Source organism: Heptranchias perlo, chromosome 21, assembly GCF_035084215.1.
Source record: "Heptranchias perlo isolate sHepPer1 chromosome 21, sHepPer1.hap1, whole genome shotgun sequence".
Lineage (NCBI taxonomy): Eukaryota > Metazoa > Chordata > Chondrichthyes > Hexanchiformes > Hexanchidae > Heptranchias > Heptranchias perlo.
Genome location: NC_090345.1, coordinates 37,583,329 through 37,871,686, shown reverse-complemented (window position 1 = coordinate 37,871,686; position 288,358 = coordinate 37,583,329). Strand labels below are relative to the sequence as shown.

The following is a 288,358-nucleotide window of genomic DNA, read 5'->3' as shown; positions in this document are numbered from 1 at the left end:
GGGTGAGTTAAAAGAGAGTGGGGTACTTACCCACTCCTTTCCTGTCCTGATCTGACCGTCTGCAATTTTAAATTGTAGGCAGTGAGGACACCCGCCCCAAGCCGAGCATCATCGGGGCCCCGATCTGCTATTTCACCTGGAGGCCTGAACAGAGTAGCAGTGACGGCTTCCCCACCCGGTCAAAATTGATGGAAGCTGGACCGTGGGCCAGAAGAGGTTCATAAGGTAATACTAAAAATATATTGGTTTTCTTGTGGGCCAGGAGGAGCAGGAATGGGCCAGGAGGAGCAAGAATGGGCCTGGAGGAGCAGGAATGGGCCAGGAGGAGCAGGAATGGGCTAGGAGGAGCAGGAATGGGCCAGGAGGAGCATGAGTGGGCCAGGAGGAGCAGGAGTGGGCTAGGAGGAGCATGAGTGGACCAGGAGGAGCAGGAGTGGGCCAGGAGGAGCAGGAATGGGCTAGGAGGAGCAGGAGTGGGCCAGGAGGAGCAGGAGTGGGCCAGGAGGAGCAGGAGTGGGCCAGGAGGAGCAGGAGTAGTCCAGGAGGAACAGGAATGGGCCAGGAGGAGCAGCAATGGGCCAGCAGGTGCAGTAATGGGCCAGGAGGAGCAGGAGGAGGCCAGGAGGAGCAGGAGTGGTCCAGGCAGAATAGGAGTATGCCAAGAGGTGCAGGAGTGGGCCAGGCAGAGCAGCAGTGGGCCAGGCGGAGCAGGAGTGAGCCAGGAGGAGCAAGAATGGGCCAGGAGGAGCAGGAGTGGGCCAGGAGGAGCAGGAGTGGGCCAGGAGGAGCAGGAGTGCTCCTCTGGTCCCCACAAGGAAATCTTGCGCCTCCCTTGCCCCAGGACTCCCTCCTCACCACTTACTTTACTGCCGAGGACTGTTCCCTCTGGTCCCCAGCAGCGGCCTTCTGCTGTCCGAATTTTCACTCCTGTCCGCCAGCCAGGTAGTGATTCAAGCCGAGTTTGGGAGGGAGTTGGGGCCTGGGTATGGAAATGAGACCCGGGAGTTAAAATCTCTCTGGGCCTCAACATGTGAGCTTATTGCTCGCTCTGGCACCTCACACAGAAGGATCCCACCCCGTAATAAAATCGAGGCCTGTAAGTCAGGATCCCTTGTTGTTTGAAGCACTGATTCTACTCATCTCCATGGGCTCCTCCTCCTCCACTGCTTCTTAATTCTTTTAATACTGCATTTTTCATTTGACACAGTCGCTATTTTTAATAGTTAATAATATGCATCTTCAAAGTCTTGCCTCCCTCTTCCTCTCTCTGTCTGTTCAAACTCCACAGGCCTGACAATCCGGCCGGCTGCCGGGTGGGAAACTCCCCTGCTCTTCAAATAGTGTCCTGTGATCTTTTATGTTCCATGAGCAGACAAGGCCCCGGTTTAAAGTCTCATCTGAACGATGGCACCTCTGACAGTGCAGCAGTCCCTCAGTACTGCACTGAACTGTCAGTCCAGATTATGTGTTCAGGTCTCTGGAGTGGGACTTGAATCCACAACCTTCTGACTGAGAGGTGAGAGTGCTTCCACTGAGCCAAGTTTGCTTCAGATTGTCTTGGTTTATCCTTTATTTTGAGATTTTTATTATTTTTTAAGCCCAATGAGCTGGTTTTACTCTCATCAGAAACATTGGTGACTTATTTATATTTTGGGTCAACCCAGATAGTTTGATCCATTGAAGTTGCTCGTATTTTGTTGGGGATTAAAGATTATCCCCTTTTCTGTTCATAGATTTCACCAATTTCTACAGTTCTATCTCCATGAAATATAACAGTCATTTCTCTATCTTCGGTCTTGGATGCTGTTTTCTGCACTTTGACTGTCTGGTATTAACCGCACTAGTTAAAGTTCAGGTTAATGTTGTGAATTTGGTGTTAGTTTAACTCTAGTTAGAAAATAACATTCTGAACAGCTCAGCAGTACATCAATGCAGTCAGCACAGACTGGCCTGAAAATTGGTTTCGGCCCGTTTTCAGATGCAGAATAGTCGGTGCACTCAGGCCCGTGCCAGACGCCTGAGACTCGAGGCTCGGGCTCGACTGACATTGGACCTCGGGCCTCAGCAACATATTTCTGACGAACCGCAGACACCAATCCGGTGTCGAGAGGAAGCTTGCCCGACTATGGAGCACCAATTTGGTCCGGCTGCTTCGTCAGGCAGTGACCTTCAGGGTGGTCCTGGGAAGGGGGAGGGGGTGAACACGGGCCAGCAGCGGCCCGCAATAGTGCTGTGAAACTGGGGGAACAATCCTGCTCCTCCTGGCTCCAGATTAAGGTAAGTTAAAAAAAAAACTTTATTTTTTTGGGACGACCTCCAGCGGTCTCTTTAAGGACAGCTGGATAGGCCGCAGAAGGAATCAAAATGCTCCATTCAGCGCTGATGAATTTCTAGGAGAGATCCTCAAACAAGTGGTCGGCCCCTTGTTAACATATGCAAGGGGCCTAACGCCTGGACGTCTGAGTATTGTTCGGTCCGATAAGGCACCCTTGGGGCATAGGAGACAGCGCTGGGAAATTGATGCTTTTTGCCCCCATTATGTACCCGATAAAACGGGCACAGTGGGGTCCAATTTCTACCCCACTCACTACTGAAAGTATGGGGAACAGTTCATGGAAAATATCTCATCGCTCCCCGATCATTGTCATCCCAAAGCACTTCACATGTAATGTCCAGCCATTGTTGTGATGCAGCAGAAGATAATGTCAACAGAACAGCCGATATACACACAGTAAGTTCTAAACAACATATGAATAAGCTAATAATCCAGAGAGGGGTTCTATTATTTTGGTGATGTTGATTAACACATTTTCTGTCGATTATAAATTATTTTTTGATTTAATCTTCCAGACTTAAGTACAATTCTGCAAAATCACCTGACTCTCAAGGGTGTGGATGGTGTATACATATCTTAGAAGAGCTGAACGTAATTAGTTCTGTTTTTCCAGCTGATCCCAGACAGCAGAAGTGAAAATAATCAAGAAACTGGCCTATTTATTCAAATCATCATGAGGTTAGAGAGATTTTCATGTGTAAATAAAATATGTAGTATAGGTATCAGCTGTGGCTCAGTGGTAGCACTCATGCCTCTGAGATGGTGAGTTGTGGGTTCAAGTCCCACTCCAGAGACTTGAGCACAAAATCCAGGCTGACACTCCAGTGCAGTACTGAGGGAGCGCTGCACTGTCGGAGGTGTGATCTTAAACCTGTCTGCCCTCTCAGATAGATGTAAGAGATCCCAGGGCACTAGATCAAAGAAGAACAGAGGAGCTCTAGTGTCCTGGCCAATATTTATCTCTTAACCAATATCACTAAAACAGATTATCTGGCCATTAATGCATTGCGGTTTGTGGGATCTTGCTATACACAAATTGGCTGCAGCATTTCCTGTATTACAACAGTGACTACACTTCAAAAGTACTTCTTTGGCTGTAAAGCTCTTTAGGATCTCCTGAGGTCGTGAAAGGCACTATATAAATGCAATCTTTCTATAAAAAATACGATCCTTAACCTAATTAAACCATAGAAGTCCGTGTTCTAAAGTCTCTTGCTCACTCTGGGTCTGTTCACTTACTTTGTCTTAGGTAGTGTCAATGTAACAAGTCAAAATGTAACTGTTAACAGTGACACATACAGTCACGGTCTGTCCGTGATTGAGTGGAGAGGAGGGAGAATGCCCCACTCTCTGGAAGTAGTGTGAACAGCTGCAGTGCGTCACTTCAGAAGGTGGAGTGTGAAGTGGGCAGGGGGGTGAAGTCAGCCAGAGCATGGAATAACTGGTGGAGAGGAGGGGGCAGGAAGCACGTCTAAGAAGGCAAAGACTGGCAAAAAAGCCCCGAATGCTTTTGGAGAGGAGAAGAATTCAAGAGGGAAACTCAAGAGAGCAGCGTAGAGATGACAAGAGTCCCGAGAGCAGCCTGGAGAAGGACAGGAGCTGAGAAGGAGAGAGAGAGAGACTCACAGCAAGATCAAGGAAGCTGAGCTGAATAGCCCTGCACTAATCATTTGCAATAAAGCAAGATATTACCAGCCTATCCCTCCCCCTTCCCTCTCACTTTTTCTCTCACCATTTCCCCCTTTCTCTCCAACAGCAACTCTGACAGGAAAGGGAAGGGAGAGAAATGGAGGGCAATGAAGGGGAGGTGAAGGGGAGAGATCAGGGGGTAATGGAGGGCAATGAAGGGGAGGTGAAGGGGAGAGATCAGGGGGTAATGGAGGGCAGTGAAGAGGAGAGGGAAGTGTGGCGTCAAATCTGGTTTGTGAAGCACTCAGGGGGTCTGTTGAATCTCCTGAATATTTTCCAAACCGACCGAACCTTAATTTCAATGTTTGGGGAATCGAGATTCCACTCTCCACATTCTCTGACATTTAAATCTGTAACTTTTGTCAGACAGCTCTGACCGTGGTAACCTGACATGCACAGAGCTCTCTCCTAAACAGGACAGTTACAGCCAGGCGGTAACTAATCAATGTAAACTGGGCTCTGCCTGACTGTAACTTGCTTCAGTTTAAAGGCACTCGAAGTGTCAACAGACTCACTTGAATGCTTTAACCTGCACTGACTAACTGTAGACCTGGAGCTCTGAGACACCAAATGTTGGTTTGCTGCCAAAACTTAATTTGCACATTTAATCAACAGACCAATATTTAATCAGCACACTGTTCAAACTATACAACATGCAGAAAGTTGACAATTCAGATTAACCTGATTAGGTAAAGAAAGAAAAAATGACTTGCATTTATATAGCATCTTTCACAACCTCAGGACATCACAAATCTTCTAAACTCAAGGGATTACCACCAAGTATATGCAACCTGTCCTCATAATTTAACCTTGTAAACCCTGGTATAATTCTAGTGAATCTATGCTGTACCCCCTCCAAGGCCAATAAATCTTTCCTGAGATTCAGTGCCCAAAACTGAACACAATATTCCAGATGGGGCCTGACCAAGGCTCTGTATAACTGATGCATCACTTCCTCACTTTTGAATCCCAGCCCCTTGAGATAAATGTCCACATTCCATTAACCTTTTTGAATACATTTTGTATCTGTGCACTAGCCTATACTGATTTGTGTTCCTGGTCACCCAAATCTTTGCTCCTCCACAGATCCTAGTCTCTCACCATTAAGAAACTATTCCCATTTGTCTGTCTCAGATCCAAATAGTTAAATAATTAAATCAATAATTAAACCAGATCCGCAAACCACCCAGTTACTTTGTAGGTGCTAAATGTTGGATGTATTAAGACCCATATGAATTAAAGTTTAATATCTCATTATGAAGGCGCCACATTCTATTACTATACATGGTTATAATACATCTGGGTTTCAAACATTACAATGAGAAAAGTAACAGAGCCACACAGAGAGTGAAACATAGAGTGGAAGACACCGGGGGAAGGAATTTCTTCTTTAGCTCTTGTGCATAAACCATTGAATAGAGAGAGTGCATACAGGAAAATCTGGAGGTGGGAGAATTCCATTCCGATAACACGAGCGGCCCAATTTTCCATCCATTAATTTAAATGGTTGCCTTACTGGCGTGTGATCCTCCACACCCGATTTTCCTGTGTGCACTACAGCCCTGTGATGCTTAATGGCCAAAACCTAAAGAGGAAAGAAAACCTGCTCCAGAGAATGATACAGAAAGAAGTCAAGACAGGAAAGAACGAGAGAGACAGGTGTAAGAAGAGAAAAACTATTTTGCTCTGCATTTTCTTCAGAAGCAAAGGCACTAATGTTTACATTTCACTGAAAAGTGGACAGAATCACAAAATGCAATGCCAAAACACTGATGAAAATCTCAGAATACCATGTAGTAAATGTGGAATTTGATGAATTCAGTCACAATAAATCAGTGCTTCTGATGACATACTATGAGTTACATGGTGCGTCACTCCCATCCTCCAACTCACCAGGAGAAATGTCAATGGAGATCTCACATTGCACTAAATTGCTGACAGGGTTTGTCCATATATTGTAGTGATTCACATCAGTATTGGTGCATGGTATCTCACATACATCAACATCACTTGCACACTCATTTACATTGACACTATTGTTAAAGTTTCAGTTTCGTGAAAACTGCACCGGGTGAGTGAGGAATTCAAAAGCGTATATTACATGATTCATGAAGTTTGCAAGCCGTGATTGAAGCAAGGATATAATTAAGAGAGATTAATTTAAAAAGCATTTGTTTATTGTTTATTCTTTTGGTTTACATTTCCAAAAACCTGTTGCTACTTGCCAGGTTCTTGGCAGGAATGCTGCTCCTTGAAAGAAGTGCCGGATCGGGGTAGATTTACCATTACGATCTTGGTATCCTTCTTGGCATTAACGGAAAAGCAGTTTCTTAAAAACAGCAACAACTGATCAGCACCATGAGGTAAGAGCTCCATCCACAAGAAACTAACATTGATTGAATTTTGCAGGTATATTGGAATATAATGAGTCTTTATCAATCTGAACGAGAACTTTACTGGGACCAATCTTCCTGTAATGGTATAAGTCTGTGGGTTAAATTATGAGGACAGGCTGCATAAACTTAGCTTGAGTATAGAAGATTGAGGGGTGATCTGATCGAGGCACTCCTGCTCCTCTTGGCTCATGAGTAATGTTTTCAAAAGCACTTACCTGTTTGATTTGGCTGTTCTCATCTCCATTTAGCTGCTGGGTTTCCCGAGCCCTGGGAAACCGGCCGGCCAGCGTTAAATTTAAATCATGCTCCCAACTGCACTGTAGGATGTTAAAACTGGATAGCCATGTGGTGATGGATAAACTACTCGAGCCTGGTCTTTAGTTGTTTCCAAGCCTTTATTCACAGAGTTTCCTCTTGCACACCCACCACACCCTAGCTAAGCTCTCCCATAAAAAGGATACAAGTGAGTCCCCAATCGATACCCACCACCTGAATACAATTAACACCAATTGATACAAATCATACAATTATCATGGGAGGCCTGATTTAAATATTATAATGAAGTGTCCCGTCTTTCGAGAGCGGAACGCAGATACACCACATCTCCCACCGCCGTAAAATTGGCATCAGGCGCATACGTGTTGGGTTAGGATCATGTTACACGATTTATCATTTTTAATGCACCCTCCTGACCCTCTCCCGCCCGTCGTGGGGGATTAATGCATTTGGGGAGGGCAAACAAGGCAAGGGAGTACACAACAAATGGAAGGATACTGAGAGGTGCGGAGGAACAAAGGGACCTTGGAGTGCATGTCCACAGATCCCTGAAGGTAGCAGGACAGGTAGATAAGGTGATTGAAAAGGCATATGGGATACTTTCCTTTATTAGCCGAGGCATAGACTATAAAAACAGGGAGGTTATGCTAGAACTGTACAAAACATTGGTTAGGCCACAGCTTGAGCACTGTTCTGGTCACCACATTACAGGAAAGCTGTGATTGCACTAGAGAGTATAAAGGAGGTTTACGAGGATGTTACCAGGGCTGGAGAATTTTAGCTATGAGAAAAGATTGGATAGGCTGGGGTTGTTTTCTTTGGTACAAAGGAGGCTGAAAGGGGATTTAATTGAGGTATATAAAATTATGATGGGACTAGATAGATTGGATAGGAAGGACCTATTTCCCTTAGCAGAGGGATCTGTGACCAGGGGGCATAGATTTAAAGTAATTGGTTGAAGGATTAGAGGGGAGCTGAGGAGAAATTATTTCACCCAGAGGGTGGTGGGGGTCTGGAACACACTGCCTGAGAGGGTGGAAGATGCAGAAACCCTCAACTCATTTTAAAAGTACTTGGATGTGCACTTGAAGTGCCGTAACCTACAGGGCTACGGACCAAGTGTTGGAAAGTGGCATTAAGCTCTTTTTCAGCCGGCACGGACTCGATAGGCCGAATGGCCTCATTCTGTGCCGTAACTTTCTATGATTCCATGATTCTAATATCGACCCTTTTGTTACCCAAATGGATGATTCTTGACTGTCAGTCAAACTGCCTGTTCCCTCCATCTCCAATATTTTAATAACTAATAAACAAAAGTGTTCAAAGTAAATGGAAAAAAAACCCCACATTTTTTTAACGCCCTTATGATTTTTCTCCAGAGTTTCTGGAAGCAGTGCCCAGGAGGTCAATCATTAATTCCGGGAGACTCCAGGATAATCCTGGAGCGTTGGCAACCCTACATATGCCCTATGTTAAGAGGTCTGCCTTGGCTCAGTGGGTAGCACTCTTACCTCTGAGTCAGAAGGATGTGGGTTATAAACCCACAGAATCTAGGCTAACTCTCCATTGCAGTGCTGTCGGAGGTACTGTCTTTCAGATGAGACATTAAACTGAGACCCCGTCTGCCCTCTCAGGTGGAAATAAAATATCCCATGGCTCTATGTCGAAGAAGAGCAGGGGAGTTCTGCTTGGTGTCCTGGCCAATGTTTATCCCTCAACCAACATCACTAAAAAACAGATAATCTGGCCATTATTGCATTGCTGTTTGTGGGATCTTGCTGTGCTCAAATAGCCTGCCACGTTTCCCTACATTACAACAGTGACAACACTTCAAAAGTAATTCATTAGCGCTTTGGGCCGTGAAATGCAAGTCTTTCTTTTCTTTCTTATATTTTGTGGGCTAGAAATTGGGCCGTCTAGCGCCTATTGTTTCGGTGCTACGCAGCCTCCCGGAGTGCCAAGATGGTGTCTTGAATGCCCATGCATGTTTCTAGCGTGATGTGCGCTGGACGCCATCTTGGTAAAGGTATTAGTGCATGCGCAGAGACCGAATGCCGGCAGCGTGTAAAGTAGGGAGAAAATGCATACAATCAGTGTGCAACGATGATTTAAAGTGAAAGACACCATTTTGGAACTTAACGCTCCACTTAATGCACAGTCTTAACCACGCACACCTGAACATGTCTTAGAGTGCCTGGAGGACCCCCCACCGGCGCTATTTAAAGGGATAATGCAGGTGTTGCAGGTTAGTTGCTGGATTATTGCTGCTGGTAGAATAGGATGTGTTTTTTGAAGCTCCATATACTAACTGAGAGTTGCTGGAGCATATTTGAGAGTGGTTTGGCAAGTACTGCTTTACCGTGGTCGAACAAGATTCCTGGCAGCCATGGGTAGTCTGCTAGGGCTCCCGCTGGGCTTTGAACACGACTGGGAGCATAGAGAGGCCACACATAGCAGGTTAAGCTGCAAGGAGAGGGAGAAGGAGGAGGCACAGGGCACTGAGCAGGAGGCCATATCCAATGAGGGCCTTCAGGGACCAATTCTCTTACCTCAACATGAACAAGGAGCAGTGCATCTGAAGACTGAGGTTCACCAAGGAGGTCATGACAGAGATCGGTCAACTGCTGCAGCCACGACTACAGCCTCAGAGCAGGTCAAGGACAGCATTGCCTGGGGCTGTGAAGGTAACTGTGGTGCTGAACTTCGACGGCTCTGGATCATTTCAGGCCTCTGCTGACGACACGTGCAACATCTCGCAGTTTGCAGTGCACTGCTGCATTAGGAAGGTTACAGACGCACTATACAAGATGAGGAACAGGTTCATCACATTCCCTCTTGATAGAGACAAGCAGAAAGAAGCGAGGGTTTGCTTGCATTACCGGCTTCCCCATGGTGCAGGGTGCCAGTGACTACACACACATTGTCTTGCATGCTCCGCATATCAACTCGGCCGTCTTCGTGAACCGATAGGGCTTCCACTCCCTCAACGTGCGGCTGGTGTGCGACCACATGCAACATATCATGGAGGTCGATGTCCGTTACCCTGGGAGCAGTCACGATGCCTTCGTTATGCAGTTCAACCAGCCAGCTATCTTTCACCTGGCTCGGCAAGTCAAAGGCTGGCTACTGGGCAACAAGGGCTATCCCCTCTTGTGGTGGCTCATGACTCCAGTGCAGCATGCACGTACATGTGCAGAGCAGGCCTACAATGGGAGCCATGCTTATACACGCAACGTCATGGAGCACACCATAGAACTCCTGAAACAACGCTTCTGCTGCCTGGACCGTTCTGGAGGAGCCCCGCAGTACTCCACTGAGCGGGTGGGAAGATTCGTGGTGGTATGCTGCACAACCTCGCCATCATGAGGGACCAGCCCTTACCACCGATGATCAGACAAGGCCCTGAACCAGAGGGTGAGGAGGAGGTGGAGGAAGAGGCTGAGGAGGAGGAGGGGGAGGAGCCAGTGGAGGAAGACGCAAGGAGACAACAGGGTACACCCGCCTTGTCTGCAAGGGCTCTGCGTGCTCACCTGACCCGTGTCCACTATCAATAATATGAACTACATCCCCCAAGTCACCAACAGTCCTACACTCCCCACCTGTCCACTCCCACATGACCATCGAATCACCCTCCATCTGATTACACATTGGTGTCCCTCTCAGCTCATCGCGCAAGTGAAAACACCTGCACAGGAAGCACTGGGCGCGGGTTAGTCACGGATCGCGGTACGGGCATCCGGTTATTAGTCGAATCCAATTTAACCCCCAGTGTGTCTGTGTGAAGCTCGCTGGTCTGCATCCAAAATGTGATGGTTCATCGAGGACTGATTTTCCAGATAATAACCAGCAGTCTAATTTCCGTGGCCTCTGTGGAGCCGCTCCACTTTGAGGCTGACGGGTATAGTTTATAGAGTGGGTCGTGCTGCCTGCCCAGGAAAGTGAGCCCAGACTAGTTCTGTCCTCCGACTCATACTGACTGGAAATGAACAAGATAAAAGACGGCATTTAGTTTCCTTTTAAAATTAAACCGAGCTGATCTCCATTGATAATTTCATTCCTTTGACTGAGTTATCGAAGAGGCAAATGTGAAACTAAATGAATGCAGATTTATTGCTTTCAGCATATTGAACGAGAAATACCATTTCAATGCATATTGCTTTAGTTTATTAAATCAGATCTCTCATTTGTATCTCATAATTTATTATACTTGACCTTATTGGGTATTATTTATTAATTATGTGATAAATTTTTACCAGTTACATGACTTTTTCATTTTCAGATGCTACAGATTTTGATAAATGTTCTGGAAAAATATATCAAGATATCTAAATAATGATTATTTTCCTATTTTAACACTAAATCTTAGGATTCTGAATTATTATTAATGATGAATACAAAAGGGTAAATTTTGCACCAGAGTTGTAGCTGCTGAGGCCTGTTCTCGGCCTTCTTAGAGCTGACATGTCGTAGCTTTGGCTGCATTACTGAACTGTCGGTATGTTGTGTGCTGTGGTTTAGTGGCTAATACCAAGCCACTAATACCTAATGGAAAAAAAGAAGCATCATCACCTATGGAAACTATGCCTGGGTATATTATCACATGGGCCAACTGACAGAGGTCCAGTCCTACCTCGACAAGCTGGAGATGATCTGTAAACGATTTACTAATGGCTCTCGGTACACAGCAATGATACTTGAAGTATACGGGGAGAAGGGTTGGTCACTGTAGACTACTGCTGGTCAGTACTATGAAGAGGCAAAAGAATGTTTTGAGACAGCTCGGTAGGAAGATCCTGATGAAACTGAATGGAATGTTGGCGATGCGACTGTTCTGTTTCGTCTGGAAGGGTTTTCTTGTACCTCAGAGAGTGGTGAACACAGTCAATCAATGAAACAGTTGCGACATGTGCTGGAGCGGCACTTACTCACCAATAACCTGCTCACCGATGCTCAGTTTGGGTTCCGCCAGGACCACTCGGCTCCAGACCTCATTACAGCCTTGGTCCAAACATGGACAAAAGAGCTGAATTCCAGAGGTGAGGTGATTGACTGCCCTTGACATCAAGGCAGCATTTGACCGAGTGTGGCACCAAGGAGCCCTACTAAAATTGAAGTCCATGGGAATCAGGGGGAAAACTCTCCAGTGGCTGGAGTCATACCTAGCACAAAGGAAGATGGTAATGGTTGTTGGTGGCCAATCATCTCAGCCCCAGGACATTGCTGTAGGAGTTCCTCAAGGCAGTGTCCTAGGCCCAACCATCTTCAGCTGCTTCATCAATGACCTTCCCTCCATCATAAGGTCAGAAATGGGGATGTTCGCTGATGATTGCACAGTGTCAGTTCCATTCACAACCTCTCAGATAATGAAGCAGTACGAGCCCGCATGCAGCAAGACCTGGACAACATCCAGGCTTGGGCTGATAAGTGGCAAGTAACATTCACGCCAGAAAAGTGCCAGGCAATGACCATCTCCAACAAGAGAGAGTCTAACCACCTCCCCTTGACATTCAACGGCATTACCATCGCCGAATCCCCCACCATCAACATCCTGGGGGTCACCATTGACCAGAAACTTAACTGGACCAGCCATATAAATACTGTGGCTACAAGAGCAGGCCAGAGACTGGGTATTCTGCAGCGAGTGACTCACCTCCTGACTCCCCAAAGCCTTTCCACCATCTACAAGGCACAAATCAGGAGTGTGATGGAATACTCTCCGCTTGCCTGGATGAGTGCAGCTCCAACAACACTCAAGAAGCTCGACAGCATCCAGGACAAAGCAGCCCGCTTGATTGGCACCCCATCCACCACCCTAAACATTCACTCCCTTCACCACCGACGCACCGTGGCTACAGTGTGTACCATCCACAGGATGCACTGCAGCAACTCGCCAAGGCTTCTTCGACAGCACCTCCCAAACCTGCCCCTCCACCACCTAGAAGGACAAGAGCATCAGGCACATGGGAACAACACCACCTGCACGTTCCCCTCCAAGTCACACACCATCCCGACTTGGAAATATATCGCCGTTCCTTCATCGTCGCTGGGTCGAAATCCTGGAACTCCCTTCCTAACAGCACTGTGGGAGAACCTTCACCACACGGACTGCAGCGGTTCAAGATGGCGGCTCACCACCACCTTCTCAAGGGCAATTAGGGATGGGCAATAACTGTCGGCCTCGCCAGCAATGCCCACATCCCGTGAACGAATAAAAAAAAAGATGACTCTGTAGCCATGGTGCTGTTGGCTCTAAAACTACAAGAGTTCAATCAAAAGGAAGAAGCACTCAAATTAGTTGAACGAGCATTGCAGATGTCCCCTGATCTTCCATATGTAACTCGATATGCAGCAAAATTTTTGAGAAGAGAAGGATCTGTGGAAAAATCTTTGGAGCTCTTGAAGAAAGCATTAGAAATTACCCCAAACTCTACCTTCTTACACCACCAAATAGGTCTGTGTTACAGAAGCAAACTATTTCAACTGAACAAAAATCCAGGCATTAAAGACCCTCGCAATCCTGCTTTTCAATAGAAAACTGAGTGATCAAACTATGCAAGTATTATTTTGAAAGGTCATTTGAGCACCGTCAATTAACATTTATTATTGCACAACTGGATTTTGCAGGAATCTGTTCATTAAATGGAGAATATCTCAAAGCAGAGGAGATCTACAGCAATCTACTGAAATTAGAGGATAATCGCCCTGATAATATGCAGGCAGTATGTTTCCAGGCTGGGATATTTGATCTTCATCGCAAAAGGCCTGAATCAAATGCCATTTTCTGGAAGGACTTAAAATCCAAAGTGGCACAAAAGAATGGGAAAAGTGTCGCACCAACTTGAGAAAGATTGCAGCAAAACAAATTGACAGGAATCCAAGAGACAGCAAGGCCTTTGGTATTCTTGGGTTACTGCACCAGCTGGATGGGGAGAAGCGTGAAGCTATTGGATGCTTCGAAAAGGCCTTGGAGTTTGATGGTGATAATGATGAATATCGAAGTGCTCTTTGTGAATTACGCCTTTCTATCTAGGTCAACACTGACTTTCCCAGCTAAAAATAAACACAGAGTTTGAAAGATCCATTAATAATCTCTGATCTGTGAACAAGTTTGGCAGGGTACTCATCTGACTTAACTTATTTAACAAACACTGTTAATACTTTCATTCTAAGCAACCTTTTGTTTGTACATGCATAAATATTCGTGAGTACAGTCCCCACCACTTATAGTGGGCGTGTTTGTGCGAATGCGATTTGCCAAATATACACGATGGCCGGAATAACATCTGAAGAAAGTTTATTTTCTCTCTCCCACTCCCTGTAACGAGCCCCCCGCAGCTCCCCGATTTGCAGCCTTTTCAATGGAAGCAGTTAAATTTCTCCGGGTGATTTGTGGCTAAAGGATATAAAAATAGATTAAAATGGTTACAAATAACAAAGCTTTTAGTTGCAGATACAGATTTTCCAACCAGAAATGTTAATTTGCTGTATTATCAGAGACTGAGTGTTAAAATAACCAATAAAAAGAAACTGTAGCTACGATTTTATTTGTGTCATTGATCTGTGCTAATGCTGACGGTAAGTGCTGTTCATAGTCCAATCTTTGAGATGGTGAACTGTACCAGCTCTGTAAGGAACATTCAGACCAACCTTTAACACTGGCAGTAAACTTAACAGCTGTTGTTTGTGGAGTGAAACATGGCACTTGCACTGCTAGCTGTAGTCATAACGCTGTTAGAGAAAGGTTAGAAAGGAATGGTTGGGAAGGTCCAGATGATTAGGACAATGGAGGAACTTAACACTGGGAGAGGCTGCAGAGGCCTCACATCATATTTAGACTTATTGGAAAAGCAGCATCTGGAAGTGGTCAGGCTTTCCGTGGAGGTATTGTCTCAGGTTTGTGTACAATGCAGGAAACTGATATAGATGTATTGCAGGATGTCCAGTGCCCATGAGACTGTATCACTAATGAGTCAACACCTTCAGCAGAGGAGAAGAATGGAAAAATAGGTGTAGGATATTAAATAGGAAACAAAAGTTTTTGAAGCTCCTGTGTCCTTCCAGGCATCGTATCCACCTCTAATCAAGAGGTCACTGAGTGTTTTTTTATATATATTCATTCATGGGATATGGGCGTCACTGGTGAGGCCGGCATTTATTGCCCATCAATAATTGCCCTTGAGAAGTTGGTGGTGAGCCGCCTTCTTCAACCGCTGCAGTCCGTGTGGTGAAGATTCTCCCACAGTGTTGTTAGGTAGGGAGTTCCAGGATTTTGACCCAGCGACGACGAAGGAACGGCGATATATTTCCAAGTCGGGATGGTGTGTGACTTGGAGGGGAACGTGCAGGTGGTGTTGTTCCCACGTGCCTGCTGTCCTTTTCCTTCTAGGTGGTACAGGTCGCGGGTTTTGGAGGTGCTGTCGAAGAAGCCTTGGTGAGTTGCTGCAGTGCATCCTTTGGATGGTACACACTGCAGCCACTCTGCGCCAGTGGTGAATGTTTAGGGTGGTGGATGGGGTGCCAATCAAGCGGGCTGCTTTGTCCTGGATGCTGTCGAGCTTCTTGAGTGTTGTTGGAGCAGTACTCATCCAGGCAAGTGGAGAGTATTCCGTCACAATCCTGACTTGTGCCTTGTAGATGGTGGAAAGGCTCTGGGGAGTCAGGAGGTGAGTCACTCGCCACAGAATACCCAGCCTCTGACCTGCTCTTGTAGCCACAGTATTTATGTGGCTGGTCCAGTTAAGTTCCTAGTCAGTGGTGACCCCCAGGATGTTGATGGTGGGGGATTCGGCGATGGTAATGCCGTTGAATGTCAAGAGAAGGTGGTGATACTGTCTCTTGTTGGAGATGGTCATTGCCTGGCACTTGTCTGGCATGAATGTTACTTGCCACTTATCAGCTCAAGCCTGGCTTTGTCCAGGTCTTGCTGCATGTGGGCACGGACTGCTTCATTATCTAAGGGGTTGCTAATGGAACTGAGCACTGTGCAATCATCAGCGAACATCCCCATTTCTGATCTTATGATGGAGGGAAGGTCATTGATGAAGTAGTTGAAGATGGTTGGGCCTAGGACACTGCCCCGAGGAACTCCAGCAGCAATGTCCTGGAGCTGAGATGATTGTCCTCCAACAACCACCACCATCTTCCTTTGTGCTCGGTATGACTCCAGCAACTGGAGAGTTTTTCCCCTGATTCCCATTGACTTCAATTTTATTAGTGTTCCTTGGTGCCACACTCGGTCAAATGCTGCCTTGATGTCAAGGGCAGTCACTCTCACCTCACTTCTGGAATTCAACTCTTTTGTCCATGTTTGGACCAAGGCTGTAATGAGGTCTGGAGCCGAGTGGTCTTGGCGGAATCCAAAACTGAGCATCGGTGAGCAGGTTATTGGTGAATAAGTACCGCGGGTTTGGGAGGTGCTGTCGAAGAAGCCTTGGCGAGTTGCTGCAGTGCATCCTGTAGATGGTACACATTGTAGCCACAGTGCGCCGGTGGGGCAGTAATTAGCGGGATTGGATTTGTCCTACTTTTTATGGACAGGACATACCTGGGCAATGTTCCACATTGTCAGTTAGATGCCAGTGTTGTGGCTGTACTGGAACAGCTTGACTAGAGGCGCGGCTAGTTCTAGAGTACAAGTCTTCAGCACGACAGCTGAGATGTTGTCGGGATCCATAGCCTTTGTTGTATCCAGTGCACTCAGCCGTTTCTTGATATCATGTGGAGTGAATCAAATTGGCTGAAGACTGGCTTCTGTGATGGTGGGGATATCGGGAGGAGGCCGAGAATGATCATCCACTCGGCACTTCTGGCTGAACGAGAGAAGTAGCAGCCAAGCAGGGACCTGACCTGCCCCATCCACTAAAACAGCAATGGGCCGGAAATCACTGTGAGTGACGAATGACCCATGCTCACTCCTCACTACATACAAACCTACACATAATGTATCAGACATGTCTTTACTGCGGGGACTTCCTCTAATGGTAACCTCAAAAAAGTCCAGCATCCTCCAGTGGGTATCTAAGCAGTATTTGAGCAACATTTGTTAATACAGAAGAAAAAGTCTGTGGGAGAAGACATCCCCACCAACTCAGCCTGGATTCTTAAAGAGGTAAGCACGCAATGAATAACTATTGAAAGTTACTTTCATGTAACTGTATGTAATTGTAAATAAAATTTTTACAACGTTTTATAAAAAGGCAAAGTAAAATGAACTGTTTTTAAAAAGCCATTAAAAGTGAATGCAGCATATGAACTTCTGTGATGTGGCAGACGAACATGCTTCACCATTGTAACATTTTTTGTTCCGCTGTCTGAGGACGCACGCACTGCAGAGGGCGGTGACACCACCAGACACTACGGGCTCGAATTTAGCAGGCCTGCGGGTTCCCAGCGGGTGGTCCTCCGGGAGCGTCGAAAACGCGGACGGCTAATCGTGTGCGTCCCCCACGCGATCGCGGGATAATTGGACTGATTAAGCCCTGCTTCCGGGTTCTCCACTCCCCAGCTGCGTGCCGGCCGGCTGCGCATGCGCAGTACCGTCGACACGATGTAGGAGCTCCAGTTAAAGGGGCAGTCTCCCAAAGCCCCTCCTGCTGCAATCAAGAGGTTTGAGACGATGGCTCAGCCAAGGGGAAAGGCTGCGCCCCGTTTTTCAGACCTCGCGCTGCAGCTGATGCTGGAGGGCGTGAGGAGGAGGAGGGAAACGCTCTTCCCAGAAGATGGACGCAAGTTCCCTGCCGCCGCCACCAGGAAGGCATGGGCAGAGGTGGCGGCGGAGGTGAGCAGCAGGGGCAACACCCCAAGGACTTGGGAGCAGTGCCGCAAGCGCTTCAATGACCTGACTAGGTCTGGCAAGGTGAGTACACCAACGCACCCTCCCACATCCCGTCCCCACCATCACGCCAAACAGATCACAACCCCTCCTGCACAGCCACCACTGCGCTCCATCAGCAATCCTCACAGCCACTCATTCACCATCCTCGCCGTGCATGCAAGTACCCACCGTCCCTGACCCCACCCGAACACTACCACACACCCCAATCCCCATGCAATGGGATGGGCACGTGGCCCACACATCCTCCCATCCATCCGCGCCACGCTCAACCCAACCACACCGATGCTCGATGCGTCTCACGATGCAAGACGCACCCACTCACGCATCTGTGTTTTGCCTTCACAGGAGAAGAGAAGCAAGAACAATCGCGAAAGGGCACGCACCGGAGGTGGCCCGCCGCAAGTGGTGGAGCTCACCGACGCCGAGGTGGAGGCGCTCGACCTCGCCCGCACGCGACATTGCCTGTCGGTGGCTGATGGCGAGTGTGTCGCTGCCGAAACGGCCGGTAAGGGAAAGCTGACACTCAACACCCATGATCGCGAGTGACCGTATCATCACCTGCCATCAGGCGCACTGTCAAGTTGGTCCACATGCCTCAAAGTGCCCTCTGTTCTCTTGCAGGTCCGTCTGTGTGTGAAGCGCTCGAGGAGGGCGATTCCTCAGAGGACATGGCGGTCTCTGAGGGTGCATCGTCACATCAGAGCCAACCATCCACCAGCACAGAGACACGCACCTCGGTGGGTCCCCCTCGCCAACTAGTTGGGGTAGCACTTGGTGAGTCACCGCGCACGAGTGAGCATGAGCAGACCCTGGTGGCAGGGGCAGCCGCGGAGGGTCCGCGACGGAGGGAGCACTCATCTCCAGGCTCTGCTCAGCCGGACCCAGATGCTGAACCCAGGGGGCCACCAGTGAAAAGGAGAGTCGTCGAGGGGCACCAGCTAATTGCTGAGGTACTGGGAGAGGTGCCGCGCGCATTGTCCACAATAGCGCAGGCGATGGAGGAGTCCAACTCCTGCATGTGGGCATTGGTGGCACAGGCACAGGAGGGTACCGGCGACACAGTGTCGCGGGTAGGTGCGGGACTGTCTGCGGTGGAGGACAGGCTGGCCTCCCTCGAGCGTCACGCACAGCTCCAGATCGAGTCCTTGCAGGCCCTCACAACGTCTGTACGGATTCAGGGTGAGCAACATTCCGCCGTCATCAACAGGCTGACGGATACACTAGGGGTGGCCTTGCAAGGCCTCACACATGCCATCCAAACTGCCGTCCAGCAGGGTGGAAGGGGTGATGTGGGCCGAGGCCAAGAGAGGGATGATGGTGACCGGGGACATGGAAGCGGGGACGCTTCTCAAGGCGCCCCCACGTCCCACCCGTCGCCCACCTCTCAACCAGTACCCGCAATGGTGCCTCCTCTCCAGGTGGCCGAGTCTGCCCCTGCCCCGGTGCAGGAGGAGCAGTCTGTGGAGGTGCCCTCACGGGCACCGAAACCCAGGGGCCGTCCGCCAAAAGCATCTACCCGGTCAAGGCGAGAACACGAGCAACCTGCCACTACCTCTGCTGGAGCCACAGGGGTAGCACCACGTAGGGGTACCCGGAAAAGAAATGCAAAGGCGTTATAATCACAAAGGGAATACACCAGGGTGTCTATTAATTTGTACATTTTTTTTTATATAATGTCACATTGGAGATATTAAATACTCTATTCTCACCACTCCTGCCACCTCTCGTCCATTCTTCCGCGGCTTGTGCAGTAGTTGCGTTCCGTGCAGCCCATCATGACGGCGAACACCTGCTGCCACCCATTGGGCACACTGCTGTGGGTGCAGGATTACTGGCAACACTCTTCAGTGGAGGGGGCTGGTATGGCCGCTCGCATGTGCAGGTGAGGAGATGCGAGCGCCTCGCAGTGTCTGACTCTAGGAGAACCGTTGATGTATGAGTGCCTCCCTGGCCCGGCGACCATCCCGGTGAGTCGTGGTTCGGCGCATGGGTCGTCCACTATCCTCTGGCGCGTCCTCCTCCTCCGCCTCCTCCTCCTCCGCGTCCTCCTCCTCCTCCTCCTCGCCCTCGCCTTCCTCAATGTGGGTGGCGGGTGTGGATGGGGCCTCCTCCAGCGGCACCCCTCTCTGTTGGGCCATGTTGTGCAGGGCACAGCAGACAACTATGATTCGTCCCACTCTGAATGGTGTGTATTGGAGCGCTCTCCCAGAACGATCAAGGCACCTGAAGCGCATCTTGAGAAGCCCTATAGTCTGCTCAATTGTAGACCTGGTAGCAGTGTGGCTGTCATTGTACCGACGCTCCGGCTCGGTGATGGGGTTCCTCAGAGGTGTCATGAGCCACGTGTGTAGGGGATACCCCTTGTCGCCGAGGAGCCAGCCGTTGCCGGCGTTGGGTGCCTGCAGGATGGGCGGGACGGCAGACTCCCTGAGGACGAAGGCATCGTGGCAGCTGCCGGGGTATCTGGTGCACACGTGTAGGAATCTCTGGCGGTGGTCACAGATGAGCTGGGCGTTCATGGAGTGATACCCCTTCCTGTTGATGAACAGCCCTGGCTCATGCGGAGGTGCCCGTATTGCGATGTGGGTGCAGTCGATTACACCCTGCACCCGTGGGAAGCCGGCCATGGCATGGAATCCAACCGCCCTCTCCATCTGGCTGCGCTCGTCCATGGCGAAGTTGATGTAGTGCGAGGCCCTGCGGAACAACCCATCGGTGACCTGCCTTATGCACTTGTGTGCAGAGGACTGACAGACCCCGGTGATGTCCCCAGTGGCACCCTGGAAGGAACCGGATGCGAAGAAGTTGAGGGCAGTGGTGACTTTGACGGCGACAGGTAAGAAGATGCTGCTTGGTCCATCAGGGAGCAGCTCGTCGTTAAGGAGGCTGCAGATGTCGGCGACTACCTGGCGATTGACTCTGAGCCGACGTATGCACTGCTCCTCGGAGAGGTCCATGAAGCTGAGCCTCGCTCTGTACACCCTGTGCGGAGGGTAGTGCCTCCTGCGACGCATCTCTCTCTGCAGTTGCCCTCCCTCCTGCTGTGCAGGTGGGTGTGCCGCAGCACCGTGTTGGGGGGCCCCACGTCTCCGAGGCGGACGGCGTGGACTGCGAGGCTGCTGGGGCTGGTCATGCTGTTCGTCCTCCGACGATGTCAACGCACCACCCATCTGGCAGGTGTTGGTCTGAGGGGTTGTGCAGGGTAGGTGGGTGTTTCCTCGGACTGGGGCTGCGGTTTCGTGTCGGTCTGTCCTCTGGCTTGGCGGGGGGTGGTGGAGGGCAGGGGTTGCCCTATGTGACGCGGTGGCCTCCTGCGTGGGTGAGGGCTCTCCCCCGTGGAGTGCACCTTGGCACCTGCCACAGGCTGCTGGCTGCAACACGCCTGGTTGAGGAGGGACTGTTTCCCCCAGTGTGGGAAACTCACTGCCTTGAACCGAAAATCCCACACTTCCTCTTTTGACAGCTGCTTCAGCTCAATAACTGACCACAACGAGCAAGTTAAGTACTCTCAAGTGGAACCCCGCTGGCTTTAATTGCCTGCGGGATTCCCACCAGCGGGGCTTGTGCGCGCAGCCCCGCACGTCAGCGCGGTACCCGGAAGTGGCCGGGATTTCGTCGCGATCCGGTCACATGACCGGATATCGGGATTTTCGGGGCCGCCCCGCTGGGAACCCGCCGGAAACACGATCCCAAAATCAAGCCCTACTTCTCCCAATATCTGCTTGGAGCAGCAGCACCCGCCCCCCCCCCCGAGCTCGGAGCTCCCTGATTACAGCCAACAGACACAGCGCAGAGGTCGTGCCCTTGGCACAAGAGGGTTCGGCTCACAGGGATGGGTGGGGACCAAGTGCAAATAGGGTGCCCACCTCGTGCAGAGTCCACCTCCTCTTGCTCAGACTTTGTCACAGCGACCTCAGGCATGCCTGTGAGGGGGCAAGTCTGTTCATTTGTTTGCTGTTTGTTGTTATTCGATCGTTGGCGTTTTGTTATTTGATGATTCTCTTATGATGTTTTGTATAATAATTTTGCTGTTCTTAAATCTTAGTCAGAAGTCATTGGTAACTGTTTGAAAAATTTTACTAATATCAACCATGTAAACATTACTATTGTTTCCAACATAGAAAATGACTAAATTAACTCTATTTTTATATAAAGTTTTGCACTAATTTTTTGCTGCTGCAATAAAAGTTCACTGTTTGGCTTTCAATCTTGCCTGTCTTTTTGTGTGCTTTCCTAGGGAAGGGGAGGTGAGGCATTTTGTCACTTTCATCACTGTCCAAATGCACGAGCCACCAGCTGCTCTCTCCCCTCCCCCATACCCGGTGCAGCCGTGGCTTCCTCGGGCAGGGGGGGGCCACGAAACATCCGGATCGGCATCCTTCACCTTGTCCATTTCTACCGGCATCTCGTCTGTCTGGTCAAGGGTCTAGTCCTTCCCGCAGGGTGAAGTTGTACAATGCGCAGCAAACCTCCACAATCCTCACCCTTTGACAGGTGAGTACTGCAAAGCTCCCCCCGACCTGTCCAGGCACTGGAAGCGTGATTTCAGCACCCCTATTGTCCTCTCCACTAATTGGCCCGTGCACACGTGGGCACAGTTGTACCTTTCCTGTGCTGTATTATTGGTCCTGCGGTAGGGTGTCATCAGTCATGGCTTTAGCGGGTAGGCCTTGTCACCTAAGATCCATCCCGATCCTTGCCGCGCTCTGGTGAAGGAATCATGTAAGTTTGAGTGCTGAAGGACAAAGGCACCATGAGCACTTCCCTGGTGATCTGCATTTACATCCATGATCCACAGTTCGGCATCGCAAAGGATCAACACATTTAATGAATGAAACCCTTGCCTGTTGATGTATGAGACAGGTGCATCGTTGGGTGCCTCCAATGGCACATGGGTTCCATTGACAGCCCCCTGCACTTTGGGGAAGCCGGCGATCCTGTGGAATGCGATAGACCTCTCCCTTTGCTGCGCTGGGGACATGTCGAGGTTGATGAACTCGGAAGCCCTGCGGAATATGGCATCCATGAGCTGCAGAACGCAGACTCTCGCAGCGCCCTGGATGATGGTGCACATGTCACCGGTACGTGACTGAAATGACCCACATGCTGAAAATTTGAGGACTGTGGTTACCTTCATGGCCACTGACAAGGCCCTGCGTGAGTTAGAACATGGCTGAAGGCCCACTTGTAACATTTCACAGAGGCGGCCGATTGTCTCCCTATTAAACCGTAGTCTCCTCACACACAGCTCTTCCAATATCATCTCGAACAGCCTCTCCCTGTGCACTCTCTGGGGTGGGTAATAGTTGCTCATGATGACCCTGTTATTGCAGAGAAGCGATATTAGGGTCCGCCACAACCCAGATCCGCCCAGCTTAGCAGCAAATCGGAAGTATCGAGGAGAAAAGTAAGGTGGCCAACCAAAATCACCCCAAAGATCCAATAAAGGCAGGAGTGTTGTCAAACACTCGGGAGATATATATGCAGACGGATCCAGTAATGTGGAGGACAGAGAAAGGAAAACAGGATGTGATATTTATGACCCTGATAGGCAAATAAAATCAGCTATAAAATTGCCAGTACATATGTCTGCCCAGGCAGCTGAATTGGCAGCTGTGGCGTATGTGGTTACACATCTAACTGAATTTTCAACTCCCTTTACCATACATTCAGACTCCATGTATATAAGTAACTCCCTGACACAGTATCCTCCCAGTCTGCAAGAAGAGCGGCTTCATATCAGCCGACGGGAAAGCATTACCCTCAACCCCAATTCTGAAGGTAATTTTCAATAAGGCACAGGAAGTGCCTGGAGAAATGGCAGTTCATAAAGTCCAGGCACATACCAAAAACGAGCCTCTCTGGGAGGGAAATCAGAAAGCTGATGAACTGGCCAAGAAAGGAGGTGAGGAGGGAATGGATTGGGATCCAGTGGAAGCCAATCAGCCTGAGAAAATATCCGACCCAGTTGATTTAAAACAACTACAAAATGGGAATCCTGAAGTGAAGACAGTAATAATAACATTAGAAAAGAAAGAGAGGACGCAAGGAGAATATATAATAAATCAAAATTAGAGGTAAAAGATGGAGTCATGTTATACGTTCAAAAATGGGTGGTACCACAGAATGAGCTAAATGCTTTTCTTTGCCAAGCCCATGATGCACCCACCTCAGGACATCCTGGCCCATGGGGAAAGTTAGAAAGACTCCAGCTTGTGGACTGGTGGCCAGGAATGCGAGGCCAAATGGAGCATTACTGTCATAACTGTTTGATTTGTGTGCAACACAATCCTGATGCAAATACCAAAAAGGCACTGTTGCACCACAACCAGCCGACAGCGGGCCCATTGACTGACCTTCAGATAAAATATATTGGACCATTTCTCCCATCATTACGAGGAAATAAATATATGTTGGTGGTAGTAGATACCTTCTCAAAATGGGTAGATGTAATTCCAAACCCCAATGCGATGGATTGAATAGATTGACTCATCTCATCGATCTGCACTAAACAAGGGGAATAATGAATCCCTTTATATTTTTAGATCAAACGACATGCTTGATTTATGTAATCTCCTGGTTCAGATACAATCATTTAGCACAGTGCAAGCTTTACTACTTCATTCCAACATTTATCTATTATTATATTATTAAAGTTGTAGACTTTTGGGCTGCTTCAGTGTTAATTCCTAAAAATCTGATTGGCCCATTGGAATCACATGACCCACAACTCTGTTCCTCTTCTGTCAATTTCTTTGGTCCATGGAATCTTGTGACCTAGATCCTTATTACTGCTCTTCTGATCTGATTGGTCTGTGGGAACTTGTAACCTGTGGGGCTCGATTGGCTAGATTCTTTTTCTCCCAGTAGGGAGGGTCACTCTTACTCCTGGTCCCACTCCCACCACAGTCTCACTGCTCTGGGATTGCATGTGTTCACCTCAGGGATCTCGTGCTTCCCGGACTCATCGTGTATGAGGAAGGGGTTTTCTCCCCCACATTTTGGAATACAGCTGTACTGAGAAAGCCGCAAAGGATCAGGGACTCAGGCCTCCTGTGCTCTTTGTTTTGCTGCTTGCTGCCCTGCTGACACCATGGCAACTCAGTCTAAGGCCAATCGTTCCTTCCCAGTGCAGCTGCTGGCCTTAACACCTTGGTCTGCACTCTGCACACCCAGACAGACGCTCACTTAATTATTTTCAGTTTAAAATACGTTATTTAACTATTTTATCACCCATTTTGGAACCAGGAAAAAAAACTTCAAAGGATTCCTTGGTTAAATAAACTGCTCCAAACATAATTTTCCATCCATCTAATCACTGATATAAAAAAAGAATACCTGCCTGGTTAGTGTGTGCTAAGGATTAAGGAATCTCATTGATCATTTCTCCTGATTCCTTAAATAGAGGAAATAGGATACAACACACACACCAATACAATATCAACTTATAAACACGGCCTTTACTGTTTCCATCTAAAAAATTAAAAGATTGCAAGGAGTAAAATTATAATTTAAAAGAACTTTGGGGGAATTTTTAACTTTGCTGCTTGGCCGATCGCCCACCTAATATAGAAACCTATGAACCAATATTGAAATCAACTTACTGCTCGAGCTGTGGAGTTGAAAATGTATCCCATTGACTTGTGAATGGGATAAATTAAAAGGCCACATTTTAAGATCATTCAGTTGGTTTTATATTCGTCAGCATCACTGCTAACATTTATTAGTTGGGCCATTGAGATCTGGGTCTCCAGGTTCTTCAGCCGAGAGTGGTCGTTTCTCCATCCTCCATGGAGGAAAGGCAATCTCCAGCTCTTCCATTCCCACATCCTCATTCTCACTAGTGCTCGGTGCTTCACCCAGTGACAACCGTTCTGACTCATCAGCTACTTCCTCTACAGTCAGTGTCTCTGTGCTGGTACTGGTGCAAACAAGATATCATTGCACAGTTGGTGAGGAAGTGACAGGAGCTGAGGCTGTGGTTCCAGCAGCGAATTCCCCAAGTGGACGTGCCTGGGTGGTCATCATCATGGTTGGCTTCTTGCCTGAAGGCATGCCCTATGATGTGAAACAAACAATAGCTCGTTTAATCGCACGCACGGTGACATTCTCCTTGAATTAATAATTGCTGAGTGTAAGGTGATTGCAATGCTTTAAGAAACCACATAAAGCTGAGATTACCTATGATGGGCATTTCCCAACTTTTACCAACCTTGTGTTGCCATCTTGCCTCCAATCTCAACCTCTTGCACAGGTTCTCCTGTCTCCCTGCCCATGATATACATCATCTCCTCTTCATGCGTGCTCAGAATCTGCTGCTCCTCCCCTCGGTTCTATTTTTTTTGGTGCTGGTTGTATTTCCTACAATGTTAAGGGCATATAAATTCCATACACACTTTCCCCCATATGAATGCATGCATTCCGTGATGCTGAAATATGGAGGTGCATTGTTCCTTTAAGTGAAGTGTCCTTATTGACTAGTTCCACCTCCAGAACATCGCCCGTCTCTGCCCCTGCCTCAGCTCATCTGCTGCTGAATCCCTCATCCATGCCTTTGTTACTTCTAGACTGGATTACTCCAATGCTCTCCTGGCTGGCCTCCCATCTTCCATTCTCCATAAACTTGAGCTCTTCCAAAATTCTGCTGTCCGTATCCTAACTCGCACCAAGTCCTGTTTTCCCAACACCCCTGTGCTCCCTGCCCTACATTGGCTCTCGGTCCGGGAACGCCTCTACAACCCTCCGAGATCTCTGCACTCCTCCAATTCTTGCCTCCTGCGCATCCCCAATTTTAATCGCCCCATCAATGGTGACTGTGCCTTCAGCTGCCTAGGCCCTAAGCTCTGGAATTCCCTCCCTAAACCTCTCCACCTCTCTACCTCTCTCTCCTCCTTAAAGACGCTCCTTAAAACCTACCTCTTTGACCAAGCTTTTGGTCACCTGTCCTAATATCTCCTTATGTGGCTCGGTATGAAGTTTTGTTTGATAACGCTCCTGTGAAGTGCCTTGGGACGTTTTACAACATTAAAGGCTCTATATAAATGCAAGTTGTTGTTGTTGTAGCTCTTGTGGCAGGCAATATGAGTTGGGAGATTGGTTTTGAAGAAAGAAGCTGTAAAAATGGAGGCCCCCAGCTTCCTTGAAAGCTTTCACTGACCGACCCTCCCACCTCTCGTCCCGCCTCCGTTAAAACTGAAAGTGGGTGGGTTGGAGGCAGGTTGGGGTCAGGTTTAAGCTTTTTACAATTTTTACCTTCCCACCCACTCCCAACCCACCCATTTGTGGGGTTACAATTTAGGCCCCAGATTCTGAGAAAGAGTATGAGTGGGAAAGATGTGAGTGAAGGTCCTATGAGCGATAGAGAATATGTATTGGATGAGTATCTTGTCTTGCCTTAGCTACCTTTATGAGGTCATGGAATCCCTTCCCAAAAAGTTTGGTCCTTTTGGGCCAAGTGTCCTTTTTCTGTTTCTGAACTGGCCTATGTTTATAATAGGCTCTGTGGAGTCCTGTGACAGCACACAATGTTACTATACTGGCACCACTATTTCTTGGATAAAAACTTTGGACGCTAAATTGGGGCTGTGTAGCGCCCGTTGTTTCAGTGCGACACGGCCTCTCCAACATCCTAGCTGGCGTCACGGATACGCACACACGTTTCCTGCGTGATGTGCGCCACACGCCATCTTGTTATAGGAGTTTGCACGGGGCAGATAAGAAACGCTGGAATCATGTAAAGTAGGGAGAAAATGGCTTCAATCAGTGTACAACGCAGATTTAAAGTGATAGATACCATTTTGGGACTTAATGCTCAATTCAACGCACAATCTTAATCCCGACCATCTGAACGTGTCTTAGATCGCCTGGAGGATCCACCCACTGGCGCTATTTAAAGGGACCATGCAGGATTTACAGGTTAGTGGCTGGATGATTGCCTCTGCCTGCCAAGACATTTGTTACTGTTTTTGGAGGTCTCCTAGAATTCAATACTAGGACATGGGGACATAGCCTAACATTTAGAGCCAGGACGTGGAGGAGTGAAGTTAGGAAATGCTTCTATACTCAAAGGGTGGGAGACGTTTGGAACACTCTCCTGCAGACGGCAGTTGATGCTATCTCACTTGTGAATGTTAAATCTGAGATGGAAAGATTTCTGTGAACCAAGGCTATTAAGGGATATGGGGCTAAGATGGGTTTATGGAGTTAGGTCACAGGTCCACCATGGTGAATGGTGGAACAGGCTCGAGGGGCTAAATGGCACTGCCACTTGCTGCCTCTTGATATGCACCACCTTCTCCTGCAAGAAAGCGGGACGTTGCCTGGGTGATGTGCCTGTCATGGTTGAATAGCTGCCAGCGTGTGTGGCCTGTGAGTTGTGGGTGGACGGCTTGAAACAGTGGTAATGTATAAGGGCAAGAGGAAGCATCTGGTTGGAAGAGTTGAGTACTGATGGAAAGAGGTTATTGGTATGTGGGGGATGCGGGGTGTAGTGCATGGTGCAGTTGGTAGGAGATGCCACTTGACAGTTGACCTCACTCACCTTGACCACTCATGTCAAAGCATTGAACTTCTTCCTGTACTGCATCCATGTTCATGATGCTGTGCGCCTGGCATTGACTTCGTCCCCCGCTGCCTCCCACTGTCTTATGAGTATAAGTCTGGAGGGCCTCTTGCCCCCTCTGCGGATATAGGATGTCCCTCCTTCTGTCCACCTCTTGCACCAAGGTTTCTAGTACATCAGCAGAGAACCTTGGTGCTCGCACTCTCACAGGCCTCATACTAACTCAGATCGGCAGATTGGTGAGGTCTGGTGTGCAGATTGGAGGATGTGGGATTTAGTGTTGCGCAACCTTTATTCAATGTTTTAACATAACTCATCAGTTTGTAAACAAGGGGATGGGATCTGCATCTGTGTTTTACGTGTGCGATGTCTGATCTCTGTTCAAACTGCATGCAGATAGTAGACTGTTATTTTCAGCAAATAACAGGTACAAGTTACCTTTAAGAGATCTGTAAGAACCATCCTCCCTTTAAGAGATTGAGCTCCATCTGATGGTGGAAAGTGCAATTTTCCCCTGTACCTTAGTTTCATTTTCCTGCTTTAGTTTTGATTCATATTTGGGCAACATTTCCTGGAAATCACATGACTGGACAGTATAAATGTGCTGGGAATGATAACAAAACAAACCCAGTTCTTGATCAGCTCACCATTGGAAGTACATTTAAAGCTGATAAAGGAAATCAACATCATCTTCCATTGGATCAGCATCATGAGGTACAGATCATTGAGAATTCCTTCTGTATTTGAATTTACCGATAGACTATTGAATGAGGGGCTTATTTTCAGAAATAGAATAGCATACATTACAAAGCAGTTGAAATGCATAGAGATGGGATTGTTTGTTCATAGTGAGACGTATAGATAAGGGTATACTGCTTCACCAAGACTGGTGATTGTCTGAAGAAATAAGAGACAAAAGGCAGTTCTGTTTATTGTATTATATCAGGTAATATTTCAAATAAACAATAAAATTACTTTCCACTCAGACTTTGTAGAAAGTACCAAGTTAAGCTTGAATTTTATAATGTTGTAGAAACGAGTATTGTGTAGGTGCGTTCAGGCTGTATGCAGACTTTGAAGAAAGTTTTACTTTGTGTCCTTTGGTAATCTAGAAAAGATTTACGAATTTAAAATCGTGATTTTCATCATATATACAAACTAAAGCAATCAGAAGTATAAAGCAAAGGGAGAGAACAGCATGAACTAGGATGGGGGGATGAATGTAGCACGAAATGCAGGAGAAGAGTGTCAGGTTAAAGTGGGCAGGAGAAGGGGAAGTGATTACTTAAATTGAGAAAGGGGGGGAGGGGGAGAAGAGTGCCCACATGAACTGGGGAAAAGGACAGGTGTACCAGTTTGAACTGGGTGGCAAAAGGAGGAATGCCACCATGAACTGGGGCAGGGGGGTAAGAACGACAGCTTGGATTAACAGGGAAAGGAAGAAGAGTATCAACATGAGCAAGAGGCAGGTGGAGTAGACAAGAATGAGCTGGGTTGGGTGGGAGATGAAGTGAGCTGGTGTGAATTGAACAGGAAGAAAGCAAGGAAGAATTTGTATTGATATAACACTTTATCACACCTCTCAGAAATGTCCCAAAGTGCTTCATACTCAGTGAATTATTTTGAAGTGCCGTCACTGTTGTTTTGTACGGAAATGTGACAGCTCAGTTTGCACGACAACAACAACTTGCATTTATATAGCGCCTCACAGGAACGTAATCTGACACAAAAGATAACATTTGAAGAGGTGACTAAAAGCATAGTCAAAGGGGTAGGTTTTAGGGAGAGTCTTAAAGGAGGAGAGTGAGGTGGAGAGGTTTAGTGAGGGAATTCCAGAGATTCGGGACTGTCTGCATTGAAGGCATGGGAGCCAATGGTGGGGTGAAGGAAGTGGGGGATGGTCACTCGGCCAGATTTAGAGGAATGTAGAGTTCTCGGAGGGTTGTACGGCTTCAGGAGATGACTGAGATAAGGGAGGGTTGAGGCCATGAAGGGATTTGAACATAAGAACATAAGAAATAGGAGCAGGAGTATGCCATACGGCCCCTCAAGCCTGCACTGCCATTCAATCAGATCACCTCAACTCCACTTTCCTGCCTGATCCCCATATCCCTTGATTCCCCTAGAGTCCAAAAATCTATCTATCTCAGCCTTGAACATATTCAGCAACTCAGTATCCACAGACCTCTGGGGTAGAGAATTCCAAAGATTCACAACCCTCTGAGCAAAGAAATGCATCCTCTTCTCTGTCTTAAATGGCCGACCTCTTATCCTGCGACAATGCCCTCTAATTCTAGACTCTCCAGCCAGGGGAAGCAACCTCTCAGCCTCTCCCCTGTCAAGGCCCCTCAGAATCTTATATGTTTCAATGAGATCCCCGCTCATTCTTCTAAACTCCAGAGTATAGACCCATTTTACTCAACATCTTCTCATAAGACAACCCTCTCATCCCAGGAATTAATCTAGTGAACCTTCATTTCACCGCCTCTAAGGCAAGTATATCCTTTCTTAGATAAGGAGACAAAAACTGTACACAGTCCTCCGGGTGTGGTCTCACAAAGCCCTGTACAATTGCAGTAAGACTTCCCTACTCTTGTACTCCAATCCCCTTGCAATAAAGGCCAACATACCATTTGCCTTCCTAACTGCTTGCTGTACCTGCATGCTAACTTTTTGTGTTTCTTGTACAAGGACACCCAAGTCTTTCTGGACACCAACATTTAATAGTTTCTCACCATTTAAAAAAATTCTGTTTTTCTATTCTACCCACCAAAGTGAATAACCTCACATTTCCCCACATTATACTCCATCTGTCACCTTCTTGCCCACTCACTTAACCTGTCTATATCCCTTTGCAGACTCTTTGTGTTCTCCTCACAGTTTACGTTCCCACCTAGCTTTGTATCGAATCTTACAACACCAGGTTATAGTCCAACAATTTTATTTGAAAATCACAAGCTTTCGGAGGCTTTCTCCTTCGTCAGGTGAACATCATAGCTTTGTATCAGCAAACTTGAACACCAGGATGAGAAATTTAAATTAGTGGCGTTGGCGGACCGGGACCCAAAGTAGGTCAGTGAGCAAAAGGGTGATGGGTGAGTGGGACTTGGTGCGGGTAGCAGAGTTTAGATGAGCTGAAGTTTATGAAGGGTGGAGGATGGGAAGCCGGCCAGGAGAACATCGGAGTAATTGAGTCTGGTGGTGACAAAAGCATGGATGAAGGATTCATCAGCAGATGGACTGAGACAGGAGTGGATCAGGCAATGTTACAGAGGTGAATGTAAATGGTCTTTGTGATGGAGAGGATACGGGGTCGGAAGCTCAGCACACAGCAAGATCCCAAAAATAGCAGCGAAATGAAAGACCACCCAATCTGTTTTTTGGTGGTGTTGGTTAAGGGAAGAATGTTGGAAAGTACAACTCCATTCAAATAGTGTCATAGAATCCACCTGAACCACTGGAACAGGCAGATGCTGCCTTGATTTAACAGCTCACCTGGAGGATGGCATGGTGGAAGATTTTCAGCAGGATAAGAGTCAGTTCAGGAAACATGGTCTTTTAGAACGCTGAGGGAATCCTTTGTGATGGGCCTTCCTTTCTACTTTAAGGATAGGTGCTCCTTCTGCATGTTGGAGTGGGGAAATCATCTGGCTCACGGCTAGCAGGGTCCCTGTGGAGGACCAGGGAAATGCCTGACTAAATTAACTTTCTAATACACTTAAACCATAAAGCTGACCATATTAATGTAGAAATACTGAACCATAAAAGAAGCAAAGCATGATGGAATAAGTTGACCATGTTAGCTAACCAGCTGAAAATAATGAGAAGCTTAGTGTTCACATCCCCAGCAAAGACACACAGAAGAGCTATTGTCTGCTTATGAGATAACTGTCTGACTAACTGAAATGAATGACCATATAGCCTTGAGACTGAGTACAGAACTGATAATAAAGACATTTTCTTAGGGGAAAGGCACTTTCCCCAGACATTGTCTCGTGATGTTGAACAGGCATGGGAATCTAGAGGGTGGGTTCCCTATTTTTGATTGACTAACCACTTGAACCAATGAGAGTGTACATGTACGCCCATATTCTATGATGGACAGACATTACTAATTGAACTGTATAAAAGTTAACTGTTTCATCTGCTCAGCGAAGAGGTGGTTCCAACCATTGTCTTGGAACACAGCTTCCCTTGAGCTCAAGCTTCTTTTAATAAATTCTTACTTGTCTGAAAATAAGTGTTTGGAGTTAATGCATTGTGTATAATAGGTAATCAAGTTTTCGACACAGGTTGGAGGTCCAGTTTAGTAGACAGTTACATGGACACTGCCTGAGAGGGTTGTGGAGGCAGGAACCCTCACAACATTCAAGAAGCATTTGGATGAGCACTTGAAATGCCATAGCATACAAGGCTACGGACCAAATGCTGGAATATGGGATTAGATTAGACTGGGCTTGATGGCCGGCGCGGACACGATGGGCCGAAGGGCCTCTATCCGTGCTGTATAACTCTATGACTCTATGACTGCCAATATGAGAGGGAGATCCGTTTTAGAATTAGCAATCACCTTTTTAGTGAGGAGACTCCCATTTCAAAATGGAATGTGAGAATGAGAACGAGATGTAATGGGCGAACCAAGAGGCAGACTGAGTATTTCAACCAGTGCTCCAGTTCATGTCATTAGGGGTGGGGTGGTTGAGGTGTTGCTGTGTGTTGGGTGAGAAGACTAAATGACCAGGAGCTAGTACATCAGCCGGCATGATGGAGACAAGTGTAAGTACAGCTGAGATTTTGCAGTCATGCCATTTCCTTTCGCAGGGCGTTTTGCAGAAGTTATCTTCATGTGACTAGCGTCTTCATGGTCAATGGGTTCAGGAGTCAGGAGCAGGCCTTAGTTAAACAAGTTAAAGGAGATAGAGGGAAGTGTGTGCCTCAACCAGTCTAAGATGGATTTTGATGAATTTTGTTCTCTTGCAGCAACGCACGGAAGGATTTGTTGAAAGAGAAGCTCGATCAGCTTCAATGTCAATTCACGTGGGGCCCACAGAAAGAAATCATTGACTTGGATGATATGAAGCATAGATTGCAAGATTCAATACAGGCTGGTGTGAAATATCAAGCCATGTCTTACAACCAACTCGCTTTTGTAAACTGTCTGCAAGGAAACTGTGAAGAGGCAATTCAAAACTTAAAGGAAGCTGAAAAGATTCTGAGGGAGAATCATGAACATGAATTTGAAAAAAGAAGCATCATCACCGATGGAAACTATGCCTGGGTATATTATCACATGGGCCAACTGACAGAGGTCCAGTCCTACCTCGACAAGCTGGAGATGATCTGTAAACGATTTACTAATGGCTCTCGGTATACAGCAATGATATCTGAAGTATACGGGGAGAAGGGTTGGTCACTGTTGACCTCTGCTGCTCAATACTATGAAGAGGCAAAGGAATGTTTTGAGAAGGCTCTGGAGGAAGATCCTGATAACACAGAATGGATTGTTGGCTATGCAACCGCTCTGTTTCGTCTGGAAGGGTTTTCTGGTACCCCAGAGAGTCGTAAACACAGTCAATCAATTAAGCATTTGCGACGTGTGCTGGAGCTTGATCCAGATGACTCTGTAACCATGGTGCTGTTGGCTCTAAGACTAAATGGATTCAATCAAAAGGAGGAAGCACTCAAATTAGTTGAACGAGCATTGCAGAAGTCCCCTGATCTTCCATATGTGCTCCGTTACGCAGCAAAATTTTTCAGAGAAATTGGAGCTGTGGAGAAAGCTGTGGAGCTGTTGAAGAAAGCATTAGAAATTACCCCAAACTCTATCTTCTTACACCACCAAATAGGTCTGTGTTACAGAATCAAACTGAACAAATGCTCTGCTTTTCATCAGAAAGCTGAGTTGATCAATCAATGCAAGTACCATTTTGGAAAGGCATTTGAGCACCGACCATTAACATCTATTAAGCCGCAACTGGATTTTGCAGGAATTTGTACAATAAATGGAGAATATCTCAAAGCAGAGGGGATCTACAGAAGTCTCCTGAAATTAGAAGATACTCGTCCTGAAAATAAGCAGGCTATATGTTTACAGGCTGGGTTATTTGAACTGCATCAGAACAAATCTGAATCAAATGCCATCAACCATTTTCAGAAAGGACTTAAAGTCAAATATGACTCAATAGAACGGAAAAGGTGTTGTGAAAACTTGCAGAAGATTGCAGGAAGACGACATCGCAGGAATTCAAGAGACAGCAAGGCCTTTGGTATTCTTGGGTTACTGCACCAGCTGGATGGGGAGAAGCGTGAAGCTATTGAATGCTTCGAAAAGGCCTTGGAGTTTGATCGTGGCAATGAAGAATATCTAAGTGCTCTTTGTGAATTACGCCTTTCTTTATAGGCCAATGCTGACTTTCCCAGCTAAAACTAAACACAGCCTTTGAAAGATGTATTAATGATCTCTGATCTATGAACAGGTTTGGTGGGGTACTCGTTTCACTTATTATATTCTGCTAATAGCATTTGGTTCCGTATCTTTAGACCTTTTGCTATTTGTGGAAAAAAAGAAAATAAGGTGGGCTTTGGGAAATTAGAGTTAATTAAGCCAATTGAACAGAGCCACAATAGTGGTTTATGAATTAAAGGAACTGTTTTTCAAACTATAATAAACATTGCATGGTCCCCAATTTTAACTGTGGACAGGTTTTGGATGGGTGAGTGGCGAGGGGAGTTGGAAATTCAACCCCGGTGCAGATAACAGGCCCGGAGTATTTTAAATCCCGAGCCTTATTAATGTGCCGCCTGTCTACTTCCCGCCCAAATGGCATGCAGGTAGGTGGGTGAGAGAGGTTCTGTGGGGGGGGGGTCTCACGGGATAGAGGCGGGTGAGAGACATGGGGAGTCCGGGGCAGGGGTGCCCTTAACTTTCCATTTGGGGCCCAGTGGGGCACTCCTGGACAAAGGAAAGTCTAACACTTATCTCTTGACATCCTGATTCCCTTCAGAGCTGCTTCAAAAAGCTGCAGCAGCTTCTCCCCATATCCCGCTCAGGCCAGAGTTGACGTTGCAATCTGGGCCTGCTGACGTCCGTGTATGTCAATGAGGACCCCGCCCACTTTGGGAGAATGGTTTTGCTGACAGATGATTGGAGTCCCATCCAGAGTGTTTATTCAGATCTCAGCCTCTGTCACTGGGAGTCTCTCTGCCCTGAAGCTTGTCAGATGCACCAGGTCTTCATCAAACCTTCTGAGTCCCTCGTTGATCAAAAATAGTTTAATATGGGATAAAAAGAATAAAACACAACAGCTGCAGACACCGATTTTCCAAACAGAGATTTCAATTATAATTGTGGTATCAGAGATTGAGTATTAAAAGATTTTATTTGTGTTGTTGATCTGTGCGAATGCGGACAATAAGTGCGGTACAGAATATGATGGAAAAATATCTGCCTGCCTACCATTTGCCCTTGCCCTGTCAATTTTCCCTCCCCCGCTTCAGACAGGGTACAATGGATGTCTGATTATAGGCTCTACACTACCTCTGCTTCCTGGGTGAAGAGGAACAACAGAGGGAGGCCAGGCTGGGCCACTAACTCCAACACCAAAGGATACAGGCAAAGGTTAACATACCTGCATTTCAGATGAGATGTTAAATGAGACATCTGCCCTCTCAGGTGTGACATAAAAGATCCCATGGCATTCTTTCGAAAAAGAGCAGGGGAGTTCTCCCTGGTGTCCTGACTAATATTTATATCTCAACCAACATCATTAGTTATCTGGTCATTATCTCATTGCTGTTTCTCGGACCTTACTGTGCGCAAATTGACTGTTGCGTTTCCTACATTAGAACAGCAACTACACTGTCAAAAGTACTTCTTTGGTTGCAAAGCACTTTGGGACGTCCTGAGGTCTTGAAAGACGCTATATAAATGCAAGTCTTTCTTTTTTATTCCTTCTCTATTTGACGAGCAATGTGTGCTGAGGTTTTGCTTCACAAGGAAAGCTTGTAAATCACTGGGATGGGACTTTTCATAGTGCTGTCCATCACCTACATTTTTCTGCATCGCAAGCAGTGTCTTATCATATGACAATAACACAGATTATCAATGAGATTTATAGTACTGTTGGCCAGGGGCTGCAGAAACTACTGAGTTTATTCCGAACTGCTGACACACAGGCAAAAGCAACTTTTGAACTGAAGTAACCTGAGTTCAGTCGCTGGTCTGAGCTGGTTGGAACCGGCTTGAATTAGCTAAGTTTTGTGAAAGACAAAGGAGATGTGATAAGACACAAGTCCTTATTTAGAAAAGGAGTAATGAGGTCATGCTACCTAAGTCCTTGGGACAGAGCCAATGAGGAGAAGACACAGACTAGGCGAGCAAGCCTAAACCAAAGGGAGAGAAACAGCACAGCTTGAAGAGATAAGATTCGGAATAAGAATGAAGAATCTGGGGCGTGGAGCCAGAGCGGAGACTCCGGAGACCAACCATCGCGAAAGTGGAAGAACCTACGTCAGGGACATAGAGACGTCGTCGAGAGAAGGAGAGAACAGAACGCCTGGCCAGCATCAGCTCTCCTTTTCGGGTATTATCCTTTATATTCTGTGACCACTCAGGGAATGTCAGAGAAACCTAGTGGGTGTGTGTTTAGGTCCTAGTTTGGGTATAAAACTGTATAACCTGGTGCAAACTGCATGTCTATATCTAACGAGACGTATAAGCTATATGTATATGATCTAACGACGTGAATAAAGCGAATTGAGAGTTAAGAGAGAATTGACTCGTCTCCTCTTTGTACTAAGCCAATAAATGTAACCGGTGACCTCCGGTCAACAGTACAATATTACAGCTGAAATATGAACCTTGTAAAGTACAACTTGCATTGGAATTAAAGGCCTCGCTATTAACACCCCTTCAACGGGCGGGAGGCGGAATTAAAATTTACGATTGCTGCATGCGTTTCCCAGGGTTCGGGAAACCCGGCAGTGGAAGGGAGGCGGAAGCTGCCTGCTCCACAAGGTAAGTGCCTTTCTCAGCACTCCTTGTGGGCCAGGAAGAGCAGGAGAGCTCCACCCGGCCTGTTAAGGTAGCCTTCGACCTTCTCCATCCCCGATTGCCAACTTCCCTGCAGCCCTCACGATCACAGGTCTCTACGACCTCCCGATCGCAGCCTCTCCCCACTCCCGATTGCCATGTTCTCGTCCTCAACAATCCCCAGCTGCGGCCTCCTGCCGCTGGTTATTCCCTCCCACCCTCCGGCCAGGCTGTCCATTTGGCCGGCTGCCAGGTGGAAGACGGAGCTACAAAACATTAATGAAGTCCTGTCGTAAGGATCAGCAGTTCATTGGCTGTTTTCAGCCTCACTCGCACCCTCCCCATCTCCGCGTAAATATCGAGGCCAGACAGCCTGCTGAGACAGGTGCTATTTTGTTTATCTTTATCATTAGCATTTTAAATACACTGGCCCTAGCCCCCATGGACAGAAGGGGGATTAAATTCCTTGGGGGGATGCACTCATCAACTGTTATAACACCGGCGGAACCCCCGGACCCTGGAAAATAGCAGTGGCCAGTCAGGCTGGGTCTCCAGCAATTCCCATGGAGCCTGATGAGGGGCAAAAACTCTGTTCCCCACCCGCTTTACTTGGACACCCATGTCAGATGGGGTAGGGCTGATGGCAGGAACTCCCAACGGCCTATAGAGGGCCTAACATAATATCATAGGTCGGTCCAAGAGACAGGCTGCGTACCGGCCTCCATTACAGGACAAATGGGTCCCACTAGGTGGAGAGGGGCAGGAGGTCCAGGCCAAGATCGAAGTCTGGATCTAGGAAGAGGAACAATCTTTTTTTCAAAGTGGCCCCAATACAAAGGGAGTTACGCATGGCTTTTACCTTCTTCGGGTGCCCAGCACCCACTCCCTGACTGGCCACTTGTGCCACACGAAATGCCTTCTTCTGGGGGGGGGTGTGCCCCCCTCCCTGGTGCTAAAGGCATGCTGCTGGAGGCCCTGATCCCTGAACCCATGAACTTTGGCAGGTACCAGTGGTTAACTCCACTATTTAAGAAAGATAAGAGAGATAAATATAGGAAATTATAGGCCTATTAACCTAACATCTGTTGTGGGGAAGTTACTAGAATTTATTATTAGGGACAGAGTGACTGAGCATTTGGACAAATATGAACTGATCAAAGAGAGCCAGCGTGGATGTGTAAAGGGCATGTCATGTGTAATGAACCTAGTTGAATTTTTTGAGGAGGTAACTAATGCGGCAGATAAGGGAGAGTCCATAGATGGTATGTATATAGACTTCCAGAAGGCATTCCAGAAGGCATTGGAGGAAGCACCGAGGGTAGCAAGGGAGCAAGGGCACAGAATGTACTCTGAGTGGAGGACTTCAATGTCCATCACCAAGAGTGGCTTGGTAGCACCACTACTGACCAAGTTGCCCGAGTCCTGAAGAACATAGCTGCCAGACTGGCCCTGCAGCAGGTGGTGAAAGAACCAATGTGAGGAAAAAACCTACTTGACCTCATCCTCACCAATCTACCTGTCGCAGATGCATCTGTCCATGACAGTATTTGTAGGAGTGACCACCGCACAGTCCTTGTGGAGACGAAATCTCGTCTTCACAATGAGGACACCGTCCATCGTGTTGTGTGGCAAAACTACGGAGCGAAATGGGATAAATTCAGAACAGATCTAGCAGCTCAAAACTGGGCATCCATGAGGCAATGTGGGCCATCAGCAGCAGCAGAATTGTATTCCACCACAATCTATAATCTCATGGCCAGGCATATCCCTCACTCTACCATTACCATCAAGACAGGGGATCAACCCTGGTTCAATGAGGAGTGTAGAAAAGCATGCCAGGAGCAGCACCAGGCGTACCTAAAAATGAGGTGCCAACCTGGTGAACCTACAACACAGGACAACATGCATGCTAAAAAGCAGAAGCAACATGCTATAGACAGAGCTAAGCGATTTCACAACCAACAGATCGGATCAAAGCTCTGCAGTCCTGCCACATGCAGTCATCAATGGTGGTGGACAATTAAACAACTAATGGGAGGAGGGGCTCCATGAACATCCCCATCCTCAATGTCAGCAGAGCCCAGCACGTGAGTGCAAAAGACAAGGCTGAAGCGTTTGCAACCATCTTCAGCCAGAAGTGCCGAGTGGATGATCCACCTCGGCCTCCTCCCGATATCCCCACCATCAAGAAGCCAGTCTTCAGCCAATTTGATTCACTCCACGTGATATCAAAAAATGGCTGGATACAGAAAGGCTATGGGCCCCCACAACATATAGTGCTGAAGACTTGTGCTCCAGAACTACCCGCGCCTCTTGCCAAACTGTTCCAGTACAGCTACAACACTGGCATCTACCCGACAAATTGGAAAATTGCCCAGGTATGTCCTGTCCACAAAAAACAGGACAAATTCAATCCGGCCAATTACCGCCCCATCAGTCTACTCTCAATCATCAGCAAAATGATGGAAGGTGTCGTTGACAGTGCTATCAAGCGGCACTAACTCACCAATAACTTGCTCACCGATGCTCAGTTTGGGTTCCGCCAGGACCACTCGGCTCCAGACATCATTACAGCCTTGGTCCAAATATGGACAAAAGAGCTGAATTCCAGAGGTGAGGTGAGAGTGACTGCCCTTGACATCAAGGCAGCATTTGACCAAGTGTGGCACCAAGGAGCCCTAATAAAATTGAAGTCAATGGGAATCAGGGGGAAAACTCTCCAGTGGCTGGAATCAGTGGTTGTTGGAGGCCAATAAAAGAATAAAAATAAAACTGGACGGACCCACCCAGCATCAGACCACTAGGCACCGGACACGACAAAGGCAAACCAATCCCAGTCGACCCTGCAAAGTCCTCCTCACTAACATCTGGAGACTTGTGCCAAAATTGGGAGAGCTGTCCCACAGACTAGTCAAGTAACAGCCTGACATAGCCATACTCACAGAATCATATCTTTCAGCCAACGTCCCAGACTCTTCCATCACCATCCCTGGGTATGTCCTGTCCCATCGGCAGGACAGACCCACCAGAGGTGGCGGTACAGTGATACAGGGGGTGATTTTACCACCCGCTATCGGGTGCGTTCTCGGCGGGGGGGGCCCCGAAAATCGGGGAATCCCGGAGCGGGACCGGATCCCGTCTCGATCCCGCCCACTTCCGTGTTCCCCACGGACGCGCCGGCGTGCGCACGCAGCCCCCGCTGGTGGGAATCCCGCAGGCAATTAAAGCCAGCGGGATGCCACTTGACAGCATTTATTTAGGTATTTCAGGTCATTAACTGACATGATTAAGGGATTAGGTGGGATTTTAGAACAAAGTGGGACTGTTTCCCACACTGGGGGAAACACTCCCAGGTCAAATGGACGTGTTGCAGCTGTCAGCCTGTGGCAGCTGCAAAGGTCCATTTGACAGGTGGGGGGAGGAGACCCTCACTCATTGCAGGAGGCCACTCTGTCACTTGGGACAAAGTTTGGCCTCCAACACCCTCCTCCTGACAGTCAAAGTCACCAACCTGCACACTTACCCCGGGGTCCGGAGACATGTACCTACCTTGCGGACCCCCTCAGATGTACATATTGCGGATGGGGGCCGCCGTAGCTGCAGTCATGACTTCCTCGGAGGGCGAACAGCATCACCAGCCTCGCCATCCACGCCGTCCACCTCTGACACGTGGAGCTCCACAACACAGTGCTGTGACACATCCACCTGCACAGCAGGAGGGAGGGCTACCGCAGAGAGAGATGTGTCGCAGAGGGCACTACCCTCGCCACAGGGTCCACAGACCGAGGCTCAGCCTCCTGGACCTCTCTGAGCAGCAGTGCACACGGAGGCTCAGAGTCACTCGACATGTAGTCGTGGACATCTGCAGCCTCTTTCATGCCGAGCTGCTCCCGGCTGGCCCAAGCACCATCTTCTTACCTGTCGCTGTCAAAGTCACCACTGCCCTCAACAACTTCTCCTCCGCATCCTTCCAGGGTGGAACCGGGGACATTGCCGACATCTCTCAGTCGTCTGCACAAAAGAGCCCTGCAAATACACCTACACCAACTCTGCAGTGACACAATGGGTGGCATCAGTTGTGGGTCCTCATAGTGATACCCAGGAGAGGGCATTATTGCACAAACCAGACAGGATTCGCGAAGACGTGGCAGTAGTGGTGCCAATATATGTAATGTGAGTTGTTCAGAAATTCAATATAAGTAACACCCATGACAAACCCTCAAACACCCTTGTGCATCCCCTTCATGCTCACGACACGTTTGCCTTACGCTGCCTACTGCACATATGCGATGCATGCCCTATGGCTGCAGCACAGGTAATGGCAGGTTGAGTGAGGCTGGCCGTGAAAGAGATGCATGAGAGGGTGAGTATGAGATAGAGCCATGAGATTGTATGAGGATTGGGTTGAGTGGTAGTGGCGGGATGAGTACTGGCGAGGTGAGTAGGTGCAGGTAAGATGAGGATGAGGTTTGAGTGGGTATGAGGGGTGATGTGACAGAGTAGTGTTGGCTGTGCAGAAGGAGATGTGGGGTGGGGGCGGTGATGTGGCAGATGGAGTGTGGGGGAAAGACTACATGTACTCACTTTGGCTGATCTACTGAGGTCATTGGAGCGCCTCCTGCACTGTATGCAGGTGGGCGATATGTTGGTGGTGCAGGTGACGTCCTCTGCCACCTCGAGCCAGGCCTTCCTGGTGGCAGAGGCAGGCCGCTTCCTCCCGCCCGCCGGGAGGAAGATGTCTGTCCTCCCCCTCCTCCTCACCCCATGTATTGATACCTGGAGTGAGGCATCAGTAAACTGGGAGCAGCCTTCCCCCTGGGCTGCTCCATGCTGTAACTTTTTCTATTTGTTGCAGCATCAATCAGTGGAGGACTGCCCCTTTAAATAGAGCGCCTTCAGCTGACAGACCTTACTGCGCATACGCAGCCCGCCCGACGCATAGCTCAACAGTGGGGAACCCGAAGGAGCAGGTAAGTGACTCCAATTAGTGAATTGTCTGCTACGATCGCGCGGGAAACTGACTAATTTCACCGGGCGCGTTACCCACGCGCCCGATAGCCCCCCTCCCCGCCGAGAAACCGCAGCCCTGCTAACATCGGGCCCATACAGTCAGGAGGGAGTGGCCCTGGGGGTCCTCAACTTTGACTCCGGACCCCATGAAATCTCATGGCATCAAGTCAAACATGGGCAAGGAAACCTCCTGCTGATTACCACCTACCGCCCTCCCTCAGCTGATGAATCAGTCCTCCTCCATGTTGAACACCACTTGGAGGAAGCACTGAAGGTAGTACGGGCACAGAATGTACTCTGGGTGAGGGACTTCAATGTCCATCACCAAGAGTGGCTCGGTAGCAACACTACTGACCGAGCTGGCCGAGTCCTGATGGACATAATTGCGAGACTGGGCCTGCAGCAGGTGGTGAGCGAACCAACACGAGGGAAAAACCTACTTGACCTCGTCCACACCAATCAACGTGTCGCAGATGCATCTGTCCATGACAGTATTGGTAGGAGTGACCACCACACAGTCCTCGTGGAGACGAAGTCCTGTCTTCGCACTGAGGACACCATCCAATGTGTTGTGTGGCACTACCACCGTGCTAAATGGGATAGATTCAGAACAGATTTAGCAGCTCAAAACTGGGCATCCATGAGGCGCTGTGGGCCATCAGCAGCAGCAGAATTGTATTCCAGCACAATCTGTAACCTCATGGCCCGGCATATTCCTCACTCTACCATTACCAACAAGCCAGGAGATCAACCCTGGTTCAATGAGGAGTGTAGAAGAGCATGCCAGGAGCAGCACCAGGCATACCTAAAAATGAGGTGCCAACCTGGTGAACCTACAACTCAGAACTACATGCATGCTAAACAGTGGAAGCAACATGCTATAGACAGAGCTAAGCGATTCCACAACCAACGGATCAGATCAAAGCTCTGCAGTCCTGGCAAATCCAGTCGTGAATGGTGGTGGACAATTAAACAACTAACAGGAGGAGGAGGCTCTGTAAGCATCCCAATCCTCAATGATGGCAGAGTCCAGCACGTGAGCGCAAAAGACAAGGCTCAAGCGTTTGCAACCATCTTCAGCCAGAAGTGCCGAGTGGATGATCCGTCTCAGCCTCCTCCTGATAACCCCACCATCACAGAAGCCAGTCTTCAGCCAATTCGATTCACTCCACGTGATACCAAGAAATAGCTGAGTGCACTGGATACAGCAAAGGCTATGGGCCCTGACAACATCCCGGCTGTAGTGCTGAAGACTTATGCTTCAGAACTAGCTGTGCCTCTAGCCAAGCTGTTCCAGTACAGCTACAAAACTGGCATCTACCAGACAGTGTGGAAAATTGCCCAGGTATGTCCTGTTCACAAAAAGCAGGACAAATCCAATCCGGCCAATTACTGCCCCATCAGTCTACTCTCAATCATCAGCAAAGTGATGGAAGGTGTTGTCGACAGTGCTATCAATCAGCACTTACTCACCAATAACCTGCTCACCGATGCTCAGTTTGGGTTCCGCCAGGACCACTTGGCTCCAGACATCATTACAGCCTTGGTCCAAACATGGACAAAAGAGCTGAATTCCAGAGGAGAGGTGAGAGTGACTGCCCTTGACATCAAGGCAGCATTTGACCGAGTGTGGCACCAAGGAGCCCTATTAATATTGAAGTCAATGAGAAGCAGGGGGAAAACTCTCCAGTGGTTGGAGTCATACCTAGCACAAAGGAAGATGGTGGTGGTTGTTGGAGGCCAATCATCTCAGCCCCAGGACATTGCTGCAGGAGTTCCTCAGGGCAGTGTCCTTGGCCCAACCATCTTCAGCTGCTTCATCAATGACCTTCCCTCCATCATAAGGTCAGAAATGGAGATGTTTGCTGATGATTGCACAGTGTTCAGTTCCATTCGCAACCCCTCAGATAATGAAGCAGTCTGTGCCCGCATGCAGCAAGACCTGGACAACATCCAGGCTTGGGCTCATAAGTGGCAAATAACATTCACGCCAACAAGTGTCAGGCAATGACTATCTCCAACAAGAGAGAGTCTAACCACCTCCCCTTAACATTCAATGTCATTACCATCGCCATCCTGGGGGTCACCATTGACCAGAAACTTAACTGGACCAGCCATATAAATACTGTGGCTACAAGAGCAGGTCAGAGGCTAGGTATTCTGCGGTGAATGACTCACCTCCTGACTCCCCAAAGCCTTTCCACCATCTACAAGGCACATGTCAGGAGTGTGAAGGAATACTCTCCACTTGCCTGGATGAGTGCAGCTCCAACAACACTCAAGAAACTCGACACCATCCAGGACAAAGCAGCCTGCTTGATTGGCACCCCATCCACCACCCTAAACATTTACTCCCTTCACCACCGGCGCACTGTGGCTGCTGTGTGTACTATCCACAGGATGCACTGCAGCAACTCGCCAAGGTTTCTTCGACAGCACCTCCCAAACCTGCGACCTCTACCACCTAGAAGGACAAGAGCAGCAGGCACATGGGAACAACGCCACCTGCACATTCCCCTCCAAGTCACACACCATCCCGACTTGGAAATATATCCCCGTTCCTTCATCGTCGCTGGGTCAAAATCCTGGAACTCCCTACCTGTGGGAGAACCTTCAGCACACGGACTGCAGCGGTTCAAGAAGGCGGCTCACCACCACCTTCTCAAGGGCAATTAGGGATGGGCAATAAATGCTGGCCTTGCCAGCGATGCCCATATCCCATGAATGAATAAAAAACAACATTCGATAAGGTTCCACACAAGGGACTTCTCACAAAATTGCAAGTACATGGAATTGGAGGCCACCTATTGACTTGGGTAGGGAAATGGTTAGGGGGTATGAGACAGAGAGTAGGGATAATGGGTATGTATTCCAATTAGCAGGGTGTGAATAGTGGTGTCCCCCAGGGGTCTGTACTCAGGCCTCAGCATTTCATTATATTTATAAATGACTTATATTTAGAAATATGTACAAACATGAACTGAGCAGAGAGAGCCAGCATGGATTTGTAGAGGGTAAGTCATGTTTAATAAACCTAGTTGAGGAGATGACTAACATGGTAGATAAGGGAGTGTCTATGGATGCTATTTATACGGACTTCCTGAAGGCATTCGATAAGGTTCAACACAAGAGACTTGAAACAAAAAGCGGGCACGTGGAATCCGAGGCAACCTATTGACATGGGTAGGGAAGTGATTCGAAGGTCGGAGACAGAGAGAAGGGATAATTGGTGCTAAAAGGGTTAAATTATGAGGACAGGTTGCATAGACTAGGCTTATATTCCCTTGAGTATAGAGGTTAAGGGGCGATATAATTGAGGTGTTTAAGATGATTAAAGAGTTGATAGGCTAGATAGAGAGAAATTACAATAATGGGGCATAACCTTAAAATTAGAGCTAGGCCATTCAGGGGTGATGTCAGGAAACATTTCTTCATACAAAGGGTAGTGGAAATCTGGAACTCTCTCCCCCCAAAAAGCTGTTGATGCTAGGCAAGTTGAAAATTTCAAAACTGAGATTGATGGATTTTTGTTAGGCAAAGGTTACGGAACCAAGGCGAGTAGATGGAGTTAAGATAAAAATCAGCCATGATCTAATTGAATGGCGGAACAGGCTCGAGGGGCTGAATGGCCTCCTCCTGTTCCTACGTTCCAGATGGTAAAGTAATTTGAAGGAGAAAAGCCCCCCTCTTCCAAAATTCTGAATCTGGTGAAGAAGTAAAGATTCTGAAAGGCAGCTCAGCTCTTTAAATGTACCTGTGCCTGGGAATCCTGGATGCTGTTTTTACATGAGACCAATTGCTGCTGATTGTGGAAGATGCATAAGTGACAGAGACTGCGACAGATGACATGATAGGGTGTTTTTGTGACTGGAATGCCAGTGGGGTTCCGCAAGGCTCAGTATTAGGTCCCTTGATTTTTGTGGTATATATCAGTGATTTAGTCTTAAACGTAGGGAGCATGATTAAGAAGTTTGCAGATGATACAAAAATTGGCCATATGGTTGATAGTGAGGAGGAAAGCTGTAGACTGCAGGAAGATATTAATGGACTGGTCAGGTGGGCGGAAAAGTGGCAAATGGAATTCAATCCGGAGAAGCGTGAGGTAATGCATTTGAGGAGGGCAAACAAGCCAAGGGAATACACCACAAATGGGAGGATACTGAGAGGGGCAGAGGAACAGAGGGACCTTGGAGTGCATGTCCACAGATCCCTGAAGGTAGCGGGGCAGGTAGATAAGGTGGTTAAAAAGGCATATGGGATACTTTCTTTTATTAGCTATAGTTATATAAAAAGAAAAAGGGTGGCTAAGGCAAACATAGGTCCCTTAGAGGATGAGACCGGGAAATTAATGGTGGGAAACATGGAGATGGCAAAAATGCTGAACAAATATTTTGTTTCAGTCTTTACAGTAGAGGACACTAAGAATATCCCAACACTGGACAAACAGGGGACTCTCGGGGGGGAGGAGCTAAATACGATTAAAATCACTCAAGAGATGGTACTCAGTAAAATAATGGGACTCAAGGCGGATAAATCCCCTGGACCTGATGGCTTCCATCCTAGGGTCTTGAGGGAAGTGGCAGTAGGGATTGTGGATGCTTTGGTGATAGTTTTCCAAAATTCCCTGGACTCAGGAGAGGTCCCGGCAGATTGGAAAACTGCTAATGTAACACCGTTATTTAAAAAGGGTAGTAGGCAGAAGGCTGGAAATTATAGGCCAGTTAGCTTAACATCTGTGGTGGGTAAAATTTTGGAGTCTATTATTAAGGAGACAGTAACGGAACATTTAGATAAGCATAATTTAATAGGACAAAGTCAGCATGGCTTTATGAAGGGGAAGTCATGTCTGACAAATTTGCTTGAGTTCTTCGAGGATATAACGTATAGGGTGGATAAAGGGGAACCAGTGGACGTAGTGTATTTAGACTTCCAGAAGGCATTCGACAAGGTGCCACATAAAAGATTATTACTTAAGATAAAAAATCACGGGATTGGGGGTAATATTCTGGCATGGGTGGAGGATTGGTTATCGAACAGGAAGCAGAGAGTTGGGATAAATGGTTCATTTTCGGACTGGCAACCAGTAACCAGTGGTGTTCCACAGGGGTCGGTGCTGGGTCCCCAACTTTTTACAATCTATATTAACGATTTGGAGGAGGGGACCGAGTGCAACATATCAAAATTTGCAGATGATACAAAGATGGGAGGGAAAGTAGAGAGTGAGGAGGACATAAAAAACCTGCAAGGGGATATAGACAGGCTGGGTGAGTGGGCGGAGATTTGGCAGATGCAATATAATATTGGAAAATGTGAGGTTATGCACTTTGGCAGGAAAAATCAGAGAGCGAGTTATTTTCTTAATGGCGAGAGACTGGAAAGTACTGCAGTACAAAGGGATCTGGGGGTCCTAGTGCAAGAAAATCAAAAAGTTGGTATGCAGGTGCAGCAGGTGATCAAGAAAGCCAACGGAATGTTGGCTTTTATTGCTAGGGGGATAGAATATAAAAACAAGGAGGTATTGCTGCAGTTATATAAGGTATTGGTGAGACCGCACCTGGAATACTGCATACAGTTTTGGTCTCCATACTTAAGAAAAGACATACTTGCTCTCGAGGCAGTACAAAGAAGGTTCACTCGGTTAATCCCAGGGATGAGGGGGCGGACATATGAGGAGAGGTTGAGTAGATTGGGACTCTACTCATTGGAGTTCAGAAGAATGAGAGGCGATCTTATTGAAACATATAAGATTGTGAAGGGTCTTGATCGGGTGGATGCGGTAAGGATGTTCCCAAAGATGGGTGAAACTAGAACTAGGGGGCATAATCTTAGAATAAGGGGCTGCTCTTTCAAAACTGAGATGAGGAGAAACTTCTTCACTCAGAGGGTGGTAGGTCTGTGGAATTTGCTGCCCCAGGAAGCTGTGGAAGCTACATCATTAGATAAATTTAAAACAGAAATAGACAGTTTCCTAGAAGTAAAGGGAATTAGGGGTTATGGGGTGGGGAGCGGGCAGGAAATTGGACATGAAGCTGAGTTCGGATCGGTCAATGCCCTGTGGGTGGCGGAGAGGGCCCAGGGGCTATGTGGCCGGGTCCTGCTCCGACTTCTTGTGTTCTTTAGATTTGTGGTTGGGATCAGATCAGCCATGATCTTATTGAATGGCGGAGCAGGCTCGAGGGGCCGATTGGCCTATTCCTGCTCCAATTTCTTATGTTCTTATGTTCTTATAAGAGCAGGGAGGTTATGCTAGAACTGTATAAAACACTAGTTAGGCCACAGTTTGAGTACTGTGTACAGTTCTGGTCACCACATTACAGGAAAGATGTGATTGCACTAGAGAGGGACTTACGAGGATGTTGTCAGGACTGGAGAATTTTAGCTATGAGGAAAAATTGGATGGGCTGGGGCTGTTTTCTTTGGAACAAAGGAGGCTGAGGGGAGATTTAATTGAGGTGTATAAAATTATGAGCGGCCTAGTTAGAGTGGATAGGAAGGATCCATTTCCCTTAGCAGAGGGGTCAATAACCAGGGGGCATAGATTTAAAGTAATTGGTAGAAGAATTAGAGGGGAGCTGAGGAAAAATGTTTTCACCCAGAGGGCGGTAGTGGCCTGGAACTCACTGCCTGAAAGGGTGGTAGAGGCAGAAACCCTCATCGCATTTACAAGGTGCTTGGATGTGCACTTGAAGTGCCATAACCTACAAGGCTACGAACCAAGAGCTGGAGAATGGGATTAGGCTGGATAGCTCTTTTTTGGCCAGCACAGGCACGATGGGCCAAATGGCCTCCTTCTGTGCTGTAAATTTCTATTATTCTATGATCAACACATCATTACGACTCAGAAAGGGCTCGGTGCTTTAGACTTCTACAGGAGATGGTAGCGGAGAATTGGGATCTGCAATAGTTCCAACATAAAGGATCCCGACCCCTTTTACCGCCCGGTCTGTCGATTACCACCCCAAAATTAGCCAACACTCAGCGGGAACTCTAGTCCTAGGTATAGTCAGGACTTACATCGAATCATGTAGAAATTACTACACAGAAAGAGGCCGTTCAGCCCAAATAGTCTGTGTTGGTCTTTTATCCTCCACATGAGTAGTTGTCCTAATCCTATATCCCCATTCTATTCCCATATCCCTTTATTCTCTTTTCCTTCAATCACCGATTTAACCTATTTGTGAATGTTGACATGGTCTTTGCTACAATCACTAACTCTGGTCGTGCATTTCACAGCCTCACAGCCCTCTGTGTAAAACCGTTTCTCCTACTCCCTGTCCTAAGTCTCTTACATTTAACTTTAGATCAATGTCACTTTGTTCTAGGTCCCTCAACCACTAAAAGTAATCTGTTTCAATCCACACTGTCCCATACTTTCTTCATTTTAAAAACTTCTATCATATCACTCCTAATCCCCTCTGCTCTAATGAAAACAGGCCCAATTTTTGGCTCAGCTGTAGTGATGACTATAGTTGAATAGTCTGCTGATGTTCATTATCTAGGGTCCTACATGAAAGAGCACCACTTGGATGAAGCAGTGAAGAGCCTTGCTGCTACTATTATTTCCCTCCCTACTGGTCTCACTACTACTGATGTTTCCCTGGGGCCTTTGATGGCCATGTTTCTGCCTCCATTTCACCTCCCCATTAGCCATGCTGCTGCTCCTGCTCTTGCACTCCAGCAGGATCACAAAATATACGCATTGCAGCTGGGAAATGTCTCCCTATACAGAGTGTCCCTCCAAACACACTCTCCCTTTTCAACTCTTCTTTACGCTTCTCTTTCTATCCTCTTCTGTTGCTCTCCGTCTTATTCTTCTTCTTTCCCTTTGTGTGGGTGGTCATGGGCAGTGTGCAATGGCACGATGGGGTAAGAGCCACCAACCAGTACAGACTACAGTTGGGGTGGAGGTTGCAGGGGCAATGGTCCCTCAATAGCTCCCTTCCCTTCCCCTCCTCCAGTGACTTCTGCTTCCCCTATGTCTTGGCTCCCGTCATATTCTTCTCCCCTTCACCTTCCCACTACCTCCTCCCCTTCCTACCACTCCTTCATACCCATCACTATACTTCCCCTCAATTTTTGTATCTTTTCTTCCTCCTTGCTCCCCCCCTCATCCTTAACTCACTATTCACACTCCCTCTCTCCCACTCGTCCCCCCCAATGGTGGATGGCAACAGGCCAGAGGCCTCCTTACCTGTTTCCTTCCTCCCCCACCCTCACTTCTTATCTGTTACACTCAAGGAAGCTTTGTTGGCTTTCAAAATTAAATTACTTGTTTTTTTTTAAAAAATCAAATTACAATGAGGAAAGACACTAGGTTATAAATTTGTCTTGGGCTGTAGCACCAAACAGACGATGGCTGATTAGCACGATATCCTTTCCCAATGTAGATGGGCTAAAGGTTGGGCACATGTCTGTCAATGTGCACGCTCCTTCAACATACTTCAACATGTAAGGCTACTTCTCTGCTTGTACAGGATGGCACAGATCCAAACAGGGTTACAGCTCAAAACATTACAAGCTCTGGTCATGAGGCTATGGAGAGAATAGGGGAAGGTGAATTCGAAGACCATCCCAAAGCTCGGGATTAGTAACATCCAGCTCTAATGCCTGGTTCCTCTTTTGATTCACACCCGCTCAGCCTTGTGCCCAACCACACAAACATTACACATAGTTAACATTCCTGTGATGGATGATCTGTTTCAAGGTGTTGGCAGCAGCAATGTAACACTTATTCTTTTTCTGGCATTGTTGACCCGGAAAAGCAGTCTCACAACACTGCCGGTGGCCCATAACAAGACAGCATCCCCCCCCTCCACCCACGTCCCTCTCACTGCTGGTTTGCAATCACCGGCACAGCGACCCAATCCCAGAGGATACAGATAGCGAGCTTGAGGATGTATCATCAGGGCAGTCACGGTGCACAGATGAGGAGGAGCAAGTGGTGGTGGAGGAACAGCAGGAAGCTGCTGCCCTGATGCCAGGCCACTCATGAAATACTGTATTTGGGGCACTTCAAAACCAAATCCCATCATTAATTTTAATGACTTGCCGAATGCCATGGGACACTATAGCTTGCATTTAGGTATCTTGTTACTTACTGAGCTCCCGAGACAGTTTGCATTGGAATAATTCCCTTTTCATGTGCCTTCTATTTCCTCCCTGTCTGTTGTTGTTCTGTTGAAGTCTTGTAATGATTCATTTACAGTTGTACAGACTTGCAGCTGGCTACCTGCCTGCCCAGAGCCTGAACAGCCAGATTGCTTGGATTCTCCAGGTGTGCCAAAGCCTAAAGATATGGCATAACGATGGGTGTGGGCAATGCACCATTGGTGCGTGCTCATCTCATTGGCACGCCATCCCTCATCTTTTACCAGTTCAACTATGATCTCCTATACTGAGGCACTTCAAAATCAACCCCCGCCCTTAATTTTAACTTGACTTGTCAAACCAACATGGGACTCCGAAGCTTGTACTTCTCATTCACTGAGTACCCAGGAAAGTTTGCATTGAATCAGCTCCCTTTTCATATGCTGTTCCCCCCATCTGTTCTTGCTCTGCAGAAGTCTTGTAATAGTTCACTTACAGTTGACTTCTAGTGACTTGGCAGACAACTGGCTGTTTTCAGTGGTCATAAAAAAATTACCTTACAACAAAATAAAATGGGGGCAAAAGTACATACACTAAAAAAATTAAGATAACCCAGTACTAAATATGCACAGTAAAAATAGAAGCAAAAAAATGCCTAAAAAGTCTTTGCTTCCTTAAGGGCTCCATTACATGGAGCTTTCCTTAGGCCCACTCCAAATAGGTTGACATAACAAATAACAAGATCCAGGTCAGATCCAACTGAAAAAGCTAGGAAATTGCACCTTCACCCTGTTTAAATATTTTTAAGTCATTTGTGGCCCTTACTGAGGCGCTCATACACTTTGTTTAAGAGCAGCCTTAAGCAGGAAAATTTGCCAGTTGGAAAATAGCCTTATTGGCCTAGAACTCTTCCCCTGAAACCCCTGTGCCTTGCCCCACCTACAAAATCTGCTCAAAACCTACCGCTTTAACCTTTCACCTTTCTTTTACTATCACTGAGTATCCACTCCCCCTCTATGGATCATCTTGGGACATTTACTATAACATTAAAAGGGAATTGGACAAATACTCGAAGGGAAAACATTTACAGGGCAATGGGGAAAGAGCAGGGCAGTGGGACTAATTGGATAGCTCTTTCAAAGAGCCAGCACAGGCACGATGGGCCGAATGACCTCCTCCTGTGCTGTAACATGCTATGATACTACTATGATACTATGATTAAAGGCACTAAATAAATGCAAGCTGTTGTTTGTTCTGTCTCAATATGGTTTCTGTGTGACTCTGAGAAAATGTTGGTATAAAAATTTTACAAATTAACTGTTTTAATCTGCAGTTTAAATAAAAAGTTACAGACCAGGCTAGGATTGCAGGTGCACCATCAGAAAAATGAAAACAAAATTCCAAATGAACTACCAGAGAGACCCCTAGTGGAGAAACACATGGGCTCGACTTTCAAATAAATTTGGAAACAAACACTAAAAGTTCATTTTAAAATGTAAAAACTAAAAGGACTGTACAAGTACAAGACGGCTGAAACACATTGATTGTTTGTGGGGGAGGGTGGGGAGAGGGGGTTGCTACCTTACCTTCTAGTTCTCCCTACGGTTTTTCTGGTCAATGCAACTCTGGCAACTAAAATGGTGGCTAAAGGTGAACTGGGGGGAAGTTTTCATCTTTAGATCTCCCAGCGCAGACAGTTTGGGCACATTTCCCTGATTCAGAGGCCTACGGTTTTCTATCCATTAACCACACAGGAGGTGAATTTCCAGTGGAAGAGTCACGGAAATCCTGGAAAAGCACCGGGAATGGTGAATGAACGTATCGCCGCAGCTCTGCTCAAGTTGCTCTGCTCTCCAGAGTGGGAGAGCAGACCCGAGGAGAGTCCAGAGGTGGTGGCACCAGCGACCGAGGAAGAGCGGGGATATAAAGAGCAGGAGAAGAGGCCCAAGGAGGAGCGGGGATAGAAAGAGTAGGAGAGTAGGCCCAAGGATGACCAGGGATATAAAGACCGGGAGAAAGACCTGAGGAAGAGTGGGGATATAAAGACCGGGAGAGGAGGCCCGAGAAGGAGGGGGGATATAAAGACCAGGAGAGGAGGCCCGAGGAGGAGGGGGATATAAAGACTGGGAGGGGAGGCCCGAGGAGGAGGGGGGATAAAGACCGGGAGAGGAGGCCCGAGGAGGAGGGGGGATAAAGACCGGGAGAGGAGGCCCAAGGAGGAGGGGGGATAAAAAGATCGGAAGAGGAGGCCCGAGGAGGAGGGGGGGATATAAAGACCGGGAGCAGAGGCCCGAGGAGGAGGGGGGATAAAGACCGGGAGAGGAGGCCCGAGGAGGAGCGGGATATAAAGACCGGGAGAGGAGGCCCGAGGAGGAGGGGGGATAAAGACCGGGAGAGGAGGCCCGAGGAGGAGCGGGATATAAAGACCGGGAGAGGAGGCCCGAGGAGGAGGGGGGATAAAGACCGGGAGAGGAGGCCCGAGGAGGAGCAGGATATAAAGACCGAGAGAGGAGGCCCGAGGAGGAGGGGGGATAAAGACCGGGAGAGGAGGCCCGAGGAGGAGGGGGGATAAAGACCGGGAGAGGAGGCCCGAGGGGAAGGGGGGATAAAGACCGGGAGAGGAGGCCCGAGGAGGAGGGGGGATAAAGACCGGGAGAGGAGGCCCGAGGAGGAGGGGGGATAAAGACCGGGAGAGGAGGCCCGAGGAGGAGGGGGGATAAAGACCGGGAGAGGAGGCCCGAGGAGGAGGGGGGATAAATACCGGGAGAGGAGGCCCGAGGAGGAGGGGGGATAAAGATCGGGAGAGGAGGCCCGAGGAGGAGGGGGGATAAAGACCGGGAGAGGAGGCCCGAGGAGGAGGGGGGATAAAGACCGGGAGAGGAGGCCCGAGGAGGAGGGGGGATAAAGACCGGGAGAGGAGGCCCGAGGAGGAGGGGGGATAAAGACCGGGAGAGGAGGCCCGAGGAGGAGGGGGGATAAAGACCGGGAGAGGAGGCCCGAGGAGGAGGGGGGGATAAAGACCGGGAGAGGAGGCCCGAGGAGGAGGGGGGATAAAGACCGGGAGAGGAGGCCCGAGGAGGAGGGGGGGATAAAGACTGGGAGAGGAGGCCCGAGGAGGAGGGGGGATAAAGACCGGGAGAGGAGGCCCGAGGAGGAGGGGGGGATAAAGACCGGGAGAGGAGGCCCGAGGAGGAGGGGGGGATAAAGACTGGGAGAGGAGGCCCGAGGAGGAGGGGGGATAAAGACCGGGAGAGGAGGCCCGAGGAGGAGGGGGGATAAAGACCGGGAGAGGAGGCCCGAGGAGGAGGGGGGATAAAGACCGGGAGAGGAGGCCCGAGGAGGAGGGGGGGATAAAGACTGGGAGAGGAGGCCCGAGGAGGAGGGGGGGATAAAGACTGGGAGAGGAGGCCCGAGGAGGAGGGGGGATAAAGACCGGGAGAGGAGGCCCGAGGAGGAGGGGGGATAAAGACTGGGAGAGGAGGCCCGAGGAGGAGGGGGGGTGAAATCAAAAACACAAAAAAATAAATCAAGGAGTGACGTCACAGGACAGCAGTTAGTTGATTGGCTGGTGAGTATTACTGTTTTTTTTGGCACTCTATGTTAGGGCAGTGGGTTCATCTAAGAGCTGGGAAACTTTAACTTGTATTACTTTATTACATTAATAACTTAAACTAGATAAACTCATTTGTTAATAAAGCTAAAAGTAATCGAGTGAATAAAAACTTTAACTAATTAAATACATAGAACAAGATTAGATAGGGATGACAGGGCAGGGGGTGTGTCGCAACTGCAGCACATGGGAGATGATGGAGACCAGTGAGATCCCGAGCAACCACATCCGCAGTAAGTGTCTGCAGCTCGAGGAACTTCGGCTCAGAGTCATTGAGCTGGAGTCCAAGCTGCAGACATTGCAATGCATCAGGGAGGAGGAGAGCTATCTGGACACTTTGAGCCAGGAGGCAGTGACGCCCCTTAGGTTAGGTGCTAGTTTAGATTCGTTCAGTGGTCAGGGACAGGAAGATGTGACTGCGAGTCAGGCAGGTATGGGGACCCAGGATGCAGTGATGGAAGAGCCTCAACCTTTGACCTTGTCCAACAGGTATGAGGTACCTGAATGGATGAGAACAAGGGCTGCAGGTAGGATGGGCAAACTGACCACGGCACTGTGGTACCGGAGATCTTTCAAGTGGGGGGAGTAAAAAGGAATATGGTAGCGGTAGGGGATAGTATAGTCAGAGGGATAGATACTGTTCTCTGCAGCCGCGACTGGGAGTCCCGAAGGCTGTGTTGCCTGGGTTGCCAGGATTAAGGATATCACCTTGCGGCTGGAAAAGAACTTGGAGCATGAGGAGGAGGATCCAGTTGTCGTGGTCCATGTAGGAACCAACGACATAGGTAGAACCAGGAATGAGGTTCTGCTAAGGGAGTTTGAGGAGGTAGGGTCTAAATTAATAATCAGAACCTCAAAGCTAATGATCTCTGGATTACTACCTGAGCCACACGCAAATTGGCATAGGGTGAAACAGATCAGAGAGTTAAATGAGTGGTTCAAAGAGTGGTGTGGGAGACAGGAGTTTCAATTTATGAGGCACTGACACCAGTACTGGGAAAAGAGGGAGCTGTTCCATTGGGGCGGGTCCACTTAAACTGGGCTGGGACCAGCGTCCTGGCAAATCGAATAACTAGGACTGTAGATAGGGCTTTAAACTAAAAAAGGGGGAGGGTTCTAATGAGGGGAAAGTTTGAAATCTAAAGAGAAAAGTCAAGGCAATAGAGCAGTGCAGCAATTTGGGTAAGGAGAGGGCAGAGTGTGACAGGAAGGGACAGAGAGTTTAACAGTAACAGTGCGTCAGCAAATAAAGTCAAATCAGGGAAAAATGGTAAAAAGTTAAAAATAAAGGTGCTTTATCTGAATGCACATAGCATTCGTAATGAGATAAACGAATTAATAGCACAAATAGAGATAAATGGGTTTGATCTAATAGCCATTACTGAGATGTGGTTGGAAGGTGACCCAAGATTAGGAACTAAATATTCCAGCGTACTTGACTTTTCAAAAAGGTAGACAAAATGGAAAAGGAGGTGGGGGGAGGACTGATAATAAAGGATGAGATAAAGTCAGTAGTGAGAAAGGATCTTGGCTCAGAAGATCGGGAAGTAGAATCAGTATGGGTGGAAATAAGAAATAACAAGGGGCAAAAAACACTTTTGGGAGTAGTTTATAGGCCCCTAACAGTTGATCTGTTGGACAGATTATTAATCAAGAAATAAGAGGAGCTTGTAACAAAGGTAATGCAATAATCGTGGGAGACTTTAATCTTCATATAGACTGGGCAAATCAAATTGGCAAAGGTAGTTTGAAGGACGAATTCTAGAACGGTCATGGAACCAACCAGGGAACAGGCTATTTTAGATCTTGTCTGGTGTAATGAGACGGGGTTAATTATTAATCTCATAGTAAGGGATTCTTTGGGGATGAGTGATTGTAATATGATTGAATTGCACGTTAAGTTTGAGAGTGACGTATTTAAGTGGGAAACTAGAGTCTTAAACTTAAATTAAAATAATTACATAGGTATGAGGGGAAAGTTGGCTAAGGTAGATTGGGAAATTAGATTAAAAGGTATGACAGTAGATAAGCAATGGCAAACATATAAGAAATATTTCATAATTCTCACCGAATATACATTCCATTGAGAAATAAAAACTCCATGGGAAAATTGATCCATCCGTGGCTAACTAAAGAAGTTAAGGATAGTATTAGATTAAAAGAAGAGACTTATAATGTTGCGAAGAATAGTAAGCCTGAGGAATGGAGAATTTTAGAAACCAGCAAAGGATGACCAAAAAATTGATAAAGAGGGAGAAAATAGAATATGAGAGTAAACTAGCGAGAAATATAAAAACTGATTGTAAGAGCGTCTACATGTATGTAAAAAGGAAGGGTAGCAGCGAAAGTAAATGTGGGTCCTTAGTGGCTGAGACAAGAGAAATTATAATGGAGAATAAGGAAATGGCAGAGATGTTAAACAAATATTTTGTATCTGTATTCACGGTAGAAGACACAGAAATAGTGGGGAACCAAGGGTCTAATGAGAGTGAGGAACTTAAAGTAATTAAGGTTAGTAAAGAAAAAGTACTGGAGAAAGTAATGGGACTAAAAGCCAACAAATCCCATGGACCTAATGGCCCACATCCGAGGGTTTTAAAAGAAGTGGCTGCAGAGATAGTGGATGCATTTATTGTGATCCTACCTTGCCTTACCTACTGAACCTCCGTGCACCTTAGAGGCAGTGCACAGAGGTTCAGTAGATTGATTCGTGGGGTGAGAGGGTTGTCCTATTAGGAGAGATTGAGTAGAATGGGCCTATACTCTCTGGAGTTTTGAAGAATAAGAAGTGATCTCATTGAAACGTATAACATTTTTAGAGTGCTTGACAAGGCAGATGCTGAGAGGCTGCTCCCCCTGGCTGGAGAATCTAGAACTAGGGCTCAGTCTCAGGGTAAGGGGTCGGCCCATTTACAACTGAGATGAGGAGGAATTTCTTCACTCAGAGGGTTGTGAATCTTTGGAATTCTCTACCCCAGACAGCTGTGGATGCTCAGTTGTTGAGTATATTCAAGGCTGAGATCGATGATTTTTGGATTCTAAGGGAATCAAGGGATATGGGGATCAGGCAGGAATGTGGAGTTGAGGTTGAAGATCAGCCATGATCTTATTGAATGGAGGAGCAGGCTCGAGGAACCATATGGCCTACACCTGCTCCTATTTCTATGTTCTTAACTAAGTTGTGAGTGTAGGCCAAGAGGTCAGCTTTCAGCTAATAAAAGGTAAATTTAGGATGGATATCAATCAATCATTTAAATGAGAATTTATTCCTTCAAAAAACTACAGACATACATATAATAAAGGTACAAACAAGGCTTCAAAGCCAATTATCCCTTCCATTAAAAACCATAATTCTTAAAAGCAACCTTGGAACTGTAAAACTTAATGGACAATTTTTAGGTTAAAATTATTTCATGGATATTAAAAGAAATTTGTTGTGTGTACCCTTTGTGTGAATATAAGTTGGCATTAAAAACTGTCCCAGTAATATTTAGTCACATTGTTGCCATTAAACGTTGGGCAATTTCTCATAGGGACATTCGTGTACATGTGATGTGAATGATGTCACGTGTGATGTGAATGATGTCACGTGTGATGTGAATGATGTCACGTGTGATGTGAATAATGTCACGTGTGATGTGACTTACCATTTGAATGTTGTGACATCATTCACATCACCTCTGCATATCCACACACCAAAAAAAAGCATTTTAAACTATTTAAAACTCCACTCCCCGAGAACTGTGGGGCAAATATCCCAGTCTTGGACGGCAAGGCAGTGTGGCCTCACCACAGCAAGCTCAACACTTGCTGAAACTGTGCTGGGGCGATCTGGAAGGATTTCCCAAGGGCCTCATTAGCTGTTCATAGGTGAACTTCCCCCTTCCAAACAGGGCCTGCCAGTGGGAGCTCGCTATAAGCCCAAGGAAAGGGGTGGAGTGGGGAGGGTGGGTAGCAGCAAATCGCGTTCGCTGCTATTTAAAGGGGCTGCTTCTGTTCGTTTTCTGGGTTCCAAAGGAGAAATGGCTGGACCAAAGGTGCAGATCGCCACCATTTTCTCAGGTATATTTGGAGGTGCATGTGTAAGCAGCACAGCAGGAGGGCATTGGCATCCCTGGGCACCCTTCTCAGAGATGAAATATCCAGACCGTTTGGCAGAAAGTGGCTATCGGAGGTAATGTGGCCTCAAGCATCCATAGGGCATGGAATAGATGAGGATAAAAGATTTCAGGAAGTTCACCAAGGTAAGGCAAGCCACCACTGTGCCATATCACGTAGGCAGGTCTTCTCTCAGTTGGTTACAACCTGATTGAGGCTACATGCTAAGCCTTCACAAAACAGTTCACTCAAAGTTTCCCCATGCAGACCCACATTGCAGTAGAGCACATTTCATTGCAGCCACTTCAAACTGGAATTGTTGTTGCATGACCATTTGGAAAGGTAATCCCACAAAACAAAGCTTACCACACCGCTGTGATGCATGATTGTTTACTCAATGGGTAAACTGGTGTCTAGGTGCTCCTTAAATTTTCAATGTCACAACATTACTTCTGTATTTGCAGGTCAAAACAGTGCATAAAAGGAGCAGACCAGAATCAGGAGGAGTCCCCTCATTTTAGACCCCTGAGACAGCTATGTATAGGCCATGCTGAAGCCTGAGAACAAAGAGGGAGTGGACCGTGGTGAAGTTGGACATCTCCCCAGTACACAGGGCCAGAACCATCCTTTTCTTGTGTCCTTCCTCCCCTCACTCACTAACGTGTATAGATTGCAGCAAACCTCCACAACACACCTTAGCTGTGTAAGCTGTTTGAGGGGCTGCTTTTCAGCCACAATTCTAACGTATCTTCCTCCTCTTGTTTCTATAGTTGTCCCCAAAGAAGAAACTGCAGGTTCCAGTGGAAAAGTTACCCTTTCATTGTAAATTCATTCTGGAGCAGGGATCCCATCTAACAACATCCCTGCCACCCAACAGGACAGATCCGAGCAAACAGTTCTAGAAGCTAAACCGGCCTCAAGTCTCCCAAAATAGCAATGAATGCCATTTAACTCAAGAACTGAACATTCTTCATACTTTTTTTTTAATCTTCCATTCTTTAAAAACACGCCAATTGAAGTTTTTCCATAATTTAGTTCTGAATATGCAGCATTGTAGAGTTTAAAAATGTACAGATTCAGATACATTCACACATTTCTGGAGAAATTACCATCACTATGAGATTCTGGCATGCAAGCCAGAAATTGATATCTGTAAATGGGCCAATGGGGGGGAAGAGATAGCGTCAATGGCCATCAGGAGTCCATTCTAGGTTTTGGAAACAATGAGCTTTAAGGCGCATTTGTTGAGATACATTCATGATGACACTGGCCTTTGCACAGTATTTTCTGCATGAAACTACGATCAAACTATACTTTTTTATATTTATGCAGCAATACTATGGTTATGCTCAAGAGGTTGGTGCAATTTTGGAGTGTAAGGAATTAATTACATTTTTTCTTAATATGCTTGACTCCGATCTGGAACAGCTGGGCTCCTGTGGTGTTCTAGTGGGTTCTGCCGGTCTCTCACTGGAGTTACGCCGGGAGACCGGTGGAATCCCAGCAGGTTTTCAGGGCCGATAGGGTTAATTTGCTGAGCTGGCGCCAACAAGCAGGGAGCCTTTCTTGCCTGCGGCGCACATCAGGAAATTAGATTCAGGCGCTTCTAATTTCAACATAGAAAGAGACACTTCATGACTTCTGTAAATCTATAAACATGAATAACTATAGGAGTTAATGCATTAGGTGCATGAACATTGTACAAATATCTTTTGAGGCATTATAAGTTTTAAAACTTCAGTTAGGACCTGAACCCAATAACTTGGTGAGGAGGCACAACCCAGTGACAGCACGTTGGTTCATTAATGTGCGGCACTACATGCTGGTCAGCTCCGAGCATTCCACACACAAGCTAAGTTTCAGGCGGCATCAGCGACAGGGTGGGAGCAGCCCAGAAGAAATTCCCTGGCCAATGTAAAGAAAGGTCAAGTGTGGTCATGTTATTGAATACTGTGCACCTTGATCTTAAAACGGTCTCCTCATACTTCTGCGAGCAATTATTTTCGATCAAATTTTCTTCCAATTGAACTCTACATATAGATTGAGATTAATGAACCAATGTAGGCCACTGAGGTCAGCATTAAAAGTGCCCACAAGGCAGAATATTTTCCTCTCTGCATAAGTTCAAGTTTCTTTTACTGAAAACCTTAATTGGCTTATAAAAGTGAAAGAAATTTTCCTTCAGCCTTACGAAGCCCAACAAGAGAGAAGTCACTGCTGGATCTAATAATGGAAAATGAACCGGAGAAGATAAGAGAAGCATGCGTAGGGGAACATCTAGGCAATAGTGATCATAACATAATAAGGTTTAAAATAATGATTGAGAAAGACATAAGTGAGACAAAGACCAAAGTAATAGATTGGAAAAAAGCTAATTTTGAGGGGATGAGAATGAAATTAGGGAAGGTAAATTGGAAATAAATTTTGACAAAGAGATAGAACAGCAGTGGGACATATTTAAATCGGTGATCAATCGAGTTCAGGTGAAATATATTCCACTAAAAAATAAGAACAAAGGACTGATGGACAGCTAATGTGTTTCCTGTATTTAAAAAGGGAGATAGAACAAGTTCAGGGATCTATAGACCAATTAGTTTAACGTCGGCGGTAGGAAAGATAATGGAATCTTTACTAAAGATATAATAGAAAAACATCTACAAAATGAAAATATAATAAAGAGTAGTCAGCACGAATTCAGAAGGGAAAGTCATGCTTGACCAACCTTATTGAATTCTTTGAAGAGGCAGATAAAACTCATGGTGGGGGCGGGGCGCTGAAGGGCGGTGAAGGGACTTAGGGTGCGGGCAATGTAACTGCAAATATTGGGGTAAACAGGAAATCAGGGAAAATATAACCATTGTGATGAGTAGGGCCATGTAGCTGCACACTGCCCAAACCGGGAGGAGCCCATGCAATGCAGCCTCGGAGAATCCAGGGATGTCGGCATGGATCCGAGGAGGGTAGTTCAGCCCGTGAGCCATGTGGAGGCCGCTCACCCCGCCCTAGAAAAAGTAAGGTTTAATGGAAAGGAGGTGATAGCCCTTACTGATTCGGGGAGTGCAGTAACCCTGGTTTCCCCGACCCTAGTAGACCCTTCAAATCTAGACCAGGTGGACAAAATGGGAATAAAGTGTGTACATGGGGACATGTTCTATGGGGATGGGGACATGGACATGGGGACAAGGTGGAAGTGAAGGGAGGTGCCTGGGAGATAAAGGCTGAGGTGGTACCAAAGCTTCCTTGGCCTCTAATACTGCGCAGGGATTTCCCGGGTTTTAATACCCTAATACAAAAGAAGGTGATACAGATGGCCTACACGAAAGGGGGCAGGTTGAGAGCCTCTCCCAAGTGTTTCCCTTCTCAGATCAGGAGTTGTATCAGGAAACCCAGAAAACCAAAAAGGGAACAGCAGAGAGTCAAAGCACAAAGTAGGGCAGAAGTTCCTGAAGTTTTAGAAGGGGACCAAGCCCCTAACCCCTCTGTTTCTCCAGCCCCAGAGGTGGAACCAGGGTTTGGTCAAAGTGGGGAGAGAGGAGCTCCTCAGGCTGACCTCCCAGGGGAGGCAGGGATAAATTTTGAGGGGCTGGATGTGAATAATTCAGACCTTCAACAAGAGCAGGTAAATGATCCATTCCTACAGAATGTGAAGCAAGAGGTGGTAGTGATAAATGGGCACCCCGTTGAGGGTAAAACAAATGGTCCTGGGCCATATTACATAGTGAAGAATGACCTTCTATATAGAGTAACTCAGGGGCAGCGGGAAGAAATGGAGCAATCGTTCGGCCATGGACACATAGGCGGATAGTCCTTGACCTGGCCACAAGCATCTCTTCAGAGGTCATCTGGAGACAGAGAAGACTCTGTTGTGGCAGTTCTTCTGGCCAGGGGTGTATGAAGAAGTAGGCTGGTTCTGTACCTCCTGTCCAGAGTGTCAGCTGTGTGGACCCAGGCCTCACTATCGTGCTCCATTAGTCCCTCTTCCAATAGTTGCGGTGCCCTTTGAAAGGATCGCTAAGGACCTACTGGGACCACTGGAGAGGTGAGTGAGGACACCAATATATTTTAGTAATTGTTGACAATGCCATGCACTATCCCAAGATGATTCCACTAAGGAATACAACCTCTAAAACCACAGCGGGTGAGTTAGGCTCGGGATTCCAAAGGAGATGTTAACGGACCAGGGGACTCCCTTTATGTCCAGACTGATGAAAGGCCTCTGTACTCTGCTTCACTTTAAGGGTCTGAGGACCTCCATATACCATCCTTAAACCGAGGCCTTGTGGAGAGATTCAATAGAACTCTCAAGGGTATTTTTAAAAAAGGTTGTGGATAAGGATGGGAAAAACTGGGATACCTTACTGCCTTATCTCATGTTCGCAGTTAGGGAGGTGCCACAGTTCTCTACAGGGGAATCCTCTGCATAGCTAAAGAGGAATGGGAGGAACAAAACAGTTCCTCCAAAAATTTTATTGAACATGTAGTTAAGATAAGAGAGTGGACCGAGGGGGTTACTCCCATAGTGAGGGCTCATTTAGAGAAGGCACAGGAATGCCAGAGAGCCCAGTACAACAAAGAGGATGCGGTTAGGAGGTTCTGACCAGGCGATTGAGTTATGGTCCTTGTCTCCACACCTGAAAGCAGGCTCTCTGCACTGTAGCAGGGACCTTATGAGGTTATAGAGGCTGTGGGCCCGGTGAACTATAAGGTCAGGCAACCTCAGAAGGAAGCCTGAACAGATATACCACGTGAACCTCCTGAGGCCATAGTGAGGGAGGCCCTCGCGGTGGTGGAGAAACCACTAGGGGGCCCTCCCCAAGGTACAAAGCACAGTTCACCTCTCTAGTGAGGTGGCTGAGGATCAGTATAGGCAGGCTCAGAACATGGTAGATCAGAACCACTGTGTATTCACATCTCGACCCGGGAGGATGAGGGCAATCTGCCATGACCTGGTGACCCCACCCGGGGTGACAATAAAGTTAAGACTTTACAGAATCCCAACAGCCAAACGGAGGAAAGTTAGCTAGGAGATTAAGAGGATGTTGGAACTAGGTGTGATTGAAGAATTACATAGTGAATGAAGTAGCCCCATTGTTTTGGTTCTGAAACCCAAAGGCAACTGACGGTTCTGTGATGATTTTCAGAAATTGAATGAAGATCTAAGTTCGATACCCTGGGTGGGTGAGTTGATTGAGAGATTGGGGAAAGCCAATTCTCTTACCACCTTAGACCTGACCGAAGGGTACTGGCAGATCCCTTTAACACAGTCCGTGAAAGAGAAAACTGCTTTTGTGGCTTCCAAGAGGCTCACCCAGGACACTGTCAGGCCATTTGGACTGCATGGGACCCAGCCACCTTCCAAAGACTCATGGACCAGGTGTTAAGGCCTCATACCCGGTGTGCGGCAGCATATTTGGATGATGTAATCATCCATAGTACAGACTGGGGTTCCCAATTATGTAAAGCAGAGGCCGTATTAGACAGCCTAAGGATATTTAGGCTCACAGCAAACCCAGAGAAGCAGCACAGTGGGTTGTCAGAGACTCAGGGCGCTAAATTGGGCTGTGTAGCACCCGTTGTTTTGGCGCTGCACAGCCTCTTTGACGTCCAAGAAGCGTGACATGCTCCGGGCGCCATCTTGGTATAGGAGTTAGCGCATGCGCAAATACCGAACACTGGAAGCGTGTAATGTAGGGAGAAAATGCGTGCAATTAGTGTGCAATGCTGATTTAAAGTAATAGATGCCATTTCAACCTTAACGCTCAACTCAACGCACAGTCTTAACCCCAACCATCTGAACATGTCTTACAGTGCCTGAAGGACCCCCCCACCAGCGCTATTTAAAGGGGCCATGCAGATTTTGCAGCTTAGTTGCTAGATTATTGCTTCTGGCTGCTGGTGGAGTAGGAATTGTTTTTTGAAGCTCCCTATTCTTACTGAGAGTTCCTAGACTACGTTTGAGAGCGGTTTGGCAGGTACCGCCTTACTGGTCGGAAAGTTACAACCGTGGTTGAACAACATTCCTGCCAAAAATGGGCAGTCTGCTAGGGCTCCCGCTGGGCATTGAGCACGACTGGGAGCATGCAGAGAGGCCACGCACAGCAGGTCAAGCTGCGAGGAGATGGAGGACAAGGTGGCACAGGGCACTGAGCAGGAGGCCATACCCAATGAGGGCTGGGACCAATTCTTTTACCTCAACATGACCGAGGAGGATTGCATCCGACGCCTGAGGTTCACCAAGGAAGCCGTCACTGAGATCTGTCAACTGGTGCGGCCACAATTGCAGCCTCAGAGCAGGGCGAGGACAGCATTGCCTGTGGCTGTGATGATCACCGTGGCGCTGAATTTCTACGACTCAGGAGCATTTCAGGCCTCTGCTGGCGACGTGTGCAACATCTCGCAGTATGCAGTGCACTGCTGCATAAGGGAGGTCACAGATGCACTGTCCCACATGAGGAACAGGTTCACCACCTTCCCTCTCCACAGAGACAAACAGAACGAGCGAGCACGGGGGTTCGCCTGCATTGCTGGCTTCCCCATGGTGCAGGGTGCCATTGACTGCAAGCATATTGCCCAGCGTGCCCTGCATATGAACTCAGCCGTCTTCGTCAATCGATAGGGCTTCCAATCCCTCAACGTGCAGATGGTGTGCGACCACATGCATTGAATCATGGAGGTCGATGCCCGCTACCCTGGGAGCAGTCATGATGCCTTCGTCATGCGGCAGTCCAACGTGCCAGCTATCTTTCACCCGACTCAGCAAGTCGGCTACTGGACGACAAGGGCTATCCCCTCACACCGTGGCTCATGACACCGGTCAGGAACCCACGCACACGTGCACAGCAGGCCTATAATGAGAGCCATGCTGCCACATGCAACGTCGTGGAGCACACCATAGTCCTCCTCAAACAACACTTCCGCTGCCTGGACCGGTCTGGAAGAGCCCTGCAGTACTCCCCTGAGTGGGTGGGCAGATTCGTGGTGTTATGCTGCACGCTGCACAACCTCGCCATCATGAGGGACCAGCCTTTGCCACCAATGATTGGAGAAGACCCTGAGCCAGAAATGGAGGAGGAGGAGGCTGAGGAGGAAGAGGCAGAGGAGAAGGAGGAGGAAGAGGCTGAGGAGGAGGGGGTGGAGCCGGAAGAGGAAGTGGAGGAAAACGCAAGGGTGCAACAGGAACCACACGCCTTGTCTGCAAGGGCTCTGCGAGCTTACCTGATCCGTGCCCGCTATCTATAATATCAACTACACCCCCGACTCACCAACAGTCCTACACTCCCCACCTTTCCGCTCCCACAAGACAATCAAATTGCCCTCCATCTGATTACACATTGGTGTCCCTCTCAGCTCATTGCATAAATAAAAACCACCACCAAATACAAAATCAAAGTCTCATTTATCAATGAATAAATGAAATTATGCAACAGAACTATTCACCCTTGTACATTCCCTTAGTGCCTTCTGTTCGTGTGCCTTTACCTACGAGGTGCTTCCCCAATGGCTGGAGCATGGATAGTGGGAGGCTGCTGGCCTTCAATGGAGGAGCGTGCAGATGGCCTTGGAGGACGACCTCGAGCAGCTCTGGGCCAGGAGGGCCCGGCTTCAGACTGCACCATCGCAGCATGGGCTGCAGCAGTCTGGCTTCCGATAGGCATCAACAGGGGCAGTGGTGGAGTGGCAGGGGTAGGAGCAGGAAGGCTGTCCTTCTGAAAGAGGAAAGCAGGCCTGACTGCCATGGCACCACTGCCACTCTCCCGGGGTGGCGCCTCAGCAATGCTGGTGATCGGCTGGAGAACGGATTGCTGGAGTACTGTGACACCCTGGAAGCCCCGTTCCACAGTGGTCCCCAGACCCACGACAGCAGCAGTCTGAGCTTCCAAGGCAACAGTGAGACCTTGGATGGCAGATGTTTGTGCTGCAATGGAAGCTGTGACATCAGTCATCAGACGCTACATCATGGTGGGTTCCACAGGTGCACTGATGGAGGTGACCACCCATTCCATGTTGGAAAGGATGGGCTCCAAGATCTGTGCAAAGCCCTGTGCCAAGTTGGAGCTGGACTCCTCCATGCCCCTTCTCATTGTCCGCAGGCTTTCTGGCAGGTTTTCCAGTGCCCCAAGCATTTGTTGGTGTACGCCCATCAGCTGTCTTCTGTAGCCTGGCCCATCGACGTCCTCATCTGACTCCTCTGCAGCAGAACTAGTGAGCGACCTCGTCCTCCGGCGAGCTGGCACCTGTGGTATCCGTTCCCCCCGCCCCGGCTCCTGCGCACTTGTGCTCGGTGTCTCACCACGTGCAGATCCCTCCTCTAACCTAACCTCTAAAGGACGCACAGTGTCAGTCTCTGAGCTGGTGGGAGCAAGTGTCAGATCGAGTGACGGTGTGGCTTCAGTGTCCTCGTCCTCCACCTCCACCTCCACCTCCTCGGACAGTGCCGCCATGTGTTCTTGGGAATCTGCAGTGACAAAGGGAAACAGGTTGAGTTGTGGACCGGGGAAAGGAGTAAGTAAGAGGTGTGTGCTGACAGCATCTGCAGCAGGTGAGTCAGAAACGATTATGGGAGGAGGGAGATGTAGGAAAGGAGAAGGAGCATTAGATATGCAGACACCCCCTTCATCGGGACCTCCAGCGCAGCATGTCTGAAGCCCTTTCTCCTCTAGGGGGGTGAGGACATGTAAACGTGCCTGTCCACCCTCAGGTCCCTCCTGCTGCCGGCTGTTAAGCGCCACCTTCTCCTGCAAAACAGAGGACAGTGTGCCAGTGAGTCTCCTGCAAGGTGTGTGGGTGATGTGGTCGAATAGCTGCCAGTTTGTGTGACCTGTGAGTGGTGGTTGTGTGGCCTGCAAGTGTGTTACTATGTGCGGGTGAGATGCAGCATGCTGAGAGCAGCATTGTGTACAGATGGGCAGTGTTTATTGGTAGGTCTGTGATGGGGAGTGTGATGCGTGGAGCAGTGGTGCAGTTGGTAGGATGTGCCACTTGACACTTGCGTTCACTCACCTTGACCACTCGTGTCAAATCATTGAACTTCTTTCAGCGCTGCACCCACGTGCGTGGTGCAATGCTCCTGGCGTTTACTTCCTGCGCCACAGCCTGCCAATGCCTGCGGAGCTGCAGTCTGGAGGTTCTCCTGCCAACCTGCGGGTACATGTTGGCCCTCCTTCCATCCACTCCTTCCACCAAGGCCTCCAGTGCATTATCGGAGAAACATAGAGCCCTCTCTCCTGCCGGTCCTGCTATTCTCATGGCCATCTTTCCCTCCTCCAAGTAAACTGTGTACCTGCCATTTGAAATGTGCACCTGCACCTTTAAGAGGTGCAGGCTGCTGATGACGTGCGCTGTGCACGCCCCATTTCCAACTTCTTCATTCTCCATGCAGCCTCTCAGCAGCGCGGGTTGCGCTGGCTGCATGGAGATATCATGATAATTAGCAGGCAGCACGAAGTTTACGTGCTGCCTGCATAGGGTCCATCGGGTGTGGGGTACTACCCCCGCCCGAAAACGACCCTTATCGAATTTTTCCCCCCAAATGCCTAGGGTACACTGTAGGGGTGGGGTGGTGAAACCTCAAGTAAGCAAAGTTGAAGCTATAAAAGCCTGGCCCCGACCGGTGAATAAGAATCAAGTCTTTTTGGGGATCGTCGGATACTACTGACTATTTATTCCTTACTTTGCTCCCTGAGCGACCCCCTTATCGATCCAACTAAAGTGAAAGCAACAAACCTGATACAGTGGAACCCTGTGGCAGAGGCTGCTTTCAGGGGCCTGAGCCAAGCACTATGTAATAATCCTGTCCGAACGGTCCCAAACTTTAGTCAAAAGTTCGTTCTGCAGACCGATGCCTCAGAGGTGGGCTTGGGAACTGCACTTTCTCAAATAAATGAGGGAGAGGAAGATCCTACGCTTTACCTTAGCAGAAAATTGTTGCCTAGGGAGCAACGATATGCTACTGTAGAGAAGGAGTGCCTGTCAATTAAATGAAACCAAGACGCTACCTGGTGGGGAGCCAGTTTCTCTTGGTGACCGATCACACGCCTCTCAGGTGGACGTGGACTAACAAAGAAAAGAATGTCCATGTTACCTGGTGTTTTTTGTCTCTCCAGCCCTACTGTTTTGAGTGGCTCATGGGCATGCTGATACCCTCTCCTGAATACACTGCCTCACGCCACAGGCCGCTAGAGCTGATGGCTCTATGCTGGGGGGGGTATAATAAGGTGATTGAGGGCCCGTATGTCAGCTGCAGGCTGATGAGGGTCCTGATATAAGAGTACGGCTATTGCCCCTTTAAGAACCTCGTCTTTAAGGGCTACTGGAGTGGGTGGAGACTTCCCCCAGCCAGGTGAGCACGAAAGGGTGAGGTTCAACAGAAGTAAGTAGAAGCGGGAGAGTCTGAGCAAAGACATTAATAAACTTGCAGAATGGTCATGTAATTGGCAAATGAATTTCAAGATAGACAAGTGTAAGGTGGTGAGTTTTGGTAGGAAGAATAAAGAGGCCACTTACTGCTTGGATAATAAGTCTAAAGGGGGTAGAGGAGCAAAGGGATTGAGGATACAGATACACAAATCACTAGAATTAGCGTCGCTGGTTAAAAAGACCATAAAAAAGCAAACCAAGCCCTGAGGTTCATTACTAAAGGGATAGAATTAAAAAGCAGGTAAGTTATGTTAAACTGGTCTCGAACCTTGGTTAGACCACACTTGGAGCATTGTGCACAGTTCTGGTCTCCATACTATAAAAAGCATAGGGGTATTGAAGAAGGTGCAAAAAGATTCACAAGGATAATACTGGAACTGAGAGGATACACTTATCAGGAAAGGCTGAATAGGCTGGGGCTCTTTTCTCTAGAAAAGAGAGGGCTGAGAGATGACCTGATCAAGGTCTTTAAATAATGAAAGGGTTTGGCAGTGTAGATGTGGAGAAAATGTTTTTACTTGTGGGGGAGTCCAAAACTAAAGATCATAAACATAAGATAGTAACTAATAAATCCAACAGGGAATTGAGGAGAAACTTCTTTACCCAAAGAGTGATACGAATGTGGAACTCGCTACCACAAGAAGTAGTTGAGGCAACGGGCATAGATGCATTTAACGGGAATCTAGATAAGCAAACAAGGGAGAAAGGAATAGAAGGATATGCAGATAGGGTTAGGTGGAGTAAGGAGGGAGGAGGCTCGTGTGGAGAATAAACGCCAGCATTGACAGTTGGGCTGAATGGCCTATTTCTGAGCTGTAGACTTGATGTAACTCGATGTAAAACCTTAATTAGCATATAACAGTGAAAGAATTTTTCTTCAGCTTTACACACTGAGGAAAATAAACCTTATTGTTTTCTAAGTTTAGTTTCACAAGATATGGCAACATGGAAACTGTAAAATTCTCATATGCATAATATTGTATTAAATATATGATTGAAACAAAATAAAAATTGTTGTAATTCAATGATGTTATGCCAGTTCTAAACCATAAGACATTTTACAGGAAATAATTCTTTGGAACACAGTATCAAGCAGTAATTAAAGCACCTTCTGACAGGAAGAGTTACTTGCTGTTGTATACTGCTTTCTTTAAAGGCTCTCTTCTACAGACCAACCGTTTCCCTGCAGACTTGTGTATTGCACAGCAACAAGCTGCACAGTGCATTCCCAAGAATGTGGTCCTGCTACCGACATGTGACTCACACCATGGCGAGTTGCCCATGATTTTGCAATCCCCACTGGCTGCATGAGGCCCCACTGTTGGGGTGGGGATCTCGCAAAACTTACCCTCGTATTCAAAGTGATCAGCTTTCGTGCAGCATTGGTTTCGCTTTGTTTTGCCTTCTGTTAATCCTGAATGTGCAGTGTCCTAGTGGAAAGTAGGGTTGGGAATGGTGTTTACAAAGTATGTCTTTGACACCGATATTAAGGAAGACTAGAACAGTGAGCCACCATTCCCATCCTTATTTACTAGACACACCATTAGGTGGTTCGTTCCTTGAATCTCTTCAACCATATTTCCCCAAAGTGGTCCCTGATGAAGGGAGTGGGGAGGGGGAAAGAGGGGAAAGAGTCACAAGGGAGTAGATTAGTGCTAAAGGATCCTAAGGTAATAACCCAGGTTACATTCAGATTATTATTAGTTAACTAGTAGATATGACACTGGGTGGTGGTCTCACATATGGCTCGCAAGGGTGTGTTCATAGTGTGTTATAAAAACAAATCAAAACTTCAAATGTACAGCAAGTCTGCCAACATCCATGGAGAGTAAAGGTAGGTTAACATTTCGGGTGTAGACCCTTCCTAGTTGTTACTGCAAAAACAGAATAATCATGGACTGACTCAGCCTGAAATGCTTTGGGCTGGGCCGAGAGGTGATAAAATATAAATACAAGTTCTTTCTTTCTTACCGACAGAAAAATGGGAGAATGCTTTGCTTTCTTCATCATTACAAAAGACCACACTGGAGGTGAAATTCTCATCAAGATTCAAAACTACTCTTGGAAACTCCAAAAGGCAGCGTTAAGATCTGTTGTAATAAATCCTCTTGTCATTATAACAGGAATTGCAATGATAACTCCGACTTCCTTAACATAAAGGACCAATATTGTTCCTTCCTTTTTTGTGCTTGTATGATCCCTATCTTAGCCTTAGGAGTCTGAGTACATTACATTTTTCTTGTATTAAATGTAACAAGTTACAGTGCTTACCAAAAGAAAGTGCGAGCAATTTATTGGCCAAACACATAAGTTAATAGCAAGTCAATCCATAGAAAACTACATCATAGGAATAGGAATAGGCCATTCAGCCCCGCGAGCCTGTTCCGCCATTCAATTAGATCATGGCTGATCTGCACCTCAATTCCATTTACCTGCCTTTGTTCCATATCCCTCGATACCCTCACCCAACAAAAATCTATCGATCTCAGTCTTGAAAATTTCAATTGACCCAGCATCCGCATGAGATGTGTGAATTAAAACCAACACTGGGCAGATGTACAATCACTTATAAACCTGGTACATTTATAGGAGTCACATGTCCGCACATGGGTCATTTTTTTTAAAGAGGCACTGTAAGCGACCTGTGGAAATGCAGTTAGCAAGTAGATAGGAATGTGTGGGATGCATGAAGGAGATCAGAAAATTAAAACATAAACTATTATATATATATAAAAAATACTTTGGCATTGAAAGAATTAACAAAATATTTACCGATCTCTGCTCAAGTACAAAGATTGCCCACATTAAAATGTTTCCATGTTTTGAAGACTTTTCTACGTGCCAGCAATTTGATGCTTGTGTTTTTTTTTATGTAACAGTGTTCTACGGACTCTTGTTTTTATATCTGATCATCTGATGCAGTGCGAAACGTTGTAGTGCTAGGATCTGACTGAATGATGGCGGTTTGAACTTCAACGGAATTTCTGCATTTGCTCAGCCGTTCGGCAGAAATCACCAACACAGAGCTGAATAACATGGACAACCCACTGATGAGGAAGGCTGCTGTATAACTTCCTGTTGTATCCACCAACCAACCTGTAAAGAGAAAGAGGATCCTGCTGGAGTGTATTTTTTTTCAATTCAGTGCTTAGCTACAGATGCCCTATTGCAAACATTTAAAAAGAAACATCACTCCCACAAACATGAGCACAATCACATCTTGTGGGCATGGCACATACTTACAAAGTGTGGAGACACCAACAATAACACTAATCACATAACTGGTACAAACCGAGGCAGAAGCTAATTTGGATGTGCAAGTGGACCTTGATAGCAGTTCTGACAGCAATAACCTATTGATTTGTAACATGAGAGGACACCACCCACCAAGTGCATGGTTCATACTCCTGTTCCCCCTTTGCCAGTCACAGCTCAGTTGATAGCACTCTCTCCTCTGAGTCAGAAGGTTGTGGGTTCAAGTCCCACTCCAGAAACTTGAGCACATAATCTAGGCTGACACGCCAATGCAATACTGAGGGAGTGCTGCACTGTCGGAGGTGTCATCGTTTGGATGAGACGTTAAACCGAGGCCCTATCTGCCCTCTCAGGTGGACTTAAAAGATCCCATGGCACTATTTAGAAAGTAGCCATGATGTGGAGATGCTGGTGACGGACTGGGGTTGACAATTGTAAACAATTTTACAACACCAAGTTATAGTCCAACGATTTTTATTTGAAATCTACAAGCTTTCGGAGGCTTCCTCCTTCCTCAGGTAATTGTCAGGAGCTCCTTGAAGCCTACGCATTTATACATCATAGAACAATACATGGTGTTTACAGACTGACCCTGCAACTGCCCGTTGTCAAGGCAATCACCGTGTTCAGACAGAGAGGTGTCACCTACAGAACCCCCGAATATACATTCAACAAAAAAACAAACAGGAAAAAAAACAGAGAGAGAGGCAGAAACATCCGGAAGGCAGAGAAAGCCAGCAAATTACCCATTATATTAAAAACAGATAGCTTTTGTTCGCTGGTGGGGTAACGTGTAGCGTGACATGAACCCAAGATCCCGGTTGAGGCCGTCCTCATGGGTGCGGAACTTGGCTATCAATTTCTGCTCGACGATTTTGCGTTGTCGTGTGTCTCGAAGGCCGCCTTGGAGAACACTTACCCGAAGATCGGTGGCCGAATGTCCCTGACTGCTGAAGTGTTCCCCGACTGGGAGGGAACCCTCCTGTCTGGCGATTGTTGCGCGGTGTCCGTTCATCCGTTGTCGCAGTGTCTGCATGGTCTCGCCAATGTACCATGCTCCGGGGCATCCTTTCCTGCAGCGTATGAGGTAGACAACGTTGGCCGAGTCACAGGAGTATGAACCATGCACCTGGTGGGTGGTGTCCTCTCGTGTGATGGTGGTATCTGTGTCGATGATCTGGCATGTCTTGCAGAGGTTACCGTGGCAGGGTTGTGTGGTGTCGTGGACGCTGTTCTCCTGAAAGCTGGGTAATTTGCTGCGAACGATAGTCTGTTTGAGGTTGGGTGGCTGTTTAAAGGCAAGTAGTGGAGGTGTGGGGATGGCCATAGCGAGGTGTTCGTCGTCATTGATGACATGTTGAAGGCTGCGGAGAACATGGCGTAGTTTCTCCGCTCCGGGGAAGTACTGGACGATGAAGGGTACTCTGTTGGTTGCGTCCCGTGTTAGTCTTCTGAGGAGGTCTATGCGATTTTTCGCTGTGGCCCGTCGGAACTGTCGATCGATGAGTCGAGCGTCATATCCCGTTCTTACCAGGGCGTCTTTCAGAGTCTGTAGGTGTCCATCCCGTTCCTCCTCGTCTGAGCAGACCCTGTGTATTCGCAGGGCCTGCCCATAGGGGATGGCCTCTTTGACGTGGTTAGGGTGGAAGCTGGAAAAGTGGAGCATCGTGAGGTTGAGAAACTCGACATCACCACTAGCATCAACCAAGCTTCCCCTGGTACCACGGTTGCAACCACAGGGAAGTCTATCGTCAATTTGTCCGACCACACCCTTCAACCAGACGAAATCGAAGTTCTCAGCCAAGGGCTCAATTTCTGCCCCACTACCAAAATGGACCCCGTTAGTCTCACGGCGGACACAGAGGAATTCATCAGGAGAATGAGGCTCCGGGAATTCTACCACAAACCCCAAGATTTCAACAGCGAACCCAATGAGACAATCAACGATCTGGAACAGCAGACAGAAGGATCCGCGGTACAGCAACCGAAGAGGAAACAGTCAAACTGGACTCCTCCGGAGGGTCGCTGCCCTCAGCTTGACATGTATGCCCAAGCTGTCAGGAAATGCGTCAATGCCAGATTCATCAGGCGCACTCAGAAGACAGTCCAGAATGTCACCCGAGCACAACGCAACGCCATCAATGCTCTCAAGACCAACCGCAACATCGTCATCAAACCAGCGGACAAAGGAGGAGCCATCGTCATACAGAACAGAACGGATTATTGCAAAGAAGCATACCGACAACTGGACAACCAGGAACACTACAGACGGTTACCCGCAGATCCGACCAAAGAACACACCCACCAGCTCAACAAACTGATCAAGACCTTCGATCCAGACTTTCAAAACATCCTACGCACTCTCATCCCACGTACTCCCCGCGTGGGAGACTTCTACTGCCTCCCAAAGATACACAAAGCCAACACACCCGGACGTCCTATCGTATCAGGCAACGGAACCCTGTGTGAGAACCTCTCTGGATACATCGAGGGCATCCTGAAACCCATCGTACAGGGAACCCCCAGCTTCTGTCGCGACACTACAGACTTCCTACAAAAACTCAGTACCCACGGACCAGTTGAACCAGGAACACTTCTCACCACGATGGACGTCTCGGCACTCTACACCAGTATCCCCCACGATGACGGCATCGCTGCGACAGCATCAATACTCAACACCAACAACAGCCAATCTCCAGACGCCATCCTACAACTCATCCGCTTCATCCTGGATCACAATGTCTTCACCTTCGATAACCAGTTCTTTACCCAAACACATGGAACAGTCACGGGGACCAAATTTGCACCCCAATACGCCAACATTTTCATGCACAAGTTCAAGCAGGACTTCTTCATTGCACAGGACCTCCAACCAACTCTATACACCAGATACATCGACGACATTTTCTTTCTATGGACCCACGGCGAAGAATCACTGAAGAGACTACACGATAACGTCAACAAGTTCCATCCCACCATCAAGCTCACCATGGACTACTCCTCAGAATCAGTTTCTTTCTTGGACACACGAATCTCCATCAAAGACGGGCACCTCAGCACCTCACTCTACCGCAAGCCCACGGACAACCTCACGATGCTCCACTTTTCCAGCTTCCACCCTAACCACGTCAAAGATGCCATCCCCTATGGACAGGCCCTGCGAATACACAGGGTCTGCTCAGACGAGGAGGAACGGGATGGACACCTACAGACTCTGAAAGACGCCCTGGTAAGAACGGGATATGACGCTCGACTCATCGATCGACAGTTCCGACGGGCCACAGCGAAAAATCGCATAGACCTCCTCAAGAGACTAACACGGGACGCAACCAACAGAGTACCCTTCATCGTCCAGTACTTCCCCGGAGCGGAGAAACTACGCCATGTTCTCCGCAGCCTTCAACATGTCATCAATGACGACGAACACCTCGCTATGGCCATCCCCACACCTCCACTACTCGCCTTTAAACAGCCACCCAACCTCAAACAGACTATCGTTCGCAGCAAATTACCCAGCTTTCAGGAGAACAGCGTCCACGACACCACACAACCCTGCCACGGTAACCTCTGCAAGACATGCCAGATCATCGACACAGATACCACCATCACACGAGAGGACACCACCCACCAGGTACATGGTTCATACTCCTGTGACTCGGCCAACGTTGTCTACCTCATACGCTGCAGGAAAGGATGCCCCGGAGCATGGTACATTGGCGAGACCATGCAGACACTGCGACAACGGATGAACGGACACCGCGCAACAATCGCCAGACAGGAGGGTTCCCTCCCAGTCGGGGAACACTTCAGCAGTCAGGGACATTCGGCCACCGATCTTCGGGTAAGTGTTCTCCAAGGCGGCCTTCGAGACACACGACAACGCAAAATCGTCGAGCAGAAATTGATAGCCAAGTTCCGCACCCATGAGGACGGCCTCAACCGGGATCTTGGGTTCATGTCACGCTACACGTTACCCCACCAGCGAACAAAAGCTATCTGTTTTTAATATAATGGGTAATTTGCTGGCTTTCTCTGCCTTCCGGATGTTTCTGCCTCTCTCTCTCTCTCTCTCTCTGTTTTTTCCTGTTTGTTTTTTTGTTGAATGTGTATTCGGGGGTTCTGTAGGTGACACCTCTCTGTCTGAACACGGTGATTGCCTTGACAACGGGCAGTTGCAGGGTCAGTCTGTAAACACCATGTATTGTTCTATGATGTATAAATGCGTAGGCTTCAAGGAGCTCCTGACAATTACCTGAGGAAGGAGGAAACCTCCGAAAGCTTGTAGATTTCAAATAAAAATCGTTGGACTATAACTTGGTGTTGTAAAATTGTTTACAACTATTTAGAAGAGCAGCGGGAGTTCTCCCTGGTGCGCTCACCAATATTTATCCCTCAACCATCATCACTAAAACAGATTACCTGGTCATTATCACATTGCTGTTTGTAGGATCTTGCTGTGTGCAAATTGGCTGCCGAGTTTCCTACATTACAATAGTGACTATACTTCAAAAGTATTTCATTGACTGCAAAGCGCTTTGGTATCTCCTGAGGTCATAAGAGGCTCTATATAAATACAAGTCTTTCTTTCTTTTCTTTCTACTGGCCATGGTCTTATCAAATGGCGGAGCAGGCACGAGGGGCTGAATGGCCTACTCCTGTTCCTATGTTACTAGTAAAACAGTAAGCAGGGTCACTCAGAAGTCAGTCAGCTGTTATATCAATTCCCAGTCAGCCATGGTTTTTGAGATGCTGTGGGTAAAACATGCTGACGGTGCACTCAACTTCCCTCAATCCTTTCAGAACTGCCACTGTTTACAAGATAACTCTGCATCCAATCATGTTACTGCTTGTGTAACCATTAGAAGTGATCAATGGATAGATTTAGTCAAGACTCATTGGGTAAATGTTATAATTTAGTGCTCCAGGAACATAGGGCTGCATGATGGAGGCATATGGATTGACTGGAATGCAAGTCGAATATTTGGGCAGGGGGCGGTAAGCTAATAGTAACATTTATCCTATATGCTTATTTTTGTTTTGGTGACTCCTAAAACCATGTAGGTTTGCAGCACAGAAAGAGCCCATTCAGCCTACCATGTCTGTGCCAGCTTTTCACTCACATTTGACTGGCCTAAAAGCTCGGCAGTGCCTTTATTGATATTCCACTAAGGACGGTGCATTCAGTGCAAAGCCTGGTCTTAACTCTGGTGGTTGCACCGTCAAGAGAGAGCTGTGGGGCCTTTCCATTCAACTGTTGTCAAGATTACTGTGAAATTTGACAATGTCGAAGCCTGGACTATAAGAGTATAAACGTTGCAGTTTGATTGACACTAGCTGAAAAATATTAAAATCGTAAAATAAAAAGAATCAATGAAAAATTCAAAATACAATAGAAAAAACCTTAATATATTATGTAACATATTACTGACCTGCTATTGGTGGGCCGATAAGATAGGGTATCCCATGAATAAAGTAAACTATTCCCAGAGCAGAGGAGAGGAAAGCATTTCCTGCTATATCTGATGTTACTACTGGAATAAGAGCAACATAAGCCCCATCAAAGTATCCATAAAGAACTGCATAGGGAACAAGGAGTGGAAAAGATCTCAGAATGGGAATGAACAGAGAACAGAGACCATCCAGCCCAATGGTCAAAATGTAACAGTACTTGCGGTATTTCTTCAAGCACCTGTGGATTTAAAGAGAGAGAGAAGGTTGCCAGAATAAAAATATTAATATTCAGTTTGGATAAAGTGGCCAACAAATAAAATCCTAATGGCCTGGTCTGCTTTTATTGCATTCGATATGGAGAATTGCAGCACTATTAACGGCCATCCTTTCCTATTTAGAAATGATTACAATCATTAATATAGAATCTAGTTACAATAAACTTGGCTAATACAAATCTCCAAACTACATCAAACATTTCCCTTCAAATGAACTAAAACATCGTTCATGTGGAGATAAGACTTTGAACCGTGATAAGATGCAATCTTAATAAGAGTAATTATTTTATAATAATCAGGTTCAACTACACTCATATTCTTCTCTACAAACTGAAGGCTTATCAAACAGTTACTTTGAAGTGTTGGTTTGCTTCACTCGGTAACACTCCCACCTCCATGAGAAGGTTGTAGGCTCAAGCCCCACTCTAGGACATGAGCACGTAATATAGGCTGACATCTCGGTGCAGTGCTGCATTGTCAGAAGTGCTGCCTTTCAGATGAGATTTTAAACAGAGGCCCCCATCTGCCTGCTCCGGTGAATGTGAAAGATCCCATGGTTCTCTTTCGAAAACCAAAGGAGTTGTCCCGGTGTCCTGGCCAACATTCACCCCTTATCCAACAGCTGCAAAACAGTTTAGGTGGTCATTCATTTCATGGCTGTTTGTGGGATCATACTGCGAGCAAAATGGCTGCCATGTTTGCCTCATTGATAGTTATGAATCAAAAATAATTCATTGTGAAGTGTTTTTGGGACAATATGAAAAGTGCTGTATAAATGCATTTTGTTCAGTCAGGTCAATAATATTGGTGCTGATGTTATTAAATCCATGATTTAAGATGTCCAACTTCAGAGGCAAAGTGTAACTATTTAGTTTTAGATGTGGACAACTTTCCTAATTTCATGTAATTTAAAACACCAAATTATTTCATCAAAAATACAAAACTAGAGAGTCATAAAATTTCACTGAAAAAAGTTAAAAATATACAAGAAGTACATTTACCAGAACAAAAGGAAAATCCTGCTACAAAATCCTTAAAAATGGGCTTATAACTGATAGTTATTAAGAAAAAAGGCAGCGGGGCCTCAAATATTGCCGTGTCACTCTGTATCCAGGGGCAGTACTAAACACTTTTATCAGTTTAGTAGCAACAAACACTTCAACTTTACTCATTGTTAAACACTACAACTCCATTTAGCATTAACAGATTAATCCATTTTCATTCAGAATCTCCCCTGTCCAATCACCTTTATAGCAGAGTCACAAAACATCTTTAAACTCTTTGGGTCGGAAAGGATTAACTGATGGGCTAATGGTGTCGGTGTGAATTCAGAAATCTAGCAGCCAAGGCTTATCCACCTGTACCCATTATTAGTGATTTTCATCGTTTTTGCTGGCGTCCTGAGATTTATTGCTCGTTTGAAACTAAAAATGGCCTGAGAGGTGCATGAGCCGGCCTCACGTTCAAAAATAACAGAAACAAGACTAGATCGCAGTGTAAATTCGATGATCCAACATTCTGAGAGGGAACCTGTGCTTGAAGGAGTGGGTTGGAGATAAATTCACAACACTGTATTCCTGAACCCCCACTCATTGCCATGGGGGGATTGGCTGTACAGCTCAGACCGATCCAGCCAGTTGTGGGTAGAACTGACAAACCAACTTCTTGATTGTTTTGTTTTGCCGTTTATCAGATGGACTAGACTCAAGATATCAGATGTACTTTCCCCATAGCCCAACTTCTTTCCCCATACAATGCTTATGTTTTGGATTAACTTCTGAGCTCCAAGTGAATGATGACTGTACTGAGGAATGGAAGTCCTTTATTCCTGGCATCCAATTGCATCATTTAGCATTCCCAGATGCACAATAAGGCCCTCTCTACTCTGCCTCACAAATATGCATTAATTCTTCTAGTATTGTGTACTTGGGCTGGTGCTGTTGGGTTCCCGACATTGTCAACAACTGTTAGTGACCACATCAATCTATATACCATCCCCTTTTGATTAGCTAGGAAAAATGACCTTCAGAGATGCATTTCTGTGTATTAAAACCCAGTCTTTAAAAAGTTCACATCCTCAAAATAGACAGTGGAAGCCATAAGGAATGAAGTAAGAATATATGTAAAAGGTGTTAATTAGCAAAACAAAGTACAGAAGAGATAGGTTAAGTAGAAAATAAAGTTAATGTTAATAAAAAATGTGAGAGAATGGATAAGAAAGAGACAAAATAGAGGAATGTGGGCCAGTGGGATAAACAGAATTATTAAAGTATTTAAAGCACTCCATTAAAATTGTTTTTACTGCATTAGTGGTTCAGGGTTGATAGGTTCAAGATGTGAGGTGAAAATGTACAAAACAGCCCTTCCTAGAAAGACAGCAATTGCTCTGGATGGGTTGTGAGTTCAAGGATTAATCCCAATTTCAGAAGCATCAGTGTGAATTTTTCCATTTCTCACAATGGCCTTTACTGAAGTCTCGATTAAATGCCAAATGTGTTGAATCAGAGTTAGGTCTGTGTGTTGGGCTTGTGCCTATTAGGAATTGGATTGAGATTATCCAAACTAGTTTCATTGTGGATTTACAGGTAACAGACAGTTGTCTAGTTTAAGTTTAAATCTAGCCTCCCCTGCCCGCAACAGAGGTGAAAGGACAGTGTACTAACCAGCTTCCACTCAGTGACCATTGAGGCTTTTATTTCTACTAACTTTGACTCTCCAAACTGATCTTAACCTACCGTACCTTGATATTTCCATTACAAACAATCATTCACCATTCACAGAAGCAACTTGGATTTAGGTGTTCTAGGCAGGAAGGTTTTGTTCTGTAGACTCAAGAGCCAAGGCTTTCTGCTTTTGTGGAATCCCAGCACATCAGCAACAAGGTGGGAATTCCCCTCACTCCAACAGCCTGTCCTTGACCACAGCCAGATTTCCCAGGTTTGGTCGCAGGCTTTTTGAGGCAGGCTGGAGGGGAGGGAGCTTGCAGAATAGCAGTGGCAGGTTTCAGAGACCTGCTAGAGCCAAGACGGGTAAATGGAGCTGAGGTATAGATCAGCCATGATCTAATTGAACGGTGGAGCAGGTTCAAGGGGTTGAATGGCCTACTCCTGTTCCTATGTCATGGTGTTGGATGGCTGACAGTCTCGATTAAAAGTATTTAGAATTTTTCAACATGACAAAAACACAAGTTTACTCAATCAATTGATTGTATAGGCAAAGGCTGTCCTTTCATTTTTAAATCCCCTGCTGACATAGCAACACTGTACACCAGGAACACAAGGGGCGTTCATAGGGCTCAATGTTACAAAGGTACAAGCGGTGAAAAATACATTAGATGACAGAATTCTGTCAGTGCACAGCATCATAATACAATCGCTCATACATGGTGCATCATATATCCCCTATCGCTTCCAATGGAAGATTCTGGAAATGGCAGGGAGCCAGCGGAAGACATTTTCTACCCTCGTCTAGTGAAGTCACGCCGCAAAGTCAGTGTAATTCGAGCAGAAAATTACGCCCAGGGTCATTGGCTGAGACTCCCGGCTCTGAGCCACCAATGCTGCATTTCTACGAGTCTTATCATTCTAGTACAGAATATTGTCAAAAACTTTGCTTCTTTTTTTAATCCTTACCTTCTGTCCGTTAGCCAGCCAAACGAAATGTTCCCAACAATGTCTACGATGCCTAGTATTGACATTAAGAAAGCTGCTTGTTGCGGGCTGACTCCAGCGCTTACCGCATATGGTACTAGATGCACAAAAGGAGTGCTGCAGCCATAGGCCAAGAATAGCAGTGATACAGCAAATACAAGGAAGTCTGGTGTCAGGAGAAAGGCGTATTCTTTATACGACGGACAACAGCCACAAATCTGCTTGTTACCACAGTCTTTTCTGATGAAGTCTGAATCTACCGAAGGGCAGGGCAGTTGAGGGTCTTCAGGTTGTATTTTATAGCTGCATTCCTCAGAAGGCTTTCTGCTCGCAATACTGCTTACGGTGGAATTGGACAGGTCGTCTACAAGAGTGAGGGGCCGCAGCAGAGCACCACAGACACAAACATTAGCTACAAGGCCTCCGAGGATGAGTAATGCTCCACGCCAAGAGTACCGTTCAATCAACAGCTGAACCACTGGGGCTAAAACAAAAGTCCCAATTCCACTTCCTGACATGGCCAACCCATAAGCCATAGCTTTCCTTTTACAGAAGTACTTCCCCACAATTGCTATGGCTGGAGAATAAGCTAAAGCATATCCACAACCTGCAACAGAGAACACAAATTATTTATTGCGTTATTTACTATTTTGTCCAGTTGTTTTCATTTTCAGCTTTCTACCATCAGTAGCCTACAACACATTTACGTTCAGCTAGGAACGCAGGCAAATGATTTGACTGGCATGTTCAACGCTGCTTCCTGCACATCCATTACAAAGCGTGTGCATCACTGTTGCATATTTTAACATCTTACTCCCAGATTAACACTTTCTGCAATGACTATTTTAAGATTAGATTCACTATTGTTGCGTTTCAGGTTTTGGAATTCTTGTTTAAAGTGACTCACTTCAGATATTTCGCCAACCTGAAGGAAAAGGTAAATGCATTCTGTTGTTGCACATGTTAGGGAAATATTGACTGGCTGGCTTTCAACGCAGGAGTTTGTAAAATGTACACTCTAAGTCTTGGATCCAGCAAGGTGTTTCCATGGCAACAGGAAGACACCACAGACCCTCTACCTTTCACATTTACTGATTATCCCAGTAGGATACAATCACTGCTGTCCTTCATTTTTCAGCTCCACTTAAAGTTTTACATTTTTATTTTCTTCTCATTCAGTTGATATGCTATATATTTGATTTCCAAAATGCAAAGCAATCAAATAGATACTATTTTATTTTGATAGCTGAACTGGGTGGTGAGTGGTTGAAGTCATTCAATTTTCATCTCTGCTACCTGGGAGTAAAATCTAGCCCAAACTGAAGAGATGAAAGTCTCCTTCTCCATCTTTGCCTGGAAGCATCCTATGTGATATGAGGTCGGGCAGGGTCAATCCAGTTACCAGTGGACAGGGGCCCCACAGCACAAGATTTGGAATTTCAACCCATCGGCCTGGGTCTGATTTGAGTCCACGTCGCAGAGGTGAAAGGCCAGAGTGAGTGTGTCAATACTTGCATGGGGTCCCTAGGAGTGGGTCAATATTTGCAGTGAATCCTCCACCCCACAACAAACACAAAAGCCTGGAAACTAGTGCCTCTATCTAAGATGCATTCAAAAACCTCTTGAGAAATCTGACCTGTCATTTGCAATAACCTGATGAATAAGCTCAATAACCACTGTCCTGTAATATCAGTTACATATTGGGCGGAACTTTCAACTTCTGTAGGGGTAGGGGCATAAAACAGCGGTCGCAGATTTTACCTTAGTTACTCAGATAGGCTTAAAGAGCTGGGTCTATTTACTTTAGAGCAACATAGATGTGGAGGCGACCTGATAGAGGTTTACAAATGATGAAGGAGCTGGATTGTTTGTTTATTGATGAATTATTTCAGTTTCAGATTGGGGCGGACCAGGGGATGTGCATTTAAATTGCGTAAAAGTAGGAATAGCCTAGATGTTAGGTGGTTCTCCTTTTCCCATAGAGTGGTGAGCATCTGAAATGTGTTGCCGGCTGGTGTGATAGATGTTGTACCTTCAAGAGGGAGCAGGACCGGTTCTTGGCTGGGGCAGAGATTACATCATATAGAAGGTAAGTGGATTAACAGTTATCGTATGCATGGACAATGTGATCTCTTGGACTGGTTTTGATCGCCTGATGGGGTCGGAGAGGAATTCTCCAGAGTTTCTTTCCCCCTTATTGGCCTTGGGTTTTTTTTTTCTGGGATTTTTTTGCCTTCCAGGAGATTACATGGCTGTCAGGGGGTGGGGGGGTGGGGACCGGAGAGGTGGGGGGGGGGGGTAGGAAGTGTCTAGTCGTGATACTCCAGGCATCATGGTGTGGGGCAGGCTTGATGGGCCAACTGGTCTTTTCCTGCCCGTCATTTGCATATGTTTGTAGATTGCCCGCCCGCCCATTTTACGCCTCACCCTATTTTTCTTTCCACTGACTTCAATGGAAAAGAAACGAAAATCGAGCAGGTTGTCTAATGGCGGCCGATCCGATACCACTGAAGTTGAAAATTCCGCTCATTATACAAAACATTTCATGGCAATCATTACCACATATACAGCCACATCACATAGATGCAGGCCATAGGCTATTAAAATAGGAGAAAACAAAATGAAAAATGTACAGAGTTCTGTCGAACACAAACACTTCTCGTTCGGATCTTCTTAACACCTGTGGACAAAAAAACCTCACTTCTGTACATTGGAAAAATTATTTTATTCTTTCTGCTTTGATGCCAAAAGAAGTATCTCAAATCACCGCTCTCCTGTCCATCGAGCCAGGCCAGGAGGATCTTTCTCCCCTTCAGTACGATGGCACTGTGACAGTAACACTAAATTCATAGAGAAGAAAGGACAAAACTTCCCCAAGATGTTTCAGGATAGTTTGAAAAACAAAACGAGCTCTTGCCAAAAAGAAAAACCTTAATATGAGACAAAAATATAAAGCTAACTCTTGTAATCTTTCCCAATGCCATGTATCTAATGCAGCTAAAGAGTGAAGACAGCAAAATCACTGGGGACTGTCACAGTGGCTATTTATGTTACTTAAATATCTGGACCATGAAGGACTCAAGTGTCTGGCTAATAGTTTCACTTCAGCGATTTATCACAAAGGCACATTTTGCCACTAAATTAACAATACGTGTAACCATGGTCTGCTAAGTGAATTCAAACAAACCTGTTTAAAATAAAAATAGTACTGCAATGTATGTACACATGTAAAAGATGGGGCAGTTATGCTGCAAGTTGGTGGTCCTATACATAAGTGACTGGGACTCGCCCTGTTTTTGGTGGAGGGTTCAGTACTGTACTTTGCCACAGCCTCGCAATGTCCAGTCTGCAAGGAGCTGAACAGTCCACCTGGAGCTGAACAGAGAGAGTCCCAGACTCAGCAACACAAGTAAAGATGTCAATCCTCGACTTTTTTGTTTGCTTTGGAAATATTCCTTTATTTTACTGGTTAAAAACAAACAAAAAGCTTCAGAGTCTTTTAACATTCACTTTGCAGAAATACAATAGAATAAGGCATTACCAGATTAAGCTCCTCACAACAACCAAGAAACCAGTACATCACTCTGATGTATCAATACACTGAGCCAAGGAATAACATGACACACATTTGCCACTCTGACAGTCTCCCATTGGCCTCTCTTCTATTGCACCTCTCTCTCTAATATACTGGTATGTTTCAAATACTATCTATCTAACTTTGCATCACTCTCTTAATGTTACAAGTCACCTTGATGAAAGAATTGTAAAGATAAATTTAAATAATTTAAATCCCAGTTGCCTGCCTCCCCACTCCCTAATTGTGTCAGTGCTCACAGGTGCACAAGGGGCATTTTTTCCACCTGGTGTGATTACTCCCACCTGCATGGAATGCACTCTAGGCTGAGCTAGAGCTAATTAAAATATTATAATTCATGCTAATAAAATGGTAATGAGCGCTAGCGGAATTCCCTGATTTTCTCGTGGGTGATGTGTTGTGCGCTCAGCTCATCAATATAAAACGGCTGATGAAGGTCAGGCACATTGTGGGCTTTCAACAAGTGACTTCTTAAAGGGAGACCTGTTGGATTCTGCACAGGAGCATTTTTGGTTATGGATTTTAATTTTGGATTTTTGAGAACTAGATTAGTGATTGTTGTTATTTGCTGCATTTTTGTTTGTTGTATTTGTTTGGCTGAATTTTTGGCAAGCAAGATTTTTGTTTGCTATAATTAAAAATCTGGATTAGGGAAATTCCTTTGAGTATCTTTGAAGGTGGCAGGATCCTTGGCTTTATAAATACAGGCATAGAGCACAATAGAGTAAACCTTTATAAATCACTGCTTAGGCTCCAATTCTGGGCACCACGCTTTAGGAAGGGTGTCAAGGTTTTGGAAAGGCTGCAGTGGAAATTTATTAGAATGATGAGGGACTTCAGTTATAAGGAGAGATTAGAGAAGCTGGGATTGTTCTCCTCAGAACAGAGACGATTAAGGGGAGATTTAATAGAGGTGTTCAAAATGATGAGGAGTTTTGATAGAGTAGATAATGAGAAACTGTTTTCACTGGTAAGAGGGTGGATAATCAGGGGACACAGATTTAAAGTAATTGGCAAAAGAACCAGAGGGGAGATGAGGAGAATTTTTTTTTGCAGTGTGTTGTAATGATCTGGATTGCACTACCTGAAAGGGTGGTGGAAGCAGATTTAAAAGTAACTTTGAAAAGTTAATTGGATATACACTTGAAAAATATATGGAGAAAGAGCAGGGGAATGGGACTAATTGGACAGCTCTTTTAAAGAGCCAGCACAGGCATGATGGGCTGAATGTCCTCTTTCTACTCTATTCCTCTCATTTTGTGTTTTTGCAGGAGGAGTTGAATCAAAGGAAGGACACCAGGCAGGTTCACTTGCACCAAAGACAAAGGATAGGCTGCCCTTACCCGCCTTTACCAACTGTGTACACAGATCCAAATGTACCTACCTGCGAATATATCAGAGGAATAATGCCTTTGCAGATTCCGCTTCACCAAAGAATTCTAGATCTTTGCCGTCCGCTAGAATCTGATCTGCAGACCACCTCCGCTACCAGATGACAGTTAAGGTTACCACAGCGGTGAAATTTTATGGCTGAGGTTCGTTTCAAACAACCACAGGGGACAGCAGTAAGATCAACATGTGCATAAAATGCATCAAGGAGATCCAGGCTGGGAGCTGGCCTTGCATAGTAAATGAGGAGCAAACACTGGAAGATCCAGGCTTGGTCCTTCCCAATTTACTCCCAACATTCTGGTCATGCCATTTCCACACTGGGACCAGAAAATAGCCCTTAAATTCCCCGCTGTCTGTAAAGTCAGCCCATAAGTCCCCCCTCGGCTCTTCAGAGCAGGACATTTGGTTTTAATGTGAGCCAATTGTTCCTTGCACTGCCAATGATGTGCAGTATGAGGGATCAGGAAACTGGGACCAGGAATTCAAATTAATCTTTGGATTGGAAATAAGAACCTTTTAGGAACATAGGAATTGTCAGATGAAAAAAGACCAAGTCCATTTAGTTCGCCATGTACCATCCTGGTAGTCGCATGATCCAACAATAATAGGAATCAATCTCTATCAATTAGTCTACAACAGACCCAGACATGACGCAATGAAAACCCCAATGGAGAGCTTTGGGACTCACAGGTCCAAAGTCACCTTTTTCCTCCCAAGCATGTTACATTTACCACTTGTCATGTCTCAAATTACTCACATACTTTATCCCAAAATGTTATTTGGGGTCAGGAATTCAAAGTGCAAAGTGGTCAGAAAGTAATCATCTCGTGATTTTTTTTCTCGACCCCATCTGAACACTTCCTGCAGGAATGTCCAGGCATAAAGAGTTGCAGAAATAATCTCAACCAGTGATGAGATGACATTACCAGCAAAGTGGAACCACAGCTCAAGAACTTTTAATGTTTGTTTTCTAATCCAAGGGATATATTAATTTAACACTGAAGGATTAGCAAATCTATTTAATTTGACAGCTCTTTACAACATTAATTAATTAAAGTGTTTGTGCCCTAAGGAGTAAACTGAGTTTAGCCTTTATTTGCTCAAACAAATGCATTTGTCAGCAAATGCCAACAAGCTGAGTAGAACCCCAAAACATTGAGGGCCAGCACCAGACAACGTCCGCTGGCATGTAGGCGTTTGTGATCACTGACGCGATAGGTCCCTAGAGATATGGGGCGGCTAAATTGGGCCGCTCAGTGCCTGTTTTGTAGGCGCTATGCGGCCTCCTAAGGATCCAAAATGGTGTGCAGAATGCGCGGGATGCCATCTTGGTAAAGGTGTTAGCGCACGCGCAGATAACGAACGCTGGCACCATGTAAAGTAGGGAGAATATGCGGTAGATCAGTGTGCAACGCTGATTTAAAGGGACAGATACGATTCTGGAACTCAACGCTCCAGCCAAAGCACTGTCTTAACCTCGCACAGCTGAACAGGTCGTAAACAGCATGGAGGACCCCGCCCCCACCCCCCACCACGCTATTTAAAGGGATCATGCAGGAGTGACAGGTCATTTGCTGGATTATTGCTTCTGGTACTGATGCATTTGTACCTGTTTTTGGAGGTCTCCTATACTTGAATACTAGGACAAGGGGACATAGCCTAAAAATGTTACCTGCTGCCTGCATCTTAATGATCAGGCGGGGGTTAGTCACGCATCACAACCCCCGCGCCCGGTTTCGGGGGTAAGCCAATATAACCCCCATGCAGTTCTTAACTATAATTATAATTTGGGCACTGTTGTAGTTGCAACCTGTGCAGATAGGTTTTTCCATCTCTGAAGTTGTCCAACCAAATTTTTATCATATTGAAGTAAGTAGCTTGCAAGCCAGGAAGGCCCAATGACAATCTTTTAATTTGTGCTCAAGCTGGGACTGAAGAATTCTACTCACCATTTTGCTTTGTGGAGCGAGGGGGAAGTTACCTTTCTGGCTCATCAACTTTATGAGTACTGCCTGTGCTATTCTCATTCTTTCTCTAATTTCCCCACTGTCTCCAATCCTTTGTGGCTCATTACTACTTTTATTTTCTTAATGACGTGATCTGCATATTAAGTGAGGTCCTGAAGGCTTTACAGCAGTCAAGCCAATTTTATATAGTAGTTACCATAATTCCTACCTGTCAGGACTCCCAGCGATAGGTAGAGGTACTCCAGACAAGTAGCGAATGAGCTGAGGATGAGGCCAGCGGAAGCCAACACTCCTCCAAGAATCACTGCTGCTCTAGTAGAATACCGATTGCTAATAATACTCCCAACAGGTGCTAAAAAGAGAACAAAAAGACAAACATAATGAAAATGATGCACTTTTGTTGCATCCCCAGCCTACGTTTGTAATCTGTGCAAACGTAAAAAGACCATAAAACACATTATAAATCTCTATGTATCATGGAACCAATGCTAAGGCACCTTATTGCATTCAGTGCTTTCACACCTTAGGATCACCACCCGAGTGCTACCAAATCCCAGGAGCCCCGCCCTTTCAGTTAGGAGATATCCTAGAATTGGCCAGTAAGACAAACCTCACATTCTACCTCACTGGTGCTAACAAACGTGAAGTTCCTCCTCTGCGGGATTGCCAATACCTCAGAACTACCCCTAACGCTACCAAAGCCCAGCACACTCCCTAGCACAATTCGGGGCCTTTCAATCCAAACTGAGCATTGGTTTCGGATGTGTCACATCGAGTTACTTCGAATCTACAGCACAGAAACAGGCCATTCGGCCCAACTGTTCTATGCCGGCGTTTATGCTCCACACAAATTTCCTCCCTCCCTACTTCATCTAACCCTATCAGCATATCCTTCTATTCCTTTCTCCCTCATGTGCTTATCTAGCTTCCCCTTAAATGCATCTATGTTATTCGCCTCAACTACTCCTTGTGGTCGCACTTTCCGCATACCACTGTTTGGGTAAAGTTTCTCCTGAATTTCCTATTGGATTTACTAGTGACTATCTTATAGTATGACCCCTAGTTTTGGACTCCCCCACAAGTGGAAACATATTTTCTACATCTACCCTAACAAACCCTTTCATTATCTTAAAGACCTCTATCAGGTCACCCCTCAGCCTCTCTTTTCTAGAGAAAAGTGCCCCAGCCTGTTCAGCCTTTCCTGATAAGTATATCCTCTCAGTTCTGCTATCATCCTTGTGAATCTTTTTTGGACCTTCTCCAATGCCTCTATATTCTTTTTATAATATGGAGACCAGAACTGTGCGCAGTACTCTAAGTATGGTCTGACCAAGGTTCTATACAAGTTTAACATAGCTTCTTTGCTTTTCAATTCTATCCCTCTGGAAATGAACCCCAGTACTTGGTTCACCGTTTTTATGGCCTTATTAACCTATGTTGCTACTTTTAGTGATTTGTGTATCTGTGCCCCTAGATCCCTTTGCTCCTCTATCCCATTTAGACTTTTATTATCCAAGCAATATGTGGCTTCCTTATTCTTCCTACCAAAATGCACCACCTCACACTTATCTATATTGAAATTCATTTGCCAATTACATGCCCATTCTACAAGTTTATTAACATCGTCTTGCATTTCGACGCATTCTTCCTTTGTATTAACTACGACCCCCAATTTGGTGTCGTCCAGAAATTTTGAAATTGTACTTCTGATTCCCGAGTCCAAATCGTTAACGTAAATTGTGAACAACGGTGGTCCCAGCAATGATCCCTGTGGAACAACACTTCCTACCCTTTTGCCAGTCTGAGTAGCTACCCTTAACCCCGTGTCTCTGTTTTCTGTTTTGTAGCCAGCTTGCTATCCATTCTGCTACCTGTCCCCTGACTCCACATGCTCTGACCTTAGTCATGAGTCTACAATGTGTTACCTTATCCAAGGCCTGTTGAAAATCCAAATATATCACATCTACTGTATTTCCCTTGTCTACACTTTCTCCTCCTTCTTCAAAGAATTCAAAAAGTTTGGTCAAACAAGGCTTTCCCTTCTGAAATCCATGCTGACTACTCTTTATTATATTTTAATTTCTAGATATTTTTCTTTTACCTCTTTGAGTAAAGATTCCTTTACCTTTCCTGCCACCAACGTTAAGCTAGCTGGTCTATAGTTCCCTGGACCTGTTCTATCTCCCTTTTTAAATGTATGAATAACATTAGCTGTTCGCCAGTCCTTTGGCACCATTCCCTTTTCTCATGAGTTTTTATATATATGTAATAGTGCTTCAGCTATCTCTTCCCTAATTTCTTTTAATATGCGCGGAGACTTACAACACACTTTAAGGTTTATTTGATGCTTAACTACTCTCAATTAATAGCCTAAATTTGAGTCATTCCACAATTACCGATACAGATGGAGATAGGCAAGGAGACAGGTTTTGAGTAATTAATACTCTTGGGAAGAATCCCTGAATAATCTTTCAAAGTATATTTTTATTATTAATACTCAAGTTAACTAATGGATCTCCTGTGGTGTTGCTCACAGTGAATCAGAGGATTTGTTGTTTTATATCAGTGATGTAGGCCCACAGACTAAATTTCTATTTTTGTTACTTGGAAGTTTTGGATTTTTGCTGTTGTTTTGAGAATCAAATTGCACAAGTCTGTTGAATTTTTCCTGAAAACTGCAGTGAGGGGTCTGGCAGAATTGGAAGGAGGTATTGGTGTTCTAGGGTGCATCACAAATGGGGAAGGGTGGGGGTCTTTGGATTTGGTGGTACTAGGGGGTTAGAGACTCCAGGGTGTAATAACACTGAGAGGTCAGGAAGTGGCTGCACTGAGGGAGGTCTCAGGGTCTGACAGAAACTGTAGAGCAGGTGTCTGGTAGCCTTCCACAGTCTGGCAACAGCTGGAATATACAATTTGAGTGCATTTGGCATTGAAAACCAGCTTTAAGATGGCAGTGGGCCGTGAGGGCCAGGAACAGTTTGGCACGACAGGAATGGGTTGGAGTATGGACTGGAGAATGGTCTGAGAGATAAAGAATATGATAAATGATGGGCTGGAGCAGAACAGTGGGCCGGAAGTGATACATAGCTGTTTGGGGAGGGCCAAATACTTGAGCCCTATGCCCACGAGAGAGATTAGGCCTACATTTCCTGCATTTCCAATAGATGTTGAGCCAATTTATGAGTCGGTCCGTCTGTTGAGTTCTACCCTAGGGCAGGTCCTCATTCAAGTCTCACACGCGAGGTTCTTTAGCCACTTATTAGAGGAGACTAGCTGAGGTGGTTTCCCCTTGCCTTCCTCCCAGTTTTTATCTTTGGAGTGCCTTCTCCTAGGTGGGCTGCAACCAAGGCTAAAGAGCCATCAGACACCCCGCACCCATCAGACTCAAGAACCCCCACTGGACATCAATCCAGGAGCTCTGATTTCCACTTGCTGGGACTCTCTGGAGTGAGACTCGAACTCAAGCCTTCTGCCTCAGAGGCCGAATTACTATCACTGACTCCGTCCAGACGCGAGTCCCCCGATGGATATCAACTAAGTATTCAGAGACCGCACTCTAGTCTCCACTCGCTGGGACAGTCTGGAGTGGGGCTCGAGCCACTTCATCAGAAAACTTTTAACACAATAAAGCACAGGTGCCAGTAATGAGTTTCTCTTTCTGACCCATGTGCTCCCTCTGCACTAAAAATTAAGAAGCTGATTAGAAATGTGAAACTGTCCCTGAAAAAATATTTTAAAATTTATTCTGCAGGTTTTCAAAATCATTTGGAAAAACTCAAATCCTCTTACAACATGACAGGCACCTCTTCCTGTTACAGTGAGCCATATTAATGAATTCTGGGCGATTCTCCACGCTGCACATACTCAGACTGTGGCATTGTATGGGCTGCAGTCTGTACTTTAGTTGGTGAGTCCCTTTGACAGACAGAGTCATAGGAAGAATATGAACCCAAAACCAATGCATTGGGCAGAGCCACGGACAAACAGCAATAAGCCAGTACAATTTCTGACAAAAGAAAAGGCTTGCACTATAAAAAGGTAAAAATTTGCAAGACCCCACATCTCCGATTTTGGCCAGGACTTTCCTCGGAGCTGCACGCGCTCCGCCGCCATAACTTTGCCGGAAGTGCAGCGGTTTCTGGAGCGCCTCCGGTGAAGTTACAGTAGTCGAGCGGGGTGGTGGTGGGGGGGGGCAGGGTTTAACTCTGAGGTAATTCCCAGCCTTCCTATTTTGTTTGACCAAACCGTAGAGAGTGCTCATGGCGTGTTACTATGTGATAGCAACAGTTAATCCTTCGTCAATTAGTACGATTTGGCCAGTTGTTTCAAAGTTTCAAAACCAGACTTCATTGGTCCATTGGTCTTGTTCCCCACCCCCATTGCTTTCGACAATCAGTTGAGGTGAACCAGAATCCTTCATTTATGATCCAAGAATTCCTGCTCAAGCAATGACATGTTCTGGTCTTTCAGCTTTGCAGGGAAGCCCCACATGATGTCCTCAAGAGTGAACATCCTCAATTGTTTTCTCTCTACATCCAAGAGTTGCACTTACTTCAGTGCTGGATTCCATTTGGGACGTTTCTTCTTCATACACATTTGAAACAGTACAATGACCTCCTTTAAAAAACACATGGGACAATCTGGAAGTTTCCTCACGGTCTTACTCACCGTCACTATGCCATGTTACAAACTCAAATAGAGAGTATCTAATCTTGGAGTTGAAGTTCTTAGCAGGCCCAGTCACGATGATGGAAATGACAAATGCATGGATGGTAGCTAAATGTTTCAACCATCCTAACCATTCATTCACAATCGGTATGATCTTGCCGTGCATTTGGAATTACTGCAGATTCCAAGCAATTTTCAAACCCTCTAAATATTGTCAGCACAGATTTTAAAAATTGGCAGATACACTTTTGTGAATGGACCAGTCAGGCTTTAGTCAGCTGGAAGGCCTTCCTTCTTGGGTTCTCAGCATCCTCCCTTGAAGCAAAATAGGGCTGGAGGGAAAGGAGCTAGTCCACTATTCGCTCACTCAATGGCGATAAGTGACAAACACTCACTAGCTGCCAACTCTTCTGTCTCCACAAAAACCAAGCCTTTGCTTTCTCTGTGAAAAATAGAATGGGAAGATAATTGGTGCAAATTGAAAGAATAAGCGATGAAACCATAAATAAAACAATGTTCATTAACTCTTACCGAAATCATACCTCATCAAATGAAGGAACTGGTCAGTCACTAGGAGCTCCACATCAATGGTCAGTATTGAGGTATCTTTTGGGTATCAGATAGCTACAACATCCGGCAGGTTGTAGGCAATCGTACTTTCAAATGACTGACAAAAATGTTCTTTCACTGATTATAACACATATGCTGTGATTCAATAATTTGTTTAAAGTCATAACAAGCATTTTGGGAGCTGTCGAAATATCACACACACATCCAGAAACCAAGTTCTAAGAATCTAGTAACAAATGAATAGTGGGTGGAGGGTGGCATTATTGGTAAGTTCAGAAGCCAGGTCTTGCTGGCTTTCCCAGTGCTACATGGGCCTGGGCCTTATTTTTACAACTTCAGTAGTTTCTGTTAATGCTGCAGAATACATGAAAGCAAATTCAGAATCCAGCAACCTTCAACCGAACTTCAGGCCTATTCCATTACTATTATTCAATGGTCTGCACCAGATAACCTGTAAGCAGTACATCTTTATTTGTGACCTACCCATATACTTCAATACTTAATACAATGGAATATCAGAATCTTTTACCTTAACTTTGCTACTGTTAATTCCAAATTACAAATTCCACCAGGGTGCAGTCACTCTCCATACTATATACTGCAACTTAATGTTTCTTCATTGTACCCACCAGCAGAAATATCTAAATCTGTACTCTTAATTGCACATCTTGCACAATGCACTCTTTTGGATGCAGCTTGCAATTGTATATTTCCCTCCGCCCCATTCTTGTAGAAAGAAGTTTGGTACTTCAATCTCTGAAGTGTCTTGCAGTGAAATCACAACTCATCGTCAAGGAGCAAAGGGAGGTCTATGACTAGAAATAAAACTTTTCAGAGTTGAAGCCTGACCTGATATCAGTTCCCAAATGATTGGGTACTGAGCCAGTCTAGGTCAGAGCTGACTGCCTTTTCCAGGCCCAAATCCTTTGCTTAACATCTGACTTTATTTTCTTGCTCTTTTGTTCTCTCTCTCGTTCTCGCTCTCTCTCACATTCTCGCTCTCTCGTTCTCGGGCCCCTGTTCTCTTTCAGCATCATAACTTCAAACCATCTTAGGCCCTCAGAAAGTGCAACTGGTCTCCAAGCAATCACAGATCAAGTCAATACCTTAAAGAATGGGTTTGCTGCTGGCTTGCTCTAGATGGTTATAAGTTCAGTTCAGCGTCCAAGTAGCAACCTCATTGCTGATTAGAAGGACAGGGACAGTGCCATCTGATCACAAATCTGGGCAATCGTTGTTTAAAGTTTGTGGAGAATCTCAAAACGACAAGATCAAAATGCATGTTCAATTTTGCTGCCTCATCTGCTCCAACTGTAATACAAAACTTCTCAAAACTTCTTTTCCAACTATATCTGTCCTGTAGTATTTTCAGATCTCCAGTGAGATCCTCAAAAGTCATGGGCCTTGATTTTAACTCCCACCCACCCCCCACCTGTGGAGAGCAGGGGGGGTGGGCCTGTTAAAATGGAGCGGGGGTCTTACCCACTCCTTTCCCACCCCGATCTGGCCGACTGTAATATTAAATTGCAGGCTGCAAGGATACCCGGCACAAGCAAGCGGTGTGCTCTTTAAATATGCAGATTGGGCTCCGATGACATCACTGAAGCCCGATCTGCTATTTTAACCTGAGGCTCGAGCACGGGAGCAGTGATGGCTTCCCCATCAGGCCAAACCTGCCTGGAACAGCAGCCAGGGCCAGAAGAGGCCCAGCAAGTTAAGTTTTTTAAAATTTTACTTGGCTCCTTGTGGGCCAGAAAGTATTGAACCTCCCCTGCCCTGGGTTTCTCCCTCCCTCTCCAGACCACGATTCCCTTGCTGGTCTCTGTAGGGAATGTCTACTTTTCCAGTGATTCGTGAGCCTGGAGAATAGTCAGTCAAAGAAAGTCACACTACTCTGTATTTTATATAATCCAAAGTTAGTTTAATGATTTAACAGTTCACACAAGCATTAAGAAATACAAACAACCTTAAGGATTTCAGCATCAAGGCAGTAAAGAGTGATCAGTTCTTGTAGCTCTTGAGGTCCTTCTTCTTGGACGTCCTTCCTTTAAGCGAAGCTTCTTTAGACTCCGCCGACTGCAGTGAAGAATCTGCTACAATGTTCCATTTATGTATTTTTTTTACCAGTTGGGGCATAAGTAATAGTCAGGGGATGTTCCACTTTGGCCAATCACCCACCGTTGCTGGGCCTCAAGGATCAACAAGCCTCAATGATGGACAGTTGTCTGTTGTGCATCACTCAACTTCCTGAGATGTTCAACCAGATCTCCCCCTTCAACCTCTAACAGTCTTTAATCTCACTTGTTCCAGACCATGGAACATGTAGGCCACCCTTATCAGTGTCCAAACCCTCTCAAAGCCTTGCTTTGTTCAGACATGTAACCACTTTGTTCTCAGTTTATCAGTTCTGTATCGTTCTCAAAGCTTTGCTTTGCCCAGACATGTATCAGTTCTGTTTTGTACTGGTTGAGCGTTTCTGCACAATGCTGTCTTTGCATTTTAAATTCACAATTGTCCAAGGGGTTGTTAACCCCTTTCCTTGATCTCCACCAATCGACTTACCTTGTGCCAGGGACTGTTCCCTGTGTCCCCAGGGACGGCCTCCTGCCACCCGATTTTAAACGGCCAGGCAGCCGCTTCCTACCGTTTCGGTCGGCAAATCGGCAAGCGGCATGATAATGAAGCCCAGCAAGTTAAGATTGTCCGAGCCTCCCTTGCTTTGCCCCATTCCCGCCCTGGAGTTAAAATCGAACCCAGGGTGCCTGTAGGTTTAAGTTTAGGTTTAGGATTCCTTCACTTGCAGTTCTACACCGAGTCCTTACCGCTGTCGTCAGGATTTTACCACCCATTTTTCTCCCAAAAGAGGAAATCTGGAGAATCGGAAAATTCTCCTGATGATTACGGCAGTGAAATGGGTGGTCAGAAGACTGACGTCAAATATGGGAGGTTCCTCAGGTTTATGGAAGGATTTGTAGGTCTAATTAATTCAGAATCAAAACTTTCAGTGATTGCTCAGCACTTTGAAGCTGTTCCATTGGTAGCTAGAAAGGTATTAAGAACTGCCAAGGAGATACTCCCAGTTTGTTTTGGAATGAATGTTACATTTGTACCCAGGTTTCATTCAAAGTACAATCACTTTACTCAGATCCTGTTACTGAGTGGCTCTGGCGAGGAATAATTAACAACAGACAGCAAGTGTGCCTTCAGGTTACAAGAGTATAACATTTGACTACAAATTCCAGGCACCAATTTAACTTGTATCGTAAAAGGTTACAATTACTCACGTCAGCACCATGAAGCAGCACTTTGCACTACAAACTACAGAATCATTCACAAACAGTAAGAAAGGAAAATTTACTCTGGCAGGTTAAAATCTGTAGAGCAAAAGTTTCTTCAAACTGCAAAAATAAAAACAGGACTGCTGAAACACTCACAAAGTTCAGTACAGAGCAGTTGAGTGCTAAAGTGTGACTGGCATTTTATTCAAACTTTCCACTTGTGAATGGTTAAACAGCAAATAAGTCAGCTACTTAATTACAAGCCTCTGATCTGATGGTGACGTTGCCATGGCAGCAGAACATAGAACCTGGCAATTCCCACTGGACTCAATGGACAAGTAGATTTTGGTTGGTTTTGTTGAGTTGCGGGGGTTGGTGCAACATCTTCCTACGGCCTATTTGGCCCCTCACTTGATCATCTGCGATAGTCAAACATCATTATAGTAGGCCACCATTACAAAGCTTTCATTATAATAAAGATTTTCAATGGTTTCAGCAGAAGCTCTATTCCAGCCAACATGAAGAGCTGAAAGCTCAAAACTAGGACCTAATTGGCCAGTTCTCGGTAAAAGGGGCTTTTTATTACCTCCCTTCCTCTGAGCCATTCTTTGTTCTCCCATTCCCCAAATCCTGGTTGTCCATGGCCCCTCTCCAATTCAAATGTGAGCAGGATGTTAGACAAAAGAAATCATTGCTGTTACTTACACACACACACGCGCTACACACACACACACTACACACACACATCATTATGTACAGAATGTTATCCAAGAGGAGAGAGTCTTGGGACATAATTCATTGATATTGGCAATTGATGAGCTTGAACAGGAGGCTTAACAACAAATAAATTGAATCATTTTTCTATTGATGACATTTTCTTGTCATGGAATCAGAAAGCATATGCACAATTCTAATATTAATAATGTTGCCGATGATTATGATCGAAGTTCATGATTGCCATGCTAGAGAACAAACAGCTGCAAACAATCCACTGCAGCTCAAACGCATGTTTGAACCACAATGGACTATTTGCAGCAAAATGTGTGTTAAGTCCATGTGATGAAGGTTTCCCCAGTTGTACCTCTGAGTATAAAGCATATGAATGGAAGTGATCATACACTCACCGAACACCATTGTAGTGCAGTCGACAGTGGAGTGTATCCATGCCGTCATTGCATAATCCTGAGCAAAATAATTCTGGAACTCCACAAAAAATATGGAGAGGCACCTAGAAATCCAAAACAACGTTATATGTTGGCAGCCACGTGAAGTTCAAAACAGAAAGTGTTCAAAATACACAACAGGTCCTTCAGCATCTGGAACAGGGGAAGATGAGGTGATGTTTTGGGTGGAGACCCAGCGGCAGATTTCCCGGTGCCTACACCTACAAGTATCGGGTGCCCTCGAGTATAATGAATAGAGGAAATTCGGTTGGCCTCCCTTACTGGCGTGCTGCCCTCCCAGCCCGATTGTCCTTTCCTCACTGTGCCCAGGTATTCCAATACGCCCAGGTACACGAACGGGAAAATCTCCCCTCCTCCCCACCCAACCTTTGTCAGAACTGGAAAAAGGAACCTCGGTGGTTTTTGTCGTCGTGAGCCACAGTGTCTCGGTGGGCACTAATGGAGTTTAAATCCCTTTTCCCATTCATTTACTTAGATCTCAAGTTGCTGATTTCAACTGATGTTTGTGTTCTGATTTAGGATTTATCCACCAGGTGAGGCGAGGGCACTAACAAATAAAGCCCAGTGGTTTCTGCCTGCACCAGGGAACCCGCTGCAGTGGGGGAGGGATGTGGGGCAGGTAAATCATGGGCGCAGCATGATCATACCTGGGCAACGACTAGAGTGGGGCTTCGGGGGCCTACTGGTCAAATGTGCTGCTGGCCGCAGGGACTTGGGGGGAGGGAGAAACAGCATTGACTGGAATCAATGGGGAGGGACACTTCAATTTTAAAGACTCCCCACCGGTCCCCACCAATGCCAACATGAGTAGCATCCAGCATTGCTAGAGCAGTAATGATAGACAAACGTGCCTTTAGTAACTTCAGGCTGTCTCCCTCATATTCCTGCCAGTTTCTTCTATTGAAATTTCATTGCATTCTGTTCCATTTTGGAGGTTCTTTACTCACTTTTTAGGGCCGATTTTAACCCCCTCGCCCTGCCTTCCCCCCACTCAGCAGGAACAGGGCAATCAGGGGGGTGGGTGAAGATGGCGGGAGAAGGTTCGAACTACATTTCTGCACCCCTCCCCAACACCATTTTTACGTGCCTGAATTCACTGGAAGGCCGCCTGACCCAGAGGAGGGGGCCTAATTTAAATGGCAGTGTTGCATCATGATCCAGGCCACAGGAAGCCCAGGTAAGTGGTCTTTTTAAAAAGGTTCCCTCTAGGCTGAGAGGGTCAGAACTACTCCTCCTGGTACCACAAGGATATCTTGGATCTCCCCTAGCCCAGGCGTCCCCCCTCCCCCCATCGTAGACATCCCGGGGCCCGTTTCCATGGGTCCCCAGCGGTGGCCTGACCCCACACATTCATTCCGACTCACACCCGCTGGAAATTATATCATTCCTGCTGGCTTCAGGTGGGAGGCAGAGTCGGGTCATGTAAATCCTAGAGAGGGACTCTCTTATTTTCAGTTTTCTGGTTCTGACGAAGGTTGTCCATCCGGAAAATTTGTCCATCTTTTCTCCTTACAGTTGCCGATGGACCTGCCGGTTATTTCAAGCGTTCTATGTGTTTTTAAATCTCACAATTCACATGTTGCTGCTTTTATCAGAAGATGTAAGATTTTAGATTGGCTGCCGCGTTTCCTACATTACAACAGTGATACACTTCAAAAGTACTTCATCGGCTGTAAAGCGATCTGGAGCGTCCTGAGGTTGTGAAAAGTGCTATATAAATGCAAGTCATTTCTATCTTTTTCTTTCTTTCCTGTCCGTTTAACAGGAAATTAATTGAGTTGAGTAATAATGACGGAAAAAGGAAATTAAGTTTAAAGAGAAAGCAGAAGTATAAGACCATGCTTAAACTGACTGACAGCGATCTGTGCGAGGCAGAGTGTGCACTTTATCAATAAATGCTTTGCCTCTTTGCAGGTCTGTTAAGGGCATTTTCATCTTGCATCTTTGCAAATTGGTAAAGGAGAACCTCTTAAAATTGTTTAAGAAAAGGAAATATAATTCCATGTTTATGACGTCCTGAGGCATTTTAATTTAAACCCACACAAAGGGGGTGAATTACCTCGTGCCATCTCCCACTCCACCATCGTGATGCGTGTAAACAGCGTTTGTTCCAAAGTTACAGCGGGAGACGGCCAGAGGAAGCTCATCGCTGAAAAGTGTCATCAGGCACTGGGTTAAGAATTTAATTACAATTTCAGTGGAAATAAATTGTTTGTATTTTGTTCCAATCGTTAGCCAATTCCAATGTCGTGATTCACCAGGTAGATTTGGTGCAATTACCAATTGAAACCTTAAATATATAACTCACTCAAGAAAAAGGATAAATAAATGATCTACAAACTAAAACACATAGGGCTAGAAATTCGGCAGTGTAGCACCCGTTTTTCAGGTGCTATGCGGCCTCCCGAGGTCCCAAAATGGCATCCGGAATGGGCCCGCACAACGTGCGCCGGACGCCATCTTGGTAAAGCTGTTCACGCAGGCGCCGATAACGAATGCCGGCAGCATGTAAAGTAAGGAGAATATGCATTAGGTCAGTGTACAATGCTGATTTAAAGGGATAGGTACCATTTTGGCAATCAACGCTCCAGCCAACGCAATGTCTTAACCACGACCAGCTGAGCGTGTCGTAGACGGCCTGGAGGATTCCCCCACCAGCACTTTTTAAAGGGACCACGCAGGATTTACAGGTTAGTTGGTGGATTAGCGTATCTGGCTCTTGATGCATTTGTACCTGTTTTTGGAGCTCTCCTATACTTGAATACTACTACTAGGGGACATAGCATAAAATTTAGAGCCAGGACTTGCAGGAGTGAAGTTAGGAAATGCTTCTACACGCAAAGGGTGGGAGAAGTTTGGAACACTCTTTTGCAAATAGCAGTTGATGCTAGCTCAATTGTGAATTTTAAATCTGAGATTGATAGATTTTTGTTAACCAAGGGTATTAAGGGATATGGAACTTGGCGGGTATATGGAGTTAGGTCACAGATGATCTCATTGAATGGCAGAACAGGCTTAAGGGTCTAAATGCCACTGCCATTTGCTGCCTCCTGTTAAGCGCCATCTTCTCCAGCAAGAAAGTGGGACGTGTGTCGGTGAGTGTCCTGCAGGATGTTTGGGTGATGTGGCTGTCATGGTTGAATAGCTGTCAGTGTATGTGACCTGCGAGTTGTGGGTGTGCGGCTTGCAACAGTGGTAACATGTGAGGGTGAGAGGAAGCACCTGATTGGAAGAGTTGAGTACTGATTAAAAGAGTTTGTTGGTATGTGGGTGATGGGGGTGTGGTGCATGGAGCAGTGGATGCGGCTAGTGGTGCAGTTGGTAGGAGACGCCACTTGACAGTTGACCTCACTCGTCTTGACCACTCGTGTCAAAGCATTGAACTTCTTCCTACACTGCATCCATGTTCGTGGTGCTATGCGCCTGGCATTGACTTCGTCCCCCGCTGCCTCCCACTGTCTCTTGAGCACATGTCTGGAGGGCCTCTTGCCCCCCCACCCCCCCCCCCCCACCTCCTGCGGATATAGGATGCCTCTCCTTCTGCCCACCTCTTGCACCAAGGTCTCTAGTGCATCAGCAAAGAACCTTGGTGCACGCTCTCTCGCAGGTCTAGTACAAACTCAGATCAGCAGATTGGTGAGGTCTGGCATGCAGATTGGAGGATGTGGAATTTAGTAATGCACAACCTTTATTCAATATTTTAAAATAACTCATCAGTGTGTAAACATAGGGACGGGACCTGCATCTGTGTTTTACGTGAGCGATGTCTGATCTCGGTTCAGACACCATGTGGTCCCGTTTCTTATACTTTGCAAATAAGAGGTGCAGGCTGCCTTTAAGAGGTGCAGGCTGCCTTTAAGAGGTGCAGGCTGCCTTGCTGGTGAGAAGTGAGAAGCTAGTGAGAACAACGCAGACGCTGCGCTATAATCAGGTAAATGAGGAGGCAGCACGAATCTCACATGCAGCCTGCATCGGAACCACCGGGTGCAGGTTAAACGTACACCACGATGCCCAGGCCCGGATTCGGGGGTTAACCAATTTAACCCCCATTAAGTTTCTGCTAAAGGAAACAAATTTATATTAAAAAAAAGTAACTGAGTGGTTTTAAATTAGTAACTGGGTTAAACGAGAATGTTAATTAACTCAAACATTTGTAGGAATGAGATCCTACATTTATGATTAAACTCTCAATCCATTGTCTCTTAACCCATAAAGGGCCCTTAATATCCTACAAATTTAAAATACCCTCAGAAGATCTGGAAAGAATGTATTACAATCAAGCTGTACCCCCTTCCCCAAACAGAGGTTCAGCCACTCACTCCCAATTTGAAAACATACACGGTATATTTGTTAATAGGTCTTTTTGACAAGATCAGCCTTGGCTGTGATTCTCTCTGTGGTTAAATATCCTCTGAACAACCACCTTATAGAATCATAGAAGTTTACAACATGGAAACAGGCCCTTCGGCCCAACATGTCCATGTCGCCCAGTTTATACCACTAAGCTAGTCCCAATTGCCTGCACTTGGCCCATATCCCTCTATACCCATCTTACCCATGTAACTGTCCAAATGCTTTTTAAAAGACAAAATTGTACCCGCCTCTACTACTGCCTCTGGCAGCTCGTTCCAGACACTCACCACCCTTTGAGTGAAAAAATTGCCCCTCTGGACCCTTTTTTATCTCTCCCCTCTCACCTTAAATCTATGTCCCCTCGTTATAGACTCCCCTACCTTTGGGAAAAGATTTTGACTATCTACCTTATCTATGCCCCTCATTATTTTATAGACTTCTATAAGATCACCCCTTAACCTCCTACTCTCCAGGGAAAAAAGTCTCAGTCGATCTAACCTCTCCCTATAAGTCAAACCATCAAGTCCCGGTAGCATCCTAGTAAATCTTTTCTGCACTCTTTCTAGTTTAATAATATCCTTTCTATAATAGGGTGACCAGAACTGTACACAGTATTCCAAGTGTGGCCTTACTAATGTCTTGTACAACTTCAACAAGACATCCCAACTCCTGTATTCAGTGTTCTGACCAATGAAACCAAGCATGCCGAATGCCTTCTTCACCACCCTATCCACCTGTGACTCCACTTTCAAGGAGCTATGAACCTGTACTCCTAGATCTCTTTGTTCTATAACTCTCCCCAACGCCCTACCATTAACGGAGTAGGTCCTGGTCTGATTCGATCTACCAAAATGCATCACCTCACATTTATCTAAATTAAACTCCATCTGCCATTCATCGGCCCACTGGCCCAATTTATCAAGATCCCGTTGCAATCCTAGATAACCTTCTTCACTGTCCACAATGCCACCAATCTTGGTGTCATCTGCAAACTTACTAACCATTCCTCCTAAATTCTCATCCAAATCATTAATATAAATAACAAATAACAGCGGACCCAGCACCGATCCCTGAGGCACACCGCTGGTCACAGGCCTCCAGTCTGAAAAACAACCCTCTACAACCACCCTCTGTCTTCTGTCGTCAAGCCAATTTTGTATCCAATTGGCTACCTCACCTTGGATCCCATGATATTTAACCTTACGTAACAGCCTACCATGCGGTACCTTGTCAAAGGCTTTGCTAAAGTCCATGTAGACCACGTCTACTGCACAACCCTCATCTATCTTTTTGGTTACCCCTTCAAAAAACTCAATCAAATTCGTGAGACATGATTTTCCTCTCACAAAACCATGCTGACTGTTCCTAATCAGTCCCTGCCTCTCCAAATGCCTGTAGATCCTGTCTCTCAGAATACCCTCTAACAACTTACCCACTACAGATGTCAGGCTCACCAGTCTGTAGTTCCCAGCCGCCCTTCTTAAACAAAGGCACAACATTTGCTACCCTCCAATCTTCAGGCACCTCACCTGTAGCTGTCGATGATTCAAATATCTCTGCTAGGGGACCCGCAATTTCCTCCCTAACCTCCCATAACGTCCTGGGATACATTTCATCAGGTCCCGGAGATTTATCTACCTTGATGCGCGTCAAGACTTCCAGCACCTCCCTCTCTGTAATATGTACACTCCTCAAGTCATCACTCTTTATTTCCCCAAGTTCCCTAACATCTATGCCTTTCTCAACCGTAAATACCGATGTGAAATATTCATTTAGGATCTCACCCATCTCTTGTGGTTCCGCACATAGATGACCTTGTTGATCCTTAAGAGGCCCTACTCTCTCCCTAGTTACTCTTTTGCCCTTTATGTACTTGTAGAAGCTCTTTGGATTCTCCTTTGCCTTATCTTCAAGGCTCCAACATAATGGTCCACTTGAATGAGGTACCAGAGAGCAGCCAGTGATCAGGGAGCCATTTCCAGCAAGCAGTCAACAGCTTCAGATCAGATGGGGAGGACAAAATTGAAAAGATGAAAAAGAATCTCCTATCAGCATTATAAAGTAATCCAAAGATGTCACGTTGTAAGAATATGAGAACGTAAGAAATAGGGACGGGAATGGGCCAAACGGCCCCTCGGGCCTGCTCCGCCATTCAATCAGATCATTATCTACCTCAACTCCATTTTCCCGCCCTATCCCCATACCTTGTTTCTTGGATTAGGCAAAATGGGATATTGAATTAAATCGTGCTATCCGCACTTCAATAAATTACAGAATTACAACTACATTACCTCAAATATCGTATTGCAACTTCAAAAGATCACATAATTTGAATGTAAATGAGTAACCTTGGAGTTATACAGGTTAGACATCAATGATAAAATAAAACATGTAACCAACATTTTCAGTGTTCTGAAGCTCCCCCCAACCCCTCCCCTGAGTCAAAGTCGGGGCTGTAGTGTTCCAGAACTCAGATGCACTTAAGGGGGGTTATTTTAACCTAACTTGCCAGGCGGGATCAGGTGGAATGTTGGTTTTACACCCTGCCCATTGACTTCAATGGAGAGTAAAGTCGGACGGAATGTAAAACTAGCATTGCACCCTATCTGGTCAGTTTCCCAGAGGATGGGTTAGGTTAAAATTGCCCCAAGATGTCACTGTGGGGCAGGTGTGTTGCCGCACGGACATACTATTCCATGGAACAGTAGGATAAAAGTTCCCAACACTCTCAATGAACCAGACTGTACGGGACTGCCTGCTTCAGTGAGAGAGAGGGGAAAGCAGATGCTAAGTCAACTCACGCTGGTCAACTGCTGCTTCTAGCAGCTAGTTCAGGAGCGACAGTGAGCAATGCCTGGACAACGCATGTCACCTGCTGCACCATTCTAGGTCAGGGAACAGCAACAGCATGCACACATGAGGGAGAGGAAGAATGAGCTGAGCATAATGAACAACAACAACTACTTGCATTTATATAGCGACTTTAACATAGTAAAACCTCCCAAGGCGCTTCACAGGAGCGTAATCAGACAACATTTGATACCGAACAACATAAAGAGGTATTAAGACAGGTGAGGTATGTTTTAAGGAGCGTCTTAAAGAAGTAGAGAGGTGGAGAGATTTAGGGAGGGAATTCCAGAGCCTAGGGCCTAGACAGCTGAAAGCACGGCCGCCAATGATGGAGCGATGAAAATCGGGGATGTGCAAGAGGCAATAATTGGAGGACGCAGAGAGGGTTGTAGGGCTGCAGGAGGTTACAGAGGAAGAGACGGGGTGAGGCCATGGAGGGATTTGAAAACAAGGACAAGAATTTTAAAATCGAACATGAGAAGTTTTACTGACAAACCTGGACACTGCCCTCGTGCAGATGGTCACTAAGAAGCAGCTGATCACAATCATCCAGCCCCATCCTCCATCAGGGGCTTCCACTAATGGAACTTTTGAGTGACGAGGCATTGCAGTAGCTCCACAGCCTATTGAGATTTGCACAGCTCCCTGGTTCTAATAGAGTGTCAGGTTTGTTCCTCAGTACTGCTGGGGTCAGTTCAGAACTACTGTACATGAACGTCTGGAATGTGTTCTTGTAAATGATTTTCATTAACCATCTGAAAAAATAAAACACACAGGATGGGTTAGGTCAAAAGTCATGTCCGCGAGATTAAAATGAGGCAAATTGATTGCAATTCTAATATATTGCTGCAAATATTAAAAATTTAACTTTAAAATCGGCCAGATCAAAAGGCCTATATAAGAACAGTAATAAAGTAGGAGTTTTAACAATAGACTGTTTCATCTCCGTGTTTTCTCATTTCAATTTTTTACAAATCCAGCACAAACGAGATTTCAAATTTGCAAATGACCCCAAGCTAGTATTAGATTCAAACAAAATTTATTTTCTCAATACGTGACAAAAAATTTTATTATTTCATTGTGATGTTTGGCGAGAAATTCAGCTTGTGCCCAAAACAGGCACAAAGTCAGCAGGGCAACAGCTTCGTGCGCCACTCTGAGGCCGAGCCAAATTCAGCTTCAGGCCGCATTTAAATGTCGCCGGTGAACACCAAATGGTGAAGACGGCAAATCGGCCAGATTCTACGCTGAGTCAACCAGCAGGTCAGTTCTTGGGGACAGATTGGAGGGGGGAGAGGGGGGAGGCGGAGAGGGGGGAGGCGGAGGGAAGCGGTCCCCGGGCCTCGAATGGGCCAATAGTGGGACAGAGCTTTCTTTGTGGGCCCAGAAGGAGCACTGGAACCACAAGAATAACAACGGAAAATTTCCTGGGCCTCTTCCTGAGCAGCCTAGAGCAGTCCCTTTAAGGATTGCCGGTAGGCCACTCAACGCCTGGTACAAACCGGCTGAGTCTGGGCAAAGCCCCACCCATTTGTACCTCAATTTCTTCTTTGGGATCCTACAGCCAGCATAGGACCCTGATTTGGATATTTAAAGAGCCCAACGCCTGTTTCCGGCAGTACATTCCAGATCATAACAACTCGCTGCATAAAAAAGGATTCCTCCTGTCACCTCTGGTTCTTTTGCCAATTACCTTAAATCTGTGTCCTCTGGTTACTGACCCTTCTGCCACTGGAAATAGTTCCTCCCTGTTTACTCTATCAAAACCGTTCAGGGTTTTGAATACCTCTATCAAATCTCCCCTTAACCTTCTCTGTTCTAAGGAGAACAACCCCAGCATCTCCAGTCTCCCCACATAACATTTGTCTATGTGCTCTCTCTGTTCCTGCACCCTCTTTAAAGTTGTACCATTTAGTTTATATTGCCTCTCCTCATTCTTCCGACCAAAATGTATCACTTCACACTTCTCTGCGTCAAATTCCATCTGCCATGTGTCAGCCCATTTCACCAGTCTGTCTATGTCCTCCTGAAGCCTGTTACTATCCTTCACATTGTTTACTACATTTCCAAGTTTCGTGTCAAACTTTGAAATTATACCCTAAATACAAAAGTCCAGGTCATTAATATATATCAAAAAGGGCAGTGGTCCTAACACTGACCCCTGGGGAACGCCACTGTATACTTCCCTCCAGTCTGAAAAACAACCGTTCACCACTACTCTCTGCTTTCTGTCCCCTAGCCAATTTTGTATCCAAGCTGCCACTGTCCCTTTAATCCCATGGGCTTTAAATTTGCTAACAAGTCTATTATGTGGCACTTTATCAAATGCCCTTTGAAAGTCCATATGCACATCAGCCACATTATCCTCATCAACCTTCTCCTTACTTCATCAAAGAACTCAATCAAGTTAGTCAAACAAAATTTTCCTTTAACAAATCCATGCTGACTTTCATTTATTAGCCTATTCCAAGTGCCAATTAATTTTGTTCCAGATTATTGTCTCTAAAAGTTTCCCCACCACCGACCTTAGGCTGACTGGCCTGTAATTGCCGGGTTTCTCCCTCTCCCCTTTTTTGAACAGGGGTGTGACATTTGCAATCCTCCAGTCCTCCAGCACCATCCCCATATCTAAGGAGGATTGGAAGATTGTGGCCAGAGCCTCCCCATTTCCACCCTTACTTCCCTCAGTAACCTAGGATGCATCCCATCTGAACTGGCTGACTTTTCTACTTTGAGTATTGTCAATCTTTTAAGTGCCTCCTCTTTATTTATTATTATCCTATCCAGTATCGCTACTACCTCCTTCTTTACTGCTACAATGGCAGCATCCTCTTCTCTAGTGAAGACAGATGCGAAGTATTCATTTTGTACCTCAGCCATGCCTTCTGCCTCAACAAGTAGATCTCCTTTTTTGTCTCCAATCGGTCCTACCCTTCCTTTGACTACCCTTTTACTATTTATATGTTTATAAAACACTTTTGGATTCCCTTTTATGTTAGCCGCTAATGTATTCTCATACGCTCTCTTTATCCCTCTTATTCCCTTTTTAGATCTGCTCTGTACTTTCTCTATTCAACCTGGTTCTCTACTGTATTATAAGCCTTACATTTGTCATAAGCCTTCATTTTCTGTTTCATTTTAATCTCTATATCTTTAGTCATTCAGGAAGCTCTAGCTTTGGATGCCCTTCCTTTCCTCCTCGTGTCTACTCTGTACCCAAACCAACTCCTCCTTCAATTGACCCAGCATCCACAGCCTTTAGGGGAAAAGAGTTCCATATTTACACTACCCTTTGTTGAAAAGTACTTCCCGATTTCATTCCAGAATGGCCTAGCTCTAATTTTAAGATTATGACATCTTCTATCCTTCGGAAATTTCAGTTCATGCAAAGCTCTGATGCCCGTATCCTAACTCGCACCAAGTCCCGTTCGCCCATCACCCCTGTGCTCACTGACCTATATTGGCTCCCGGTCTGGAAACGCCTCGATTTTAAAACTCTTATCCTTCTGTTCAAATCCCTCCATGGCCTCTGTAACCTCCTCCAGCCCTACAACCCTCTGAGATCTCTGCGCTCCTCCAAGTCTGGCCTCTTGTGCATCCCCGATTTTAATCGCCCCACCATTGGTGGCCTTGCCTTCAGCTGTCTAAGCCCTAAGCTCTGGAATTCCCTCCCTAAACCTCTCCACCTCACTACCTCTCTCTCCTCCTTTAAGATGCTCCTTAAAACCTTCCTCTTTGACAAGGCTTTTGGTCACCTGTCCTAATATCTCATGTGGCTCGGTGTCAAATTTTATCTGATAACGCTCCTGTGAAGCACCTTGGGACTTTACGTTAAAGGCGCTATATAAATGCAAATTGTTGTTGTTGTTGCTGGTGTCCGGCGGGGGTGCAGGGGGTGGTGGGGGGGGGGAGAGGGGGTAGAGCTGCCCACGTTCTTTTAATGTGGGGTCGGGGGTGTTGGGAGGAACACTCCTGTTACTCCCAGCTCCACATTCAGGTAAGTGTGGGGGTCCTCCTGCCAGTTAGCGCCACGTTGTGCTGTGCGAGCTCAGCACATGACGAATGATGCGCTGGAGCTTACGAAAACCGAGAACGTGCACTGCAAGAAGCACAGGGCCCTAATCTAAATAAATTATTTCCACCTTTGAATGTTTCTGACATACGTAGCGCAACCACCTTCTCCAATATGACAGGTGATGCACTTCTGGAGGAAATGTGTGTGAGCTTCCATCTGCCAGATTGGAGACTTGGGAGGCCATTTAGCTCCTGAAAAATGGGCAGCCAAACGTCTAAGTCAATATCTCATCAACAGCAGGTAAGACCATAGTAAAATTTCTGACCAGGGTAATTTGGAAGCAAATGGTCATAGGAGATTTTGGAAACATAACGACTTTTTGGTTCGTGCCACCTAGTGAAGATTGCCTTATTTTGCCAAGCTGATCTCTGGTGCAAAATTGTCTTGCTCTTTTAATTGACTCTGCTTCTTTCCCAATGCTGAATTTTCTAGTTCACACATTTTCATTAATTATTATTATTATACTTTTTTATTTCTTGCTCTCTCCCCTTCCTCCCCCTGAATGCTGGTTTGTTCCTTCTCTCCCACTTTTTTTTACACATGCAGTCTCCTTCCATGTCTTTATTCTGATCAGTATGTCTCCCACTCTCTTTATGCCTCTCCCTCTCCATCTTTCTACCTATCCCACACATGTTAGGGGTCATTTTGACTTTGTGTGATAGTGTGAAATGGGTGATAGCGAGTTGGCCTCCTAAGCTTCCAATATGGCGGGCACGAAATGCGCACACATTTCCCCTGGAAGTGCACCACCTGCCATATTGGATATGTTTTACAAAGTCAATGGAAATAAAAATCAGCAGAGATGTAAAATGGGCTGCCGATACACTATCACCTGTTTTACACTGTCGCACAAAGTCAGGATCTACCCCGGTTGTCTATTACAGCTTAAGAACAAATAGATTGTTCAGAAAACACTATCTGCACTACCTCCAGGATGTTTTAAGAAAAAGTACAGTAGTGGGGAACAAATCACATACCATGCTGTAAAGTATTTAAGTCTGCGATATTTGTGGCAGGGTATTACACAGCACTTGCCCCATTTTTGAATAATTCCTCATTTAAAGTCTGCTCACGAATGAATTATTCTATATTAATCCTTTGCAAAAGTACTTCATAGTTTCCAAACTTCCATTTTAGAAATGTAAAAAATTGGGCCTTTAATTTGATTGTCAAGATTTCATTAAATTTTTGGTAGGAGTTTAAAAAGTGAAATCGCTGGTTTTCAGATTCCCTTTCTCAGTTACATTTCATCTCCTTCTGTGATTTGTTGCACTGATTTTCACATTTAGTTATGTTACTCTTCACTTTTTTTCATCTTTGCTGTACTGCATCTCTTCTATTGCACTCTGCCCCATCTCTGTGCCTCTTGTCCAGATTTATAGAGCCCAGGCCTAGGAGAGATGAGCCAGAGACAGAGGGGGCAATTTTAACCTAACCCGCCCATCGGGAAACTAACAGGATCGGGTGCAACACCAGTTTTACACCCTGCCCGGTTTCACTCTCCACTGAAGAGCAATATTGGGCGGGGTGTCTTAAACAGTTACCCAATCCCATGGGTTTCCCGCCCAGCAAGTTCAGTTCAAATGACCTCCAGAGTCTTCAGAGTGGAACCAGGTCACACCATGGCAATCTGTGTATTGGGAGTCAAACTTCACGTCACTGACCCAACAGATCCCACCTTCAGCTGAGCCTCGGATTAGGTGGCTTGCTTGAACATCCAAGGTGGAGATGCAATAGACAGTCAGAGCACAGCAGACGAGGCTGGGCCTAATTAGTGGAAGACAGTAGCAGAGGTGTAGGAGTGAAGTCTGGGCACAGGCTGAGAGATAAGATCAAAAGTTGTAGATTGTGAGTATGTGCCTGCTTTGTTAATGTTGGGCCTTAGGACATGGGGCCCCGAGTTGGGTGGGATGGTGGAGTAGACAAGAGTCAGTGGATCGAATGCTCTCTGGTGGGAGGGGTGGGGGTGGCTTTGGAGGGCCGGTGAATGGAAGTTGGAACAGTTATGTTTGTGGATAAATTACAATTTTTTTGTGAATTCAATTTTCTAAACTGTTTATTATGCAAAAATAATGTAGCAGTGTGGGTGACAAACTGTCATGGCAGTTGAAAGGATTTTGACTTTCTTTTGTGGGATTTAGTTGGTTTATTTATGCTTTTGTGGTGTTTGCTGGTTATTCACTGGTTACATTTTAGTGAATGGAATATTTGGTTCAAAGTTAACACAATGCATGCTGATCTGTACAATCAGTATGCAATGGTTAGGATTGACAACTCTGGTTGAGCGAATTCTGAAAGGTTTAAACACATGGCCTCCTTCCTCCAACCGCCCCGCCCCCATGTTCCCACCATTGGTCGCCAGAAATATCCATCCTCGTGGCGCATCACCTTCCCAGGTGAATCAAGAAGTGAATAGATTCTTCATTACCCAATTGGATGATTCTTGACTGTCAGTCAAACAGGCTTTTTTTTCCCATCACCGATTTTTTTTTATGCCCCTATGATTTATCTTCCGGGCCATGGCTGACACTTTTTTTGATTTATGTGTCTGTAATTGTTCTGGGGAGCTTGCATTTTAAAGATCTCAGGGTGTCCCCAAGCACTTTACAGCAAATGAAATACTTAATACAGGTATTGCAGAATGAGTTTGACCGTTCTTCGGGTGTTTAATAGGGGGAATGCTGTGACCTCATGCCGCTGGCGGGCATCCTTGCCCGCTTGGAGCGCCTACCAGAAAATGGGGCTTATGCTACGCATGATTTTCCAACCGTAACAATTAACAGTTAGGGTTGCCAACCCTCCAGGATTGTCCTGGAATTAAAAATTAATCTCCAGGTCAGTGCAGCAAGCAAGCCAGGAGAAAAATCATAGAGGCACTAAAAAAAGTGTTTCTTTTTTCATTTTCTTTGAACACTCTCCTTTAATAGTTGTAAAAATATTGCAGATGGGTGAAAGGGCTGTTTGACCTGGTGCAGCTTTTGGAGGAAGGAGGCCATGTGATGAAACCTCCAGAAATACGTCCAATGAGAGTTGGCAACCCTATATACAGTGCCCGCCTGAACTTTTCACAATGTGCTTTAGGAAGATAAGACTTCCCATTGAGAGTTTTTAAAGACTGTAGGTCTAATTCTAATTTTGTTAATAATCCATGTAGAGGCAGCAGCAGTTGTTGATGTGACATCACAGTATTGGCAGTGATTGAAATGGGGCACATTCTTCTGTTGGTAAATTGAAGGCTGATAAGGTAAATAGATAATTATTTTTGACTTGTAGCAACATGTAATGAATGGGGAGATAAGAAACATGGAGGCCACTCTTGCTATGGAACATTTGTTAACATTTATTCACAGAATTTACAATGAAGAGTCATCAACAACAACAACCTGCATTTATATAGCACCTTTAACGTAGTAAAACGCTTCACACGAGCGTTAATCAAACAAAATTTGACACCGAACCAAATAAAGAGGTAGTAGCACAGGTAACCCAAAGCTTGGTCAAAGAGGTTGGCTTTAAGGAGCATCTTAAAAGGAGGAGAGAGGTGGAGAGGACTAGGGAGGGAATTTTAGAGCTTAGGGTCTAGGCAGCTGAAGGCACAGCCGCGATTAAAATCAGGGCTGCGCAAAGGACAAGAATTGGAGGAGCGCAGAGATCTCGGAGGGTTATAGCGCTGGAGGAGATTAAAGAGATAGGGAGGGACGAGGCCCTGGAAAGATTTGAAAACAAGGATGAGAATTTTAAATCTGAGGTGTTCCCGGACCGGGAGCCAATGTAGGTCAGTGTGCAGAGGGATGATGGGAGAACGGGACTTGGTGCGAGTTAGGATATGGGCAGCAGAGTTTTGGAAGAGTTCAAGCTTATGGAAGGTGGAAGATGGGAGGCTAATCAGGAGAACATGGGAATAGTCAAGTCTCGAGGTAACAAAGGCACGGATGAGGGCTTTAGCAGCAGATGAGCTGAGGCAGGGGCGGAGAACGCGTGATATTACGGAGGTGGACGTAGGCGGTCTTGGTGATGGAGCGGATATGTGGCCAGAAGCTCTTCTCAGGGTTAAATAGGACGCCAAGGTTGTGAATGGTCCTGGTTCAGCCTCAGACAATAGCCAGAGAGAGGGATGGAGTCGGTGGCTAGGGAACGGAGTTTGCGGCGAGGACCAAAGACAATGGCTTCGGTCTTTCCAATATTTAGTTGGAGGAAATTTTTGCTCAGTCGGACAAGCAGTGTGACAAATGAGAGAGAGTGGAGGGGTTGAGAGAGGTGATAGTGAGGTAGAGTCCGGTGTCGTCAGCACATGTGGTATCTGACATTGTGTTTTTGGAAGATGTCGCTGAGGGACAGCATATAGTTGAGAAATGGGAGGGGGCCAAGGATAGATCCTTGGGGGACTCCAGAGGTAATGGTGCGGGAGCGGGAAGAGAAGCCATTGCAGGTGATTGTCTGGCTACGATTGAATAGACAAGAATGGAACCAGGCGAGCGCAGTCCCACCCAGCTGGATGACAGAGGAGGAACCATGTCAAAAGCTGCAGGCAGGTCAAAAACTGCTATTCAGCCTACTTCAGTCAATTTGTAATGGAACAAAATATTTTTCAAGCTACAGCAGACTGTCTAGCCAACGTTTCATTAGCACAGCGGGTTAATGCCATGTTTGGATTCTTGACCAGGGCAATTTGAAAGCTAGGTAAACAATACATTCTTTGTTACTGTTGCATTGATTGAAGCTCAGCTCTATAATAAGGAACATACTGCAGTAGTATTGAATTACAGAAAAAAAGGGAGGCATCCAGACAGAGTGAATGGGATCTATGGAGACTATGAATTAGTTACTGTCTAGCTTATTAACAAGATACTGTTTTTCAAGCTGTGTTACCAAACCTGATGAACCAATAAAGAAAGAACTTGCATTTATATAGCACCTTTCACAACCTCAGGATGTCCCAAAGTGCTTTACAGCCAATGAAATACTTTCTTGAAGTGCAGTCACTGTTGTAATGTAGGGGGAATGTGGCAGCCAATTTTGCACAGCAAGGTCCCACAAACTGCAATGAGATAAATGACCAGATAATCTGTTTTAGTGATGTTGGTTGAGGGATAACTCCCCTGCTCTTTTTCAAAATAGCACCACAGGATCTTTTGCATCCACCTGAGAGGGCAGACAGTACCTCGGTTTAATGTCTTACCTCCGACAGTGCTGCACTCCCTCAGTACTGCAGTGGAGTGTCAGCTTAGATTATGTGTGCAAGCCTCTAGAGTGGGTCTTGACCCCACAACCTTCCTAACCCAGAAGCGAGGGTGCTACCAACTGAGCCAAGGCTGACAATGTGTAAAAAAATATGTTTGTAACAATAGTTGAATGCAGAAAGGGGCAAGGAATTCATTACATAAATAAAATGTAAGCTATGCTGGAATTGTCAGTTGTCAATTGAAGCTGCAGTGTCCCATATTTGTTCCAAAATTCTTTTTTCCAGACACTTAGCTGGGAACTAAGGAGGCATGCCTGTTAAAAATATCTTGCTAACTTCAGGCTACTGTACTTGCACTGCCGACCTCGTCTCAGATTGTCAGCAACTCAGTGATTGAAAGCAGAGATGTGTGCTTCAATACACAAAACATTGGTTCCTGAAACTGCCCTGGCTTCCAAAAGCGTGGACATCTGAGGAAGTCTGTGCTTCTGAGGAGAAAGGGGCTGAAATTCCTGGCTTTCATTTTAGCAACAGAATGGACAGGAGTTAAAAAGTAGTGGAATGGAAGTAGAAAGAGCTAACAGATTATTCATTTGTGATTACCACTGCTCCCATCAGTTCTGTCAAAACTGGATTAATGAACACTAGCAAAAATAAAAAGTCCACTTTCCTTCTACAGACTGTTAACAATTAACTTCTGTAACATTCTGCAACTGCAGTCAAATCAAAAAGTGAGCATTTTACTCCAAGTCAGACCCAGCATTAGTCACTTAATGAATGCTACTTTCATTTAACCTTGTCCTAATCCTAAAAAAAATTCCAGTACATTTTTTTAGAAAGTAAGAGAAAAGTGCACTGCCCCAAAACAGTATTCTTGTCATTTTTTAAATGAACATGGTAATTACATTGTAAATGTGACCCGCTGTTCATATTCAGAGCTAACTTAGGGTAACTCTCCACCTGTTAAAAGAACCAATGATTGCTTATTGCCACTTGAGACAGCAATAACTTGCATTTATATTGTGCCTCTAACGTAGAAAAAATTTCCCAAGGCATTTCACAGAAGTGTAATCAGACAAAAAGGGATGTGGAGACGACGACGAAGACAACAACGACGACTACTTGCATTTATATAGCGCCTTTAACGTAATAAAACATCACAAGGCACTTCACCAGAGCGTTAGCAAACAAAATTTGACACCGAACCACATAAGGAGGTATTAGGACAGGTGACCAAAAGCTGGGTCAAAGAGGTAGGTTTTAAGGAGCATCTTAACGGAGGAGAGGTAGAGAGGCGGAGAAGTTTAGGGAGGGAATTCCAAAGTTTAGAGCTAAGGCAGCTGAAGGTACGGCTGCCAACAGTGGAGCAATTAAAATCGGGAATGCGCAAGAGGCAAGAATTGGAGGAGCGCAGAGATCTCGGAGGGTTGGGGGGCTGGAGGAGGTTACAGAGATAGGGAGGGGTGAGGCCATGGAGGAATTTGAAAACCAGGACGATAATTTTAAATATGAGGCGTTGCTGGACAGGGAGCCAGTGTAGGTCAATGTGTAGAGGGGTGATGGGAGAATGGGACTTGGTGCGAGTTAGGATACAGGCAGCAGAATTTTGGATGAGCTCAAGTTTATGGAAGGTAGAAGATGGAAGGCCAGCCAAGATAGCATTGGAAAAGTCCAGTCCAGAGGTAACAAAGGCATGGATGAGGGTTTTAGCACAGATTAGCTGAGGCGGGGCAGAGACTGGCGATGTTACGGAGGTGGAAGTAGGCGGTCTTGGTGATGGAGCGGATATGTGGTCGGAAGCTCATCTCAGGATTAAATAGGACGCCAAGGTCATGAACGGTCTGGTTCAGCCTCAGACAGTGGCCAGGGAGAGGGATGAAGCCGGTGGCTAGGGAACGGAGTTTGCGGTGGGGACCAAAGACAATGGCTTTGGTCTTCCCAATAATTAGTTGAAGGAAATTTTTGCTCACCCAGTACTAGATGATGGACAAACAGTGTGATCAGTGAAAAACAGGATTGGGGGAGGTCGATGAGGTAGAGTGTTGTCAGCGTACATGTGGAATCTGATGTTGTGTTTTCGAATGATGTCACTGAGGGACAGCATGTAGATGAGAAATAGGAGGGGGCTAAGGATAGATCCTTGGGGGACTCCAGAGGTAACAGTGCAGGAGCGGGAAAAGAAAGCCATTGCAGGTGATTCTCTGGCTACGACTAGATAGATAAGAATGGAACCAGGCGAGCACAGTCCCACCCAGCTGGATGACGGAGGAGAGGCGTTGGTGGAGGATGGTGTGGTCAACCATGTCAAGAAGGATGAGGAGTGATAGTTTACCATCGTCTCAGTCGCATAGGATGTCATTTGTGACTTTGATAAGGGCCGTTTTAGTACTGCGGCAGGAGCCGGAACCTGATTGGAGGGATTCAAACATGGAGTTGCGGGAAAGATGGGCATGGATTTGGGAGGCGACAACACGTTCAAGGACCTTGGAGTGGAAAGGGAGGTTTGAGATGGGGCGGTAGTATGCAAGGACAGAGGGGTCAAGGGTGGGTTTTTTGAGGAGGGCGGGTGATGACGGCAGATTAGAAGGGGAGGGGGACCGTACCTGAGAAGAGAGAACCGTCAACAATATCAGCTAACATGGGGGCCAGGAAGGGAAGGGTCGAGGGAGCAGGAGGTGGGTCTCATTGTCAAGATGAACTCAGAGAGGGCATGAGGGGAGATAGGAGAGAAACTAGAGAATGATGCAAGTTCAGAGCCAGAGCAGGGGGGAACCATAGGGGAAGTTTGGTTTGGTGGGCTAGAGGAAGGGAGGGAAGTGGCAGAGGCAGTTCAACGATCTTAATCTTAGTGACAAAGAAGTCCATGAGCTTCTCGCACTTTTCGTTGGACGTGAGGGTAGAGGGCGCAGGGGAGAGGGTTTAAGAAGATGGTTTGTTGTGGAGGAGAAGCCGGGAGTTATCTTTGCATTCCAGGCTGATACTGGAATAGTGTCCAGTTTTGGCAGAGGAGAGCAGGACCCAATTGTGCTTTATGTGATCCAGCCAGATCTGGCGATGAATGGCTAAACCAGTTGTCCACCATAAACGTTCCAGTCTGCATCCCTTGGACTTAAGGAAATGGAGATGAGGGCCATAACAGGACGAGTGACCATGCAGAAATGTCATGGTGAATGGAGGGCCAAAGGCTAGACAATTGGGAATTTGAAAGTGCCGTTGTAAGTGACTTGGGCAGTTTTTTTCCAGGGGTGAACACAGCATGAAGTGAGATTGGGAGGGGGAAGGGGGATGTGGGTGGAGAGGGATACAAAGAAGTGATCAGAGATGGCCATATCCGTGATTGACACGATGGGAGTAGCGAGGCCATGTGAGCTGGCAAGGTCGAGGGGGTGGCCATGAATATGGGTAGGGGAGTTTATATGGAGGGAGAGATTAAGGGAGGATAGGAAGGCAGTGAACTCAGAGGAGAGAGAGCATGATGAGTTGAGATGGAGGTTGAAATCTCCGAGGATGAGATGTTGCTCAGGGCAGAGGCTGAGGGAGGAAAGCAGTGAAGATATCTCAGTGAGAAACTTGGCGTGGTACCTGGGTGGGTGGTAGAGAACGAGAATTTTAAAGGAGAGGCAAGAGGGGTGTAACAAGGTGAGATGCTCAAAGGAAGAGAAGGTGCCAGAGGAGTAGGGGGACAGATCATAGTGTGATTTGGTGATAAGGGCCACACCACCAGGGCAAGTGGTGGAAGATATAGCAAGCTGGGGAGGCTTCATTAAGGTGGAAGGTATCATCACCCATCAGCCAGGTTTCCATCAAGACCATGATGTCAATGCAATCATCCACAATAAGCTCATGGATGGCAAGGGCCTTGTTCACAAGTGAACAGACATTCTGGAGGGAGATGAGAGGGGTGGTGAATTCTGATCCGCTGACAGATTCCACAGGGTCAGCGCTGGGAGGGGTGAGTGGGATGGGAAGGAGATTGGCAAGATTAGCCCCCAGCGGGCGTGCTGGGCGGGAAAGTCAGTGAGAGAGTAGGATGGGGCAGTTGGGGTTGCTGTTCGTAAGGCGCCAGCGACAAGTGCCTCGATAGGCCCTTCGGTGGATGACAGGGGAGGCACAGAGGGAAGCTGTAGGCTTAACTAAGAGGGAGTCAAGCATGAGACGGCGGAAAGTAGGAAGGTTGAGGAGCGCTGAAGGGTTGGGGTAGGGATTTGGGAGGGCAGAGTACCCGAGAGGGGTGAAATGAAAGGAGGCATGATGACAGGAAAGAGGGGCCTAGGAGGGGTAAAGAGAAAAGAAGAAAAAAGGCAAGAAAAGGGGTAATAGAAGCGATGAGCTTGGGTCTGGAGTGGAAGCCAAAACGCACACGCGAATGGACAGAGGGAAACTCAAGCTACATAGGCATAGTTACATAGCAAGATTGGGATAGATATATCCTGGTAATAAACAGGGAATAGAGAGGAAACAATTGGAGGGTGTCCAAGGTTAAAGTCAGAGATCTCGTGATGGGAAACAGTTGATGTAGTCAGGTTGGAGCATCGATGAACTGATGTCCAGATTCGGAGACAGGTGTGGAGGGCGAGTGAGTCCAGAAGCTATTTGAAGGGTAGAGTATCGGAGGACGCACTGCTGGAGGTATTTCTATGGGAATGAAGAGCCAGGAGCTGTGCAGAATCGATCATGGGGCAGAGAAACAGTGGCGAAGTTGGAGGTCACTATAAGATCCAGAAACTGTGGAGAAATGGACTACGGCCCAACAGAGTGAATTTCTGGCCAGGAATCACACTGTAGCAAAATAAAGCCAAAAATCCAGTAGGACCAGTAGGACAGTCATAAGCTCAGCAGGTAACAGCAGCGGTGGGGAATGGGCTGTAAACTAGACAGAGTTACCTTAAAACTTGTGCAATTGAATAGCAGATCGGAGTTACAGCAGCTGAGTATTACAGTGTAGTCCAGTGGAGTAGTGTAGTCTTGAGAAGTCTAGGAATTTGGAAGCCAAATTTGAGCAAAGACAAAGAAGGAGATTTTAGGACGAGTGACCAAATGCTTGGTTAGAGAGGTCAGTTTTGAGAAGGGCCTTAAAGGAGGAGATGGAGGTGGAAGGGTTTAGGGAGGGAATTCCAAAACGTGGGGCCTAGGTGGTTAAAGGCACGGCTGTCAATAGTGGGGCGAAGGGAGAGAGTGATGGCTAGGGACAGAGGAATGGAGGGTTCAGGCAGCAGGCTGTAGGGCTTTCAGCAGGGGTCAAATGTGCTAACCTCGAAAACTAGCAACAGCTGACCAAACACAAAGCTGACAACTCAAGGCCGGCCCTGGTTATGAGCCTATAACATGTGAAAACAAATAGTTATAGGGACTTTGCAAAAATTTCCTCCAACTAAATATTGGGAAGACCGAAACCATTGTCTTTGGTCCCCACCGCAAACTCTATTCCCTAGCCACCGGCTCCATCCTTTCCCCTGGCCACTGTCTGAGGCTTAATCAGACCATTCGCAACCTTGGCATCTTACTTGACCCTGAGATGAGCTTCTGACCCCATATCCGCTCCATTACTAAGACCGCCTACTTCCAACTCTGCAACATCTCCCGTCTCCACCCCTGCCTCAGCTCATCTGCAGCTGAAACCCTCCAGACCTGTTACCTCCAGACTAGACAATTCCAATGCTCTCCTGGCCGGCCTCCCAACTTCCACCCTCCATAAACTTGAGCTCATCCAAAACTATGCTGCCCGTATCCTAACTCGCACCAAGTCCCGTTCTCCCATCACCCTTGTGCTCGCTGACCTGCATTGACTCCCGTCCAGGAACACCTCGATTTTAAAATTCTCATCCTTGTTTTCAAATCCCTCCATGGTCTCGCCCCTCCCTATCTCTGTAACCTCCTCCAGCCCTACAACCCTCTGAGATCTCTGCGCTCCTCCAATTCTTGCCTCTTGCGCATCCCCGATTTTAATCGCTCCACCATTGGCGGCCGTGCCTTCAGCTGCCTAGGTCCTAAGCTCTGGAATTCCCTCCCTAAACCTCTCCACCTCTCTCTCTTCCTTTAAGATGCTCCTTAAAACCTACCTCTTTGACCAAGCATTTGGTCACCTGTCCTAGTACCTCCTTATGTGGCTCGGTGTCAAATTTTGTTTGATAATTGCTCCTGTGAAGTGTCTTGGGATATTTTACTACATTAAAGGCACTATATAAATGCAAGTAGTAGTTGTTATTATAGGTAAAATCCAACATTCCTTCAATTGTATTGGAGGAAAAAACATAAGGATAGAAAGCGTGAAGGAGCTATGCAAATATTAAAGGCCCCTGAGAGCATTCTCCGTGAAAATGTTTGAACTTTTACAGTCAAATTGACATATTCTGGTTCACTTTAAGCACATTTATACCTCACATTTAATGAATACTTTAAATCTTTTTTGAAAAAAATGCTGACATTTGGGTTTTCAACAGACCAACCTTACTTTCAACATCACTTCCCCAAAAGTTAGCTCAACATTCACCGTCCCAGTGGCACTTGCGCATGAGGTTGATTAAAGTGAGGGAAATTCACGCAGAGTTTACCTCACTCTCTCTGCCTCCTCCCCCCACATCGGAATCCAGTGGCAAGATGAGGTCTGGATGTCTGGAGATGGGGAGGGCTGCAGTGGATCGCCCGCAGTATCTGATGCACCCATACCGAAGTCCCTGGGCTTTCCACAGAGCCTTGCTACCATGCCTTCATTAGCCAGAGAAGTTAGCATATCAGCCCAGTCCAACTAATTCCCCACAGCAGTCCCTGTGCACAGCCTGTAAAGATGTGTTCCCTGTAGCTTTGTGTTGCAATTTCCCCACATTGAATTCCCACTCAGTCCAGAAGTAAGTCAATCATTTTAGTCCATTCCAGCACATAGTCCTTTCCCCCCCACCACCACCCAGGAGAAACAGGTAGCAAACTCCAGTACAGTAGTGACATACTGCAGTGCAATGCCTCATTACCACTGTCACATTATACCATACTATAAAAAACAATCACTGCATGATCATCTGCACTAATCGCATGTAAACAAAATGTAAATCGATTTAACAGATACAAGCCATGTAGAGCAGAGTAACATTGAATCTAGTTTTAAATGGCAATTGCGTTCAAAAGAGCTGAAATCAAGTTTTGTTGATCAGTGCACCTCCTACAATGGAACCAAACCATTTGAGACCAGGCAGACCCCAGTTTCTGCAGACAGGTTATTATAAACCTGAACATTCTGCCTGTGAACAATTCCAGCAGCAATCAACTAGTATTGACCAGTCAGAAAATTGCTTCAGCGATCAACTAGCCATACAAACCACAGCAAAAAGATTTATGACCGCAAGTAATCTGACTCCATTTTATGGGCGTGGCACAGATTTTTGGAATCCCTGGCAATTACAGAACAAAATCAAACTTACTCTAAGTTATTTACAATCTTTCTTCTTCAAAGAAACTCAAGGCCCCACCATGTAAATTAGTCTTCTCTTTCTCCGAGGCACCTAGGTCAACCTGTGCTATTTTATATTTTACAAAATAGTCATATTTGAAGGAAAGACATTGAAAAAGGAAGAACAGATGGTGTGCAATCATGCAGGGAGGATGGGGAGGCAGCACGATCACATGTGCGTGTGGGTATCAGTTCCATGAAAATTTTGGCAATTAAGTGAATGTACCGTCTACAAGAGTCCAGCATATACTCTTGCAGGCTGTAATTCTGAGTCAGTGTCACAGTCCTGACCTGGCCTTGCCTATGGATGGGTCCCCTCCTGTACGTCCTCCATGATAAGGCCTCCTTGGCTGGCCAAGGTGTGGAGCATGCAGCAGACTTCACATGGAGATCCTAACAGGGCTGTACTTCCTTGATCCATCCAGGCGTCTGAAGTGCTTCTTCAAGGTGCTATCCTGGTTGATGCATGGATCTCATTGTATCTGTGTTCTCAGCTTCTGTTTGTGACTCCCGAAAGGGGTCATGAGCCAGAGGAGTAGTCTTTGTCTCCTAGAAGCCATCCTAACATCTGTCTTCTCCTTCAAATAAACCAAGTACAGGGGATTGCCTTAAAATAAAAGAATTCACTGCTGACTGGGAAGTGGACACTAACCTGCATGATAATGTCCTGCTGGTCACTGACCGTCTAGACATCAATGGAGTGGAATCCCTTGTGATTCATGAATGCCACAACATTGTGTCTAGGGGCATTGATAGTTATACTGATTCCATCCTGACTTTGGAGCAATTCAGTCATAAAAAGAAACCGCAATGTCCTCTCATGGTGATACTGTTTGCCTTGGCAAATAAAGCTGATGTTGCTAATGGAAGCTGTGGCAGGTTGGAGAGGAGCTTCAAGCATAATGGTTGTGACCTTACCTGCCACTGGCAGTCCCATCCCTGAGGTGGTTATCTGCAGCTCAAATTGTAGCTGATGACAGCTCTGTCACTGCCTCCTTGGTGAACCTTAGCAGGTGAAGTCGGCTCTCTTCAGACACTCCCAAACAGGTGTGCCTTATTCTGTAACCATATCTGCATAGGTAATGACAGTTGTCAATAGTTTGCCTCTGTGTAAATACACCTACCTCCCTTGAATCCCTTCTTTCACTTCTAAGAAAGCCGAAAGCAGAGGAACACTATTCAATACCCACTTTAGCCATTGTTGTTGTGGCAACCAAAAATACCCCAATTTTCCTTTAAGAAATAATTTCTTGGACCAGTCCTGGACATCGCCAACCTTTTATGCCCACTATTTATCAGCAGGCTATGCACACAGTGCGAGTCTTTTTGAAAAGAATGAGATTTCGTTCCTAATCCTTTTCCGTCTGATTAAAATAAATTGAATATGAAAGCCTTGCACAATCTGTTTACACTCTGGCCAAAACAGCTGGCCGGAGATGGTTAACAGCCCATCCCCATGTCCTTTCAGTTCTTGATAGCCTGGAGCTAAGTCAAGAAGTGAATGGTGAGCAGTACTGAACTGCATTACTACTGATGGCTCAATGGTCTTTGAGTCTTATCATTTGATTCAGTTTTTGTAGGATGATTCAGAGTCAAATTAAAAAGCCACAGACGCAAATATAAACCCTGAACCATTTTTCCAACAACGGGCTAGATGCAGGGCAAAGCTCTTTCTACTCTGTCTCAACAATCTGTTTCAATTCCAACCGCAATAGCATTCTCATGTCTCATCTGCTTTTCCAATGGTTCAAGAGGGCATTAAACATTCTTATAATGTTCTGGCCAACATTCCTTTCTCCGTTCTTCAAAACCATCTAAAAATGGATTGATCAGCCATTTTTCTCATCTTAAGATGCAACTAACTTTGCTTTTCCCTCCCCCAACCCTCTTCCCAGTTATTTACATTATACAATGCATTCTTTCTCCTAACTTTCAGCGGTTTACAGTGTAAGAATACATGCATCAGGTAGAATAACCAAAGTAAGCTTTTAAAATATATATCCGCATATCAAAGACTCATTCATCAATAGCTATACAAGGTCAGGCCTGGAATATAGGAGATGATTACCTCATTAACTACCCTTGAGAAGAGATAAGAAATATAGTATAGAGTTCAGATGAAAGTTCACCGACCTGAAAAGTTAACTGTTTCTCTCTCCACAGATGCTGCCTGACTTGCTCTGTATTTCCAGCATTTTCTGTTTTTATTTCAGATTTCCAGCATCCGCAGTATTTTGCTTTTGAGTTATGGATGCATTGGGAAGAGATAAGACTTCGAATGCTACAGAGAACTAACGAGCGCTCGTGTGTGGAATGTCCCGAATGTAATAAATAACCGAAGATATCAAAGGCCTGCACAACAAATGGTAGTTGCTAACTTTACCACTAAACAAGCTTACGAGTCAACAGCATACACACAGAATGTGATGACATGTGGCACCCACTATGTAATGAAACCTAAAAAAGATACAACACACTGGAACTCCGGGGGAACTTCAATCTAGTCTGGTTAAGGCTGGTGTAAGCAGTCAAGACCTCCTGATGAAGAGTCTTTTGCATGTGGGTTATAATCGATGTTGATCTCATATGCACCGTATGTAAGGAATTTTGTTTTATTCTGTCATTGACTTGATTTAACAAAGAGTATTAATTAGACGATTCAGTGTTTCCTAATCCTCAAACTTGTATTAGAGGTGAAGGATGTATGACAATATCCTCCACATAAGGACAATGGGGGTATATGACAACATTCTATATAAACCCAACACACAGTATTTATTCAAAGATCCAAGCACTTTATTCCTTCCTTCCTTCTCCCTCTTGAAATATTTTTCTCAGTTATTTACTTGGAGGCAGATTTTGCTGAACAAATAATGGTGTGTGAACAATGCACTCCGATATTAATGCTCAAATCGACTAGCAACGTAACAAGGACGAGGTACCCCAGAAATTGCAAATCGCCACGAGTTTCTGGCCAATTTGTGCCGCTCCACCATTAGCATCTCGCACTTAACCACCCTGTGACTTTCATGAAGTTCCTGCATTTGCACATTAATTGCCCATTAAACTCGCCACAGAAAGTTAATTCTAGTAAATATCAGGGTAAGTACCCTTATAACGATGTGATAATTGTTAATGACCTGCCAAACAACCTCACTTGTGCAAAAAGTAAACAATTATAAGTGTGGAATAAAAGCAGAAAATGCTGGAGAAGCTCAGTAAGTCAGGCAGCATCTATGGAGAAAGAAACAGAGTTAACGTTTCAGGTCGAAGACCTTTCGTCAGTTCTGGAGGATGTTAAAGAGTTAAAGTTTTTAAGCAAGTACAGAGCCAGGGAAAGGAGGGAGGGGAGGAGAGGGGAGGGGAGGGGAGGAAAGAACTCTGTGATAGAGTAGAGGGCAAGAGTGATTAAATGATGAAAGAATGATGGTGCAAGGCAAAGTAGATGGTAATGGGATAAGTTAAGAAACAAAAGGTCGGTCTAGATTAGCTGTGAATGGCAAAAGTAGAACCATTACCAGCACTTGCTGTTCGAAAAAATGGGAGCAGTGGTTATGATCTACCTCCAGCACGGTGCCACCACCAAACACATCTTCCCCTCCCCTATCAGCATTCCAAAGGGACCGCCCTCTCCATGACACCCTGGTCCACTCTTCCATCACCCCCAACACCTGCTCTCCTCCCCACAGCACCTTCCCATGCGAGTGCAGGAGATGCAACACCTGCCCCTTCAGCTGCTCCCTTCCCACCGTCCAGGGCCCAAACACTCCTTCCAGGTGAAACAGCGATTTACTTGTACTTTTTTCAATTTAGTATCCTGTATTCGCTGTTCACAATGCAGTCTCCTCTACAGTGGGGAGACCAAATGCAGATTGGGTGATCACTTTGCTGAACACCTCTGTTCTGTCTGCAAGCATGACTCTGACCTTCCGGTTGTTTGCCATTTTAATTCCCCTTCCCACTCTGACCTCGGCCTCTTACATTGTTCCAACGAAGCTCAATGTAAGCTCGAGGAACAGCACCTCATCTTTTGTTTAGGTACTTTACAACCTTCCGGACTCAACATTGATTTCAATAACTTAAGATCGTAACCACTGCTCCCATTTTTTTGAACAGCAAGTGCTGGTAATGATTCCGTTGTTGCCATTTACAGCTAATCTAGACTGATCTTTTCTTTCTTAACCTGTTCCATTACCACCCTCCTTGCCTTTCATCATCATTCCTTTTGTCATTTAATCACTCTTGCTCTCTACCCTATCACAGACCTTCCCTTTTGTTCTTTCGTCCCCTCCCTTCCCCCCTTTCACTGGCTCTGTACTTGCTTAAAAACTTTAACTCTTTACATCTTCCGTTTCTGACAAAAGGTCTTCGACCTGAAGCCATGGACGCTAAATTGGGCCATGCAGCACCCGTTGTTTTGGCGCTACATGGCCTTTCCAACATCCAAGATGGCGTCTTGGCTGCGCACGCACGTTTACAGCGTGACGTGCACTGGACACCATCTTGGTATAGGAGTTATTGCAGGCGCAAATACCGAACACCGGAAGCATGTAAAGTAAGGAGGAAATGGATACAATCAGTGTGCAACGCTAATTTAAAGTGATAGACACCATTTTGGGACTTAATGCTCAACTCAACACACAGTCTTAACCCCGATCATCTGAACATGTCTTAGAGTGCCTGGAGGACCCCCAACAGCGCTATTTAAAGGGACCATGCAGGATTTACATGTTAGTTGCTGGATTATTGTTTCTGGCTGCTGAGACATTTGTAAATGCTTTTGGAGGTCTCCTATACTTGAATACTAGGACGCAGGGACATAGCCTAACATTTAGAGCCAGGACGTGCAGGAATGAAGTTAGGAAATGCTTCTACTCGCAAAGGGAGGGAGAAGTTTGGAACGGTCTTCCGCAAACGACAGTTGATACTAGCTCAACTGTGAATTCTAAATCTGAGATTGATAGATTTCTGTGAACAAAGGGTATTAAGGGATATGGGGCTAAGGTGGGTATATGGAGTTAGGTCACAGGTCCACCGTAATCTCATTGAATGGCGGAACAGGCTCGAGGGGCTAAATGCCACTGCCACTCGCTGCCTCCTGACATGCACCACCTTCCCCTGCAAGAAAGTGGGACGTGTGTCTGGGTAATGTGCCTGTCATGGTTGAATAGCTGCCAGTATGTGTGGCCAGTGAGTTGTGGGTGTGCTGCTTGCAACAGTGGTAATGTGTAAGGGTGAGAAGAAGCATCTGATTGGAAGAGTTGAGTACTGATGGAAGAGTTTATTGGTATGTGGGGGATGGGGGTGTAGTGTGTGGTGCAGATGGTAGGAGAGGCCACTTGATAGTTGACCTCACTCACCTTGACCACTCATGTCAAAGCATTGAACTTCTTCCTGTACTGCATCCATGTTCATGATGCTGTGCGCCTGGCATTGACTTCGTCCCCTGCAGCCTCTTACTGCCTTTTGGGTATATGTCTGGAGGGTCTCTTGCTGTCCCCCCTCCCCTGCGGATACAGGATGTCCCTCCTTCTGTCCACCTCTTGCACCAAGGTCTCTAGTGCATCAGCAGAGAACCTCGGTGCATGCACTCTCACAGGCCTGGTACCAACTCAGATCGGCAGATTGGTGAGGTCTGGCATGCGGTTGGAGGGTGTGGGATTCAGTTGTGTGCAACCTTTATTCAATGTTTTAACATAACTCATCTGTTTGTAAACATAGGGACGGGAGCTGCATCTTTGTTTTGCATGTGCGATGTCTGATCTCCGTTCAGACTCCGTGCAAACACAGACTTATTTTTAGCAGATAACAGGTACCAGCTACCTTTAAGAGATGTTTATGAGACAGCCTGCCTGTAAGAGATTGGGGCTCCCCCTGCTGGTAGAAAGTGTAAATTGCTTTCTAATTTCCAGCATCCGCAGTATTTTGCTTTTGAATTATAAGTGTGGAGTTTCATTCCTGAAATGTGAATTGTTTTAAGAGTTTTTAAGTGTCAAATTTTAAATTTAACATTTTTTTCTTTCTTTTCCTTTCTGTCCTCTTTTTTTTCTCTCTCTCAATTTCTCTTTCTGTACCTGATTTGACATTGAATCACCTACTCTAATTCACCCCTCTTCTCAGTCCTTCTCGGTCCTTAAATCTCATTAGTTAAGGAGATACACTGTTTGTCCCGTTCTTCACCAAGGTCCTGTTACCCTCGCTACACCATTATCAGTTAGCACATTCAGCATCTTTATGGGCAAAAAATTTAAAAACCTAAACATGCACGAACAGATCTAACTAATGGAGCATGCTCCGAGATGCCCTGCTCCAGCAAAATCAGGACCAAGATATTTTTCTGCTTCTCCCATGGTAACTTAATAGCTCCGGCTGATGTCATTGCACCATCGATTTTCCACCATCGAGTCTTCAATGATCAAGGCTTTTAACAGATGTCATTTATCATGGTCTGGGCTTGACTGACTGATTCCAGCCACAGTGTCTGAGCTCAGCATCAAAGCATCTCATACAAATCCTCTTCTGGTCCTGGCTAACATTAGTCTCTCTTAGCAGCACAAAAAAAAATAATCTCTTAACTTCTTTAGCTCAGAATTTTTATTTAACAGCTTGAAATTGCTAAAAGAAAAGTTACATTTTCCCTGAATCAGAGCAGATCGCCCACCCTTTATAGAAACTCCCCCCCCCCCCACTGAAATCAATGGGGTGAGTGGATTCTACAATGGGAAGACCCATATTAACGATAGTGGTACTCTTAAATTAGAAAATATTTACATCTTTCACAATTGAATAAGTTTTTTTTCCTGAAATGTTGAGTAGGAATCAATATCATTACCAAAAGGCGTTTTATTTCCCAGTGACTTTTCCATTGAACCCACATAGTATCAGTAATTTGCATATATTATCCATTCGTTTGAGCATGGCTAAACTCAATTTACTCCTTAGGGCACAAACACTGATTAATTAACATTGTAAAGAGCTGTCAAATTAAATAGATTTGCTAATCCTTCAATGTTAAATTAATGTAACGCTTGGATTAGAAATCAAGCATTAAAAGTTCTTGAGCTGTGATTCCCCTTCGCTGGTGATGTCTTCACATCACTGGTTGGGAAGATTATTTCTGCAACTCTTTATTTTTTTTTAAATTCGTTCACGGGATGTGGGCGTCGCTGGCAAGGCCGGCATTTATTGCCCATCCCTAATTGCCCTCGAGATTCCTGCAGGAAATGTTCAGGTGGGGTCCAGAGGAAAAAAAAAAATCACCAGCTCCTTTAGTTGATTATTTTCTGACCACTTTGTGCTTTAAATTCCTGCCCTCAAAATAACACATTGGGATGCAGTATATGAGTAATTTGAGACATGACTAGTGGTAAGTGTAGCACACTTGGGTGTAAAAAGGTAACTTTAGACCTGTAGTCCCAAAGCTCCCCAACACCAAGGGTTTTCTTCACCTTATGACTGGGTCTGTTGTAGACTAATTGATAGAGATTGCTTGCTATGATTAGTCAACAATTCCATTATCATTGTATCATCAGGATGGTAAATGGCACACTAGATGGACTTTGGTCTTCATCTAGCAATTCCTATGTTCCTATGACTTGGTTGACTGCTGGCAGAGTCCTCTCTTATACAGCTTCATTACCAATTCAAATCTGATTCTAAATACTGAGTAATGAAGGAAAGAACTTGTATTTATATAGTTCCTTTCATGACTTCGGGACATTCCAAAGCGCTTTACAACAAATTAAATACTTCTGAAGTATAATCACTGTTGTAACGTAGGGGAACATGGCAGTTAAATTTATACACATCAAGGTCCCACAAACAGCAATGAGATAATGACCAGATAGTCTGTTTTAGTGATGATAGTTGAGGGATAAATATTGGCCAGGACACCGGGGAGAACTCCCCCGCCCTTCTTCGAAATAGTGCCGTGGGATATTTTACGTTCACCTGAGAGGGCAGACGGGGCCTCGATTTGACTTCCCGATTGAAAAACAGTACCTCCGACAGCACTCCCTCAGTACTGCACTGGAGTGTCAGCATGGAATTTGAGATCCATGAGAGGGCCAACGGGGCCCTGGTTTAACTTCTTATCCAAATAATGAAGGACCCGGAGAGATATTCTGATTTCACGCTGGTTGCAAAAGCTCATCTTTGCAACGGGCGAAAGAAAAAATAGCTGGAGCGTGCCCGAATTGAATTGTAACCGAGGAAAGCAAAGGCACACAGACTAAAAGTAAAATTTTAAACAGTGAATTTCTAATTCAAATTTTAAAAAGAACAGTGGCCTGGAGGGCACCCACCTGGCCGAGTTGAAATTGTACCCAAGTTTCTGCACAAACTAATCAACAAAAGCCTGAATGTAAAACCTCCCACGAATCAGTGCAATCAACCAGTGTAATCGAGCTTGACTGCAACAAAGCCAATGGGGTCTCAGGGTGCTAGGTTGGGGTAGTATAAAAGGGGAGGACATTTTTTCCCCCTTTCACAGTGAGGCTGGAAACCACAAGATAAGCAGCACTTGCACAGAATTACATAGAATGTACAGCACAGAAACAGGCCATTCGGCCCCACTGGTCTATGCCAGGGTTTATGCTCCCTCCTTACTTCATCTAACTCTAGCAGCATATCCTTCTCCCTCATGTGTTTATCTAGCGTCCCCTTAAATGTATCTATACCAGTCGCCTCAACTACTTGTGGTAGCAAGTTCCACCTTCTAACCACTCTCTGGGTAAAGAAGTTTCTCCTGAATTCCATATTGGATTTATTAGTGACTATCTTATATTTATGGCGCTAGATCTGGTCTCCCCCACAAGTGGAAACATCATCTCTACGTCTACCCCAACAAACCTTTTCATAATCTTAAAGACCTCTATCAGGTCACCCCTCAGCCTTCTCTTTTCTGGAGAAAAGAGCCCCTTATCTTTCTGTCCTCTAAACTTTTACAGTTATTCATTTAAATTGCTCTGTACAGAGTCTGAAGTATTTTTAACATTTCCCTCCCTGCAGAGGAACAGCCAGAAAATGAGCCATCCTTCAAGTTTTTTTTTTAGAAAGGATGTATGATTTCTGCAGCAACAGGGCAGGCCTGTGGCTTTAATTCAGCTGACTTGCGTTGGATTCATGTGACCAGAGGTGCCTATGCATCTGAGAATCTGGGTGCAATATAATGAAACCCTCCCCCCAACCCACAGAACAAATGCAATGGGAGGATATCTGCACTTTGATTCTGGGAGTATGGCCTGTTTTATGGTCAGAGACTGGTTCGGGCGAAGGACTCGATGGATCGTGGACACTTGGACGTATTGTAGTTACAAGCGCAACTCATTTACGCCCAGATTTACGCGATCTTTTACGCAGTTTGACTTGTTTGCGCCCAGATTACGCATGCATCTGGACGCAAATCAGGAGGAAACTCCGGGTGTGTATGTTAGCATAAGGTCAGTATTATAGTAATAGTTACTCCAGACACCGCAGTAACATTAGATCATCAAGGCTGACATCTTACAAAGGCTGACCCAAAATTCCATGGAGCAGGCATATGGCATCAAGTACCCAACTCTTAGGAACAACCCACAATACAGTAGCTCAAAACAACACACCCTTGTATATACTGCAATCTTCTGATACAATGGAAATGATCTTCCTGGAAAAATAAAGCCATGTTAACGATGCACGCCGATGTTATTGTGCAAATCGGCCAGCAAGTTCAGGGGATTAAGAGATACAACGTGAGTGGCAAATCTCCAGAACCTGCTGGTTGATTTAAACCGCTCCGCCGTTTGTTTCACACAAATGGCATCTCACCCTTAGCCTTCCAGTTATTTTCAAGATCTTGCTCGATTTGCACATTAATTGCCCATTAAACTGACCACAGAAAGTTAAATCTGGTAATTAAGTGTAAGTATCTTTTTAACAATGTGATAACTGCTAATACAATGCCAATCAACCTCCCTGGCCCAGAAATTGAACAATTAAAACTGGAGTCTCATTCCTTCAGGTGATATATTCTTCTTAAGAGATTTTAAAAATGCCAAAATTTAATTTTTCTTTAAATTTTCCTTTCTGTCTCTTTTTTCTTTCTCTCCAATTCCAATCTTTCTTTCCCTCAATTTATGTACCTGATTTGACTCTCATTCACTCTCCTTCTCAGTCGTTCTCTGTTCCTTTCTCAATCCTTAAATTGGTTAAGGAGATACACTGTTGGTTCACTAAGGTCCCAGATGTCACGTTGCCCTCACCAAGCTGTTATCAGCTCGCACTTCCAGCAAGTTTCGACACAACATCTTTTTGCGTTAAAGGGTGCATAAAAAAGTCTAAGTAACAGGGGCACGCCGTGAGATGTCCTGCTCCAGCAAGATCTGGCCCAATGTGATGTTTTTCTACTTTGAGTTGCTTTTTAGAACAACCAAGCTTGTTAAGCTGCTCTATTTGTGCCATTTTGTTTGCTGTAAAGAGAGAGGGTATAATCTTCTCATATCTATGCCTCTTCTCTGAGGTGAAACCAAAATCAAGTTTTGGGCTGATTTCAGTAATGCTGAGAAATATGGGTAAGAAAGTTTATCACTGGATAAGCATCATTTGTCCCTTCCAGCTCCTTTTATAGTGTAGTATCTTCTGCATTAAGAAGCATGGGCAACAATATCTGCACTTGTTTGTCCATTGCACTTGCCTCTTACACTGCCTTTGTATTGCAGAACCTCTTTCTAAAGTCATATCAGCTGCATTCCCACTACTGTAGAAACTGCCAGATTTTTACAACATCGACAACAGCTGGAACCAAGCTTGCGCGACCTGTAACTACTGTCGGGGGCGGTCCCCGGCAATCAGGAAAGATTGGGGCATAGTGAGGGTTTACAGAGCATGGCAATCAGAAGGGAGGGTCAGGAAAGATTGGGGCTTGGTGGGGGGTTTCGGAGCAGGGCAATCAAGAGGAAGGGAGGGTCAGGAAAGATCGGGGCTTGGTGTGCGAGGTGGGGGGGGGGTTTCGGAGCACGGCAATCGGGAGGGTCAAGAAGGATCAGGGCTTGGGGTGGGGAGGGGGGCGAAGCAGCCGATCGCAGCAGCGAGGCCATGATTGGCAGAAGGTTTGCTTCAGGTGCTGGGGGGAGCAGTCCTGCTTCTCCTGGCTCACAAGCAGTGCTCTAAAAAGCACTTACCTGCTGGAACCGGCTGCTCCCGTCTCCATTTAGCTGCCAGATTCCCGAGTCCTGGGACACCCGGCCCACAGCCGTTAAATTTAAATCAGGCTCTCAACTGCACCGTGGGAGCCTGATTTAAATATTATGAAGGGTCCCACCTCTCCAAGACGGGACACAGGCAAGTCTCGCAACCTGCGGACGTAAACATGGCATCAGGCATGTACCTGGCAGGTTAAGGCTGCATTTCGTGATTTTTCATTTTTAACCCAACCCTCTCCTGCCCGTTGTGGGGCGGGGGGGTTAATATCAACCCCATTATTTCACTAAAATGATATTAGAAACCACTGGCAATTCAATAAAAGAATCTTCCTTTAACTTTGCAGACCAGTAAAACATGTCCATCTATCATCATGACCATATATTTCATTATCAAAGGTTTTGACTGACTGCCCAGAAATGGCTGTTTGCAGTATTGGCCACTGAAGGCTCGACACATTCATATAATGTTGGTTACTGAACCACTAACCACTTTATTTCCAGCAGGTTAGTATTCCTTAAAATAGCAGGTAGAGGAGTCACATAAAAGGGGGGAATCCCCCCCATCGTTGAGAGCAGTTAAAATGGCATGGCTCCGTTTCCCACTCAGTTTCATGCCGCTGGTTTTGGCTGATGCCTGCCGCACCCTGGGAGGGATCCACGTTAGTAAATGCAAATCAGGGTCCCATGATGTACGTGGGACCTGATGGCATTTGAACCTGCCTCCGAGTGGGCTGGGTAAAGCTGTTGGGAAGCCAGTGAGGCAACTGAAGGCAAGTGAAAATAAACTTTCTGTTGTGGGGCCAGGAGTACCAGGAACACCTCACAAGGAAAGCCCAAGCCTCTGCAGTCCCAGGATCCCCCCTTCCCAGCCATCAGACCTCAGGAATAACCCCCCCCCCCCCACCCCGCTCCAGATTTGCCTTGCTGCTGGCAATCTTCTCTTGGTGCCAGCGGGCGGCCTTCGGGCTGCCAAATCTTTGTCGCTCGCCACGTCGGCAAGCTTCCGTTTTCTGCCAGGCCTATGACTCAAGCTCCTGGGTGGGAATGCCATCTGCTCCCGCCAGCTTCCCGTCGGGAGTTAAAATTGGGCCTAAACAGACAAAGTATACCCGAGTATCACAGTCTGTTATTGCAAGGCTCATATCACAAGGAGGGTTTAGTTTTGATCGAGATTAAAATACACAAACCCTGGAAATCTGAAATAAAACAATGCACAGCAGGTTGGTTAGCATTATAAGGAGGAGAGAGATTAAGATTTCATGTGATCAAAGGTCCCATTTGAAACGTTAACCTAACTTTTCCTTTTCGATGATGACTAACCTGACCGAGCCGCTGCTGAGGATTTTTTGTATTTATTATGAGAGTTTAGCAGAAGATGATATTGTGAGAAAATACTGCCAACTCAAAATTTACTGGTTCAGATTATTTCTTCAAACTTTTCGGTTTGTAATTTTGTTGCTACTATTTTTGGACTTACTTCACAAGTATTATTTTCACCAACACAGATGCTAGTGTCAGTTTGGCTCAGTGGTATTATGAAGCACTCTCAGCTTTGAGGTTTCAAGCCCGAGTCCAGGGCTTCAATACACAATTTAGGATGGTACATCACTGCTGAGTACTGAGGGAGTGCTGCATTGTTAGAGGGGGGAGGGGGTATAGTTAATACTGAGGGGAACTGAGACAAAATACAGGATGACATTAATAAACTTGCAGAATGGGCATCTTATTGGCAAATGAATTTCAATATAGATAAGCGTGAGGTGTTACATTTTGGTAGGAAGAATAAGAGGGCCATAAACTGCTTGGATAATAAGAGTACAAACGGGGTAGAAGAGCAGAGGGATCTGGAGTTACAGATATACCAATCACTAAAAGTAGCAATGCAGGTTAATAAGGCCATAAAAAGCAAACCAAGCACTGGGGTGCATTTCTAGAGGGATAGAATTGAAAAGCAGAGAAGTTATGTTAAACTTGTATAGAACCCTGGTTAGACCACACTTGGAGTACTGTGAACAGTTCTGGTCTCTATATTATTAAAAGGATATAGAGGCACTGGAGAAGGTGCAAAAAAGATTTACTAGAATGGTACCAAAACTGAGGGGTTATACCTATCAGGAAAGATTGAGCAGGCTGGGGCTCTTTTCTCTAGAAAATAAAAGACTGAGGGATGACTTGATAAAGACTTTAAAATTATGAAAGAGTTTGATAGGGTAGATCTAGAGAAGATGTTTTCAATTGCGGGGGAGACCGCAACTAGGGGCCATAAATATAAGATAGTCACAAATAAATCCAATAGGGAATTCCGGAGAAATTTATTTACCCAGAGAGTGGTTAGAATGTGGAACTCGCTACCACAAGGAGTAGTTGAGGTGACTAGCATAGATACATTTAAGGGGAAGCTAGATAAACACATGAGGGAGAAAGGACTATGCTGATAGGGTTAGATGAAGAGGAATGGGAGGAGGCTCGTGTGGAACATAAACAACGGTATGGACCCGTTGGGCTGAATGGCCTGTTTCTGTGCTGTACATTCTATGTAATTCTATGTAAGGTGCCATCTTTAAGGTGGGATGTTAAACCAAGGCCCCAACTGCCTATTCAGATGGACATCAAAGATTTTCCCCACCCCCACGGCACTATTTGAAGAAGAACAGGAAGAGGTCTTGATCAACATTTAACCCTCAACCACCAACAACAACTTACATTTATATAGCGCCTCTAACATAGTAAAACATCCCAAGATGCATCACAGGCATGTAATTGACACCCAAACAGATGAAATGGTCATTTATCCCATTTGCTGTTTGTGGAATCTTGCTGTGCGTAAATTGGCTGCTGCATTTGTCTGCGTTAACAACAGTAATTGATTGGCTGTGAAGTGCATTATATAAATGTAACATTTATTTCAATGAAATAAGAGACCAGATTGATGCTTTTACACTTACTACATGCAAATGGTCCAAGGAATTCCTAACATGGAGCAATTATCTTTCAAAGGCATTGCTTGCTAGTATCTTGAGTCACAAATAAAGTGCTGACGGCATCACTGCTTTAAGTTTTAAGTTTATTACAATGCACTAGGGATCAAAATAACAGCATTGAGCACAATCAGGTCTGCACAATGCACAGATCATGGCACAAATAATTTTAAAGGTTTATTGTGATTTAGACAGATTTCTTAAGGCACTAGAGAGGCAATCGATCAGCCTGTCGTGAAACGGTTCTTTGGAGGTAATTTTAACCCCCAAGAACGGGTGGGTTGGGGGCAGGTGGGTAGTGAAAATCCTTGATTTTTGTAGTGCGACCGCAACCTGGTTCCAACGCGCTCACTTCCGGGTTTAATGTGTGCGCGTTTGATTGCCCGCGCGCAGCCAAAACCAACAAATTGTGTCCCCAATTACTGCTGGCGGCTGGGTACTTAATGCATCAATTAAGATCGTTGAGCTAGTTCAGGTAGATATTTTTAAAAATTGATACTTAAACAGAAACAAATTTAACATCTCCTGCAGGGGTTTCCCGGGCCTTCTGAATCTCGCCAGTGAAACGGAGGCAAGGTTCAGCCAAAGTTGATTTGGGCTTTTAAACCTGTGATTGACACATCTCAATAAAAGCTCAGGTATTGCAGCTGGTCTCTCAGTTCTCTCAGGCAAACGTTTTGTTGAGAGTTCTTGTGTTGAGACTGAGAATCCTTTGTTGAGACTGATTGTTGAAACATCTTTAGCAAAGCTTTGGAGCCTCTCAAACTGACAAGATCAGGGCGGGAGGGGGAGGGGGGGCGCAATGGATGTATTCCAGAGAACACCTGAGGAGGTGGAAAAACACCATCCATGGCAGCCACATCGTGCGACGTTGGGGTCTGCAGGTGCACAAGGGAGAGGAGCGCAATAAAGATTTGGAGAACAGCAGAGAGGGGCCGAGGTCGTAGAAGGCACTACCCACGTGAGAGGGTACACAGAGGCTGAGCTTCCTGGACCTTGCTGAGGAGCAGTGCCTACACAGGCTCAGATTGAGTCAGCAGGTAATCACAGACATCTGCAGCCTCCATGAAGAAGAGCTGCTCCCTGCTGGACCTGGTGGCCACGCATTGCCCGTCGCAGTCAAAGTAACCACTACCCTCAATTTCTTCGCCTCTGGATCCTTCCAGGACACCACCGGTGACATTTCCAGGGTGTGTCAATCGTCTGCACATAAGAGTGTAAGACAGGTGACGAATGGGTTGTTTGCCAGTGCGTCCGATTATGTGAACTTCCCCCGCGACAACAGCCAGAGCGGGCAATGGGTTTCGCCTTTCTGGCTGGCATCCCATGGGTGCAGGACATAATCGATTGCAGACACTTGGCAATCCGAGGACCACCACACGAACCAGGAGTCTTCATAAACCGAGAGGGCTATCATGGTGTGCGACCACAGGAAGTGATTTCTGCGGGTGTGCGCCAGATTTCCTGGCAGCTGTCATGATTCGTTCATTTTGCACCAGTCCAACATTCTACTCCTCTTTCAAACAGGAGACAGACTTAAGGACTGGCTCACTGGAGACAAGGGATACCCCTGCAAACGTGGCTTATGATCTGTGAGGAACCACAGCAATGAGGCACAAGAGTAGTACAACCAGAGCCACATGACCACCAGAACTGTCATTGAGCAAGCCGTCGGCATGTTCAAGATGCACTTCAGGTGCCTGGATAGGTCTGGAAGTGCCCTTCAGTACTCGCAAGCGAGGGTCTCCAGAATAATCGTGGTGTGCTACGTCCTCCACAACGTAACGCAGCAGAAAGGTCTACAGGGGGAGGAGAACGAAGGCACTCATCAATCATCCTTTGTTGGGGACAACATTGAAAAAGAGAAAGAGGATGAGGAGGATTATGGTCATGGTGCACCCATCCCCGGACCAGCCGCACATATTGATGCTCTCATCTCTCACAGGTTCTCTTAATAACAATGGCAAAAGAGAGACACTGAGATACTCAGGTCAACTGGCACAACCACCACTACCACCAACCATTCCCCCCCACCGCTCCTCCCCGCTCTGGCCCTCTTTGTACAGAACAGTCCTTCAACTTCGCATACACCCGTTGCACATCTGCCCAATGGGTACCATCACGTATTGGCATTCATCATGAAGCAAATAAAAGAGCGACTTAATACTCAGGACGCCATAATGGCCAAGACATGGCAGTGGTACCAAACAATACATTCAATGGGCCAATATGAGAAAAAAGAAACTTAACAACATATCATTTCTTCAAACACCCTTGTGCATACCCTTGAAGAACTACAATTGCTTCAACTTATGTTTCCTATTGCTTCTACATGGTGTATCCCCTGTGGCTTCAGCAGAGGTAGAGGCAGGCTGCTCAGATCCCTGCTCTGACTGCTGAGATGCTCTTGGCCTACAGTCTCTGGGTTTTGGGGCCCGTGAGGGTCCCGCCAAAGAATGCTCCACCTGCACTGTGCAGGGTCAGACTCGGCCATCGAGAGAGGAGGCAGCATGTTGGGTACAGGTTGAAGGGAGGGCAAAGGGTGACATATGGTAGCACTTTGAGTGGAGTTCCCACTTCCGTGTCCCCTTTCACCATCATCCCTCTCCCATGGTCACAGCCTGCATGGACACATTTGAGAGCCGTGCTTCAAGCTCCAGGGAAGCAGCCACGCTCTCCATGGCAGACATTCTCACAATTACCTGCGACATCAATCCACTAATGTTGGAGTTGGACACCTCCGCTATTGTGGAGAGTGTGCGTGGCACATTTTCCAGAACCTCGCAAGGTGCAGCTGTACCTCAATCATTTTCATTCTCAACGATAGCCCCTGGAGTTCAGCATCTGAGTCCAGCTGAGCAGAGCTGGGAGAGGAGTGCGCCCCCCGACCCAGACTCTCCACAGCTGCCCCTGCCACCAGTGCCTGCTCATGCTCACCTGTGAAAGGTGAATCACCAATGCTGACAACCCAACTAACTGGCTAACAGGACCCACAGAAGTGCCAGTATCTGCGCTGGTGCAAGGCTGTATATCCTGTGACGGTGCACCCTCAGAAGGAATGAGGTCCTCTGAGGAACTGATGTCATCCATCTTGCCACATTCTTCTTCTATGCGTGAAGGCACTGGAAGACAACAGAAAGCGGTATGAATTAGTCATGGCAAAGTAACAATCGTGCCAATCACCATACTCAGGTTTGTCATAGTTCCGTCATTGATGAAATAAAATCATCATGTGTGTGAAAGATGTTTTAAGTTCTGTCACCAGGCATATGCGGGTTCCCAGTCTCTCCTTCTCCGTTGGACAGGGAAATAGCTGTCCCACTTATCACCATGGCCTCCTCCCCTGCATCTGTCAGCTGGACTATTTATGCACCCTCTCCTTTGCATTTTGCGCTCTATTCTCCTACAAGGGGTGAAAGAACAGACCTGTGAGTGACTGAAGGTATTCACCCAGTGGATGCAGTGCATTGGGTGAGGCTGACTATCAGACAGATGCATCACATTGATCAGGACTGGGGTGAGCGGCAGTGGTGGGTGAATAAATGGGGAGGTGAGCAAGTGCGTAGAAAGTGAAGGATGGTGCTGCTGAAACTTAAGTGGGTGTGAGGGGTGATGTGATGGAGAAGGCTTGCCAAGGCAGAGTGAGGTGGGGGGGGGGGTGTTGTACACTAAAGATGTGGGTGAATCAGCAACTGTACTCACTTTTCCTGACCTGGTTAGGTCATTAAAGTGCTTCCTGCACTGCAGCCAAGACCTGGGCATCGTGCTCCTGCTGTTCACCTCTTCTGCCACCTTCAGTCACGCCTTCTTGTTGGCAGAACCAGGTTTCTTCTTCCCATCACTTGGGTAAATTACCTCCCTCCTGGTTCTCACTGCACCCAGCTCTACTTCAAGTGAAGCAACCGTGAACCTGGGTGCTGCCTTTGCTCTCCTTGAATCCACTGCTTTATTTTCTTCTTTTTCCTCCAAAATCCATTTTTGCATTGTCCCTTTAAATAGTGGACTTCAGATCACGTCATGTGGATGCACAGTACACCCACTGCGCAGACTGCAGACACAAAACCCGGATGCAAGATTAATTGCCTTCAATTGTGTTGCAATTGCAGATTCCAACGCGCTCACTTCATAGAAACATAGAAAATAGGAGCAGGAGTAGGCCATTCGGCCCTTCAAGCCTGCTCCGCTATTCAATCTGATCATGGCTGATCCTCTATGTCAATACCATATTCCCGCTCTCTCCCCATACCCTTTGATGCCTTCTGTGTCCAGAAATCTGCCTAGCTCCTTCTTAAATATATTCAGTGACTTGGCCTCCACAGCCTTCTGTGGTAGAGAATTCCACAGGTTCACCACCCTCTGAGTGAAGAAATTTCTCCTCATCTCAGTCCTAAATGTCCTACCCCGTATCCTGAGACTGTGACCCCTCGTTCTGGACCCTCCAGCCAGAGGAAACATCCTCCCTGCATCCAGTCTGTCTAGCCCTGTCAGAATTTTATATGTTTCAATGAGATCCCCTCTCATTCTTCTAAACTCGAGTGAATACAGGCCGAGTCGACCCAATCTCTCCTCATACGACAGTCCTGCCATCCAAGGGATCAGTCTGGTAAACCTTCGCTGCACTCCCTCTATAGCAAGTATATCCTTTCTTAGGTAAGACGACCAAAACTGCACACAATACTCCAGGTGTGGTCTCGCCAAGGCCCTGTATAACTGCAGTAAGACATCCTTGCTCCTGCACTCAAATCCTCTTGCAATGAAGGCCAAAATACTATTTGCCTTCCTAACTGTTCGCTGCACCTGCATGTTTACTTTCAGTGACTGGTGTACAAGGACACCCAGGTGCCTTTGTACATCAACATTTCCCAATCTATCACCATTTAAATAACATTCTGCCTTTCTGTTTTTCCTTCCGAAGTGGATAACTTCACATTTATCCACATTATACAGCAGCTGCCATGTATTTGCCCACTCACTCAACTTTTCTAAATCGCCTTGAAGCCTCTTTGCATCCTCCTCACAACTCACAATCCCACCTAGTTTTGAGTCATCCACAAACTTGGAAATATTACATTTGGTTCCCTCATCCAAATCATTGCTATATATTGTGAATAACTGGGGCCCAAGCACTGATCCCTGCAGTACCCCATTGGCACCCCGAAAAAGACCCATTTATTCCTACTCTCGGTTTCCTGTCTGTTAACCAATTTTCAATCCATGCCAGTATATTACCACCAATCCCTTGTGCTTTAATTTTGAATACTAACCTCTTATCGAAGGCCTTCTGAAAATCCAAATAAACCACATCCACTGGTTCGCCCTTATCTATTCTACCAGTTACATCCTCAAAAAACTCCAGTAGGTTTGTCAAACACGATTTCCCTTTCATAAATCCATGTTGACTTTGTCTAATCCTGTTGATATTTTCTAAGTGTCCTGTTATCACATCCTTTATAATAGACTCTAGCATTTTCCCTACTACTTCCCTGTTTTCTCTCTCCCTCCTTTTTTAAATTGTGGGGTTACATTTGCTACCCTCCAATCTGCATAATCTATAGAATTTTGGAAGATGACAACTATTCACTATTTCCATGGCTACCTCTTTTAGTACTCTGGGATGCAGATTATCAGGCCCTGGGGATTTATCGGCTTTCAGGCCCATTAATTTCTCCAGCACTATATTTTTACTAATACTAATTTCCTTTAATTCCTCCTTCTCACTAGACCCTTGGTTCCCTAGCATTTCTGGGAAGTTATTTGTGTCCTCCTCCGTGAAGACAGAACCAAAGTATTTGTTTAATTGCTCTGCCATTTCCCTATTCGCCATTATATATTCTCCCATTTCTGACTGTAAGGGACCTACATTTGTCTTCACTAATCTTTTTCTTTTTACATACTTGTTGCAGCTTTTACAGTCCACTTTTATATTCCTTGCAAGTTTACTCTCATACTCTATTTTTCCCCTATTAACCAATCTCTTGGCCCTTTTTTGCTGAATTCTAAATTGCTCCCAATCCTCAGGCTTGCTACTTTTTCTAGCAACTTTGTATGACTCCTCTTTGGATCTAATACTATCCTTAATTTCTTTTGTTAGCCATGGTTGGGCCGCATTTCCTTTTGTGTTTTTGCACCAGAAAGGAATGTATAATTGTTGAAATTCATGCATTTGTTCCTTAAATGTTAGCCATTGCCTATCCACTATCATGCCTTTTAATGAAGCTTCACAATCTATCATAGCCAACTCATTCCTCATGCCTTCGTAGTTTCCTTTGTTTAGATTTAGGACCCTAGTTTCGGATTGGACTACTTCATTTTCCATCTTAATGAAGAATTCTATCATGTTATGGTCACTTCCGGGTTTCCCGTGTGACTATCTACCCACCCTCTCTCTTCCTGGCTCAAAGTAAAAATCATGCCTCACGTTTCTGTGGATCTAACATCATTCAAGTTGTATCTTGAACAGCTAAAATTTAACTGAGACAATTGCCAACTTTCGACTACATGTTCCACAAAGAAGTGGATTTTGCCCATTATTTTGATCCCTCTTCACTGTATATTAACCATATATCCCAAAATGTCATCAACTTCTTTTAAAACAATGAGACTTTATAGTAAGTATACACTTACATTTGTAATATCACATAAAACTATTTTATTAGGAGTGGTTCAACTTATAGAAATGTTATAGGTCAACATTCTCTCAATAGCAAGTTACCCATATTAGCAACATTACAATTGTTCCTTCATTTTATCAGTAACATCGGTCTGAACTTTCAACTTTGGTGACAGACGTAAACCAGGCAATATCGGATCGGCTGCCTGTTATACACCCCTCCCAATTTTCCTCTCCCCTCCCTCAGCAGCATCTCGACACCCCCCCACTGCCCTTCCCACCCCCAACCTTTTCCAAACAGGATCTCCTTTCCGTACAAAGAATTCCCCTCTCTGCCACCCACTTGACAAAGTCTCTCGCTACACAACGGACACAGTAAAACAAAAATAAAAGCTTTCTATCTTTCCCCTGTAACTTTGTATTTCTTTGTCTCCCTTTCACTGGTTTTCTGTTTGTCTTTAACTCAATCTCCCTCTTTCACTGTCTATCTCTCATTCACTTTCCCTCATTATCATCTCCATGTGTCTGTGTCCAACCCTATTGTTGTTCAAGGATAAAGGGTTTAGTATTCAGGGCTGAAACATCATCGTTGTACTTGCATTGTCTCACAGATCCTGTGCTCCCTCCCCCGTCACACTCTACACAAGCTGTGTGCTCTACAACTCCAACTTGACATGGGGGCTGAAGACTTTGGCCAGGCACCTTGCTCTCCTCTCCCTGACAGCATACTCAGTAAATGTTGTAAAAGGTATTAAAAAATTTCTTCCCACAATTGCTGTCTCTTTTTCTCCATCTCAACAAGGTCACATATCCCTAACTAGTTCTCTCCTTCCACCGCCACAACAGCATCCTTTGCTCACCTGATTTGTCCCGCTATCCAACAGGGTCCTTCTCAGACTTTTCTCTTCCCTCCTAACAGCATCTCTTCTTCATACTCTCTCTCCGAAATGGTCTCCCTCTCCATCTCCATCTCTTCCCCCCCTCCCGTTTGGAGAGAGACTTTCTCAATTCTCTCGCGCTCTCTCTCTCTCTCTCTCTTCCTTTAATAGGGTTCCTTCTTATCCATCTTTTTACACTATGACCTTGGTGTTCTTATTGCTGGGTGACCAGACAGCTGTTAATTACTCAGGTCTGTCTGTCTCCAAGTTTTGTATCAAATTACTGCTGAATTCTGGTCTAGCTCACCTGCGAGTATCAACTTAGCTGCAGCCTTAGATAACTTATCTGTGAAAAAGAAAAGTTGTTTTTACTACATTCAAGAAAGCCCAGAGTGAGACAAGGCCACTCAGCCCATCAGTCTCACTCCCTGCAAGGGCCAGGTATGATTATTATATCATGATCTGCCCCATCTGCTATCCCTTAAAGAGGAGATTTTCCTCTTGAACACTCACATCACACATGGAGAGCACAAGTCCCAGGCTGTGATCTTCCATCTGGCAAATTAATAGAATTAATAGAAATCTCCTCTTAAGCCACAGCATTAATATCTCTAGAACCTCAATCTCCCTACTCAGCTGATATCGATCCACAATGAGTGTGTTATTCAGCACTCTTCAGATCAGATTTATCCCAAATGAAAGCGCAAACTACATTAGTGAGGAACCCTATCAGGAATGCTCAGAAACACCTTGTGGAAACAGTGTGATGTTCAGAAAAAGAGATTCTAACAGGAACTACATTTTTTTAAATGCTTCAGAAAACAGCACTGCTGAAAAGAGCAAGTTGTGCCTAGTATCTTATTTTAAACAAAGTTTCCAAAGATCAAACTCTCCAATTTTCTAATGACTGTCTTTACAAAGCTTCCAACCTCCCCTCCCGCCACTAAACAAAAAGTCATTCCCTTTATAACAGTTGGTGGTCACCTCAGTTATTTGTCACTATTTTCTTTCAAAATGTTTTAACTGCTTTACATGGCACCAGCCACAATTTCCTGAGTGGTCCCAGATTAAATAAAAACAGCAATGGAAGAAACTGAATCTTTTCAGTAATACGGGTAGGTTGGAGAATGAAATTGTTTGATTATTGCAACGGTAGAAGTGTTCAATTTTCTTTTTAGATGTCAACGGTTATGTACCCTGGATTAACACCGCTCCAGTTCCCTCTCCGCCACCCCAAAAAAAGTGGAACAGTTCGTAAAGGCCTATTGATACAATTTCCAAACTCAATAAAGTTGGTAGCGGTACTATGCATTGGTGGATCAGAGAACTGTACCACAGAGCTGCCAAGCATTGTTTCATAGCCACAGTCATCTAGGCCATCTTGGATTACACTGAGAGGAGAGAAGGCAGCAATTGGGTTGGTATCGTGCAAAGTATTTAGTGGCTAATTACCAAATATGTTTAAAAGAGGAATGGAAGATAGGTAACTCTCAGACTATGGATGGGGATAGCTGAAGCAGGGAAGGGATTAAAAGTAAAGAGAGGAAGAAAATAAAAAGCAGCAGAGACCATTATAATGAATTCAATCCATTGCCTTTGCAGTACATCGCATCCAAAGTGCATAGAAGCAAAATTGAGCTGAATGGTTCCTAGGAGGAACCTGAGCAACCACATACACAATGATACTCCCTGACATATGATATAACAGTTTTGATTTTATTTTTCAGCACTCACACCAATTGCTTTTTAAAAAAAATAATACAGAACACGATTGAGCCCTTCTTTTCATCCATCCAGAGATTGTAATGTCCGCCCAGTGTAGCATCCAATTTATAGTTAAACTTACATTTATATAGCACCTTTCACGACCTTAGGACATCCCAATGCGTTTTACAGCCAATTAAGTACTTTTGAAGTGTAGTCACTATTATAATGTAGGAAATGCAGCAGCCAATTTGTCCACAACAATGTCCCACATACAGCAATGTGATAATGACAAGATAATCTGTTTTAGTGATGTTAGTCCCGTCTTCACACTGAGGACACCATCCAACGTGTTTTGTGGCACTATCACCGTGCTAAATGAGATAGATTCCAAACAGATCTAGCAGCTCAAAACTGGACATCCATGAAGCGCTGTGGGCCATCAGCAGCAGCAGAATTGTATTCCAGCACAATCTGTAACCTCATGGTCCGGAATATTTCTCACTCTACCATTACCAACAAGCCAGGGGATCAACCCTGGTACAATGAGGAGTGTAGAAGAGCATGCCAGGAGCAGCACCAGGCGTACCTAAAAATAAGGTGCCAACCTGGTGAAGCTACAACTTAGGACTACATGCATGCTAAACAGTGGAAGCAACATGCTATAGACAGAGCTAAGCGATTCCACAACCAACGGATCAGATCAAAGCTCTGCAGTCCTGCCACATCCAGTCGTGAATGGTGGTGGACTAACGGGAGGAGGAGGCTTTGTAAACATCTCCATCCTCAATGATGGCGGAGTCCAGCACGTGAGTGCAAAAGACAAGGCTGAAGCGTTTGCAACCATCTTCAGCCAAAAGTGCCGAGTGGATGATCCAGCTCGGCCTCCTCTCTATATCCCCACCATCACAGAAGCCAGTCTTCAGCCAATTCGATTCACTCCACGTATATCAAGAAACAGCTGAGTGCACTGGATACAGCAAAGGTTATGGGCCCCGACAACATCCCAGCTGTAGTGCTGAAGACTTGTGCTCCAGAACTACCCGCGCCTCTAGCCAAGCTGTTGCAGTACAGCTACAACACTGCCATCTACCCGACAATGTGGAAAATTGCCCAGGTATGTCCTGTCCACAAAAAGGACAAATCCAATCCGACCAATTACCGCCCCATCAGTCTACTCTCAATCATCGGCAAAGTGATGGAAGGTGTGGTCAACAGTGCTATCAAGCGGCACTTACCAATAACCTGCTCACTGATGCTCAGTTTGGGTTCCGCCAGGACCACTCAGCTCCAGACCTCATTACAGCCTTGGTCCAAACATGGACAAAAGAGCTGAATTCCAGAGGTGAGGTGAGAGTGACTGCCCTTGACATCAAGGCAGCATTTGACCGAGTGTGGCACCAAGGAGCCCTCGTAAAATTGAAGTCAATGGGAATCAGGGGGAAAACTCTCCAGTGGTTGGACTCATACCTAGCACAAAGGAAGATGGTAGTGGTTGTTGGAGGCCAATCATCTCAGCCCCAGGACATTGCTGCAGGAGTTCCTCAGGGCAGTGTTCTAGGCCCAACTATCTTCAGCTGCTTCATCAATGACCTTCCCTCCATCATAAGGTCAGAAATGGGATGTTCGCTGATGATTGCACAGTGTTCAGTTCCATTTGCAACCCCTCGGATAATTAAGCAGTCCGTGCCCGCATGCAGCAAGACCTGGACAACATCCAGGCTTGGGCTGATAAGTGGCAAGTAACATTCGCGCGAGACAAGTGCCAGGCAATGACCATCTCCAACAAGAGAGAGTCTAACCACCTCCCCTTGACATTCAACGGCATTACCATCGCCGAATCCCCCACCATCAACATCCTGGGGGTCACCATTGACCAGAAACTTAACTGGACCAGCCAAAAAAATACTGTGGCTACAAGAGGAGGTCAGAGGCTGGGTATTCTGCGGCAAGTGACTCACCTCCTGACTCCCCAAAGCCTTTCCACCATCTACAAGGCACAAGTCAGGAGTGTGATGGAATACTCTCCACTTGCCTGGATGAGTGCAGCTCCAACAGCACTCAAGAAGCTCGACACCATCCAGGACAAAGCAGCCTGCTTGATTGGCACCCCATCCACCACCCTAAACATTCACTCCCTTCACCACCGGCGCACTGTGGCTGCAGTGTGTACCATCCACAGGATGCACTGCAGCAACTCGCCAAGGCTTCTTCAACAGCACCTCCCAAACCAGCGACCTCTACCACCTAGAAGGACAAGAGCAGCAGGCACATGGGAACAACACCACCTGCACATTTCCCTCCAAGTCACACTCCATCCCGACTTGGAAATATATCACCGTTCCTTCATCGTCGCTGGGTCAAAATCCTGGAATTCCCTACCTAACAGCACTGTGGGAGAACCTTCACCACATGGACTACAGCGGTTCAAGAAGGCGGCTCATCACCACCTTCTCAAGGGCAATTAGGGATGTCACAATAAATGCTGGCCTCGACAGCGACGCCCACATCCCATGAACGAATAAAAAAAAATGCAGCAATGTCATAATGACAAGATAATCTGTTTTAGTGATGTTAGCTGAGGGATAAATATACTCCCCTGCGCTTCTTCAAAATAGTGGCATGGGATCTTTTACAGCCTGGGGCCTCGGTTTGACATCTCATCTGAAAGACAGCACTTCCAACAGTGTTGCACTCCCTTTGTACTGTGCTGAGGGAGTGCTGTACTGGAATGTCAGCCTAAATTATGTACTCAAGTCTCTGGTATGGGACTTGAACTCACAACCTTCATGCTACCACTGAGCCACTGCGCCATTGCTGATTCCAGGGTGTTAACTACACAACAACAACTCGCATTTATATAGTGCCTTTAACATAGTAAAATGTCCCAAGGAGCTTCACAGCAGCATTATCAAACAAAATTTGATACTGAGCCATATAAAGAGATATTAGAACAGGTGACCAAAAGCTACTCTACTCAGAGATTATTCCATGTGAGTGAAGATACATTTCCTGATATCAATCCTACTTTGAACCAGTGTCCCCTTGTTGCACTCCCACCGTTTAATTTGAAGTGATATGCCAGATTCACATTTCCTACACCATTAGCAATCTGATATAAACAAGATCACCACTCATTAAGGGAATAAAGTCATTCTCCAGTGCAATTGAAAGGGGTAGCTCTGTTAATTAAGGATGACATGAGTATAATAGAGAGAAATGACCTTAGTTCTAAAGACCAAGATGTAGAATCAGTTCGGGTAGAGATGAGAAATTGTAAAGGCAAGAAGTCACTTGTGGGAGTAGCTTATAGGCCCCCTAACAGTAACCACACTGTAGGACAGGGTATACAGGAAGAAATAATGGGGGCTCGTGAGAAAGGAACAGCGATAATCATGGGTGATTTTAATCTATATATAGATTGGAAGAATCTGATTGGCAAAGGTAGCCTGGAGGATGAGTTCATGGAGTGCTTTCGGGACAATTTCTTAGAGCAGCACGTTCTAGAGCCAACCAGAGAGCAGGCTAGTCTAGATCTGGTAATGTGTAATGAGACAGGATTAATTAATGATCTCATTGTAAAGGAGCTGCTAGGTAGCAGTGATCACAATATGATTGAATTTCACATTCAGTTTGAGGGAGAGAAGAGTAAGTCTAAGATTAGAATTTTAAACTTAAATAAGGGCAATTATGAAGGCATGAAGACAGAGCTGGCTAAAGTGAACTGGAAAATTAGGTAAAGGGATAGGTCAGTAGAGATGCAGTGGCAGACATTTAATGAGATATTTCATAACACTCAGCAAAGATACATTCCAGTGAGAAAGAAAGACTTTAGGGGAAGGACATACCATCCGTGGCTAACTAAGGAAGTTTAAGATAGTATCAAATTGAAAGAAAAAGCATATAATTCTGCAAAGATTAGTAGCAGGTCAGAAGATTGGTCAGAATATAAAAAGCAGCAAAGAATGACTAAAAGAATAACAAGGAGGGAGAAATTAGAGTACGAGAGAAAGCTAGCTAGAAATATAAAAACAGATAGTAAGAGTTTCTACAGGTATTTAAAAAGGAAAAGAGTAAGTAAAGTGAGCGTTGGTCCTCTAGAGAGTCTGGGGAATTAATAATGGAGAATAAGGAAATGGCGGATGAATTGAACAGATATTTTGCATCTATCTTCACTGTAGAGGATACAAATAACATGTCAGAAATAATTGTGAATCAAGAGGTGGAAGAGAGGGAGGAACTTAAAACATTTACAATCACTAGGGAAAGGGTTCTGAAAAAAATATTAGAATTAAAAGCTGACAAGTCCCCAGGTCCTGATGGACTTCATCCTAGGGTCTTAAAAGAAGTGGCTGTAGAGATAGTAGATGCATTAGTATTAATTTTCCAAAATTCCCTAGATTCTGGAAGGGTCCCATCAGATTGGAAAATAGTGAATGTAACTCCGCAATTCAAGAAAGGAGGGAGACAGAAAGCCGGAAACTACTGGCCAGTTAGCTTAACATCTGTCAAAGGGAAAATGCTAGAATCTATTATTAAGGAGGTTATAGCAGAGCACTTAGAAAATCTCAACGTAATCAGGCAGAGTCAACAAGGCTTTGTGAAAGGGAAATTGTGTTTGACTAATTTATTAGAGTTCTTTGAGGGAGTAACAAGCAACATGGATGAAGGGGATCCTGTGGATGTGGTGTACTTGGATTTCCAGAAGGCTTTTGACAAGGTGCCACATCAAAGGCTACTACACAAAATAAGAGCTCATGGTGTAGGGGGTAATATATTAGCATGGATAAAGGATTGGTTAGCTATCAGCAAAGAGTAGGCATAAATTTTCAGGTTGGCAAGATGTAATGAGTGGAGTGCCACAGGGATCAGTGCTTGGGCCTCAACTATTTACAATCTATATCAATGACTTGGATGAAGGGACCGAATGTATGGTTGCTAAATTTGCTGATGACACAAAGGTAGGTAGGAGAGTAAGTTGTGAAGAGGACATAAGAAGTCTGCAAAGGAATATAGATATGTTAAGTGAGTGGGCAAAAATTTGGCAGATGGATTATAATGTAAACCTGTCCACTTTGGCAGGAGGAATAGAAAAGCAGTACATTATTTAAATGGAGAGAGATTGCAGAACTCTGAGGTACAGAGGGATCTGGGTGTCCTAGTACATGAACCACAAAAAGTGGGTAAGCAGGTACAGCAAGTGATTTGGAAGGCAAATGGAATGTTGTCATTTATTGCAAGGGGAATGGAATATAAAAGTAGAGATGTTTTGCTACAGTTGTACAGGGCATTGGTGAGACAACATCTAGAATACCGTGTGCAGTTTTGGTCTCCTTATTTAAGAAAGATCATAATTGCTTTGGAGGCGGTTCAGGGAAGGTTCACTCGACTGATTCCTGGGATGAGGGGGTTATCTTATGAGGAAAGGTTGGACAAGTTGGGCCTTTATACATTGGAGTTTAGAAGAATGAAAGGCGATCTTATTGAAACATATAAGATCCTGAGGGGACTAGAAGGGGTAGATGCTGAGAGGATGTTTCCCCTTGTGGGAGAGACTAGAACTAGTTTAAAAATAAGGGGTCTCCCATTTAAGATGGAGATGAGGAGAATTTTTTTCTCTCAGAGGGTCGTGAGTCTGTGGAAGTCCCTTCCCCAGAGAGCGGTGGAGGCAGGGTCATTGAATATTTTCAAGGCTGAGTTGGATAGTTTCCTGATTAACAAGGGAGTCAAAGGTTATAGTAGGTAGACGGGAAAGTAGGGTTGAGGTCGCAATCAGATCAGCCATGATCTTATCAAATGACAGAGCAGGCTCGAGGGGCTGAATGGCCTACTCCTGCTCTTCATTCGTATGTTCAAAATAAATACAACATCGAATGTTTCCAAATGTAATACTCGCATTTGCATGAGTGATCTAGACAACTTCAGCGAACAGCAAATATATTACAAGGATTTAGTAATCTCAAGTGTGTTCCCATGCACAGGTTCCAGTTTTAAAAAGGCCCCCATCTCTCTGAATTTCCAGTAGTTGCGGTACTTGGGAGTATTTTCAGGCTGGGTGGCCACACTGAGCTATTTCTATCCCATAGGAGAATCCGATCTGACAGAGCAATTTGGGGTGTTACCCCACGGGTTCGATCCTGCCTCAAGCCGCATATGGAACACGTTCTTCGCAGAATATTCCCCACTCAAAACTTAAAACCTCACCATGGAAATAGTGGCAAGACGGGAATGTAAAGTATAAGAAACCCTCACCTGCAAGGAAAAGTCATGGCAACGTATTGCTGTCGAAATACTGCAAGAAAAACAAAGTGACGTCCCACCCCCACGGCAGTTTTTGTATAAAAGAAAATAAACTCCTAATTTGCTCATCCCTGCAAGGGATTTCTCCAACCAGGAGATCCACTCCTTCAGAGGCATCCGGCAGTGAAACATTCGGTTTAATAAAAAAAAAGCTGGCATTAAAAAAAAAGTTCTTAACAACTGCGATCCGGACCACATGCTGCACAAATCCACTTACCCCAGAGAGAGAGAAGCCAAGTCTCCACCCTGTTCCTGGCTGGTTAAAGGCCGAGCCCCGAGCCCCTTCTTCTCTGAGCAGCGCCTGGTTTAGGACATCTCGCACATCTGCTAACAGCAGCCGCTCATCTGCAAACCACTTCCGACCTCCTCCCAAACAACAGGCGGAGCAAATCTCTCCTTCTAACAGCTTGCGTAATGCTGATAAATAATTAATTCGTTAATGGCTTGCTTGCTTGGTTGTGGAAGTCTTTTTCTATAGTATCTGACAGCTATCCATCTAGCCCTTCACAAGCTCTGTCCCACCCTGGCTCCCTCACACTCTGGGGCTGTGGGAGGAACATTTAAGTAACAAACACCAAACTAGCTTTATTTACCCATTTCGCCTTTTCCTATTCGGTCCAGACCGGTCTCGTCTGATTAGTCTGTGTCGGTCGTCCTCAGTCTCTGCAGATGAGACATGAAACATATTTTAAGTTAACCGACCCAGGGAGAAAGAATTTGCGTTTATATAATGCCTTTCACGACCTCAGGACGCCCCAAAGCGCTTTCCAGCTAATGAAGTACTTGTGAAGTGTAAGCACTGTTGTAATATAGGAAACACTGCAGCCAAATGACCAGCTCATCTATTTATCGGTGATGTTGGTTGAGTGTAGCACTCCCTCAGTACTACACTGGAGAATTCCATCGTTGGATATTGATTGTCATAAACTCATTGGCTGTAGCTCACTAAGCTCTCCTCAAGGCTCAGAGACTTTATGCAATACTTAGTTGGACCCTAGTGAGAGTTGAAAGCTCCAAATTGGTCGACACTGATCATTGGATAATCTGTCTTGCATTAGAGGTAGCGAGGGATGCTATAAGTGGCCTCAGTGCCCCTGAGTTGGGGAAAGGAAAACTGGCAGAGGTCCCTGCTGCCGATCTTAATCTAGTGACTTTTGCTGACAGTTTACGCGTGAATGTTAGGTGAGGATAGGATCAGGGTCAGCTATGGTCCTGCTGTAGTTGAATCGCTCACTGTCAAAGCTCAGGCATGGATAATAGCCGTTTTGGGCATTGTACATATGATACCTGAGCGATGAGTCAGTGTCCTATGGCCCAGGTCAAAACAGCTGAGTCTTCTCTTGCCCTGCAATATGTTGCAGTCTTATGGTGACTCCATCAGGTGGAGTTACTATACACGAGATAATATGCTCGCACCGTTCTGTGCACCTGAATGGGTATCAGACTGTTGGGCACTGAAAGGTTGGTGTGTTTTATATATTTCATTTCTTTGATGTAAACAAAATTTTTTCGACAATTGTCCTTATTTGCCAACTTTGATCAGCTTACGGGGACATTCAGATTTGACAAGGTAGTCAGTTAATCAATTGACACACGAATCCAAACAAATCAGAAAACGATAGGTGGATAAAAAGAAAGAAAAGTGCAAATGCTGACAATCTGAAATAAAAACAAAAAAATGCTGAAAATACACAACCGGTAAGTCAGCATCGGAAATGAGAAAAGACAAGTTAATGTTTCTTTGAAACACCTTGGGACATTTTACAACATTAAAGGCTCTATATAATTGGAAGTTGTTGTTGTTGTTTCAGGTGTAAGCCTTCAAAACCAAATATTTCTAATCAAAAAAACTTTCTATTGGAAATGTTTCTTTCACAAACGACTATGGGTTTGAAATTGTTCCTTGTTGTGCCCATTTTCCAGATGGAAAGCAGGGGCAACGTGGACCAATTATGTGGGGTTATGTCCTGTGCCCCAAACGCACCTGAAATACGTCAAACCCCATATTGGCCTCGGACAATATTCAGGTGTTCTGGGCGGCCATCTTAAACAGATATTAGGCTCCTTGAATATGTTAATGATGGGCTTAACGATTATTTAAGGACCTCTTGTAGAAATTAGCGCTGAGGGGACCATGCGCTGGGCCTCAGGCTTTTAGGAGTTTGCTGCAGCCTAGCCAAAACCACCAACAAAAAGGTTTGTTTTTCTTTTTAAAACTTACTTTAATGTGGAGCCAGGAGGAGCTGGAGTGTTCCTTCCAGCTCCACAGCACTATTGTAACACTCCCTACCCCATCCCTTCCAGGACTTACCTCAAGACTGCTGCCCTATAAAAATGAGATCATAATGTGTACAATCTGCATTGTATTGGTTCGAACTATATTGCTTGAAATTGTGTCCTTTTTACATTGAACAAAGTGTCTTAAAATTTTATGAAATAAAGTATATTTTGAAATAAAGAAAAAAACCTCAGGGCTGCTGCCGGCGAGGCGAGCGGCCTAAATTGGATTGGTCCAAATGGCTTGACAGACGTCAGCAGCTCGCCCTGATCATTCAGATGAGGCTCGAGGCTCAACTTCGATCGGGCTTTGGGCCCACCTGTTCAGGTGCAGGGATTGTTCCCGGCGCCCAGTCCGCAACAGCATAGCGCTGCAAACGTGTTTCTACCCCTGTGTTTTGGGAAGCCAGTGTAACAAGATTCAAACAACATACCAGCCTGAGAAAGCTGTTGGTGATGGATTGCTTTACATTAGTGCCTCAGAGACACTGTCATACTGGAACAAAGAAAGGTCTTGTCTTATCTAATTTGTAATCAATGAAACACTGTCCTTTTTCACAGACAGCCCATCTCCTGTTTGCCATTTCACGATGAGTTAGGCAAGGAATAGCAGCCATTTTAAACTGAGTTATCATAGGAGTGAAATTCAACTTCGGTGGGAGTGCAAAACAGGCGGTTGTGGATCGTCTGCCTGTTACACCCACCCCCTGTCCCCCTCCCCACCTTTCCCAATAGAAAATGAATGAATTTCACTCCCATAGATTTAACAAAAAAAAATCTACTACAATATTAGGAGATTTCCCACGCAGCAGCCAGGGGCTCTGGGAAACATAATGAACATTTTTGATTTCATGAGTGGGAACTGATAGCTGGGAGAGTGACATTTTGCTAAGCCCTGAGGTCACTCGTGTGCAGAGTCCTGAAATATTCCTGCATTCTATTTTGGCAGCTCCCTTTTTTTAGAATCTCTGGCCGGAGAATTGGTTTTGCGCCGGGTTCTGGCACGAAGTGAGCGGCAGGCCTAGAACACACACTCGAAGACGTCGGCCCGAGGCTCGCTCCTAATTGGGTCTCATTTCCATAAAACCGGCGCGCTGCTGACGCCCATCAGTCGTCCCAATGCGGCTCGCCGGTCGGGAACTTCCCATCATCGTCCGCTTGCTCATCCTGTCTCCACATTAAGCTAAGTAAAAAAAATGACTTACCTTTTCGACCGCAGCTTCCAGGGGTCCCTTTAAGAACCACTGGCTAGGCTGCTGTAGACCTGGAAAATCTGAGCGGAGCAGTCACGGTGCATGCTTCACTCAGTTTCGGCTGAATTTGTTGGTGGGGTCCTAAATTAGAGTATTCAAGGAGCCTAAAGCCTATTTCAGGAAGGCACTCTGGACACCTGGACATCTGCTTAATTTGGCAGTTGGCGCACTTCCATGGTGGGGGTAGGGTGGGTGCGGGATACTGCCCCCCAATACTCATCCTCCGAACATTACAGGGTGAGCTGGTAACGGGGTGAACTGTATTCAGAATATTTGTCATATTTTTGTAATGATAAGCTACAGTTTAATGTAATATTAAAGAAGAAAATTAACACCTAGAGTGAATGCATATCGAAAAGCTTTCTCTTTTAAAAAAAAAATGGGTGTACTTATGACGACTTGGACACTAAAAGGTACGGTACTGAGCCAAATAACAGCGACGTTCCAGGTTCACTTCTTGGTCCGTGGAAGAGCCAAGGCTTCTTCGACAGCACCTCCCAAACCCGCGACCTCTACCACCTAGAAGGACAAGAGCAGCAGGCAATTGGGAACAACACCACCTGCACGTTCCCCTCCAAGTCACACACCATCCCGACTTGGAAATATATTGCCATTCCTTCATTGTCGCTGGGTCAAAATCCTGGAACTCCCTTCCTAACAGCACTGTGGGAGAACCTTCACCACACGGACTGCAGCGGTTCAAGAAGGCGGCTCACCACCACCTTCTCAAGGGCAATTAGGGATGGGCAATAAATGCCGGCCTCGCCAGCAACGCCCACATCCCATGAACGAATAAAAAAAGAGATAGAGAGCGAAAAAAGAATCAGTCGGTTTCCTGCTCATGTGCTTATCCTGTGATCTGTTGAGCTTTTAATCACATCTCCTAGTATCTCCTTCTTTGGCTCTGTCAATTTTTTTCTGATTACCCTCCTGCGAAGTGCCTCGGGATTTTTTCCCAAGTTAAGGGCATTATATGCATTGTGTATATGTACTTAAAACACACACACGCTGCTAATAGGTAAGTGTTTTTGTAACATTAGGAAACAGCAGGATGATCTCTAGGTTGTTTTTTAACATTGGAAACATAAAAGCTTTTAAACTTTAATTTTAAAGTTTCAAAAGTTGGCTTTTCACTGGTTACAGATGGGTTGCTATAGTGCAGCCCGAAGGAAGCCAAAGTGGCATGGATGAACCTTGACAGAACAGGCAGATGTTTGTTTTATTAACCTTACAGATATGAAGCGACTTCAAAGAAAGAATTGAAAACACGTGTGTTGGATGAGCTAAAACCAGATGTGTCTGCCAGTCATACGAACATACAAAAAAGACGGGCGGGAAAAGACCGGCTCGTCCATCAAGCTTGCCCCACACTCCAGATGCCTGGGGCATCATGACTAGACACTACCTATCCCCCAGCAGCCATGTACTCTCCTGGGAGAGGCAAAAAAACCAGAAAGAAACCCAGGGCCGATAAGGGAAAAAACAAAATCTGGAAAATTCCTCTCCGACCCTCTCAGGCGATCAAAACCGGTCCAGGAGATCACATTGACCGTGCATATGTTAACTATTAAACCACTTACCTTTTTATATGATGTGATCTTTGTCCCAGCCAAGAACCGGTCCAGCTCCCTTTTGAAGGCGACAATCATCCCAGATTGAGTAGGAGGGTTTCATGACTAACCTCGCTGGAGGCCCTCAAAATCTTAAGGCTGGCCCTGCCATTTTCAATTAAACATTCAACAAATGTCACATGGTCAACACAGTCGGAATGGACTCTGACACAAGATGACACCAGTATGCTTCTGTTGATTTGGCTGAGGATATACTGCACATGCTACATACGGAAAACTGAAAGCACTTTGCAAAAATGCAAAATGCCATACGGCCCCTCGAGTCTGCTCCGCCATTCAGTAAGTTCATGGCTGATCTTCTGCCTCAACACCATTGTCCCGCCCGATCCTTATATCCATTCATTCACTTCGTGTCCAAAAATCTATCGATCTCAGTCTTGAATATACTCATGATGTGGAGATGCCGGTGATGGACTGGGGTTGACAATTGTAAACAATTTTACAACACCAAGTTATAGTCCAGCAATTTTATTTTAAATTCACAAGCTTTCGGAGATTTTCTCCTTCCTCAGGCAAATGTTTCGAGATCTTGAAACATTTGCCTGAGGAAGGAGAAAATCTCCGAAAGCTTGTGAATTTAAAATAAAATTGCTGGACTATAACTTGGTGTTGTAAAATTGTTTACAATTGAATATACTCAACGACTGAGCATCCACAGCCCTCTGGGGTTGAGAATTCCAAAAATTCACAACCCTCGAGTGAAGAAATTTTTCCTCATCTCGGTCCTAAATGGCCAACCCCTTATCTTTGTATCCATGAGATTCCAGCCTCCAATTTCCACTGGAAGTTTCTTTAAATAGGAGTTTAAAAATACTGATTTTTTTTTTAAACTCAAAGTTAAATTTAAAAATATATTTTTATTATTTTTTCGCTTTTGAGAAAGATCCCTAAACAGCAAAGAGGCATTGGAATTCAGCGTACTATTAGAGGATTTATTTTTTAATGTAACACCAAAGAACGCAGGTGTTTTTTTAAAGTGATCTATTGCCCTCTGTTCTAAAGAAACCCTCAGAACATTGGAAGGGGCAACTGGGGGAGTGTGTGGAATGGTGAGAAATATCTAGTGTAGCCCAAAGCTGCAGGAGAGGGGTGAAAAGGCAAGAAAGAGTGACCAAAAGAAAGAACGTTCATTTAAATAGCACCTTTCACATGCTTAGAATGTGCTTCACAGCCAATGAATTGCTTTCGAAGCGCAGTCACTGTTGTTCCATTTCTCTTTAAAATTTAACTTATCCTTTCTTAAAACCAAATATTTCTGTATTTTTAAACTTTAATTTTTTTTTGAAAAACTAGTGACAAATAGGAAGCTGGGATCCTAGTGGATACAAAGACCAAGGCTCAAATCCCTGAATTGGCAGTGGGAGTTTCAATGGGGGGGGAAAAAAACTTTCTTCTGCTTTCTGCTACAGAGCAGCAGCCAATTTGCACACAGTGAATCCCACAAACAGTAATGAGACACCCAGTCTGTGGATTAACCTGTTTAATGTGGAACTCACTACAACATGGAGTAATTGAGGCGAATAGCATAGATGCATTTAAGGGGAAGCTAGATAAGTACATGAGGGAAAAGGTAATAGAAGGATATGTTGATAGGGTGAGATGAAGTAAGGTGGGAGGAGACTAGTGTGGAGCATAAACACTAGCATAGACCTGTTGGGCTGAATGGCTGGTTTCTGTGCTGTGAAATTCCATGTAATCCTACAAGTGTGGGATTTGAGGGTCTCCAAGATCAAATGACCAAGTGTTGTAATTAATACATGAAGGATTAAGGCCTGGAAGATTGCTCGTCCCAAGGAAACATACCTCAGTATGAGTCAGTGCCTTCACGAACATCAAATCTTTTACATTTTCCAATTCAGCATGGTTATGTTTCTGTGGGGACCAATGTGCCACAGAATAAACACACAGCGATGAATATAGCAAGGTCAGCCAGTGTTCCTCGCTGCAACAGTTGCTAGCAGAAAGATTCCTGAGGAAAACTAAACTTTTATGTCTCAAACTCATTAAAGTTATAGAACAATGGAAAGGTGTTAATGTTTTCTTGAGAATTTGGCCCAACTTTTTACTGCTTATCATTTTGAAAACCTATTAACTTGGTTAAACTTGAATCTCCCTCTTATGAGGCGACACCCGAGACCATTGTGCTGAATAAGCAGTACTTCAATGCTAATTCAAAGGTCACAGTACAGGAGGCAATGTGAAATGCGAATGGTGAGCAAGTTGCTGATTCCTGGAGTATCAACATCAGTTTTCAAATATAACAAATATCTTTAAGTCAACATTAAAAATTACACTAATGTGTTTTTTATTAACTAAAATGGGGCTTTCAGCTAAAAAAAATTATAATAGTACAATTGGACAACTGATTCTCCACTTTAATGTGTCTGCCACTGTACATGTGGCACTTGGAAAATGAGACCAGGCTACAGGTAGACAGGAACGTAGAAAGATCAGAGTGCTCTGCCGATCTGCTTGCAAAATGGCAATCCCTAACAGGTGGCAGGCGTTGTCCTCGGCTTTTAATTAACTTTACACACTTTTATGTATTTTTCGTTAACTTGGCAGATTGTTGGTTGAAGAATTCTAAGATTAGTGATTCCGTGATTTGTGCCAAAATAAGGCCTTTAGCTGTTTTAAACATAAGATCAATGGTTGTTAAAATAAACCTCTTATCTGCAAAAACATGGCCCACTCACTTTAAACAGTGGCCCGTACAGAGGAATAGCATCAATCTGACAAACAAAATTGGAAATCCAAATTATATAAGAATACATTACCATCCAGCATCCTTTCCCCCTGTGCCTTTTACAGTCAGTTATAGTTTCTTTCCCTCTGCACGTAGTTGTGTGTCAGCTAACTAATTATGTTCTGAACTTATATGAAATTGCAGAGTGCATTGATTCTTATTATGGTTATCTTGGTTACAGCATCAAGAAGTGTCTGACTGATATGTAAGTATCCAGTACTTGGCATGTACTAAGTAACTTCTCAGTTTTCAACATCAGTCATTTCTACAGTTTGAAATACACATTACTGAGAGTGCTGTTACCATGGGGGTGTCTGAGGAACATAACTGCAGAGTATCAATATTCATGCTCCCGAGCACTAATGTTTAAGAGATTAGCATACCGATTCTTTCAAAGTAATATTAGAGATTAGCTGTGTGGAGGCTTGCTGAGATCAGAAAACAAATGAAATACCTCCGAGGTTAAACATTAAAGACTAAATTAAGAGTCTCTGGATAACATCTTCAGCAATCAACTTCCAGATTTTGCAAACATACCAGCTGATAAGAAAACTGGGATGAACATTTTAAAAAGCCAGTCATAAGAACATAGAAAAGAACACTTCAGCTGAACTGGAGTCCAAAACCAGAATACACAGAATGCTACCTATACCCCTCAATTAATTTTCTTCACTAAATGCTTGTCCAATTTCCTCCTAAAATTATTGATCTTAATCAACCCAGACTGCCTCCTGGGCAGTCCATTCCAAACATTCATTTCTCCCTGCATGAAATAGTTATGTCTGATCTATATATTGACCATCCTCTTCTGAGCTTCATTCCACCCTCGCAGTTGTCCTTGGGGTGTTGCTGAACAGCTTCACAGGGTTCAACTTGTTAATACCCTGAAGCATGTTGAATAAGATCTCCTCTCTTCTAAACTTACATGGAGTAATCTCCGTGTAACTCCCGTGTCTGATGTTAGGTATTAGACAGGTAGTTCTTTGCTGCATATTCTCCATTGTCACAATTTCCTTCCTGTAATATAGTGACTTAAACTACATACAGTGCTCTAGGTGGGGATGAACCAATGCACTGTGATTGTTACAGTAAAATAACATTGTTATGGACTGGATTCCAACACCTTAGGGCTCACTTTTTCCTAGTCTAATCAAGCTTTATTAAAAAATATCTTCCTTTATTATTTGCTACATCCATTAACTCCCTTTATTATTTGCTACATCCATCAACTCTGGGAAACAGTTTTGCTTCAGTGCAATGGCAAAGGAAATACTGCTTTGTCTGAATCCACACTTCAAATCATTTTATTTTACTCTGGAGATTACATCTTTGCACAACTCGTTCTCAAGTTCTGGCAGCAGGAAAGCTCTAACCAGAGATAATGTCTGTGTGCTGCCAGAGTTGAGAGGACTTTTTGTAGTACAAATAGTGGAAGTACCGGGCAGTAGACATGCCCTTTAGTGCCTGGACCATCATGCTTTGTTCTGCAAACAATTCTGTTGGCTGGGGAAAGTTTGCAAAATCTGGAAGTTGATTGCTGAAGATGTTATCCAGAGACCCTTAATTTAGTCTTTAACGTTTAACTTCAGAGGTATTTCATTTGTTTTCTGATCTCAGCAAGTCTCCACACAGCTAATCTCTAATATTACATTTGAAAGAATCAGTGTGCTAATCTGCTAAACATGCACAGAGCTTGGGTAGCTTGAATATTCAGTTGTGTTTCTCGGAGACCCCATGGTAACAGCACAGTTCAGGCTTTGGATGAATTAATATTCAGGTTGTGCCAATTAATTGGTTAAAACTAATTAATCAATGATACATTTTAATTGGTCACATTGAAGTACTGCATTGAATAATCCAGCTCCCATTGAGCCAGTCAATATGAGTGTATCTGCATTTGAACAGATTTCATCTGGCAGTTCAAATGCTGCTCCACAGGTGATCAGGGACATTGTTGCATATCTAAGGAAGTACTGACATGCACACTGGTTTCTAGTTCATTAGCCAGCCAATTGAACTATATTGCCTGAAAATGTAATCTAATGAGCTGGGTATCATTACATGTGAATGTATTATGTCAGACACTGATTGCACTTTTAACCAACTGATTGCAAAATTTTAAAGACAATTTGGCACATTTGAATATGCCATTAATTATTGAATCATGTGATGGAATATTCAATTATGAAAATAAATATTGTACTTAACCCTTACCTAGGCATAAACCGTTAGCAGATCATGGGCTCATTTCTCCACTTGCGGTGCTGTGGCTGTCCGAGTCACTAATTACAGCAAGTGGAAGTCAGCATGATTAAGTGTGGCCCATGCCTTTCACTAGCTACTGAAACTGATCCTCTTGTTGCTACTGATAGTGACAAATAGGCAGGCTAATTTGGCACCTCTTCAGTGACTTAACAGCCCTAAATAATGAACTAAAAGTGGCTGTGGCTGCTGAAATAGCAGTGGAGAGTGCAAGTATGTGCAACCAAATGGAAGGCAAACATAGTAGCTTTCAACCGTGCTACGTGTAAGATGGTGAGCAAGCAATCTTTGGCTTAGTGGCCTCATGACCACCAAGGGCTCTTTGACCCTGTGTCTGACAGGAGGTGACCCAATGAGTTAATGTGGTGCTCCTGCTAGAATTACAGTGAAAGAGATCCAAAATAAGTTCAGTGGCATCAAGAATGTCATCAAGCTGAATGAACGAAATGCACCTAAAAACAGAGAGGGACTCTATTTTTGGTCAGTCCATAGAATTAGAAGTGGCCTGTTGCTATAGCCATGGCTATCAAATATAGCTTGCCTTAAAGTGGGGCCGGGAAACAAGGAAGCGAAGCTGTCATTATGAAGGCATCCTAGATCAAGAGAAGGGTTTTTAAATTGTGAATGAATGAATGCAGAATCTGTGAAAACCGGCTGGAGGAGAGGGGTGCATATCTTGGATATATGGGAACATAATATAATGTGACGATTTGGGGATGACACCTTGCGCTGATGTATGGTTTAAAGAGAATTATACAAATTTTAAAATGATACTCTGAGAACTTGCAGGATAGTTTACTTAAGTAGTAGGTGTGACACTAAATATGTGCAAAGTGTGATCTGTGTGCCAATAACAGGCTTTAAAGTGCTCTTTATAGTGACAAATGCCAAGCCATGGATGGGAATGAGTGGTGGCACATTACACCATAAAGAACGTTTCCTGTGGGAAATACAGATCTCGAATGTTGTTGGCCAAGGCACTGTTACTAGTCTTGGCCCCTAGAGTTGGAGACGGTATAAGCAACTATGATCAGGCATATGTATGTGTTGCAACGGTGCCTGATATGATTGCAGGCCTACCCAGCCTTCAAAAGCAGGCAGGCCTCCCAGGTTTTGATTGCAAGTCCACTGCAGCAAGTATTCTGCAGTTTATACGTTTTCCATGTGCTCTCAGCAGATGGAGGTAGTGCATGGTTAGCACTAGTAACCAGGAATGGAGAGAAGGAACCTTCCCTACAGCAACAGTCACCCCCATGGTCAGTTACACTCAACATATCCCATAGTCTTGGAAGTGCAAGCACCCTGTTAGCACACAAGATCATAGTTGCATCCAGGGAAGCTTCTTTCAGGTGGCCCATGTTACTTGCTGTTGCCCCTGTTTTGTTGCCTAGCAATGGAGACTGCTGTGCAAGTCCCTTGGAATGGAGGATACTTGAATACATTGTGGGCACTGAAAGGTCGCTCGGCTCCATGATGTACAGTTTGAGTGCACACCTAAGTGCTATCCACGGGTGCCTGACACATAGGACAACCAATATAGGCCACTAACTAAAACCAAGGAGTAAGCATGCTCCAAGATCCATGTTGACATTTTTTCGGTGCTGCTGGCTGCAGATGGCTACACCGTTTGTTTTTACAGCTTCTTCAGTGTTAACTTTTTGTAAGCCTTAGTTTAGTTAACATTAAAAGTGATACGAGTGTTTTAAATGTTTGTTTAACTGTAAAAGTTAATGTTTTCCTCAGTTATATTCAGTAGTATTACTGTCAGCTGAGAAGGCATGCTATAGAAAAGAATAAGGGTAAGATTTCTAAGGATTTGTAAGCACATGTTCGTCTATGTATCTATACATACATGTGTTATTTTTAGATATTGAGTCTTTCTGTTTTTGGGTTTGAACTAAATTGGAGTAATTAATGCTAACTGACCTGAGTTTACAGACTGAATGTCTGATTAAATTATCAAATTATGAAACTGTTTTTCTGTGGGTGGCTACTACAGACAGCTAGTTATTTAAACTATGTGAATATGCCTTGGGCTCGCGACCTGGGATTACCACATAAAACTTGGCACTTTCTGAGTTCATAATGCATTACCAAAATCAATATTTTTAAGGTGGATGAGAGCAAATAAGGATTGAATAACTGAATGTGATTAAGGTACCTGGAGTTGTTATATTGAGTATCGGAGAACGTGAATACAGTATATTTGTGGTGCTGTTGCTAAAGATAGCAATGTTAGAAATTGAAAAACAAAACTTTTATGCTTTCACAAAGTGTTTGAAAATTGGTTGTATATTTTAAATTAAAAATGAGTACTCTAGGTATATTTACACTGAAATTTGTTTGGCAGAATTCATGCGCAACGTGTTTTGCGACAATATAAGTGGGAATTGCAAGCGCCGCAACAAATTAATACGGAATGGAAATTTGTCTTTTGCGATTAACCTATAATTTGAACTTGTTTTTGTGAATGAATTATGTATAAGGTTGTAAAAGACATTTGCACTCTTGAATGAGGAGCGATCACAATCTTCTCCATTGAAGTGGATATCAATCTCTCTCAATCCACTTGAGGGGGGACTGAAGGATTTTGAGGCAATTACTTGACATTTCTTGAAAACAGATTGTGACTAGGCATATCTTGAAAAGACTTGTGTGGGTCAGCAGACATATCTGGGAAAACCTGTTGTGAGTCAGCAGAACCAAGCGATGCACTCTGAACTTGTTTATGAACTGTGGTCAACCAGGACTGTTCAAACCATTAAAATCATGAGTGTGTAGACGTGTGGTGTGTCAAGATTAGCAGAGATATAGCTCAGAAAGGGATGGGTAACAATCACAAGTGAAGGTAACCTATCAAGAAAGATGACCACCCAAATGACAAACCAAGAGTGGTTAAAGAGGATGATCATGCCAGCAATCATGTGCTGTCCATACCACTAAGGAAGGATAAAAGATAGAATTAGCCACTTCAAGGTGAGTCGCTGGTGAGGAAACAAACCGTCCAAGAAGACAGACGTCGGGAAGAACTTTTGAGAACAAACAGATTGATCATCTCAGTGGTTCCAAGTGCTTTGCAGCCCATTCAAAGGTTGTATGTATCTAATCCTTCAAAGTTAAGGGAACTGTAATGTAATATTATAATATCTAAGTTTGCCGATGACACAAAGATTGGTGGCATTGTAAGCAATGTAGATGAAGACATAAAATTACAAAGGGATATTGATAGATTAGGTGAATGTGCAAAACTGTGGCAAATGGAATTCAATGTAGGCAAATGTGAGGTCATCCACTTTGGATCAAAAATGGATAGAACAGGGTCCTTTCTAAATGGTAAAAAGTTAAAAACAGTGGCTGTCCAAAGAGACTTAGGGGTTCAGGTACATCGATCATTGAAGTGTAATGAACAGGTGCAGAAAATAATCAAGAAGGCTAATGGAATGCTGGCTTTATATCTAGAGGACTGGAGTACAAGGGGGCAGAGGCTATGCTGCAGCTATACAAAACCCTGGTTAGACTGCACCTGGAGTACTGTGAGCAGTTCTGGGCACCGCACCTTCGGGAGGACATATTGGCCTTGGAGGGAGTGCAGCGTAGGTTTACTAGAATGATACCCGGACTTCAAGGGTTAAGTTACAAGGAGAGATTACACAAATTGGGGTTGTATTCTCTGGAGTTTTGAAGGTTAAGGGGTGATCTGATTGATGTTTATAAGATATTAAGGGGAACAGATCGGGTGGATAGAGAGAAACTATTTCCACTGGTTGGGGATTCTAGGAGTAGGGGGCACAGTCTAAAAATTAGAGCCAGACCTTTCAAGAGTGAGATTAGAAAACATTTCTACACACAAAGGGTGGTAGAAGTTTGGAACTCTCTTCCGCAAACGGCAATTGATACGAGCTCAATTGCTAAATTTAAATCTGAGATTGATAGCTTTTTGGCAACCAAAGGTATTAAGGGATATGGGCCAAAGGCAGGTATATGGAGTTAGATCACAGATCAGCCATGATCTTATCAAATGGCGGAGCAGGCACGAGGGGCTGAATGGCCTACTCCTGTTCCTATGTTCCTAATATTACACTAACAATTGTATTAAGAATTGTAAGACTTAAACTAAAAAGTAAAGAGTGCTGTGAGAACAATTGAATTTGTTTGAATCTCATTACTCCACTCAATAGATTAAGACCTAGCGATAGGGACGTGAATAAACTTACAACATTGCAAGCATTTATTATATGGTCAAAAGCAAAATACTGTGGATGCTGGAAATCTGAAATAAAAACAGAAAATGCTGGAAATACTCAGCAAGTCAGGCAGCATCCATAGAGAAAGAAACAGAGTTAATGTTTCAGGTCGTTGACTCTTCGTAAGTTCTCTACCTGAAACGTTAACTTTGTTTCTTTCTCCACAGATGCGGCTTGACTTGCTGAGTATTTCCAGCATTTTCTGTTTTTATTTATTATATGGTGCTTTGCCTAATCTAAAAATTGGATGTGCCTTCCAAACTTGTTGTGCATCCCATCAAAGCATTCACATCACCATGGGGATCATTTTCTGCCAATATTGGGGTGGGGGAGTAATTGGCCTGATCCCCACCCACTTTTTCACCCGAGCTATTTCCTGATGTCACTTCCACTAGACGTACTAGTGCAAATACGGGCGGGTATATTAACATAATGCAGTAATGATGGTGTGATGTTATAGGTCAATGTCATGTTATTTCTGGCTCAGTAATGCTGGGCATAATTGATACCAGAATACAACAGACGCTCAGTGTTGCTGGGGCACCACAAAATATAGTGGTAAATGTGAATCACCAAAACAGGCACTATAATGGAGAGGCATGCAAGATTTTCATACTGTTACCTTACCCTGTAGGAATTTTGGAGGAAGATTGGAGGCAGTTTTACGTTGACATCTGGGAATGCTGTCTGGCTCTTTAAATTGGTGCATATCATGGAATCTTGCAGTAGGAGCTTACCCTGCCCCAGTGGTAAGCTCCCAAGGCAGCAATACCACTGGGACCCAGAGAAAAATATTTAAATTAGGCTGGCCATGGAAAATATGCCACAGTCAGTGCCAGGTCACTCAGGTGGGTGTGCTGGAGAGGAAAACATTGGCCGGAGATTTTGAAAGAGCTGAATGGTATACATGCAGCTGCTATATATGTAATTAGAATTGTAAATAATATCAACAATAAGTTCAATCATTTTTTAAGAATACTTGCTGTAATTAGTCAGTATGGTAGTAAAGCTGTAATATAGCAGTTATGTGATGCCATTTACCTCTGCATCACTACTACCTGAATTTCCCTTCATCTACATTATAGTGCCTCTAGCATAGTGCTAAAGGCTAAATAATTAATGTAAAGGCAGCAATTTAATCTGAGGAGTTTTAATGTTTATGAACTTCTCAAATGTTGCTGTTGTAGCTCATGATAATCTATCTGAATTACAATCTTGGTTGTCTACTCTCCTGTGTAGATCATGTTGTTGGATATTCCACTGAAAGTATGAGTTTTACTCGATGAGTGTTTTTATAATAATTCCTCCTACCCTATCTCCAAGCTAGTAAAGTATGCAACAGGGTTACAATTCTTCGAATTCCCACAAATCGCACTGCACACTAAAGGCAGGACTAACAGCAGTGTGTTTTTATCTGAGGTAGCAAAGTATTGATGTTAAGATGTACTTTTGAGGACATGAGAAAAATAAAAAGAAACATGTAAAGAACATTTTTAAAATGCCCTGTTTTTGGAGGTCTCCTATACTTGAATACTAGGATGAGGGGACATAGCCTAAAAATTAGAGCCAGGACTTACAGGAATGAAATTAGGAGACATTTCTATGCACAAAGGGTGGGAGAAGTTTGGAACGGTCTTCGCAAACAGCAGTTGATGCTAGCTCAATTGCTAATTTTAACTCCGATTGATAAATGTTTGTTAACCAAGGGTATTAAGGGATATGGGGATAAGGCAGGTATATGGAATTAGGTCACAGATCAGCCATGATCTTATTGAATGGCGGAACAGGCTTGAAGGGCTAAATGCCACTGCCACTCACTGCCTCCTGTTATGCCTCACCTTGTCCCGCTTTCTTGTGGGAGGTGTGTCAGTGAGTGTCCCGCAGGACGTTTGGGTGATGTGCCAGTCATGGTTAACTAGCTGCCAGTGTATGTGACCTGTGACTTGTGGGTGTGCGGCTTGCAACGGTGGTAATGTGTGAGGGTGAGAGGAAGCGTCTGAGCGGAAGAGTTGAGAACTGATTGGGTCGTTGGTTGGTGGGTGATGGGGGGTGTAGAGCGGGAGCAGTAGATGCGGCTAGTGGTGCAATTGGTAGGAGATGCCACTTGACAGTTGACCTCACTCACCTTGACCACTTGTGTCAAAGCATTGAACTTCTTCCTACACTGCATACATGTTTGTGATGCTATGCGCCTGACATTCACTTCAACCCCTACTGCCTCTTGAGCATTTGTCTGGAGGGCCTCTTGCACCCCTCCCCTGCGGATATAGAATGCCCCTCTTGCTGTCCACCTCTTGCGCCAAGGCCGCTAGTGTATCAGCAGAGAACCTTGATGCATGCTCTCTCGCAGGCCTGATACAAACTCAGATCGACAGATTGGTGAGGTCTGGCATGCAGATTGGAAGATGTGGGATTTGGAAGATGTGGGATTTAGAAGTGCGCAACCTTTATTCAATGTTTTACCATAACTCAACAGTTACACTTGTGTTTTACGTGTGCGAGGTCTGATCTCTGTTCAGACTCTGTGCAGACCCGTATCGTACTTTTTGCAAATAAGAGGTGCAGCCTGCCTTTAAGAGGTGCGAGCAACTCACCTGAGATTTAGGCCCCCCTGCTGGTGAGAAGTGGAGAGAACGAAGAAAATGGAGAGACGAATGCAGCTGGGCCTCAACGCTGCACATCAATCAGGTAAATTAAGTTGCAGCACCAATCTAACCTGCTGGCTGCGTCAGTTCCACCAGGCGCGGGCTAATCACGCACCGCGATGCCTGCGCCCGGATTCGGGGGTTCACCAATTTATCCCCCCCAATGTCTACAGCGAAGCTGGAGTCGATAAAATCTATTCCACAATGCCTGAATAATTTCTGGGTCTACAATGAAGCTGAATTTCTCAAGTAAAATAAAAATGCCACCATAACAAAATTTGAAATCTGACATATTTTGAGTCTTTATTTTAAAATGTAAATTTTTTCTACTTTCCCAGTTGGGTTAGAACACACATTGTACAGTTCCATTTTTATACACAAAATGGACTTCCAAGAACAACACGAAACAGACTAAGACCCAGTAACGTACACTGTTAAACCATTTCAATTAGCGTTATATTCTTAGGTAAGGCAGCAACTAACCTTACATATTTCCAGCTCTTCTCAAGGTCCTCATTCTTTTGAATTCAAAAGGATTAATGCTGGTGGTATACTTAATTAGCCCACTCAACACATATGAAATCAGTTTCCATAAATGGCTAAGGACATACTGCTCTTAGTCAATAATCCTGTCCTTTTAAAATACAAATACGTGGAAAACAGGATAGAAATATAGATAGAATGACTAGCTACAATAGCATTTAAAGTTAGTGATTGAATTTAAACTAAACAGATCGATGTATAGGAGTACGGAAATGAAAGGAGTTTAGATAAAATCCGTTACGCACCAGAAGTGGTAGAACATTCCAACTAAAATCAGGTGCAACAACATTACACAGCCAAAGCCATGCATCTCCTGCCATCATGGAAACCAACCCCAGATAAAAAGACATTTCATATGTGTTAATCATTTTTTTAAAATCCCCAATAAAACTGAAGTTAATGTGTTAGAAACATGATGATATCAACGGAATGTGGAATATATTCCACGAAGAAGCTGATGTTTAACCCACATGTATCTCCAACATCAGCAGATGTTTGGGTTTTCCTATTTAAGAGATTAAATTCATTGATCAGGTATACCCTATACTTCAGGTAATTAGTAGTAATTACTAAAAGGTACCTGCCTCAAAATGCATAGTACAATGATGGGAATTATGTTTTAAAAATACAGTTTTGAAATCAGATAATGAGCTGTCACAGTACAATGTAATGCAGTTTGATGACTTTTCAATCATACAGTAGTTTTTATGAAGTGGTTTTTCTTAAAAATGAAAAGAGAACAAATATTACCCAAGCAGCTTCACATTTGTGGAAAGGTACTTTCACTAATGTGACCAAAATAGTGTTTACACAAAAAGCTTTGTTGTGACCAGACAAGCACTTTCAGCCATAAAATCGGCACATCGAGAAAGGAAAGGCTTTCAAGCTGGTCTTTAGATTGGCACGTCTGCCAGTACCCATGGTCACTACTTGTGCGTGTTCAAAGAAAGGTCATCCTTTATAAATACTTACACAGGACAGTTTTACAAAGGCAGCAAAAATCAATGAGCTACACTATTAACAGGTTCATTTTCAGCTTTGTAGTATCATTTGAAACTAAGGGCAGGTCATGAAATGTCATGAAAAAAAATTACAAATCTTCCAGGTTGTTTATAAATAATACTTAAATCATTACAGTTTGATCATTCACAAGGCAGTACATCCCAGAAGAGAAAAAAAAAATCAGATCGGTCCACATTTATACAGAAATTATTATTTTCAAATATCAATACATGAAACCAGTGGGCTTTGGCTATCTTGCACATTGTTTAAAATATATACAGTATATACAACAGCAGGTTATTAACTTCCCTTAGAAATGAGTCTCAGTGCAGCCCGACAGTAGCTGCTGTAAAGTATGAGATTTATTCTTAAACTGATGTGAAAATTAAGAATAGTTAACCATTTAGTTAGATGAGTTTCTTTCCAGCACTAATTTCTGGACAGTAGCTCTTAAAATACAAACGATCTTCAATTGATAGTTGAGGCTGTCTCTGTACCTCATTGAGCGTCTGTCATCTTCAGTAATTCCAGCAATGCCCCGACTGCTCCAAAATAACCCTACAGGATGAAGAGTGAACAGTTTTTTTGGATCTATGGTGGCTTTTCCCAAGAATCGCAGTTTTACTACTACTACTACTACTACCACTACAACAACAACGTGCATTTATATAGCGCCTTTAACAGTAAAACGTCCCAAGGTGCTCCACAGGAGCGTAAACAAAATTTCACACTGAGCCACATAAGGAGATATTAGGATAAATGACCAAAAGCTTGGTCAAAGAGGTAGGTTAAAAGTGTGCTTAAAGGAGGAAGAGGGAGAGGTAGAGAGGTGGAGAGATTTAGGCAGGGAATTCCGGAGCTTAGGGTCTAGGCAGCTGAAGGCACGGCCGCCAATGGTGGAGCAATGAAAATCAGGAATGCACAAGAGGTAAGAATTGGAGGAGCGCAGAGATCTCAGTGGGTTGTAGGGCTGGAGGAGATTACAGAGACACAACAAATTACCGCGTGTTTCCGGACCCCATAGAAATAGCAAACGAAAAATATCTGAGCCATATCTGTGCTAGCGAGGTCAAAGGCCAAGTGATTGAAGTCAATTTTTTTTCTTGTATTTGTTTTTTTTTCCTCTTTCCCCACTCTGTTCTGCAAATGATTTTTAGTTCCCTCCAATCAGAGATGCCATTCATTATTCCGCCAGCAAGTAATTGCGCAGGTAAACCCTTTGCAGGCTTCTGCCGCTGTTCAGCTGTGCAGAAAGTAGCACAGGTTGACACATCCTCAATCTCTATTCCGCTGGGCAAGGAGAATGTCAGCATACCAACATTCTGCCAGATGATGGTGCAGTTTCTACTTCAACAGGGTTTATTCAGATTAAGTAGCAAACTTAATTTCTGCAACATTACATTAATATTCAACGCCCACATAAGCAAACCTACGTACATGTTTAAGAGATCTATGGTACATACTCAGGTCAAATAGAGAGACTTAATGTGACTGATTTTTGTCACGCTACCACCCCCAATACAGGCCACTGGGGCAAAAACAGTTAAGTAGAAAGAGATAAGGAAAGGAAGCTGCACAACCAATTGGCAGTGGGAGGCCTCCGACCATCTCCAATGCTGCGTGTCCTCCCTCTGCCAATGGGAAGTGGGAGAAGGAAGGATTGCTGGTGCTGGAGCTAAAGTCTGGAGTTGCTGGGCTGTGTACAGAGTAAGAGAGATAGGAAGAGTCGTCGTACCCTGGTAATCCTTGTAAGGTCATTAAATTTCTTTGTGCACTGCAGCCAGGTCCTAGGAACTATGGTGCTAGCATTGACTCGCCCAGCCACCTGTCTCCACCGCTGCTGGCTAATTTTCCAAGTCACCCGTCTCTCATCTGAAAGGAGAACCTCCTTCCTGTTCCTCATTTGCTCCGTAAGGACCTTCATGGAAACACTGGAGAATCAGGGTGCTCTGGCTGACTCAGTTACGCGCTGTCCATTGAGCACCTTTGAAAAGTGCACCTCCCCTTTAAGAGCTGCAGGCTGCTGCTAGGATTCCAGCACTCCCAAATGGCAAACTGCCTATAGCAAGTGCAATTAGCACTAGCAACTCACCTGATTAAATGTGTCCCCAACACTAAAACTGATTGGACCTCCCATCGATGTCAGTGGGCAGGCAGATCAGGCACCCTGCCCATAGCCTTCCTGATCTGGGCTCCACATCAAAATTTACCCTAGTGACTCTCGAACATCCAACACATATCTTTATGAACTTTCAGCCCCTAATTACATGTACATGGCTAGTGGGTGCACCCTAAGCTTTACTTATAATTTGTTCCACATATTGTTCGAAACATACTGCCTGTGCATTCCTGAATAAAGTCCCTTAATTTCTAAACGCTTTGCCCTTTCTCAGTACTGCACTGAAGTGTCAGCCTGCATTATATGCTCAAGTCCTCGAATGGCACATGAACTCACGACTGTCTGACTCAGCAGCTAGATTGGTGCAACTAAATCAACGTGACACTCAAGAAGAACTGGTTTTTATCTCCTGAGATTAATGGAGTGGTATGTCATAAGTTTGCAAACTTTCTTTTAATAAAAGTTTATTAATTCCCCATTACAGCACTAATTTTTTTTTTAAGATAAGCACACTTCTAAAAGGTTACCAGTTGACCTACTGTGGCATTGCACATGGGGAGTCGAGATCAAATGGGGTATTCAGATCAGTCAAGGTTACAGGGTGGAGGATAACTGATTTGGAACAAGGGGAAAGAGAAAGGAGGCAGGGAGAGAGGGGGAAGGAGGGAGGGGAAAGGGGAAGAAAGGAAAATGAAGGGGAAAGAGGGCTGAGAGGGAAGACTGCAGTCTCTCACTGTTGGGGGGGGAGGGGAAGGGGAAGTCCAACGAGGGTTGTGTTTGATTGGCAGGTGGAAGGGGGTTGAGGTTTGCTTGATTTGTGAAGGGGAGGTCCTTTGCTAGGATTTCTGCCCAATGGTAGCGGATTGGTGGTGGGTGGGGGGGGGGGAAAGTGTGCGTTTGTGTTTTTTTTAGTTGGACTTATTTTCTTACGTGCTGGCGGATCAGGGTGGATTTGGTTCCTTTTCCACTGTGGGGGTGGAGAAGGTCGAGATAATTGTCCATCTCCTGGCTTGTGATTCAGTGCCAACAGTTCTGCTCAGTGGGTCGGGTGGGTTGTAGCAATTTATCTGACTGTGTTCACAGCACTGTGTATTTTACCCAAAGATATGTTTGCAGTGCTTCTGCCCATCTAGCACTTTCTGACAGGGAGCCGATGCCTGGTAGGTTTCTTTCAAGCTAGTAGTTTGTGGTCCATGCGGTACTCAGTTGGGGGGGTGTTGGAGGGATGGGAGCTCATGTATGTAATTCGATCCTTGTGTTTTCATTATTTGTTTCAATTTATATTAGGCAAACTTTTCAACGATTTGTCTACAGTACACTTTACGATATCTACTGTTACGTTAGCCAATTCAATCTCCAATTTCCAGTTCTAAATGCAGCTTTTTGTTTCTCCCTCCACTTTTTCGGACACCCACCGTTAGCTTTCTCGGTTACGCTTTTATCCAGTTTTCAACATTTTTTTTTAAACTTGGGAGGAGTTATTTCAACAGATGAGCCTTTGCTTTTGTGCATTTGTTTTTGTTCAGATGATACAGCAGCAGCGTTTGGGCCTCACAGGTTGTTTTAAAGTACTGTATGCTTGGTTTGCTGTTATTCTAGAGGCGGCAAATAGGCATTTATCTTCTGAGAGAGGTGGACCGGTTTATTGTTGAGGGTCAGGTGGGGGCTGTCATGTGAATTTATGTGGCTCTCCACAGTTTTCAATCAGTCACGTAATATTGTACTTGTGGCGCCATCCACTGGTGCGATACCGTTCGCATCTTGATACCACTCAAACAGTCAGATCTTGCCAGCTACCTCAGGATCAGGTACAATAACAATGGTGATCTTGTTGCATCCGTTCTTGTACAACAGGGATTCAAGATTCCCCAGTTCAATAATGTATTTGGTAAATGAAACTCCAGTCCAGCTAATCGAGTAACCCTATCCAAACCTCAGATTTACACCAGATATCTTCCTTGGCATAAGGTTTCCACGGTCAGTGTAAGTGACTCCACTTGGCTCACTTGAAGTTAAATCATACGATAAAATAGAGATTGCGTACATTTAGATCTTGCGCTGGTTTCAATTAATTCAGCTAGACGTCAACTCATTTAACGATGAAATACAACATTACTGATACTCACCTCATGTTCTAAGAACAAAGCTTTCAATTGTCCATTGGACCAATAATCCATGGCATAGGCTAATAACTTCATGGAGACCATATTGATTCTCAGGAAGTTTCCAACAAACACCACCCTGTCGATATTCTGTAATAAGGTCAAAATTGAGAAAATTACAAAAAAAATGTAAACATTTATATCAATCTGATCAATTTCAGGAAACTTCCACTGGGTAAATGCTTTGCATGGTGTGGTATTGAGTTAAACAGACCAGGAAGATCCTTTACTTCCTCTCTGATCTGTACTGAGTTAACTCTCAACCAGGGGGATCGGTTAGAGCACTACAAATGGCCTCAGTGGCCTAGGTTGGGGTGGGGGGCAGAAAATCAGCCAGAGTTTCTGTTCCTGACCTCTGCTAGAAAATTGCACCAATCTGAATGTTGGGAGAGCACAGGTCGGTCCAATAGCTTACTGATACTTGCATCTAGGCTCACATAACTGGAATGGCCACCCCTCCCAGCCCGGTCTCCTGTCCATGGAACCATACCTTAGGATGAGTCCCTAACCTTGGGAGAGGACAAAAGAGGAGTACCAATCTCCAGTTTATTGAATTTTCTGTTATCAAAATGTTGTAAAAATGTTGAATTACTTTTTTAGGTCTTTTAGGAAGTTTTAAGTGAGAGGGGCTTACCTCCTTATCTGTCCCACATCTTCTCCTTCTGCCTACCCCCCAGAAAAATTATCGGTGATGTCCTGGTTCACCTAATATTTCACTGAAATACTTGGAAGAGCGTGCACTCCCCTAACATTTCCATTATTCCCCGTGGAATATGCGCTATGCAGAGATTAGTATATGAGCACTTAATGCATGTGTTAAATTTCATAGGTGTTAAGCTGCTTGTTTTAAAATGGTTAGACACCTCCATTAAACTAATTAGGCTAAGGAATTTAATACGAACATGTTAAGCATTTGCAAAGTAGCTTCACACAGCATAATTTTGTGGCTAATGTTTTGAATTAGAATCATGCTAACCACAATGTAAGCACAGACGAGACCGAATCTCAGGAGCTTTAGAAAGAACAAACTTGCATTTATATAGCACCTTTCAAGTTCTCAAGACGGTTTCCTACTACATATATTTTCAATAGACAATATTTTCTACAATTTATTATACAATACAATTGAAGTAAGTCACTGTGTTCTAAATATATGTTTAATTCCTTTAAATGTATAGAGGTCTTTAATTAAAACTATGAAATTATAATATTATAAAGTACACACCATGTTTACTCACAAAAAACAATGGTTTGTGCAACAGAAACATATAGAAAACTTACATCACTGAGTCCAAGATGCTAGTCCCTGCACTTTGATAGCCCTGTACAATGCTGCTTGATCTCCATGCTACAAGGCAGCACTGTAAAGAAGCTCAAAGCACAGAGAGCATGTGAAGACGGATCTGTTCTAGTTTCACAGGATCTTCTACTCAGGTTTTTTTTTTATAAAGACAAACTATGCAAACACCTATCACTGATTATATTCCAGAAGCTCGTGGCTTGTGGTACATGGAGTTTTTGTCTCAATCATTATCAAACTTTTTGGTGTGAGGCATTCGTACAAATACTGTAGCACTCTCATAACCCTCCCATCCAAATATCTGAAAAACAGGCCCCAAATTCAATGGATGGGGGGGGTGGGAGTTGGGCTCCCACCCGAACCTGGCTGCGGATCCACTACCAAGCCGGCAGGCAGGAGCAGGAATTCAGGTGGCTTAAGGCCACAGCCGGTACATAAGAACATAAGAAACAGGACCAGGAGTGGGCCACATGGCCCTTTGAGCATGCTCCACCATTCAATCAGATCATGGCTGATCTTCGACCTCAACTCCACTTTCCTGCCCGATCCCCATATCCCTTGATTCCCCAAGAGTCAGAAATCTGTCTATCTCAGCCTTGAATCTACGACTCAGCATCCTCAGCCCTCTGGGGGAAGAGAATTCCAAAGATTCACAACCCTCTGAGTGAAGAAATTCCTCCTCATCTCAGTCTTATTGGCCAACCCTTTATCCTGCGACTATGCTCCCTAGTTCCAGACTCTCCAGCCATGGAAAACAACCTCTTAGCATCTACCCTGTCAAGCCCTCTCATAATCTTATATGTTTCAATTAGATCACCTCTCATTCTTCTAAACTCCAGAGAGTATAGGCCCATTCTACTCAACCTCTCTTCATAGGACAACCATCTCATCTCAGGAATTAATCTAGTGAACCTCCGCTGCACCGCCTCTAAGGCAAGTATATCCTTCCTGAGATAAGGAGACCAAAACTGTACACAGTACTCCAGGTGAGGTCTCACCAAAGCCCTGTACAACTGTAGTAAGACTTCCTTACTTTTGTACTCCAACCCCCTTGCAATAAAGGCGAACATTCCATTTGCCTTCCTAATTGCCTGCTGCACCTGCATGTTAACTTTTTGTGTTTCTTGTACAAGGACACCCAAGTCTCTCTTGAAACCAACATTTAATAGTTTCTCACCATTTAAAAAATATTCTGTTTTTCTATTCTTCCTACCAAAGTGAATAACCTCACATTTCCCCACATTATACTCCATCTGCTACCTTCTTGCCCTTGCACTTAATCTGACTATATCCCTTTGCAGACTCTATGTCCTCACAGCTTACTTTCCCATCTAGCTTTGTATCGTCAGCAAACTTAGATACATTACACTTGGTCCTTTCATCTAAGTCATTAATGTAGTTGGAAATTGCTGAGGCCCAAGCACCAATCCTTGCGGTGCCCCACTAGTTACAGCCTGCGAGCCTGAAAATGACCCGTTTATCCCTCCTCTCTGTTTTCAGTCTGTTAACCAATCCCCTATCCATGCTAATATGTTACCCCCAACCCCATGAGCCCTTATCTTGTGTATCTACCTTTTATGTGGCACCTTATCGAATGCCTTTTGAAAATCCAAATAACATCCACTTGTTCCCCTTTATCTACCCTGTTAATTACATCCTCAAAAAACTAATAGATTTGTTTAACACGATTTCCCTTTCATAAAACCATGTTGACTCTGCCTAATCGTGTTATGATTTTCTAAGTGCCCTGTTACCACTTCCTTAATAATGGATTCCAGCATTTTCCCGAAGACCAATGTCAGGCTAACTGGCCTGTAGTTCCCTGATTTCTCTCTCCCTCCTTTCTTGAATAGCGGGGTCACATTTGCTACCTTCCAATCCACTGGGACCGTACTAGAATCGAGGGAATTTTGGAAGATCATAACCAATGCATCCACTATCTCTGCAGCCACCTCTTTAAGAACTCTCGAATGTAGGCCATCAGGCCCAAAGGATTTATCAGCTTTTAGTCCCATTAGTTTCTCAAGTACTTTTTCCTCTATTGATATTAATTACTTTAAGTTCCTCACTCTCATTAGACCCTTGGTTCCCCACTATTTCTGGTATGTTCTTTGTGTCTTCTACTGTGAAGACAGATGCAAAATATTTGTTTAATGCACCTGCCATTTCCTGATTCCCCATTATAATTTCTCCTGTCTCAGCCTCTAAGGGACGAACGTTTACTTTTGCTACTCTCTTCCTTTTTACATTCTTGTAGAAGCTCTTACAATCTGTTTTTATATTCTTGCTAGTTTACTTTCATATTCTATTTTTTCTCTTTTTATCAATTTTTTGGTTGTCCTTTGCTGGTTTCTAAAACTCTCCCAATCCTCAGGCTTACTACTCTTCTTGGCAACATTACAGGCCTCTTCTTTTTATCTAATACTATCCTTAACTTCTTTAGTTAGCCATGGGTGGATCACTTTTTCCGTGGAGTTTTTATTTCTCAATGGAATGTATATTTGTTAAGAATATTGAAATATTTCTTTAAATGTTTGCCATTACTTTTCAACCATCATACCCTTTAATTTAATTTCCCAATCTACCTTAGCCAACTCGCCCCTCACACCTATGTAATTGGTTTTATTTAAGTTTAAGGCTCTAGTTTCTGACTTAAGTACGTCACTCTCAAATTCAATGTGAAATTCTATCATATTATGATCACTCTTCCCCAGAGGATCTCTTACTGTGAGATTACTAATTAACCCTGACTTATTACATAGTACAAGATCTAAAATAGCCTGTTCACTGGTTGGTTCCATGACATACTACTCTAGGAAACCGTCTCAAATGCATTTCACGAACTCGTCCCCCAAACTACCTTTGCCAATTTGATTTGCCGGAGATCTGCGGGATCGGTCCACGGCAGTCAGCTAAGTGTTGAGGGTGTAAAGTGGGTGAGTAAGCAATCGGGGGAGGAGGGCAAAGCCAGGGCAATGGAGGTCCAAGGTTTCCTTGTGGGTCAGGAGGAGCTGGCCCACTAGGAAACCTAAAACACTTTAAAAAAAAAAAATTAACGCCTCAGCTGCTTCTGTCCCATGATCCCCCTCCACAGGTTTGGCCTGACGGGGAAGACGTCACTGCTCCACCACTCAGACCCCTTACTTAAATTGCAGTCGGGTCCCACTGCCTTCCTGCAGGTGACCTGCTCAAAAGAGCAGGTTAATATCTGTCAGATCCAGTATAATGTGGATAAATGTGAGATTCTCCACTTTAGTTGTAAAAACAGAAAGGCAGATTATTATCTGAATGGTGATAGATTGGGAAAAGGGGAGGTGCAACGAGACCTGGGTGTCCTTGTACACCAGTCGCTGAAAGCGAGCATTCGGGTGCAGCAAGCAGTTAGGAAGGCGAATGGTATGTTGGCCTTCATTGCAAGAGGATTTGAATACAGGAGCAGGGCTGTCTTACTGCAGTTATACAGGGCCTTGGTGAGACCACATCTGGAGTATTGTGTGCAGTTTTGATCTCCTTATCTGAGGAAGGATGTCCTTGCCATGGAGGGAGTGCAGCGAAGGTTTACCAGATTGATTTCTGGGATCGCAGGACTGACGTATGAGGAGAGATTGGGTCGACTAGGCCTATATTCACTGGCGTTTAGAAGAATGAGAGGTGATCTCATCGAAACATATAAAATTCTAACAGGACTAGACAGACTAGATGCAGGGAGGATGTTCCCGATGGCTGGGGAGTCCAGATCCAGGGGTCACAGTCTCAGGATACGGGGTATGCCATTTAGAACCGAGACGAGGAGAAATTTCTTCACTCAGAGGATGGTGAACCTGTGGAATTCTCTACTACAGAAGGCAGTGAAGGCCAAGTCATTAGATGTATTCAAGAAGGAGATAGATATATTTCTTAATGCTAAAGGGATCAAGGGATATGGGGAAAAAGCGGGAACAGGGTACTGAGTTAAACGATCAGCCATGGTCATTTTGAATGGCGGAGCAGGCCCGAAGGGCTGAATGGCCTACTCTTGCTCCTATTTTCTATGTTTCTATGGACCCGTCGGGTAAGAAGCGGGATAACAGCGGGTAAGTCGCTGCCCTTAATTTAACTGTCCCCCCACCAGTTTGGGGAGGGGAGGTTGTTAAAATCGGGGCCACAATGTCAGGGGGAAAACAGTGCTATCACTGTTTTCAGGTAAACGAACAAGTAATGGAAACACCGTAGAATGCAGAATTCTTGAGACATTCCAGTGTGCTGCGTCAGTCAGTGGGAACGATAGATTTGTTTTGCTCTGCCTGCTACACTGATCCACTGCTGACAAGTGGTAGCAAAGTGAATAGTTTGGGAAGAGAATTCCAGAACACTTGGACAAGTATGAGCTGAAAAGCAAGTCAGCATGGATCTGTAAAGGATAGGTGATATCTGACTAATCTAGTTGAAACTTTTGAGGAGGTCACTAGCAGGGTTGATGGTGGGAGTCTTTTATGGATGTTGTCCATATGGACTTCCAGAAGACATTTGTTGATGCCTATTAGGAGACTGTTCGCAAAACTGAAAGCACATAGAATGGGAGGTAACCCTGTGACATGGGTTGGGAGATAGTGAATGTAGAAAAGCAGGGAAAAATGAATTTACTCTGATTGGCGGGTTGTGAAAAGTGGTGTACCCCAGGGATTTGTCGTGGGGCCTCAACTTTTCACCATATATATATATATATATCTCTCAATGATTGGATGAAGGAATAGAGAGTTGTATATCTAAGTTTGCAGATGGCATTAGGTTAGAAGGCACAGTAAGTTGTGTAGCTGGAAGTTACAAAGGGACATAGGCAGACTAAGTGAGTGGGCAAAACTATGGCAAATGGAGTTCAGTGTGGAGAAGTGTGAGGTCATCCACTTTGGATCAGAGAAAGACAAATCAGAATATTTTCTTAATGGTGAGAGACTAGGAACTGTGGAGGAGCAAAGGGATTTAGGTGTCCATGTACACAATTCACTAAATGCTATTGCACGGGTACAATAAGTAATCAAACAGGCCAATGGGATGCTAGCCTTTATCTCAAGGGGGCTGGAATACAAAGGGAAGTTATGCTTCAGTTGTTACAGAGCCTTGGTCAGAACCACATCTGGAGAACTGTATTCAATTTTGAGCACCATACCTCAGGAAGGATATACTGACCTTTTGCGGGGTGTAATGCAGAATCACTAGAATGATACCAGGGCTTAGAGGGTTAAATTATGAGGACAGGTTGCACAAACTTGGTTTGTATTCCCTTGAGTTTAGAAGGTTGAGGGGTTAACTAATTGAGGTATTTAAAATGGTAAAGGGATTCGATAGGGTAGAGAGAGAAATTATTTTCTCTGCTGGGTGAATTCAGAACAAGGGAGCACAATCTTAAAGTTAGAGTTAGGCCATTCAGGATGGAAATCAGGAAGCACTTTTTCACACAAAGGATGGTGAAAATCTGGAATTTTCTCTCTAAAAACGCTGTTGATGCTGGGTCAATTGAAATTTTCAAGACTGAGATTGATTGATGTTGGTTAGTTAGGGGTAGCTGGGGATATGGAGCAAAGGTGGGCTAATGGAGTTCGGGTACAGATCAGCCATGAGCTAAATGAATAGCGGAACAGGCTCGAGGGGCTGAATACCCTACTCCTGTTCCTGACAGAGGAATGGGGGGAATGGAGAACAAGCAGTAATCCAGGGTCAGAGGATGGGCTGACCCAGAGATTTACCAGAGCGTGGATCTTTCGTGTAAAACCTGATTTTTGTTTGGCAGGGGGTGGGAAGGAGGAGAGAGAGAGAGAGAAACCACAAACACTTTAAAACTCACCACAAGGTGCTCTGTAGGCTCTGCAACTAGAAATACTGCTAGCAACAAATCCCCCCCACCAGAAACAAATGATATATTTTTCTTTTTCATTCAGTATTCTTGGATTAGCACGCAATGATATTTGTGACCCAGCTGGTGAGACACAGAATCTGCCCCACTTCCCATCCAGGCAAGACTCACTGTTGTTGTTGCTTTCCCCACCGTAGGAAGCAACAGCACGTTGTAGGATAGTGTATAATATAAGAAGAAAAACAGCTTAACAACAGAGAAGTCAGGGTTAATATCTTTGTATTATGAGAATGTATTCTGTGTGATAGAGGCCAACACATGGTTTAGATTAGGTCGTTAGCATTCCGCAAGGGAATGCTGAGTGAGCAGGAGATGTCAGGTTACTGCTATTTAAGAAGCATCAAAGGGGTTGTGTAAGAATTATAGCTAATTTGGAGGCAGCATGTCTACACTTCAGCTGTTATCATTCTGTAAAGGTGTGATGTTTATAGCCATGCAAAACTGTCATATCTTCAACATAGATGACACTTGTATTCCAGCGAGAATGGAGTGCATGTGGTGTGACATTGCCATCTATTGGTGTTTGTAAACAATTTTACAACACCAAGTTATAGTCCAGCAATTTTATTTTAAATTCACAAGCTTTCGGAGGCTTCCTCCTTCCTCAGGTAAATGTACAAGAGCTCCTCGAAGCCTACGCATTTATACATATAGAACAATACATGGTGTTTACAGAATGCCCCTGCAACTGCCCGTTGCCAAGGCAATCACCGTGTTCAGACAGAGAGGTGTCACCTGCAGAACCCCCGAATACACATTCAACAAAAAAACAAACAGGAAAAAAAAGAGAGAGGCAGAAACATCCGGAAGGCAGAGAAAGCCAGCAAATGACCCATTATATTAAAAACAGATAACATTTGTTCGCTGGTGGGGTAACGTGTAGCGTGACATGAACCCAAGATCCCGGTTGAGGCCGTCCTCATGGGTGCGGAACTTGGCTATCAATTTCTGCTCGACGATTTTGCGTTGTCGTGTGTCTCGAAGGCCGCCTTGGAGTACGCTTACCCGAAGGTCGGTGGATGAATGTCCATGACTGCTGAAGTGTTCCCCGACTGGGAGGGAACCCTCCTGTTTGGCGATTGTTGCGCGGTGTCCGTTCATCCGTTGTCGCAGCGTCTGCATGGTCTCGCCAATGTACCATGCTCTGGGGCATCCTTTCCTGCAACGTATGAGATAGACAACGTTGGCCGAGTCACAGGAGTATGAACCATGCACCTGGTGGGTGGTGTCCTCTCGTGTGATGGTGGTATCTGTGTCGATGATCTGGCATGTCTTGCAGAGGTTACCGTGGCAGGGTTGTGTGGTGTCGTGGACGCTGTTCTCTTGAAAGCTAGGTAATTTGCTGCGAACGATGGTCTGTTTGAGGTTGGGTGGCTGTTTAAAGGCGAGTAGTGGAGGTGTGGGGATGGCCATAGCGAGGTGTTTGTCCTCATTGATGACATGTTGAAGGCTGCGGAGAACATGGCGTAGTTTCTCCGCTCCGGGGAAGTACTGGACGACAAAGGGTACTCTGTTGGTTGCGTCCCGTGTTAGTCTCCTGAGGAGGTCTATGCGATTTTTTGCTGTGGCCCGTCGGAACTGTCGATCGATGAGTCGAGCGTCATATCCCGTTCTTACTAGGGCGTCTTTCAGCGTCTGTAGGTGTCCATCGCGTTCCTCCTCGTCTGAGCAGACCCTGTGTATTCGCAGGGCCTGTCCATAGGGGATGGCCTCTTTGACGTGGTTAGGGTGGAAGCTGGAAAAGTGGAGCATCGTGAGGTTGTCCGTGGGCTTGCGGTAGAGTGAGGTGCTGAGGTGCCCGTCTTTGATGGAGATTCGTGTGTCCAAGAAAGAAACTGATTCTGAGGAGTAGTCCATGGTGAGCTTGATGGTGGGATGGAACTTGTTGATGTTATCGTGTATAAATGTGTATAAACGTGTATAAATCGTGTATAAATGATGTTATCGTGTATATATGTATAAATGCGTAGGCTTCGAGGAGCTCTTGTACATTTACCTGAGGAAGGAGGAAGCCTCCGAAAGCTTGTGAATTTAAAATAAAATTGCTGGACTATAACTTGGTGTTGTAAAATTGTTTACAATTGTCAACCCCAGTCCATCACCGGCATCTCCACATCACATCTATTGGTGTAGCAGCATATGACGCAAAGATTAAATAACAACAGTCTCAGAATTAATAGGTTTAGAGCAAGTCATCTGACATTGTCCACATATGTGTATAAATAGGCTCGCTTTCAGTAATTCTTTGCTGAGAACTCGGCTGGATTGGTTAGTAGTTCGCAGACCCCGCTGGATATCCTACTACAGTAAGTGTATAGTGCGACTTGCTCGCACTTTCTGTCGATATTAATAAAATCAACAAATTGATTTGTCGCTGGCATCCGACCCTATATAATTTGGATTAATCTACTTGGTTGATCGAACACATGTTTCTGCACTTTGAACTGAACTGAATCAGTGCTTTGGACCTGCATTTCTAACCTGGCTCCCCTCAAACAGTCAGCACTCGTGCAGACAGCACAACTCACTACAGGTTTGGTCCTGATGTGATGTCTCTTGGAAGATGAAGCCTGACACGGGGTTTGTAACTGGGACAAATCTGCCCTGGAATCCTGGATGACAGATATTACAACTTTTCATAACGACCTCATAGGCCCCCTCAGATTTCCTCACAGATCCCAGTTTGAAAACGTGTCTAGTAACAAAAAGTATCAAAGTGAATGTTACAGTTATGTTTCCTGAATGTCAACAATATGCAAAAAGTAACATTACAGTCTATTTCTGATCAGTCAATTCTTTTGGTGCTGAATAATTTGAATTATGCGATATTTTGAATTAAGCAATTTAAATAACACAGCAAAGTGTGAATTTTAGTGCCAATGAAAAAATGGAATTAGCAGGCAATTTGAATGCAACAACTCTGAATTACAAAATAGACTGTATTTTAGATTGCTACCATTCAGGCTTTATTCTTTTAATCAGTGCCCGCTGATGTACATATAACCGAGTAAAGAGACTGAATTTACTGCAACTGACACAAATAATGCAACCAAGCAACAAAATCATTTCTAAAAACAAATACCTCGTTCAGTGCGCACATTCGAGCTATGGATCCAATGTTGTTTGTGATAGTGACCAGTGTCGCTCTAGCCAAGTCCTCCTTACTAATGGAATCTCGCTTCTCCTTACTCATCATGTGTCCAAAGCTGCATGAATTTAAAAAAAAATAAGTTATGACCAAAGACCTAAGAATAAATCTTCTAATTATTTCTGGTTGCTCTCCATTTAAAATGTTTCTCAAACTTTGATTTAATAATCTGCCCGCACGGTTTATTTTTAGGTTTTAAAAAACTATGTTGTCCACCTGTTCCTCATGTCTTCGAATCAAAGTCAGGTTATTCACAGATAAAGCAAACTACTCCCAGAAGCTGGACAGTGTAATTATAATGGAAATGAAGGGATAGTTCATAGATCATGTGAATACCAATACATAGTACGAGTCCCATTTAGACTGTTACCCAGCCCATTTCCAAACATTTATATTAAATCCAGTTAGAATCAATGTCATGGTTATACTGTACCTCTGAGGTTGGATCTGTCCTAAAATCAAACTAGTTTTGCAATGCATTCATCACCAACTCTCAGAATCATAGACAGAATATTACAATACATTAATGTCTGGTGTTTTCCTCCACAGGAACATCGGAATATTAGGAACAGGAGTAGGCCATTCAGCCCCTCGAGCTCCACTATGCAAATAATTTTTTTCTAATTCTTTTTATGATTATCTTAAACTTGTGCACTTCTTGTCAATTGACCAGTGGAAACGTGTCACTTCTTAACTCCTAACCTTTTGTAAACTTGAAGGTCTTCATCAGGTTGCCCCTTAACATCTCAGTTCTAATGAAAAAAGCCCCAATGTCTTAAATCTCTCTTCATCCCTGGTAACACTCTAGTGAATCTACACTGCACTTTTTCCATTGCTTTTATATCTTTCCTTATAATGAGGTGCTTAAAACTCAGGCCTGCAAATTACTACGGTCTTGTACAAATTCTTATACCTCCTTGCTTTTGTATTCTATAATTCTGGTCACCCTATTATAGAAAGGATATTATTAAACTAGAAAGAGTGCAGAAAAGATTTACTAGGATGCTACCGGGACTTGATGGTTTGACTTATAGGGAGAGGTTGGATAGACTGAGACTTTTTTCCCTGGAGAGTAGGAGGTTAAGGGGTGATCTTATAGAAGTCTATAAAATAATGAGGGGCATAGATAAGGTAGATAGTCAAAATCTTTTCCCAAAGGTAGGGGAGTCTATAACGAGGGGGCATAGATTTAAGGTGAGAGGGGAGAGATACAAAAGGGTCCAGAGGGGCAATTTTTTCACTCAAAGGGTGGTGAGTGTCTGGAACGAGCTGCCAGAGGCAGTAGTAGAGGCGGGTACAATTTTGTCTTTTAAAAAGCATTTGGATAGTTACATGGGTAAGATGGGTATAGAGGGATATGGGCCAAGTGCAGGCAACTGGGACTAGCTTAGTGGTATAAACTGGGCGACATGGACATGTTGGGCCGAATGGCCTGTTTCCATGTTGTAAACTTCTATGACTCTATAACTCTAGATACAAGACCAAGGATTCCATTCGCTTCTTTTAAGGGGCTTATCTACTTGTGCTTTTACCTGGAATGACCTATCTAACTGCACACCAAGGTCTCTCTGCTCCTCTACTCAACTTAAAATCTTACTATTTAAGGTGTATTTCCTTGCCCTATTCTTACTTCCAAAATGTTTTACTTTGCATTTTCTACATATTGCATCTATTACTTATCTGGCCATCCTCCTAGTTTATTGATTGCCCTTCTGGAATCTTTCACAAGCCACAACTTTCCATTCCCCCTTCCCCCAAATATAATGTCATCAGCAGATTTTGATATTGTTCCCTCAATTCCAAAGTCTAGATCATTTATATTTTTTGGTAAATAAGAGCAGCCCCAACACAGAATTCTGTGGAACACAACTCAACACATCTTTCTAGTCTAACTTCCTTTTACCCGTGCTCTTTATTTTCTGCTCTCCAACTACCTCTCTATCCATATGGCCACATTCCCCTTAATTCCACGTGCCACTATCATTGGAATAAGTCTCTCATGCGTTACCATATCAAATGCTTTTTGAAAATCCATACAAACCATATCCGCTGCATTTCTTTTATCTTCTCTGTTATTTCTTCAAAAAATTCTATCAGGTTGGTCAAGCAATCAATGATAACCGGCCCCAATTAATTCATGGTTCTCCAAGTGCTTAGTAACTTCATCCTGTATTATAGACTCTAATAACTTATCCTGAAAGGTGGCAAATGTCCTTTTCAAAAAAGGACATAGGCCACCTTTCAGTTCTCTGGCACAACTGTCCTTTCTATAGAATTCTGGAAAATTGCAGTCAGATCCTCCGCTATATCATTCCTAGCTTCTCTCAGGATCCTCAGTTATAAACTATAAGGGCCCAGTGATTTATCTACCTTAAGTTAGAGTGACGTCTTTAGTAGCATCTGCCTTTTAACAATAACTTCCACGAACCTTCAACACTCACCTCTCTTGGTTCTACAATCTCAATATCCACCTCCTTTGTGAAAACTAGGTACTTATTTAGTATCTCTGCCATTCCCTCACTCTCCACTACAAGCTTACTTCCTTCATCTCTTAGCAGCCCTATCCATACCTTGGCTATCTCTTGCTACTAATGTTCCTATAGAAAACTTTTTCATTGCCTTTTATACCAACTTTCTCTCACACTGCCCCATAGCTTTTCTAATCTCCCTTTTGTAGTTTCCAATATTCTGTATATATGTTCTGGCTTTCTTGTTTACTATCTATCCTCTGCCAGTGTTAAATGCTTCTTTTCCTAGTTTCAAATTAGATCTAATCTCCCTATTTCTCTATGAAACTCTAATCCTCAATACACTAACTTTTTTCCTTACTGGAATTAACTTGATTTGTACTTTTTTGATCAGTGTTTCCCACTGCTGACCTATGTTTATATTTTTGCCAATTTTAAAATTGCCATTTTAAACAGAATTGCATGTGAAATTAAGCACCACAAAATTTTCTAAAGCTTGGTGAAAGCCAGTAATAGAATTCCAGAAGTTTCAATAATAATCCAGATTATAGAATCCCACCACCTTTCCAGGGCAACTCGGGATGGGTGAAAAATACTGGCCTTGCCAGCCATGCCCACTTCCGGAGAATGAATTTTAAAAAAACTACAGGGTACGTCACACAAGGAAGACAGCAGTGACTGAGCTTTGTGCAATGTTGCACAACTGTCTGACCAGCTGCATATGTATCATGGCATTAGTGTGTGGGACGCTTAATCAATATCAGAACACATGGCATTACTGTACAAGAGAATTTATACTGTTACCTTTCCTGTATATATAAAGCAATAGTCAAATCATGGCTCCAAAAGGAATAAAGTGCCGAAAAACACAGTACTGTATTGGTAAACTCCCCATGAATTAAGATATGCCTTAAACAAAATACAGAAGCAGACGTGCAGACAGGTGAAAGCAGCAGGTAAAGTGAAGAGGCAGTACCAGGAGCTGATGAGAATCTTAACTAAACAAACTGGAGGAATTTGAGTAGAACCGCAGCAACCCAAACACATATCAGAAAATTTGGCAGCAGGACCAAAATAACCAAAAATGGTAAAGACACCTTTCGATAGCAGACAGATGTAGAAAACAGCAGTCGTAACAGAGAATAGCAATACCATCTAACCACCACTTTAAAAGAATGGGTAATGACTGGAGACATGTGGAAGGAGTATCAGTGGGAGAGCGTTTTAGTGGTAGTGATCATAATTCAGTTAGATTTAACATAGTTATGGAAAAGGACAGAGATAGAACAGGAGTAAAAGTTCTAAATTGGGGAAAGGCCAATTTTACTAAGCTGAGAAGTGATTTAGCAAAAGTGGACTGGAAACAGCTACTCAGAGCAGTGGGAGGCATTCAAGGGGGAGATTAAAGGGGTTCAGAGTAAACATGTTACCATAAAGAAAAAAGGGTGGGACTGCCAAATCTAGAGCCCCCAGGATGACAAGGAGCATGCAGGATAAGATATGCAAAGAAGGGAAGCTTATATCAGACACCTAGTGCTCAATACTGCAGAAAGCCTAGAGGAATAAAGCAAGTGCAGAGGTGAAATTAAAAAGGAAATTAGGAAAGCAAAGAGAGGGCATGAAAAAGTTCTGGCAAGTAAAATTAAGGAAAACCCAAAAATGTTTTACCAATACATGAAGAGCAAGAGGATAACTAAGGAAAGAGTAGGGCCTATTAGAGACCAAAACAGTAACCTATGTGTGGAGGCAGAAGATGTGCATCTGGTTCTGAACCAATACTTTGCATCTGTCTTCACAAAAGGGGGCAATGCAGAAATTGTGGTTAAGGAGAACGAGTGTGAAATATTGGATGGGATAAACATAGAGAAAGAGGAAGAAAGATAAAGGGTTTAGCATCTTTGAAAGTAGATAAATCACCAGGCCCGGATGAAATGTATCCCAGGCTGTTAAGAGAAGCAAGGGAGGAAATATTAGAGGCTCTGACCATCATTTTCCAATCCTCCTTGGCTACAGGCGTGGTGTTGGAGGATTGGAGAACTGCTAACGTTGTACCGTTACTTAAAAAGGGAGAAAGAGATAGACCGAGTAATTATAGGTCAGTCAGTCTAACCTCGGTGGTGGGCAAATTATTGGAATCAATTCTGAGGGACAGCAAAAATAGTCATTTAGAAAGGCACGGGTTAATCAAGGACAGTCAGCATGGATTTGTTAAAGGAACGTCGTATCTGACTAACTTGACTGAATTTTTTGAGCAGGTAACAAGGAGGGTCGATGAGGATAACACATTTGATGTAGTGTACACGGATTTTAGCAAGGCTTTTGACAAGGTCCCACATGGCAGACTGGTCAAAAAAGTAAAAGCTCTTGGGATCCAAGGGCAAGTTGCTAGTTGGATCCAAAATTGGTTCAGTGGCAGGGAGCAAAGGGTAATGGTTGACGGGTGTTTTTGCGACTGGAAGACTATTTCCAGTGGGGTGTCGCAAGGCTCAGGACTAGGTCCCTTGCTTTTTGTGGTATATATTAATGATCTGGACTTGAATTGGGGGGCTTGATCAAGAAGTTTGCAGATGATACAAGAATTGGCCCTGTGGTTAATAGTGAAGAGGAAAGCTGTAGGCTTCAGGAAGATATCAATAGACTGGTGAGGTGGGCAGAAAAGTGGCAAATGGAATTCAATCCGGAGAAGTCTGAGGTAATGCATTTGGGGGAGGCAAACAAGATAAGGGAGTACACAATAAATGGGAGGATAATGAGTTGTAGAGAAACAAAGGGACCTTGGAGTGCATGTCCACAGATCCCTGAAGGTAACAGGACAGGTAGATAAGGCGGTTAAAAAGGCATATGAGTTACCTTCCTTTATTAGCCGAAGCATAGAATATAAGAGGAGGGAGGTTATGCTAGAACTGTATAAAACATTGGTTAGGCCACAATTTGAATACTGCATACAGTTCTGGTCACCACATTACAGGAAAGATGTGATTGCACTAGAGAGGGTACAGAGGAGATTTATGAGGATGTTGCCAGGGCTGGAGAATTTTAACTATGAGAAAAGATTGGATAGGCTGGGGTTGTTTTCTCTGGAACAGAGGAGGCTGAGGGGAGATTTAATTGAGGTATATAAAATGATGATGGGACTAGATTGAGTGGATAGGAAGGACCTATTTCCCTGAGCAGAGGGGTCAATGACCAGGGGGGCATAGATTTAAAGTAATTGGTAGAAGGATTAGAGGGGAGCAGAGGGAGAATCTTTTTTTCACCCAGAGGGTGGTGGAGTTCTGGAACTCACTGCCTGAGAGGGTGGAAGAGGTAGAATCCCTCAACTCATTTAAAAAGTACTTGGATGTGCACTTGAAGTGCTGTAATGTACAAGGCTACGGACCAAGTGCTCGAAAGTAGGATTAAGCTGGATAGCTCTTCTTCGGCTGGCACAGACACAGAGGCTTCTGTGCCGTAACTTTCTATGACTCTATGTAACACAGTTAAAGATACAGTCAATATTTTTCTTAACTGCTTATAGTAACAATCAGGGACCAAATCCCAAACCCCGACCTCTACCACCTAGAAGAATAAGGGCGGCAGCAGCAGCATGGGGACATAATCACTTGCAAGATCCCCTCTAAGTCACACGCCATCTCGACTTGGACATATATCAATGTTTCTTCACTGTCGCAGATTCCACGTCCTGGAACTTCCTATCTATCAGCATTGTGGGAGCACCTTCATCACATGGACTGCAGTGGTTCAAGAATGCAGACCACCACCTTCTCAAGGATAACAGGAGCTGAGCAATAAATGCCAGCCTTGCTAGCGACGTCCACATCCCGAGAATGAATTTTTAAAAATGTTAAAAATCAAAGAAAATGATTTAGTTTCTCTTTGCAATGACGAGTATTGCAAATGAGATAAATCAGAAGAAAATGCACCTTTTTAATCTGGCTTTGTTTATTCCAAACTTTGTAGGTACTGAGGGAGTCAACAGTTAAACTTGCAGCAACCTGCCTCTCATCACTAGCTGTAATCCAACCAGTATCAATGGGTTCTGCATAATTGTGTTCAGAAAACAAACAAAAAGTAGCTTTAAAAGAAACTGGAATAAAACACACTCAGTGGCCCAGAATTTGCTGCCAAAATAATGGCGTGTTTAATGATGCTCACCATTGTTTAAGTGTAAATCGTCCAGCAACTTGTGGCGAGGAAGAGATACCCCGTGAATTGCGAATCACCACAAATCGCTGGACAATCTGTGCCGCTCCGCTGTTAGCTTCGCGTAAAATGGCATCTCTTCCTTACCCTCCCCGTGATTTTCATGAAGTTGCAGCATTTGCACATTAATTTGCCATAGAAAGTTAGGGCTGCACCTTAACAGTGTAAGTACCCTTTTAATGAGGAGATTTATGTTCCTGCAATGCCACTCAACCTCTCCAGCCCAGAAAGGGAACAATTTAAACTGCGGAGTCTCACTCCTGCAGGTAGTAAATAGTTAAAGAGTTTTGCTTTTCCTTTCTGTCTTTTTTCTCCCTCTCTTAATCCAAACTTTCTTTCCCTTTCTTTCTGTACCTGATTTAATTCTAATTCACCCTCCTACTCCATTGTCCCCGTTTCTTTCTTAATCTTAAAATCTCAATGGTTCAGGAGATTAAACTATTGACCCCACCGTTCACCACGGTCCCAGATGCCCCTCTGTCCTCGCTGCACCGTTATCAGCTCACACTTCCAGCAACTTACAGGGCAAAAATTTTGAGCTGAAGGGTGAGGGAAAAAGGCTAAAATAACGCGGCACTCCACGAGGTGCCCCACTCCAGCAAATTCTGGGCCACTGAATCCGCCAGCACCCAGTGTGCAGTGCGTCAGTCAAGGCACAGCAACGTCCAAAACAGGAAATCTGTCGAGGCCCATTGACTCTGCCTGAATTTTCAGAGAGGCAGAAGGGCAGATGGGCAGGGTCTGTTGGCAGCCATGCTTTCTCCTCCTTGTGGTGAGAAAAGCCAGCAGTTAATAAAGAGGAGGGGAAAGATCTCCCAAGTGTTCGCAAAAGGAGGGGGTCTTAAAAATGTCCCTCAAGCCCCAAATAAAAACTACTGAACACATTCTCAGTAAAGTAGCACTTGCCCTCTCTGGGAATTTGAGGATATCAAGGCAGTGGAGTAGGCTGCATATTATCCCAATCCCAGGCAGTTTCAATGAGACTCGATCAGCACCACCCAATCCCATTTCTGCAAACAGGATGGTCAGCTGGGACTTACCTGGAAGCTACCGCACATCCTAGCAGGCCAAACCGTTCATAGTCTCCTCCGTAGATATCTTTAACTAGTTTATCTACATTCGTGCTGTCTCCTTTCGCTGCCATCTCCAAAGCTTCTTCAAAGGTCTCGCACCCAGTAAGCAGACAACACAGGCCGAGGAAAGTCCCCCCACCAAGACTGAGGAAGGAGAAAAAATGTTAATTGTGAAGCAAATGCAGATAGAAAGCACTCAAGATGATTGTCTTTATTAAATGTGACAACACCCAGATGTCTTATTGTGTACCTTGAGTGAGCTAGTATCTGATAAAAACGTTGCTTTTATATTGAGATAAGCATTTGGGTTGTCCTGATCGCAATATAGCTGGTTAGCTGTACTCACCAAGAAACCAATGTGCGACGGGTCTGGTGCCACAGTGGCACTATTTCCCCGTGTATTTTGGGCAATTGTGAAATGTAAAAATATGTAGATGTAGAAAAGAATAAGTGTACAGGTGCAACATTGCAGTTAGACAACTTATATTAGAATCCCACATATACAATAAATGAGAAAAGTGCACAAAGGTTTCCTCTCCCTTTTCTACCCAGTAGTTGTTGTTTATAAGGATACTGCTCACACCCAATCATCTCTTGAAAACAACTCTATATTCACTAGTCCCAAGATGTAGTTGTGGGTAGCCAGTTTGGCAAATTAAAACGATGACAGTTTGTTTATTTCCCCTCTCTCCTGCATGCTTTGACTCATTGCTAGGGTACGATTCCATAGGCACCGGTTGTCATCAGGTGCCTTCAACCTAAGTGGGCATTATTCATCTGTGAGCCTTGACAGTAAGTGTTGACAGGCTGCTTGGCTGTGGGGGTGACGCAGCTGAGCCCAATCCTGAGCCCAGGTGGAGGGGTCACTTGACAGTGATTAAGAGTGACAATCATAGCCAATCTTCTCCTTGCTCACCCAGGGGTGTTGAAGACAACTATAAATGATAACGCACTCACCTACATTGGCTCCCGATCCTCCAATGCCTCCAATTTAAAATTCTCATCCTTGGGGTGTTTAAATCCCTTCATGGCCAGGCCCCTCCCTATCTTTGAAACCTCTTGCAGCTCTATAATCCTCGGAGAACTCTGCGTTTCTCTGTCTCTGGCCTCCTGTGCATCACCCGTCCCTCTGCCCCACCATTGGTGGTTGTGCTTTCAGCTGCTTGCACCAGACTCTTGAATTCCCCCCAAACCTTTCCACCACCCTCCCCTCCTTTAAGATCGTACTTAAAACCCACCTCTTTGACCAGACTTTTAGTCGCCCCTCTTAATATCTCCTTCTTTGGCTTGGCATATATGTCTGTTTACGCTTCTGTAAAATGCTTTTCTACGTTAGAAGTGTTATATAAGTGAAAGTTGTTGTTGCTGGTGCTGCTGCCCCAGCAGAAATCACAGACCAGGGGTTAAACCGTAGGACCTTGCTGGTCTGTATGACTCAGCTATCAGAGGAACATACAAACATACAACAGTTTAACATATAGATCAACGGAGCAGTAGTAGGGCACATACAGAAACAACTTTGGATTGGGGGGGGGGGGTGGCGGGTGTGAGGGAATGCTCAAATCCATTTCTAGAAACTTCCTGATGTACATTATCCCGTCCAGTAGCAGGCTTTCCATGCTTCTCATTTCACTGTAATTTTATCAAATAAATACTATATACTCCCATTGTAGGAGTACCTTCACTACATGGACTGCAGCAGTTCAAGAAAATGACTCACCACCTTCAAGGGCAACTAGGAATGGGCAATAAATGCCAGTCTTGCCAGTGACGCCCATATTCCAAGAATAAATAAAAAATACTTATGCTCTGCAACAAAGAATAAATTCTGCACAAGCTGCTTTTTAAAAACAGATAAAGGAAAAAAAGCTTCCAAATTCTATTTGCAGATGTATGTCAGCTGAATTCTAAACTACTTTGAATAATAGTACATTATTCTGCCTGTCTCATTACGGAGAATTCCGTTTAAAAATTTGATTATTCATGGCTTCAACAGAAATGTCAGCAAATCAGTAAGTGAAGTTTTGCAATTGTTGGGCTGTGAATGAAAATCTAATTCCTGTGTTGCTTTGTCAGAGTTGAAATTCTAGAAAATTTGAGGAAACAATAGTTTTAAAATGCAACTTGGAAACCACTAGATGTAAAAAGGAATGAATATTACACTCAAGTAACGAAACAAAAGGTCTATTTGTATTCAATGATAATGGGCTAATTGTGAGAGAGAGCTCTTATTGTAGCGTGTACTTCACACAGTTACTTGTTCAAAATGTCTATGAAGAGAGTGAGAAAGGGCCAGCAGGCCCAGCAATGCTCACCCTGTCCACCAGATGGTGTAACTCTGCGCTTCCCCAATCACTAGTAATACTAACTCCCTGGGCGGGAAAGTCAAGAGATCTGCGGCCAATTTCAGGAAAAACACAGAAATTCCTCCCCAGGTTCATAAAGCAACCAGTCAAGCTCCAGGAGGCCTTGATGTCACTGGGCCGACTTAATTAATTTGTTATCCAGTAACATCCAACAGGACAAATGTCTTATCACAATTCATCAGAATAAATATTTGCACCATGATTGAGGGCAGTGTTCCAAGTCAAAACTCAAGCTGAGCACAAGAAGTCAGAGGTCATAGTTCCCCCGGCCTCAGAGGCCCCGTTGGTAAATTAACTGGCAGGTGTACTAATGACCCTTATAGACCATGTGGGGGGGGGGGGGGGGGGGGTGGAAGGTGACGAGGAGGTCACAGTGTTTGTGCAAGCTGTGAAATACTTACCACAAGTTTCTTAATGGTTACACAACTTTCTGGTAAGTTTTGCACTAAACCTCACTTACCCTAAGCACAATAATTGGCAAGTAATACCCATCGTTTGTTTTGTTAACATATAAATCGGTAGAAATGTTAATATATATTTGCCACAGTAACTATTGCCACGGATAATAGGATACTCAAAAAAAAATGGAATAGCCTTTAATTCCCACTAGATTCGTCCCACAACCAACACCACCAAAAATACATTAACTGGTTCATTTGCTGTGCGCAAACTGGTTGCCATGTTTGCCTACATAACAGTGACTTGACTAAAAGTAACGCATTGGTTGTAAAATACATTAGCATGTCCTGAAGACATGATAAAGTGCCAGATAAATACAAATTATTTCTTTCTTTCAAACATCTGAAACAAGTAAAATCCCAGAATAATCACAAAATGAGAGGAACCATTGCTCCTTCTCACGTTTCCCTTTCACTTACTCTCCACACATCTATGCTACAATGACACACACTTCTTGCTGACCAGCTCCATTCACTCACTACCTCCTACTTCCCCACGTAAAGTCTCTCTTTAGAGCTGTGGTGGACGGGTGCGTTGATGGAGAAGACCCTGAGTTGTTTGTGAGAAGTGAACTGGCTGACACTTGATGTGGAGATGCCGGTGATGGACTGGGGTTGACAATTGTAAACAATTTTACAACACCAAGTTATAGTCCAGCAATTTTATTTTAAATTCACAAGCTTTCGGAGGCTTCCTCCTTCCTCAGGTGAACGTTTGTTGGAACGTTCCAACAACATTCACCTGAGGAAGGAGGAAGCCTCCGAAAGCTTGTGAATTTAAAATAAAATTGCTGGACTATAACTTGGTGTTGTAAAATTGTTTACAATTGGCTGACACTTGTGAGGTGTTTGCACTGAAACCGAAGAAGAGACTGCACTCTGCCTCGCCACCCACGCATCTCCCCACGTGTTCCAGAAGCAGGCCACCAAGGGCAAGAATAAGCTCCTCCTACTGTTCAAACTGGCATGACAGGGCGATCACCCGCTTCTCAACGTTGTACAAGCTGCTGGGCGTCTCTGCCTGACCTTTCTTCCTTAAATAGGAGGGTCTTTCGAAGTACAAGTTGGCATAGGGTGAGGTTGCTCATCACCAGACTATACTCCGAAAATTAGCTATATCAACCACTCCATATTAAATGAACACCCCCATATAACTGTTGTTTATATGTTGGGTTGACCATCCTAGGTGAATACGGTGGGTAAACCGTGGCTTATATCTTATTGAGGTCTAATCAGTCCAAAGTTTTGCATATTTTGAAACATTATTTGAAACATTTCTGCTGAGGATGAGAAAACCTCAGGTTCCCTAAGCGCAATATAAAAGTTACAGGAGCTATAAACAATTATATCTTTAAATGTTCTGCTAAAGCGTGCACGTTTGAAGCATGCCGACCGATTACTTTCTATTGAAGGTGAAATTTGAACATCTTATGTCACCAGCTCTCAGAAAACCCCATTCACAAAAAAAAATCAAATCCCTGAAAAATGTCAAAGTCACTCCTGCAGCCATGTTGGTTCCCCTCTCAGCCCATTAAATTTCCAAAATAACATAAGGAAATGTATCTATTCTGAATGAGAAAAAAAAGGTCACTAAACCCAGCTCATCCTCCAATACCTAAAACAACTTTTGCTCCGCTTCTCAGGATGTCTCAGCCTTCCCTCTGCTACATTCTTCAGGCTTGGATCCTTCAACCGTTCCTAGTCAGTTACTTTGTTCTGATCCGCAGTGGTCGTATTTGTTAATTTACCATGTGTACCACTTGTTTATCCTTTAATTCTTTCCAACCAGAGCCATTCCTAACTGATTTTCTAAATTCTTTACAGGCTCATTTATTCATTTCAGCTTTCGCCACCTGAGACCCTCATTTACTTCATTCTTTCCCATCTGGCGCGTTGTGATTATTTTTTGGTTTCATTCTTTCCAGCTGAAGCTATTCATATCTATTGGTTTGATTCTTTGCACCATTATTGTTTATTTCATTGCTAATTTCCAGTTCAGGCCAGTTGTTCACTAATTTCTTGCCAGGCACTGTGATTAATGTTCATTCATTTTTTTGTTACAAGTTGTTCTCCTGTGGTATTACTCACTGACAAAATATATGGTTTATAACACACCTGAAGAACCTGGGATTTGGTGTTTAAGGTTCATTTCCACTCGACACAGAGAACTTATCAACCATCACTGGAGCAACTTGATTCAGCCAAATGAGCCATCTATTGGAAGGCTCAACACTGTTCTATGAAACATAGATGAAAAAAGACCAAGGTCCATCTAGTTCGCCTTCTACCATCCTAGTAGTCGTATGATCCAACAATAATAGTGTTGACTATTCATGGCAATTGATTTCTATCAATTAGTCTACAACAGACCCAGATATGAGATGAGGAAAACTCCCAGTGATGTAAAACTTTGGGAACCATAGGTCCAAAGTTACCTGTTCCTCCCAAGCATGCTACACTCACCATATGTCATGTCTCAAATTATTCATATAACGAATGCCAAAATGTTATTTTCTGGAAAAAAAATCTATCTAATTTGCATTTGAATGAATCAATACCTCATTTTTGTGATTGAACATCGATTTAATCCAAGATGTGCAGTTTGCTTACATGAGATTAGTGCAAATGACCATCCGTTGATGCAGTGGTGGTTTATTCCAGTGCAGTGACACAATGGCAGTGAGGCATTGTACTGTGTTGCCCAGCAACATTAACATTGAAGCACACGCTATTGTGCTGGAGTTCACTACCTTTTACATTGACACCTAAGCAGTGAGGGGAGGGGTAAACGTATGGGCAATTCTGGCTGAGGGAGACCGCCATCTTACTGAGCGTTTACTTTGAGTGTTGTGACAGCAAAAGGCTGAAATGGTGGAACTTCAGTCACTGCTCAAGAGTGTGAGGTGCACAGGATCACCAAGCTCAGAGTGGTGGACTTGAAAGTATAGGTGAAGAGAAAGATTTCAACACCAGGGGCACCTACAGCATTCTGGTGGAGCAGCTCTTCCCAGGTACCAGTTAAAGGTGGAAGGGATGGGGTTACCCTGGAGGAATGGGGACAGAGGAGATGGTCATGGGCTGGAGGGGGAGTGTTTAACAGATACAACTATTTCACTAAAGCCATTCATTATTGCCTGGCACAGTGTGTGGGCAGGCATGGGACCCTTGGCGTAGAGCTTGTGCTCTTTTGGAAACAAAGGACGTGTGCCAGAGTTGAGTTGGGAGCTCACTATATGGAAAAATTGTAATACAAAGCTCCAAGAACTTTTATATATATATATATATATATATATATACACACAAAGCTTGCTTTACCTCATTTTTCTCCTTAAAATTTCCTTGTGCATTCTGGAGATCAAGATCAAGTCATTAAACCCCTTTTTGGTTGATCTTAACCCTGGGCAGTTAAAATCACCCAAATTACATACCCACCCTCGAGCCACCCACTCAAAGCCAGCAGGGTCCTTCTTTAAATATGCAGATCAGGGCTCAATGAGGTCATCGGGCTCTGACTGCAATTTTAACTCCAGCCTGAGCAGGGAAACCACTGTGGCTTACGGTCAGGCTGAACCAGGTCAGAAGAGGATTGGGATGTGAAAGGGCCCTGAAAGGCAAGTTTCCACTTTTCTTTGCGGCGCCAGGAAGTGCAGGGATATTTAGGAAAGTTTTGGCCTCCCCCGATCCAGACACCCTTCCCCACAGTTACCTGCCTGCTGGCAGGTGGGCATGTGTAGCCCCATTTTCCATAGGCAGGCAGCCGCTGCCTGCCCATTGTGGGCAGGAAGTGGACCAGCCGCAAGCAATTGAGGCCCCGGAGTTAAAATAGCCCGGGCCTGATTATGGCAGCAGTGGGCGAGTTTCCAACTCACCTAGTCACCCAAATGGAGTTAAAATCAGGGTGCTGGTTCCCTGCTGTCTTACTATCGGGGTAGCTGTATTCTGCCAGGTCAATCTCCTGAGATGCTCACAGATAAAAACATAGGTTAGAGTTTCCAGTTGAATGGATCTGTCCCCCTGACACAGAACAGGCATGTGAGGGTTGGGAAGTCACTTGGGGTTCTATTTTATCAGATCACCCCTCAATTCATGCTGTGTCTGATGTGCCATCACACACTCAGTGTGACAGCCTTATTATAATTAAATTAAAATTGCCTCTTGAAGTTTTCCATCCATTTGGAGTTTTCCATCCATTTGGAGTTGAGGAAAAGGGAAGCTTAATGGAGCCAAAGGAGCTTTTAAAGGTACAGAGGCTACTTACTATGTGCTTTTCATTTTCATTGTTTGTGCCTTTTTAATGTTATTTTTGTCTTTTTAACTTTTTTTAAGTTGCTTTTTAGGGCTCGATTTTCGGACCCCCAAGCCGGCGGGTTCGTGGCGGGGGGGCTCCAAAAATCGGGGATTCCCGGGACGGGTCCGTAGCCCAGCTCCATCCCGCCCAGTTCTGGGTTCCCCAGTGATGCACTTACATGCGCGTGCAGCCCCCGCATGCGGGATTCCCGCCGGCAATTAAAGCCGGCGGGGTGCCACTTAAGGCATTTATTTTGATACTTCTGGTCATTAGCAGACCTGATTGACTTGATATTTTAGGAGGGATGGGATTTTCACCTCAACTGAGACTGTTTCCCGTACTGGGGAAACACTCCCAGTACAAATGGACGTGTTGCAGCCATCAGCCTGTGGCAGCTGCAAAGGTCCATTTGACAGGTGGTGGGGGGAGACCCTCACTCATTGCAGGAGGCCACTGTGTCACTTTGGACAAAGTTTGGCCTCCACCACCCTCCTCCTAACAATAAAATTCACAAACTTGCATACTTACCCTGGTGTCCAGTCACATGTACCTACCTTGCGGACCCCCTCAAACGTACATCTTCCGGAAGGGGGCCGCCATAGCTGCAGTCATGACCTCCTCGGAGGGCGAACAGCATTACCAGCCTCGCCGTCCACCTCTGACACGTGGAGCTCCACAACACAGTGCTGCACAGCAGGAGGGAGGGCAACCGCAGAGAGAGATGCGTCGCAGAAGGCACTACCCTCGCCACAGGGTCTACAGACCGAGGCTCAGCTTGCTAGACCTCTCGGAGCAGCAGTGCATACGGAGGCTCAGAGTCACTCGACATATAGTCGTGGACATCTGCAGCCTCCTTCATGCCGAGCTGCTCCCGGCTGGCCCGAGCACCATCTTCTTACCTGTCGCTCTCAAAGTCACCATTGCCCTCAACAACTTCTCCTTCGCATCCTTCCAGGGTGCCACTGGGGACATCACCAACGTCTCTCAGTCGTCTGCACAAAAGAGCCCTGCAAATACACCTACAACGCACTCTGCAGCGACACAATGGGTGGCATCATTGTGGGTCTTCATAGTGATCCTCAGGAAAGGGCATTATTGCACAAACCAGACAAGATTCGCAAAAACGTGGTAGTAGTGGTGACAATATATGTAATGTGTTGATCAGAAATCAAATACAAGCAAAAACCATGACAAACCCTCAAACACCCTTGTGCATCCCCTTCATGCTCACGACACTTTTGCCTTACACTTCCTACTGCACATATGTGGTGCATGCCCTGTGGCTGCAGCACAGGTCAGGTTGAGTGAGGCTGACCGTGAAAGAGATGCATGAGAGGGTGAGTATGAGATAGAGCCATGAGATTGTATGAGGATTGGGTTGAGTGGTAGTGGTGGGATGAGTACTGGCGAGTTGAGTAAGTGCAGGTAAGATGAGGATGAGCTTTGAGTGGGTGTGAGGAGTGATGTGATAGAGTAGTGTTGGCAGGGCAGAAGGAGATGTGGGGTGGGGGCGGTGATGTGGCAGACGGAGTGTAGAGGAATGAGTAAGTGTACTCACTTCGGCTGACCTACTGAGGTCATTGAAGCGCCTCCTGCACTGTATGCAGGTGCACGATATGTTGGTGGTGCTGGTGACCTCCTCTGCCACCTCGAGCCAGGCCTTCTTGGTGGCAGAGGCAGACCACTTCCTCCCGCCCGCCGGGGAGAAGATCTCTGTCCTCCCCCTCCTCCTCACCCCATCCAACAAGACCTGAAGTGAGGCATCATTAAACCTGGGAGCAGCCTTCCCCCTGGGCTGCTCCATGCTGTAATTTTTCCTATTTTCTGCAGTATCAGTCAATGGAGGACTGTCCCTTTAAATAGGGCTCCTCCAGCTGACAGCCTATGGTGCGGGTGCGCAGTCCGCCCGCTGCGCAGCTTTCCAGCGCGAAACCTGGAAGCAAAGGTAAGTACCTTCAATCAAGCAGCGATTGCGTGCGGAGCACCCCGATTTCACTGGGCGTGTTACCCATGCGCTCAGTCGACCCCCCGCTGCCAACCCGCCTCCCTCCTAATATCGGGCCCTTAGCATCAGAACAGCTCAGGAACGTACGTAAAAACAAAACTGGCTGACTACGGTCTGCAAAATCACTCAAAGCTAACCGTAATTGAAAAATATATAGGAATTGAACTGAAAGAAAGATCGTAAATGGAGCAGATATGAAACGAGGTTCTTCGAATACAAAAATCTCACTGTGGCTCAGGGAGCAACAAAGCTTCTAACTGCATGCTACAGTACCTTATGCCAGTTAGCAGGTCAATAGAAAGTTAATGCTTTTAAAGTACCCTAATTGCAGTATGTATTGGCTGCAGTAGTATAAGATGAAAAGGCTGCATGCCAGGGAGATCAGTTAGCACCACAGCCAGACTCCATGCACCCATCATGCCACCAACCATATCTGCAAGCCCTGGCATACCTACCTAGTAATAGCCAAGGACAACCATCTCCATAAGCTCTGGGTCAGCACAAATGCAATTTACAGCTGCCAAAAGGACACTTGCAGCCAATTTGCAACATCGGGACAGCATTGCCAGTGGCAGTCAAGTTCATCGCCGCCCTCAATGTTTCTGTCTGTGTCTCGTTCCAGGCTGGTACAAGGGTCATCTACGGTATCAAGCAAAGTGTTGGCCATACATGCAGCACCCGACTGATTGAGCAACCAGTACTTTCAGCTCCTTTCCCTCCTCCCAGCAACAGAAACAAAACAGGGCTGCCACTGATTTCACCACACTGCTGCTTTTTATTGACGGGAACTATTGGTCATCCAGGCAGCGGGTTCCTGCTCTTCCTCCAGCATCACCAGTTGCTCCTCCTCATCAGTGCACTGTGACCCACCCGGTGCTACTTCTCGAAGCTCAGTAAGTGGGATGTGTACAGCTGTGCTGGTGTTGGCGAGAGGGATGCAGGACGGTGTCTTGTTCTTGGCAGTGTTGGAAGGCTGCTCTCCCAGGCCTATAATGACAGAAGCGGAACAGATGTTAGCATGCTGCCTTCAAGATGCACCATAAATTGCAAGCTACTGTGTGAGTGAAATTTGCATTGTGTGCATGCCTGTATGTGAATGAGTGAGAAAGACAAGATATAGGTAGGGAATGGTATATGCCCTGAGCTTGGAGGAGACCTACAGCTTCATTCTTCTTCTCCTCCCTCAATGTTCTTGTAGAAACAGATGTCCAGGATTACCTCTTGAAAGGAAATCAGAAGTTTGTAATTGCTGGACCCTCCTCCAGTTCATTCTGTCTTTTGTACGGAGTTATCTCGGTGTGCGAGCAGAGTAGTCTTGAGATGCTGTAAGTTGAAGATAGTGACAGACATGTGCCCAATCTGTAGTCCATCCTGTGTCAGTAGCTGATCATGCATCGTACAGATCGGTTGTGTTGCTATGATTTGTCGTACAAAGTCCTTATAAAGATGTCATTATATCAAGAGCTTCAGTTGGAAGCTGCAGCTGGAATGTGCACCATGCCAGAGTATGAGCATGCATGATAAGCAATGAAGGTTTTAGAAGGTTCTGAGCCAACAGTAAACATGTAGCTAGTTGACAACCAATACTTTGCAGCATGCATACTCAGGCCTCATACGTATGGTATGGTTGTGTAGCCATATCTTGCCATCTTCTCCTGTATCTGTTCATAAGTCCTATGGGTACGGTACAAAATTGCCAGCTCTTGCTAGGCATGCTGTACTCCTGTCCACTGGGGAGGGTGTTCTGGAGTGCCAACCAAGGTAGCCTTCTTTACACCCACCTCATGAAGCAGCACTTCCACTTCGTTATCCAACAAGTAGGGGGTTTGGTTGCGTGCAACTCCATTACTTGCCCATTGATTCTGTTTCCTGCTTCCTCATTTGTTTTGCCTTCCAATGGTTTTCGCCAGCTACTCTTCTGGCCTGCACAGCCTTTGAAAAGCAGCCAAAAAAATTTTGTGCCCGCATGTTGCTACTTACCTTTAAGTGGCTGCATCCCTTTAAATTCCAGCTGCAGCCTTTTAAGAGCTGTTAATGCACGGATATTTTGCTATACCCACCCCCCCCCACCCCAATCACCCTTTGCAAAGCTCTCAGTAGGAAGCCCAATCCAGACAGGAGTCAACTGTATACATGAAATAAGGGCCGACCTGGAACGTCTGGTGGTGTCACTGTTCCTACTTTGGCTGAATGCAAAAGTAATACTACACCTTAGCACTGTGATTGGAAAATCAACCCTGTAGTCTCTCTTTCCATAACTATCTCTTTCCTCCTGTTTTTCTGTTCATCTTTCTCTGTGTTTTGGTCTCTCTCCATATCACTCATACAGTTTCTCTTATCCTGTTGTACTATTTCAAAGAGGAGCTGGGAGTTCACCCAATATCCTGCTTAACATTCCTCCCTCAAACAACCACCAAAAACAGAGTAACTGATCATTCATCTGACTGCTGGATGTCAGATCTTGTGCAGAAGATGGCTGCCGTGTTTGCCTACATAACAACGGTGGCCGCACTTGAAAGTAAATGGCTATATGTGAAGTACTTTGGGACATTTAAGATGTGATAAGGCATGACATTGTTACCTTTGTTCTTACCTAGTTGCCCCTTTCTGTTCACCTATCTCCCTTATAGCTCCTGTTTTGCATTATGCATATGCTCTGTGACAGATAACAAATGTGTTAACATTCAGACACAACTTTATCCATTGCCTCTTGGATATTTATGCAAAAGTTTGGTTCTTGGACATCAAATTTCACTACACGTACACGTGAAAACTTGTGATATTGTGGAATGTCGTGCCGTGACAAATCATGTGCACTAATAATGAATGAATCCATATTTACAATACTCACAAGGAATTAATCCAGGTTACAATCTATCAGAAAATGAATTATTCCATATTCAGAGTTAAATAATTAACTATTTCATAATTTATAGCCCATTTTCAGATAACCATTCCAAATAAGCTAATCAGAGCTGTAGGACAGAAATCCTTACTTACTAATCCAATTAAAAGTTTTATGTGTTTTCAAACTTTCCAAGTATAAAAATCTGAGCCTTTCATTTGACTTGAAAAACGTCATTAATATTTTTGTGCGAGGTACACAAACTGGGATTAACTTGCTGTTTTCAGTCTCTCTATTTCTTTCTTGCATGTTTTGTCTACTTCATGTATTCTACCTAGTTCCTCTGGTTTTCACAGTTTGTAACTACTTAATTGCGTTTATCTCCCTTTTCTTTTTTTCTCAACTTTCCGTCATCCTGCATTTCCTCAGTTTTATTCTATCCCATCCAGCTCTCTCACAAATCTTCAGAATTTGGTCCAGGGAAGGAGACAAAGCAACAGAACAAAGTCGCTCAGCGGCAATATTTATGTTGGAGTCAAAACACTACACTAATGGCCTGTCTCTGCAGACCCTACCGACAGGCGAGTCTCCAACCAGGTGGGTTGCCTGCATAGCTACACTGGAAGGATGGAGGACATTTGTGTGCAAGTCAGGGCAGAGCAGGAGAGGTTGGGCCAAGTTGACCGGGAGATGGTAAAAAGCAGAGGTTAGGTGTTGGCTAAAGGGGCGGGAAAGAGGTTGGTTCAGCATGTAGGGGAAAAAATAAAGTTGAGATGAAGGCAATTGGGCAGGGAGTGGAGCAGAAGTTGTAGTTGTGATCATTTACATGCATGATTAACGTTGGGTCTTAGGACATGGAGTCCATTTTGGATCAAGTGGTGCAGTAGGTGGGTGTGGGCGGATCTGGTACTATCTGCAGTTGGATGAGGATGCACCCAAGGTCAAGTCTATTGACGAGATCCGAGAGGTACATCGACTTGCCTTAGAGGCGGTGCATCGAAGGATCACTAAATTAATTCCTGGGATGAGAGGGTTGTCCTATGAAGAGAGGTTGAGTAGAATGGGCCTATACTCTCTGGAGTTTAGAAGACTGAGAGGTGATCTAATTGAAACATATAAGATTATGAGGGGGCTTGACAGGGTGGATGTTGAGAGATTGTTTCCCCTGCCTAGAGAGAGTCTAGACATAGACTAGGGGGCATAGTCGCAGGATAAGGGGTCGGCCATTCAAGACTGAGATGAGGAGGAATTTCTGCACTCAGAGGGTTGTGAATCTTTGGAATTCTCTACCCCAGAGGGGTGTGGATACTGAGTCATTGAATATATTCAAGGCTGACATGGATACAATTTTGGACTCTAGGGGAATCAAGGGATACGGGGATAGGGCAGGGAAGTGGAGTTGAGGTCAAAGATCAGCCATGATCTGATTGAAAGGCGGAGCAGGCTTGAGGGGCCGTGTGGCCTATTCCTGCTCCTATTTCTTATGTTCTTAAGGTGGGATGGGTAAAAAGAAATAACCATTTTGTTTTACAATGACAGGAGGATTATACAACATAACATAAAATGTATATTATATAACAAGTAAGGATGTTGTTACAAGTTTCAGGATTGTCTTAGATATTCTTTCAAGTAACGCAGTACTAGTTACTTTCATAAGCATTCAAGATTGCGCCCGTACAGTCTAATATTTAACTATACAATAGTGTAACCCAGAGGTCTAACGATAGGACCCCCGGTGATCTGAACTTGATACTGTGTCTTCCACATATGCCCTCACATATGCTTTTGCAATCTTACAGAAGGTGGACTGAAACACAATGATTTATATCTGGCCTCTCCTCATTAAGTTGGTTTATTTTATAGAAAGCAAGTGAATATAGAGAGTAAAAGATAAAATCAAATCTCATCTTGATTCAACTACCTATACAACCCTCCTCGAGAACAAGAAAAATAATAAAAGTGCACCACACAATCCCCATTAACAGTCTTCTGATGATGACTAGCCCTAGGTTTGAGCTGAGCAAGCTTCCCCTCGTTGGGCTAGGCTTGCTCCCCACAATCAGCTGGCTGGCTGACTGACCACCTTGTGTCCATCTTTCCTTTTCTTAATGTTTCCAGCCAGTCCCTCTGACTCCTTCCCCATATAATGATTCACCAGCAGGCCAGTCAATGACACCAGTGACCTGCCCTCCTCCCTTGGGGTGTGGGTTTGAAGGAAATATCTCCTGCTATTCTCAAAATGAATAGGGAGCACCCTGACTTAACAGGCTTTGGGTAAGACAACTGAGTTTGAAGCAGACAATGAGCCATGACATTCACAAACTGGCTTGTGTAGCTTTAATGCACAAATTAAGCCTGCAGCCTATGTTTATTGTGAGAAATCACTGTTTTAAACCAATACTTAAACACAGGACATTCTGAAATCCTTTTTGTGTAGAAAAAAAATGATCAACAATCCTGAAATGTGAAAAAGTCTTCACATCCCTTTCCTAACAAACACAAAGGCCTTGAAGAAACCTGCCTTCTGCTAAAGTATTACTATATTAGACTGAAGAGAAAGAGGCAGCTTTAGTTGCATTCCAGGTGCTTCAGTCTTTCAGAGCGACACACGCATTGACAATTGTGTGTTATGCGAGTTGTTGTCCACCAGTGTGCTATGAACAGAGTGACACGGGCGCACTAGGAGTCTGATACTTAGTGGACCCTCTTCACCCAGGGGCCTGGGGAATGTAGCAGAGCTCAAGTCTCACACTTCAGAGACAAGGGCAGGTCTGTAAGGGCAGCAACATCCTGGAGGCATTTCTAACATTCAGTGGCTGATTTTATGGCTAAGTTTAGCGTTTTCTTCTGAATTATAAAATTTTTATGGGTTTATCATCTTTTAAACTTTATTTATAGGGTTGTATATTCTGCTGTGTTAGAAACAAAAATGCAACTGGAACCACTGAAGAGATAAATGCAATATCGTGAATCATTGAAATAACAGCCTTTCAAGTGTTTGCTTTTCTGTGGGATCTTTATTGGTCTAACATTTCACAAATCTATGTGCTTAATTTTTTTTATATATTAGTCACTGAGAAGAGCTTGATTTTTTTTTCTCAGTTACAAACTTTTCTGCACTATCCACAGATTTCAACGTGTGACACCCTACAGGCAAGACTTTTTATACAAGAGAGACTAAAAGAACGTACATGCAAAAAGTATGAGATGCTTCTATCCCTTTCTTTAAATTGTCTAATATTAAAACAGTCTACTATTTTAAAATTCGAAGTTGTTGTTTGCTTGCAAGAGAATCAAGGAGTTTGAATTAAGCAATTTAAATAAAACAGCACCGGAGGTGTATGATTGCAATTTGAATTAACAGATAATTCAAATTAAGTAACTTCTTATTAAGAGGAGTAGACTGTACATTCCTTGTACATTTGGGGGTTGAAGTCAAACACCCACTATTAAATTGCCATAGCCTAATTATATTGATTGACAACATTATGTCATTGGGTAAGCAGAGATCAATCTATTAGAATAAAACTGAAGCCAAGCTCCCTGATAGTTCAGATGAAAATGTGCAGCTGAGTCACACAGAGCAGACTTCCCCAGCTTTTAGTCTTGGTCAATGCCGATTTGTCTGCTAACAGTAAGGTTGCTATAACTGGCCTCAGTACCCTGGTCTAGAATCCACTAATGATCAAGATCGCTGTATTGTGACCCTTGCATGTGGACATTAGGAGGGGGCAGCATCAGGCTTGGCTGTTATGCCTACCCTGCTTCTTCCTCCCACCTCAATTAGCCTTTCAACATTGCCTGGGCTCACACATAAAAAATGGCTACATGGGCAGGATACCATCCAGCAGGAGTCAACACCTTCAGGAAAGGGAGGGAAGAAAATTGGCCAAAATAAAAATATAAAAGAACTGAACCCACAGATATCAGAGTTGGCCCTGTCATTATGTATCATGTGTTTTTATGCTAAAATATATTTCCCTCTTTTCTCCACCCCACCCCCCACTTCCAATTCAGAAATACAACACAACAAGTCAAACAGAAACCATTTTGGAGTTTTAAATGACACACACAATGCATTGACGTGCATAAGACTGTAAAACTACCAGTCTACCATTTTAAATATGCAAACAGCAATGTGGCAGGGTTATGAATGTCTATGTGCTTACCTGGTTCCAGTCACCCTTTTGTAATTATCTTTGGAATAAACAGCCAAGATGCTGACCCCTGAACCTATGTTAACCAGCAACATTGGGTAAGGGTTATCTAAGCAATACGGCTTTTTCTGGCACTGGTCGGGGTCAGTTGGTTTTTCAAAATAGTAGCATTCCGACTGACCATTGTACCCAACGGAATCAATGTAAAGCAGGCCTTGGATTAAACAGTCCAATTCGTCCAATTTGTGGAGCTGTAAATCAGCCATCTGGAAAACAGCAGTAGTTAAATAAACAGCAAATTAACAAGTGCCTGTGTGATTAACATTTGTGACAAAGAACAGTGGAAACTCAATATTACAATGTTTCCAACTAAACGAATTCTACACAGTTTCCTTTTGTTTTGCAAGGGAACTACACCATACTTAGAATGCCAGATTAGTAAATGTGCAGATCCATGTTGATTTGAAATCAATTCACATAAGGTTATCCAGATCTTCCTTTAGTGGTAAAATTAAAAAGAGATGTGCCAGTCCAAATGTGAATATTTTTCTGTTATAGCCATATCCAAACATTTAAGACCAAAATATATATGTAACTTTTAGACTGGAGGCAACTACAACTACAACAACTTACATTTATAATGTAGTAAAACAAGACGCTTCACAGGAGCATCGAGCCACATAAGGAGATATAAGGAGAGTCTTAAAGGAGAGAGAAGTAGAGAGGCGGAGAGGTTTAGGGAGGGAATTCCAGAGCTTAGGGCCTAGGCAGCTGAAGGCACGGCCACCAATGGTGGAGCGATTAAAATCGGGGATGCACAAGAGGCCAGAATTGGAGGACAACAGAGGACTAGAAAAAAAGCTATTCAATAATCTAGATGATTTTATACCAAATGCATGACATCATTGGCAATAGGAATTGGGATCCCTGCAGCAGTGATGGTACCTTATAATGGTGGAGGTAAATGAAGGTTTTTGGATTGGTGGATGTAGGTAATAATGTGGCTCATGATCTGTACTGGAACCTCTTTTGTTCTTCATTGATATAAATGATTTAGACCTAGTTATCTGAGGAATGATATAGAAGTTTGCTGATGATACCAAATTAGAAGGCAAATTTTGAGGAAGAATGCAACACATTGTAGGAGGAGCTAAACAGGTTAGCAAAGTGGGTAGATTGATAGTAGATGCAGTTCAGTACAGTGAAATGTGAATTGGGAAAAAGAACAATGAAAGGAAGTACACCCTAAATGGCAAGACACTTAACAGAGTAGAGGAACAGGGAGATCTAGGGATGCAGACAAATAAGATCTTTAGAAATGGGGAATTCAGGTAGAAAAAGCCATAAAAGGGAAAATAAAAACAAGGAAGTGATGCTGAATTTGTACAATAAGTTGATCGGACCATGGTTCAGGTATTGCATGCAGTTCTGAGCACCCAATTATAAGAGGATATTAGAGCCACGAAGGGTACACCAAAATGATGGGTTATAAGAATGAAGGATGGCTTGAAAAAAGTCAAAGCTTTTTCCACTGGAACAGTGAAGGTTGGGTGGTGGGGTGGGAGGTTGGATCTAATTGTTTGTCAAGCAAGTCACTTTCTACATTCTCTCACAGGAATTCAGTTGCACAACTATGACGTACCATTCTGAAATCCTCCTCAAATTTGTAAGCACCACCTCCTGTGGCACACATAGTGGTGTGTAAACTAGAGAAATTTTTGTCTCTACCCATTTGAATGAATTTAGGCATGGAATGCGTTGGAAAGCGGATAAAATGCAAGTTCCCTTTGCGTCCACACATTGTCAAGTTCTTCAGCTCCAGGTGCACATCCCGGATCCCTGTTTTTCCATAAGCTATATTAGAGGTCAGGTACTTCCTAATGCTCTTCAGGTTCTCAACTTCCTCCTGTTCTTCTTCAGCTGTGATGTCCTTTGGTTCAAAATACACAAGTTTGACAAGAGTTCCACCAATATCCATTCCAAACCAAGGGAAAGCTAGGAGAGAAAAAAAATAAGTCAATATTACATGCAGCTGTGCCATTTGCACATTGTTTAATTTATTCTGTGACTAGCATAAGACACTTAAAAAAAGTCAGAAATTTTCAAATCTAAATCAGAAGCAATAATATCAATAAATATTTATGTTTCAACTGATCAGCAGGAGCAACATAGTGTTTTTTTTCAGGAAACAGAAGCCAGTACTTAAAGCATGAGAGTTACTCTTGGAGAGTTACCGTCATAGGTCTTAAAACTGGATTTATCAGCACCTAGTACAAAGGAATCTACCATATGTCACGCAGATGCCAAGACAATAAATATATTGTTATTTTCCAGCTTCTTTTTCCCTCTTAAAACCGGTCACACTTCAAACCTTTGTTGCATCTGAGTTTGGTAATCAAGCAATTGTTGAAAATGTATGTCCTTTTATTAAAACAAACTATTTATCCAACTAAAGATATTTTTTGCAACGCCAACTGGAGGTTAATCTGGGACACCCACGGACTACACTCTAGTGGAATGTTTTAGCTGACAGAAATTACACCTATTATAACAGTGCCACAATATTTTACATACACACTGAGAAATAAGCAAAGATACATTCTAAACAAAATATAAACAGCTTCAAAACTGCAATTTTTCTGTCAACTTAAAAATCTTAATTGTAAATAAAACTCATTGGTCTTCACATTTCAAAATGTGAGTGGAGAAACCAGAGGTGCACCATGTTGGCAGTTTTGGATTAAATATTTTAGAATAGTTTATACATGAGTAAACAATTGAAGATAATGGCGTAGAGTTGAGACTTTGGGCGCAATCGGGAAATTGTGCCCAAAATGGCTTGAAATCGCGCTGGTTAGGTTAGGCTTCAAGTTCCCACTAAAATTTATTTGCATAATCACAAACATAAAATCTTCCATGAACCAGCGCTACAGGCAGCGTAATAGAACGTAATCGTTTTTTTTTCTTTCCATTAAAAAATATTCATTGATGTATTTAAGAGTAGTGACCTGGTGCAGTTTTATTAATACAGCTGAAAATGGATTTATCACCAAAAATATGCATTTTTAATAAGAGTTTCTAGTCCTCTACATGTGAGTAACCTGATTGAAAATTAATTTTAAAAAACTGTACTGAACCATTTAATTGGTATACTCTACACAGTTTCTTAGTAAATTAAATATTTTTTGATATGGAAAAACTTCTCCAAGGTATCTACTAGCGCCTGTGTGCCTAAAAAAATGAGCCCAATTTGAAGAGCCTTCCCAAACCAGCGCAAGTTGCAGAATCTCACAATTACGACCTGGGAGCGTGGTCAGTTGTGTGGGCAGGGCCTGATTCGGGCAAACTGAATCTTGAACCAGCGTAAAAGATCGCAGAAAACACGAACATTTAAAATTCCCCGATCACTTGCGCTGGTTTGGCACATTCCGCCCAGTGTAAACAAGTGGAAACTCGACCCCAACATTTTTGTTTAATTGGTGCATTCAAAAAGTTCAGCTAAAAATCTTTACTCCCCTCCCAAATATAGTTCTACATTGGCTGATTCTGACGATTACATTATAAACTTTGATTTTGACCAGAGATGCAGGAAAGATTACGGGGAGATTTAATAGAGGTGTTCAAAATGATGAGGGGTTTTAATAGAGTAGATAGGGAGAAACTGTTTCCACTGGCAAGAGGGTTGGTAACCAGAGGATACAGATTTAAGATAACTGGCAAAAGAACTCAGCGTGTTGTTATGATCTGGAATGCAATGCTGGAAAGAGTGGTGGAAGCAGTTTCAACAGGAACTTTCAAAAGGGAATTGGATATATACTTAAAAAGGAAACATTTACAGGGCTATGGGGAACGAGCAGGGGAGTTCAACTAATTAGATAGCTCTTTCAAAGAGCCAGCACAGGCACAATGGGCTGAAGGGCCTCCTTTTCCTTCCTATGTTTTGTGGTGTATCATTCTATGATTCTTATCCGAATATAAAACTCTCATTTTGGCTACTGTTTTTTTAATTTAAAACAAACCAGGAATTTCTTTTTCTTCCCAACAAATAGAAACCTAGTAATTTGGCCAGTCCCAGTGTCTAGGAAGCATTACATTTGTGATATCTCCCATATCCCTCTATCAGACTTTTGGCAAGGTACTTATCCAATTCCCTTCAATTTGGTGATAAAATCAGCCCTCACTTCCTCCCTTGACTGTCCATACCGTTCCTTTGTTGCCATCTTCATGAAGTAATGAAATCCAAACTCTCTTTTCACCTTCCCTCCACTATGGCTATGTCCTCTTGTTATAGAACCTGCGACTATGTTAAATATGTTGACGTTTATCTTGTTTATTTCAATTAGGATCTTGAATATTTCATTAAATCAGTCCTGACCCTTCTCTTCTCCATAAGCCTCTCTTCATAGCTGGCATTAGGCACCCATGTTATCAATCTAGTTGCTCATCACTGCACCTCTCCAATGCCTGGATGTCTTACTCAAATATGGTGACCAGAATTGTAATATATTTCTAAAAACTGGTTTATGCGATTTGTTGTATGAATCCATTACAAGAGCACAAGTTTGAAATGTTCACTGATTTAAAAAAAAACTATTCATAAAATTGAAATAAAACTTATGCAAAACAAGAAATTTTGAAAATATATTGTTGAACGGGAGCTTCCTCAAAAGTGATTTTAAACCTGCCCTTTTGGGAGATTTGAAAAATGGAGGTCTGTTTGTCCAAAGCAACAGCAGCAATTTGATCATCTACAAGCAATGTGCTTGAATAAACAACTTTGTAAAATTGTAAATTCACGCGGGCAAAAGGATGAACAGCAAAGATGAGACAAATTCCATTTTTCAACTTGATTAAAAAAAAAAGGATAATTTCTGCCAAAATCTACAAAATCAGTGTAATATCTTACTGGGAAGTGGAAGTTCATTGATCAATCTCTGAAGAAAACTTAGCTGTGGTTCAGATAAGTTAAGATATTTATAAATATAGATGACGTTTTAAAAAAAAACAAAAAAAGTGAAACTAAGTAATCTGAATAACAGATAGAACATCAGCTTCTGGATAATATCAGGTCGGCTGTTCTAAATTAATTGTGCATTTAGCATTAGGATTTTTTTTTGAAAGGAGAATTAAACCCGAAAGCTATTCTCTTTCTTTACTTCGCACACTCATCTTCATTTAACTGCTGTTTTTCTGCTGCTCTTCCTACAGTTGAAGACTGTACTCACTTATTTTGTGCATCTGGGTTGCCACTGACAAGATGAAGATCTATTGTCTACAATGTTCTCATGCTAAAAATTATGAATGTGGTGCAATCAAGGAGACAAACGTTTGTGGGGGTGGAACTTTAAAAAGTGAATTTGCAATATAGCCATTTATCACGTATTTCAAAAACAAATATTCTTAACAGCTGAAAAAAAAAACCTCAATGAAACGCCGATAATAAATTTATTGCACTATATACACAGTAAGTAAATGAGACCACTGCTCTCCTTTCTAGTTTGAATTCAAATTCAGGAACAAGTGACATAATTTGGTATGCAGTGTATAATGGGTTTAAGCTGTCAGATCCCAAGTAAACCAAGGGAAAATCCCCGCCAAAAGTCCCCTATGAACATTACTGAATCGGCATCACGTGGGATTCACATTAGGGAGATTCAAATTAGGTGGATACCACATTGGTCTCTCGCTAGCAAGTGGTTCTTTGGATACTAGCCCCATTGGTAAAACAACTGCACGTACATAATAACAAACATTTTTAGGAATAGGAAAAGCTTATTTCGCCCAACAACTGTCCTTTCTTTGCTTAATCTGAACCTTACCAGTTGCCTTCTCACCTCATCCCTCAATCCCTTCTCGAGTAGTACACACACACACACACACACACACACACACTTTTGCCTGTACAGCTCAGGATGAGTTTGCGTGTACATCTAATTCCCAAGTTTGTCTACAGTGCTACAGAAGAATCAGTATCTTTCAGATCTCCCAACTTCATCTCTTTAAATGTAATGATGGTATTTTGTAATCGGGTTCGGTCTCTGCTCCATTTGCCTCACAGCTCAAAGTCATCGACGTTATGTTCCTGCAGCTTAATGACAGTTTGCTTTGTGACTAGCCAGTCTTTAATGGCACTAGCGGAAACTTCGCAGTAACTGTCAATAAATCTCCACAAAGGCTACACTTTCAGCAACTCTTACCTGAAAAATATGCCTGAAATATCAGAAAAATTGAAAAACAGCTTGCAATAAAGTGTTTTGGTGTATAGTATTACACAAGAGCCTCACTCCAAAAGCAGGTGAACTAAAGTCAGTGCAAAGTAGTTTTAATTTGCACCACTACTAAGAAGTCGTAATGTAAATCCAGGGTCAGGGTCTGAGCTAGCTCTGGAGCAAAAAGGAGCGAAACGACAACTTTAAAGGCAACATCTTAATGTTGGTAGAAAGTAAAACCGTTTTGCACCAAAGTTAGAATTGTAGCGTAAATGCAGCCTAAGAAAGAACCACATTCATTTGAGCCTATCTGTAGAAGAGTCCTTTGCTTGAATAAAGAGTCCTTCTTTGTCAATAGCTTTTACTTCCACAAGCACTGCCACTTGCCAAACAATTGTTTTTTTGTTTTCATTATGACTCCCAACACAGTTGGTTAGTGGACATACACCCCATGAATTCACCTTTGTCTAGGGTCAATACAGTTCTTATCTGTACAATCAAGGACAAAGGTTTATTGGATGATAATGCATCACGCCACATTACTGCAAAGGCATCAAAATCCAAACCGCTACATTTGAAGATGCATGTAACCGTATTTGTAATTAAAGAGAGATTAAACGTTTACTCGGCACAGTGATATATACAAAGGGTAGACAGTTATATAAAAGTTTTGTCAATAAATAAACCAAATTTCCAAGTAATTTTACTTTCTCCCACACTAGCTATCAATTATAAAAAAACAAAGCTGCAGATTGTCCCCTAAAAATGAATGTAAACACTAAACAGAGTGGTGAAAGGCAGCAAGTAATTGTGGCAAATTTTAAAATTACAACTCCAAATTTGCCATTAGGCAATAAAATGGCCAAGGAAGTTCAACACTGAAATCGAAAGTTAATGAACTTTTATATTGTGTCTCACGACGTCCTCGAGACTTCTCAAACTGCTCCACATCCAATTAATTACTTTAGAAGTCCATTTACTGTTATTATGTAGGCCAAATATTATACTTTGGTTAAAAATGTGCATCACAATTGAGGATGAGAGAAAGAGACCAAGTGACTTAGAAAGGGACCTGGAGTGATGTTGGATTCATCATTTTTAATCCTTGGACAATGTGAAGCACTGAAACAATAGACTGCTGGGACATATAGTTAGAACAGTAGCGCACAAGTTTATGAAGGTTATGCAGAGTCTCTAGACTAAATCAGCCAGACCATACTTGGAATATTGTGTTCAATTCTGGTAACATTGTCATGAAAGCATATGCAAGCATTGGACAAACTGAAAAGATAGAACAACTAGATTGATCCACTTGTAAAGGGGATGACTTATGAGGATAGATTAAGGCATTTAAATGCAATAGTTTAAACTGTGATTAGGGAGCACCTGATTAATATTTTGTAAACCTCAAATTATATAGACTTCAAATTCAACCAGAAAGAAGTAGACAGAAAATCTCTGAACTCAGTACAGTCTAAAGTCCTGCAGACAAGTCAACAATTCCACACCAGAGTTCAACCTCAAAAACATGGCAGAGATAAGTCATTTCTCTAAAATCATAACAGGAGAAGCAAGAGAGTTATTTAATGCCTAAAGTGCACTACCAGGAACAGGAGAACTTCTCGCAGCTACATCTGCACTTCAACACTGTTCAATCCAAAATGTCTGCATGAAATACCAATCCACTCCTTGCTATAATAATCTTAAGCATGGCAGTTAACTTCATGCTACAGTACAGTCTAACGGATGGCAGTAAACTCCTTGCATTGGCACAATTCCACTGGTATAAAGTGTCCACTACTAAAATCAGCCTGGTTATTATATCATTCTTCATGCGTGAGCTTAGACAGTATCACCACACAAACCGACTGCATGGCATTGGGCATCATAAATGATCCTCGTTCTGTCCTTGGCAACAAACATGGACTTCCAGCAGAAACTGTTATGTAACTATTAGAAGCAGGATCACTGATTGGATTTACTTTCTCTTATACTTAGAAGCCTGAAAACCAATTGTAGCTCAACACCATCCTGGACAAAGCAGTCTGCATGATCAGCACCTAATCCACTAGCCTAAGCATCCACCCCCGCCACCACCGGCATACGGTGCCTGCAGTGTGTACCATCTCCAAAATGCACAGCAGCAATTTGCCAAGTCTGCCTCAGCAGCACCTGCCAAACCCTGACCTCCACCACCTAGAAGGACAAGGGCAGCAGGTGCAAGTGAACACCATCATCTCCAAGACCCCTTTCAAGTCACACAACATCCTGACACGGCCACATATCGCCTTCCTTCATCATCTGTAGGTTAAAATCCTGCAACTCCCTACCTAACAGCTTTGTGGGAGTACTATCACCACACGGACTGCAGCGGTTTAAGAATGCTGCACAGAACCATCTTCTCAGGGCAACTAGGGATGAGCAGAAAATACCTCGCCAGCGACGCCCAAATCCCAAGAATGAATGAATAAAAAAAAGTGCCCAAAACTAGTATCAGCTATTCACTGCCCTAATCAGGTGGCCCACTGGAGGTGCTCAAGGCATCGGTCTTTTTTTAGTTGCAGCTCTGGGTTACCTAGTGTAAATGTAGGAATCTGACTAGAATCCAACTAAACGAGCATCATGTTAAAGTGGCTCTTGTTGCAGTTGTCAGGGCCTCACCTTGTTATTACATCATATACGCCAAGGTCTCACTTACCAGTGCAAAAGCACATCATATGGCACATACTTACGTGCTAATCACACAATTATCAGCTTTTACAAAAGAACACAACATATCTCTCTGCCTCATAAAATGAAGCAATTTTCCTTCAAACTTTAGTGGACACGAGGCTTGGGAGAAAGTCACATTAGACATTAGGAGAAAACTTTTTAGGGCCTGCAACTAAGGCGAGTGATTTGTCATGGAGTGCTGTTACCACAAGAAATGTGATTTTCACGTTAAGCTGCTGGTGAATATTTAAGAGTCTGGTTTTTGCACAGACTTCAGCTGACACTCTCTAACCACGCCTGCTAATTTATTCTGAAACGCCTTTCCTGATCGTGAACCCCCTCCCCCATCCTGCACATTGATGTTGGAAGTTCCTGCTCAAGCTAATCCTGATTTCATGATGGAAGAGGGCCAATTAAAGCTAAACCCAACAAATTTCAATCTGTCTACCTTGCTTTAGTCACATCCAAGAGGCAATCAAATAAACTGTCAGTTTAATGTCTGATTTGGTTCCTTTCAGATGTCTGATTTGACCTTTTTGAGATAGTAGGGTGACATAACATTTTCTTTCCCTATGAACTGACCTTTGTTGAAAGCAGTTTTGAAGATGTACGGTTTCAATTTATTTCATAGGATGTCAGGGCATTGGAGAGGGTGCAGAGGATATGAACTAGAATGATACCAGGGATGACAAACTTCAGTTACCTGGAGAGATTAGAGAGACTGCGGGTGTTCTCCTTGGAACGGAGAAGGTTTGGGGGAGATTTGATAGAGGCGTTCAAGATCGAGAAGGGTTTCGATGGAGTAAATAAGGAGAAGCTACTTCCACTAATGGGAGAGTCGGTGGCCGGAGGTTACAGATTTAAGGTAATTGGCAAAAGATCCAGAGTGGAGATGAGGAGAATTTATTTTGTGCAACAGGTTATGATCTGGAGTGCACTGCCTGGGAGGGTGGTGGAAGCAGATTCAATGCTGACTTTCAGAAGGGAATTGGATATACACTTGAAAAGGAAAAATTTGCAGGGCAATGAGGAAAGAGCAGGGGGAGTGGGACTAATTGGATAGCTCTTTCAAAGAGCCAGCACAGGCATAATGGGCCGAATGGCTTCCTTTTGTGCTCTATGGTTCTATATACTATAATTAAAGTTTCTGAATCTTGTCTGTACGTTTTGTAACTTGGCAGTAATTACACTGAGGATTATAATTATCTGACTCAGGTGGGTGAGTGAATAGCACAGACATTCGGACTCGAGGTTGGACAATTACAACAGCAATGCACACTGTGCTTTTGAGGTTGCACATTCAGACTGCCTTTTGCAAGAGAGTACTAGGGTGCATCATGAGGAATCAAAAACAGCCATGCAGCCAGTCACAGAAAAATTACTATTTGTCCAAAAAACAGAATCCACTGAACATAAAAGTGTGAGAATTAAGGCAGTTGGTGGGAGTACAGTATTTGCTGACATCTCTCTCAATAAACCAGATCAGTCAGAACTGCATACCTGACAGTTTTGTGTAATTCCAGGGTATCCGTCCTTTAACAGCCCTACCTACCTGAAGCTCACGCCCATGATGTAAATCCGACCAAACTACAAGGTTGACAGATGAAATAGCTGATAACAGACAGACACATCTTAAACATTCTTGCTGAATCCTATACGTCAGCTGACGACAATATTTTAAGGAGGAACCGAATCAGACATTAAACAGACAGTTTATTTGATTGCCTGTTGGACGTGACTAACTTGAAAAAAATAATCCTCCTTAAAAGCAGCAAAGAGCAACATTATAAATAAGAAAACTATTCCACTGAAAACTCTCAGCATTGATAAACGATTACACACGTTACATGTAGAACTTTAAAATCACAATACGCCTTCTAGGCATTGCACACATAAAAGGGCTTTTTGGAGACAGTTTCTAAATAAATTAAGGCAATCAAGTTTGCTGTTCTGAGAAGAAAGTGCAGCCAAAAGGTCGATTCAGAGCAAACGTGAGGGTTGAAAGCAAACATTCCTCTAATTCCAGTTCAAATTAGATGAAATTTGTGGTCTGAAGCAGCAGAATACACAAACGGCAGTGAATGATTATGTTACGTTCACCTCAGAAGAGCAAGGTAACAGTGTAAGTGAAGATAAGCCAGGAAATCATAAGCCAGGTAGTCTTACATCAGTTGTGGGCAAATTTCCAGAGTCCATAATGCTAAATGGTAAGATCTTAACAGGGTGAAGGAGCATATCAAATGTCTAGGGGCGAGTGGGAGGGCAGGTAGAACAAGCCACAAAAAGCATCACCGAATATAAAAGCAAGGAAATGATGCTGAATTTGTACATTTGTAAACAATCTTACAACACCAAGTTATAGTCCAGCAATTTTATTTTAAATTCACAAGCTTTCGGAGGCTACCTCCTTCGTCAGGTGAACGATGTGAAAATGAAATCCTCGAGATGAAATCGCATTTATAATTCACAGAACAATGCTTGGTGAATTTGTACATGGCACATGAACAGGTGAGTTCATGAAACTCCATTATAGGAAGCATATTAGAGCCATGGAAAGTGTAGAGAAGATTCAGTAGAATGCGAGGTGAGAGGCTCATAAAGATTATAGTTATGGAGAAAGGCTCAAAAATTTGGGGCTTTTTTTACTGGAAGGTTAAGGAGGGGGAACGAAGAGGTTTAAGACAATGAAAGATTGGTTCCACTGATTGGTGAATCAGTAACAAGGAGGCATATATTTGGGATTAACACTTGAAGAACAAAGGAGGAAATTGGAAGAAATATTTTCACAAGGAGGTGTGATAAATTAGTTCCATCCTTTGTCATGGTACATAAGGGATTAAAAATCACATTCACTCACAGTTTATTTAGATACACAAGAGGACCAGAATAGACATTACATCTGTTCAGGTATCTGGGGAAGGCTGAACTATTTAATCCAAATACAAGCATCTTGTGGGTTTAGTTTGAATATATACTTGATTGGCAGTTCTAAGAAACATATATTTAAATTTCCTTTCTCCCAGTCATATTACTCAGCCTGCCTGGTTCAAATTGAGTAGTCTGTCTGAAGAGAGAGAGATAGAGCAGAGAGACTGAATGGACGGACAACAACAAAGGGCAATATTCAGGGGCCTTCGGGGTAATTTTAACCCTCCAAGAACGGCTGGGAGGGGAGCGAGTGCAAGATTAAAACAGCAGCTTTTTGGAGTGGGACCGCATCCCGGCTCCAACGTGCCCACTCTGGGTTTGACCCAGGCATGTTTGGATGCCTGTACACAACAGACACCCAGAAGTCCCGCCCTCCCTTAAGGCCGACGGGCCGATACTTAAATGGGCAATGTATCTCATTGAAATAGTTGAGGTACTTCATTTTCTTGTATTGCAAAAGTAAAATGAATTTAACCTTACCTGTTCGGGTTTCCCATCGCTTCCGATTCATGTTAGGTGAAAGCAGGCAGTAAGGGCCGGATCCATGAGGTAAGTGCCTTTATTGCACTACTTGTGGGCCAGGAGGAGCAGAAGTGCTTATCCCAGGCCCAACAAGCTCACCTGGTGTGATAGGACTCCCGCGATCGAACGCAACCGCCCCCCACCCCCTGATCTTCGATGGTGGACTCCTCAACCTTCAAGGCTCACCCGATGCTGGACCCCCTGATCTTCCGATGCTGGCCACCGCCCCACCGGATGTCGTTCACGCTCCCCCACCGTCCCTCCCGCTCCACCTCCGCTTTGTTCTACAGCCCACGATCTCTCTCTCCCTCCCGCCCCCCCTCTCTGATTCGTGGCTCCTTTCCCTTCCAACGGGCAGCCAGCCTGTCAATCTGGCTGCATGGCACGTGGGAAACCCAGAAGCACAAATGCTTACCTTCAAATGAGTTGCGATCGCAGGTTGCAATGCATTGGGTTCTCGACTGCCAGCTAAAATCATTGTAAACAATTTTACAACACCAAGTTATAGTCCAGCAATTTTATTTTAAATTCACAAGCTTTCGGAGGCTTCCTCCTTCGTCAGGTAAATGTTCAGGAGCTCCTTGAAGCCTACGCATTTATACATATAGAACAATACATGGTGTTTACAGACTGCCCCTGCAACTGCCCGTTGCCAAGGCAATCACCGTGTTCAGACAGAGAGGTGTCACCTGCAGAACCCCCGAATACACATTCAACAACAAAACAAACAGGAAAAAAAAGAGAGAGGCAGAGACATCCGGAAGGCAGAGAAAGCCAGCAAATGACCCATTATATTAAAAACAGATAACATTTGTTCGCTGGTGGGGTAACGTGTAGCGTGACATGAACCCAAGATCCCGGTTGAGCTAAAATCATGCGCATTGTGTCCAGACCAGTTCACATTACAGTTTAGTGCAGTAGACACAAAAGTTTGTTTCTTCTATCTTCCAAGGAGGGATAGTCAAGCATGTAACTACTGTTAATCTACCACATGTCATTGTTTCTGATCGCTTATCTATTTATTGGTTAATTAATCTGTTTGGCAGTTTAAAGCTTAAGCCATGGCCTAGTGAAGTGTCGATTCTACCAACTTGTGAGGTCGAGGAAGATCACTAGAGGGAAGGTGGTTTAACCAATTACCCAAATACAGTAACAAGGGGTTTATGTTTGATCCCTGGGTTCACTACAATTTCTCTATATATTTGGTAGGTTAAGGGCACACTGTGGTTTGTGGGGAGCAAGAGCTCACCTGCAGGAGTGGCCAGAGATGCTGAACCCGAGAAAAGCACCTTCGGTAAAACCCAGAAAGGTTACTGGAACACGGAACGGTTTTCCATATGTGTCTATAGAAATTAGATCAATTAAGAAGAACTGGATAAATATTTCAAAGGCAATAATACAAAAGAAAATGGGCAAAAAGACAGGGAAATGAATTTGAATAGATAGCTCCAGTTTAAGATCTAGAACCTGCACAGGCCCATTGGGCTTCTTCGGTACTATAATTTCTATCATTCTATACTGCCTCAGCCAACACTGTGAAACTACAGCTTGATATGCTACTCCTGTTTGAAGAAAGCAAACAAAGACCAAGAAGTATGTCAGCAATTGTATACAATGATATTCATGACTGAAGTAAATGGCCAACAACCCAAGTTAAAACACCTAAGAAATCATGTGAGCAAGTTGTATATGCATAGGGGTAAGGATGAAGCATGATTTAGTCAGTCAATAGTACATTTATTGCTGCATATTTTATCTTCATCCAACACAGTCTGCAGTTTTGCACATTAACGTGGATAGACTGGAGAAGCTGGGGGTGTTCTCCTTGGAACAGAGAAGGTTGCGAGGAGATCTGATAGAAGTTTTCAAAATCATGAAGGGTCAAGAACCAGAGGACATAGGTTTAAGGTGATTGGCAAAAGAACCAAAGGTGACATGAGGAAAAGCTTTTTTACACAGTGAGTGGTTAGGATCTGGAAGGCACTGCCCGAGGGGGTGGTGGAGGCAGATTCAACTGTGGCCTTCAAAAGGGAATTGGATAAGTAGTTGAAAGGAAAACATTTGCAGGGCTACGGGGATAGGGCGGGGGTGTGGGACTAGCTGGACTGCTCTTGCATAGAGCCAGCCCGGACTCAATGGGCCAAATGGCCTCCTTCCGTGTTGTAACCTTTCTATGATTCTAACAGGAATTAAAATGATCATGTGATTCTCAGGCTAGAAGGCAACTCTGCAGCTAAAGTGAAATTTAGCATTTACCTCATAAACTTTCACCAGCAGCCCGATTAATAATCTGGGAATGACTAACAATTTCTAAAGCTATCAACAATTGTGATCATCTAAATGCTTGTGTAAACAGTGCTGATGCTGAATAAAAGATTTTCAAAATATGGGGATGTATTGACTAACAATGGTGCAGTATTCTCTCTAAGGTTCTGAGTATGTATTCAACTATAGTGAACTATAGATGAGAAGGAGAGATTTGAGATACTGGGAGTTTCCAATGGAGTAAGAGAAGGCCATGAGGTGATTCAATGGAGGTTTGTAAAATTATGAGGGGTTTTAATAGGGTGCATAGAAAAAGACAATTTCCTTTGATTGAAGGAATCAAGTGTGAGGTGAGGGTTTAGGAGAAATCTCTTCATATAGAGGATTGTTGGAACATGGGAGTTGTAGTTGAGGCAGAAACTGCAGCATCACTTAAGGGAAAATTGAATAAACATTTCAAGCAGTGAAAGTTGCAGGGTTATAGGGAAAGAATGGGGCAGTAATATTAGTTTTGAATTACTCTAGCAAAGAGCCAGCACAGACACAATAGACCCAAAGTTCTCTTTTTGTGTTGTAAATTTCAACAGTTCTATGGTTTCATAATCGGCATAAAACAAGTTATGTTGTATCACTAGGGCGTGAGCATAAAAAAAACTTTGCAACACTTTAATGTTGTTTCAAATACATGTGAGTTGGACTTGAGAAACATTTTGAATTTTATCTCTGGCTGCATGTTGATATATATGTAACTGAATTATACTTGTATCATGTCTACAAAATAGCAATAAAACAAATAAGAGCATGCTATGCAGTCCACTCCTTTCAATTCAAAGTTGCTTAATTAATTTTTTTATTTTGAGAGAAAACACCTCTTTCTATTTTACAAAAAATTGCTTAATTCAAACTGCTAAATAATTTTTTTTCAAATAAAAATGTACTTCTAACCAACAGTAGACTGTATTCTAACCCTTTACAGTTATTTCCATGGATGCAGTTTCACTGCAACTGTCCGCGTAAATTTCCAGATTTCCTTTGCAACATAATTTTTGGCATTGTTGTCAAGTCATATCACTTGCTCTACCAATTATTCATAAAATAATTCCAGTGCGAACAACAGTAACAAGACAATTGAACGTTTGAGCAGCCACAGCAAGTTAAAATGCTAAACTGAAGGGCAAAGTTACTGATTGAACTTTCAGTTGGCTACATTCATTAAAATATTACAAGCATTTCAAAGATGATTCTGCAATCCCACACTCTCTGTGGAGAGCCATGCTTGATAGGAGCATGGGGACTATTGTAGCCCTATCTCCATCCCATGCCCCTTCAAGCATTGGGAGAGCAAGAGTGCAAAATCACCCCTGTAATTTGTTACCCCTTATGCTTTATAGGTCCAATATAACATTGAAAATAGAATATATAACTACTGGTCCAATATAGCATAGAATATAGAACTACTAGCCCAATATAGCACAAAAATTATAGAATTTAGTGCTGGTGCAATGTAGAAAAGTAAAGGACAAAGGAATGTTGAGAAAATACTCTTCAACCAGACAGAATTATTCCACATCTCTCTCCCACCCCTCACCAATTGAAAAAAAAAGCATTGGTAAATAAGTTAATAGCAACAAACAAAAGATGCACTATACTATAAATCAGCTTCTGGGCAGGGAAATATGGAGTGATGGCAAGACTAATCAGAATCAGACTGTGATAAAATGGAAGACACTGGAATGACATTCAAAATACTTTATAATCATCACTTGTGAGTTATGAAAAGTAAGTCATTTACAAGATTAATTATATTCTGTATCCTACTCACACATCATGCCATGTCCAATATTCTTTGGCTGTTTCACACTTGCATATTTTAAATAAGTGCAAAATGGTGAACTTCAGAACTCAGAAAACAGCAGTGACTTCAACGTGTGATCAGGCTTCCGACTGAAAACCAGCCTCGCTCAGGGTGCCATTTAGCATCTGTCAAGTGTGGATCCCATCACATAATAGATTGCTGAAAGAAGTGGGCTTGTTTTTTAGTGGTCCTTTTTCCCTTGCTGGGAAAAGGATCTTGAGTTCAGTTGTATTGATGATAGGATTGTTCCTCAATTAAGCATAGCAGAATTTGCAACTTATCTTTTAAAGGTTTTCTTTTTAAAAACAGGGGATGCAAACATTTTAAATTGTTGATGGAATTTTCTTAATTTTATTTTTTCTTTAGAGTAAACTTGTTTCCTACAACTATATTTTAAAATACTGAATAAAAGATTATTTCATTAATATTGTATATTTTCTGTACTCTTGTAAAGATTTTAAAAATGTGAAAAAAATTCTGATTTATAGTCACTGTATATGTTCTTCCATTTCTGCAATTTTCATATTTTCTTCATTCATGCTCCAATGCAGCATACCTTATTTTCTCCAGTCTCTTCTCTTATCTATTATCTTCACTTCTGTTTCTTATTATTGGTAATGTTACTAGGTATTTTCCATTCTATACTTCATTGTGAAAATGTCCTATTTGGAAAATCTGTAAGATTGTGTAGTCGTGCAGTTTATTTGAGAGAAAAGCTCTTCATATCTCTCAGCGACGTCGCTAAGTGTTTCACATGTAATGAATTACTCTGAAGCGCAGCGACTTTCATGGGAGGCAAATTTGACATTCATTTAGCATGCCAGATTCCACAAAGAAACAATGAGACAAACAACTGGTTAATCTATTTTTGATGGGGTTGGTTGAAGGAGAAATGTTGCCCAGAAGAGCTCCCTGGTCTTCTTTGAATAGTATCATGGGATCTTTTACATCCACCTAAGCAGGCAATCAGGGCTTTGGTTTAATGTCTTTTCTGAAGAAAAGCACCTCCAACAATGCAAAAAATCACTCAGTAATGCACTGAAGAGTCGGCCTAGATTATGTGCTCAAGTCCTGTAGTGGGACTTGAACAGACAATCTTCTGATTCAGAGACAAGTGTACTACCAAGAACAAAATTTACCACAACTTTCTTTCACAGGAAAATTCACTTGGGGCACTTTGGTTATAAAATAGCTCAGTAATCATCTTAGTCTAGATGATTTCATTACTCATCCATTCCATATTCAAAGTCCAACTGCAAATGGATTCAGCCCAGCTAAGAGCGAAAAAGGGAATTAAATTTAGCACAGTTTAAAAATGGTCTGTGGAGTATTGTTCCAAAAATGCAGCATTGGAAGCCAATGGCAGAACGACTGTAAATAGTCCTGGAATGTCTGTAGGGGGTGGTGGTGTGTGTCAGCTTCGCCTCTGATTTCTGAGCGGTTCAAATCGCTCCTACTCCCTGGGTTCTAGACCTTGGACTTATTTGGGAGTTGTGACAAAGTGCAGCAGACAACCGGTTTTGGTGCAAGAAACTTTGACCTTTTTTCAAGAGAGAAAATACAACACAACAATCTTATCACTCTAATGAAATGGGGAACACTTCGGTACACACGAGGGAAATTACAGTAGAAAGATACCTCACCCCTCCGAATCGCACTGTACTAGCTAAGTTGGACTCTAAAGGGCCAGAGATAATGCTCACCAAATGAATCCTTGACAGTAATTCACCCAGAGGTAAGTCAGAAATAGATTGTAGAGTGGAAACTTTGCGGATCTTCGGTTTTCTCCCGAGTTGGTTTTCTTTGGTCGCGGTGGCCCAATATTACCCGGTTGGTTGGTGGTAATATTCGGTTGGTTGTTTCGTAAGGCTCTTGTTGCCGTGAGGTGTCTGATGGTCGCTGGGGCTGTTGCTCTGGTTTCTTCTTGTGTGTCGGCCTGCTTCTAAGCTGCTGACCTTCTCTCTGTTGCCCCCTCGCCTTGTTGTTCGCTGGAAGCTGCTCTTCCTTCCAGAGACAGGCAGAACAAGACAAGCAGCACACAAGCGCCAGCAAGAACGAGAGAGAGAGAGAGAGAGAGAGAGAGAGAGAGTTTCGAGTTTCCACTTCTATATCCCTCTCTTACAATGGTCTTCGACACTTTAAAAAAAAAACACTTCATGTCTGTTTAAACAGTTCTTACAAAGTCCTTAAGAATCTTTGATGGCTTTTTGATGGTCCCTCATCATGTTGCAAATTGCTTCTCCGGATGGGTCATTGTTAATTCCGATTTTTTTAGAGCTCGTCACACAAGGCTTCCTTTTGTATCCAATGTCCTAGGTGTTGATCGGTTTTGCTTTAAAACAAAGACATGGCCCCACCATGTCTGGAGCAGTTGCCTCTTTCAATGACAGTGAGTGTCGACCACCTGCTGTAGGTTTTGCATTAAAACAGAGACATGTGTGAAGCAGTAATTCTCCCACATTCTACTGTGTGTTGTTGATTTGTTTGGCGACCTCTCACCTATCCTTCCATCTTAGGATTTTGGTCAATGGCCAAAGTTTTCCATACCCAGGGAAAAGGTGAATTTCTTTAGGGTTTTTCTCTGAGTTTTGGGGGATCTGTGAATTTTCAGAATCTTACAGTCGTCAAACTGTAGTTAGTTAGAGCGGAGGGAGAGAGAGAGAAAACCACCTTATGGTCGTGGTGACTGCTTTCATATTTATTTATTAGGTTGCCATGCAATCTCTATCTGCCTCTCTTCAACTTCTGATTTGGGGCATTTTCTCTCTAGGTAGTAAAAGTGTGTGTACTGTTCCCAGATGTATTGATGTGCAACTCTGCAACAAACGGAATGCCTATCATGAGGATGTCCCTGTGCAACAAAAAGTTATTTGTTTGATTCTGATTGACTTAACTGAAATCTTGCTTAGCAACACACAGAGAAGGGCATGATAAAGCAGGCATAATCGTGTTTTGTCAAGTACAACTATCATTAGATACGTGGCCTGTTTTACTGACTGCTAGCATGTTTCAATGTCTTAATAAACTGTTTTTGCTCTTCTCAGCTGCATCATCACTTTATGTGAACATGGTAATGAATGAAAAGAGAGTCTGGTTGCCCTCAGAGAACCAGGCAATGGGATCCTTGTTATATAAATGATGCTTTTGGACTGTCTTTCTTACCCTAATTCTGACAATATGTAGTGTAAACCTACGTCTTACTAGTAGCCTGGCCAGAAATGGGGAAAAAAGTGACTGACCATCACTACTGAGGTGTTACAGCAAGAGTCCAAGAAATTTAGATTTCTCCCTAGTAGTCTTCTGGTTTCTTGCTGTGGGCCATTTAGACCCAGAGGCATAAAGCATCTCTGACCCATGAGAGGAAATATGTTTTACCCTTTGCCCCTTTTGGAGTTGACTATCCTTTGGAGGATGGCTTTTAGGTTCACTATCTTTAAAGATTCCAATACTTTTTTAACTTGTCCCCTAAAGAGGAGCTTTCCTGCAAGAGGAGGAAGCCATTAATACTTTTTGCCTGAAGATCATTAGAAAGATTTGAGATACACATGGCAGCAGTGTGTGACAGCAGCTCAGGCATATTAACACATCTTTGTCATTATTGAATAAACTATCATCACAGCTTAGCTGTTGTAGCAAAGACTGAATGTGAGCTACTTGTTAATGCTCATGTTTACCCAGTGTGACCAATATGGATCCTTACTCGTACTGTGGACTACCACAAGCATCTGATCATCTGGATTCTTCCTCAGGGGACATAATGGTTATTCCCATATTTCATTTATTTGTGGAATATCATTGAACAATCTCCAACAAGGGCTGCCTCAGTTGTCCTTGGAAGGATGAGGAAGACTGACTCAAAGCTAAATGTACAGTGAGGGGCAAAGCCAAAGAAAAACTATGGGAACAAGTCTCTCCAACAGGTTCAGGTTTAAGGCTTGACCTGAACCAGCAGGGTATCGAGTATGTGCACACCCAAAACTAATCATATTTAATTGTTCAGTTTATCAAAAAGGCATGCCTGGGTGGTTTTGAGGTACAAACATCACCCTCCACTCTCTTTCTGAATCAGAAGATCCGACTTAAGTGCTAATTTTACACAATCGTCATGGAGACTTCCAAGACCTCGAAGCAAACAACTTACACAATATGCAGCGAAGATGGCCAGGTTACTAAACATTGTCAAAACACCAAGCTAATATGATTTTTCTGAAAGTGAGATTCAAATCATTGTTTATATAGATTGCGTTGAAGCAACAATGTGAGATACCAAATATTAGTAACTGCTAACCTCAAGATCAATTCTACAATGAAGAAATATTGATTGAGAGAGTACAGTTGTCTTCATCTGAGAAAATTTTCTAGAGAAAAAGAAAGAACTTGCATTTATATAGCGCCTTTCACGACTTCAGGACATCCCATAGCACTTTACAGCCAATGAAGTACTTTTGACCTGTAGTCACTGTTGTAATGTAGGCAGCCAATTTGTGCACAGCAAGGTCCCACAAACAGCAATGTGATATTGACCAGATAATCTATTTTTTTTAAAAGTGATGTTGGTTGAGGGACACCAGGAAGAATTCTCCTGCTCTTCTTCGAAATAGTGCCAACGGACCTTTTACGCCCACCTGAGGGGGCAGACTGGGCCTCGGTTTAACGTCTCATCCGAAAGACGGCATCTCCAACTGTGCAGCAGTGTCAGCCTAGATTTTGTGCTCAAGTCTCTGGAGTAGGACGTGAACCCACAACCTTCTGTCGCAGAGGCTAGAGTGCTACCAACTGAGCCACAGCTGACACAATTTATGGTTAAACCACATGAGTAAATCAAAGTTGGTTTGATCTGTATGCTGGCAGATCTTATCTTCTGATCACAATGACTCTCCAGGACAAAAGCCATAGTCCAGAAAGAGCATAGGTTGCTGAGATAACAATGGAACAGGATCTTGATTGGGATCGGGTTGTATGTCCAGCAATCTGTTTGATTGCTAAGGTCATAAAACACCCAACAAAGTTAAACTCAGCAAGAATTAGACAATAAAAGCTTGTTTTTAACATGGTATAAAGAGGGATACAAAACTTCACTTCAGTTAAGAACTTTAGCTACCTTCAAGGCGAGGTGCCGTGAACAGCTTTGGCTGTGCAATCACTCACGATTCCTGGAAAGTTCTTTACATGAAAGTTTCTAGATGTAGGACTGCGTATACTGCTCTTTATGTAGTCTTAAGATAAATATTTTGAAACAATAATAAATGTATTTAATTGTCGGACATATTACTGTCTCTAGCTTTACGAATCTGTTGTGACAAAGGGCAAGAATCATCCCAATATGATAGAAGAAATCCAGGACAACTTCCCGAGATGCAGTATGAGAGCCTCCACAGTGCAAGCAGACAATGAACTTCAGAGTATGAGGTAGAAAAACAGACTGCTGGGTTTTGGAAAAATTCAATCCTTTCTTCCAATCACACAAGATGGTCTAAAACCTGTGCTGATATGGATCTTTCAGATAACCTTTCAAAAGCACCAAACTATGAAGTCCTCCTTTGTTAGGTGAAACTCACTGACTTACAATATCTGCACTTCTTTTCAGATGTGGGTTATAGACATCATTTTGAAAACTGTCTCCTGGTGACTGCAGATACATTGAGCAAAATCATCCTATCTTGAAAGGAGCAACCTCATGATAGAGCATGCAAAGTTTGAAATCCACTGAAGGCAGGCATCGAAGCACTTCAATACAAACAAAACAATAAAATGCTCTGGTGAAATATTACATTATATATAAACTTTGATCGAGTGAAGAAGAGGACAGCATTGAATTATAAAGCTTCAAAGACTGATATCAGCTAATACTAAAGCATTATTCTCATTGGGAGAGAAACCGCTGACATACTGAGAAACACTGCTGTGGAGAGGGTTTTCTGACAGCATGGGACTAAGGAATTAAAAATAAAGACACAGTGAAGCATAAAATTCCTGAAGGAAGCACTTGTTCAGTGATGTTTTTATAGCCAGCTGGACGATATGTTAATTCTCCATATAGCTTCAAGATAGATTGAGGAAGTAAGAATACCTACATTCTAGAGTTTTTCTCCTCCTTGGAATGAAAACTCCCTCCACATTCCAAAATCTTATTCAGCCCTCATCTTATTTGGCCCTCTGAACCGTATTTAGTTAATATTGTATTTATATTCTCTATTTTCTTCACTTGAACAGTCTTGAGAGCTCAAAAATGTCCAAACTACATGTAAAAGTTGGGGGGGGGCGGGGGGGGGGGGGTTGGGGGTGGAGACTCATATGACGACCATCCATGTGTTGTCAACATCAAAAAAACCTTAAAAAGGACATCAATTTTAATTTTTCCAAATTATATTTTGGGTTCAACTCCTGTGATAGATGGAAGGTTTTTTCATTTGAAGAACCCAACAAAGTATGCAATTTTACTTTCTTAGTCATATGACTAATTAACAGTTTAACAACATAACGAATAAGAAAAACAGATTGACCACCTTGTAGGGTCTGCACTCTTTGAACGATATGCATTCTCCACACACAGAAGTGAAAACCAAATGTAGTATTCAAGTGAAAGGGGGTTAGAGAGCGGGGAATAACTGGACCAGGGCATACAGGCGTAATTCAATCCCCATTTTAAAGTTGTGCATTTTATCGTTATTCTTGCATAATACTTTGACAGAATATGACACTTTGACAAAACATTTGGCAATTTGAGAGGCAGAGAAGTAGAGTTGGTTGTAGTACAGGAAATTACAATGGAAAAACTTGACACAGGAAGTGTGCACAGACATTAAGATTTATAATATTCTATAGATGGAGAAAGGCCTCCACCAAAACGGCAGAAACACGAAATTCAGTTGAATACATAGGAACAGGAGTAGGCCATTTAGCCCTCGAGCCTGTTCCGCCTTTCAATGATCTGTGACCTGACTCCATATACCTGTCTTAGCCCCATATCCCTTAATACCTTTGGTTAACAAAAAAAAATCTACCAATCTCAAAATTTAAAATTAACAACAGAGCTAGCATCAATTGCCGTTTGCGGAAGAGAGTTCCAAACTTCTACCACCCTTTGCATATAGAAGTGTTTCCTAACTTCATTCCTGAAAGTCCTGGCTCTAATTTTTAGGCTATGTCCCCTAATCCTAGAGTCCCCAACCAGCGGAAATAGTTTCTCTCCATCTGCCTTATCAGTTCCCCTTAATATCTTGATAACTTCGATCAAATCACCCCTTAATCTTCTAAATGCCAGGGAATACAACCCTAGTTTATGTAATCTCGCCTCGTAACTTAACCCTTGGAGTCCAGGTATCAATCTAGTAAATCTACACTGCACTCCCTCCAAGGCCAGTATATCCTTCCTAAGGCACGGTGCCCAGAACTGAACACAGTACTCCAGGTGTATAGCTGTAGCATAACTTCTATCCCCATGTATTCTAGTCCTCTAAATATAAAGGCCAGCATTCCATTAGCCTTTTTGATTGTTTTCTGTACCGGTTAGTGACATTTTAATGATCTATGTACTTGGACCCCTAAGTCTCTTTGGACATCCACTGTTTCGAGCTTTTTACCATTTAGAAAGTACTCTGATCTATCCTTTTTAGGTCCAAAGTGGATGACCTCACACTTGCCCATATTGAAAGCCACTCGTCACAATTTTGCCCATTCACTTAATCTATTAATATCTCTGTGATTTTATGCTTCCATCTACACTGCTTACAATGCTGCCCATCTTTGTGTTATTAGCAAACTTGGATATGTGGGCTCTCTGTCCTGTCTTCTAAGTCATTAATAAATAATAATTCACTTATAACCGATGTGGCAACTGCCAAGTTGAGGCAGCCTCGAGCTTGAATACAGTGGTTGTCTGCAAGGGCAACAGGTCTACTTCCAGACACCCTAAGATTCTTAATATTTCCTGAACCATTTCCAGATGGATGTTCTACTCGTGAAGGAAAATTCTAAGACAACAGAAGATCAGCAGGTGTGTACTGTACCCCAGCAAAGGTATTAATTCATGATTCAGGAACCAGTTGAACATTTGAATCATATCTTGATCGAGTGATCAGAAGTGAATCCCTCGTTGCTTGCTGATGTAGCAAACTGCCATACTGTCTGTGCTTACACATGGCAATCGTTGCTTAACTAAGGTCTGAAAATGCTTGAGGAGGTACTTTACTGCAATCCCTTCCTGGCAGTTGGAATGTTCAGTCAACCACCTGCCATGAGCCTAGGCTCACCGTAGGTGTGCATTACGCCCTAATAGAGATGCATCGGTTGCCATCAACTGCAGAGAAAGCTGTTGTAGGGCAGGGATGTTCAAATTACAACCTATGGGCCACATGGTACTCTGGGTCACAAAGCTCTCTCCTAACTATGCTTATATTTGTGTGAATGTGTGACCCTGAAAGTTTGGAGAGGCCTTTGAGTATTGCATTGGTGGAAAGATCCTAAATCAAAACATTAAGACTTTAGTATCAGCAACTTGAGATGGATGCATATTAATAGGACCATGAATTTAAACTTTATACTTGGCCCACGAGGCTCCATGGTACCCACTTCAGCAGTCCAGCAAGACAAAAGACGTGGACACCTCTGCAGAACATTGCTCGTTGTGATCACCATGTAGCCCCGGATTTCACATGGTTGTCACAAGAAAGTATTAGTCAATCCTTACCATCAAACTGAGAGGGGTTCTGTCGAGTGATCAATGACTGAACAATCTCAATTGAAACAATCTCAAATGGGCCAGTTTGAGCAACGACAAAGATGGTTGCTGCTATCAGGGCAAGTATCTAAGTATCAGTACATAACTGGGATCAATGAAGACAACTTACAATCATGTAGCGAAACATCTGAAAATGCTGCACAAAAGGCAATGACAGGGTAATGGACACCAAGCACTCTTCCAACCTGGCCTATTATGCCCTTTCTTACCTGTTCCACCATCAGTGGAAGAGTTTTCAACTATCAAGGCTTTGCACTCTAGAATACTCTACCAAAAACCTCTCCCACTTGCTAATTTCTCCTCACAACTTAAGTCCTAAAATGTATTCGCCACCCATAATTCTTCCCCTAACATCTGCCCACCGTTTGTTTTCACCCTGCCCTCCCCTCTTTGTGAAATGGCTTGGCACAGTTTGCTGCATTAAAGGCTGTTGTCGGTAGGATCTGGATATTCTATACAATGGAACTCAGGCGTACTAATCACTGCTTGCGGTAACCAATCTTATATAATGTTCAAAATTAACAAAACTACAACCCATCTGAAACTATGCTATTGCATCATTTATAGTGATCATTTTGGTGCCAGTTCCCCATTACTAAAGGACAATTGCCTCAGTTGTAACATTGTGAAGCTGCAGGAGTTAGCATATGGATGAATCGAGGGAGACTCAATGACTACACTGTTGGCATATGAATGGGTAACAAGTTATTCTGAGGATGACTCAATGACTATACTGTTGAGCAGTGCTGCCCAGCTGACTACACTGGCAATGAGAGTTTTTAAAAAAAAATTTTATTCATTCATTCATGGGATGTGGGCGTTGCTGGCATGGCCAGCATTTATTGCCCATCTCTAATTGCCCTTGAGAAGCTGGTGGTGAGGCACTTTCTTGAATCGCTGCAGTCCGTGTGGTGAAGGTTTTCCCACAGTGCTGTTAGGTAGGGAGTTCCAGGATTTTGACCCAGCGACAATGAAGGCGATATATTTCCAAGTCAGGATGGTGTGTGACTTGGAGGGAAAGTACAGGTGGTGTTGTGTCCATGTGCCTGCTGCTCTTGTCCTTCTAGATGGTAGAGGTCGTGGGTTCGGGAGGAGCTGTCGAAGAAGCATTGGCAAGTTGCTGCAGTGGACCTTGTAGATGGTACACACTGCAGCCACGGTGCGCCAATGGTGGAGTGAGAGAATGTTTAACATAGTTACACTACCTTGAATCTGAAGAAAAAGTACTGAAATAAAAGGGCAGCATTTCAAGTGAATTTATGTGGTCAACATCACGATAAGCAGTTAATCAGCTGTTCGGTCTCTCCTCGCAATGCATTGCTAAAAGTTTTAATGCTTTTATTTATCCCTGCCATTTATTTTGAATCCAAATCTGGCATTCTTAGTGGAACTGGACTCACCAATACTTCAAATAGCCAAACAAGTACAGTAAACACTGGGAATTTCCTACTCTAAAGGGGTCATTTGCAGTGCATAGTTACAGGTGAAATAAGCAACTGGATTCAACTGCAGTTCAAAATAATTCAACTGGCCACATAAAAACAAGGAATAAATTGCCATAATTGCAAATTCTAAATTTTAGAAATAGATTTCTATTCTTAGTACTGTTTTCTGTATAGCAGTATTCATTGCTAACGCACTGAGGCCTGTATAAATAACTGGTAGTTCGCCACATAAATAACACGGTGACTAGAGTGTTTCCACCATTGGCAAGTGCCGTTATCAAAGAGAAGAGAAACAATTCCTCAGTTGAAGTGTAAGCTTCAAATTGGTTACATCAATCGCTAGGTACTGAGAGGAAGTTAAGTACTTAAACTATCAACATGTCAAATAATGTTACCAAAAATCCGTTTCCTTGGAGATTCTGCTAAGGAAACTGTAATCACAGTCGAAAAGAATATACAGCTTTTCTTAGAGATAATGGCCCAGAATTTCCTGGAGACTTTCGCTGCTGCGTTCGTTTACCAGTGCAAAAGTCCCCAGGAAGTTATAGGGTTAGCGAATTGCTCCATTATTCACGGTGCGCCACAACTTCCTGAAACTTTTGAGCTGCTCCGTGAAAAGTTGATCGTAGCTCCCCGCTAGCCCCCGCCCCCCCCCCCCCCCCAACAAGTCAAGTCAATGTCGGTCGCGAATTTCCTGTATTTACGCTAGTTATCTCATCGCAGCCAATTAAACTGAAAAATAGTATATTTAAATTCATGAGCTCAAATCAATGCTCAAAGTAAAATAAAATTTCTGCTCTTTCTTGATATATTTAATTCACAACCAAAACCCATCAGAATACTTCTTCGTCACTGGGAGTTAGGTTTAGTGTATATTGTATGCACAGTGTAGGGCATTGATGAAAGTTGAGAGTGGAGGAGGAATTCGTTTAGGCTTGTTTTCGGGCCCACCATGGTCCGAAATTGGGACCATGGGCCTGCTCTGAATAAACCCAGAGAGCTGACCACAGTAGAAACAAGAATCATATTACCTTAAGGAACACTGAAAAAAAAGAGCTGCATTTCAAGCAAAGCAGTGTCAAATCTTGTGTGCCCATGTGACCAAACTAGGCAAATATTGGAAGTGAACTCTTCAGCAACACAACAATGCTGCTTTTCAAAATGCTACTGCTCAAAGTCTAAATGCAACTGTTACATTACAATGTAGCAACCTTTTAGGCAATAAAAAAACAATTATCCAGTCCTGTGCCCATCTCCCAAGAAAAGCTGAGGGATTGTAGTTGAAGCCCTCAGTTCTGATTTCTTTTAAACTTATACAACAAGGTAATGAAATTAAACACAGCTGCAGACAGATTAGTCAGCTTGTAGCATTTCTGACTTAAAGTAAATCGATTATTGATTATTTGCATCAGATGTCTTCACAGCATACTATTAGCTACAGATTTATATAATGTCAGCTAAATGTACACCAATTCCTTTGGCTACAATGCTTCCACGCACACCTTTATTTATTCAATGCTACTGGGTCAGAACAGCTTACATTTATCAACTCTGAGTTTGCTATTTGCTGTAATTTAGTACTTTACATAAATCTAAAACAACATACTCCAGACAGCCACAAAATGTACTCATCAGGGCAGCTAAAACACTTGAGAGGAACAAAGTTCCATTAATTGGCAGTCTTACCACCTTTGAGAAAAACAAAAACAGATTGTACAAAAAAAAACTCAAAGCTCCTTGGCACAGCCCTTGACATTTATCGATTTTAGCAAAAGCTTGTTGCCTGCATCTTGTGATTTGGAAGCCGAGTTGACAAAAGATGACCTGACTGAAACACTAACATGAGCAGGGGGACAGCTGGTAATTCGGTGAGAGGTCAATTTATCTTGCAACACATTTGATCCAAACAGAGCTGTATGCATTTAGTATCGACTGCTGCACAGTGCATAAGCAATACTTCAACTATGGGTACTGTGCAAACAGCAGACTTCGCTAGGTCACTTAAAAAGGTAAATGTTCTAGATGTGAAGCAGCGTGGACAGGTCATTATTTCAAAAGAGCACTGAACTTTGATCTATCTGAACCAGCAACTGAGGATCTGTAAATATCAGGAATGAAGCCTTTAAAATGAGGTTTAAAAAAAAGTGTGCAAAAAAATGAATAAATATTTGTAGATGGCCACAGATCATCATGCACATTGACCAGGAGAGTTACAACTGTGCAGTCAAACTTGTACTATGATCTGATTTTTGTTAAAAAAAACAAAAGTGACGATACAAAAACTTTTTGTTAGTTATATTAGTTATCAGTTGTTTATCAGCAAGTTTACTGTGAAGCTCCTGAATGCAAATCCACAGTGGTGAACCTACTTTAGAATAAAACTGAACATCACATCAGTGGGGGAGAGGTAGGGGTGGAAGTGGGTGATGCTTCAGAGGTCGAACAACAACAACTTGCATTTATATAGCGCCTTTAACATAGTAAAGTGTCCCAAGGCACTTCACAGGAGCAATTATCAAACAAAATTTGACACCAAGCCATATAAGGAGATATTAGGACAGGTGACCAAAAGCTTGTTCAAAGAGGTAGGCTTTAAGGGGCATCTTAAAGGAGGAGAGAGAGGTAGTGAGGCGGAGAGATTTAGGGAGGGAATTCCAGAGTTTAGGGCCCAGGCAGATGAAGGCACGGCCACCAAATGTGGAGCAATGAAAATCGGGGATGCGCAAGAGGCCAGAATTGCAGGAGCGCAGAGATCTCCAGGAGTGTAGGGCTGGAGGAGGTTACAGAGATAGGGAGGGGTTTGGAAGGAAGCTCAGCTGGAGATCAAGCAATGCTCCAAAGATCGACATCTATGTACTTAGCCGACAGCAGTTTCCACAAACAGACCATGTCCTACAATCAGAAATCTGTATGTTCCACTTTAGTTCCTGCAGAGGCATTGCTGGATCTGGTTCTAGGGAATGAGGTGGGCCAAGTGGAGCAAGTGGCAGCGGGGGGAACATTTAGGGAACAGCGATCATGGTATCATAAGGTTTAGATTAGTTATGGAAAAAGACAAGGAGCAATCTAGAGTAAAAATACTTAATTGGAGGAGAGCCAATTTCATTGGGATGAGAACGGATCTGGCCTGGGTAAATTGGAATCAAAGATTGGCAGGCAAAACTGTAATTGAACAATGGGCAGCCTTTAAAGAGGAGATGGTTCAGGTACAGTCTAGATACGTTCCCACGAGGGAGAAAGGCAGGGCAACTAACGCCAGAGCTCCCTGGATGATGAAAGAGGTAAGAGAGTAAGATGAAGCAGAAAAAGAGAGGCATATGACAAATGTCAGGTTGATAATACAAGTGAGAACCAGGTTGAATATAGAAAGTTCAGAGGGGATGTGAAAAAGGAAATAAGAGGGACAAAGAAAGAGTATGAGAATAGACTGGCAGCTAACATAAAAGGAAATCCAAAAGTCTCTATAGGCATATAAACAGTAAACGGTATTAAGAGCAGGGGTGGGACGGATTAGGGATCAAAAAGGAGATCTACACATGGAGGCAGAGGTACTAAATGAGTACTTTCAATCTGTCTTTACCAAGGAAGAAGGTGCTGCCAAAGCCACAGTAAAAGAGGTAGTTGAAATAGTGGATGGGCTAAAAATTGATAAAGAGGAAGTACTGGGAAGGCTAGTTGTACTTAAAGTAAATAAGTCACCTGGTCCGGATGGGATGCATCCTAGGTTGCTGAGGGAAGTAAGGGGGGAAATTGTGGGGTACTGGCCATAATCTTCCAATCATCCTTAGATACAGGGGTGGTGCCAGAGGACTGGAGAATTGCAAATGTTACACTCTTGTTCAAAAAAGGGTGTAAAGAAAAACCTGGCAACTACAGGCCAGTCAGTTTAACCTCGGTGGTGGGGAAACTTTTGAAAACAATAATCTGAGACAAAGTTAATAGTCACTTGGACAAGTGCGGATTAATTAAGGAAAGCCAGCACAGATTTGTTAAAGGCAAATCATGTTTAACTAACTTGAGTGAGTTTTTTGATGAGGTAACAGAGAGGGTCGATGACTGTGGAGTCTCATTCCTTCAGCTTTTAATTATTGGAGATTTAAAAAAATACGTGTTTTTAACTTTTTCTTTGTCTCTTTTACTTCTCACTCTTCATCCAGTCTTTCTTTCCCTCTCTTTATTTTGCTTTCTGTACCTGATTTGACATTGAATTCACTATTCTAACTTACACTTCCTGATTCAGACTGCATTGTTCATTAACAATTCTTCAATCTGATTGTTTAAGGAGATACAGAGGTCCTTGCACTGTTTGGATCTCTAACTTCCAGCGCAAAAGCTCATGGAAAGTCTATAGGGAAGGGCAAGTCTAACGAACGGTGGGTGCCGTTCATTCGCCGCTCAAAACAAAATCTGGCCTTTGCAACAATGTTCTTAGTATTCTTCGTTGTTACTTTATTTTTTTTTAAAAAGTGCTTTGTTATAACTTCTGTTCCCAGAGTATTTGTTATCTTTTTGTACTCTGGCTGTTGTTCTCTTCTGTTCTGATTCTTATCTTTAGATTACTATTATTTCAGCAATTACTATTATGTGTCAGCTACATTATGTAACTTAGGTCCTGGAGTGGGGCTTGAACTCACAACCTTCTGACTCAAAGGCAAGAGTACTACCAGTGTGCTGAGGCTGACAAATGGATGGAGTGGCCATCTTTGTTAAATGCAGCAGGGAGGCCAAGGAAGACGAGGAGGTACAGTGCGCTAGTATTTTATGCCTGACCAGAGCAGTCTTAGTCCTGTCCAGGGTGGAAAATGAATTGAAGGCATCCAAATAGGGAGTGATGGGATAGGTGGGCACAGAGCTGGGCGGCAACGATATAGTTGAGCTCTTTATCTCCAATTCTTGACATTGTTTATAGGGGGATAATAGGAGAATATAGAGGGATTGGATGGTATTTTTGAGGAAGCGAATTATGATGGCAATCTTGAAGGTTAGTGGGGGGGGGGGGGGGGGGGGGAGATGCAGATTGATAAGAGGGAGCCATTGACTATCAGTGAGAATTGCGCTGAGGAGGTTTAGTTGTGATGAATTGGGCCAGGTGGGGTTTGATGGCACAGGAGCTGGGTGTCATTGAGAAGGTGAGCTTAGTGAATGCCGTGGAGGAACAATGAAGAGCTGTAGAGTGATATGGGGTCAGAATGGGGGGAGGGGGGGATGTGGGTTGTAGCAGGAGCCAGCTGAAACATCCAAGTGGATGGTCTTGATTTTTGAGATGAAGAAATCCATGAACACCTCACGTTCGGTGCTGGAAATGAAGATGTGGTGGAGAAGCAGAAGAATGGAGTATCCTCTGGAAGAGGAACCTGGGCTCATTCTTACTCTTTTGGATAGTCCTAAAGTAATGGGAGTACTTGGACTAGAGGAGGTGAACAACCAGGCCAAATGTGCCCTGGGTGCACTCGAGCCAGCAGATCTCTGCTTCAAAGGAGATGAGAATTGGATTGATGGGGATGGGAGACACTGGGGGACAAGGAGGGAATGAGAACATCGAAGGCAGAGGTAAGGGAGCTGTTGAGTGACCGAATTTAGTAGATGTGTTGAGGCAGGTGGAGGACCAGAGAGGAATTTTGGAGTTTGAGAGGTTGTTGAACAGGGAGCTGGGAAATAGTTCCATTCAGGGGCAAAAGTAGGCAGGATGATGTGGCTGTTGTCAGTGATGGCTTTGTTGAAAATAGAATCCGCTGAGATGGCATGACCTTGCAAGAGGATGAGATGGTGGGTGGGGGAGATTATGAGGATCAGTGAGAACAGGATTGAGGAGAAATAAGAGGAGAGGAGAATTTAGTTGACCGTCTGAATTCTCATCCTTGAGAATTTTCTCAGTGCAGAGGTTGCATGAGGAGAGGAGGGAGAAAGAAGAGGCTAGGATGTTGCCAGGGACTTGGGAGGATGATAGACGAGAAGTACTTTGAAGGAAAAGGGGAATGGTTGGTACAAGGTGAGATGCTTAAAAGAAAAGATGTACCAGAGGAGTAAGAAGATGGATCAAGATGGGGCCAAGCTGCATCATTGCCATGATGTTTAGGGCAGGCATATGATGGAATGTCTACCTGGTTGGGTCATCTTCAGTCAGGATGAAGGAGTGACCATCTGTGATCCAAGTTTCGGTAAGGTCCAGGATGGCGATGGTTAAAAAACAAGGATAAAAGCCAGTTGACTATTCTCTTTACTTTACAGGTTGCTAGCCTTCATTCCTGAGGAAAACCAGTTTAGTTAGCTTCCTCCTTCAAAGGAATGAAGTAGATAAAAGCAGGATCTATCTGCAGATTCCTTAGCCCATGGTGAATTCTGAAGTCCTTTCAGGAAAAAGAGTTGTGTGAGCAAATTTTATCTGAAACTCCTTACATGAAGGCTATGGTTTGAGACAACGTTTTGTTGTCAATGAGAGCGAGAACCATGAGCTTGCCATACACAATTTTAGTTCTTAGGACTTTGTCTTCACAAGAGACCAGATTGGCATGAAATCAAATTGCAAGAGAAAGGGTGTTGAGAGCTCTGAAAGAAAGGACTTGCATTTATAGAACGCCTTTCATGGCCTCAAGACGTTCCAAAGTGCTTTATAGTCAATTAAGTACTTCTGAAGTGTAGTCACTGTTGTAATGTAAGAAACGTTACAGCCAATTTGCACCCAGCAAGATCCCACAAACAGCACTGAGCTAATGACCTGATAATCTGTTTTTAAGTACTCCTGAGGGATAAATATTAGCCAGGATACCGGGTAGAAATCCCCTGCTCTACTTTGAAATAGTGCCACAGGATCTTTTACGTCCACCTGAGAGGGCAGACAAGGACTCGGTTTAACATCTCATCCAGTACTCCCTCAGTACTGCACTGGAGTGTCAGCCTAGATTTTGTGCTCAAGTATCTGGGCTTGAACCCACAACCTTCTGACTCTGAGGCAAGGGTGCTACCAACTGAGCCATGGCTGGCATCTATTCATTCTTGGGATATGGGCATCGCTGGCAAGGCCAGCATTTATTGCCCATCCCTAATTGCCCTTGAGAAGGTGGTGAGGAGCCGCCTTCTTGAACCGCTGCAGTCCATGTGGTGAAGGTTCTCCCACAGTGCTGTTAGGAAGGGAGTTCCAGGATTTTGACCCAGCAACGATGAAGGAATGGCAATATATTTCCAAGTCGGGATGGTGTGTGACTTGGAGGGGAACGTGCAGATGGTGTTGTTCCCACGTGCCTGCTGCCCTTGTCCTTCTAGGTGGTAGAGGTCACGGGTTTGGGAGGTGCTGTCGAAACAGCCTTGGCGAGTTGCTGCAGTGCATCCTGTGGATGGTACACACTGCAGCCACCGTGCACCGGTGGTGAAGGGAGTGAATGTTTAGGGTGGTGGATGGGGTGCCAATCAAGCAGGCTGCTTTGTCCTGGATGGTGTCAAGCTTCTTGAGTGTTGTTGGAGCTGCACTCATCCAGGCAAGTGGAGAGTATTCCATCACACTCCTGACTTGTGCCTTGTAGATGGTGGAAAAGCTTTGGGGAGTCAGGAGGTGAGTCACTCGCCGCAGAATACCCAGCCTCTGACCTGCTCTTGTAGCCACAGTATTTATGTGGCTGGTCCAGTTAAGTTTCTGGTCAGTGGTGACCCCCAGGATGTTGATGGAGGGGGAGTTGGCGATGGTAATGCTGCTGAATGTCAAGGGGAGGCGGTTAGATGCTTACTTGTTGGATAAGGTCTGATACTAGTGATTTCATTGGTGATGTATAAATATGGAGATCAGGGAAGCATGTAGCAAGAACTAAGCAGTTATAATGGGAGATTTTAATTTTCACATAGACTGAATGAAGCTGCACAGCTCAAGTAGCGAAAGCAACAAATTTCTAGAATGTATGCAGGATAGGAACATGCCACTCTAGATTTAGTGACAAATTTGCTAACACTCCTGTGAAGCGTCTTGGACTGTTTTACTATGTTAAAAGCGCTATATTAACATAAGTTATTGTTGTTGAGTAACGATCCAGAATTAATCTGACGGTAAGGGAACATTTTGAAAATAGTGACCATAGTTTGATTGAATTTAATATTAGGTTTGAGAGGGAGAAGGGAGAGTCACAAATCAAGGTTTTAAATTTAAGTAAGGCAAACTTCAAAGGGATGAGAAATAAATTGACCACAATAAACTGGGCTGACTGTTAATGGGTAAGGCTACAGACAAAAAGTTGGAAGTAGTCAAAGAAATATTTGATACAATACAAAACCAATACATACCCCTAAATGGCAAAAGCTCCACTTGTGTAGATAAGCAGCCATGGTCAACAAATGAGACAAGGGACAGTATCAAACTAAAAGAAAAGGCAATTCACACAAATGCAAGGAAAAGTGGAAGTCCAGCAGACTGGGAGAGCTTTAAAAAGCAACAAAGGGATACAAAGAAAGTAATGAGGTGCAAAAAGGAATATGAAAAAAGGGATATTAAAGCAAAACGCTGAAGTTTTTATAAATATATTAAGACAAAGAGAGTGGTAAACAGGAATGGGGGCCAATAAAGATGCAGGTGAGACAATAATGGACAATAAGGAAATGGCAGACTTGTTAAATTAATACTTTGTATCCGTCTTCACAGTAGAGCAAAAGGACAAAATACCAGCGGTACAAGGGAACCTAAAAATAAGTCAAAGGGAGAAACGTATTGGATTTAATACATTTTTTAAATTGGTAATGGAGAAAATAATGGGACTTAAGATTGATAAATCTCCAGCACCTAATGATTTCCACCCCATGGTATTAAAATAAGGAAGGAAATTGCAGATACATTAGTCATAATTTTCCAAAGCTCTCTAGATTTGGGAATTGTTTAAGAAGGAAGGGAGAAACCAAGAAACTACAGACCCATTAGTTTAACATAATTTGTGAGGAAGTTACTGGAATCTATTAGGACAGAGCAACTGAGCACTTCGACAAGTATGAGCTGATCAAAGAGAGTCAGCATGGATACGTGAGAGGTAGGTCCTATCCGACTAAACCACTTGAATTTTTTGAGGAGAGCGCTAACATTGTGGATAAGGGAGTGTCTATGGATGTTGTCTATACAGACTTCCACTTGGCATTTGATTAGAAAAAATGAAAGCACAGGGAATTGGAAGTAACCTTGTGAAATGGGTTGGTAGATTTTACTAGATTGATTTCTAGGATGAGAGGGTTGTCCGATGAGGAGAGATTGAGTAGAATGGGCCTATACTTTCTGGAGTTTAGAAGAATAAGAGGTGATCTCATTGAAACATATAAGATTCTGAGGAGGCTTGATAGGGTAAATGCTGAGAGGTTGTTTCCCCTGGCTGGCGAATCTAGAACTAGGGGGCATAGTTTCAGGATAAGGGGTCAGCCGTTAAGACTGGGATGAGGATGAATTTCTTCACTCAGAAGGTTGTGAATCTTTGGAATTCTCTACCCAGAGGGCTGTGGATGCTCAGTCATTGAGTATATTCAAGGCTGAGGTAGGTAGATTTTTGGACTCTAGGGGAATGAAGGCATCTGGGGATCGGGCGAGAAAGTGGAGTTGAGGTTGAAGATCAGCCATGATTTTATTGAATGGCTGAGCAGGCTCGAGGGGCCATTTGGCCTACTCCTGCTCCTATTTCTTACGTTCTTATGTAATTGGTTGAGAGGTAGGAGACAGAAAGTAGGGATAAAAAGAATGTACTCTGATTGGCAGGATATGACAAATGGTGCTCCCTAGGGACCTGTACTGGGGCCGCAGCTTTTCACCATATATATCAATGATTTGGATGACGGTATGAAGAGCTGTATATCCAAGTTTGCAGATAATACTAAATTAGGAGGCACAGTAAGTTGTGCAAATGGAAGCAGGGAGTTACAAGAGGAAATAGGCAGATTAAGTGAGTGGGCTAAATTGTGGCAGATGGAGCTCAAATGTGGGTAAGTATGAGGTAATCCTCTTTGGATCCAAGAAACAAACATTGGGATATTTTCTTAATGGTGAGAAACTAGGAACTGTGGAAGAGCAAAGTGATTTGGGTGTCCATATACACTATTCACTAAAAGCTAGTCCACACGTACAAAATGTAACTGAAAAGGTAAATGGAGTACCGGCCTTTATCTCAAGGGGGCTGGAATACGTTATGCTTCAGTTGAACAAACCCTTGGTCAGAACCAATCTGGAATACTGCATTCAGAGCAGGTCAGAGTCTGGGTATTCTGTGGCGAGTGACTCACCTCCTGACTCCCCAAAGCCTTTCCACCATCTACAAGGCACAAGTCAGGAGTGTGATGGAATACTCTCCACTTGCCTGGATGAGTGCAGCTCCAACAACACTCAAGAAGCTCGACACCATCCAGGACAAAGCAGCCCGCTTAATTGGCACCCCATCCACCACCTTAAACATTCACTCCCTTCACCACCGGCACACAGTGGCTGCAGTGTGTACCATCCACAGGATGCACTGCAGCAACTCGCCAAGGCTTCTTCGACAGCACCTCCCAAACCCGTGACCTCTACCACCTAGAAGGACAAGGGCAGCAGGCACGTGGGAACAACACCACCTGCACGTTCCCCTCCAAGTCACTCACCATCCCGACTTGGAAATATATCACTGTTCCTTCATCGTCGCAGAGTCAAAATCCTGGAACTCCCTTCCTAACAGCACTGTGGGAGAACCTTCACCACATGGACTGCAGCGGTTCAAGAAGGCGGCTCACTCCCACCTTCTCAAGGGCAATTAAGGACGGGCAATAAATGCCGGCCTTGCCAGCGATGCCCACATCCCATGAACGAATAAAAAAAAATTCAGTGATGGACACCGTATGTCAGGAAGGTTATATTGGCCTTGGAGGGGGTACAGCGCAGATTCACTATAATGATACTGGGGTTTGGCTTGTATTCCCTTGAGTTTAGAAGGTTGAGGGGAGATCTAATTGTGGTCTTTAAAATGATAAAGGGATTCGACAGGGTAGATACAGAGAAACGATTTGAGTGAGATCAATAGATTTTGTTAGTTAAAGGTATCATGGAAATATAGAGCAACAGCGAGTAAATGGAGTTAAGGTACAAATCAGCCATGATCTAATAGAATGGCAAATCAGACTCAAGAGGCTGAATGACTTACACCTGTTCTAGGTTTCACCTCTAATTTTTTAGCATAATGCATCCCCTTTACATTGCGGATTTATGATCATTTGGCCTAGGAGGGATATTGGACCAATTCATATTAGGATAATACTATTCAGTTCACAAGAGGTTAAATCAGTAACTCACAGCTTCTGGGAATGCGGATTAGATTCAGACCAAGCATCTGACCAGAATGGTTCGTACCACATTCCGCGTCAGCTTGAGAAAACGGAGCCTCGTTAAGACATTCCAATAAACATTCATGCACAACATGTTAGAATGGCTTCATTCACGTGACCTCATCGGGGAGCTGGCGGCTAGAAGCCCACATCTAGGAGGGTAGTAGCAAGTTTAATTGACTGCTTGAATGGCCACTCCCCATACACAGAGAATGGGGGCGGGGAGGGTCAGTGGTCAAGCCATTGGCTTCCCACCCAGCTAAGCAAGGATATCTACAGAAATATGATATGGAAGAGATGGGAGGGGAGGGGCAAGAACCCTCATGTTTAGTGTTAATTTCAGAGAAATTATTTGAAGAAGAGTTATGAGCAGCATCATCACATAGGTTAAAATTCACTGTAAATATTATTCTGTTTATTTATGTATTATATGTAAAATAAATCAGCCGGCTGGTTTATAATTGGCGGTGCCTCATTAGGGTGTTCATTAGTCTGCCTTCCAGAAAATTGTGGGAGCATGTGCGAGATGATGATATGGAGTTCACATAACATGGTGTTTCATTATTACAACCCCTGGTTCGTGCTGTCATACGGCTGGATACTAAACAGTAAAAGTAGATTCCTGGTTGTAAGGACTTGAAACAGAGGAAGGGTCAGGGTCATGAGGAGATACAGCAGGCAGTGGGATTAGTTTTTGATTGATCTGGCAAAGAGCTGTTAAAGACACCGTTGCTTGAATGGCCTCCTTCTGTACTGTGAATTTCTGTGGTTTCTTAATGGTCACAGAAAATAAACCACTGACTTGCAAACTCGTTGTTGCTGTAGGCACAAGTGAGTGATACCAGCTGTGGCTCTGTTGTAACACTCTCGCCTGAGTCAGTAGGTTGTGGTTCACCACCAACTTCTCAAGGGCAATTAGGGATGGCCAATAAATGCTGGCCTTGCCAGCAACGCCCACATCCCATGAACAAATAAAAATAAATCCCACTCCAGAGATTTGACCACAAAATCTAATACTGAGGAATTGCTGCACTGTCAGAAGTGCCGTCTTTTGGATGAGACATTAAACCAAGGCCCTGCCTGCCTTCTCAGGTGGACATAAAAGATCCCACGGCAATATTTCGAAGAGCAGGGGCGTTCTCCCCGGTGCCCTGGCCAATATTTATCCCTCAGCCAACATCGCTAAATAAAACAGATGATCTGGTCACTATCACATTGCTGTTTGTATGAACTTGCTGTGTATAAAATTGCTGGCACGTTTCCTACATTACAACAGTGACTACATTTCACAAGTACTTAATTGGCCCTCAAGCGCTTTGGGACATCCTGAGGTCGTGAAAGGTGCAAGTCTTTCTTTATTTTCATGATGCGAGTGATTTAATTTTCATAAGCCATCGGTCATTGATTTGTTTCCCCTTTATACCAATTAGATTTTTAAAAAGTACATTTGTTTTTACCCATCTATTCATTTCTGCCTTACACGTATGCACAAATTTAGTAAGATGACAAAAATTGGTGCAAGAAAGATAAAAACAGTAAAGACAAAAGTCTTTCATTTAAAAAAAGTGTTTTAACAGAAAGGATACATGTACAGAATGGGCACTTTAAAAAAAAATTAAAATACTTATTTGAAGGGCATTTTGTGAAGTTCTCATGGTGACATAAATCACTTATTATATCAATCATGTGTGACATAATTCTGAGTAGTTTAAAAAAGCCAGGATATTCTAAAGACTGCTGAGCATTAATGGTCTGACTTCCAAATTTTTTTGTTTGTATGTAGTGTGTGTGTGACTATACATACAGACACCATTATAGCTATTTCACTTGCCACTGTATTGATGAGCAAGGGCACAATCTTACATAATGACAGGTATATTTGATTTTGTGTAGTTAAATAATCTGGTGCTGGATGTGTAAATCAAGCAGCACTGATTTCAGGGCAGGAAGCTAGCAAAACCATTAACTTAGCACTCCGCCTTCTGGCCGGTTTACACAAACAAGCTGAAAAATGAAACAAACAAACAACCTTGACTTGGTTAGGGCTGGGACTCTTTATATGACGCTGGGTAGTCTTAAAAAAAATGAAGCTTTACAGGTGGGTCCAGGACACCTGGCCTGGAAGTTGGAGGAGTCAAAGAAGGCCGGGGGGGGGGGGGAAATGGATTCCCAGCCTTGACAAAGGCAAAAACAAACAGTCTTAAGCCACTGTGTAAGGTGATGATTGGTTAAGGCCAGAGGTGGGACACTAGTTGTTTTTGCCCTGGAATATGGAAGATAGTGGGGAAGGCTGATCCTTTTTCCTTAAAGAAACAAAGAACTCGAAGCACCGTTGGACACCTCACCTTTTTGGAAGACTCCAATAGGGCAAGGGCCCACATCAATAGCTAACCCTGGGACCACCCCTGCACTGATATCAGGCTGTAGGAGACGTAGCAGGAGTACTGTAACTTTGATGAACGATCCGGATCAATAGAAGTGGCTCCAGGCGCAGCAGGACTGAGGACTGAGTCCAAGAGGTCACCCCAGGTGGGGTAGAAAACGTGTGAATCGACGAAGATACCCCAGGTGGGGTGGAGAGCACGCTTTCTTCAAGACTCCTGGACAGACATGACTCTACCCAGTGCAGGACGGGTGATATGATCTCTTGCTCTGTATTGTAAACCACTGCCCCAACACTCCGTGTGTTAGGCCTTTTGTGAATTTCAATAAAGCACCTTTATAACCACATTGGAGTCAGTCAATTACCGGTAACAGAGTAAAATCTCACAATTATTCTTACATATCGCATCTAACTCCTCCTGTAACTCTTGAGCTGCCTCCTCTAATATCATGTACAAATTTGATCAATTCGTATTGGTGTAAATTACATAGAGAATTACACAGAATTTGCAGCACGGAAACAGGCCAATCAGTCCAACAGGTCTATGCCAGTGTTTATGCTCTACAGGAGTTTCCTGCCACCTTACTTCATCTCACCCTATCACCATATCCTTCTATTCCTTTACACATGAGGGAGAAAGAAGTTTCTCCTGAATTCCTTATTGGATTTATTAGCGATCAACTTATATTTATGGTCCCTAGTTTTGGACTCCACAAGTGAAAACATCTTCTCGACATCTACCCTATCAAACTCCTTCATAATTTTAAAAGACAGTAATGGCCCCGACGCCAATCCCTGGAGCACTCCACGCAGTGCTTCCCCATCCCCACCTCATCCCGACATAAGTCCTGGAACAAATACCCAATTGTTTTCTACCATTCAGCCAAATTCTTATCCATACCCAAGATTTACGCTGAATCCCCAAAGCTTTGAGTTTAACCAATAAACTTGTGTGTGTAACTTTGTCAAATGCCTTCCGGAGGTTTAGGTGAAACACATCATAGGGCTTACACTTGGCATGTCACTGCCTCAAAGAAATCAAGGTGGTGGGTCAGGCATGATCCTCTCCTTCTGAGTCCGTTATTGTACAGATAACCTTTAGATTTACTCCTGATAATCCATTCCACTGTTTTTGCGCAGCCATAGTTAAGGCAAGTGATTTGGCATGACACAACACATTGCATGACAAATCCTGTTAACGTCAACATTTACTGCCTGAGTGTCATAATTTTGCACAAATGTCTCCTGGAGGCAATGAAAATAGAAGTTTTTGGGCAATAATAAACCACCTGCTATAACATATCACTTATCCAGGTTATGGTTATTACTACAATTCAGTAGTATTAAAAATTTATATCATTGCAATAAGCATGTTACTTACATGGCTTTTTAGCTCCTTTCAGCTTCATTACAATTCCAAGTGTTATCAGGCACAAAACCTTATGTCACTCTACCAAATCTTTTGAAAAAAGGTCTCAAAACAGCAGATGTGCTGCAAGATGAGTTCAGCTCAAAGGTGGAAACTGAATGAGTAAAAAAATATGCATTCTGCATCTACAAATATAAAGACCAGAAAACTTGTTTTTGCACTTTCGTAGGAATCATGTTACCTCTCCCTTGGTGTCAGTGGGGTGTACTTTACGTGAAGTTGTTTTATTGGCCATCCCGGGCGGCTCACTAAGTCACCAGTGATCACTAACAACGAACCAGAACCTCCTGAGAAAGCGCCACCCAATCAGGCAAAACAACGCCGCAGGCAGACCCGGCGTTCAAGGATCGCAGCAATAACACAGCGACCTCATTCACCGCGGAGGGGACCATGGCAATGAACACAAGCACTGGCACACACACAAAAATAGCGACAGCCACAAACGGTGTATCGCAACTAAAGATTAGATTACGATCAGTAAATATCCACAGGATTTTTCGAACTGTTTTTATAATGTAGGTTGATATAGCTACTGCTGTAATGTTAGATTGAGTGATGGTAAAGTGATTAACTCAAGCACTCATCTCACGCCGCAGCCTCGCACATTACACATCTGTACAGCTACACATCTGCGCCCAGTCCCCATCTCACGCTGCACACAACCGTACAGCTACACACATCTGCACTTAGTCCCTATCTCACGCTGCACACATCTGCACCCAGTCCCCATCTCACTGCATCCTCAAACTGTACACATCTGTACAGCTACACACTTCTGCACCCAGTCCCCATCTCACTGCATCTTCAAACTGCACACATCTGCACCCAGTCCCCATCTCACGGCATCTTCAAACTGCACCACATCTGTACAGCTGCAAACATCTGCGCCCAGTCCCCATCTCACGGCATCTTCAAACTGTACACATCTGTACAGCTACACACATCTGCACCCAGTCCCCATCTCACTGCATCTTCAAACTGTACACATCTGTACAGCTACACACATCTGCACCCAGTCCCCATCTCACTGCATCTTCAAACTGTACACATCTGTACAGCTACACACTTCTGCACCCAGTCCCCATCTCACTGCATCTTCAAACTGTACACATCTGTACAGCTACACACATCTGCACCCAGTCCCCATCTCACTGCATCTTCAAACTGTACACATCTGTACAGCTACACACATCTGCACCCAGTCCCCATCTCACGGCATCTTCAAACTGCACACATCTGTACAGCTGCAAACATCTGCACCCAGTCCCCATCTCACTGCATCTTCAAACTGAACACATCAATACAGCTACACACATCTGTACCGTTATCTCGCACTACACACATCTGTGCAGCTGCACACACATCTGCAGCCAGTCTCCATCTCACGCTGCAGCCTCACACCGTACACAGCTGCACCCCTTGCCCACCGTTGCCCCTTTCCTGCCCACTTACGCGGTCTGTTTTTCCTGCCCGAATCCATCCTCCTCCGGATGCGGCATTTCTTGGCGGGGGAGCTGTGCTCCTGCTCCAGGCTGCGGCTGCTGCCGCCGGGCCCCGGGTGGAAGCCGTTCTGCAGCCCGTTGCCGCACGGCTCGGCTGGAGCCCCGTTGGCCGCAGGCCGGGGCTCGGCTCGGGCTTTCCTCTCCATCCACACCAGGCGGTGCGCCGATCTCTAGTCTCTCTCTCTCTCGCCGTGTGTCAGGGGCTCAGCGCCGGCTGCAGGCGGACGCTCGCGCTCCGAGGTCACTCACGGTCATTCTGCGGCTCCGCTTCACTCCCGCCTGACGTCACCCTCCAGCCGCGCCTGCGCCCTGACGCTTCCTCTCTGTGCCCCAGTCTGATACTGTGTGCTCACCCAACCTCTGCCTCTCCCACTTATCGCTGCACCCCCTGGAGAGTGCACTGGCGGAGCACTTGCACAATGTATCCTCCTCCTCCTCCTCCTCCTCCTACCACCCCCAGGTCCTCAGCCAGCTGCTCCCTCACCCTTGCTCCTCTCTTGTTACTTAGAGATTCCTTCTTTGCATTGACACCTGTCTCAGCCCATCTGCTGCTGAACCCTGACTATTCCACTGCTCTCCTGGCCTGCCTCCCATTCTCTACCCTCCCTCCCATCCTCTACCCTCCCTCCCATCCTCTACCCTCCCTCCCATTCTCTACCCTCCCTATCTCTGTATCCCCCACAACCCTCTGAGAACGCTGCATTCCTCCAATTCTGGCCTCTTGTGCATCCCCAATTTCCTTCCCCACCATTGGCGGCCATGCTTTTAGCTGTCTTGGCCCTAAGCTCTGGAATTCCTTCCCTAAACCGCTCCTCCTCTCTACCTCTCCTCCTTCAAGACGTTCCTTAAAACCTACCTCTTTGACCAAGCTTTTGGTCACCTGTCCTAATATCTCCTTATGTGCTCAGTGTCAAATTTTGACTGATAACGCTCCTGTGAAGCACCTTGGGACATCTTACTATGTTAAAGGCAAGTTGTTATTGCCACTGTAATATCGACAGTATCAATGGAGTGATGTGAGCAGCGGGCTGCATTGACACAGCAGGGTGTCCACTTTGGGAACCGCTACTCTGGTTTTTGAGTGACCTGCCTGGAAGTTTCTAAAATGTAAACCAGACTCCCAACAGATAGAAGTTGCAATGCTGTGGAGTAGGAGTAGGAGTGACAAAGCTCCATGAACACAGAGAGTGCTGCTTGCCAACCTCCAACACCACCAGCTGAGAAGGACAGTCACCTCTTTTCAATCGCTAGGAATTGAAAGGTAGCTAGCTATACAGCTAGAGTTTTTTTTAAACTCTGTTAAAAAGTAGCAATGTTCTAGGCATAAAACCATCTCTTCTAAATAACCTTACGTTTGCCATTCTGAATCTGCACCAATAACTTTTTATTGCTCATTTGGCACCAGCATTGCACTGACATCGAAGATGCATTATGAAAACCATATGAACATGTGTGGTCAGATCATCAGTATAGGGACCATATAAATAACTTGACAGGTAAATGCACTGCCAAGTTTGATATTGCATCAGAAGACAAGAAAAACTTTTGTTTCAATTCTTAGCCTTTGCCGAGTTAGCTGATCTGATCTGGCGCAGTGGTGGGGCGTTGTAATTGGCCTCAGTATCCCTGGGCTAAGGAGGGGAAGTGCAAGCCTGACTGCTAACCACTGCCTCCAGCTAGAAAGTTGGTGCATGTGTGGAAATCAGCCAGTACAGGATTGACAAATGTAAACAATCTACAACACCAAGTTATAGTCCAACAATTTTATTTGAAAATCACAAGCTTTCGGAGACTTCCTCCTTCGTCAGGTGAATGTGACATTCACCTGACGAAGGAGGAAGCCTCCGAAAGCTTGTGATTTTCAAATAAAATTGTTGGACTATAACTTGGTGTTGTAAGATTGTTTACATTTGTCAACCCCAGTCCATCACCGGCATCTCCACATCATCAGTACAGGATTGAGCACAGGTTTACAAATCCCCATTGTTTAAATACACAGGAGCTAATCTTACATTTGAAAAATAGTCACGTGGATGAGGTACTGAGAGACTGTAGATGCCTGCGGAACCCAATTTGAGATGGGCCAGTTCGAGTGGCACATCTACACTAAAATAATTATTCCCAGGTTACACCAGTATATACCAGGTTGGATGAATCAAACAATACATATTTTGCGGTACCCACTAGTCACATGCCCATATTCCATGGCCGCCCAGGCACATACCAGAGCTCTGGTCAAGCAGGCAGAGAGGCCAACGCCAGCAATCCTACGCATCACCGGGCGCAGGAGCAGCCCTAACAGGTTATCTGACCTGCTCACTCCGCGTGCCGGGTGACCAAAGGTGAGCATCGCAGAAGAAAAGTGTAATCAGAAATTGAAGAGCAGCCCTTTAAAACAATGAAAAAGAGGCTGCAATCTCGAGGACTGTAGAAGTTTACAAATTGTCAACTCGTCTGGTCCACAGGGAATGGGCACGCAGCCAGGACATTGGTTGAGTGGTTTACATAGTGATTCACAGCCTCTGTGCCATGCAGCACTCTCCACCCCACATCCCCAGTGGTTGTCCCTCTTAAGTCACACCCCCAATAGGAATCACTGCCTTCAGCAGAGAATGGGCGGAATTGTGTCAGGAAAAGTTACTACTTGGCTTTACCAGGTGAGGTATTCCTGGCTGGTAAGCCAGAAAAATGTGTGTACAAACCAGATAATGTAATTTGCAGATATATAATCGGGGCCATTTTCAACAGCCCTGAAAAACAGGAGGCCGACAGTTGAAAATCAAAAAGGGAAGCGGGGGGGGGGGGAGGCACCTCAGCCGTCCCAGTCATGCCCAAAGCCCCGCCTGATGCTATTTTCAGGCGGGCCTGTAAATTGGTGAGCAACACGTGCCCCCTATTTCAGGCGAGAATCTGCCTTAAATAAGCAAATCAGGGTCCTACACCAATTGTAGGACAGGTACAAATGGACAGAGCATGTGCATTAAAGGGACCACTGGAGGCCGCTCAAAAAACAGCTGAATAATTCTTCAATTTTTATTTCCGTAGGAGCGTGAGTGCTGGCTGGCTGACTGGCTGAGTCTGGGAGCCGGATGATTTGCTGCCCTCCCACAACTGGTTAGCTGCAGTAGCATTTAAAATGAGGCCTGAACCAAGCCCCCCCCCCCAATGCTGGCTTTGGGTGGGCATCGTGGCTGTTTTGGGCTGAAGTCGAAGGTTGCCTCCAGTGTGTCTTGTGCATGTGATTAGCTGAACGGTAATATAATATTGATAATATTGACAGCATCTTCTTTCAGTTACTCTCCTTATATAATGGTCCACACTGCCACTGAGACAACACAAGGAAATAAAAGACAGCAAAGTTCAGCAGTATGATATTGAGACCCTACATTATTCCATGCATGGCCACACACCTCATTAATGTGCATTGTGCATAATGTCAGTAAGATGCATCTCTATTAAAAACAGCATGGGCTGGTCAAAGCCAGTGGAATAACAATGCATCCTATAATAAATTGCCTTAGTGACTCATTTGGAAAACAAATTAATTGTGCATCATAATGTGTTTCACGTAGTGATTGATTTATAGCTGTTTTAGTAAAAAGCCATTTAGTTACTTATGTCAGCAGTATAATATCCTAGTATGTTGGTAGAAAATGCAAAATGCTGTCCAAATTGTTATGTAATTACTATGTATATGTATGAGGTAAATAGCTAAATCTAGGAAAACTCTAGTTAATTATAATCCAGAGTTAAGCTTCCTTTATTTATTAAGTGATTCCTGTTTCTCTGTGTGACAGTATAATTGCTTTATGTGGGTGTAATTATGATGTAAGATTTTTCCATGTGAGCTATTAATTAATAACGTTTTGCTTAAATACTAGCAAATTGCCGTCCTCCACCATTCATCCCAACTGACGCAGAGTTGCTGGATGCTTTGAAGTCGTAGTTGTGACGAAAGCCGAGTTTTTACTCTATGTCAAATCGGCAAAATTGCTAGGAGTAACTTTCAGCTTCAGCAGGGGTGGAAAACTGGCGGAATTGGATCAGCCGCCCATTATACACCCCATTCATTCTCCTTTCCATTTAAGTCAATGTTGAAAGTTACCACCCACTGTATTGTACGTATTTATATATAACTTTAGGTACAAAGGGAAAATGTGCTCAGAAATAACTCGAGATTAGATGGACGCTGTCTTTCCTTACTAACCCATAAAATGGAGACCAGACCCCAGCTATTTGCGATCTGTAGATGAGCCAAAATGTGGAAGCTTTGTCCTAAGATGCTGATCTAATTGTACCTGATCAAAGAATTAATAGCTTTGTGAAGTTTAAACAAGGTATAGACAGTTTGTCATCCAGTGATTCTAGGCAGATGGGGCATGATTTGTACTTGGAGCTGGGAAGAGAGCAGGTGAGTATATTTTCGCACAGGATACCTGGAAGTGAAGTGAGCACGTTGGAATCTGCGATCGAAGGACATTATTTTTGCTTCCTAGTTTCGCATCTCCAAGCTGCACAGCGGACATACTACGCAACTGCATGATGCAATCTGAAGTCCACTATTTAAAGGGACAATGCAAAAATGGATTTTGGAGGAAAAAGGAGAAAATAAAGCAGTGGATTCAAGGAGAGCAAAGGCAGCACCCAGGTTCACGGTTGCTTCACTTGAAGTAGAGCTGGGTGCAGTGAGAACCAGGAGGGAGGTAATTTACCCAAGTGATGGGAAGAAGAAACCTGGTTCTGCCAACAAGAAGGCGTGACTGAAGGTGGCAGAAGAGGTGAACAGCAGGAGCACGATGCCCAGGTCTTGGCTGCAGTGCAGGAAGCACTTTAATGACCTAACCAGGTCAGGAAAAGTGAGTACAGTTGCTGATTCACCCACATCTTTAGTGTACAACACCCCCCCCCCCCCACCTCACTCTGCCTTGGCAAGCCTTCTCCATCACATCACCCCTCACACCCACTTAAGTTTCAGCAGCACCATCCTTCACTTTCTATGCACTTGCTCACCTCCCCATTTATTCACCCAGCACTGCCGCTCACCCCAGTCCTGATGCAATGTGATGCGCCTGTCTGATAGTCATTTTCTGATGCATCTGTTTTATTGTTAGTCTCACCCAATGCACTGCATCCATCGGGTAAATACGGCACCTTCAGTCACTCACAGATCTGTTCTTTCGCCCCTTGTAGGAGAAGAGAGCGCAAAACGCAAGGGAGAGGGCGAGGACTGGAGGTGGCCCTCCACAAATAGTCCAGCTGACTGATGCAGAGGAGGAGGCCATGGAGATATGTGGAACAGCAACATCCCTATCTATCAGTGATGGAGAGACTGGGAACCCGCATATGCCTGGTGACAGAACTTAAACATTTTTCACACACTTGATTACTTTATTTCATCAATGACTTAACCAAGAGTAACCTGAGTATGGTGATTGGCACGATTGTTACTTTGCCATGACAAATTCATATTGTTTTCTGTTGTCTTCCAGTGCCTTCACGCATAGAAGAAGAATGTGGCGAGATGGATGACATCAGTTCCTCAGAGGACCTCATTCCTTCTGAGGGTGCACCGTCACAGGATATACAGCCTTGCACCAGCGCAAATACTAGCTCTTCTGTGGGTCCTGTTAGGCAGTTAGTTGGGTTGTCAGCTGGTGATTCACATTTCATAGGTGAGCATGAGCAGACACTGGTGGCAGGGGCAGCTGTGGAGAGTCCACGTCGGTGGGCGCACTCCTCTCCCAGCTCTGCTCAGCTGAACACAGATGCTGAACTCCGGGAGCCATTGTTGAGAATGAGAATGATTGAGGTACAGCTGCAACTTTGCAAGGTACTGGAAAATGTGTCATGTACACTGTCCACAATAACGGAGAGAATGGAGGAGTTCAACCCCAACATTAGTGGATTGATGTCGCAGGTAATTGCAAGGATGTCAAATTCAAGCATGGCTCTCAAATTAGTCTATGCAGGAGATGTCTGCCACCTTCAACAGGATGACAGATACCTTATCCGTGGCCGTACAATGTGTCACAGATGTGCACCAAGCTGCTGTTCAGCAGAGTGGTGGGATTGATGTGGCGCTGGCACGGGAGAGGGATGATGGCGAAAGGGGACATGGAAGTGGGAACTCCACTCAAGCTCCCACGCCTCACCCGTTGCTGCCTCCCTCCCACCCACCCCCCTCAACCTGTACCCGAAATGCTGCCTCCTCTCCCAATAGCTGAATCTGCACCCTGCACAGGTGCAGGCCGGCCATTCTTTGGCCGGGCCCTCACGGGTTTCAAAACCCAGAGGCCGTAGGCCAAAAGCATCTTAGCACCACTTCCACACCTTGGCCATATCCCAAGTGCCAACTCGCCCTTTCATTTGCTTCATGATGAATGCTAATACATGATGGGACCCATTGTGCGGATGTGCAATGGGTGTATGCGAAGTTGAAGGACTGCTTTGTGCAAAGGGGAAGGGGAAGTGGGGGGTGTTGGTGATGGTGGTGGTTGAGCCAGCTAGCCTGAATATCTCAATGTCTCTCTTTTGCCCGTTATTAAGAGAACCTGTGAGAGATGAGGGCATCCCTGGCATCCCGGGCAGCAATGTGCATGGCTGGTTTGGCGATGGATACACAGTTTGAGCTGCTAGATCTGTTCTGAATCTATCCCATTTAGCACAGTGGTTTTGCCACACAACACGATGGATGGTGTCGTCAGTGTGAAGACAGGTTTTCGTCTCCACAAGGACTGTGCGGTGGTCACTCCTACCAATATTGTAATGGACAGATGCATCTGCGACAGGTAGATTGGTGAGGACAAGGTCAAGTAGGTTTTCCCCTCGTGTTGGTTCTCTCACCACCTGCCGCAAGCCCAATCTGGCAGCTATGTCCTTCAGGGGAGACTTGGCCATCTCGGTCTGTAGTGGTGCTATCGAGCCACTCTTGGTGATGGACATTGAAGTCCCCCACCCAGAGTACATTCTGTGCACTTGCTACCCTCAGTGCTTCCTCCAAGTGGTGCTCAACAGCTGAGGGAGGGCAGTAGATAGTAATCAGCAGGAGGTTTCCTTGCCCATGTTTGACCTGATGCCATGAGACTTCAGGGGTCTAGAGTCAACGTTGAGGACTTCCACGGCCACTCCCTCCTGACTGTATATCACTGTACCACCACCTCTGGTGGGACAGGACATACCCAGGGATAGTAATGGAGGAGTCTGGAACATTGGCTGAGAGGTATGATTCTGTGAGTATGGCTATGTCTTGCTGTTGCTTGACTAGTCTGTGGGACAGCTCTCCCAATTTTGGCACAAGTCCCCAGACGTTAATAAGGAGGACTTTGCAGGGTCGACTGGGCTTGGTTTGCCTTTGTCGTGTCCGGTGCCTAGTGGTCCGATGCCGGGTGGTCTGTCCAGTTTTATTCTTATTATGACTTTTTGTAGCGGGATTGTACAACTGAGTGGTTGCTCGGCCATTTCAGAGGGCAGTTAAGAATCAACGACATTGCTGTGGGTCTGGAGTCACAGATAGGACAGGTTTCCTTCCCTAATGGACATTAGTGAACCAGATGGATTTTTATGACAATCCGGTAGTTTCATGGTCATCACTACTGATACTAGCTTTTTATTCCAGATTTTATTTAATTAACTGAATTTAAATTCCTCAGACTCATGTCTCCGGATTATTAGTACAGGCCTCTAGAGTACTAGTCCAGTAACATAACCACTATACTACTGTAGCCACTTAATTAAGGGATAATTGTTCGTCCTGTAACATATTATCCCACTCATGGTATGCATAAAGTATAAGATGGTTGATAGGAGACTTGGTTTGCTTGTACCTTTTTCTGTGAAAACAAGCCTAAAGTATTGGGAGAAAGGTTTAATTGTGACAATAGCTACTGTGACTCTGAAGTAGCAATTCTAAATCAGGTCTTTCTGTACAAGCTTTGGAGAATAATCAATAGCAGGGAGTAAATACATGAAGCAAGTGAATCACTCTCTTACGGATAAGATTCCTAAATTGGTATAAGTAGATTTGGAAATGTGTCAATCCTAAATTCTGTTGGCTGCCTTCCTGGATTCTCACTACAGTGAGAAATTTAATTCTTGAACACAATAAAGGCATAAAAATTATAACATTTATAAATAAATGATTAACTGTACCTATACAATTGCATTTTGTGTGTTTAAAATGTTTCTAATAAAGTTTTCCAACAGAAGCTTGTGCCTTTCTTAAAAGCCTAGGCCTTCAGTTCATGGTGCTCCTGAGAGTTTACTGTCAGGTGTAGGAATACAGTGACAGACTACAACTCCCGGTATGCATCTGTGCCTACAACTACAACTTCCAGAATTTTTTTCACAATGGACAGGTAGACAGACAATTCACAGAGAAATCCAGAGTTTGCTGTTTGTAGGCCCTGCCTCGTCTTCTGTTCCTGTCATCAATGGAAAATTACAAGCGGCTAAAACCCCCAGAGAAACTATTTTTAGAAACAGTTACAATAACCAATTTTTATTGTATAGAACTTCTGAACAAGGCAAAGCATGAACTCTTCAACTTTTTCTGAGGTAATTTTGCTGATAAAGCAATGAAAGTTATTGTACTCAAGGGCTTGTTTATTTAACAAATATTCTACCTGTGACAAATGGAGTTTGCAATTTGAAATTTTGCAATGCTTAATTTTTATTTGTTTTATATTGGGCCAGCAATCACTCCCAAAATAACAGAGGAGCTCAACAACGTTCTCAGTTTTTAATGGTGAATTGAAGGAGCAAGTTCTTGCGTTTGCACATGCGCAGTAAAACGCGGAAATCGTGAACTTGCTCCTAGTGGTTTGCCTGCAATATGACAGCTTCGAATTAAAGGGCCATCGCACGCAATCAGAGAAATCATTGAAAAAGCGCCAACTTGCTTACCTGCCCAGCTGGAAAATAACTAATTACGTCACCAAACAAGTGTGCTTAAAAATACCAGGTCTAAACTAAGTTTTAAAAGCGCGGTTATTCTTCTATGAGTGCCAAACAACTAAAAATTAACTTTTAAAAATGTGGAGTCTCATATTTCTCCCTACTATAATAGTTTTTGATCAATAATAAAAAAAAATTAAATTAAAGTTTTCTTTGACTTTTCCCGTCTTTCTCTTTAATTTAACTCAATAATTTCTTTGGCTTTTTATTTAAAAAAATTAAAATTTTTATTTACATTAACATCCAGAATACAAACTTTAAATGAATGAAGTCTGCTTGCCTGCTTGAGCAATGCAGTCTGAATCTGTGGGCGTGACTTCTCTTCCTGACAGATTTTGTGGGCGTGTCTTCTCCTCACAGATGTTTCCAGCCACGTGGCAACTCACGCTGCTCAGAGGCTGGGTTGAAAGAGCACATTTTGTTTAAAGTTCAAATTCAAGCAATTCCACACCACAGAGCCCGCAGTAAGTATTTTCGTTAATTAAATTTGCAGGAACTAAGATTGTTTAACTATTAGATTGTTTTAAGGTATTGGATTATTTTATGCTTCCCTAAGATCTATCTTTAAAAGTGATAGAGTATCACAGTATACCCCTTGGGTGACCAGTCTTCTGGAGTGTACGATCCAGAAACTGCTCATCCTGTCTGACGCTGTGGAGTGTGGTCAATTGCTGCTCCAGAGATTCAATTTTCTGACACTTATTGCAAATGTCGTGCACTGGATGCAGCGATGAAGGTGTTTCCATGGTGAATAATGCATTACTGACCTACTTGATGGATCTGTGCACTATGGATTGACTGCTGTTACAGATGCCCTCTAAGGTAGCTTGGAAATTGTCAGACACATAAAAGTTCAGGGCTATGATGTCATTTATTGTCAGTGCCACTTCTGTGGTAGAGCTTGTCTTCAGGTCACATTCCAGCAGATGGCACAACTCAATCACGGCCTCTCTGATGACACAGAGCCTGCGAAGACAGTTATTCTTGTGCATTCTGAGGTAAGTGTGCCTTGGTCTGTACATGTCACTAAAAGAGAAAGAAAGAACTTGCATTTATATAACACCTTTCACAATCTCAGGACATCCCAAAGCTGTTTACAGCCAATGAAGCACTTTTGAAGTGTAGTCACTGTTGTAATGTGCCTGCTACAGTACTGAAATGGCCCTATCAAAGTCACAAATGACATCCTATGTGACTGTGACCATGGTAAACTATCCCTCCTCATCCTTCTCGATCTGTCAGCAGCCTTTGACATGGTTGACCACACCATCCTCCTCCAACACCTCTCCTCCATCGTCCAGCTGGGTGGAACTGTGCTCGTCTGGTTCCATTCTTATCTATCCAGCCGTAGCCAGAGAATCACCTGCAATGGCTTCTCTTCCTGCTCCCATACTGTTACCTCTGGAGTCCCCCAGGATCTATTCTTGGCCCCCTCCTATTCCTCATCTACATGCTGCCCTTCGGCGACATCATCCGAAAACATGTCAGGTTCCACATGTACGCTGATGACACCTAGCTCTACCCCTCCACTGTCTCTGATTTGTCACACTGCTTGTCTGGGAGCAAAGATTTCCTTCAACTAAATATTGGGAAGACCGTAGCCATTGTCTTCAGTCCCCACCACAAACTCCGTTCCCTAGCCACCGACTCCATCCCTCTCCCCGGCCGCTGTCTGAGGCTGAACCAAACTGTTTGCAACCTATTTGCATCCTATTTGACCCTGAGATGAGCTTCCAACCACATATCCACTCCATCACCAAGACCACCCACTTGCACCTCCGTAACATCACCCGTCTCCGCCCCGTCTCAGCTCGTCTGCTGCTGAAACCCTTATCCATGCTTTTGTTACCTCTAGACGTGACTATTCCAATGCTCTCCTGGCTGGCCTCCCATCTTCCACCCTCCATACTCTTGAGCTCATCCAAAACTCTGCTGTCTGTATTCTAACTCGCACCAAGTCTCGTTCACCCATCACCCTTGTGCTCGCTGGCCTACATTGGCTCCCAGTCCGGAACGCCTTGATTTTAAAATTCTCATCCTTGTTTTCCAATCCCTCCATGGCCTTGCCCCTCATATGTCTGTAACCTCCTCCAGCCCTACAACCCTCCGAGATCTCTGCGCTCCTCCAATTCTTGCCTCTAATGCAACCCCGATTTTAATTGCTCAACCATTGGCGGCTGTGCCTTCAGCTGCCTGAGCCCTAAGTTCCCTCCCTAAACCTCTCCGCCTCTCTACCTCTCTCCCCTGCTTAACACACACCTTAAAACCTACCTCTTTGACCGAGCTTTTGATCAGCTGTCCTAATATCTCATTATGTGGCTCGGTGTCAAATTTTGCCTGAAAATCGCTCCAGTGAAGCACCTTGGGACATTATAGAACATTAAAGGCGCTATATAAATGCAAGTTGTTGTTGTTGTTATATTGTAGGAAATGTGGCAGCCAATTTGTGCACAGCAAGTTTCTACAACAGCAATGAGATAGTGACCAGATAATCTGCTTTTAGTGGTGTTAGTTGAGGGATAAATATTGGCCAGGACACCAGGGAGAAATCTCCTGCTCTTCTTCAAAATAGTGCCATGAGATCATTTATGTCCTCCTGAGAGGGCAGAAGGGGCCTTGCTTTAACATCTCATCCGAAAGACGGCACCTCCAATAATGCAGCACTTCCCAGAAGCCTCTGACTCAGAAGCAAGAGGTGCTACCAACTGAGCCACAGCTAACACTATGTAGCTAAGGGTAGCCCCCCATGTCGTGCAAGTGTACCTGCCTTAATATCCTTCTTTCATCCTCTTCTTCCTCCACCCTAACATTCAACCACAAAGAAAGACCTCTAGAAATTTCCATATTTAGTATTTAGATTGTAGCGATCAAAAATACAGCTTTAAGAGCTCACTTCCTGAATGACCAGAACATCATTAGTCTTTACCGCCTATTTTACACTAATGAGCTGAGTGCACAGTGCACATTGAGAAGATTAGGAAATTCCATGAGCAGTCATTACTAATGAATGAACTTTAACAGTTAAAGAAAGCTCATCAAGCGAGACTACTTTAGGCTATCCTAAACTCCCGCACAACGTGATTGGAGTAGGGATTTGGCAAAATGGATCCCTGCTTGACCTTTTGGCCTCCACAAGCCCAAATCATTACTGGTGGGAATGATCCCACCAGTCGGAAAATATTTCTGGTCATTAATCCTATTCAAAGATTAGACTTTCTAAATGCCATCTACTAAATTATTAAGCCATACAAATCGATTCATTTTAATTTTGCATAAAATGAAAATTCTTTTTAGATATGAAAATCAGAACGTATGGGTATTTTTGTGAGTAGCTTGGATTTTTTTTTGGCAGGAATCAGTAACCTTTGTCGAATGTAATATTTATCCCAAGGTCTTTTGGTTTGATTTTTGGTCTATTAATCCAATGAAACACTGGATAACTATGTGCTGATTTTGCAGTCAGTTGACCATCTATCCTTGATTCAGGATTATTTGTCCTCACTCTTTTGTAATTGGTTCTTACTCCCCGCTGTGCTATTTTTGCAAAATTCCAGCATTTCATTAAAAAATAAATATGTATCATGATTCGGGTCCAGAGAAATATTTATTCTTAACTAGTGCATATTCTATTCCTTTCCATTCCCTTTCAATCATCAGATGGATCTTCATGAATTATAGTGTTGCATCATTCTGTGAACAGGGGTTCAAATAGCCTGGGGCAAGCCATTCTGGATTTTGTCCCACTGGGTACTTGCATTAAGTAAATGTAGTGACTTTGCACCACCGGCAGGAAACCTCATTTGACAGGAGAATGGGCAGAAATACAGCGATAACATATAGCTCAGATTATCCGACCCGTGCTCCACCAAGCAAGGCTCCGCACTAGGAGCACAGGATGTTTAATAATAAGTAGGTGTCAACCTTGGCTCGGTGGCGTGAGTCAGTTCACGGGTTCAAACCCCACTCCAGGGCCTTGAGCATATAATCTAGGCTGACACTTCAGTGCAGTACTGAGGAAATGCTGTATTGTCGGAGGTACCACTTTTCGAGATCCTGTCTGCCTTCTCAGGTGGATGTAAAAGATCCCATGGCACTTTCAAAGAAGAGCAGGGGAGTTCTCTTGGCCAACATTTATCCCTCAACCAACATCACTAAAACAGATTATCTGGTCATCTATCGAATTGCTGTTGTGGCACCTTGCTGTATATAAATTGGCTGCTGTGTTTCCCTACATTACACATTTACAAATAAAGTGACTGGAAAAATACTGCTGTGTATATGGCAATGTTTCCGAACTGAAAGACTAACACAGAACCAAGGTGCACAGATTGGACAAGAAGGGATGAAAGTCCCCACCAACAGGATGGAATTGCCGGAATGTGTTTTCCACATCCTGAGCTCAGGATTAACAAGTTCCTCTGTCAATTTCAGCTCTTACTTAAAAGAAATGGTTCATTAGCGATAACGCCCTTTGGTATGTCCTGATGTTGTAAACGCAAGTTCATTCTTTCTCTAAATCCCTTAAGACCCATGGTTCCAGTTTCTGATTTTCTCACAAGTTTTCCAAATTTGGCTTTTTTCCTTGGCTCACGGAACTCATGAGATCAGGGTGCGTACTTCAATCACGGTTCTTCTGCTTCCTTGCTCACAATGTTTGCTACTCCTTCTGGCCTTGTTTCTGGTTTTGTGATCTCTAAACCCATCTGCCTTGCTGCTGGTGTTGGGTAATCCACCTCCTTCAGATCCACGTCCAGAATAAAATCTTAATACAATCTTCACAGGTTACAGTTGGAGAAACTTAAGTTTAGGACTAGATTAGGAGGTTGAGAGGAGATTTGATAGAAGTGTTTAAAATCATGAAGGGTTTAGATAAAGTAAATAAAGGGAAACTGTTCCCATTGGCGGAAGGGTCGAGAACAGAGGACACAGATTTAAGGTGATTGGCAAAAGAACCAAAGGCGACGAGGAAAAACTTTTTTACGCAGCGAGTAGTTATGATCTGGAATGCGCTGCCTGAAAGGATGGTTGAAGCAGATTCAATCGTGGCTTTCAAAAAGGAATTGGATAAATATTTGAAGAGAAAATATTTGCAGGGCTATGGGGAAAGAGTGGGGGAATGGGACTAACTGGATTGCTCTTACAAAGAGCCGGCACGGGCTCGATGGGCCGAATGGCCTCCCTATGTACTGTAACGATTCTATGATTCTAGATTCAGGCAGGAGGTTAGTTGTCCTGTCTTGTGTTTATGCTCTCATCCATTGCTGGAGTTTCTGTTGCATTGGAGCACGCCACTTCTATCTGACCCCTGTTCTTACTCCCTCTTGTCCAGGTTTGTTTTCCCAATACCTGGCTGTCCAATCGCAGCTAGGATTATGGTATCTGGGGTTGGTCTTAGTCTGCATAATATTACAGTTCACAATGTTAGGGTTAGTTGCACAAGACAGCTGAAATTGACAGAGGAACTTGTTAATCCTGAGCTCAGGATGCGGAAAACACATTCTGGCAATTCCATCCTGTTGGTGGGGACTTTCATCCCTTCTTGTCCAATCTGTGCACCTTGGTTCCGTGTTAGTCTTTCAGTTTGGAAACATTGCCATATACACAGCAGTATTTTTCCAGTCACCTTATTTGTAAATGTGTAATGTAGAATGGCGTCATACAAACTTACAAACTGAAATGGTCTAAGGGGTAAGGCACTTTGGGAAAAATAAAGCCATGCATAAATCCATGTCTTTGAGAAAGAGTCAGAAGCAAACAGACACAGAGATGACAATGAGAGAAAGTGTGTGAAAAGTATAAAGAGAGAGACAGACAGACAGAAAGAGACAGGGAGACAAAAAGAGTTAGAGTGCAAGTCAAGCAAAGAGACAGTTACATGAAGAGAGAGATACTTTAAAAAAAAATTGTCTTTTGGAAACATCACAGGAGATCAACTAGTGTTTGTGAATAAGTTAAAACAAATGTTACCTAAATGTGTAATGTGTTCTTTAAAGCAATGTGTAGAAGTAATAATCTAGCTATCTGAGGATGCCGTTACAATGCAACTATCAATCTCAGACTGGTATCGGTGGAATGCAATGTTCAGTCAGTAGACTGGAGTTATACTGCCGATTGCACCTTGATGCAGGTTGCATCGAGGTTAGCCACAAAATTTCTCTGTGGATGCACATGCTTCCTGGGCCACTAATTCTTTAATGATAAGAAAGCTAGGTGAGAGCATCTGCTTTCTCTTGACATTAAAAAGATTTATACAAAGCTTTAAACGTGCCCAGCACATCCAATGACGACCCAGGTGTCTTCGCAGTGGGCTGCCATTATACTGATAAATCAGGCAGGTCTGAGATGGCCCCTCAGGGGAGTTTCACAGCAGTTGAATTTGGTGAGCTTGCTAATCAGATATAGAATTGGTTCCCAAGTCACGCTGCCACTTTTACACCTGTGGACACCTGAAACCGCTTTGCATAGACTGATTTACACAAACAGAAGTGACGCCGCACCCGCTGATAGTTACACATGGGGTCATGTAGTATTTTGATTTCATGCTGGGAGGCCTTCAGTGTAACAGCCAAATATGTAAACATATTCCCTAGAGAGGAACAGTTCATTCACTTTATGCCAAACATTGCTTTTTCCGATTTAACTATCTTTTATCCAAGGATTTGAGTCATCATATAAAACAATCCTTTCTGGTAAAGAATGTCTAATTTGTCTGCTATCAAGATTTGAGGATAGCTTTGCTTGGAGTGGTGATTGTTTTGCTGTTCCTCTATGGGGAATATGTTTACATGTTTGGCAATCACATTAAATGCCTCCCACCATGAAATCAAAATTGTAGTGACTGTACAGAAGGTTAATGGTATTGTTTAACCTTTTGCAGATCCACAGAAGTTTTCCTGATGTTCTTATTCCTTTTGAAATTTTGGCAGTAATGAATTTCTGTTATGGATTTTCTTGTAAAATGTCACCGTAAACTTTAATCTGAGGGTGTACCACCACAACTTGGACAAACATGAACTGAGCAGAGAGATCCAGCATAGATTGAAAACTGCCAATGTCACTCCACTATTTAAGAAGGGTAAGAGAGATAAACTAAGAAATTATAGGCTTATTACTCTAATGTCAATTGTAGGGCAGTTACTAGAATCTGTTAGAATCATAGAAAGGTTACAGCACGGAAGGAGGTCATTCGGCCCATCGAGTCTATGCCGGCTCCATGCAAGAAAAATGCAGCAAGTCCCACTCCCCCACCCTTTCCCTGTAGCCCTGCGAATTTTTTCCTTTCAAGTACTTATCCAGTTCCCTTTTGAAAGCCATGGATTGAATCTGCCTCCACCATCCCCTCAGGCAGTGCATTCCAGATCCTAACCACTTGCTGTGTAAAAAAGTTTTTCTTCGTGTCAGCTTTAGTTCCTTTGCCAATTACCTTAAATTTATGTCCTCTGGTTCTTGACCCTTCCGCCAATGGGAACAGTTTCTCTCTATCTACTCTGTCTAGACTCTTCATGATTTTGAATACCTCGATCAAATCTCCTCGCAACCATCTCTGTTCCAAGGAGAACAACCTCAGCTTCTCCAGTCTAGCCACGTAACTAAGGCCCCTCATCCCTGGAATCATTCTAGTAAATCTCTTCTGCACCCTCTCTAAGGCCTTCACATCTTTCCCACAATGCAGTGCCCAGAACTGGACACAATACTCCAGTTGTGGCCGAACCAGTGTTTTATAAAGGTTCATCATGACTTCCATACTTTTGTACTCTATGCCTTTATTTATAAAGCCCAGGATCCCGTATACTTTTTTAATTGCTTTCTCAACCTGCCCTGCCACCTTGAATGATTTGTGCACATATACCCCCCAGGTCTCTGTCCCTGTACCACTTTTAGAGTCGTGCCCTCTAGTTTATATTGCCTTCCTCGTTTTTCCTATCGAAATGTATCACTTCGCATTTTTCTGCGTTAAATTTCAACTGCTACGTGACGGCCCATGCCACCAGCCTGTCTATATCCTCTTGAAGTCTATCACTACCCCTCCAAAGTTTTGTGTCATCTGCAAATTTTGAAACCCCCATCATCCACATACCAATAAACTCTTTTCATCAGTACTCAACTCCTCTAACTAGATGCTTCCTCTCACCCTTACACATTACCACTGTTTCAAGCCGCTCATCCACAACTCACAGGCCACACACATTGGCAGCTATTCAACCATGACAGACACATCACCCAGACACACGTTCCACTTTCTTGCAGGAGAAGGTGGCGCATATCAGGAGGCAGCGAGTGGCAGTGGCATTTAGCCCCTCGAGCCTGTTCTGCCATTCAATGTGAACATGGTGAACCTGTGACCTAACTCCATATACCCACCTTAGCCCCATGTCACTTAATACCCTTCGTTCACAGAAATCTATCAATCTCAGATTTAACATTCACAAGACAGCTAGCATCAACTGCCTTCTCCAAAAGAGCGTTCCAAACGTCTCCCGTCCTTTTGTGTGTAGAGCATTTCCTAACTTCACTCCTGCACGTCCTGGCTCTAAATGTTAGGCTATGTCCCCGCGTCCTAATATTCAAGTCTAGGAGACCTCCAAAAACTGTTACAAATGTCTTGGCAGCCAGAAGCAATAATCCATCCACTAACCTGTAAATCCTGCATGGTCCCTTTAAATAACGCTGGTGAGGGGTCCTCCAGGCACTAAGACACATTCAGATGGTCAGGGTTAAAACTATGCGTTGAGTTGAGCGTTAAGTCCCAAAATGGTGTCTATCACTTTAAATCAGCGTTGCACACTGATTGAAGCCATTTTCTCCCTACTTTACATGATTCCAGCATTCATTATCTGTGCCTGCGTTAACTCCTATACCAAGATGGTGTCTGGCGCACGTCACGCTGGAAACATGCGTGCGCGTCCAAGACACCATCTTGGATGTCGGAAAGGCTGTGTAGCGCCGCAACAACAGACGCTACACGGCCCAATTTAACGCCCACTATTTCCTCTGGTGGGAGAGTTCAGAACAATGGGGCATATCCTTAAAATTAGATCTAGGCTGTTCAGGGGTGATTTCAGGGGAAGCATTTCTTCACACAAAAGAGTAGTGGAAATCTGGAACTCTCCCCCAAAAAGCTGTTGAGATTGTGGGGGTTAAATTGGATATGCCCCGAAAACGGGCATGAGGATCGCAGTCTGTGATTAACCCGCGCCCGTTCATTGCGCTGCAGCCACAAAGTTAAATTCCTGCTGCCTGCTGATTTCCTTGATTGCTGCGTGCAGCCAGCGCTACCCGCACTGTTCATTGGCTGCACGCATCAGCAGAGGGCCGATATTGCGAGTGGCTAGTGCTACTTAAAGGCAGCCTGGACCTCTTAAAAGGGAGCTGCGCTGTGGCTGATGGAATTGGTGTCAGAAAGTGGATTGCTTTTGAAGAAGTGTTGTGAAGATGTCTCAACCAGTGAGATAACATGCACCGAGATTTTCTGATAATGAACTGGAGGCTTTGGTGCAAGAGTTGGAGAGAAAGAGAGACATCCTGCATCCGTAGTGGGGACGGGAGGCCTTTGAGACATATGTTCAGGAGGCAGTGGGAGAAAGTAGCAGCAGAGGTCAATGCCAGGAGTAGCTCCAGGAATATAGATGTAGTGCAGGAAGAAGTTTAATGATCTGACACGAGTTGTCAAGGTGAGTGAGTTCATTCTTCAAATGGCATATCCTACCAACTGCACCACTAGCCTCATCCACTGTTCAATTCACTACATCCCCATCACCCACCTACCAACAATCTCTATCAATCAGTACTCAACCCTTCAATTCATATTGTTTACCTCACCCTCACACACTTAGCACTGTTGCCAGCCTCACACCCACAACTCACAGCTCACAGCTCACACACACTGGCAGCTATTTTTTTTTTATTCGTTCATGGGATGTGGGCGTCGCTGGCAAGGCCGGCATTTATTGCCCATCCCTAATTGCCCTCGAGAAGGTGGTGTTGAGCCGCCTTCTTGAACCGCTGCAGTCCGTGTGGTGACGGTTCTCCCACAGTGCTGTTAGGAAGGGAGTTCCAGGATTTTGACCCAGCGACAATGAAGGAACGGCGATATATTTCCAAGTCGGGATGGTGTGTGACTTGGAGGGGAACGTGCAGGTGGTGTTGTTCCCATGCGCCTGCTGCCCTTGTCCTTCTAGGTGGTAGAGGTCGCGGGTTTGGGAGGTGCTGTCGAAGAAGCCTTGGCGAGTTGCTGCAGTGCATCCTGTGGATGGTGCACACTGCAGCCACAGTGCGCCGGTGGTGAAGGGAGTGAATGTTTAGGGTGGTGGATGGGGTGCCAATCAAGCAGGCTGCTTTATCTTGGATGGTGTCGAGCTTCTTGAGTGCTGTTGGAGCTGCACTCATCCAGGCAAGTGGAGAGTATTCCATCACACTCCTGACTTGTGCCTTGTAGTTGGTGGAAAGGCTTTGGGGAGTCAGGAGGTGAGTCACTCGCCGCAGAATACCCAGCCTCTGACCTGCTCTCGTAGCCACAGTATTTATATGGCTGGTCCAGTTAAGTTTCTGGTCAATGGTGACCCCCAGGATGTTGATGGTGGGGGATTTGGCGATGGTAATGCCGTTGAATGTCAAGGGGAGGTGGTTAGACTCTCTCTTGTTGGAGATGGTCATTGCCTGGCACTTATCTGGCGCGAATGTTACTTGCCACTTATCAGCCCAAGCCTGGATGTTGTCCAGGTCTTGCTGCATGCAGGCTCGGACTGCTTCATTATCTGAGGGGTTGCGAATGGAACTGAACACTGTGCAGTCATCAGCGAACATCCCCATTTCTGACCTTATGATGGAGGGAAGGTCATTGATGAAGCAGCTGAAGATGGTTGGGCCAAGGACACTGCCCTGAGGAACTCCTGCAGCAATGCCCTGGGGCTGAGATGATTGGCCTCCAACAACCACTACCATCTTCCTTTGTGCTAGGTATGACTCCAGCCACTGGAGAGTTCTCCCCCTGATTCCCATTGACTTCAATTTTACTAGGGCTCCTTGGTGCCACACTCGGTCAAATGCTGCCTTGATGTCAAGGGCAGTCACTCTCACCTCACCTCTGGAATTCAGCTCTTTTGTCCATGTTTGGACCAAGGCTGTAATGAGGTCTGGAGCTGAGTGGTCCTGGCGGAACCCAAACTGAGCATCGGTGAGCAGGTTATTGGTGAGTAAGTGCCGCTTGATAGCACTGTCGACAACACCTTCCATCACTTTGCTGATGATTGAGAGTAGACTGATGGGGCGGTAATTGGCCGGATTGGATTTGTCCTGCTTTTTGTGGACAGGACATACCTGGGCAATTTTCCACATTGTCGGGTGGATGCCAGTGTTGTAGCTGTACTGGAACAGCTTGGCTAGAGGCGCAGCTAGTTCTGGAGCACAAGTCTTCAGCACTACAGCTGGGATGTTGTCAGGGCCCATAGCCTTTGCTGTATCCAGTGCACTCAGCCGTTTTTTGATATCACGTGGAGTGAATCGAATTGGCCGAAGACTGGCTTCCGTGATGGTGGGGATTTCGGGAGGAGGCTGAGATGGATTATCCACTCGGCACTTCTGGCTGAAGATGGTTGCAAACGCTTCAGCCTTGTCTTTTGCACTCACAGGATGTTTGCAGAGCCTCCTCCTCATGTTAGTTGTTTAATTGTCCACCACCATTCACGACTGGATGTGGCAGGACTGCAGAGCTTTGATCTGATCCGTTGGTTGTGGAATCGCTTAGCTCTGTCTATAGCATGTTGCTTCCGCTGTTTAGCATGCATGTAGTCCTGAGTTGTAGCTTCACCAGGTTGGCACCTCATTTTTAGGTACGCCTGGTGCTGCTCCTGGCATGCTCTTCTACACTCCTCATTGAACCAGGGTTGATCCCCTGGCTTGTTGGTAATGGTAGAGTGAGGAATATGCCGGGCCATGAGGTTACAGATTGTGCTGGAATACAATTCTGCTGCTGCTGATGGCCCACAGCGCCTCATGGATGCCCAGTTTTGAGCTGCTAGATCTGTTCTGAATCTATCCCATTTAGCACGGTGGTAGTGCCACACAACCCGTTGGATGGTGTCCTCAGTGCGAAGACGGGATTTCATCTCCACGAGGACTGTGCGGTGGTCACTCCTACCAATACTGTCATGGACAGATGCATTTGCGACAGGTAGATTGGTGAGGACGAGGTCAAGTAAGTTTTTCCCTCGTGTTGGTTCGCTCACCACCTGCCGCAGGCCCAGTCTAGCAGCTATGTCCTTCAGGACTCGGCCAGCTCGGTCAGTAGTGGTGCTACCGAGCCACTCTTGGTGATGGACATTGAAGTCCCCCACCCAGAGTACATTTTGTGCCCTTGCTACCCTCAGAGCTTCCTCCAAGTGGTGTTCAACATGGAGGAGGACTGATTCATCAGCTGAGGGAGGACGGTAGGTGGTAATCAGCAGGAGGTTTCCTTGCCCATGTTTGACCTGATGCCATGAGATTTCATGGGGTCCAGAGTCAATGTTGAGGACTCTCAGGGCCACTCCCTCCTGAGTGTATATCACTGTACCGCCACCTCTGGTGGGTCTGTCCTGCCGGTGGGACAGGACATATCCAGGGATGGGTGATGGAAGAGTCTGGGACGTTGGCTGAAAGATATGATTCTGTGAGTATGGCTATATCAACCATGATAGACACATCACTCAAATATATTGCATGACCCTCACTGACGCACTTTCCTCTTTGTTGAGGATAAGGTGGCACGTAACACTAGGCAGCAACAAAACACTGGAGCAGGACAAGCACATCTGTATGTTTTAACCTCCATGGAGGAGACAGTGCTGGCAATCGTTGGAAGGGGTATCGCTGAGGTCTTGGCCACTGGCGGCGCTGGATGGATTGATGATGAGGGTCTCTGCATACCTAATCCTCCTTCTCCCTTCTCACTTCTCCCTCATCCCACAATCTTTTCTGACTCACAAGCTGCAGATGGTGTAAACACGCACTTCTTACTTTCTCCTCTCCCCTCAACACAACCCATCCCTCGTCTCTTTTTCATTTCAGATACCCAAGAACTGGAACGGTTCCAGTCAGAGAAGGTGCCAGCTCGCTGGAGGGCAAGGTCACACACTACTTCTGCTGCAGGGGATTCAAGTGAGGACTTAGATGGTGCAGGCTACAGAAGGCTGATGGGAGTACGCAACCAAATGCTTGGCGCACGGGAAAGCCTGCCAGAAAGCCTGTGCACAATGTCAAGGAGGATGGAGGAGTCCAGCTCCAACTTGGCACAGGGCTTTTGAGCCCATCCTTTTCAACATGGAACAGGTGGACACCTCCATCAGCAAACCAGTGGAACCCACCATGATTCAGCATCTGATGACCGATGTCACAGCTTCCATCAAAGGTCTGAATGCTGCCTTTTTTTATTCGTTCATGGGATGTGGGCAACACTGGCAAGGCCAGCATTTATTGCCCATCCTAATTGCCTTGAGAAGGTGGTGGTGAGCCGCCTTCTTGAACCGCTGCAGTCCACAGTGCTGTTAGGTAGGGAGTTCCAGGATTTTGGATGGCGATATATTTCCAAGTCGGGATGGTGTGTGACTTGGAGGGGAACGTGCAGGTGGTGTTGTTCCCATGTGCCTGCTGCTCTTGTCCTTCTAGGTGGTAGAGGTCGCAGGTTTGGGAGGTGCTGTCGAAGAAGCCTTGGCGAGTTGCTGCAGTGCGTCCTGTGGATGTTTAGGGTAGTGGATGGGGTGCCAATCAAGCGGGCTGCTTTGTCCTGGATAGTGTCGAGCTTCTTGAGTGTTGTTGGAGCTGCACTCATCCAGGCAAGTGGAGAGTATTCCATCACACTCCTGACTTGTGCTTTGTAGATGGTGGAAAGGCTTTGGGGAGTCAGGAGGTGAGTCACTCGCTGCACAATACCCAGCCTCTGACCTGCTCTTGTAGCCACAGTATTTATCTGTGGCTGGTCCAATTAAGTTTCTGGTCAGTGGTAACCCCCGGGATGTTGATGGTGGGGGATTCTGCGATGTTAATGCCGTTGAATGTCAAGTGGAGGTGGTTAGATTCTCTCTTGTTGGAGATGGTCATTGCCTGGCATTGTCTGGCACGAATGTTACTTGCTACTTATCAGCCCAAGCCTGGATGTTGTCCAGATCTTGCTGCATGTGGGCACAGACTGCTTCATTATCTGAGGGATTGCGAATGGAACTGAACACTGTGCAATCATCAGCAAACATCCCCATTTCTGACCTTATGATGGAAGGTAGGTTATTGATGAAGCAGCTGAAGATGTTTGGGCCTAGGACACTGCCTTGAGGAACTCCTGCAGCAATGTCCTGGGGCTGAGATGATTGGCCTCCAATAACCACTACCATCTTCCTTTGTGCAAGGTATGACTCCAGCCACTGGAGAGTTTTCTCCCTCATTCCCATTGACTTCAATTTTACTAGGGCTCCTTGGTGCCATACTCAGTCAAATGCTGCCTTGATATCAAGGGCAGTCACTTTCACGTCACCTCTGGAATTCAGCTCTTTTGTCCATGACTGCTGCCTTGGAAGCTCAGACTGCTGCCATCGCGGCTCTGGGTACCACTGCTGAAAGTGGCTTCCAGGGCATCACAGCAGTCCAGCAATCTGTTCCCCAGCAGATCATCAGGATTGCTGAGGCGCTGGCCCCGGAGAGTGGAAGTGGTTCCACAGAAGAGGAACCTGTTCTCCTCTCTCAGGATGAAAGCATTCCTGCTCCCACCCCTGCCATTTTGCCAGTACCCTTGCTGTTGCCTATCAGCCAACCAGGCCAGACTGCTGCAGCCCAGGCTGAGATGGTGCAGTCTGAAGCTGGGCCCTCTAGGCCCAGAGCTGCTCGAGGTCATCCTCCAAGGCCATCTGCAGTCTCCTCAATAGAAGGCCAGCAGCCTCCCACCCTCTATGCTCCAGCCATCGGGGAAGCTTCTCATGGGAGCTCTAGGAAATATAAAGGCAAATGGAAGACAGGCACTAAGGGAATGCACAAATGTGAATATTTCATTTTGCATGCATTATTTAATGAGTGAATTGATAAATTTGGATTTGAATTTGCATTTGGTGGTGGTTTTTATTTCTGCAGTGAACTGAGGGAGGAACCAATGTGTAATCATGAAGAGGACGATGTGATGGTCAGTGAGAGAGGAAAGGTAAGGAGTGTGGGACTGTTGGTGAATGGGGAGGCGTAGTTGAGGTTACCAGTATCGCTCACGAATAATCTGATCACGCAGACCCCTGGCAAAAAGGGCCTGTCTATGTTGCAGCCTCCCTTCCTCTTCCTCCACTTCCTCTTGCACTGCCTCTTCCTCATCCACTTCCTCCTCCTCCTGCTCATGATCCTCACCTGATAAGTGGGTGGCAACGGCTGTCCCCTGGCCAGGTTGTGCGGCATACTACCACAAATCTCAATAGCCACTCAGCTGAGTACTGCAAGGCTCCTCCAGAGTGGTCGAGGCAGCGGAAGTGATGCTTGAGGATACTGATGATGCACTCTATTATGTTCCGTGTGGCAGCATGGCTCTTGTTGTAGGTCTGCAGTGCACGTGTGCATGAGTTCCTGACTGGAGTCATGATCCATGTCATGAGAGGATAACCATTATCGCCCAGTAGCCAGCCTTTGACTTGCCATGCTGGTTCAAATACAGGTGGAACAGAGGACTGCCGCAGAATGAAAGAATCATGACTGTTGCCAGGATAGAGGGCATTCACCTGTGGGATGCGCTGCCTGTGGTCGCACACCAGCTGCACACTGAGGGAGTGGAATCCCTTTCTGTTGATATGTCAGAAGGCAATATGCGTGCAGTCAATGGCACCTGCACCTTGGGGAAGCCTGCAATCTGTGCTTGTCTCTGGCAAGAGGGAATGAGATGTTTCTCATTGTGTAGAGAGCCTCAGAGACCTCCCTTATACTGCAGTGCAATGCAAACTGCAAGATGTTGCTTATATCTCCAGCAGCAGCCTGAAAGGAGCCAGAGGCATAAAAATTAAGCACCATGGTCACCTTAAAAGCCACAGGTAATGCTGTCCTTGCCCTGCTTTGAGGCAAAATATCTTTTCATCCACAATGGCAGCTATAGGTAAGCAGTTGAAACAGTTTGTAAAGGTCTTCCACAATTTAATATTGTATCTCCTTTTACATTCATCATAAAATCCATAAATCCTGTTTATACTGGCACATTCATGGTCTCCACGCAGAAGGGGCAGATAGATTGCAAAGACTGCTTTCCTCTGTCCACATAATCTCCCAGAAACAGGTAGTTGTTCTCCGGTGGGAAGCCACCATATTCAAACAATCAAAATAAATCATAATATTGGCCATGGATATCACCACATATTTTCAAAGCGGCTTCAAGTTCTAGAACAGGTTGACTGAGGAAGATTTCACGAGACTTGAGGCACAAACCTCTGATCTCATTCTCTTGGAGCTGTACGTTTTTACCTGGTGGCTGCAATAGTCGACAGATTTCAGTCATGACCCCCTATGTGAACCGAAGACATCTCATGCACCCTGAAGACCCTCCATGCGTATGGCCTCCTGCTGAGTGACCTGCTCCTCCTCCTCCTCCCTCTTCTAACAGCTTGTCCTGATCTATGTGGCCTCTATTCATTCTCCTAGTCATGTTCAAATCCCAGAGGAAGCCCTACCAGGCCACACAAGCAATGTTTTTCAGCACAATATTTATTTGACACAAAAAATACTGCAAGACCAGCCAGACCACTCCCTGTACAGTACCTACTTAAACTTTAGCCAAGTGTAGGAAACCTCCAAAAACATGTACAATTGCACCAGCAGCCAGAAGAAATAATCCAGCAACTAACCTGAAAGTACTTCATCACCCCTTTCAATAGTGCTGGGGGGGGGGGGGGTTCTTCCTGTCGCTTAACATTTTGTTCAGCTGTGCGAGATCTAATCGAGGTCTTTATAATGATAAAGAGATTCAAAAGGGTAGATACAGAGAAGTTATTTCCTCTGATGGGAAAATCCAGAACATGAGGGAATAATCTTAAAATTAAAGCTAGGCCGTTCAGGAATGAAATCAGGAAGGACTATGTCACCCAGAAGGTAGTAGAAATCTGAAACTCTCTCCCCCAAAAGATTGTAGATATTGGGACAATTGAAATTTGCAAGACTGAGATCGATAGATTTTTGTTCGGTAAGGGTATCAAAGGATATGGAACAAAGTTGGATAAATGGAGTTGAGGTACAGATCAGCCATGATCTACTTTAATGGGAGAACAGGTTCGAGGGATTGAATGGCCTGCTCCTGGTCCTATGTTCAAAAATTTGTTGGATACATTTTTGAAAAATGACATGATCATAGCAGCAGGAAGGTAAGAAGATAATTCCGTCTTACAAATAGCAGGTCTGGGGCCTCGGGGGGGTTTGCTTAAATACCTTTGAAAGATAGCATAGGAGAGGAATTCATGACAGACAATTTTTGAATTGGCTACGAGTCTCTGTTTTTTGGCCTCTTCCAAAAGCTGAGGGTGGAACGAAAGAAAGAAGTTGCATTTATATAGCCCTTTTCATAGTCCTTTACAGCCAATGAAGTATTTTGAAGTGTAGTCACTGTTATAATGAGGGGTCGGTATCGGGGGATGAGTTCAGCAAACATTGGGGCAAGTGGGTAGGGCCTGATGGCCTTTTTTCATCCTAGGTACATAACATAATATAACATTAAAACTTCAAACTGAATGAGAAGTAAACATTCCATTAATACCTGGTGATTATAAAACCAAAGATTGCTGTACTCACTTGATGTTGTATGAGGAATTTCTGGAACATGTTATAGAAGACAAGTTAAGCTCTTCAAAGCGTACTTACACAGCAGAGTTTATACTAATTTCAGGGTATAGGAAGCTTGTTCCATTTTAAAAACAGGTATTTGAAATCCTGACAACATAACACATTGGTGTGCAACTGACAATTCAGTTGCCGCCTGTGACAATGAGTGCAAAGGCACAAATATAATCTGTGTAGTTAGGCCGAGATTATTACATTTTCGAAGGAAAGACTAGATAAACATTTGAAGCAGACGAATATACAGGGCTAGTGGAAGAGAGCATGGTGGTGAGATTACTATTGGATTGCTTTACCAAAGAGCTGGAACAGACACACCAAACCAAATGTCCCCCTCCTGAGCTGTAAACATGTATATGGCGGAAATTTCTCGCAGTTGCTCCCATTTACGTTCATTATCAGGGTTTCCGCTGTACCTCCGGTGAAGTAATGCCAGCGGAACGGGAGAAGCCTCTGAGGAATTTCCCAGCCGTAGTGTCATTGCTGTGTGGTTTTCTATGTACATGCAAATAATTAAGAAGAGCTGCTTTTTTTCTGATTGCTGTAATTTGCTGACTTATCGAGCTGGCACATCAAGCAATCTATCCACTTGTATCTTATCGAGCCTTTGATAATTTGAAGGCATGAGGTTTATCTTCATAGCTCAATGTACGTAGCCTAGGGATCATCCTCATTGCCCTTCTCTGTATCTTCTCTAAAGCCACAATGTCCCTCTTGAGGAGGGGGCACTGAAATTATACTCAGTACTCCAGATGAGGTCTCACCAAAGATTTGTATAACCCTATTATGGAGGCCCTAGTTTTGTACTGAATAGTCCAGACAGTACAACCCAGGATCCTTTTCACTTTGCTCAATGCTTCCTGATACTGTGGTTGAACCTTTTGGGCCTGGTGAATGATCGCTTCCAACTTTCTGTCACCTTTAAACTTAAACCCACTCATTCTATACTCTATATCTGAATTCTCTGCGCTTATAAGTGCACATTCAACTATATTAAAAGCCATTTTCCAATCTTGGGTTCAGGTCTCCAATCTCTCCAGATCTGTTTGCAATCTATTTCACGTCTTCTAAGACCCTGACTCTGCCACACAATTCAGAATTATCTACGCATTTAATTACAGTACTGCCCTCCTCCAGAACATTGTGGGACTTCAGTGACACCTTGTGGTAATAAATCAGTACTCAACGATAATACTAAAAAGCAAAAAGTTCAATTTAAAGGCAATCAGTTATGGAGCTGATAAAATAATAATGCCTGCACTTATATAGCAACATGTCATGTCAAGATTTCTCAAAACACTTCACACACAAAGTGCACACACACACTAGTGACTCTAGTTACATAGGAAAATTTGGCAGCCATTATACATCAGCAACATCCGACTAACAGCCCTGAGTTTGGTCACGTCTTCCTCAAACTAGTATTCTCCTGTTTTGGTGATGTAGTTCAACATTCTATTGGCTTTGTTGACTATGGCTCTGCTTTGATTGGACATGTTGATTGTTGTGTCTACTAAGACTCAGGCCTCTTTCAGCTTCATCAGTAGCTGATTCAATAACGTTCATGGACAACATGTGTAGCTTATTTTTTCGTTCTATGTGTCGTATTCTACATTTGTCTGCATTAAATTTCATCAGCCATTGCTTTACCCACTTACATTTTTTTATTTGATTCATTCTGCAGTTTCTAAGCTGTCTCTTCCAATTCCATTGCCTTCTCCTACTTCGGTATCATCTGCCAATTTGACCACTTTGCATTGACTTTCTGAATCCAAGTCAATGATGTAAATTCGAAGCAGTTAGCAGTCCCAACACTGAGACCTGGGACACTCCATACTCCGTACACCCCCACTGCGATATTTCTCCTCTAATGAGTACTTGTTGTTTTCTACCCTTCACCCAACTTCCTATCCATTCCCAGGATTTACCCTGAAAGCTCTGAGTTTAACTAGTAGCCTCTTGTGTGAAGCTTCGTCAAATGACTTTTGGGGGGGGTCAAGGTACACTACGTTAAAGGGGTTTCCACAGTCTACTGGGTTGTCAGCCTCCTCAAAGATGTCCTATAACTGAACCAATAGTAACAGGCAGACAGAAAACAATCTCTCTGATAGGTTTCCGCACCAGTTCACTATTCAAAATATATAGCCTTCCTCCAATTTGTATTTTCATCTTTACAATTAATTCCGAAATATTCCACTAATGCATTTTGTGGGGAAGTCCTAAACTAGGGGCCATAAATATAAGGTAGTCACTAATAAATCCAATAAGGAATTCAGGAGAAACTTTTTTACCCAGAGAGTGGTTAGAATGTGGAACTTGCTACCGCATGGATTAGTTGAGGCGAATAGCATAGATGCATTTAAGGGGAAGCTAGATAAGTACATGAGGGAGAAATGAATAGAAGGATATGCTGAGAGGATTAGATAAAGTAGGTTGGGAGGAGGCTCAAATAGAGCATAAACACTGGCACAGACCAGTTGGGCCGAATGGCCTGTTTCTCTGTTGTAAATTCTATGTAATTCTATGTAATGCATTTAAAGGGTCCCATCCTGCTAACACTTCAAAATTCAGTGCAGTTTGCAGTTATCAAACTGTTTATAATATTTATAATTTCTGTTTCTACTGCTGAAAGGTTTCTTATTTGAGGGATGAGCGAGGTTAAGAAAACCTCTTTCAAGAAACGGGGACCCTGGCAGCTGCAAAGCTACATTTCTAAAAAACAGCACTAGGTGGCACACCTTTCCCATTTCTTTCCTAAAGGGCAGTTTCTAAAGATTTCTCCCAGGAAATTTAAAACGCATAAATATAAATTCAGGGACCCTGCACTTCCAGTGGAAAAGCCTCGCTCAAAGAGAGTGCAGGTCAGATGTAGGATTACAACACTGTCGTCCAAATTCTCTAACCCATAAACCTTCTAAGAGTGGTTCCCCACGGAGACTGTTGGATTATCTCTATACTGCTGTAGTATTGAGGCACAAGGAATATTTTCCCATGTCAAAAACTAGATTGAGTACTTCATTCAAATTTATTGGAACAACTTTCTGAAAAAAATAATTAGATAATATATGTTTTTATTTTATGCTTTGCAAGTGCTCAGCTATAGTGCATTACCATACATTGCTTTGATGGCATACAGTGTATATGCTAAAGTGCGACAATTGGAGTACATTTCAGAGTTGTTTATGGATGGCTCTGTCAGATAGCGGAGCTAATTATATCCTGGTATTTTGCTTCGTATCTTAAAACCTACCTCTTCAACCAAGCTTTTAGTTCACCCTTCCTAATATCTCCTTCGGTATCCATTTTTGTCTGATTGCACTCCGGTGAACTGCCTTGAGATATTTTTCTACATTAAAGGTGCTATCTAAATGCAAGTTGTTGTATGCCATCAGCTCTGCTATCTTGGTCTTTGTCCTGAGGTTTTCATTGGTCAAACAGTTTGATGTGTGCCCTTCAGCAGTGCTTTCCTTACCTGAGTGAGAGTTCACCTGTGAATTCACCTGAGTTCACCTGAGGCATTCTGCCTCTACCTCTGTTAAATGAAGGGGCAATTTAAGATAAACCTTTACTAAATAAGGTTTAGTGAAACAGCATTCCTTAACTAACATTAACAAGTGGAGAATAAACACTGGCATATTACCAGTTTGACCTGTTTTTGTGCTGTAAATTCTATGTAATTTATGTAACATTGTTGGTGGCAGAATCAGTGACAGTTTAACACTAGCGATGTACTAACAAAAAATACAGAAGATCTGCTAAACGTATTATTTCCCAATCATCAACCCCATCCATATAGGCGATGATGGAGCAGAGATGACAGGAAGGTACAATTTCGCACCATCTTTTGACCATGCCTGAAAAACCAGTTTTTCTGACACAATGTGATGTGCAAAATCAGGAGGGTGACCCAGAGCACCATTAAAACTAAATGCAGGTCACTGTTTCCTGGGCCTCTCATACAAATCCTCCTGTACCTGAATACAAACAAGCCTTTTGGGTTTTTTCCTAACAACAGCTTGGCCGTGTATTCCAGTGATGTGGATAGATGACACATTTTAAAGATTCTGTCTCAACGGGGACAGGTAGTGTACAGGTGCAGTGAGTTAACACGCTGTCCTTTCACCTCAGGAACCTGGGTTTGAATTCTGCCAAGATTCCTCTCACTGTCACCTGTAAGGAGTCTGCGGGAAATTAGTTTGGCCAGTGTCAAACCAGATCCCAGTGAGTGCAAATCAAAATTGGCCCGGTTCAGAAATGCCTTTAGAATTCATCCCACTTAATAGGAATATTAAGAACACGAATAGGCCATTCAGCCCTTTGGGCCTGCTCTGCCATTCAATTAGATCATGGCTGATCTGCACCTCAACTCCATTTCCCAGCTTTGCTCCATATCCCTGGATACCCAAAAATCTACCTATCTCAGTCTTGAAAGCTCCAATTGTCCCAGCATCCACAGCCTTTTGGGGGAGAGAGTTCCAAATTTCGACTGCCCTTTGTGTTAAAAAGTGCCTCCTGATTTCGCTCCTGAATGGGCTACCTCTAATTTTAAGATTATGTCCCCTTGTTCTTGATTCGCCCACCAGAGGAAATAGTTTCTCCGTATCTCACTATCAAATTCTTTTAACACCTCGATCAGATCACCCCTCAATCTTCTATACTCAAGGGAATACAAGCCAAGTTTATGCAACCTGTCCTCATTACAGTTCCAATTTCAGACTTATGCTTACTATTAGCAATGCTCCATGCTGGCAGCACAGCTTTGCAAAATTACCCCCTATGAATTAGGATTCTAAATTACGAGGAAAGGTTAAGAAAGTTGGGCTTGCTCTTGTTGGAAAAAAGGACACTTTGAGGTGGTCTAATAGAAGTTTTCAAAATGATGAAGATGATTGACAAAGTTAATCCAAACAAACTGTTCAAACTGATGAAGGGCTCAGAAACAAGGGAACATAATTTTAAAATTAATAAGAGGGGGTAAATTGGGAATTCAAGCAAAATAATTTCACACAAATATGTATAGGGAATTATACTCTTAAGGGAAAATCATTGAAACAAATACAATAAATGAATTCAAGAGACAATTAGGTATGAAATGAGTTTCGAGAGCGAGGGCATTGAGGGTGCAGTGAGAAGGTGTGAAGGTGAGGTTAAGATCAAACAAAAGGGGCAGATGCATTGGCCCAAAGGCCTATTTCTGTTCCTAAAATGTCCCATGTACTTAAGGCAACATCCTTATACTGATAAGTCCTCTTGCTAGACCAGAAACTTAACTGGACCAGCCATATAAATACTGTGGCTACGAGAGCAGGTCAGAGGCTGGGTATTCTGTGGCGAGTGACTCACCTCCTGACTCCCCAAAGCCTTTCCACCATCTACAAGGCACAAGTCAGGGGTGTGATGGAATACTCTCCACTTGCCTGGATGAGTGCAGCTCCAACAACACTCAAGAAGCTCGACACCATCCAAGATAAAGCAACCCGCTTGATTGGCACCCCATCCACCACCCTAAACATTCACTCTCTTCACCACTGGCGCACTGTGGCTGCAGTGTGCACCATCCACAGGATGCACTGCAGCAACTCACCAAGGCTTCTTCGACAGCACCTCCCAAACCCGCGACCTCTACCACCTAGAAGGACAAGAGCAGCAGGCAATTGGGAACAACACCACCTGCACGTTCCCCTCCAAGTCACACACCATCCCGACTTGGAAATATATCGCCGTTCCTTCATTGTAGCTGGGTCAAAATCCTGGAACTGCCTTTCTAACAGCACTGTGGGAGAACCGTCACCACACGGACTGCAGCGGTTCAAGAAGGCGGCTCACCACCACCTTCTCGAGGGCAATTAGGGATGGGCAATAAATGCCGGCCTTGCCAGCGACGCCCACACCCCGTGAATGAATTAAAAAAAAATTATCTACAAACTGTGTGGTGTAATTCAGGTGTGAATTTGAAGGAGTGGTAGATAATGGTAGCTTGCTACAAATCAAAGTTTTAAAAATTCCCAGGAGGTCCAATAATGATCCATTTGACATCCAAGGAAACTTTAAAGTTAACCTGAACAGAAGGCCAACTGAATTATCAACTCATTAAAATTTGATCAGCATTTAGATGGCAGTGAGGTAAGCTCTGTTCATGTGTGCAAGCATATGTGTGTTGAGCTGATTTTCCTTGACAGAATGCAATACAGTGGCCAGCAGTACAACTCAGGTCTGTCCAAGACCAATACCTGCAGACAATTATGTGCTTAATATTATTAATTTCATTTTAAATAACAGCTTTGTTAAAAGTGATAAATATTATGCTCTCACAATACCCTTTATTAGTACTGATGATTGAAGGTAATTCTCAAATAGTTTTGGTGTGTCAGCATTAAAAAAAACAGAAGAAAATTATAACCCTTCAAAAGGATCAATTGCTAGCATAATACTGTGGCATTAAAGTCAGTGAATCACGGCCTGACAGATTTTAGATTCCAGCTTTTGTCAGTTGAATTAATGCACTGTACACTCATCCATGTGTGCTTGCTGCCATATGAGTGAAACTGTGAGAACTCGGGTCCTTTTAATGCCATTTTTTGGTCAATTCTCTCCATTTCCCTGTGGTAGTGTTGAAGTTATTTTGTGCCCCCTATACTCACCTCCTCCCCCCACCCCATCAAAACCCAATACATTTATCTGTTTTATATCCCTTGCTGTCTTTTAAGGCAGAGCTTGGTATTCTTTTGCTTTAATTACAGGAGCTATGATTCATAATGCAGGAAAAACACATTTTCTCTCACTACGCAAGCTTAATGATCATGCCGAGCACTGCTCGAAAGCCTTGTGCTATCACAGTGGGAGTCCTAGTTCCTGTCCTCCCTTTCCAAGAATAAGAATGATAGCTTCTTCCATCAGATTGAGGAGCTCAATGTGAATTACAACTTCAAATGACAGTGTCAAGCAATCCGATAAATCTTTAAACTGCTCCTGGCCCCATGTTAAACAGTGATAGGAAAGACAAAACATGCAGACAAAAGTCATGTAAACAGCAAGAGTTATACAAACGATCAATTTAATGATTAAAAATGATAATGTAAATAAAATATGTCCATCTTATTTTGAAATAATTATCTTTTCACCATATATTCAGCTAAATGTTACATTACATATACAGAGCAGATTGATGCTGAATTGAGATGCAATTGCTTACATTGGTGGCAAGGCAGTCTTCATTTGAAAAAATCCCCCCCTTTCTTGCCAGATGAAACTAACGAATCAATGTAAACATAACAGATGTATTTAACTGTTCCATTGGAGCAATAAAGGCTCTACTAGGACCAAGAACTAGCTCCAGAATGAGCTGCGCCTCTAGCCAAGCTGTTCCAGTACAGCTACAACACTGGCATCTACCCGACAATGTGGAAACTTGCCCAGGTATGTCCTGTCCACAAAAAGCAGGACAAATCCAATCCAGCCAATTACCGCCCCATCAGTCTACTCTCAATCATCAGCAAAGTGATGGAAGGTGTCATCGACAGTGCTATCAAGCGGCACTTACTCACCAATAACCTTCTCATCGATGTTCAGTTTGGGTTCCGCCAGGACCACTTGGCTCCAGACCTCATTACAGCCTTGGTCCAAACATGGACAAAAGAGCTGAATTCTAGAGGTGAGGTGAGAGTGACTGCCCTTGACATCAAGGCAGCATTTGACCGAGTGTGGCACCAAGGAGCCCTAGTAAAATTGAAGTCAATGGGAATCAGGGGGAAAACTCTCCAGTGGCTGGAGTCATACCTTGCACAAAGAAAGATGGTAGTGGTTGTTGGAGGCCAATCATCTCAGCCCCAGGACATTGCTGCAGGAGTTCCTCAGGGCAGTGTCCTAGGCCCAACCATCTTCAGCTGCTTCATCAATGACCTTCGCTCCATCATAAGGTCAGAAATGGGGATGTTCGCTGATGACTGCACAGTGTTCAGTTCCATTCGCAACCCCTCAAATAATGAAGCAGTCCGAGCCCGCATGCAGCAAGACCTGGACAACATCCAGGCTTGGGCTCATAAGTGGCAAGTAACATTCGCGCCAGATAAGTGCCAGGCAATGACCATCTCCAACAAAAGAGAGTCTAACCACCTCCCCCTGACATTCAACGGCATTACCATCACCAAATCCCCGACCATCAACATCCTGGGGGTCACCATTGACCAGAAACTTAACTGGACCAGCCATATAAATACTGTGGCTACGAGAGCAGGTCAGAGGCTGGGTATTCTGCGGCGAGTGACTCACCTCCTGACTCCACAAAGCCTTTCCACCATCTACAAGGCACAAGTCAGGAGTGTGATGGAATACTCTCCACTTGCTTGGATGAGTGCAGCTCCAACAACATTCAAGAAGCTCGACACCATCCAAGATAAAGCAGCCCGCTTGATTGGCACCCCATCCACCACACTAAACATTCACTCCCTTCACCACCGGCGCACTGTGGCTGCAGTGTGTACCATCCACAGGATGCAGTGCAGCAACTCGCCAAGGCTTCTTCGACAGCACCTCCCAAACCCGCGACCTCTACCACCCAGAAGGACAAGAGCAGCAGGCACATGGGAACAACACCACCTGCACGTTCCCCTCCAAATCACACACCATCCCGACTTGGAAATATATCGCCGTTCCTTCATTGTCGCTGGGTCAAAATCCTGGAACTCCCTTCCTAACAGCACTGTGGGAGAACCGTCACCACACGGACTGCAGCGGTTCAAGAAGACAGCTCACCACCACCTTCTCGAGGGCAATTAGGGATGGGCAATAAATGCTGGCCTCGCCAGCGATGCCCACATCCCGTGAACGAATAAAAAAAAAGCAATATTGGATATGAGTGATGCAGAGTTATAGGCCACAGAACAGTAGAATGCAAATTATGTTCCTTTGATTCCCTACGCAGTGCAGCAAGTTCCTGATCTTAGCTATGTCAAAAAGGGGAAGCATAGAGTGATGGACAGTACTTCCCCATTCTGCAGTTCATACCAATGTAAAGCGAGAGATTGACACCATACAGGTGATTTTG

The 288,358-nt window shown here is 44.4% G+C and overlaps 3 protein-coding genes and 1 pseudogene across 4 annotated transcripts; 2 read left to right on the top strand and 2 right to left on the bottom strand.

Annotated features, from left to right (window-relative positions):
- The first annotated feature begins 9,299 nt into the window (after positions 1-9,299).
- On the top strand, positions 9,300-14,235 carry LOC137340243 (interferon-induced protein with tetratricopeptide repeats 5-like; annotated as a pseudogene).
- A 14,486-nt stretch (positions 14,236-28,721) lies between these two features.
- Positions 28,722-36,864, top strand: LOC137340150 (interferon-induced protein with tetratricopeptide repeats 5-like). Its single transcript, XM_068002492.1, has 2 exons — positions 28,722-28,805; positions 33,072-36,864. The coding sequence occupies exons 1-2, from the start codon at positions 28,801-28,803 to the stop codon at positions 34,489-34,491; spliced, it is 1,425 nt and encodes a 474-aa protein (XP_067858593.1). The 5' UTR covers positions 28,722-28,800; the 3' UTR covers positions 34,492-36,864.
- Positions 36,865-71,610: 34,746 nt separating this feature from the next.
- LOC137340149 (monocarboxylate transporter 12-like) lies at positions 71,611-152,538 on the bottom strand. Its single transcript, XM_068002491.1, is given in 9 exon segments — positions 71,611-72,439; positions 78,028-78,287; positions 81,957-82,581; positions 89,137-89,280; positions 98,569-98,672; positions 106,328-106,476; positions 106,478-106,586; positions 123,448-123,600; positions 152,397-152,538. Coding segments are annotated over 7 exon segments (1,581 nt in total). The 5' UTR covers positions 106,580-106,586; positions 123,448-123,600; positions 152,397-152,538; the 3' UTR covers positions 71,611-72,242.
- A 16,976-nt stretch (positions 152,539-169,514) lies between these two features.
- On the bottom strand, positions 169,515-252,852 carry LOC137340148 (pantothenate kinase 1). Of its 2 annotated transcripts, none has more exons than XM_068002489.1 (7): positions 252,506-252,852; positions 210,907-211,259; positions 209,277-209,530; positions 193,113-193,289; positions 185,336-185,459; positions 175,028-175,153; positions 169,515-171,340 (listed from the first exon to the last, which is right to left on the bottom strand). In XM_068002489.1, exons 1-7 carry the CDS (start codon positions 252,699-252,701, stop codon positions 171,281-171,283), a joined length of 1,290 nt encoding a protein of 429 aa, XP_067858590.1. In that variant the 5' UTR covers positions 252,702-252,852; the 3' UTR covers positions 169,515-171,280. The 2 variants fall into 2 exon arrangements, with proteins under 2 accessions (XP_067858590.1, XP_067858591.1); XM_068002490.1 differs by lacking the exon at positions 252,506-252,852 and adding an exon at positions 251,006-251,242.
- Between the last annotated feature and the right edge of the window lie 35,506 nt (positions 252,853-288,358).

What these genes read in the sequence shown, in the direction of transcription:
- LOC137340148 (XM_068002489.1), bottom strand. Translation starts at nt 252,701, where the DNA reads ATGGAGAGGAAAGCCCGAGCCGAGCCCCGGCCTGCGGCCAACGGGGCT. An exon ending in GGGCAGGAAAAACAGACCGC is followed by an intron (nt 211,260 to 252,505) that starts GTAAGTGGGCAG and finishes TTTCTCTCCTAG; the next exon opens with CTTTCCCTTGGTTTGGAATG. An exon ending in GAATGTGCGCACTGAACGAG is followed by an intron (nt 175,154 to 185,335) that starts GTATTTGTTTTT and finishes ACCTTATTACAG; the next exon opens with AATATCGACAGGGTGGTGTT.